The sequence below is a fragment of the Cryptomeria japonica genome, chromosome 3 (genome assembly GCF_030272615.1).
Source record: "Cryptomeria japonica chromosome 3, Sugi_1.0, whole genome shotgun sequence".
NCBI classification, from domain to species: Eukaryota; Viridiplantae; Streptophyta; class Pinopsida; order Cupressales; family Cupressaceae; genus Cryptomeria; species Cryptomeria japonica.
In genome coordinates this window covers 691,712,803-691,992,551 of record NC_081407.1, presented here as the reverse complement: position 1 = coordinate 691,992,551, position 279,749 = coordinate 691,712,803, and the positions used below count along the sequence as shown (strand labels likewise).

General features: G+C 36.2%; 1 protein-coding gene across 1 annotated transcript; it reads right to left on the bottom strand.

The window, feature by feature from the left end:
• Positions 1 to 131,511: 131,511 nt before the first annotated feature.
• On the bottom strand, positions 131,512 to 262,451 carry LOC131078359 (uncharacterized). The gene is made up of 15 exons (XM_058016032.2): positions 262,154 to 262,451; positions 261,972 to 262,082; positions 261,689 to 261,803; positions 260,341 to 261,299; positions 260,118 to 260,249; positions 218,086 to 218,178; positions 211,549 to 211,672; positions 167,002 to 167,325; positions 166,777 to 166,841; positions 144,411 to 144,585; positions 133,341 to 133,448; positions 133,129 to 133,224; positions 132,757 to 132,936; positions 132,087 to 132,221; positions 131,512 to 131,972 (listed from the first exon to the last, which is right to left on the bottom strand). Coding segments are annotated over exons 1-15 (2,748 nt in total). The 5' UTR covers positions 262,156 to 262,451; the 3' UTR covers positions 131,512 to 131,843.
• Between the last annotated feature and the right edge of the window lie 17,298 nt (positions 262,452 to 279,749).

The window sequence follows — 279,749 nt, the reverse complement described above, 5'->3', positions numbered from 1 at the left end:
CAAAGGAATTGTTTTACAAGTACTATGAAATGTCCTACTATGTTGTAAGTCAAGTGTTGGGGTAAGAAGGAGGCCCATATATGATAAATGAATTAATTGTATTGACTTGTGATATCCAGAGCGCTACTGATTATAGGACATATGATTACCCTCAGTTTGTAGCAGAGACAATTCATTATGCCTTGGTTAAAATTCAACAAGATGACTCCAAGATACACTTCAAGTGGTATTCCTTATTGATGTATATGTTGTTGTATCAAGGATAACAATTCAAAGCTTTGGGCCCTGAGCTTCACGTGAGTGTGGTTGGCTGCAATGGTAACAATAAACCAATCCAATTGTGGACTTCAATTTGGGATTGTGGTTATGAGAATTCCCAAGCTTTAGTATTTGGGTAATTTTTTGTCAAGAGAATATATCTTGTTTATGGTGTTGAATTTCCAAGGCTGACAAAGAAAGTAATGAATTTATTGAGGCCAAAGGGAAAGGAAGAAGAGATCAAGGTTATTATTGATCATAACTGGGTAGGCTGGTATATGGCATAGTAGTACACTTATATTAGGACTTATATGGATTCAGTAGTCAGCCTCATGTTTTACCCTTAATTGTACCTAATAGATTAGCTGCTCTAGAGATTGTTTGGAAAATGTTTGAGGTATCTGCCCCTTTTAGGGATTCTTCCAAGGGGTCATTTCTTCTAGTGTTCCTGAATATTGGTGATTTTATGATAAATACCATCAAAGGACATGAGCAAGCTATTGAGTTGCTGAAATCCTTTCATTTGGTAGTTGGATAAGAAGCAAGAAAGTTTGATCCAGAAGGATACTATAATTATGCTAAGAAGTTTGCTACTTTGGGAGCTTATGCTCATCAATTTGAGTTGAAGGGGGAATTAATGAGAAACTATAAATCTAGGGAAGAAGTAAGAGTAAGAATGTCTTCTTATTTTAAGTTCAAAAGATTGAGAGCAAGAGAAGGCTTGAAGACCCATCTTACCCAGGTATATTTATAGATGAAGATGACAAGTTTAGGAGGATAGAATTGTTCATACAAAATACTAGTGTATTGCTATTGGCAAACCAGTCCATTGCCTCTCCTCAATCCCCAAGTCCTTTTGTATTTGAAGTTGGAGGACCAGTTGTGGCTGCACCTTTGATTCAAATGTCCCTAGCCCCATCTACAATTATTACAGTATCTCGGGGTATTGGTCAAGGTTTAAAACAACAAGAGGAAGAGGAGGTGATGTAGGAAATGAGATTGCAACCTTATGAACCTCCTAATGAACAAAATGATGACATTATGGATATAGTTGATTACCTAACAAAAGATGTTAGGAGGAAATCTTCTGAAACATTTTTATCAAGAGATGAATTTATTCACTCCAAAGAGTTCAAAAGTTTGTTTATAAGAAGGGAAGAGAAATAAATGGCAAGCAAGTTGATATTCCCTCTGAGCAATGTGATGATTATATCAAGAAATTTTGGAAGGGTGTGAAGGAAGAACTAGATAATATGACAACAAAGAATGAAAGAGAGATGTTGAGGAAGGTTGTTTGTCTACTAATCTTAGGCCTTGATATTGCATCTTGTATTGCTTTTGAAAAATTGAAGAGATTTGAAGGATTTGATTGCAGATTGGTAGATGAAGGGTTGGATAGACTATGTTTTAGATCAGATTTTAGGCCCTCAAATAATACTCTTTCATTGTGGTGTTTATATCCAGAGGGTAAAAGACCAATTACAGAAGCTGACCCATAGAAAATCCTAGGGTAGTTCATGGTTTATAGACTCAAGGACATATCAGCTATGGAAGTAGCATAACTAAATGTAATTACTGCCATGTTTAATAGGAAAAAAGTGGAAGAACAAGAGCAAATTATTATACAACTCAAGAAAGAGATAAATGATCTAAAGGAGTTTCTAAGTGTGTCTCCAGGCAAGGTCCTCTTATTGGAAATTGAGGTTACAAATTAAAAATTAAAAATTGATGCTAGCCTTGAGAAGAAGAAGAGAATAGAAGCTAAGAGACAATTGGTCAAGGCTCAACAAGAGAATGTGTCATTGAGGAAGGAGATCAAAAATTGCAAATTCAAAATGGATCAAGATTTAATCAAAGCCAAATTTCAACAGATGTTACCACACTTGCAACTCATGTGGACAAGATATCAAACTATTGTTCAAATAGTTCATAAACAAAGAAAGGTGGAGATTCATTTAAAACTTATATCTATTAAAAAAACATTAGATTCTACATTGCCTACATGGGTAAGTGCACCAAGATGGTGAACAAAAAGTGGGGTATAAGTGGCCACTTTTTTTTTTTTTTTTTTCCTGAAAACAGGTAAACATAAACTTCAAAGAGATATTTGAAGGTCATGCACTAAAAACTAGGAGTTGAGAAAATAGTGAGAATTGTAGTGCTCTGAATCTAGTTTCTAAACTACTAAAGTTTTTTAAAATTGGATAAGATTAAGAGGGTCAAACCTTTCACGCACAAAAAACTATTCCCGATTTTTTTCAAAAAAATATAACATAGATGTTTTCGTGCACTGCACAAAATATATAGTTAGATTTACTAGTTTGTAAAACCCTTTGGTAGGATGATAGGTAAGAGTGAGATCTAGAAGTTGCGTAATTTTTTTGTAATTTTTTGTTGAGTATTTTTTTTTATGATTTTTTGAAGTGACCGCATCCTAAAAATTTGGTACCTGTTCGTGTGTTGGGCATAACTTGCATCAAAATAATCGAAAATGAAAACTTCCCTTTTTTAAAAGTGTATAAAATCTAATGTAGAACAATAATATGTAATTTGTTTTAAATTTGGTCAAGTATATCAAAAGTTATTAAAAACATGGTAGACATATGTCTGTGAGGACTGTCAAGGCACTGGTAAAGAAAATTAAAGTTTACAATGCTAATCTTGTCCAAAAATAGAAAAAATTATATGGTCAGAAAACCGAGAAGACGTGTGAGATTATGGTGGTAATTTTAGAGATACCCACTTGATGATTTGTAAACCTGATGATGACAAAGTGGATAAATCATGTTGGAAGATGAAAAAACATATAAATGGACAAAAATGGGAGGAAAATGGGCTTGCAAGCCTTAGGGTCGTTTTCCAACCCTCTTACCAAGCCAAAACCTACCCGGGTTTTGAAAAACAAAAAGTACTATTCACAGTTATTCATAACCCGCACAGGTTTTGAAAAACAAAAAGTACTATTCATAGTTCTTCATAACCCAAATGGGTTTTGAAAAATAAAAAGTACTATTCATAGTTCTACATAGCCTGTATGGGTTATGTAGAGATAAAACTATTATTTTGTGTTTCACAAAACTCGTACGGGTTATGAAGACATAATAATGTATGCTTGTAAACTTAGCATTTACTACACATATGTACAAACATACATATATAATATGTGTTTATGTATGTATATATGCATATCTATAGTTATATATACATATATTAATATAGATATATGTATACATGCATGTCTCCCTTCTTTTCCTCTCTCTGTCTCGTCTTCCTTCCCCCATTACCGTATTTGTCTATTTTAAGCCCTAATTATCCTTGAGTTCTATCTCATCTCTCTCCCTCTCACACTTCTCTCTCTATCGAGTCTCTCACCCTTTTCTCCTTCTCGTTCTCTCTCTACCTCATGTCTCACACCCTCACCTCCTTCTCCTACTCTCTCTCCCTATCCCACTCTCTCTCTCTCTCTCTCTCTCTCTCTCTCTCTCTCTCTCTCTCTCTCTCTCTCTCTCTCTCTTCTCTTTTCTTTCCCAATCTCCCTCTCTCTCCCTCTCCCCCTCTGATTTTCTGAATCTCCCTCTCCCCCTCTCCTTATCATATTCTCTCTCTCTCTCTCTCTCTCTCTCTCTCTCTCTCTCTCTCTCTCTCTCTCTCTCTCTCTCTCTCTCTCTCTCTCTCTCTCTCTCTCTCTCTCTCTCCACTTCCTATTTGGTTCCTAGTTCTATATAACCCGTACGGTTTATGCAGAACTAAGACAAAAACTTCTAGTTTTGCATAACCTGCGGGTTTCTAAAAAGTATAATGTACGGGTTTTGAGGAGCTTTTTGTTTTTTTAATTTATTTTTGGCTAGGCTTGGTGTTACCAAGCCTAGCACGTTTTTTTAATTTCCAAAACACGCACGGGTTATGAAAATTTTCATTTTTTTTTGCATGTGGCCACTTTTCTATTCATCATCTTGGTGCACTTACCTACATAAGTATTTTGATAATATTGAGGGTGAAGCTGAGAAACCAGGGATGAGAAAGATTGATTCAGTTGAAGGTTACAATGGGTGAAGTGGATGCATTATTGGTGGAACACCATAAATTTAATGGACATGCATCAAAGGCTCTCAACGGGTTCAACAAAATGCAAGGCACTACTCCACATCATTTGTTAAAGATGCTGGGGAGGATAAGACAATGCAAGAATGAAAAATTGAGCTTGGGAAGGTTCTGCTGCATGATGTAATTGATAAGGCTATAGATGATATTGATAAATTAGAGGAGAACTTGCACAAATAGCTAGATGGGTTGTATGAGCTTGAATACAATGTCAAAATTTTAAATAGACAAAATGCAACTGCAGAAAATCCAACTTGCAATGGTCACCTTGACACTTACAGTCAGTTTCTCTTGTAAAAGAAATGAAGAATAGAACAAGAAGAGATTTCAATGCCTGGGTCATTTCTCTGACCAAAGATATTTTATTTTGTTTAGTCTACATGTCATCTTCTAGTGGGACCCCTAGATGCTAGTTCATCATCAAGTTTGGTTCACTTTCCAAGTTAGTATGGACATGCTAACCCAAGGAATAAAATCGGGTTTAGTCATTAGAAGATAACTGACTAGGTTGTTTTTATTTTCCTTCTCTTAGTTTGTGTATTTTGGATCATAAAGATGCTCTTGGCATGTTCAATTGTAAAAAATTAAAATATGACATATGACAAAGTAGCCCAAAGCTTGTTGCTCCCTTATTGTTATAAAATGGAATTCAAGGTTACTTTGTAAAGGGTTCTGATACCATTTTTGTATGGGATGGGTAGTATATCTAGTTTGTAAGAAAATTCTTTGCAGAAAATATAGTTGTAGAGTTTTATGCCATGTAAGTTGTATTGAACACTTCATTGAAAGTTAATGAAAATATCATTTCAGATTGTCTCCTATTTGGTGTTCTTTTGATTATATGAGTTTATTTGTTCAGGATAGATAAGCTTGTCTTTGTGAAGATCTCACAAATGCATGATGTATTTACTGATTTTCTTTAAGGAAGAAATTAAACCCTTTAAGTGCATTATAGTAATTAAGGAACATGGTAGAGATTTCTTAAGCATAGTTTGAAATGGTGAATTAGAATGCTTATGTTAGGCATAGGTTTTTAGATTTATAAGTGTGTTTCATGAGATTAATTTGATATATGACTCTGTTTCAATTGATATAAGCATTGGTCCCGTTTGTGCTATGTTTCAGTAACCAATTCAAAATCAAATCAAATTCCATTACATTTATGTTAGTAAGAGTAGGGTTAGGATAAGTTTTTCATTCTCAAAAGCATAGTAAAGATGGGTAACTAGAATTGAGCCAGTTTTGAGTGAAATATCATGCATTTTGGTCATAAGACTAAGAATCATCTATGTATGGATAATACTTGTGATTAGTTTGTCAAATCTTTAAGTATTATCAGGTGTACCCGCCTTGGTTTTGCAGAGCCAAAAGAGAAGGAGAATTCTCTCAAATCTTGAAGGATTCTCAAGCATTGGCCACTGATCTACAACATCCAATGATGGGAGAGGGAAAATCCTTAGGAGTGTTATAGGAATTAGCTAGAAGGACCAACAACACCCAACACCATGGTTCTCTTAGAAAGGGCCCAATTTGGGGCCTCATAATGGTCACATGATTTTAGTGGGGACTTACATCCTGTGTCAGCTTGTGTCATAAATTTAATTTGTTTTTCAACAAGCAAGTATAAAATGAGGTCTACCCTCTCATTTTAAACCTAATGAACCTCATTCAAGATCTCAATTACACTCTAGAAAATTCAAGTGAGCAAGCAATCAGTTTTTCATCAAACATTAGAGCAGAACTGAAGTCAAGTTTTAGACATTGAAGATGACATTCATGATCTATGTTTTAGGAAGACAACATACATGAAACCCTAATTCCATTGTGAAGGTCAAACAAAACTTCATTGAGGTATATCGTTAGCATTTCAAGCATTTTCAGCCTTTCCCTCAAAAGGAAAGTATTTTATTGTAGTGTTTCATTACATTTATCAATTCAATTTCATGGTTAATTCTAAAAATAGGGATTTGCCTAAGGCAAATCCCTATTCCCAACAATTTTCCCATTTTTTGTGTGTAGGAATAGGTACAAAGTTGCGTTCGAGAGGATCAACAAAGTTCACAGAGTTGAGAAAGTTCAAATTTTGACAGGAAAAAAATTGGAGGACCATGGCAAATTGATACTACCTGATCCCGAAAAATTAGGCCGAATTTCTAAGAGCAAATTCTAGACAACTTATTTTGTCCAGATCAAGGTCAGTGGCTCCGTGCGACCTCTGTAGCTTAATTTTTCTATCAGAATACTTCAATTATCACCTATTTTTTCCTAATCATATACAATTTAATGGATTCAATTTTAGGAAGGAGAAAGCCCCTACCAAAGGAGCTAGAATCTTATCAGAATCTCAGTGTTTTAAGGCTAGATCTATTAGATTGCCTCTCCTTCCCAATTTAATGGTTAATTAGGTCATTTAGTGGTTTTATTATCTTAATTTAACCCTAACCCTAATTTCACCTCATTACACTTATAAAGAGAGATCGGAAATTATTAATCCTTGTAATGATATTTTTGAGGTCATTCTTGAAATCCTAATTGAAAGAGAAAATAAGGAAATGGTGAGGAAAATTTTTGAAGAGGAAGTGAAAAAAATTGCCTTTTCCTTTGGATATTACAAAGCCCTTGGCTTGGATGGTTTCCCCTTGACCTTTTTTCAAGACTTTTGGGAGCTTGTCAAATATAACCTCATTGTTACATTGCTAAATAACTATTCTTATCTAGAAAAATTATAAAATAAATAAATATTAATTTCATTGTGTTGGTTCCTAAAAAGGACCAAGTAAACAACCTTCTGGATTTTAAAACTATAAGCCTTTTCAATACTATTGTATGAAATCCTCTCTAAGTTGATAGTGCTTCGAATTAAGCCTATGTTGTCTTCCCTCATTTTTTAAAACTAGAAAGAGTTTGTCCAAGGAAGACAAATTTTATATGCATGACTATCTTTACCCATGACCTAATCCATTATATGGATTATAGTAGGAAGGTTGGGATGGCCTTAAAAATTGACATTACAAAAGCCCATGATAGGATCTCTTCGTCCTTTCTCCCTATCACCCTTTGGAAATTTGGTTTTCAAGGTATAATTCTCCAACTCATTATGGATTGTGTGTCCACTCTAAAGTTATTTTTGCTTGTTAATGGGGTTCCTAGAGGTTCTTCCCTATTGAAACAGACTTGAGACAAACTGACCCTATCTCTCCCTACCTATTCATCCTTGATGTTGAAGTGTGTTGGTGTGAATGAGGTTATTTTCTAATTAATTAGTTGGAATCTATTCACATGTTAAGTCTACTGAGGTCCTAGTTTGTATTTAAGTTAGGTTCCAATATCCTAAGTTAGTTATATCCTATGTGGCATTCTAGAAGTTTGTAATATTGGGGCCATGTATCATCATTTACTTTTAGAATCTAGGTCATTTAATATTTGCACATGCATTTTATATTTGTATCAAGGGTAGTTGTCTTATCACATAGGATTAAGACGTACATTTCAACATCTTGTGAACTCCTACCTCATTCTCTTTCATCTATAAGAAAGGACTATGTACATTTGTATTGATATTTAACCATTGCCAATCTATGCATTGTTATGCATGTTATCTTCTCATTCCCTCTTGTGGAAGCTATTTTGTTCTTGCAAAGATCTTGGGGGTATTGGGGAGTCACCTATTGACTCCTACATGGTATCAAAGCTCTAGGGATATAGACATCTTACCAGATTGGAGAGTGATCACATGGATTGAAGATCTTGTTGGGTGCATTTTGGGTTTTCATAGGCAACTAGATCCCAAGAGATTGAGAAAGTTAGATTTGGCCTTTGTTTCATCAAAAAATTTCAACATTTGCATGTTCTACAAGGGTTTGAAGATAACAAAATTAGTAGCTAGCTGAAATTTCTAGGCACTTTGGGTCAAATCCAACCTTGCCATTATGCTCAAAAGGCCCGATGACCCTAAAAATGATTGCCAAATTGTCATAATTGGAGAGTTTCATCTGAGGGATTTTCAAATTTTTGACATCATCATGGTAGTCATAAGGATCTATACTTAGCCATATTGATCGTATCATATGAAAAAGTTGCAGCATAAAGGAAAAAAATATCAAGTTGAGGGTAAATTTGACATCAAAATCAACGTATTCTATGATTTTTGGTATATTCTGGCATATTTTGCAATCTATATACTATTCCTCCTTGTCCCTTGCATCATTTCATACATCCTCTACACAATACCAACATCATCTTGTAAGATACATACTCTCTTGTTAGGTGTGGTTGGCTTGTTGGGTCAGATGGTCAAATTGACCTAATATATGGTATGCTAATATGTCAAATCGATTGATTTTTATATTACAAAGTGTTTTGTGCAGAGAATATGCATTTGGTTTTATACTTGTTGGTACACTTGGTCAGGCACTCATATCATATGATGTGCATTATTTTTGGTGAATTTTTTATATTGCCTTCAAATAATTTTTACTCAAGTTGGCATACTATTGCTAGTCACAACTGACAACTCATTCATTCAATGGATGACCCTTGGTCAAACTCGTCATTTTTGGCAAGTATGCATGAAAAATAGACTAGCAAATGCTATTTTTCCTGGTCAACAATTATTCCTTTTTGGTGGTTCGATTTCCACCTTTGATTGTGTGTGGTTTTAACATCTTCATCTACATCATATTATATGGTGCATATTTTGCATGAACATCGCCTTAATTCCCTCTCCTGTCATTATTTGCTCAGCTTTCATTTACTTCTATCAGCTCTTTTTCTTAGAACTTATGACTGGCATATATTGTATTCTTATAACATAACCTTCACAAAGCTCCAAGACATCATACCTACTGTACGCACTAGAACATGAGTTCAAAAAAGCATACACAAGTAAGGGAAAAAACTCAAACACATAAATTAAAGAAACACCAAGATAGGATAGAAAAATGGAGACAAAACAACACAAAATATAAGTAAACCCAATGTTGTAGAAATCTCCTTTTGTTGCAATGATTTTTCCTTTGTGTGAAGATCAAATGTGTGCTAAAAAATTTAGCATCATAACAATCTGGTAGCTCCAAGGTTGCTCAAGCTTGCATGGAAATGGTGTATGAGAGCTCAAGTGTTGTCTAGGTTGAGAGTTCAAAAGTTGCATAATGGAAGAATGGAGAGTACTTTTGGTTATGTGTTAGAGTTTATCAAATGGAGGGCTAGGATGCAATCAAAAGATCCAAGGGATGGGAATGCTTAGGGTTCTCACACTCATTGTGAGGTTGACAAGTGTCAACCTTAGAGTACTTGAGAGGACATGGAAGGTTAAGGAGGTGATGGATGGAGTGGAGGAAGATTTTCCATAAAGACATTTCTTGTCCTCACTCTCAAGGGGATTTGGGAGAATGTAATAAAGGAATTCTTTACTCCTTGGAGGAGACAAAGTGTAAGAGATCCATGTGGGGTCCTTTCAAAAAGAAACTTGGCATTTAAGGTTGAATTGGACATGGGTTGACTTTGGGGGCTAATCCTTGGGATTAGGAATGTGCACATATTTGGGGGGAGTGATTTTAAAGATAATCATGGATTAGGAGCCAAGTGAGAAATGTAGGAGGATTTGACACCTAGAGAGAGAATGAGTGGGGGAATTAAAAAAAATTCTAATTCCAAGAGGTGAGGTAAGAGAATTAGATTAGGTAAATATGGGGATTTACCTAATCCAATAGGAGGTTTTATGAACTAAATTAATTCATTTGGAGAAAAAGGGGAGATAGGGTATTTAATTAAATAAAAATGAAATCTATTTAATTAAATAAGACCAGAATTTTCAATAGGCAAATTAATATAATTAATTTACCCAGGATTATAGAAGAAATGGGCTTTAATTAAATAAATGAATTATTTAATTAGCAACTAAAATTTAGAGGAAAGGAGATAATGGGAATTAATTTGATCCATACATAATTATCAAATTTAGGTATTTGCATTTTTCCTCTCTTTGGTATGACGTTAGAATAACGTTATATTGAAGAAAAATATTAAATATTGATAATGAAAGATATGCCCCAAATGGTGAAAATGCTAATTAGACTAGATAGGACAGGTGATTCCTACATCAATTAGGGAACATAGTGGACTATTGGAGGGTGTTGTTCAACTAAATAGATGAGAGTTGCATTGTCTAGAAACATTACAGGAACATAGCCAAGTGACTTGAGGATAGGGATCATATCCCTGATATGATTACACTGACCTACATCATAGTGAGGAGGGTCCACATGATAGAGTACTAAAATAAAGACATGATACAATGTCAATTTGGGATCAGATAAGATATACAAGAACCCTTGCACAAGATAGTGTGGCTTAACAAAGAGGAGATAGCATGGGGACTGCTAGTAGACAAAGACATTTCCCAATAAGAAGTTGGATATGGAGGAAGCTATATGGGACCCAGTCGGTGGGGTAGACAATGCTAGAGTGGTGACCAGGTACCAAAGATGATGGGTGGATAGGAGACTAGCATAAGTCGGTTCATTAGAGTTGCTACCAGTGAGTGTGAGGGAGAGGAGAGGGAGGGGGTGGATCAAAATCTAAATTTGTAGGCATGTGGCAAGTGTCAATCATCTCTTCATTCACTTTGTGTTTTCTCCAAAGTCAACCCACCTCTTAATCGCATCCCTCCATTTCAAATTTAACCTCTCAATCCTATCCACCCTTATATTTCACCTTTCCACCTCTTAATATCCTCCCTTCATCTTTACCTACCACTCAATCCTATTGAGTGTCTTCCTTCTATGTGATCATAGCCATTCATATTTTAACATCTTAATATAAACCCTTGGTTCTCTTTGAGATTTCTACAAAAGAGGTTTATTCCTTTCATTTTCATCAATCTATAATTCTTATCATTCCATCATAATGCCAAAATATATCTAGAGCATACATCAACACACTTTTAGCCATATATCATCACAACCACATCCATTCTTCCTTGAGATCTTATGCAAGTGCAACACAAATCTGAGAGTAACACAATCAATGCAAGATCATGGAAGATAGAAGAAAAATGGAGACAAGTCTATCAAGGATGTAAAGGTATAATATTTGTTTATTTTATGGTTAATTTATATTGCATGACAGTTCTCTGTTGAGTTTTGTGGAATTAGTTTGTAGATCTAAGGTTTGGTTGGATCTTGTTAGGGTTTACAAATAGATTCAAAATTTATCATATATATATATATATATATATATATATTGTTGGCAGAAACAATGCAGGAAAAATGAGAGGGGGGTGAATCAGTTTTCACCAAACTTAGACAAATTAACCTCAACTTCAGATCTGATCAAGAACAATAATAACAAAGATAAATACCACATCAACAAAACTCATAACACACAAATTTTTGATGTGGAAAACCTGGTCAAGGGAAAAACCATGATGGGAACCTACCGACAATATGATGATACTCTGCAGTAGTATGTGTAAATATTACAATGGGGAATGCACATGCATTCAGGCACACTACCTAGAGCTCACTACTCAAAAACAACAAAGGGCAACAACCCTGGGAAGACTCACTACCTTACAGAGCCTAGACAATAATCTGTATTATATGAACTAAAAGAATGACATCTTCGAATGCCTGATCACAGTTCCAGTTAAGCATATTGTCTACACAACAACACTTATCTACTCTTCTCAGCTACCAAAAGACTAATTCACTTGTTCGCACATACAATACTCTCATAGATCATAGATACAACAACAAACATACATCTTACATGATTATAACACTTATTTATACAAATCATCAACCTTAACCTCAAGTTTGGCTCAACACATAAGGCCTAATTACACAATTACATCACACGATACATAAATCCATATGCAGACCAATACAATGTCGAAAAGGACATAGAATGGACCCAAATCAAATCCTCAAACATGCAACACCATCGAATATCTTGCCAAGATCATCCGCAACATGCAAGAACCATCGAGTTGGCCTAAAGGTCGTATAACATGAATAATACCACCAGACCAATAAAATCTTCAATAACAGACACCAAAATCAATGCAGACCCCCAAAATGCATAAAACATGATCATAGAACATCAAAAAGCAACATGAATTCCTCTACAATAACCACAACAACTCAGATAGCAAGAATCATCATTATTTCATCACCGAAGCTCAAGAACACCAACAATAGACTGAAAGATATGCTTGTGAAGTTATAAATCATGAACCATTTGAATTGAGGACACACATGAACATCCCAAACACTCTCCAAAATCTGCACAACATAAGGAATCAATTTTAGAGCAATACAATCCAGAAATTACAACTCTGCAATACAGAATCAACAAAAAAATCAATCACCACACATGATCACATTAACAACATCAAATCACCTTCTAGGACACTGGAACTCATATTGAATCAACTAGTGATAATTATCTCACAACCCATTACTCTACATCAGCACATCTGCAACCAATCCAAATCTCCGCAACAAATCAATTCTCTACAATAACATAGGAATATGTTGACATCAATGACAACAACACATTCCAACAACTCTAATATCCAACAATCTCCCCTTTAGCATTTATGGAAACATATGAATGTGAAAATAATCAATACAAAGAAAGAAAACAACTCCATCAATCTCCCCCTTATATCATGCAGACATAGCTCTCTATCTTAGATAGATAAGGTAGTTTTTCACATGCATCTCCCCCTTTGACAGTAATGTCAAAGACATATACAAATCATTATTCTCTCATTCTGACCAGATAATCTCTCCCCTTAGATACACACAAATTTGAACAACTGAACCACAAACTGACTACTCCCCCGAAGCAACAACGTCCACATCAATCCGGATAACAAAATAAGACTATGAAGTCCATCGGATTGATGCAACTCAATGAATCTAGTTCACATCAGGAGGGGAAAACACCTCTAACTTCTCTCTCAGATATACAAATGTTTCTACAGGAAAAGGCTTCGTAAAGATATTTGCAATTTGTTCCTCTTTGAGTACATACTTCAATTTGACTTCTTTCTCGGTCACCTTCTCTTTCAAGAAATGAAAGTTGTTTGATATATGTTTTGTCTTATAATGCAACACCAGATTCTTATAAATATTGATAGCACTATAATTGTCACAATATATAATAGTAGGCTCATTATAAACAACTCTAATATCCTTCAACATTTGCTTCATCCAAATTACCTAAGTACAGTTGCTAGCGGCAACAATGTATTCAACTTCTGCAGTAGATAAAGAAATATCATTCTACTTCTTACTTGCCCAAGCAACCAACTTCTTTCCCAAAAAGAATGCTCCACTAGTAGTGCTCTTCCATTCATCAACATCAGTATAAGAACTCAAAATAAAATCATCATTCTTTGGATACCACAAACCATAGTCAACTGTTCCCTTCAAATATCTGAATATCCTCTTCACAGCAATAAAATGACTTTCCTTAGGATCAGCTTGGAATCTGGCAACAAGGCATACAACATTCATAATGTTAGGTCTAGTCAGAGTTAAATATAAGAGTCCACCAATCATAGATCTATATAGGGTCTAGTTAGCCTTCAGAGATTCATCATTTTTTGTCATCTTGCATCCAGTCACCATAGGAGTTCCAACAAGTTTGGAATCATCTAACCCAAACTTCTTCAACAATTCCATACTTTGATTGAGTTATGAAAATGGCTCTATCAATCTGTGTAATTTGCTATCCCAGAAAGAATTTCATCTCACCTATCATAGACATCTCAAATTCTTTTGCATATCATGAACAAACTTCTTACTTAAATCATCATCTCCTTCAAAAATAATGTCATCAACAAAGACTTCAACAATCAAAATATTATCATTATCAATCTTGAAGTACAAGTTACTATTAACAGTACCTTTACAAAATCCCAACTTCATCGAATACCTATCCAATCTGGCGTATCGGGCTATAGGGGCTTGTTTGAGTCCATACAATGCTTTCTTCAATTGGAATACCATGTCTTCCTCATCTATCAATGAAAATCCATTTGGTTGCTCAATGTAGACTTCCTCTTCCAATTTACCATTCAAAAAGGTTGACTTCACATCCATCTGATATACCTTGAATTTCTTATGAGTAGCATATGCAAGAAATAATCTAACAACTTCAATTCTAGCTATTGAGGGAAAAGTCTCCTCAAAATCAATACCTTCCATTTGTGAATATCCCTTGCATACCAGTCTTGCTTTGTTTGTAAAAACTTCTCCATCTTCTTTCAGTTTATTCTGGAACACCCATTTAGTACCAATTACATTCTTGTCCTTAGGTCTTGGAACAAGTTCCCATGTATTGTTTTTCTCAATCTGATCTAACTCTTCTTCCAAAGCTTTTACCCAATTTTCATCTTTATAGGCTTCAACAACATCTTTAGGCTCAATTTTGGAAATCAAACATGTCTCTTCAACACCAATTCTTCTCCTAGTCCTAACACCTTTATTTTAATCACAAATAATCTAATTCTCTAAATGATTTAATCTTACATACCTGGCGGTCTTCTGATTGTTTTGATTTTCAATCTCTTGAATTTCTTCATAGCCAACTGCACCTGGATATACTATCTCTTCTGGATCACTCCACTTCATGCTCAGAAACTGCACTTGCTTTGAAGTAACATCCTGATCATCAGATTCATATATGTATGCTCTGATTTGCTTCTCATGATTATCATCAACCTTCACATTTGCATTTCTACTATCTTTCTCAGTTTTTTGTTGTTACACTGGTAGGCTTTGCTCTTAGTAGAATATCCCAAAAAGATTCATTCATCACATCTTACATCAAATTTTCCTATATCCTCATCTCTTTTGATATAACATTTGCTTCCAAAGATTTTGAAATATCTAACTGTAGGAACATGACCAAACCATAGCTCATAAGGAGTCTTACCAAAAACATCTTTTATATGCATCCGGTTGAATGTGTATACAACAATACTAAAAAATTCTCTCCAATAGATATGTGGAACATTTCCTTTAGTCATCATAGTTCTAGTAGCATCTAAAAAAATTATGTTCTTCCTTTCAACAACTCCATTCTACTAAGGGGTTTGCAGAGTAGACAACTCTCTCCTGATTCCATGCTCTTCACAAAAGAAATTAAACTCACTAGAGATGAATTATCCTCCTTTTTCAGACCTTAGACACTTCAGCTTCAATCCTATCTCTACCTCCACTCTCACTTTGAATATTTTAAATTTCTCCAGTGCTTCAGATTTCTCCCTTAGAAAAGTGACCCACATCATCCTAGAATAGTCATCAATTAGTAACATAAAGTATTTGTCTCCTTGCAAGCTTCTCACCCTAGAAGGTCCACATAAATCAGTATGCATAAGATTTAATAACCCATTATATGTATAAAGTTTTCGCTTGAATGAAATTATTGTTTGCTTTCCCAATTGACATTCTTTACACACCAGATTAGTAGGTTTAACTATCTTAGGTAGATCTCTAACAACTTGAGTATAACTTATCTTAATCATGCAGTCAAAGTTAACATGACATATTCTTCTATGCCACAACCAACTCTCATCAATCTAAGCAATCAAGCAACTTTTCTTACCAGCCTTTAGATGAAAGATATCACCTTTAGTTTTAGTTCCTGATGCAATCTCTATACTGGAGCTATTCAAGATCTTACATTTCCCATTCTTTAATTTTAAATCATATCCATTATCAACCATCTATCCAACACTCAAAATATTATGCTTCAAACCTTCAACATATAAAACATCATTAGTATTATGGTTACCATCAAGAGAAATAGAACCTCTACCATAGATTATACAAGCTTTGTTGTCTCCAAATCTCACTACATCACCATCACACTTCTCCATGTTCACAAATTTACCTTTGTCACCTGTCATGTGATGTGAACAACCATTGGCAATCACCACTTCATCTTTCTCATCAATCTTAGCAGCCAAAGCTTTCTCTTCAAAAATATAGCTTGTAGAATCAGCAAATACTGGATCATCTTCCTTGATAGAAATGAACACAAATTCATCTTCTAAGTTCCCTTTCTCAGACTCATCATCTGTCACACCTTCATTAGCAGCATAAAACAATTCTTCTGATATCTATACTTTCAGTTAGGCTTGTAAGGATTATCATATTTTGACACTCTTTTTGCTCTTTCAGGACACCTAGAAGCAAAATAACCAATCAAATTGCATGAAAAACATTTCCAAGGCAATTTCCCTTCATACTTACCGGCTACCTTAGGAAATCTTCTGGCAATAAGTGCTTCAATATCTTCCAAATCTCTTTTGTGTTCTTCCATCTTTCTCATTTCCCTTTCATATCTAGAAACCCTAGTTGAACTTTCTCCCAGATCATACTTTTTCTTCCCAGATACAGTAGCTTTAAATGTAGTCTCATCTTTACCATGTGATTCACCAAGTTCGCTCAATTCAAAAGCAACAACCTTACCAACCAAAATATCTATTGTCATAGTTGTTACAGTCCAGATCTCATCAATAGTAGCAACTTTGTGTTTATAAGCAGGAGGCAAATATCTCAGCACTTTAGCTACAATCTCATCTTCTTCAAGGACTCCATCGATACACCTGATGTTCAGTACAAGATCATTCACTTTGGCCATAAAGGATGAAATATTCTCATCTTCTCCCATTCTCAACAACTCATACTTTCCTTTCAAGCTCTGCAATTTAGCAACTTTCACATGTTTATCTCCTTCATACAAGGTTTCTATCTTCTCCCAAATCTCATGAGAAGTTTGCAATCCCATCACATTAGTCATCTCTGCATTAGTCAGGGAACTCAACAATGCTTCTTTAGCTCTTATGTTATGTTTAGCATCTTTGATCTCAGCTGTAGTAACAGGACCATTCAAAGGAACATTATATGCATTCTTTGTGACTTCCAATAATCTTCTCCAAGATAATTCAAGTGAAATTCCATCCAGTTCTTTGATATAGAGTATGTTGGCATGATTGACATAACTGATGTAGATCAAGAATGGTGTCTGAACCGATAAAGGACTGTTTGTGATGATATTATGATGAATAGATTGAGATTGCATGATCAGATGAGTTTGATAAGTTATTTGTGTTGTCATTAATGGAAATTGATGTTTACTATGTTGTATTTTGTCATCTAAGTCTTTTTGGTCTACCCGAAATGCCTTACCGGTATTATAGACAGTGAACTGAGAATTAGGACCTTAATCGGTAAATAAGGAATGTTTTGATTTGATATGGCGATTGGTGAAGATTGAAGTGTTGCGGTTTGGAATGTAATCTTGTATCATTGTAATATGTATCTTACCGGAACCGCATCATGTTTTGGTTATTGGAAATCATGTTTATGATTTATGATGTATTTTTGCTAGGGTTTAAAAAGGGTTTAAGGACCGGTAAATAATTCTCTTAACCGGTAATGATTTTCAGTTTGGAGGTGATCTACATCAAGTTCAAATGTTGGTGATGACGTGACATAAACCGCGTGAAGTGTTTGAAAGATGTTTTGGCGCATTTGGAGGGCGAATTTCTTGGGAATATGCAAAGTACTTAGTGAAGTGTTCTAAGGGTTTGACTTTGTATCAGATTGAGATGAGATGATCATTCAACAGTTGTAATTGATTGTAATAATTTATACGATGATCGATGATGATCTATAATGAGCTGTAAAATATCTGTGATGATCTATATTATAAGTCTTAGGGTTTTGTAACTGACTAAGTTGTAAAGGTTATTTATGTCGGTATAGTTGATGTTTGGTGTGTCTGTGGTTTTGAGAAAAGTGTGAAGTAGAATCAAAGAATAAGATTTGCCAGAGAGTAGCAGATTTGGAGCTTAATTGGATATGATCAAGAAAATAGTTAAGTGTTGTACCCAGATCATTCATTGTTATTCTCTAATAATTGTAACAATCAAAATCCCTTAACTGGGTAGGTCCTAACAAGGTAGCTCTATATCAGAGTGTTAAATCCTCTTGCGAGGTTGATCCTAACAGGGCTCATCATCTAAATCCCTTAACCAGGTGACTCCTAACAAGGCCTGCTCCTAACACGACATTATTGTAAGCTTCTAACTAGGCCAGGATCCTAACAGGGCACATTCTCAAAGAGTGCACAATTTTTATGGGTACCAATTCGCACCATGGTTTTTATCTATTTGGGTTTCCACGTGAAAAACATAGTGTTCATATGGTGAATGTTTTTATGTGCTATTATGTTTTACTTTTAGTTTATGCATATTGATGAACACTTAATGAGTTGTTCTGATAAACTGGTTTAATAGTTAGTTATCAATGATTATCGGTAATAGTAAAGAGTTTATTACTGGTTTATGTTTGATTTGAAGAGGTTTTATAAGTTCAAGTTTTAAGATTGAAATTATTGTTAATACTGATTCACCCCCCCTCTTAGTATTAACCAGATCCTCTCAGATTATCAGAGTAATTAGTTCCATCAAATCTCAAACTCTCCTTCTTGAAAACAATAGTTGTCATCCTACATCTCCTCGAGCGGTCAAGATCTTTCCAAAGGATCTAGCTCTGATACCAATTGTTGGTAGCAACAATGCATGCAAATTGAGAGGGGGGGGGCGGGGGGGTTAATCTGTTTTCACCAAACTTATACAAATTAACCTCAACTTCAGATCTAATCAAGAACAATAATAATAAAGATAAAAACCACATCAACAACACTCATAACACATAAATTTTCGACGTGGAAAACCTGGTCAAGGTAAAAACCACGGTGGGAACCTACCCATAATATGATGATACTATGTCGTAGTATGTGCAATGGGGAATGCACATGCATTCAAGAACACTACCTAGAGATTTCTTCTTGAAAACAACAAAGAGAAACAACCCCGAGAAGGCTCGTTGGCTTAGAGAGATCAAACAACAATCTATATTATATGAACTGAAAGAATAGCATCTCCAAATGTCTAATCACAGTTTTGGTTAAGCACACTATCTGCACAACAACAATTCTCTACTCTTCTCCACTAATGAAAGATTAATTAACTTGTTCATACATACAATACTCTCATAGATCATAAACACAACCGCAGACATACATCTTAAATGATTACAACACTTATTTATACAAATCATCAACCTTAACCTCAAGGTCGACTCAACACATAAGACCTGATTACAAGATTGCATCACACGATACATAAATCCATATGCAGACCAATACAATGCTGGCAAGGACATATCATGGATCCAAATGAAATCCTTGAACATGCAACACCATCGAATATCTCGCCAAGATCATCCACAACACACAAGAATCATCGAGTTGACCAAAAGGTCGTATAACACAAAGAATACCACTAGACCAATAAAATACTCAATAGCGCACACCACAATCAATGTGGACCACCAAAATGCATAGAACATGATCAGAGAACATAAACAAGAAATTTGAATTCCTCTGCAATAACCACAACAACTCGGATAACAAGAGTTATCATTATTTCATCACCGAAGCTCAAGAGCACCAACAACAAACTAAAAGATACGCCTGTGGAGCTCCAAATCATTAACCATCTGAACTGAGTACACACATGAACATCCCAAACACTCTCCAAAATCCACACAATATAAGGAAGCAATTCCAGAGCAATACTATCCAGAAATCACAACTCTGCAATATAGAATCAATAGAAAAACCAATCATCACATTGGATCACATTAACACAATCAAATCACCTTCCAGAACACTAAAAATCATACTGAATCAACTAGATAAGTATCTCAAAACCCATTACTCCACATCAGCACATTTGCAACCAATCCAGCTCTCTGCAACAAATCAATTCTCTGCAATAACAGAGGAATATGTTGACATCAATGATAACAACACATTCCAACAACTATATTTTCCAACACACACACACGTTTATATATATATATATATATATTGATATTGATATTGATATTGATATGTGTGTGTGTGTGTGCATGCATGCGTGCTAATTTTATTAAGGAAGATTGCATTCTTTTTTGTGTTGGAGAAGTAAAACTCAAAGATGGCTTGAATGCCTTCTTTATAAACAATGTGTTTCAATGACCTCCCTTGTTGGACACCTAATAAGTGCATCTTTAGATTTAAGACTATATCCCAAATTGTTGGCATCTTTTAAATTATTTCTTTGAGTGGTCAAAATGATCTTTGTTTTCTAAGATTGCTATTAAATCGTTATGATATATCAAGATGATCTAGTTGATAGGGTCCTTAAAAGCAATATCCATTTCTCTTGCACTATACAAGACAAAATATATATTGTTTAAGGCCAAAAGCACCATATTTAATAGTGAATGTTATCTTCTGTTGGTTATCTTCTTTCACTAATATTTGGTCAAAGTATGAGAAAAAATCTAAAATTAAAAGTATAATTTTATCCAATTGTCATTAGTAAAATTTTCATCCATGGAAGATGGAGGGTAATTATATTTAATAAAATCTTTATTTAGATCCTAAAATCAACAAAAAGGTGGATCTCTCTATTCCTTTTCCTAGTAGGCATAAGGTTGAAACCCCAATTATAGTGTATATAGTGTTTGACATAGTAGATTATTTTTTTATTGATCAACTTGGACAATTCATACTTACTTATTAGGTTAAATTTAGGTTGTAACTCAATTTTAGTTTGAATATTATCTACAAAGATCAACAATGCATTCTTTATCTTGAACAATTGATACATACCTTAGTCGATTTTATTACTTTCTAGGGAGCATAAAACATATTTGTATTCCTTGCTTGTAACTATATTTCAATTATCTCTACAAGAACCATTACGAGTAGACATACCTTCCAAATTCACCACTCTCTTAAGTGATTTATTATTTTTTAAATGTGCCTCTTTAACTATGAGGTTTAGTACTTTTGTGAATTCATCAAGTAGTTGAATAAATTGAGTAATTTTTTCATCATTCTTCAATATCCAGTAACATTTGTTATCTACCATGGTCCTATCATTATCTTGGTAATATCCTTGTTTACTAGCAAATTTTTCACCAATTTAAATTGAGAACCAATCAATGCCATACTATCTATTTCTAGATTGTGTTTCTTAGGAATAGCTTGTAACTTTAAAGCATCAAAAGATTGTAATAAATATCATGCATGCTTTAGTTGAGGTTGTTTGTTTCCTCTTCCTATGTTATAGTTATTTTGAGGATGTAGTATCATGAAATATTGTTCAAAAGGAATAGAGGCCTTCATATATATCCTTGTATTTTGTACACCCAGGTCTAGGGTGGTCTGAATTCTAAGGCAAGCCCTAGGGTTACATAGGTGGCATTCCAAATTTATGTTGTTTTATAGCCTTGATATAGCCTCCTTGTAAAGGATTTATGGTCCCTTCAAAAACATCTTTCTTTATGGCTTGGATATATTGGTGTATTGGTTTCGAGTCTTTCTAAAACATACTCATTTTTTGTTTTGTTATGGGTCAACTATGCTTCTAGCGACATTTCACCTATTGTTTTAGGTTTTTAGGGATCCATAAAAACTTTTTTTTTGCCCCTTTAAAAAAAATAAGTGCAATATATTATACTTATATTCATTGTAATGCCCACCAAAATACCCTAGAGAAATAATCCATAATCTACTAACAAATGGAGATTAAAAAAATTTAAACATCTATTACGTCTACATTATTTCTAACATACATCAATGAAACATATATCAATTTGCATGAACGCATAAATTATCATGAATGTAACCATAGCATCATTTTATGCAAGTGGAATTAATCACATAACCTTTAACATTTCCTTTCATTAATTCAAACTACAATCATTCCCTAGGGTATCCTAATGTCACTACTTGACATAATTCAACTCACCACCTATTCCCCTAAAATACCATATGTACATAATATCATTCCTCAACTAATAAATTACTTCCTATTTGACTATGATAAATCATTAACACATGCATAACTCTATCATATTACATACTCATTAGGTTCATTTTAAATCACCAATTCAAATGTTCCTATCACCCATACTTCCATTCATCATGAATGCATTAAAGATCTATAATAGTTATTAATAATATTTCCAACATAAATCCCATAAGACTACATATAACAATTCCATCTCATAAACTCAATGCAATACAAATACATGAATACTAATTCCTTCTTTCCCAACAAAGAACTCATAATTTTCCTATTACATAATGGGTATCTAATGCATCAAGGAATATCCAATGAGTACTTCTCCTAAACCACTACAACATTTCTCATTTCAATTTTCATCAACAAATACATGAAGATACATAACACAAGATACATAATCTCTTTTACATAAACAAATCATCATGATACAATGTTTTCTATTCCAAGTACATAGAAATCAGCTCCACATAACATAGCAACCAAGAATCCAATCCAAGTATGCTAGCATCCAAGAAGAGTATCCCAATGGAAGAAGGAATCAAACCACCCAACCATGTGGAACCAACAAGGAACCACCCCCCATTCTAGGAGATGACATAAGGTTCCAACCCACACTCAAGACCTAGGCTGACACCTAACAACCAAGGATATAACAAGACACCATGAGACTCCAACATGAATACAAGATACCAATCACATCACAAGGCTAAGTCAAAACACCAGAACTTCCAGAGGCATAACAATGAAACAAGGCATATGGAAAATGGACTCATGTAGGGAAAGAGTGTCATCACATGCTATCCTCAAAATAGAAGGGGGCAAGACACACCCTGATAGACATGTGGAACCATCACAACCTTGGATCCATTCAAGGGAGATCAGTTTACCAGTCCAACAATCTCCCCAATCTCATCCCGAGTATCCCTCATGAGCAATGAGGTGGGGCCACAAAACCTATTATTATCTTGTTTAGTGAATTCCTATATACCCAAACTGGCTAATCAGTTATTAATGTAATCACTTGCAATTACAAAGAAAACTCTTCATGTGGTTCCAACAAGTCTAGACCCCCTCCTAGAGGCCTAATGCTCAAGACCTTGGTCCACACATGCAAGAGCCCACTCCCCCAACCATGGACCATAACCATAGGGTAAAACATAAACAATGGAACATTATAATAACAACATGAAGCTCAACATGGAAAGCATAACAAGGATCATAAATCCATCAACACAAAAGATAACTATCAACATTCTATAAAGGGGTAAGCATCAAGAATCAAGCCATAAGCTCACTAAGACAAGATCCAACAATAAAGAGAACCTCAAGAATGAAATATGCACATGAAAATGGATAAAATCATAGAGACAACAACAATACAAGATCCTCTAAAAAATTAGGCATAACACAACCTCTTGCTAGAGCTGCAATAATCCATCCTCAACCGCAAGGATACACTCAACTTTCCAGAGCAACATATCAAAACCTTAACGGACAAGCACAAAAAACCTTTCCAGAGCCCAAAAGGATTCAAACTCATCACAAAAAGATAGGACAAATCCCCAAAACCATCAAACACAACAATACCAAGCCTCTAGAGTGAAACCCAACCAGAAAAACCAACTGAGAAACTCAAAAACTGGCCCAAAAATTGATTGACAGTAGTTTAGTGCTTTTGTCAGTATTTTTCTGCTATTGTAGCCTAGAGTAGTGCTTTTGCACTAAGTTTTTGTGTTTTGGTCCTCTGTTATAGCGCTTTTGTTCCAAAATGTAGAATTCACGAAAACGAAACATACAAGATGCAAACTTGTCCAGAATTGAGCACAGACCTTGCAAAGGCATAAACATGACCTAGAAGTCTTGAAAAATCATCAAGAAACCAAAGCAAAGCCCTGATTAAGCCAATAAAACAAAATATCCAAGACCTCTAACCTCTACCGACAAAAACTTGCACATGGAAGATCACAAACTTAACCATTCCAAACCAAATCAATCCAAATGGACACCAGACATTAAGTGGTCCTGAAATAGGATTAAAAAGGACAAATAAATCCTCAACAACACCCAATAAATGTCATAGAACACCGCATAGGGAATTAAACTTGTCACGAAGACATCACCCATTTCCATTCCTAGCAATGCACAAAACGAAATCATAAATTGAAAACATGAATATAACCCCATGAAATTTCCTTTCAATAACAAATACTATACAAATAATCTTTCCCAAATCTCCCCAAACAATCTTTTGATAAACACCAATAGACAATCTTTTGTTGGAATGAAAAACTGAGAATAGGGCAATCAAATTCGAGCTGGAAAAAGAAGCAAGGGCAATAAAATTTGATGAAGAAAGCTCCAAATCTAGCAAGCTCCAAGGTGCAATCCAAAACCAAAGCAAAGCAAAATCCTTCAAGTAATCTGAAAATTCCTCTAGAAGCCAACCCCTGTGAATGCACAAGAAGTCCAAATATATTCAAAAATCAAACTCAAAACTATAATAAAAGTTGACAAATCAAAATGATCCCAAAAACCATATATTATACCTACCCGCACATAAATTTGAGGTGTATAATAAATAAATATATTATTTACCTACCTCCCACCATTCGGCCAATAAAATAAAAGGGTAGGTAGATAGTATCAAAACAAAATAACCAAGAAGGGTAAAAAGACAATTAATAAAATAATAATCAAATGACAACATTAAATAACATCCATGGGTAATAATATTATTTATTCATCCAATAAAATAATATGCCTTGATCAGAATATAAATAAAATGACAATGATTAAATAAATATTAATAAATAGATAATAACAATAATAAATCCAAAAAGGAAACCATTAAATAAAATAAAATAAATAAAGTAAATAACACTCAATAAAACAATAAATAAATACAAACTAATTAAACAATAAATAACCATTAAATAATTAATAAGCAATAAATCAAATAAATTAAATCAATTAAACAATAAGAAATAATCAAATAATTACTAAACAATAGGTCAAATAAATAAACAAATGAATAATCAAACTATAATAATCCTTTCAACTCAACATTACTAAATAATACAATATACACTCACATCACCTCAAGCAACCCGTCAAAAAGGTCAACTGGTAACAATACAAGACACTGACCACCAACATGCATCATGAAAAAACTGACAAGGTATACATTCTAAGCCTAAAGTGTGTGAGGGAAACTATGTCATCTCCATCAACTGGCATTGGGATAGGACACACTCAAACCTGTTAGACCAGGTGGAGTCAATGTCTAGTACCTGCCATCCTACAACCACACAATATAATACATATATAATATATATACATCATGATAAATAGGCAAGTGAAAAGAGAATCACAACACTATATCATGATCATAACGAGTGATAAGGCACCGTCCCTTTCACGAAGATAGTCACACAATATAACATCAAAGCATTGCATAAAACCATAATCATGAAATAGGTTTAGTACCCTAGTAACCTCATACGAATCCATAAGTCATATAAATCCATCCATCATGGTGATCCTACGTGCTAACATCCATAGGAATCATCAAATGCCAAATGTCATATAGTATGTCTAGCATCATCAATCATATAAATCATCAAACATCATGAGCCATATCAAATAACATAAATCCACATAAAGTAACTAGCATCATCAATACCATCCAATATAGAAATAGAATCATAAGTAGCCATCTAAACATCAACCAAATGTCTAAATAGGTCTATCAATGCGTAAATCAAAATGAAAGTCTAGGAGGGACACTACATTCATCAAGGAGATTTTTTCCACAAATCATGGCATTATTCTCTATATTAATAACTTTCAAACACCATAAACTTGTAGATTCTTAATAGATTTATTCTCTATAGACAACAAGCCATGGACTAGTGCTCCATACTTGGCTATATTGTTAGTGCAATAGAATTTCAATTAATACAATTGTTGGTCATTTTCTCCTTGTAGTCGAACTAGAGATATGTTGGCCCCAAACCCGATCATGCAATTAGAGCCTTTAAAATATAACTTCTATATCCAATACTATCAATTCTTTATTTTAGTTTTTTTGGGATGACTAGGGCTTCTTCATGAATCATATAGCTACCCATCTATGTCTTTTCAAATAGATTAAATGAATATATTTTAAGAAATTCAGGAGAGTATTGGTATAGGCAATCATTAAATATACTTAAAATTCTCCTAGCTATTGAGACATCTGAAGGAGCGAGATCTTCATCAACCATGAATGCATAAGTTACGATGAATTATGCTTATTATTAGTGCTTGATATGGTGGAGTGCAGTTTGTTCAATTGGGATCTTGGCTCTAGTATCATATCTTGTCTTAAATAACATATAGGACCAATCAAGGGATAAGTATGATTCTCGCTAGTGCTCAATATGGTGGAGCATAGTGTGTTCAGTTGGGATCTTGGCTTTGGTATCATAACTTGTCTTAAGGAACATGTAGGACCAATATAGTGATAAGTAGCTTCTAAATTTGTTTATATAATCTTACAATAAGCATAACAAAATATGCCTAATATTTCAATTACTACAACCTAAGGAATGGTGACAATATGGCATGCATAGAGAGTTAGCAAGAGGTTCCTAATCTTGTATAGTCATAAAAAAATTGCCATATAATTGGTATACATCTTTTTCAACATGGTAATATAGAAAATCCAAAGCATCATATACTCGTAGAGATAACCAAGATGTTAGCCTCTAAATATAACATACAAATATGCAGCAGTATGTGTAGACACCTAAAAAAATTCTTGTCAATCGTGTACTAATTAATCATCCTATTAGCTAAATAATTCTTCAATTATTTAATTAAGCTAATTAATTCTTCTGAACTAATTCAATCATCACCTTCAAACATTGCTAATTATTCAATTTCTATCTTCTTCATCAATTAGTCATTTAACCTTTATTAAATATTAAAATTTTAATTAATTGTGATTTATTCCTTAATTAAATAATATTTATTATTTAATTAATTACATTTCTAATGATTAAATAATTTCATTTAAATTGTTTCATTAATTAATTTATTCTTCCAATTCTACAAATTCGAATTTCAACTAATTTCATCTAAATTCAAATTCCCAAATTTGAATTTCATCAAATTTCAACTAAATGTGCCTTTTAATTTCATCATTCGAAAATCAAAATTCAAATTCAAATTAAAATGAAAATGAATTTCAATTTCAAAATCCTATAGAACATGTTGAAGATCATGCCTGATCAATCAAATCAATTAACTCAGTTAGCTCTCCAATCTCCCCTTTTCACTCTCAATCACCTTTTTCTAACAGATCCATCAATTCAGACATCTAACCAATCACCCTAGTCAGCTATCCAATCAATTGAGTTAATAGATCAATCTATCCTATTAACAGACCAATCAAGAGATTTAACTAATCAATCAAAATCAGTCAAATATCAGTCAACACTCATGTTTTGTTTATCACCCCATCTCACCCAAAAATCTATAAAAGCAACCTCATTTCTCATAATTCGAGAAAATCACAATCTTTGAAATTATTGTGTCTAATTTATACTGGAATCCCATACGATATCTGAGAGCCACACACATAATATTGGAGAAGAGCAATGGAAGCTGCATTTTGGATCAATTGAGGGAGTTTTTGATTTGGTTCTTTTAAATTCAATTGATTTAATCTCATTTCATTGTTATTTAGGAGTTGATTTTATTAGATTAGAGTATTTGTGATTTACTCTTCTAATTCTAATTAATTATGGCTGATTTTACCCTGAAATAAATGGTGAACCAGACATGAACAAACATCTTTTAACCTTTTTGGCATGATTTTTTGTGTTTTTTGCAAGTTCTGTACGAACACACAGGAAGTGCTACACATTAGAGAAGACATGAATCTGCATTCGATCACACAGTAATCCGCATTCAACATAACATAAATTCGCATTCGATCACATTATGATTTGCATTCGCCTAAATATTGATTCGCATTCCACGGAATTAATCATATCCTCAATTTCTTTTGGCGTTTCAATTCATGATCTGTTTGCGCTTCTAACCCACAAATAATTTCTAAATCTAGAAGTTTTTTTATTTTTTATTTTTTTTCTCCATGAAATGCATCTGATCTCATGGCAAGGAAGGTGAGATTTAAGATCTCAAGTGCAAGAAGGAAAGCAGAGGCCAAAAGACAACAAAGGGCTCATTAGCAAATGCTTAGTGCAGAAAGAAGACTCCAAAACCTGGAAGAACAAGCGGCTCTATCCAAATACTATAACCTTGTGCATAAATACCTAGAGAAATTTGACATGTTCAACAAAATAGAGGTCATGGCTAATATCATTTGGAATTGATCCTCTATTTTGTAGATTTCTCTCTATCTTTTAAAATTTTGTCTATTATTAATTCACATTCGCTTAGACATAACACCACATTCACTCAGACTTTGAGCCGCATCCGCACAAACAACAATTCACAATCAATGTGACAAAATTTCACATCTGGTCACATAGTAATTCACATCAGATAAGAAGTAGATTAACATTTGTTGGATGTTTTTAGGGGCTTTCTGTTCTATATTTTCTCAAGTATTTCTGACATTCTAGTTTTGCTAATGTTGTGTTTTCTAGTGCATCAGTTACAGACAGAAAGCAAATTTTTGTAACACAAAGGAAATTCTAGGCATGTAAGCCCACAATCTTGACTAACTTCTCAAAAGGTTTCATAGGTGCTAATGTTTGTTGCAGGTCCAACAGAGTTAGATTGTTCTTTTCTTGCAAAGGATAAAAAGTATTCACTTCTTTTTCTTGCAAAGGGTAAAAAGAACTCACAATTCATGTTTGCAAGGATAAAAAGAACCTCATCTTTTGATTGGTGCCCTAAAATGAATCTCATCTTTTTTTTCTTGCAAAAGGATAAAAAGAACCACAAATCAAACCTTTCCTTTCTTGCAAGTTAGGTCTTACTGTCTTTTTGGTGCAAATTGAAAAGAACAAGACAAATTACTTTTTTGCTACAAAGGGATAAAAAGGACAAGCCACACTTCAATTTTAAGGGAAAATAACATGTCACATTTCCTTTTGTTAGGAGGCTTATTTTCTTGCAATGGATTTCAAACTACTCTCAAGATTTATTATGGCAATGTTTGGGCTTAAAAAGAACATTCACTATTGTTATCTGGGTTAAAAAGAACACCATGATTGTTGGCGTAATATCTCCAAATAGTAATTAGATCATATTGCAATGATGGGATAAAAAGAACAAACTTTATCTACCATGTTTTGAAAGTGATAGGTATATGCTCTCCCCTTAATTGGGTGATCAAAAGCTAGACTCACTCTTTATGCTTTCTTTCCTTTTTTGCAATTAGGATAAAACCTTTAATAGGCCTGCCCTCCCGAGAAGCCCATAAGGCCGGTGAGAGGGGAACCACCTAAGTGAGGAATGGCTAAAGCCAAGTATTCCAACCCACTATAATCAAATATGGATTATGATGAAAATCACATCCAATGACAATGTTCATTGATAGCCTTCCCCCAGTATCCTTGAGATACGTAAAGCCTTTGTTCTAAAGGTTGGGAAGCCTCTTTATGGAGTTTATCATTAACTTATTCAACGAAAGCCTTACGAAAAACATTAAGAAATAGAGGCCAAGCTGAGAAAGTATCCAAATATTTATAACATCACAGTGCAAGGGTGGGGAAGAATCTGCCCCCAAGACACTCATCATACATCTCCCAAGAAAATGATCCAGTTGAGAAGGAGTTCTCTTTGGTTCAACTTCTAGCAAAATGCAAAAAAAAGGGTGCAACATAGGGTGCGAACGGGTTGTTTGAGCTAAAGGAGTATCAAGATGTGGGTTGTGGTATTATGAATGACCTTTTGACATTAGAAGAGTCTGACTAATTTGTGTTCATCTGGCCAACATCTATCGAAAACAATTGGGATCCTAGAAACAATGGGGATTTGAAAAGATCCTATGAACAAGATACACTCTTTTGTTTGGATTATATCAAATTGTCTTCTTACTTTCTATTGTGTTTTATTCATATTTTTCAAGATCAACTATCAAACAACCAAACATTAGTCAAAACATAGTCAGAAAATCAATCAAACACAATCAAGTTTTGTAAAAAATTTCCCAATCACAAGAATCAAAGAAAAACATTACAACATCCAGTTTCAACAAAAAAACAAACAAGCCAAACAAAATTATCATTTTCAAGAAAATGGAGAAAACATCTTATCTCTTGTGATCTTAGATAGTCCATGCATAGTAAATATGATTTACTCTTCTAATTTTGATTAACTATGGCCGATTTTACCTTGAAACAATATGCTTCCAAATGTTAAGATAAAATGAGGAATTTTTAGGCTTACTTGAGGCCTAATTGGTTACTGACTATGAGTTATAAAAAATAATTAGAGATGCCAATAAAATTTTCTACTCTAATTTTCTCTTATTGCTTATTTTCTTCCTTTACTAAGTTCATCTACTTCAACATTACTAGGATCTCTCATGGGTTCAAATTGGTGATCTTCTTCTTTTGGAATACTACACTAAAGGTCATAATGCTTTGAACTTTTGATGAATAAGGGACCCATTAATTTCTAAATCATTCAACCAATGAAGAGTCAACCCTAGTTTGTTCACATTAGGCACTTGACTTTGTCATTTAGGAATAGCATAAGCAATTTGTTTTTTTAATTTTTGTGTTGTTTGTTCATTTTACTTATTTAATAAACCTTAGGTTGTTCTTACAACACTCTTATTTTCTTTAGTTGTGTAATCAAACTAAAACATGAATTGTCTTGGAGTTGCCACTAAATAGCCTCTACTAAGTACAAAAGATTGGTGTAGACAAATCAATACACTCTCTCGATTTGGAAACTCATCCCAAATGGAGTAACCTAATTTCCCATAGTAGATGCTCATTTAATTATAGAATAGGGACATTTATACTTGGATGATGTTGGCACTATATGTGCATCCAAGGACTCTCTAAGAAACCTAACACTTTCATAAAGGGGAATGAAAATCAAACTAAAACATAAACAAGACTAAAAATGGGTAATTTGTCTACTCAATAGTGGCTACATATAACTAGCAAGTTAACTTAGTAGTGGCTATGGGAAAACAATATTGTGACTCAACTTCAACCCTAACTTACAATATAACTATCAATTTCATTATCTAACTATGAAATTCATTAACAAATTGCATGGACTAACTAAACCATAACAATGAATTTATAAAAGTAAAAACAATCTATCTTATTACTTTTAAACAATTAAAACTAACAATGAGAGGGTTACACTACCTCTAGTGGCCATTTCTTAAGGGGGTGTAACCTGGAATCTTGAAACAATTCTCAACTTAACGTTGCATCTATCATGTACTTTATTCACATTTATCAATAAATAATAATAGTAACAACACTTCTCTAATTACTCAAAAATCTAGGCAAAATGTAATCTATATTATATATGCATGTAGAAGATCTCCCAACTCAAGAAAAATTGGACTTTTATAAACAACCTAAAGGAGTGGACTAGCTACTTCTCTAACCTAATGAGAACACGCGTTGATCCTACCTAACATTGAGGGTGAGTTATTCCAATAAGAAACTAAAATAACAACTAAGTAGGAGCCACAATCCAAGTTGGGCTCTTATTCAAAACAGTAATCAACAAAGACAAGGACGTGCAAGAATTCATGCATTTGGATTAATGAAACATAAATTCATCATCTCACAAGCTCCTACAATTCCTTCATTCATTTAATCTACAAGACAAAGTTAATACATCTTCATTACAACCACATTTTGGTTCATCTCCTTCTAACTCCTTCTAGGTGGGTAGCAAGGCACAATCAGCTTTCGTTGTGGGTTGACTACTATTCCTTAAGTTCAGCATTAGTTTCTCAAAAGCCACTAGTTATCCACATTAGAATCATCTACAACAGATTAACATCGTAACAACCATGGAAATTTTAGTGGGTGAAAAAATAGGATTTCTCCCTTTAATGTAGTAAAACCACTCATTTTTTCTTAGGGACCATTACATTAGGGAAATATTAAATTCGATAGATCTAGCCTTGATAGATCTAGTTTCTTATCACGACCTTGGTTTCCTAGATGAGACTCTTATTTCCCTTCAAAATTAATTAATTTAATTAAAGTTATCTAAATTAGGGTAAATGTGTGTATATTGAAGCAATTATGCATAAACAATGAGCTACAGTCATTAAACAAAGCCACAAAGTTGGATCTAAGTAGTAGATGAAGGTTTGAATCTATTCCCAGAAACTCGACCTAAATTGTCAGGACCTTGGTGGTGATTGCCTTGGTCCTTCAAACTTTTTGTCATCCAAAAGGGAACTTGTTCGTCTCTACAAATCTTGTCCTTCCTTCAGAACGTAGCTCTATACTTGTTCCTGCACATAGTAGAAAGGAGAAAATGGTTGGGAATATAGGTTTTCCTTACGCCAAACCTCGGTTTAGGAATTAACCATGAAATATAATTGAAATGTAAATTATGTGCTATAATAGAAATGCTTTCCTTTAGAGGGAAATTATTAAAATATATGAAACACTAATGATATACCTTTTTATGAAGTTTTGTTTGTCTTCGCAAGGAACTAGTGTTTCATGTAGATAGTCTTCATAAAATATAGAACATGAATGTCATATCCAGTGCTTAAATCTTGACTTTACTTCTACTCCAAGGCTTGAAAGAAGATTGATTGTTGGCTCACTTGAATTTTCTAGAGTGTAGAATGAGATCTTGAATTTGTTAGGTCTTTGAAATGAGAGGGGTAGACCTCCTTTTATACTTGCTAGTCGAAAAACAAATTATTTTTTTTGAAATTGGCTGAAATGGTATCTAGGTTCCCACTCAAATTGAGTTACCATTATGAGACCCCAAAATGGGCCCTTTTTGAGAGGACCATTGTACTAGGAACCTTTCTCCTGGACATAAGGGTCCTAGGATTAAGGGGAGAGAAATGCAGATAATGAAAATTTGAGTTTGATACATGGTGTGAGTAGAATCAGAGCTTCAATCAGGCCTTAGAGGGTGAGCATCAAAGTGAGGGCCTAAGTGAGAACAAAATTGTAAGGGAGTACAATTTAGGATGCTACATTTAGCTCCCATTTTAGTGGGAGTATGAGACTAAGCATATTCACAGTAAAGTACAAAGGTTCACATTGAAAACTTTCATCAAGACATCAATGAGACAAGACACACTAAGGCCCCAAGGGCCTTTAGGATCTCACCACTTCAATATCAAGATAAAAGGGACATTGTAGGAGAGAGAAAAGAGAGGGAGAATCATGATTGCTATCCTAGTAAGGTTCACTTACTATGACTCAATGAAAAAAAAAAAATTACGAAGCAAAAGGTTCAGTTTGTAAAGTAATTTGAGTATGGAGATATGTGATCATGTGTGCATAAAGTGAAACATTGAGTGGAGTGTATGCCCCCACGTTAAAGCAATTTCATATACCTTATTGGGAGAAATTATTTTAAGGTAGCATGCATCCAAAGACAAGAACGTTACCACAATGATATGGGGCCCCCAAAAAAGATAAACCAAAGAATAATGGTCACAAAACATATAACACATAAGGGATCCACTAACTCTGGGCTCAATGTGCTCTTATGATAAATAATGTATATCATGAATATCTTTATTGAATTGACCTCATCCACCAAAGGTAGTGGAACCACAAGAACAATGTAAGAAGGGAACATGTGTCTTTTGAGTCAATACGGAAGAGACCTAGAGAGATCTTAATTCTTTGTATCATCCCAAAGTAGATAACATAAGGGACAACAAATAGAAGAATTGAGATACAAATAGAAGAATGTCACAACAGATTCAACCTCTTTATTACCTTGCACCAACAGAGTGACAAGGGTCATCCAAAGAGAACCTAACATAACATAAAAACACATCACAAGGGAAACACATTACAAACAAGAAAGAGAGAAGAGAGAATCTATAGCACAAATGAATCTAATTAAGAAAATCATCTGTCTCCCAATCTTGGTAAATATTATTTTGGGAAGGTGGACAAGATGCAAGAGGAGCAACTTTGAGCACAGTAGATGGAGCTACTGCAAGTTCCAAACAAGGACCATGCTTTAATGATGAGTCACTTTGTCTGTCACTAAGAGATAGGATTAATGCTTTTGAAAAATGTTTAGATAAATCATTTTCAACATCAACAAGCTCATACATATCAACAAAATCATTAGAATCATGATTGTTAGCCTGAACAACACTATCATCTACTTCTTCATCAAGATTAATAACAATAGGATCTCTAATGCGAATAGAATGTGAACCATCATCTTTCTTAAGTATTTTTAATCTTGATGATTTAGGTTGAACTTCCTCCCTAGGGTTAGGAGAAGATTGGACAAATGGGACCAAGTCAATATTTGGTGTCATCGGTGAGGAAATGGGTTGAGAATCAATTTCACAAGCATTAACATGACATCTTCATCAACGTTCTCTCACACAATGATTTCTTTTAGTTTTAACTGAAGGCTGTGAAGGTTTAAGATCAATAGACATAGGCTTCTTTTCTTCTTTTAAAGGAGGGGGAATGCGAGAAGGTCTACTAGGTTGAAATATAGGAGATGTCGAGTGCTTTCCCTTGTAAGATTTAAGAGGAAAGGTTGCAACATATATAGGAGGAATAGAAGGTGTAGGAAGGATACCCAGTCCATCATGAGGAGGAGGAATAGGTCTACGGTCTCTAGGCTTACTCAAGGATAAGATCATCTCATTCTTCCACTTTTCACAAGATAGAAAGAGAGTATCACTTCAATGCTTAAGAGCCTCAAATTGTTTAGGCCCAAAGTAAATAGGTTGAAATATCCATGCCTCACCATGGGTTAGTACATGCTATGATTAATTGTTATGATAGTTCCATTATGAGGAAATTTAAGACATATATGAATAGTAGAAGGGATCACTTTCATGGAAGATATCCAAGGATGTCCCAACTTCACACGAAAATGATCAGATGTAGGAATGATAGAAAAAAATGACATCTAAGACCTTAGTACCAACCTCAATGAGAAGATTAATAGAACTAATAGTAGGGAAAGAGAAACTATCATGCACCTTGACCACTACATCAGATTTATCATATGTTTCTTGATGCAACTGTAAAGTATAAAGAAATTCTTCAGTGGTCACATTCACCATACATGTTGGATCAATGAGAACCGCTTGTGAGAGTTTGTCTTTGATCTTTGTAGTGATATATAGTGGGCCATTAGGTGCAAAAATAGTCTCACTAGGATCAAAGGTAATGCATAGGTCCTTAGGAGGTATAGGTTTTTCAACAAGATTCACAATATTATTGGACTCAATACCAAGGTCATCGGGAGAAAAATCAAGAGACTCGAACTTAGCCACATTAGTAGAATGGGAAGGCAAAGGATTAGTGAATATTTGGAGAATTTTATTAGGAGGAGCTATAGTTTTTTTTCTTTTGTCATTCACACCACCTATGGATATGGTATTGTTATCAATAAATTATTGAATCCTACTCCTTAAGGTACTACACTTCTCAATATCATGAACAAGTTGACGATGAAATTGGAAAAAGGATTTGGTATCATGATAGTGTCACAAAGGTTTGAAGGTATCAATTGGCTTGATGGGACAAAGTTTCAACACATTTTTATTTACCAATTGTGTCATTATACTATGCAAAGACTTGGAAAGAGGAGAAAATTATTTTCTAAAGTATTTGGATAAAGGGGCCACACTTGATGTCCTGGCTACCACTTGAGTATTGATGTTATCGTTGATCTTGATGTATCCCTTGTTCAATTTAAAGTTCTCAAAATATTGTTGAGCACTCTCATTCTTATCAATCAGATCTATTGAAGGACATGGTTCATATTGACTCACTTGAAGCTAATAATTATGAAGCACTACACACAATTGTGTAAATGAAGTCAACTCAGAAAAGAGAAGCTTATCCCTAATGTCATTTTGTAAATTAGCAATAAAATTTCTTTGAAAATCATAATCAATCATAGGATAAGCAAATTGGGAATACACATGTTTATATATACCAATAAAATCAGTCACTTTTTCTTTAATGCCTTGCTTACAATGAATCAAACCAGTCAAAGTAATCTTAGAACCAATATTATTGTGAAATTGTTGAATGAAATCATTAGCTAATTGTTGAAATGGTGTAATATAATAAGAAGGAAAAGAACAATACCATTGCAAATCTTTATCCCTAAATGTTCAAGTAAACAATTTAGCCATAAGTCTTTGATCATGAGAAAAGTCACTACACAAAGTTTGAAGTGTTTTCACATGAGTCAAGGAATCACTTTTTTCATTGTAAATCTCCAATTGAGGGACATCCATATGTTTAGGAGGGACAACATGAACAATGTCATCGGATAATGGTCTCGTTACATCAAATGTGGGCACATTAAACTTAGATTGGGTAATGGAAGCCAATTGTTGTAGTAAGGATGAAACAGTCTAGGCTAAGTTATTGATGGTTGCTTCAGTGGATGGATTGAAATTGGGCATATTTGATTATGGTGGAGGAGTAACATTGTTGTATGTAGGTTGAGGTTGAGAGTAAGGAGGTGGAACACTATATGATATGCGGATATGGGAGATGATTGGATAACAAATGGAAGACTCGTGGAAGGTGGTATAAATGAATTTTGATTAACAATGTTGCCCCCTTAACAAACATGTGTAGGATTAACATTTTGTATGGAAGTAGTCATGATAGAATATGTAAATGTAGGAAAACTAGGCAATGACGTAGGCATGAGAATGTAATGATTGACTTGACTAGTGGTTTGAGTGTAACCAAGGACTTCGACACAACTTTTGATAGGCATGATATTAGTGTCAACAATATGAGCAAGCCCACACAAAAAATCAACACCAATTTTATTACTTTGAACCATTTTTTTTAATCCTTCAATCAAAAGGATTGCCTTAATTTCTGGTTATTGTTGACTCATCCATTTTTGAAGATTTTCAAATTCATTGTCGATCTTCTCCAATTTTTCAATGGTAACCCTAGTTAGTGATTCATCCACATCATGAGATTTTTGAAAAGAATGAGGAAAAATGATATCAATTGTTGGGTTAGAGGAAGTGCCAACATTATCATAAAATAAGTTATCCAAATTAGGCTCCATATCCTTAGTAATTAAACCTTGGGAAGCCTTAATTCTACAACTTCTTCTCATTGAGTATTGTAGGTAGGGATAATGGTAACAAAACTCATGCACAAAGGTTGTAAATTTGAATTTGAAATTGAACATTGTGATTAAACAATAGAAAATTTTGTAAAAGTGATTGATTAGCCAATTAATTAAACAATTTAATTTTTGAATTTGAAAGATAAATGCCTCTAAATCATAAAATATCATATCATAAAGACCAAATCTAAAAATGGATTTGAAAAATTATTCAACCCACAAGTAGATTTTAGAATTATAAATTAGGTTTTATGTGAATTTAACCTCTAAATTTATGTAAGTCAATTGAAAATAAGATCTATGAGTTCAAATTTGAATTTTAAATTGTGAAAACAATCATATTTGAAATAATTAATCCAAATTAGGCAACCCACAAGTTTAGTTTTAGAATTAAAAATTAAGGTTTATGTGAATTTAACCTCTAGATTTATGTAATTCAATTAAAAATAAGATCTATGAGTGCAAATCTGAGTCTTAAATTGAATAAACAATCAAATTTGAAATAATTAATCCAACTTAGGCAACCCACAAGTTCAATTTTAGAATTAAAAATTAGGGTTTTTGTGAATTTAACCTCTAAATTTATGTAATTCAATTGAAAATTAAACTTGTAAATGTAAATTTGAATTTGAAAATGCATAAGCAATCAAATCTAATAATGAAAATAAAAAATTAAGGTGCAAGATGTCGGGTTCACCAAAATGTAGTGGGTGAAAATTATGGTTTCACCCATTAATGTAGTAAAACTGCTAATTTTTTCTTAAGGACCATTACATTAGGGAAAGATGGAATTCAATAGATCTAGCCTTGATAGATCTAGATTATGATCAGATTACTAGTTTCCTAGATGAAACTCTTATTTCCTTTTAAATTGAATCAATTTAATTAAAGATGTTGAAATTAGGGTAAATGTGTGTATATTGAAGCAATTATGCATAAAAAGTGAGCTACAGTTGTCAAACGGAGCCACAAACTTGGATCTAAGCAATAGATGAAGGTCTAGATATGTTCCCAGAAACTCAGCCTAAATTGTCAAGACCATGGTTGTGGTCGCCTTGGTCCTGTGAACTTTTCGTTGGCCAAAACAGAACATGTTCATCTCTAAGACATGTTGTTCCTCCAAAACACACCTCTGTACCTATTCCTACACATATTAGAAAGGGGAAAGTGGTTGGCAATAGGAGTTTGACTTAGGTCAACCCTTGGTTTTGGAATTAACCATGAAATAGAATATAAATGTAAATGAAGTACTATAATGGAAATTCTTTCCTTTTGAGGGAAAGGCTAAAAATATCTTAAACACTAATGATATACCATTTTATGAAGTTTTGTTTGTCTTCACAAGGAATCAGGGTTTCAAGTAGATATTCTTCACAAAACATAGAACATGAATATCATCTCCGATGCTTGAATCTTGACTTTACTTCTGCTCCAATACTTGAAAGAAGATTGATTGTTTTCTCACTTGAATTTGGTAGTGTAGAATGAGATCTTGAATTCGTTGTCTTTGAAATGAGAGGGGTAGACCTCCTTTTATACATGCTAGTCAAAAAATAAATTATTTTCCAACACTGGCTGACATAGGCTCTAGGTTCTCGCTCAAATTGATTTACCATTATGAGGCCCCGAAATGGGCCCTTTTTGAGAGGACCATGGCGCTCGGCTCCCTATAAAGATAGAGAAATGCAAATAATAAAAAAAATTGACTTTGATACATGGTGTGTGTTGAAGCAGAGCTTTAATCGGGCCTTAGAGAATGAATGCCAAAGTGAGGGCCTGAGTGAGGATAAAATTGTAAGGGAGTACAATTTAGGACACTATAAAAATACACATAATTTAGGACACTATAAAAATACACATAGCATATTTATCCATCGCAAGCCATACACATCATGAACTAGGTAGAAGAATGGTTCAAGATAGTTTTAAACATATAAAAGTCTTATAAAATCATATATAAAATGGGTAAAATAGCGTCAATTATAGGACTCATCACCCCCCAACTATATTTTTTCTTGTTCTCAAGTAAACTAGGGCCTAAGATTATACCCCAACACATCAAAGACTATAATATATGGACTAACTAATACCAACACCCTATTGCATGTAAAAACCTTTGTCTTATGTGATTCACTCGCACTGTTCTCTTTCTTTAACCAAGTCCACCACCATCTTCCCTGACCAATGTGGGGTCGAATATAGGAGGAGTAGAGGATGAAATATGAGTGGAATACGTGACTCTTCATTGTCTTCTAAGGCCTTGTTGTACCTACTTTCTCTCAATTCCATGCCAATGAAGATGTAAAGGGATTGGGATTCCTTTCTTTTAAACTTGAGAGTCAGCTCACTCCACCTATTCAAACAACCATTGTTGTTCCCTTACCTAGTCTAACCATTAAAGTTTTGAACCTGTTATAGTCCTTTTCTCTATACTAATTAATCTATTGATCCACCTCTGGTCTGTTGATAAGATCAACCCATTCATACACAATTTTCTCTAGCTCAGATGAATCAATTCTAATCTGCAAAGGATGTGTCTTCTATCTCTCTCTCTAGGTGTGTTTGAAAAAATTTCCTTCTTTATTTCTCATTCCTTAGGTAAGATGTTAGTTCTTTCAAATGAATATCTCTCCCATAGATCACATAGTTCCAATTCATATTGTCAGGTATAGCTAGGTTATGGAGATAGGATTCACACATCTAATCTTTTGTCTGAGGTGTTTCCCTTCAATAAGAAATTAGGAACGATCTAGGTGTGGTAATAGAAATGTATACATTTCTAAGGAGCTAACTTATCCAAAAACATAGAAAATTTTCCTACAACTATAAAGCATACACTCTAGAAAGAGGCATAAACTTCAAAGTTGGTTTCCCAAATTAGCCATCTTCTCATGATTGATTGTTAACTTTTTTATTTCTATATCTTTTTCTTCCAACTCTGCCTCATAGTTATTCTTAAGTATTTCCTTCTCTCTTTCCCATTGTTTTCTTATACCAGTCAAACTTTAAATGTGACCACCACAAAGCAAGCTCAAGAGTAAGTGTTGTCAGTGGTGTTGGAGTGTCTCTTTCTTTGGTAGTTTGGGGTTCTTTCATTTGTAATTCACCTATAGCTATGTTAGCTAGCTTTTCTAACCCTTCCCCTTCTTACTAATGGAGTGTTAATTATATTTCCAGCTACCTTACTCTTCCTTGTGACCCAACTTCTCTTTCTTTGTAGCCTTCTAGTTGTTCTTCCAATTCCTTCATTTTATTAAGAGTTGTCTGCAACTCATCATCTTTTTCTTTCCCTTCAAGGACATCTTCTGGTCCAATATAATTGTCAACCCTTGTATCTATATATGCATCATCTTCTTAATTTTCCATTGGAGGGATTATTTCCCATTGTTATAGGCTTAGTGTTTCATTAACTCTTTTCTTAGGTGTGAAAGGGTCATTATTGTCTACATCATGGTACAAGTTGTACTTTTCTTAACCCCTTTGTGTGTCCTCTCCAATGGTTTCTTCATTTGACATCTTTTCACCGACACTTTTTCTTCTCCATTTCTAAAATAGATACTCTCTCTTAGAATCGGTATCAATTTAAAAGCATTACCCTATTTTGGATCCTTTTATTTACTATTGGAATCCAAGAACACGGAGAGGGGGGGGGGGGGTGAATCAGTGTTCTACTAGAATATAAGATTTTAGCCTTATCAAAGCATTCATTCATCAATCGGTAAATATAAATACATTTAAATAAAACAAATAATGCAAGAACATAAATGAACACCATAACACAAAGAATTTATACGTGGAAAACTTCAATGAGGAAAAACTACAATGGGATTTGTGACCCACAATATCAATTCACTAGCCATATGAAGAGATATTACATATAATAGGGGCCTAGACATGCAGGAAGGCACACTTCCTAGAGAGCACAACTCATCACAAAGAGTCTCATTGACTAGAATCACTTTCTGATACAAAACAACAAAACTGAACTCATATAATGCATCTGCTATGTCTAATTGAGTTCTGATTAAGGCTCTAATTGTTCTAGTTCTTAAACCCTAAACCCTTGCCGGTATAACATACACCTTATGAATACCTTACAAATCATCTACAGATCATTACAGAATATTGCTTTCTCATACAAATGATCTCGCATACACAAACTTCACATGTCAGATCTTATCTCGAATGTTATATCTTAAATGACCTAATAGACGGACTTATATACCCTTACAAATATTTATGCCATATGTTGGCTTACATACAAAATGATAATACATGCCATCTCATTAAAAACACATATGAATTATAAAATGCTTTTTCAAATACTACCCTTTGTCGGATCTCCAAGTGATGTCGACTTCCCATATCGATACCTAGTTTGTCGGTTACCTTGAAATCCTTGATGTCGATGAAGTGTTTATTGGATGTCAGTTAACCAAAATATGTTGCCAATGTTTCCATCAATGACAACATAAGAAACCGAATGAGTGTCAATTGCCAACAATCTCCCCCTTTGGCATTGATGGCAACACTCATGTGAAAAATGGTTTCAATCTGCCCTGTCGAACTGGAATGTTATATTGCTACCCTGAGATATATATGCCATCTGAAATCTGATCCATACATATTTCACCTTCTATTTTTCACATACACCACTCCCCCTTTGGCATCAATGCTAAAAACTGGTATAAAGAATGAATAAATCAATGAAATTTTGTACAGGGGAATGTCTCCCAAAATACTTTTTGGAGTTGAATGAGCTTGAAAATTTATGGGTAAGCATTTTTCAAAAACTCCAAGTATGTGTCCCAACTGGATTTGAATGTCCCTAAAATTGACACAAGTCCATTTAGGGCATATGCATGAGATTCTTGGTCTTTGAGTTCTGTCGGTGTGGGCTTTCCCATCATATCTATACACACCTTCTTATGTTCATACAATATGTCCAACCAGGGACTCAATAACCCTCTGAGCTCCTTAGCTCTATGTATGATTTTATCCCTATCTCTTTCAAGAGATAAAATATGGACTTCTAATAACAAAATTTGATGATCTACAGATGTGGTTAAAGAATTTAGTCCATCAAAGTTATTTGCAATGCCTACAATTGTATTTTGAACATCTTTAATGCTTTTATCTATACCTGGTGTAAGTAAACTTAAATTGCAGCATACTCGGTAAATATTTGTACATTTCCCCAAAGCATCATCTATCATTTTCAATCTATCTGATATCTATACCTTGTCTGATTCAATTAACTGATTAAAAGTGGCCATCTTGGCCTAAGAAAATCGGTCTAGAGCATGTCAGTTAGAGATCTGTTGCAGTGATTGAAATTCCTTTTAGATATGCTCTGTCAACATTTTTAGCTTACCGGATGGGCTTGCTCCCTTATCAATTTGGCATTCTGGGACTAACAAGTGCAAAATTGGAATGGAATGATCAATTATTTTCTTTTCCTTGGTCCCTTCTATTGGTGCCCAAAATAATAGATTGGAAAACTTAAGTGTTTGCCAAATCCTCAACTAATCCAACTAGCCTTGGCCAACGAATAGGGATGGTTGAAGACCAAATACCTCTGCACCTAAGGCTCCACTGAACCTAGGTGGGTATACCTCTTCCTCTCAAACACAAAAGAGATTATTTAAAGTAGATTTAAGCCTTTTAGCAAATTACAAAACTGCCCAATTGTTGTTCTGCAATTATGCTTTATTATGTGCTTTAAGTGAATACCTTTGAAAAGAAATGAAAATGATTATGATAGTATATTAATAACAAGCATGCTTTCAGGACTTGAAATAAATATGCAAAGATCAGTTCATATAGAATTTGGGAAGAATGTTTCTCTATCAAGGACCTTAAATGTATGGCCAACCAGGACATTAAAAAGTAAATAACAAACCAGTTCCTCTATCCAGGGATATTTATGACACTTTGTGGACAAAAAATCTTAGCAACTCTTGAGACAATATTAATCACCAACTATGAAGGTTTCAGTATATGTTACATAACAATGAAAAACTCAATCTCATAATTATTTTAACAACATGTGATGGCACATCATAGAAAATCAAATGACATATTTATCAAGAGGACAAAGATAACTCGTCAACACAGAAGTATGCACAATATTTAGAAAAAGAAACAATGAACCTTTATATATTAATCCTTAGGAAATGATGGCATACATAAGCTACACTTGAAAATACTCCATTTTAGTTTGTTTTCACAAAAAAGATACTTCTTCTTCCTATAGACTTCCCTAATACATATAACTTGCAATCCTTCCAGGCAGTATGTTTTTCCTAAATCCTCTATCCTTTACATACAAAGTGACTCATTATAAATACACGTGTTAAGAGATACGAATGAAAGGACACACCCTTTCATTATCCTAGACAACTAACTCAACAAGAACTAAATAGCCTAACTAAAACATCAATTACATTACAAACATAAAACTAAACGATGAACTAGGATTTTTCGATCTAGCCGCTATCCACACTTCTGAATGTGTCACAAATAACCTGCATCTTTGTAAGTTGTAGCATTGAACACTGCATCCCTGGTTGCATTCTTGATCACATAGAAGTTCTCAAACTGATCAGCTGTGTCATTCATATCAAGAATATTTGTCTTGGCAATGGCTTGTGCTGCACTAAGTAAAGACTTACATTCAGAAAGCCACACAGTTTTATCTTTAATTACACTTGCATCGTCTACCAAACTAGGAACCCCATGCTGAACATTTTGCTAGCACTCGTCAAATTCAAATTTTAATTCCTTCGTAAACTCATCATGTGTGATAAAAAAACCCTGAACCTTTTTCGTTACCTTTTTCCTAGTCGATGCATCTTGTAACAACAGGTTGAGTCTATCTTGAATTCTGGTGTTAGAAACCATATTGTCCATGTTCCTCTGATATACATTCGCCTCTAGATCTATTGCAAAAACCTCTTGAATTGTGGCTACTACAAAGTGAACTAAAGCAGTCCCATCGAGCAAAAGAATACATCGCTTGTTTGTATCATAATGTCTTACCAAGAGCTTCAATAAATCAATATTTACAAAGACATTAGGTACCACAAGTTTACCTATACTGGTACTCCATGGGTTTGAAATTGGCATGGGATCATCCCTACGGAAGTAATGGAAAAGAAACAGCTTGTGCCCTCGCACTGTTGTGAATACATCTCCAATTTCTATGTATCTATCTTCCAACTAGTCTCAAATAGGCAAATTCACCTTAGCTCTATGTGACCTAGCTCCTGGAGAGCCCATCTGATCTATCATGTCTTGATTTAATTTTCTTCGAGCCTCACTGACTTCACCCTTTGATTTTTTTGTCGTGGTACTGGATATTTTAACAACCTTCTGCTTCCTTTTTGAGCTTGACCCTTCCATCTCTGCAAATTCTTTTGCTCTATGCTCAGCAGCTCAGAATATTTCTCAATAAATACTTGATATCTTTCTGCAATAACTTTGTGCGAAATGTTGTTATGCAATACTAGCTATATATCCCAAGGAGTCCAATCTTGTACTTAATTACTACAATCTTGATTGATCTACTTCATGTGGCATCGGACCTACTCAATCGATGCATTTAATGGAAGCCATTTTGTCAATTTTTCACATCAAGACCTTCAACGGATAATCAATGAGACTTTTCCCGATGATTCAATTGTTTGGCGCTATTTGTTATGACTTTAATGCTTCTTACCTTCTGATTGGCACAATCTATCCCAACCGACTTATCGGGTCTCAGGATAGCAATTTTTCTCCTATCCCAATGGTTCACTTTATCATGATGGATACTCCTTCAGTTTCGGCTTTTCTTTTTGTTTTCACGATCCATCGGCATAACTCTCCTCGATGCATCTGCCTTCAATTTTCCTTTACTTAACCCATTGAGTATCGACATAGTTTATTTTATGTCCCTTCGATATCCCGATGACCTCAACATATCAATCTGTATTTTGACTAAGCTCCCTGCATTATCGACACAACTTACCTCGAAGAACTCCTTGTAACTCACCATCCACCATAGCAGTCCTATCGGGATTCGACATAACATAAAATTTCTTCTCCCGATGTCCCAGTGAATCTTCACTTAATGTTACTTTATCGGTATAATTCACACCAATATCCCCGCAGGCACTTTTATCTTCATCGGGGGTTGGAATAGCCTTTTTCTATTCCTCCCGATTGAGTCTATGATGCACTTTTATGCTTTATACCTCCGAGTCTATTTTATCAGTATAAGTAATACCGATAGTTTCGCCTTTTGATTCTCCATGTCATCAGGGATTGGCCTAACTATTTTTGCACTACTCTGATATGGTCCTTTTCTCCAATGGGCCCGCCTTTAGTTCTCTTCACTTATCGGGTATCGAGATAGAGTTGTTTCATTATTTCTGATAAGCTGATACATGTTGATAGAAAATACCAACCTTCTGCCTCATCGGAACAAGCTATCCTGATGGTATGATTTTCCAAGAGCACCCACCGTGCTGAATATTACTTAAGTGCTCCAATGAATCTACCCTCTGATTTATCGGTATATGTCATGCCGATAATCCTTGTTTTGCTTGCCAATGTTGTTTCATCGGGACTACCTATGCTAATAATTGAAAAAATTGCAATTTTGAACATATGAGCCATCCACCTTGAATATTAGTGATCCCAACTATCCCACAGGGTCTGATACACACTAGAAAACAATATTAGGTTATACCATTATGACTTCTCCACTGATTAAATGATTCCATACCAGATTCCTTGTGTAGTCTATACTCAGTGCATGCCCTTAGTGTGCCCAAGTGATACCTTGACATTCCTGAAACAACTGATCCTTAGAGAACTTTACTCATGCTAAGAAGGTTCCTGCACATACAAACCAGCAATAAATGCTCATATGATAAAATAAAAGGCCTCCATATAGCACAAAATATTTTCTTAAAATATGTGCTAACAGTGGCTCTTTCTGGGGATGTATGTTCTCTTTAAGGACATAGCAAGATCCTAGTTATTTTTGAAAAGCAGACCAAAAATGGAAATTGAAAATAGAAAGCAAAAAGAAATGTAAACTATTATGATACAAAAATACTCCTTGCTCATCAAGACAAAAATGCTTAAGATATTGAGCATGAACCGGGAACTCCTGCACCTGACCATCAGTATCCCGCAATTAATAAGAGTTTTCTCCACTTTTTTCTAAAATGATGAAAGGTCCTAGCCAGAGCACATCGAACTTTCCATGCTTCCCTTTATCCTGATCTTTGGCGTTCCATTTTAACATGCATTCCCCTTCTTCAAATGACCTATCACATGCTTTCCTATCATGTAAAGCCTTTACCATTTGTTGTCTTTGTAGGTTTCTTTCTTGAGCTTCTCTTCTACATTCATCCAACTCAGCCAATGCCATCAATCTGTCTCCCATAAAGTTTACTTCTTCTGTAAATTCCTCCGCTACAAATTTATAAACTGGGAGCAAATTATTCAAGGGTAACCGTGCTTCTTTGCCATATACAAGCTCATATGGAGAAAATCTTGTGGACTTCTTAACTATCACTCTATCGGCCCATACTGCTAATGTCAATTTTGAATCCCAAGCTCTTTTATTATTACCCAACATCCTTTTGATAATTTTCAACAAGTTTTTATTGTTGGATTCTGCCTGTCCATTTCCTTGGGAATGATAAGGTGATGAATATGACAAAGTGATGCCATAATTTTCACAGAAATCAAAAAACTTATTTGATCTAAAACACATCCCATTATCTACCACAATCTTTCGAGGTACCCCAAATCTAGTCAAAATGTTTTCCAAAAGAAACTTTATCAAAACTTTGCTAGTAGTTTATTTTGTGGGAATGGCTCCAACCCACTTAGTAAAATAATCAGTAGCCACCAAAATCTATTTATGCCCACCACTAGATTTGTTTTCTATCTCACCTATGAAGTCAATACCCCACATCTGGAATGGTTCCTCTATATGCATGGGTCTAAGAGGAATGGCTCCATTATATTTAAGCTTCCCTAAAAACTTTTGACAGGCCTCACATTTCCTGATATAAGTTTGGCAATCCTTGAAAACTTGATGCCAGTAATAACCGGTCTTAGCTGAGAAGTGGCCTCCACATACACCTTCATGTAAATATTTTAAAACAACAGATGCTTGACACTCATCTAGACATAATAGAAGAACACCATCTCTATTTTTCCAGTACAGGTCTCCATTAAGTAATATATACCTAGATGTTTGAAGCTTTAAAGTTCTCTTCTTACTATCATTTAAGTTATCCGAACATTTCATGTATTTTAGGTAATATACAATATTTTCATATCAGGGACACCTCTCTATGCTAATTTGTACATCCTTCAACTCTACTTGATTTACTTGTGTTGCTTCAAGATTGGATTCTACCATCAACTTCGTTATACCTTGACCTCTTACCAACTTTGTGATTTGTAGATCAATATTGGATTCTTGGATCTGGTTTATCCATCTGCATCTCCTTCCGATAGTTTTTGATTGTTTGAAGATGTCTTTAACATCAACATTTGGTACATAGGCAATAACAGTGGCACCAACTAGATAGGGTCTAAAAGATTTCATAGCTTTCACAAGAGCATAAGCCTATTTTTCATTCAAATCATAATTCAATTCTGATGCTTGCAATGTTTTACTAAAAAACACCATTGGCTGTTCATGACCCTCATCATTTTTTTGTAACATGACAGCAGCAATAGTATGGAATGAGGCAAATGAAAATACTTGAAAAGGTTTAGAGAAATCATGTGATTTTAAAACGGGGGCTTCCTTGATGGCTCTTTTGATATTTACAAAGGCTTCAAGAGCTTCATTAGTCCATTTTATTTCAGCACCCTTTTTCAACATTTTAACAATAGGCTTTATGATTTCAGAGATTTGAAACAAACCTTCTCACAAAGTTGATTTGACTAAAGAAAGATTGGATTGCTTTAACAATCTTTGGGATTTGAATTTTATCAATAGCAACAATCCTTTCTGGATCAATTCTAACTCCATCTTTTGAGACAATATGACATAACAATTTTCCTTCAGTAACCCCGAAATGACATTTTTTAGGATTCAAAGATATGCCATATTCTAGTGCTCTAATAAAAATCTTTCCTAGATCATCACAATGATTTTCTGCCTTTTTAGAATAAGCAATAATATCATCCTGATATACTGCCAAGATACAATCAATCATACCCTCAAAGGCCACATCCATAGCCCTCTATAATGTAGCTCCTACATTTGTTAGTCCAAAAGGAATCCTAGCATAAACATAGGTACCCCAACGTGTAGTGAAAGTAGTTTTGAACTTTTCTTCTTCCCTAACTTTGACTTGATTATAGCCTGAGAAGCCATCCATCATAGATAACAATTCATTCCTTGTGACTTTCTGCAACAGAGCTTCCATGTTAGGCAAAGCATACTTATCTTTCAAAGATGAAACATTTAGATTTATGAAATCTACACATAACCTAATATCACCATTTTTCTCTCTTACTAGTACTAAATTTGACACCCATGTTGAGTGCCTTATAGGCTCAATAATTCCTGCATTTCTCATTTTCATCAACTCCTCCTTCATCTTAGGAGCCAAGGTAGGGTTTATAGACCTTTGCTTTTGTCTGAAAGGTTTTGCATTAGGCTTCAAAGGTATCTCATGGTAGAACAAATCTTCCCTGTATGCTTTAAGGTCATCATATGACCAAGCGAAAACGTGCCTGTACTTCCTCAACGGATTAATCAATTTTGTTCTGATTTTTGGTGTGAGCTTCTTTCCAATATATACTTCTCTTAGGTTGCTTTCACTTCCCAAGTTTACCTTTTCAACTTCCTCACATCCTCCTGAATTAGGCTTGCAATTCATTACATCTTTATCATCAAACATTCTTTCAAGCTCTATCAATCCTTTTGGGATTTTATTAGTTTTTAGCTGCAATACTTCTTGCCCAAGTACAGTTGCTTTGTCATCCTTGTCCTCCACAAGTCCATTCCAATCAATCCATTGGTACTCATACTGATCTTCACAAAATAAGAATTTTAGTAAATCCTTGTCATCATCAAAGACTTGCCAACTTTTTACATTATAAGGCACTGACGGTCTGATCTTGATTTCCACTTGGGTAATGTCATGAAAAGGGATGTCATTGTGCTTGATAGCCAAGTTATCCATGAAGTCCACCCAAATATTATTGGATCTTTCAGTCCAATTGATGGAGAAAGCGTCGAATAATTCAATGCAATCCCAAACTTTGTCCCTATAGTTTCTTAATTTTTTATTTTTTGCAACAAATTTGCCTCTAACTTGTGAAATGGCTAATTCTGAATCACCATAAACCATTAGTAACATAATACCATGTTTATTTTTTAGTTTAAGTCCTAATAAGAGGGCCTCATATTTGGCAACATTATTAGTACATTCAAAAGTTAACAAGAAAGAGTATTTAAATTTTTTTCCATTAGGTGAAATAAGTACAACTCCTACTCCATTTCATTCCTTACTGCAGGTACCATCAAAGTATAATTTCCAAATTAAGTTTTCATTTTGTTTAACTATTTGTGTAACTTTATTGATCTCTAAAGGTTTAGAAATACTTACCTGAAAGTTGTCCATATCAAAATGGAAAAAGCAAGTTGCTTCATCAGGATCAACCTCTTCTATGAAATATGGAGATCTTAGCTCTCTGTTTATCTTCACCATTGTCCCTTCTACTGGAATAGTAGCATAGGATAGATCGAGCTGAATGTGATTGCCCACCAAATTTGACGATTGCCTGGACAACAATATTTTGTAGTTTGCAGGAACTTGTACCACTATGATGTTTGTCTCATATGTGGTATCTGGGCAAGCTGGAAACCTGAACTCTACGTCTTTCATAATACCCACCATAGGTACAGACCTGTTGTCCATGGCATAACACTTACCATAAGGTGTGTCAACACGGATCCTGAGCTCTCTCATGACATCTTCAAGCATGATGTTCATTGCTGCCCCTGAATCTATCCTACAGTTCTTGACCATTTTATTGTTAATTAACAATGTCAAATAGAATGGATCAACTTGTGTGAGGTTTTTTGTGATAGACGTGCCTAAGTAAATCACTGGAGGATCCTCTTTCAACCTAGAAGCATCTTTTCTTATATCACCAACATTTGATATAACTTTCAAGGTCTCATCCTTATATTCTGGAAATTTCATCACTTCAAGCAAGGGCATAGAAATTTTTACCTGAGACAACGCTTGAGACATAAAAGTTCCACAGTTTGAAGAAGGCTTACTGATTTTTTTTTTTCTCCACCGGCTTGACCAATTTTGGCATGTCAATTTGTTTAGTGTTTTTTCAGTTCTGTCCCTCTCTTGGTACCCGTATTCTTTCCCTTGGTTGCGTTATTATTGGTTGTGGGTGACCTTGGCAAAAAAACCTGTTGGCTTGCCCTGCTCATTATTTAAATTCCTATTCCTTAATTGGTAATTACTTTTCACTTGTTCCACAACTGCAATAGTGAAAGCTTTCTTCTCCTCTTCAGTCAAATTTCTCAAAGAAGGCCTTGCTTCCTCCTGAAACAATTTTCCCAAGGCAGGGATATATTCATCATCATTAGAAAGAACCTGTTGTATACTATATTGCAAATTCTCTATTGTTTGATGCACATCAGAATTTTCTTCTTCTTCAGATAAATCCTCATTCCTTTCCCAATATGGATTAGATGAAAGGGCATTCACAGTTATTTCATAATCCTCATTTTTATCTTCCTATTCTATCAAGCCCTGGGCAATCATGCACTATTCTGCAGCATGAGCAGATTACATACATCACACCATGGATACTCATCTACAAAGTTTGTGGCTTTCTTTAATGGGTCAGGAGTTTCTTTGTGTGTACATGGTTTTACTGGTTTTCCATCTTTCCAATTTGTGTTATATGGCATGTCTTGCAACCTTGTCCTATTGTAATTTATTTACCTATTGTTCCTATATGGTGGTATTTCATATGATTTTGCTTACCCTTTAAGTCCTTAAGCATGTCCATGATCTGAGTAAGATCATCTTTCTTGGGAATCCTAGAGTTGTACAACTTTGGATCATCTCTCTTAGCAACCTTCCCAGCCACCTTCCTATTATTTTCAATAGTAGCAGTTGTCTTGAATGCTTGTTGTAAAGTGTTAAGTCTATGAGACAAAATCTCATAATGAGTTTTGCTGTCAAAAGCACTCAAATAAAAGTTAATAAAAAATGAATCAACTGGTCTAACATCTTTGGGTATTCTATTTAATACTTTATTAAATTTAGCACCTGATTCATTTTGATTCTTCCTTATGTTTGTTAATTCATGGGATGCAAATGAAGGATCATTGTGATCTCCAAATTCTTCCAAGAATAGCATTACAAATTCCTACTAGCTGCAAATACATCTATAAGGAAGGCTTCTATACCATTCCCCTGCATCCTCTGTCAAAAGTTGAACAAACAACTTCATGAATACATCTTCATGAGGAATCTCAAATTCTTCGATGGTATTTTTTACATTAATTACATGTTGCTCTATTGAATCAACTCAATTTCCTAAGAATTTGTGGATTGCTAATCTTAGATCATTAGTGATCTGATTTGGATAACCAACAATGCCAATGAAATCCAATTATTTGTATCTTTCAATGATTAGGGGTTTCCTGCCAACATGATGGTTGATTTGATTGTTCATAATTCCTCTATTGAATCCATGATTGTTTCCATAGTTTCCATTGTTACCATTATTTCCACCACCATTATTATTGCCATTATGATTACCATTATTACTGTTCCTACCTCCACCATTGCCACTTCCATAATTACCATTGTTACCTCTATTATGTTCATTATTTTGATTGCTGCCATATCCATTATTTCCTACATGGTCACCCCTATTTATGTTAATCCAATTCCCATCATTTCCCCCATCTCCATTCCTTCTTCCATCCTCCTGCCTCTCTTCACTTTGATCCCTATGCACGTCCCTCCATCTTTTGTTTTAATTTACCAATGGGTTATCATAAGTTACAAAAGGCTGGTCCATTCTTCTCATATGAGGGGGACTATATTTTGGAACTACTTGTCTACTTGTTTCACCTCTCTCTTCTCCTACCTTGTTTGTCTTGGGGCTTGAAATATTATCTCTCTATTCTGAGTTTCTGTAACACCCAATATGGTTGTCTTTTAAGTGCCCTCGCCATCTTGGCATCATTGGCATTCATATCAGCCATCTTAAGAATAAGTTCATCCCATTATTTTGCTTCCTGCTCCTTAGCAGTCATGATCTCATCATGGCTATGTCTATTATCCTTTGCATTTATTTTATAAAAAGGATTTTCCTCTCTATTCTTAGATTTGCCAGTAGATGAAGAATCTTCCTCCCTACTAGGAAATCTTTTATATCCTTCAAATGCCATGTTTTATTTTTTCCCTTTGTTCCTTTTCTTGGGACTCAACTGAACAAAATCTTCTTATCCTTTGTGCAGAGACCTCCTCCCCTACATAAATCTTAATGACAAATTCCTAGGGGTTTCTTTTATTTTCTCAACATACCAACTATTATTCATGTATTACATGTAGAGTCGCCACCTCCTGAGAGGAAGTATTACCAATTTAACTGATCTTCTGGGATCTCTCCTCTAATAGAGTCTGAAACAAACAACCAAAGATTTTGAAAACTTCATATGACAATTCCCAGTAGATTCACCAATCTGTTGGTGCCCAAAACCATAGATTGGAAAACTTAAGGGTTTGCCAAATCCTCAACTAATCCATCTAGCCTTCACCAATGAATAGGGATGGTCGAAGACCAAATCCCTCTGCACTTAAGGCTCCAATGAACCTAGGTGGGTATACCTCTTCCTCTCAAGCACAAAAGAGATTATTTAAAGTGGATTTAAGCCTTTTAGAAAATTACAAAACTGCCAAATTGTTGTTCTACAATTATGCTTTATTATGTGCTTTAAGTGATTGCCTTTGAAAAGAAATGAAAATGATTATGATAGTATATTAAGAATAAGCATGCTTTCAAGACTTAAAAGAAATATGCAAAGATCAATTCATATATAATTTGGGAAGAATGTTTCTCTATCAAGGACCTTAAATGCATGGCCAACTAGGACCTTAAAAGGTAAATAACAAACCAGTGCCTCTATCCAGGGATATTTATGACACTTTGTGTACAAAAAATCTTATCAACTCCTGAGACAATATTAATCATCAACTATGAAGGTTTCAGTATGTGCTACATAACAATGAAAAAACCAATCTCACATTTATTGCAACAAAATGTGATGGCACATCATAGCAAATCAAATGACAGATTTATCAAGAGGACAAAGATAACTCATCAACACAAAAGTATGCACAATATTTAGAAAAAGAAACAATGAACCTTTATATATTAATCCTTAGGAAATGATGGCATACATAAGTTGCACTTGAAAATACTCCATTTTAGTCTGTTTGCACAAAAAAGATACTTCTTCTTCCTATAGACTTCCCTAATACATATAACTTGCAGTCCTTCTAGGCAGTATGTTTTTTTCTGAATCCTCTATCCTTTACATACAAAGTGACTCATTATAAATACACATGTTAAGAGATACGAATGAAAGGACACACCCTTTCATTATCCTAGACAACTAACTCAACAAGAACTAAATAGCCTAACTAAAACATCAATTACATTACAAACATAAACCTAAAAAATGAACTAGGATTTGTGATCTAGCTGCTGTCCGCACTTCTGAATGTGCCACAAATAACCCGCATCTTTGTAAGTTGTAGTGTTGAACACTGCATCCCTGGCTGTGTTCTCGATCACATAGAAGTTCTCAAGCTGATCAGCTATGTCATTCATATCAAGAATATCTATCTTGGCAATGGTTTGGGCGGCACTAAGTAAAGACTTACATTCAGAAATCCACACAGTTTTATCTTTAACTACACCTGCATCGTCTACCAAACTGGTAACCCCATGTTGAACAATTTGCTAGCACTCGTCAAATTCAGATTTCAATTCCTTCGTAAATTCATCATGTGTGACAAGCACACCCTAAACCTTTTTCTTTACCTTTTCCCTATTCGATGCATCTTGTAACAACAGGCTAAGTCTATCTCGAATTCTGGTGTTAGAAACCATATTGTCCATGTTCCTCTGATATACATCCCAAAATTCATCCAATGCCTTCTCCATGTTATCATATCTTTTAGTCATCAATACACAAGCAGTATCATCCGTGATTCTCTTCATCTCCCTCTTCAACTTATTATGCTCATAAGCTAATTTTTCAAATTTCTTCTTCCAGTAGCCTTCTGAATCAGTAATTTGAGGGATCGGATGCCCACTCCTCTTAAGGGTTTCCTCATATAAGGCCTTATATTTATTTTTCTCTACTATCTCTTGTTTCATCTAAGCTTTATTGAATTTTGAGATATTAATACCTATGTCAGCAGTGACCATAGGATCTACCTCTCCAACTTTCAAGGTCATCATGTGACCAAAATCTTTATCCACATATATGATTTTTGGCCTTTTATTCAGGGGGGTAAAATGCCCATAACAACATTGCTTGTTCATCCAAATCATATCTCGATCCAATGAATATATCATTAACCTCTTACATAAACCAATTCGATCACCTATGATTGACCAAATCTCCTTCACATATCATATTTCATTCCATGGCCATTACCACCACAATCACGATCTACAATGAGATTTTACATCAATTTATACAAACCCTAAGGCCTAAACCAATTAGGTCAGCCACCTAAACGATATTACAATAAGATCATTACATAAATCCACATTACAATATTACAATAAGATCATTACATACATCCACATTATTTGGAATGATATGACATTGATTGGTAATAGTGGATTTGGAAATATAATCAAGGTTGGGCTTGAACATGCAGCGAAAGATGCAAACCTGGAAAAGACTGTCCAGATGAGTGTTATTTTTCATATTCTGTCAAGACGACGTCCTATGAAAGATTTCCCATAATTTAGTAATTTATTTCCCATAAGAGATAATCCATAGACAACAAATAAAAATAGGTGAATATATCTTTTGGGTTAGAAGACTCTAAACTGGTTGGGAGAGAGAGAGAGAGAGAGAGAGAGAGAGAGAGAGAGAGAGAGAGAGAGAGAGAGGGAGAGGGAGAGAGGGAGAGACAAAGAGACAGAGACAGAGACAGAGACAGAGACAGAGAGAGATTATCAAATATTCTCAAGTTTGCAAATTATGCATACTAGAAAAGGTATCTTTACATCTCAAACTAAGTATGTGAAGGAATTGTTGAAGTTTGGGGTTAGAAGAAAATAAGTTCTTAACGAGACTTATTATTAAGTTTTAATAGGCTTGGCTCCTAACAAGGCAAACTTCAGAAGAGTTCAGATAGCTATCCTTGTGAGTCTCATCTCACCGTGGTTTTTACCTATTTGGGTTTTCCACGTATAAAAATTTGTGTCAAGTGGTGAATGTTTTTATGGTTATAATCTTATTTGTTGATTATTATTAAGTTTTAACAGGCTTGGCTCCTAACAAGGTGAACTTCAAAAGAGTTCAGATAGCTATCCTTGTGAGTCTCATCTCACCGTGGTTTTTACCTATTTGGGTTTTCCACATATAAAAATTTGTGTCAAGTGGTGAATGTTTTTATTTGGGTTGAAGTTTGAGTTTCTGAGATTTTGTGCTTATTTATTCTTCTTTGTGACTATTATTTTTCAAAGTTAATTTAGTCATTCTTGGATAACTTGATCAGTTATGATAGATTATCAGTGTGGGTATTTGATGAACTTTGAATCTTGAATGCTTACACCATCTAAAGTGATTGCTATCATTTTCCTATTTATTTCACAAGGGTACTATTAACCAAAAAATTAATAACAAGATTCTTGATCCTTAACCAATAAATTGTTGATTGCCAACTTCCACTAAACAATCCTTAGTGCTTCCTAACATCTTTGATGGAGTACTTGAACAATCTTTACACCTATCTTACCTAGACATATTAGGTAAACAAATATCACAAATTTCATTACAATAGTCAAATATAATCATAATTAGGTTCATGAATTTAGAGATAATATTCATTCATCTTTATTGTAACGAGAGTTGCTAATTATTTCATAGAATGTAGGAACATGCATTACCAATTTATTATTAGAATGTAAAGTACTTTTCTATAACTAGAAAATAGGTTAGGTCTCTTACTTTCTCTGAAGGTCCCCTTTGGAGCAGCATAATTTTTAGCTTCTTGAAAGCACCTTTTTAGCCCAAAGTGGTAAAGGTAAGCCTTGAACTACTTAGTTTGAGATGTAAAGATACCTTTTCTAATATGTGTAATTTGCAAACTTGAGAATATTTGATAATGTGTCCCTCTCCTCCTCCTCCTCCTCCTCCTCTCCTCCTCCTCCTCCTCTCTCTCTCTCTCTCTCTCTCTCTCTCTCTCTCTCTCTCTCTCTCTCTCTCTCTCTCTCTCTCTCTCTCTCCCTCCCTCCCTCCCTCTCTCCCTCTCTCTCTCTCTCTCTCCTCTCTCTCTCTCTCTCTCTCTCTCTCTCTCTCTCTCTCCCTCTCCACCTCTCTCTCTCTCTCTCTCTCTCTCTCTCTCTCTCTCTCTCTCTCTCTCTCTCTCTCTCTCTCTCTCTCTCTCTTCTCTCTCTCTCTCTCTCTCTCTCTCTCTCTCTCTCTCTCTCTCTCTCTCTCTCTCCCAACTAGTTTAGAGTCTTCTAACCCAAAAGATATATTCACCTATTTTTATTTATTGTCTACGGATTGTCTCTTATGGGAAATAAATTACTAAATTATGGGAAATCTTTCATAGGACGTCGTCTCGACAGAATATGAAAAATAACACTCATCTGGACAGTCTTTGCCAGGTTTGCATCTTTCGCTGCATGTTCATGCCTAGCCTTGATTGTATTTCCAAATCCACTATTACCAATCAATGTCATATCATTCCAAATAATGTGGATGTATGTAATGATCTTATTGTAATATCGTAATGTGGATGTATGTAATGATCTTATTGTAAATATCATCTAGGTGGCCGACCTAATTGGTTTAGGCCTTAGGGTTTGTATAAATTGATGTAAAATCTCATTGTAGATCATGATTGTGGTGGTAATGGCCATGGAATGAAATATGATATGTGAAGGAGATTTGGTCAATCATAGGTGATCAAATTGGTTTATGTAAGAGGTCAAAGGCCTTCGGTATAGCACTTTGGAGATCCAGCAACATTCACCGGCAAGCAAGTAAACTATGCAGCAGTTACAGGTATATGGTTCACTGGCAGGATATAATGTTCACCGGTATTTGTAATGATATGGAAGACACTTGGTAATGCATAATACCGGAGGCCTTTGACCTCTTACATAAACCAATTCGATCACCTATGATTGACCAAATCTCCTTCACATATCATATTTCATTCCATGGCCATTACCACCACAATCATGATCTACAATGAGATTTTATATCAATTTATACAAACCCTAAGGCCTAAACCAATTAGGTCGGCCACCTAAATGATATTACAATAAGATCATTACATACATCCACATTGCAGATATTCTTATTAGTCCAAAATATTAGTTGTTTCTAGGAGTTGACCTATTTTTATTTGTTGTCTATGGATTGTCTCTTAGTAATGCTATGACTTGTCCAAGGATAAGTACCGATTGACTAGCCACCTTTGTCTTTAAGAAATCAAAACCTCTTTGTACTTCCTTTGTCCATGCAAACTTGGTTCTCATACCTCCCTTGATTGTCTCAAGCATGGGTGCACATGTTTCACTGATATATTCATTGGATCAAGATATACATACTAGAGAGAGAGAGAGAGAGAGAGAGAGAGAGAGAGAGAGAGAGAGAGAGAGAGAGAGAGGGACACATTATCAAATATTCTCAAGTTTGCAAATTACACATACTAGAAAAGGTATCTTTACATCTCAAACTAAGTAGTTCAAGGCTTACCTTTAGAAGAAAATAATCCCGAAACTAGGAAGAGACCACTTTGGGCTAAAAAGGTGCTTCAAGAAGCTAAAAATTATGCTACTCCTAAGGGGACCTTCAGAGAAAGTAAGAGACCTAACCTATTTTCTAGTTATAGAAAAGTACTTTACATTCTAATAATAAATTGGTAATGCATGTTCCTACATTCTATGAAATAATTAGCAACTCTCGTTACAATAAAGATGAATGAATATTATCTCTAAATTCATGAACCTAACTATGATTATATTTGACTATTGTAATGAAATTTGTGATATTTGTTTACCTAATATGTCTAGGTAAGATAGGTGTAAAGATTGTTCAAGTACTCTATCAAAGATGTTAGGAAGCACTAAGGATTGTTTAGTGGAAGTTGGCAATCAACAATTTATTGGTTAAGGATCAAGAATCTTGTTATTAATTTTTTGGTTAATAGTACCCCTGTGAAATAAACAAGAAAATGATAGCAATCACTTTTAGATGGTGTAAGCATTCAAGATTCAAAGTTCATCAAATACCCACACCGATAATCTATCATAACCGATCAAGTTATCCAAGAATGACTAAAACTAACTTTGAAAAATAATAGTCACAAAGAAGAATAAATAAGCACAAAATCTCAGAAACTCAAACTTCAACCCAAATAAAAACATTCACCACTTGACACAAATTTTTATACGTGGAAAACCCAAATAGGTAAAAACCACGGTGAGATGAGACTCACAAGGATAGCTATCTGAACTCTTCTGAAGTTCGCCTTGTTAGGAGCCAATCCTTTTAAAACTTAATAATAATCAACAAATAAGATCATAACCATAAAAACATTCACCACTTGACACAAATTTTTATACGTGGAAAACCCAAATAGGTAAAAACCACAGTGAGATGAGACTCACAAGGATAGCTATCTGAACTCTTCTAAAGTTTGCCTTGTTAGGAGCCAAGCCTGTTAAAACTTAGTAATAAGTCCCATTAAGAACTTATTTTCTTCTAACCCAAACTTCAACAATTCCTTCACATACTTAGTTTGAGATGTAAAGATACCTTTTCTAGTATGTGTAATTTGCAAACTTGAGAATATTTGATAATGTGTCCCTCTCTCTCTCTCTCTCTCTCTCTCTCTACTCTCTCTCTCTCTCTCTCTCTCATCTCTCTCTCTCTCTCTCTCTCTCTCTCTCTCTCTCTCTCTCTCTCTTCCAACCAGTTTAGAGTCTTCTAACCCAAACTTCAACAATTCCTTCACATACTTAGTTTGAGATGTAAAGATACCTTTTCTAGTTTGTGAAATTTGCAAACTTGAGAATATTTGATAATGTGTCCCTCTCATCTCTCTCTCTCTCCTCTCTTCTCTCTCTCTCTCTCTCTCTCTCTCTCTCTCTCTCTCTCTCTCTCTCTCTCTCTCTCTCTCTCTCTCTCTCTCTCTCCAGTCTGTCTAGGGTGCTGCCACTCCTCCAACATCACAGGAAGATCCACTCGAGGCCATCCTCTGTCCACAAAGCACCGCCGAAACGCCTCAACAACTCCTCCGGTAGCAAATGCCTGGATACCCTCCAACGTTGTTTTCCCTAGGGTCCCTTCCTCTGTCAAGGCCAAAAGTCTACGTGCCTTACTCTCTACTGCTGCCAACTTATTGTCTGAATATAATAAACTGCCAAAAATAAAAGATGCACTCAAATCCCATCCTGGGAAAAGAATAATACCTGCCTCTACTAGCATCTGCCTTCCTCTCTAAGGGTTCATTGTCTCTATTTCTGCATCAATGTCAGCCTTAAGCTTCTGCAACATTTCCTACTCATTCCCTGGTGTGATATTTAGCATTGCTTCCCTCAGCTTCTTCCCTTTGAAATGATACAAGAAGGATTTAAACTCTTTAGACTCGATGAATTGATCATCTGAAACAAATGAAATGTGCTTTGTCATCCTTTCATATGTTTCTGCATTTAGCACAATGAGGAGATTATCCTGTGCTTCTGGTTCCTTATCTTTCTAAGGTGCACGGAGCTTGGAAACTACTTCGTTCTCCCCTTAATCACTTTGAGCTGGGTCTCCCTCCATGTTTTCTAGTCTATATCTTCTCTCCTCCAGTTTCCTCTCCAAGGTCTCCATAACCTATGTAATCTCTTCCACTTCCCTATTTTTACACATGTCTTCAAGCTCATCCTCCTGATGAAAGTAATCTCCCAACTCTTGTCTCTTCCTGCTCATGTGGATGTATCCCTTAGGATCATAATGCATCTTAGATGTGTGCTGGAATAGGTTGTATTCATCCACCAACTTACTACCAATAACCTCATATGCTCTACTAGATACAATTTTAAAATCCAGGAAATGAAGTGTGTTGGGGAGGAAGGTTTTCTTGTGTGCATATCCAAAATGTTTGGCATTAGAGACACTTAATTGCCTTACAATTTCCAAAAAAGCAATCATGTCTGGTGTAGGCTTCGGTAGCACATAAGGGGTAACCTTCAAATCCATAGCACCGAACAAAAGTGAAATTTTGGCATGAGTACCAATCACCCCAATTATGATTAACCTTTGGATTTTTTTTCTCATGAGGCCTAAGAAACTTCTTTACATCCTCAGAAAATGATCCTTGTAGAGGCTCACCAAAAAACAAGAAAATTGGCTTAACAAAGAATTCTTCAAATTTGAGGTAATGAGAATTTACATATCTCTAATCATAGAGAGAAACCCATAACTACACTTGTTGATCTTGTCCATTCTTCCCAACTATTTTTACATTCAAACCTTCTGGCCATAACCCTCTAAATCTCCCATAAAATAAAATAATATGCATTAATAGGGAATAGTGCTTGAAGTGCTTGTCTGCATTTTCTTTCAAGTTCAGGAAGCCTTCATGAAGTCTATTCACCAGGTATGAAGCAAAATCAAAAGCTCTAGGCTCGTGTCCCTGAATATGTGTTGCTAAAACTAGCGGTCCTATGTTTGCTACATCAGGAGCTTCAACTCCTTCAACCTGACCACATGCCATATATGTATACTATAAATATTTCTTGAAAATAGTCATATCATAAGGAGGACCATCTTCCTCTGTTAGCCTCCCCTTCTCTACTTTGTGGATAGCGAGGTTCCAACCATGGTATGTAGTATCCATTTTTTTGTATTCCTCTTCCAAATCCACAAAAAGATAAGGTCACATTCGCATCCAGAGCTATTGCAAAAACCTCCTAAATTGTGGCTACTGCAAAGTGAACTAAAACAGTCCCATCAGGCAACAAAATGCATCACTTGTTTGTATCATAATGTCTTTCCAGGAGCTTCAACAAATCAATATTTACAAAGACATTAGGTACCATGAGTTTATCTATACCAGTACTCAACGGGTTTGAAATTGGCATGGGCTCATCCCTACGGAAGTAATGGAAAAGAAACAACTCGTGCCCTCGCACTGTTGTGAATACATCTCCAATTTCTCTGTATCTATCTTCCAACTAGTCGTGAATAGGCAAATTCACCTTACCTCTGCGTGACCTATCTCCTAGAGAGCCCATCTGATCTATCATGTCTTGATTTAATTTTCTTCGAGCCTCATTGACTTCACCCTTTGATTTTTTTTGTTGTGGTACTGGATATTTCAACAACCTTCCGCTTCCATTTTGAGCTCAACCCTTTCGTCTCTACAAATTCCTTTTCTCTATGCTCAGTAGCTCAGAATATTTCTCAATAAACATCTAATATCTTTCTGCAATAACTTTGTGTGAAATGTTGTTATGCAACACTAGATATATATCCCAAGGAGTCCAATCTTGTACTTAATTACTACAATCTTGATGGATCTTCTTCGTGTGGCATCAGACCTACTCAATGGAAGCCATTTTGTCAGTTTTTCACATCAAGACCTTCAACGGCTAATTGGCAAGACTTTTCCTGATGATTCAATTGTTTGGCCATGTTTGTTATGACTTTAATGCATCTTACCTTCTGATCGACACAATCTATCCCGACCGACTTATCAGGTCTTGGGATAGCAATTTTTCTCCTATCCGATGGTTCACTTTATCCTGATGGATACTCCTTTAGTTTTGGCTTTTCTTTTTGTTTTCACGATCCATCGGCATAACTCTCCCCGATGCATCCGCCTAACTCTCCCTGATGCATCCGCCTTCAATTTTCCTTTACTTAGCCCATCGGGTATCGACATAGTTCATTTTATGTCCCTTTGATGTCCCGATGACCTCAACATATCAATCCACATTCTGACTAAGCTCCCTGCGTTATCGGCACAACTTGCCCCAAAGAATTCCTTTCAACTGACCATCCACCCTAACAGTCCTATCAAGATTCTACATAACATAAAATTTCTTCTCCCGATGTCTCGATGAGTCTTCACTTAATGTTACTTTATCAGTATAATTCACATCGATATCCCCGCAGGTGCTTTTATCTTCATCGGGGGCCGAAATAGCCTTTTTCTTTTCCTCCCGAAGTCCCGATAAGTCTCTGATGGACTTTTATGCTTTCTACCTCGGAGTCTATTTTATCGGTATAGGTAATACCAATAGTTCCACCTTCCAATTGTCTATGTCATCGAGGATCAGCCTAACTATTTTTTCACTACTTCGATATGGTCTGTTTCTTCGATGGGCCCGCCTTTAGTTCTCTTCAGTTATCGATTATCATGATAGATTTGTTTCATTATTTTCGATAAGCCGATACATGCCGATAGAAAATACCAACCTTCTGCCTCATCAGAACAAGCTATCCCGATGGTATGATTTTCCAAGAGCGCACATCGTGCTAAATATTACTTAAGTGCTCCAACGAATTTACCCTCTGATTTATCGGTATATGTCATGCCGATAATCCTTTTTTTGCTTGCCAATGTTGTTCCATCGGGACTACCTATGCCAATAATTGAAAATTTGCAATTTTGAACAAATGAGCCATGCACCTTGAATATTAGTGATCCCAACTATCCCATAGGGTCTGATCATTTTCTGAGCTACAATCATCATGAGTTCAGTTGAACTCATCTATGTTATGCTCTTCTTCTCAGCATTTGCAGTGGTAATTGCCAACAATGTAGTCCTAGTTGTTGGTTACCTGTCGGATTCCTCTCCCTTTTTCTCTGATGATTATGCGGAAACACTTATCTCAGTCTCAACTTCCTTTTCCTTTTCTCCTTCTTGATTTTTCTCTTTATCTTTTTCTTCTAGTTTATTTTCTCCTATATCATCTTCTTTTGCACCAGTGGCTTTGCTACTTGGTGCAGCATCTGTTACTTTTGGTTCCATATTTGTTGTATCCAAAACCTGTTCATTCTGATCTGGAGGACTATTGTCCTCAACATCTATAACATGTTCATTATGTACACTAGCCTTTTCTGCTTGTATCTCCTCTTTATCCTGCACATTTGCTTCTGCCAAAGATTCTGTATTTAATTCCTTGGCACCTTTCAAAATTGTGGACGGGTTATCCACTACACCTTTGCCTTTGCCATCAACCGGGATGTCTAAAGTATCAGACTTAGGATTAGCTTCCTGTGATGTAAAGAAATCAGGGTTGTCAATAAAGAATTTAACCCATGCCTCATTGGTTTCACTGATTATTTCTTTAACTCTACCTGCCATAAGGCTAACTGTCATGTGCCTGCTTCTGAAAATTGTTCTATTCGCAGTCTTAAGACACATATCCATCTCCTCCAGGGTAATTGAACCACAACTAGTTAATAATGCTTGAATATTTATGTGTCGATCTTCCTCCATAGAAGATAATCTTCTAGCATTTAGATTATTATATAATTGTGTCTGTATTTGCTTTGCAATCTCTAATAAAGCCTTCTTATAAATGTCCAAGTATAACAAAACAGATTCCTCAATTTTGTTTTTTCTCATTATCATCTAAATGTTCATAATAATGTGGAATGTTCTTTAACATACCATCCTTTGTTATCTCATCCATTAACTCAGCACAATACATAGGTAGAATGCTAGTTACATTACCGATGTCAATAGCTTCATCTATGTCTTCCTTCTTCTTCTTCTTGTCGGATGATGCAAGAGTTTCTTTCACTGGCCTTTTCTTCTAAGTAGGCTTCCTTTAAAATGGTTGACTTGTCGGTATCTTAATGGTTACCTTCCTTGTTGGTTGCTTCCTTGTCTTCTCAGCTTTCTCCTTTGGATATTCAACCTTCTTTCTCTACACCCTCTTGAAAGATAGAGGGATTTCATCCCTAGTCTCAGTATTTGAAGTAATTGGTGCAATGAGAGCTTCAGGTTGTTTCCTCTTCTTGACTTCTTTGGCTGATGAGGCATCAATAATAGTCGGAATATCTTTTGAGACCTTTTCAACAAATTGACTCACTTTCCATTATTGCCTCTCTCTCTTATTCTGATTAAATTTAGTTTTAACTTGAAGTTCCTTTTGTTTTGCAGTTCCAAATGATTTTTTAGATTCATCTGTTGATGAATCTATAAGAATCTTATCATATGCATCCAAAATGCTTTCATCTACCTCATAACCCATTTCCTCAATCCATATATTCTGGGGTATCATAGCTTCCATAAGAGTTTCTTCCTTTTTCACCATGAAACAGATTTCAGTTGAGTATTTCTCAACTAAGTGATTTGTAATTCTTTCCCTTGACTTCATGGCTTTTTGAAAAAAATTTAAGTACCCCCAAACTTTGTCATCTCTTAAATTTCCCAAACCGGTGATAGAACCCTTAATCTTCCTTCCTATTGGTATATCGAAGGCACATTGCCTTTTGGCCAAACCCGGTATCTCATTCAAGAATAAAAGCATTAGGCACACTATCAAATTTCCATACCAGAAAACTTCTTTCTTTTCTCCCTTCATCTTGCCTAAGTTCATAATTAGCTCCTCTTTCATCCACTCACACAGATCATACTTTTCATCCTTCTTCAACATTTGATATGCAGCAAAAATGCAAGAGCTAGAAACAAAGTTGAGTTGATTAGATTGGGTTACCTTGTAACCTATAATCATGCTGACGAATTTTACATCTTTGTTAGTAATGGTACTGACTCTCATTGACCGATTATCAAAGGTTGCACATGTGAGCTTGTTGATCTGATCATTTGATATCTTCTTCTCTGGTTTCTGACCTATCTGAGATAAGCCAGTGATGGACCTGATTGCTTTATTGGTGATCTTGTGGGGTCTATCCAACCAAATAAATTCACCATGAACTCTGCTCAGTATGTACTAGATTATTTCATCCTCAAACTCTGGAATATTCAAGATTCTGGTTAACCCTGGGTCTGCAATATGTTTGAATTTGGGCTTGATGATTCCAGAGTCATTCAATAGTTCAGATATGTACATTGAATTGATCTTAGTTGTTCCCAAATCCTCTAGATTATAGTGGATGTAAGCTCTGACATCCTCAACATAAACAATGCCTTCAAGAACCCTTGAAAAAGTGTCGACCGAATCATCCAGAGTTGCAATATGTGGGCATCTCTTGAATATTGGTCTCGGATGGTCCTTAACCTCTACTACAATAGGATTTGCAATGAAAGTAGGGACAAAAGAAGAACCAGCCTCCATTTCGAATGATTGAATTGCGAAAAATACCTAGAAATAGTCATCGGTGACAAACCCTAGATATCTCCTTTGAATGCGGTTGAAATCATTGATGGTTTCTTTTGATCGCTCTGAATCGCCTATGACTCGCTTTGTATCACTCTGAATGCAAGGTGAACATACTGAAGTGAATTCTTCCTTTTATCCTTTGAAAATCCCTAATTTGCCATCAACATAAATGCCTTCCGGTGGGACATACCAGATCTCGATTCAACATATACATGTCGGATAAACTTCTCAGATGTCTGAAACTTCCATCTAGATCTCTTTCCCGAGGAATATGCAGGATTTTCATAAAATTTTCCTACCCCTAAGGCATCTGCCTCAGTTGCCAGATGAGCTTCCTGACGGTGCAGGAACATTCTGCTATGTTGGTTGAGTAACGGGAGCAGTTTCCCCTCTTGATTGATCATCTAAATTCCAAACCCATCTCTTGGTATGATCATGTCGGATCTCATTGATCTTTTTCTTTCCTTTATCATTTGATCCATCATTGCTAGCCAATGGATTTTTTCTTCTACAAAACTTGGCTATTTGTTTAATCTTGTTGCATGCACAACATGTAACATTGTTCATTTGAATTGCTTTGCTATATCCAGAATAATTGCTTGACCTGCATTGATTAGCCATGTGTCAAAACTTTCCACATGCATGAAATTTAACATTCATTCAGCAATCTTTTGTCTTATGACCATACTTATTACATTTGGAGCATTGACCAGGGACAGAGTTATAATTCTGGTTTGCTCTACTTCTACATTGTCTAGCCATATGACCAAATTTATTACTATATACACATAAAATTGGCTATGAGCGATTAAATAAATATTATATATTTATTTAATAGTTATTCTTCTATTAAATAATTAATTTGAAAAGATTAATTTATTTAATTCAGTTTTGTGTCTTTCTATTAATTAATTTAATTGAAATAATTTATTAATCAATTCATCTATTCTATTCCTCTAAAATAATTAAATATCTAATATTTAATGGTTATTCTCCTATCGTATAGTCTCAAATATTGAATGATCTTCCATTTCCACTTCATCTTCCCTTTGCCAACTCATCCATCATGTAGCTAAGGAAATTAATATTTCTTAAATATTAATTCATCATTTATCTTCAACCACCAAATTTAATGAATATTGTGTATGTACACATATTTCATAACCATCTTTTATATTCTCTCCAACACCCCCTACATCTTAGGAAGGACTTGAGTCCACTTATCCTCTCATTCCTAAATCTTCTTCAACCATCCCTAGATTCCCTCAGTCAGCAACTCAGTCAAGGTGAGATGAGTGACACTTGTCTTCTCCTCCCCCTTTCTCTCAACCTTCACCTTTGCTCACAACCATACAAATCTACAGATCTGATAATTACCATTGATCTGAGCCACATCATCTCATCCTCTCAAGGTCTATAAAATCAAGAGCTTCAGTTGAGAGAGAGTTAGACTTCAAGTGCATTTTCAAGAAAATCATTTGTAAAACTTATCCATCTGTGAGTTTTAATCTTGAATAAAATAGAAATTAGCATTTTAGCATAATCATGTAGTATTGCACATCATAGTATCACTAAACTATCAGTTATCAGTCCATTCTTCATATGTCATCTTGGAAGCTATCAGTGCATTGTTTGAGAGCAGAACCATCTGCAACCAGGAACAGTGGAATTAGGACACAATGAGACATAAACCATGAAGCTAATATTAGTATTTTTATTATATATGTATTTCATGTAGTTTCATTGGTTGAGTTTGGATTCTTGTAGAATTTCCATTTGTATTTTGTGAAACAAACTTGTTGCAGGTAGCATTCTGAGGATGAAATTCAAGTTGACACAATTACAAACAAAGAATCTACCATTACACTTGTGAGCATTGAGTTGCCTTACCGGTATCCTCTGCTTCTGGTTGTTTTGATCATTCTCCTTACCGGATGTATGATCTTCATTTGTAGTACCAGAGCTCTGACCTTGTTCAAATCCAAGTCCTTTGGAGTCTTTATTTTTCCTTTGGCTCTCCAATAATTAATTAAGCTATGTTGGACTAGCCTTTAATTTGTCCTTATACTCATTTGCAATAGTCAGATCATCTCTTGGGATTGTCATCTATCTTTCAAGTTCTTGTTCATTGTTATTGAATTGCACTAATTTTATTCTCAACACATTATTTTCATGAGCCAACCTGATGCATTCTTCATATTTGTCCTTGAGTGATCTAGCAAGGTCTTCTTTCTTTTTCTTTATGTCTTCAATTTCTTTTGTCATCCTCAAAGTTAGGGCTTGTGTTTCATTCTTCATAACTTCATTTTCTTGACTCAACTTCTGACATAGGTTCTTTAGAGTATCCTTTTCTTCATCATCTTGATCTTGCAATTGTTCCCACAGTTCCTTCCTTTTGGATTGAGTATTTGATAGCTTTTATTGCAGAGTGATAATGAATTCTTTTGTAGATCTAAGTTCATCTTCCAACTTTATGTTAGCTTTTTCAGCTTCAAAATCTTCAAGAGAAACTTCAAGCTGCTATCTCAAACACATCTCCATGGATTCTGGATTCAGGATCTCCCTCAAGTTGTTAGGCTTCCTCTGAGGCACAATGCCCTAATACCAATTGTTGGAATCCAAGAACACTGAGAGGAGGGCGGGGGGGGGGGGGTGAATCAGTGTTCTATCAGAATATAAGATTTTAGCCTTATCAAAGCATTCATTCATCAACCAGTAAATATAAATACATGTAAATGAAACAAATAATGAAAGCACATAAATGAACACAATAACATAGAGAATTTATACGTGGAAAACCTCAATGAGGAAAAACCAAGGTGTGATTTGTGACCCACAATATCAATTCACTGGACATATGAAGAGATATTACATATAATATGGGCCTGCACATGCCAGAAGGCACATTGCCTAGAGCACACTGCTCATCACAAAGAGTCTCACTAACTACAATCACTTTTTGATAAAAAACAACAAAATTGAACTCATATAGTGCATCGGTTATGCTTGATTGAGTTCCGGTTAAGGCTCTGACTATTCTGGTTCTTAAACCCTAAACCCTTGTTGGTATAACATACACCTTATGAGTACCTTAGAAATCATCTACAGATCATTACAAAATATTTCTTTCGCATACAAATGATCTTGCATACATAAACTTTGCATGTCAGATCTTATCTCGAATGTTATATCTTAAATGACCTAATAGACTGACTTATATACCCTTACAAACATTTATGCCATATGTTGGCTTACATACAAAATGATAATACATGTTGGCTCATTACCAATACATATGAATTATAAAATGCTTTGCCAGATACTACCCTTTGTCAGATCTCCAAGTGATGTCAGCTTCCCATACCGGTACCTAGTTTGTCAGTTACCTTGAAATCCTTGATGTCGGTGAAGTGTTTGTCGGATGTCGGTTAACCAAAATGTGTTACCAATGTTGCCATCAATGACAACATAAGAAACCGAATGAGTGTCAGTTGCCAACATTTACTTGTGATCCCCTATCCTTAGAAGAAATGAGAATGCCTCTCTGGCTTTTGTTTCTTTTTTAAGATTTTATTTTTTGTTCTTCGACCCTTGGGATTTTTCTCCATCCCTACATGTCTCAAGTTTTTCTTTATGTTTTTTCTTTCATCGTTCCTCTCTAGGCATTTTCCTAGACTCCTTTATAGATTTATACTTCTTTAATTATTTCCTAGTTGCATGTTTCTCAATCTTCTCTCCATCTTTCTATTTCTTTTCCACTGAATAGGAGGAAGCAAAATCCTTTCTTTTTCATTTTTTTTGATAGAGTTGGAGCAATAGAAATTTTTGGTGGAGATGGAACAAGGGTTTTGCCAAACAATGTGGGTGATTTCTATGATGTTGCGAGTGAATTTGGTGGTAATTTTCACTATTATGTTCTTGTAAAAACTCTTCATTTGCATGCTCTCTAGGGCTTAAGCAGATGATGTAGGTAGTGGCAAGTTATCCTCATTAATTTTTGGTACATTTCCCCAAGGATTTCAACTTCATATGCATCCCTATTTTGTTAAATTTCATCTTTAGCCCTATCATTAACATTTTTTGGAATGTGCCTTAGGAGCCTATTCTAAACATTATCCCAGTGCTTAAATTCTTCCCATGTGACATTAAGGAATTGGACAAATAAGCTTCTTTTTATCAAAAAAATAACTAAACAATGATGTGACAAAGAAGAAAATGCACTTTTCTCCTAAGCTCCACAACCATCATGTCTTTAGTTTTCCTTTATGTTCCTTTTACCTTGAATCATATAATAGTGCCTAGTCTCCTTCATTAAATTACTTTGTCTTAATGTATTGATCATGTCATTTACTCCTCTATTTTTGAATAATCTTAATGTGTTGAATGGTTTACATCCACATTTCATCAAGGGAACTCAACTAATGTAAACGGTATGTTTGTGCTTGATTGAGACCGATTTCCTTTTCCACTATTTTTCTTAGTGTTTTATATTTAAATTCAATAAGTAGGATTGACTTTTTGCAATAGACAATCTAATAGGGTGTGGACCTTGTTGATGTCTTCTATGTTCTCATATATTCTCAGAATACTTGAATCAACCTAACAGCCCAATCCCTACTATATAGATAAACTATTTTAGTCAATATGGCTTCAAGATCCTTATTAGTCACCTCAACTTGTCCATTAGATTAAGGACTATAAGGTGTTGACCTCTTGTGTTTGATCTCAAACTCTTTCACTAGTTTTGCAATCAAATCAAAAGTAAATTGTTGACCTCAATCAGTTATTATCTCTCTTGGAACAACATACCTTTTAAATATGTCATCATACTGTTATCTCGTCGTTCATACTTCATAACAAGAGTAAGTCACCCTACAAAAAAAATTTTGAGTCCTTATCTTTTCAGAAATTCCTTGCTTCAATCCTTAATCTATTTGTAAATTATCTTTTAATCTGTAATGCCAAGTTTTAATGGTTTGTTTGAACCCCACGAACTCATTGAACCATTTTGAAGTGAGTTCATAATGTTCATTTAGGTTCCACAAGTTCTAAGGTTTCTAAAAGGTTTTTCCTGCTAATGTTCACTCAAAGTGTTTTGCAGTGGTTCTTTTTCATGGTCGTGGATGATATGTTATATCTTCTTTCTCCAGTTAATGAACCCTATGAACCTTATTCAAACAGTTCAGTGGTGTTCAACATGTTCAATGAAGTTCAAAAGACCAGCGGCACTTAACAGAGTTAATCTTTTCAAAGAGAATTTTCTTGGCGCAGTGTACACTTTGCACTACCTGAACCCTCATGAAGTCAGTTTAGATTGTTCATGTGTGTTCAAATCAGGTGGGTCCCATGGGATAAAAGACATGATGGTGCATTTATTGCTAAGTATGATGAAGATTTAACCATACCTCGGGTGACGTCAACTAGTTGAGTTTTTAAAGCAAGTAATCATTTTTGGGAATTGGCGGTTACTCCAAAAATGCCGCCATGCATTCAATGCACGTGTGTCATGTCCAATCCCAACGCTCAGCACATTTGAATTGACGATTGAAATTAATGCACTTAATAAGTTCGTATCACCTCTTTTTCTATAAGGTATGAAGTGATTAATTTCTGAAAACTTGTTCTTCATTGCTGCGGAGTTTTTGGATAGAAGTTGTTTGTTGGTAGTCATCCGATTGGTCTCAAATATGAAGGTGAGTTTGTTTCCTGTCCTCTCTAGTGATTTTTACCTGCTTTTCCTCTCTCATACTAGAATTTTCTTGGGAAAATAAGGGTTGTTGTTTATGAATTATGAAGTCCACATTGCACCTTTTCGGGAATATTTTCAGTCTTGCATGCACAGAGTCCATAGCCATTGATACAGACTTGAAAGGAGAAAATATGGAAGTTTTAAAGGAAAGGGTGTTTAAAGGAATTGATGGTTCATTTAGTTTAGAAATTCTGAGTTGTGGTCTCATAGAAGCGACATCTTTTCCTTTTGTTGTTCCTTGCCCAGAACTAGTTAGGGAGTGTATTGCGAGGTATGATCCTATTTCCGAAACTATTAAGAGAGATAATGGTGAAACCCTCCTCGCAATTAACAGGGAAGTCATTTCCTCCATTTTCAAATTGCTTGATTATTAGTTCTCAAACTTTTCTCCCACCCAATCAATCACCGAGTTTAATGTAGATAAAATGGGACACCGGAATAATATAGCAAAATATTGGTTAAAGATTCCTCAAAGGGGTGGCTCCAGATTACCTAAGAATCCCAACAAGAAACACATGCTTCCCCACATCCATGATGTCATGTTATTGCTACACTGAGTTAGAGGTTCAACTGAGGCCTACAACTTCAATGATTGGATTTACTGCTATGTACAACTGGTGCTGGAAGGAAAGCAATATCTTGATTGGGAAAAGCTAATTGCCGACTCCATGAGGGAACAGCTGAGTATGGCGAAAAAGTTCAAGAAAAAATTCTTCATGTCCTCATATCTGATATATTGCTTGGCATGTGTCAAAGAGATAGTGGGGATACCTAGGCAGCTCATTGAGGGAGAGGTTTTTGTGTATGAATTTTACCCTATGTTATAAAACGATAATGCTTTGCAATATTTTAGGAGAGTACATAATGCTTTCCTGGGAGATTTGTGGTATGAGTTAAAGAACATGAAAAACAAGAGGATGTTTGAAGATGCACAAGCATTAGTGAAGAAATATGGTAGTTTCTTTGTTCAATTTCCTCATTTTTGTTACATAAGAGTAGGTGGTTTTGAGGAAGAGCCCTTCAAACATCCACGTTTTTGTTCGGATTGTTTTGTTCTTGCTAAAGTCTATAGGAAGTTGGCTACCGTAAATAAGAAAGCTCAACCCAAAGATAAATGGGAGGATCATTTTCTTATTCAATTGGGTATTTTATCTTGCAATTTAATGTCAAATGCTCTAAGCATTGGAGCCGACTTGAAAAACTTCAATTTTCCACGGTATCATGAAAGAAAGGGCTTTGACAATAAAGGTTTCTCATGGAGTCTTGGTTTGATGCTGCACCTTCCAATCCCACACCTGGAGAACTTTTGAGAAGATTGCAATGATGAGCTTGAAGTGTTCAAAAGAGAAAACATGAGAATGGTTATGGAACAGGTAGTTTCACTACAGGTGAAACTTGATATAAGGGGAATCCAAGAGGATTGTCTAGAGCTCTTTGAACCTGGATATCAAGACCAAGCTAAACCTGAAATGTCCTGCATTAATTGGGATGTAGAATAAGAGGATGACATACAGCTTAAAACAAAGAGGGTTTTGGAAAGAACCGCGGAGTGGGTGAACAAGAGAAGAGTAATGAAACTAGGCAACAAGATTGATCCTGCAAGACGTAGTGAGGCTGCTCTAAGTTCCCCAAAACATTTTTCTAACCCCACTTCTATGTCTGTTCACGCAGGTAAAGAAAAGAAGCCATCTTACACCAAGCACAAGCCCAATCTGGCTCTGGACTTTTCTGCTCCTTGATATACAAGGACATGGAGTGTTGCGCAAAAAAAATGGACCAAGTCAAAGACACGGAGGTAAAACAAAAAATCCTTGATACTCAGATTTTCAAAGTCGAGGACCTTGACAACAACTGTGTTAACACCATAGATTCTCATGCGGTCACTATAGTCATGACATCGCCCCCTAAGGTGATCGGAGGAACCGCTAGTTCAAGTGCAACTCCTAAATGGCTAACCACTTCAGTAAGCAAGAAACGTAGTTTCATTCCAGTAACCATCCCAATTCAGGACATGGTAGTTACGTACATGGAGAAGGGTCCCAAACAAAAGAAGTTCAAAACAACTACCAGATTGGATACTGATGAAGAGACTAGGAAATGGGTTGTCGTGATTACTACTTATAAGCCCATAGATGAGAATAAGGAGGTAAATGCAGAGGACTTTGAGATCACCAAAGTGGAGCTTGGGAACAGGAGTAGGGATTCAAATAATCACCTTTTCCAAGTATCAGCTAAGAAGATGCTCACTAGGTTAGGAAAAGATGGGCAGTAGAAAAGAGAGTTGAAGCGACATATCAAAATTATTTCTCAATTCATTGATAGTATTGGTTGCTTTGGATCACTTCCCATATCACATGCTTCAGAAAGTTTTGACCCTACTATGCCAGAGAACAAGAAGTTGATGGGTCAAGTTCAGCGAGCCAAAAGCATTGTGGAGAGTGTGGAGAAATGGATTGAAGGAGTGATTAGAGATGGTGAAAAGTATATCACAAGCTCCTGGAAGTTATGTGACAAAATGCAAAGCCTCATTACAGAGATTCAGAATTAGATTGTGCCATGGGAAAAAGAAGAGCATAAATGGGAAAATGTCTTGCCTATGCTTACCAAGATAGAACAGTATGGAGCCACCAAATTTTTAACAGAAAACTCAATCAAGTTGGTAGATGAGTGCCAGCTCTTTGTATTGAAGAAGACTATATTGTGGTCGGTACTCACATTCAAGTCTGTGATTTCTGATGCTAGGGCTTATGTTTATGAGCTTCAGGATCTTCAGTGCAGCCTGGTTAATGACAACAAAGTGGTTAATCCAGACCATGATTGGCAACTAGGAATCTGTGGACTGAACACATAGGATGCAATAAAGGCTTTTAAGTTGCACATGGAGAAAGTTAAGGCCAAAGGCAATTTCACTCCTGAAGATATAACGCAAGTCGCCCGAATTGAGTCCATGACATTTATCGATAACAATCAGTTACCTAAGCATGCCGAGAAAATGGTGAAGCACAGGTGGGATAAAGAAGTCGTTAAAGAAAAGATCAATGCCATGAAAAATCCTAGCCAATCTATAATTCAGGAACTTGCAACCGCCCATGATGCCCAGAAAAGTGGAGGAGAGGATGAAGATCGAGAAGAAGCGTAGCATGATGATAATGCTCTGCTTTTATTTTATGTGTTTTTCATAATCTTGCAAATGACTTCGGGACATCTGTCCTTAAAATACTCTGTTGGTTTTTATAATTGTTTCGGAGGAAGTCAAGTTTTTAGGGAGACCTCCTATATTCTTTAAGATGACTTTAAATTAGATTAAGATAGATAGAGATGGGGTTAGAATAAGTTACTTAGATTTTGGTTTTTAGAGTTCTATTTTTTTTTTGGAAGGAAGTCACCAGTTTCTGGAAATCTGAAATTAGAAAGAACTTATATATGTAATGTTGTGTCTTTATTGCATGAAATATATATATATATAAAGATCATATGCTTTTTGGAGAAGGAAAATCTTTGAGTTTTGAATCCGTGGAGTGATATTTCTTTGCAAATATGAATCTAATTGAACGACTATGATCACCTTTCTAATGGTAAATGTTTTAATTATTATGGAGCTCCTTTCCATGTGTTTTAAAAGATATGGGTTTGAAAAGAGATTTTATTTCTCTTACTTGTTTTTATGAAGTGTTGAATCGGTGTTTCTGAACTTTGTTTCGATCACCTCCATTTTTCATGTTGAAGCATTTTGAAGAATAGTTTTCTCTGAAATATTTGTAAACCATCAGCCTCTCATCTAAGAATGAAGTAGGCAGCCTTACGTGCTTTCAAGTTAAAAGCATACAAGTTTAATTTAATTAGATTATTCCTCGAATAACCAATGGAGGGAGTTGTACCTATCGAAAATTCAGAGGGAAGTGGTGTATGTCACGCTTACCCAACTATTTAGTTGAACTTTTGTCTTTCAAATAAGGTGACGGAGTTTAAAACAATTTAATTTGAAGAAAGGCAAAAATCTGTTCACTAACAGATTTTTGGCGACTCTGCTGGGGAGTGTCAAACTTTCAATAGATAAATATGTTACATGCATGTTAGAATCGAACTCATAACCAACAGCATCAACAGGTTTGCTTTGTTTGGAAAGAGATTTAAAAAAACAAGGGGTGAACAGTTGAAAAGAATTTCCATAACTCAGAATATTGTTGTGGTAGAAAGAGTTGTTTAGGAACCCTAGAAGGGACAACACTGGATTCTTGTCCTTATACCAGATCACAAAGGAGAGAGAGAGTTGTTGATGATTGTTTTGAAGAATTGCAAGGGTTATCATTTTCCACAAACTTCACTCCCAAGAGGAACATGAAAAGTAGACCTTCTTCTCCTACTAGAACTATTCCCAAGGTACCTTCCTCTTTTAGCCATTGGCAAGCGTTAACGCTTTCTAGAATTCAAGCCCCTCCTCTTGTAACTATTTATCATGTTTTCATTATGACCCAACCATGGGGTGCCGCAATCAAGCCTCTTGCTCTTGAAGCCCATAATCCTCTTCCGAAAGGGGCTAGGGATGTTTTGCCTAAATTTAATGGAGATGGGAAAATCCTAGTTTAAGAACATTTGAATTCCTTCAATGTAGCCACTGGGATATTGGTAGTACAAAATGAAGATGTGGTTGTTAGGCTTTTCGCTCAAACTCTTACCGAGGGAGCAACAGATTGGTTCAGTCATCTGCAAGCCGGATCTATAATTGATTGGCAAACAATGAAAACTGCTTTTGAGAAATGGTTCAAGAGTGCTGATGATGAGCACTTACTTTTAGCTTAGCTCACACAAATGAAGAAGGAGATTCATGAGCCAATGAGAGACTATGTAGCAAGGTATTATAAGATTATCCATAAAATTCCCCAGGCTAAAAGACCAACTGCTGATAACCAACAATGTTTCTTCATCAACTCTATGCCTCCTGATGTTGGTTTCCATCTCAGAAGAAATAGGCCAGACCGATCTTGATATTGCACAAATTCAGGCTATAGAGCTTGAATATGATTTAATAATAGCTGGGAAGTGGAGAAAAGATGTGCAAATTCCTCAAGGTCAATCTCAAGCTTCCACCTCTTCGACTGATCCAATTGTTCAAAGACCAGTCAATGATATGATTGCTTTGAAGAGGCAGATACCGAAACCTAGAGTTTCCTACCCACAACCCTATCAAGATATAAGTAGAAAACAACCAAACCAGTATAATTATGGGAGAACTTTGCAACTGCCTTCTGCCCCTCAAAGATTGCAAATAGAGGCTCCTCCTGATAAAGGTGCTATGTGCTATTTTCACCTTACTACAGATCATGATGGGAGTTCTTGTCCTGATATGATAAGGCATGTTCAAAGTGAAAATCACAAAGGATGAACTAGGTGAGTTCACTGAAGCGGATAAGATTCAAGAAGTACCTGGCGACTATGGATCATTCTACCTTGAATATGAATTAGATTCAGAAAGAGGTGGTAATATTTTGGTAACTCTTGAAGATCCTGAATGTGCAATCCTTACAAGGAATCAACGAACCTCCCAACCTGCTCCTTTTCCGGCTTATGCTGGAACTAATTTCAAGGGTAAGAGTCCTGTGAGTAAGGATTCCTCCTTTCATACAAAGACTCCTAAAGTTAAGATTTTACAAAGAAATTTTGAAAGTAAAAATAATTCTTCTCCTTCCCCCTTCTTTGCAATAATTGAATTTTGTAAAGCTTCAACTGTTCAACTTTCCACTGCTGAATATTTGAAACTGAACCCGAAGGAATTAGACAAGCTGGTCAAGTATGTAAAAGGAGATTCTACCTCAGAGTCCTCAGTGCATAAATGTGTGGTTGATAGTGATTTTTTTACTGCTGAAACACCTACATCTGCCTCTTGCCCTTCCACTGATTTGACTACTCCCTATGCCTTCCACAATGCTGAAGATAAGCTTGACACAGAAGTTCTGAAGCCCAAACCTTTTTATATCTCTCTCCTCCTAAATGGTCAGAAGCTTAGCAATTGTATTATAGATTCAGGGGTGTCAGATAACATAATGCCATCATCTGTTGCTAGATCTTTAGGTTTAACACTTACTAAAACATTTCGGAGATGTTATTCAATGGATGGGAAGCAGATCCCTCTCATTGGACAGGTAAAGGATGCTCAAGCAGTACTGGCAGCATGTCCTGATAAAAGGGTAAAATTGACCATTTTGGTTGCTGACATTCCTGCAAGTTATGGGATGCTTTTGAGTAGGACTTTATGAAAAGAACTTTGCAGTGAAATTAAGATGGATTGGTCAGAAGCTATCATCCCACTAGGAAAACAGAAGATCAAACTTGAACCCAAGATGAAGAATAAATATACAGTCTTTCCTTCTGATAATCCCAAAGCCCAGATTTTGTTCCAAGAGTGTGAATTTGGAAATTATCTCATTCTTACACCTGATAAAAAAGAATTGGAAGAAGCAGTCAATGAACAAGGTGGATTGTGGCAAATGGAATTTGATGGAAGTTGCGCCAACTCTGGCTCAGGAGAAAGGGTGGTTTTGCTTTCCTCCAATGGTAACGTCTTTCCTTTTTCTTTCAAGTTGGATTTCAAGAATACTAATAACACTGTGGAATATGAGGCATTACTTTTAGGTTTGAATGAAGCCAAATATAAGGGTATAAAATTGCTTAAGGTAAAAGGTGATGCGGAGCTGATTGTTAAACAGGTAAGAAATGTTTATTCTGTTAAGAATGATAGACTGAAGCATTATAGAAATAGGGTTTGGGATGAGATAGAATTTTTTGATGCTTTCTCAATTCAAGCTATACCAAGGGAGAAAAACACTAGGGCAGATTCATTGGCCGTTTCAACTTCTCTCTTCTTACCACACCCAAATTTTAAGGATGATTCTTATAGGATTGAAATGATTTATAGGCCTAGTGTTCCTGACAATGTGAATCATTGGCAAGTATTTGATATAGATGCTCAGATTAAGGATTTTCTAGAGTGCACCCATTCATTTACCCAATCATATTTTGAAGGTTCTGAAGATAATTGCAAAGAATTTTGTCCACACCCTGGTATTGATTCAGATAAGAATTTCATTCAGTTGAAAGGGAATGAAATTCTGAAAGGTTTGGTGACTCTAGAAAGGTTTTTCACCCATAATGATATGTTCACTGGAAAGAAAGCTCCTGATGATGACGGAAAGGGAAGTTGTGAAAAGATCAATCTTGGTGATGAATCTAACCCTAAAATGGTAACAATTGGCAAATGTTGTTCTTCTGAGGAAAACGAATACTTAATGAGTTATTGAAAGAATATAACGATGTGTTCGCTTGGTCTTATGATAATTTGAAGGAATTTAGGAATGGACAGTTTCAACATCAAATTCCGTTGAAACCTAGTGTTTCTCCTTTTAGACAAAACTGAGAAATTTCAATCCCATGATGGCAAACACAATTTTCAAGGAGGTAGATAAAATGCTTAAAGCCAGAATTATATATCCAATTCATCACTCTACTTGGGTAGCCAATATCGTGCCTGTGAGGAAGAAGAATGGGGAAATTTGGATTTGTGTAGATTTTCGCAATCTGAACCAGGCAAGTCTTAAAGATAACTATGTTTTACCCAATATGGATCATATTTTGCAGACAATAGCTGGGTCAGAAATGATGTCAATGTTAGATGATTTTTCTGGTTACAATCAAGTTAGTATTCCAAAGAATGAACAACACAAGACAACATTCATCACTCCATGGGGAACATTTGCATATAATCGTATGCCATTTGGTTTGATTAATGTCGGAGCCATTTTTCAAAGGGCCATGGATTCTTCTTTTAGGGATTTTCATGACAAAATTATTGTTGTTTACCTAGATGACTTGACCGTGTTTTCTAAAAATAGGAAGAATCATCTCAAAGATCTGAAGGCAGTTTTACAACATTGTCGAGAACATGGTATCTCCTTGAATCCAAAGAAGTCATTTTTCTGTGTAACTAAGGGCAAATTATTGGGGCATATCATTTTGAAAGAAGGTGTCAAGATTGATCCTAATAGAGTCAATGCAATTCAACATCTCAGCCTACCTTCAAATCGGGCTGGAGTACGGTCATTCTTTGGCCAGGTGAACTTCTTAAGAAGGTTTGTACCCAAATTCGCAGAAACTACCTAGCATATCATTAGCTTATTGAGTGAAAGGTATCCTTTTAAATGGAATGATGAAGCCAAAGAAGCTTTTGAAAGGATCAAGAGTTCAGTTGCGAATGCGCCAACTCTCATCAACCCAGATTTTAAAAGGGATTTTGTCATATACTATTATGCCTCAGAACATAGGATGTCGGGAATATTATTACAGGTGGATGAATCTGGGGTTGAAGCACCTATAGCATTCATGAGTGTCCCTCTCAAGAAGCATGAACTTAAGTATTCACTTTCAGAGAAACAAGCTTTCGCCATGGTTAAAGTTGTAAAACAATTCTGGTATTATATTTTGCATTCTCATTTTGTGGTTTTTGTTCCAGATTCTGCAGTGAAGAGTATTTTGACTCAGCAAGAAGTCGGACTCAATAAAAGGGTGACGTGGGTAACCAAAATTCAAGAATATGATCTAGATATTCGTCCTACAAAGATGGTTAAAGGACAAGGTTTATGCAAATTAATAGCAGAAAATAAGATGGAGACTGAAAAAGAGCCACCATTGACTCTATTCATTGGGTTGCAAGATACATGGTTTTCTGATGTAGCCTATTATTTGACCTACGACAGTTGTCTGAGTCATTTGTCAACTAAAGAACAAAGGAATCTCAAACTGAAAGTAGCTAAGTATGTTATTTGGCAAGATGTTTTATACAAAAAAGGCTTGGACGGTACCTATTTGAGGTGTGTAGATAAGCCTCAACAGCAAAAACTTTTGGAAGTCTATCATGGTGAAGCCTGCGGTGGACATTTATCATCCTCAATCACCACTTTCAAGATTTTAAGAAATTGCTTTTATTGGCATGGTATGTTTCGTGATGCATATACATATGTTAAGGGGTGTGAAAAATCTCAACTCTTTTCTGGGAAACCACATTTAGTTCTCTACCTTTAAGGCCTGTGGTAGTGGATGAGCCCTTCAAACAATGGGGTATTGATTTCATTGGTCCAATAAATCCTCATTCCAGTGCTGGTTATATGTATATTCTGATAGCAATGGACTATTGTACTAAGTGGGTGGAGGTTGTTCCCACTAAGAAGGCGAACTCAGAAGTCGTATGTAATTTTCTCAAAGATTGCTTCCTTGTTCGTTTTGGGGTCCCTCGGAAGATTGTCGCAGATAACGCATCATATTTCTCCTCTGAAGAATTGGCAATGTTCTGCTATGAACATCAAATTACTCTTTCACATTCCTTCGATTATTTTTCGCAAGGTAATGGGTTAGCAAAATCGAGCAACAAGAACCTGGTGGCAATCATGAAGAAGTTAGTTGATGATAATGCACGTAACTGGCATAAAAAGGTATATGAAGCCTTGTGGGCAGATCGAATTACCCCTAAAAGAGCCATTGGAATGGCACCTTTTGAGCAAGTGTATGGGATTGGTACAAAAGTTTCTTTACCCCTGGAATTGTCAGCAGCCAAGCTTCAAACTATAATTGAGGATTCCTTTTTCCAAAATGCTCTAGAGAAGAGAGTTATGTATTTGATGAGGTTGGAAGAGGAAAGAGAGATGTTAGTGGATATAATTACTGAGCATCACAATAGGGTGAAGAAGATCTTTGATATGAGAGCTAGGCCAAGGGGTTTCCTTAAAGGAGATGAAGTACTATTATGGGACAAGAGAAAAGAACTAAAGGGTGCCCATGGAAAATTTGACTCATTGTGGAAAGGTCCATTCAAGATCCATGAAGTAGTGGGACTGAATGCGTTTAGACTGAATTATTCTGATGGAACGGTTATGCCCTATACCTATAATGGGCAGGATCTCAAGCTCTAAAAAGTTTGAAATTTGTGGTTAAGAGTTCCTGTACATAGTAGATTAGTCATTTGTTTTGTGTCTTTTAGGTGTGTGTCCTCTTTGCCCCCTTTCTATTTTTGTTGTACGAAACCAAAGATTTAGAGTTCCTTGCATTTTTCACAAAATACAATCCCCAGTTAGAGCCAATGTTATCTCATCGTTCAAACTTCATAACAAGAGTAAGTCACCCTACAAAATTTTATTCGAGTCCTTATCTTTCCAGAAATTCCTTGGTTCAATCCTTAATCTGTTTGTAAATTGTCTCTTAATCTGTAATGCCAAGTTTTAATGGTTTGTTTGAACCCCATGAACTCATTGAACCATTTTGAAGCGAGTTCATAATGTTCATTTAGGTTCCACAGGTTCTAAGGTTTCTAAAAGGTTTTTCATGCTAACGTTCACTCAAAGTGTTTTGCAGTGGTTCTTTTTCATGGTCGCATATGATGTGTTATATCTTCTTTCTCCAGGCCATGAACCCTTTGAACCTTGTTCAAACAGTACAGTGGTGTTCAATTCAAAAGACCAGCAACACTTAACAGAGTTAATCTTTTCAAAGAGAATTTTCTTGGCGTAGTGTACACTTTGCACTACCTGAACCCTCGTGAAGTCAGTTCAGATTGTTCATGCATGTTCAAATCAGGTGGGTCCCATGGGCTAAAAGACATGATGGTGCATTTATTGCTAAGTATGATGAAGATTGAACCATATCTCGGGTGACGTCAACTGGCTGAGTTTTCAAGGCAAGTAATCATTTTTGGGAATTGGCGGTTACTCGAAAAATGCTGCCATGAATTCAATGCACGTGTGTGATGTCCAATCCCAACGCTCAACACATTTGAATTGATGATTGAAATTAATTCACTTAATAAGTTCGTATCACTTCTTTTTCTATAAGGTATGAAGTGATTAATTTCTGAAAACTTGTTCTTCATTGCTGCAGAGTTTTTGGATAGAAGGTTTGTTTGTTGGTAGTCATCCGATTGGTCTCAACTGTGAAGGTGAGTTTGTTTCCTATCCTCTCTAGTGATTTTTACCTGCTTTTCCTCTCTCATACTAGAATTTACAGGGGAAAATAAGGGTTGTTGTTTATGAATTATGAAGTCCACATTGCACCTTTTCGGGAATATTTTCAGTCTTGCATGCATAGAGCCCATAATCAGTGATACAGACTTGAAAGGAGAAAATCTGGAAGTTTTAAAGGAAAGGGTGTTTAAACGAATTGATGGTTCATTTGGTTTAGAAATTTTGAGTAGTGGTCTCATAGAAGCGACAACTTTTCCTCTTGTTGTTCGTTGCCCAAAACTAGTTAGGGAGTGTATTCTGAGGTATGATCCTATTTCCGAAACTATTAACATGGAAGTTATTTCATCCATTTTCAAATTGTGTGATTATCAGTTCTCAAACTATTCTCCCGCCCAATCAATCACTGAGTTCAATGCAGATAAAACTAGACACCGGAATAATATAGCAAAATATTGGATGAATATTCCTCAGAGGGGTGGCTCCAGATTGCCTAAAAATCCCAACAAGAACCACATGCTTCCCCACACCACACTGAGTTTGAGGTTCAGTTGAGGCCTACAACTTTGATGATTGAATTTACTGCTATGTACAATTGGTGCTGGAAGGAAAGCAATATCTTGGTTGGGCAGAGCTTATTGTCGACTCCATGAGGGAACAACTGAGTATGGTGAAAAAGTTAAAAGCAAAATTTCTTCATGTCCTCATATCTAATATATTTCTTGGCATGTGTCAAAGAGATAGTGGGGATACCTAGGCAGCTCACTGAGGGAGAGGCTTTTGTGTATGACTTTTACCCTATGTTATAAAAGGATAATGCTTTGCAAGATTTTAGGAGAGTACATAATGCTTTCCTGGGAGATTTGTGTTATGAGTTAAAGAAAATAGAAACCAAGAGGATGTTTGAAGATGCACAGGCATTAGTGAAGAAATATGGTAGTTTCTTTGTTCAGTTTCCTCATTTTTGTTACATAAGAGTAGGCGGTTTTGAGGAAGAGCCTTTCAGACTTCCACATTTTTGTTTGGATTGTTTTGTTCTTGCTGAGGTCTGTAGACAGTTGGCTACTGTAATTAAGAAAGCTCAACCCAGAGATGAATGGGAGGATCATTTTCCTATTCAATTGGGTATTTTATCTTGCAGTTCAATGTCAGATGCTCTAAGCATTGGATTCGACTTGAAAAACTTCAATTTTCCACTGTATCATGAAAGAAAGGGATTTGACAATAAAAGTTTCTCACAGAGTCTTGGTTTGATGTCACACCTTCCAATCCCACACCTGGAGGACTTCTGGGAAGATTGCAATTATGAGATTTAAGTGTTCAAAAGAGCAAACATGAGAATGATTCTAGAATAGGTAGTTTCACTACAGGTGAAACTTGATATAAGGGGAATCCAAGAGGATTATCTAGAGCTCTTTGAACCTGGATATCAAGACCAAGCTGAACCCGAAATGTCCTGCATTAATTGGGATGTAGAAGAAGAGGATGACATACAACTTAAAACAAAGAGGGTCTTGGAAACAACCATGGAGTGGGTGAACAAGAGAAGAGTAATGAAACTAGGCAACAAGATTGGTCCTGCAAGAGGTAGTGAGGCTGCTCTACATTCCCCAAAACATTTTTCTAACCCCACTTCTATGTCTGTTCATGCAGGTAAAGATAAGAAGCCATCTAACACCAATCACAAGCCCAATCCAGCTCTGGACTTTTCTGCTCCTCGATATACAAGGACATGGAGTGCTGCGCAAAAGAAAATGGACCAAGTCAAAGACACAGAGGCAAAACACAAAATCCTTGATACTCATATTTTTGAAGTCGAGGACCTTGACAGCAACTTTGTTAACACCATAGATTCTCATGTGGTCATTGTAGTCATGACGTCGCCCCCTAAAGTGATCGGAGGAAAAACTAGTTCAAGTGCAACTCCTAAATGGCTAACCACTTCAGTAAGCAAGAAATGGAGTTTCATTCTAGTAACCATCCCAACTAAGGACATGGTGGTTAAGTATACAGAGAAAGGTCCCAAACAAAAGAAGTTCAAAACAACTCCCAGATTGGATTTTGATGAAGAGACTGGGAAATGGGTTGTCGAGATTGCTTCTTATAAGCCCAAAGATGAGAATAAGGAGGTAAATGCAGAGGACTTTGAGATCACCAAAGTGGAGCTCAGGAACATGAGTAGGGATTTAGATAATCACCTTTTCCAAGTATCGGCTAAGAAGATGCTCACTAGGTCAGGAAAAAGATGGGCAGGAGAAAACAAAGCTGAAGCGGCATATCAAAATTCTTGCTCAATTCATTGATAGTACTGGTTTCTTTGGAGCACTTCCCATATCAAATGCTTTAGAAAGTTTTGACCCTACTATGCCAGAGAACAAGAAGCTGATGGGTCAAGTTCAGCGAGCCAAAAGCATCACGGGGGCTGTGGAGAAATGGATTGAAGGAGTGATTAGAGATGGTGAAAAGTATATCACAAGCTCCTGGAAGTTATGTGATGAAATGCAAAGCCTCATTGAAGAGATTCAAAATTAGATTGTGCCATGGGAAAAAGAAGAGCATAAATGGGAAAATTTCTTGCCTATGCTTACCAAGATAGAAGAGTGCGAAGCCACGAAATTTTTAATAGAACTCAATCAAGTTGGTAGATCAGTGCCAAATCTTCGTATTGAAGAAGAATATAATGTGGTGGGTACTCACATTCAAGTCTATGATTTATGATGCTAGGGCTTCTATTTATGAGCTTCGAGATCTTCAATGCAGCCTAGTTAATGACAACAAAGTGGTTAATCTGGACCACAATTGGCAACTGGGAATCTGTGGACTGAACACTCAGGACGCAATAAAGGCTTTTAAGTTGCACATGGAGAAAGTTAAGGCCAAAGGCAATTTCACTCCTGAAGATATAATGCAAGTCACCCAAATTGAGTCCATGACATTTATCGGTAACGATCAGTTACCTAAGCATGCCGAGAAAATAGTGAAGCACGGGTGGGATAAATAAGCCACTAAAGCAAAGATCAATGTCATGAAAAATCCTAGCCAATCTATAATTCAGGAACTTGCAACCGCCCACGATGCCTAGAAAAGTGAGGAGAGGATGACGATCGAGAAGAAGCGTAGCATGATGATAATGCTCTATTTTTATTTTATGTGTTTTTCATAATCTTGCAAATGACTTCGGGACATTTGTCCTTAAAATACTCTGTTGGTTTTTATAATTGTTTTGGAGGGGGTTGGGTTTTTAGGGAGACCTCCTCTGTTCTTTAAGATGACTATAAATTAGATTAAGATAGATAGAGATGGGGTTAGAATAAGTTACTTAGATTTTGGTTTTTAGAGTTCTATTTTTTTGTTGGAAGGAAGTCACCAGTTTCTGGAAATCTGAAATTAGAAAGAACTTATATATGTATTGTTGTGTCTTTGTTGCATGACATAAATATATATAAAGATCATATGCATTTTGGAGAAGGAAAATCTTTGAGTTTTGAATCCGTGGAGTGGTATTTCTTTGCAAATATGAATCTAATTGAACGACTGTGATCACCTTTCTAATGGTAAATGTTGTTATTATTTCTCCACGTGTTTTAAAAGATTTGGGTTTGAAAAGAGTTTTTATTTCTCTTACTTGTTTTTATGAAGTGCTGAATCGGTGTTTCTGAACTTTGTTTCGATCACCTCCATTTTTCATGTTGAAGCCTTTTGAAGAATAGTTTTCTCTGAAATATTTGTAAACCATCAGCCTCTCATCTAAGAATGAAGTAGGCAACCTTACATGCTTTCAGGTTAAAAGCATACGAGTTTAATTTAATTAGATTATTCCCAGAATAACTAATGGAAGGAGTTGTACCTATCAAAAATTCAGAGGGAAGTGGTGTATGTCACACTTACCCAACTGCTTCATTGAACTTTTGTCTTTCAAAGAAGGCGACGGAGTTTAAAACAATTTAATTTGAAGAAAGGCAAAAATTTGTTCACTAACACATACAAGAATTGAGCAATCTTCATATCCCTTGCAATCCTCAAAGTTTTTACTTACACCCATTCACTGAGATAGTCAATGCAAACCAATATGTAGAATTTATTGTTAGATGTTGGTTATATTTGTCTATTAAAACAAATCCCCTAAATTATGAAATGTTGTGATTTCTAACTGGGGTTGTCAAGGCATTTGACCACTCCTTGTAGACCTACCCATCCTCCAGCATCTATCACATTTTGATGTATGGTAGGCCAATAATAACCAGCATTAAGGATCTTAATTGATGTCCTATTAGTTGAAAATTGTCCTCTGCATGGTTAATCATGGCATGCCTTGAGTATGCCAAATGTTTCATCTTCCTTGAGGCATATACACATGACATTGTCATGTTTTATTTTAAATAATTAGCCAATTATCCATGAATAGGAAGAATTGTGGTGAACCAAATGCTTCTTTTCATTGGGTGATAAATGTGGGGTTGTTTGCCTTGCAACTAAGTAATTAGAAATATGTGCATATCATGGGGTATAAACTAATAATGCCAAAGAGGTGTCCATAGGAAAATTAGTCATTCACCAATGGATCTTCTATTGAGGTTGTTAATCTTGAGAGAAATTTTTCTACTATATTAGCCTTCCTAGGCTTTTAACAATTGTGATATCAAACTCTTGTAACAAGAGTAGCCATCTGACAAGTTGTCTACTTACCACCAATTTGTTCATTAGGTAGCATATTGTTGCATGGTCAATATGAATGAAAATAGTAATCAATGATATAATTCCTAAATTTGTTTATAGCATAAATGATAGCAAAAATTTACTTCTCTATAATTGTATAGTTAACTCAGCACCTTGCAAGTTTTTATTGATGTAATAAATTACATATTCTAAATTACCCTATTTTTGACCCATCATGACTCCAATTGAAAATTCAAAGGCATTTGTGTGTGTATGGAAAGGAAGAGTCTAGTTAGGTCCTCTAAGTACTGGTGCTTGAGTGAGGGCTAACTTGAGTGCTTCAAATGGTTGTTGACAACTTGCAGTCCACTCAAATCTTACTTATTTGGTCAACAATGTGAAAAAAGGCACAACAATCTTGCTAAAGTATTTAATGAATCACCTATGACAACCAACATACCCAAGAAAACTTCTGACATCTCTCTATTTCCATAGCACTAAGAGTCCTAAGATAATCTCAATCTTGGTAGGGTCAACCTGAATTCCATTGGCTAGGAAAAATGACTAAGCACAACTCCCTCTTCCTTCATCATAAAGCATTTTTCATGACTAAGGGTGAGATTATTGACTTGACACCTTTGAAGTACCTTGTCCAAGTTTTTCAATGCCTCCTCATAAGATTTACCATAAGTTGTGAAGTCATCCATGTAAATCTCCATTGTATAATGGATAAAACAACTCTCTAAAAGGTAGTCAATGCATCGCATAATCCAAAAGGTAGTACTAAATAGGTGTGTGTCCCCCATGGGCATATAAATTTGGTCTTGTCTTGATCCTCAATGGCTATTTTAATCTGATTGTAGACACTAAACCCATCTAGGAACTAGAAATATCTTTTTCTAGCCAATGAATCCAAAACTTGATCAATACAATGTAAAGAAAAATGGTCCTTCAAGGTTGCTACATTCAACTCTCTATAATCTACACACACTCGTTGTTTGCCTCCCTTTTTAGGAACAATTACAAGGAGTGAAACTCATTCACTATTTTAAATAGGGTATATACCTTACATCTAGAGCCTTTTGCAGTTTAACTTTTATTGTGTTCTTAAGTGTTGGGTTCATCCTTCTCTATGACTATCTCACTAGTCTACAACCCTCATTAATATATATCCTATGCATGCATAGGCTGGTATCAATGTCTTTCCTATCATGATAATCCCATGAAAATGTTGATGTGTGAGCTTGAAGCATCTATAGTAGGTCATCACACTAAGATGTAGTTAGTTCATTACCGATGTTGAGCGTCTTATCTAGAGACACTTTTATAAGGCTAGTTGTCATGATTGAGGAAATGTCTAGACTAGATATGTTGAGTTTGCAGTTGTGTGGCATGACATCATGAAATATATGTGATGTAGATGCATCTTCACTAGACAAGAGACTATAAAGTGGACAAGTAAGACAAGATAAGAACTCCTCTTGTTGTAGGTCTAAATGATAAGAGGTTTGCATGATATGAGCAATAATGGTATCTTCATCTTAGATGTCTATCTAAGGAATCCTCTCTATTTTCATGTGAGAGTTTGAAGTGAATATTGACCTTCATCCTATAGAGTAGTCCAGAAAGATTATTTTGTATCAACATAGGGTTGGGCTAAACGATAGAGGACCAATTTATTAGTCACATTCCCATTGGATATAATCATATTGCCAAAACTATAACCAATTAAAGTGTCAGTGGCAGCCAACCATGGTCATCCAAGGATTAATGGATAACCTCCTAAACTGGCATTAGTTGTAACACCACAAAATCAACATGGTACTCCATGAGAGAAATGGAGCACACACGAGGAGAAGGGGAGGCTACGGTTGTGGGTGATGCAGTAGGGGAGGAGGACGACGGCAACCCAGATGATGAGTAGGATGTTGAGGGCTTCTTCACATTCTTGTTGTCGTCCCTTTTCCTCTCTCTCTGATTTGTTCCTTGGTGGTTTCTATCTGAAGCTCGTGTTGGGAGGGTTTGGAGGCAAAGGTTTTTGTCCGTTGTGTTTTGCCTGTCATTATCCAGAGATTGCTTCCTTTGCCTTGTTCCTTTGTTTATTTGGTGGAGTGTGGCGGTGATGGCTCCCCGCAATGGTTTTGTCTTGGGGGTGGGTCTTTGGCCCTTCTGTTTCCTTTGGTTGTGGTTGTTGATGTTGCCCTCTTCAGTTTTGGTTATAACTTCAAGGGCTCCATGTTGTGTTGTGTCTCGGGATGGTCTCAATGCTAGGGAGGCCCCTTTTGTTCTTGTTCTCTCTTCCTTGATGTGGTTATGGCTTCTATTGTTAGGGTCTTTAGGGGATTTTTGCCTGTTGTTGCTCTTTTCTCTATCAAGGAGGAGATGTTCTTTCTGGAGCCATGGCTCAAGGTCCTGAGGGTGGGAGTGATCTATCTATTTTTTGCACCCTCATTTTTGTTGAAGATTTGTTAATGGGTTGTCCTCTTCCGTCTTGTCATGCCTTTATTTGCAGAATTTGTTGGCTTGCCCTCTCCATGCAGCGTGGGTTTTCTCTAGCTTGCCTTATTGAGGTGGCCCTTCCCTCTATGAAGGTGGATAAGGATGGTGTTGGAGACAACTTATCTCCTATAAAGGTGGATTTGAGTGGTTCTATGGAGGTTGGGTGGTGTTGGCAGGTGGTTGTGTTGTCCTTCTTTTGGACTGCTAGAGTTCTAGAGGAGAACTTTCTCCTGGCTCTTTAGGTTATGGGAACCTGTCAAAACCGATTTTTGAGATCCTCAAATTTATGATGGTTGGGTATGTGCTATGTTTTTCTCTTCCTCCTCTGGTCCCTATTGAGGTGGTGATTGTGGAGAGCTTTCAGTTTCCATCCATATTCTTGTTCCTCCTGGTTGAGGGAGCCAGTAAAAACCCTTCTTTGTTTGTTATTTTTGCTAACCGGGTGTTAGCTCCCAGTTTTAAAGGGCACACCTTGGTTTCTTATTGTACTTGTTTTTGGTTAAGGGGTGTTGGACTTGGGAGCCTTTTTACAATTTGTAGAATCTTGGTTAAAACCCTTTTTTATGGTTGTGGGTGCCAGTCAAAACCCTCAGTGTCTTTCAAGTTGTGGGAGCCTCTTTAAAACCCTCTTCTATGGTTGTGGGTGCTAGTCAAAATCCTCAGAGTATTCTTTCTTTGTTGAGGTCCAGCCTGATATGTAATGTTCTCTACTGTCATATGGTTGTCATTTCACTAGAGGTTGGCTGTATGTATTCAATGTATATCTTTTGATCAACTATTTCTTGTTGAGGTCTGGGTGTTGGTTCATCCAGGGGGTTTCGGGTCCCCTTAAAACCTATTGTTCAGGGTTTCAGGTCCCCTCAAAACCTTCTTATCCCGTAAGAAAAAACATGGTACTCCCATGAAACCAAAGTGATCACCAAGTCTTCAATTACTCCCTCTAGTTTGCCAATGGATCTATCTACTAGCTACAGGATGATTGGTCTTGGCCTTATATTCACTAGTCGCAAGTTGCTCATAGTCTCCTTATTCATGACATTGATTGTTACACTAAGACCGATCAAGGTGTTTTTTATAAGAGTTCCATTTATACTACAACAAGACTTTCAGAGTATGAGAATTTAGGCATCACTAGGGTACCTATTATAAATTACAGTCTAAAGATAGTAATTGTAGACGTATAAAAATAACCATATTCCTAAATGAATATTTTATGTTCATTTCTCTATTTAATTAAATCCAATTTAATTAAATCACCCACATTCCTCTATTTAAATTAATTAAATTACTCAATTTATTTAAATTAAATTCACTAGGCCTCTTTTTACATTTAATGAATAAATCATTTTATTCAATTAAATCCCTTCTATCCACTTTTAATTAAATTCAAATTTAATTAAATAGTTTATCCTAAATTGAATAAATCTAATTTATTTAATTTCCCCAAATTACAACCAAATTTAATTAAATTCATTTTATTCAATTAAATCCTATTATCCCTTCATCCACTTGCAAAATCCTACATCTCCCACTTGCTTCCTAAACCCTATTCCTAACCCCTTCTAGACTCTTCTAATCACTTCTAAATTAACCTAACCCATTTCCTAAACTTTGTCACATCCCTAAGCAAGGGGAAGTCACTTCTCAAAACCTCAAAGTCTTTGAAAACCCTTAAAGGCTTCAACCACTTAACTTTAAAAGTTTCCCAAACCATTAATGGTTAACTCAACCCTCTAGCATGATTAAAGAATTTCCCTAAACTCAACCTTCATGTAACCCAAGGGTCTCATCAAGAATTTATTGCTTTGACCATGGTTATCCTTAATATTTTGCACAAGAGTTTATCCTTTGGATAAAACCTTTATCCATTGGATAACCCTAACCTAATCTTAACCAAACCTTAACCCTTACCCCATAAGGTAACCATGAGGTCTTCTCAGGCATTTAATGTCTCCAACCCCTTCTCTCAACCAGTCTTATGTTGACATTTGTCACCATTTTATTGGTGCAAATTGCAAACATGGATTCCCAACTTTCAAACTCAACCCTTGATTAAATATTTCAATCCTGGCCATCCATTGCCCTATTTTTGCTATAAATAGAGCTCTCATTCCTCCATTTTTTCATCATCCAAGTCTTTAGCATCACACTTATACTAAAATCCATCCAAGCTTTAATATATCATTTGTGCTCATCATTTAACCTCTCTTTTAAGTAGGAATTAATCTAAATATGCATGTTTAGAGTATTTTCCTTATCATTTAGTTTAATCATAGACTAATATAGCATGCTAGGATAGTCTTGTTACTAATATTGTCATCTTATAAACTAGTTTATTGCATTTATAGGATCATGTATAACTTAGGATGCATTTCATCTTAAAATCAACCAAAGCATCCCTCGTTCTTGTATTTATCATCCCTAAACCAGTTTGCTCAGTGATCTGAGAGCAGAGAAATTGGTTTGAGGGACCTTGTGAGATAGAGAACCATGGAACTAACCTTGGGAAGCTGAGTCATACTTCATGACTCCAAAGCTTGCACCAAGAAGTCCTGTGGGTGTGTGAGCAAGGCTCCTTAGGCTTCATTTTCAACATTTTAAGTTCTATCGACCCGCCTTTTCCGCATACATTTTTGGCACCCACCGTAGGGTCCAACCCCATATATCAAATCGGTTTTTGAATTTAACCACTTTTGCAGATCCACGGGAAACAAGAATCAGCATGTGGGAAACATTTCCTAGCGCATCCGATTAACATACTAGCGCATTCCACTTTCTGTTCAACGCATGGGGTTCGTCATCTAGCACGTGACATCCTTAGCTTAGCGCATCATCCTTCCTAACATGTTCCTATAGGTCTCAGCGCGGGAGGAAAACAGAGTAGTGCATCAAAAATACAGAGCAGCGCATTAGAGAAACAGAGTAGCGCATCACAGTCATCTTGTAGCGCATACAGTCTGTTCTGTAGCGCATCACGGACAGAAAACAAAGATCTAATTTGTAACAGAAATTAAAATTTAGACTTGTAGAAGTCCACGGAATTCACCTTTTTGCTAACTAATTGACTGGTTTTCTGCAGGTACTAACATTTGATTGTAGGTTTTGAATCTATTTAGGCTAGAATTAAAGTAGTTTAAATTTTTACTAACTTTTTTAAGTTAGGCAAAATTCAAATTTCTTTTTTTCTTGTTTGAATAAAACTGAACTCACTTTTATTTTGGGCAAGTAAAACGAACAACAATCAAAAATTTTCTTGCTTTTCTAGGAGAAAATTTCTCAATTTGGGCTCTAAAAAGAACAATACAAATTTTCATTTTTGCAAAGGGCTTAAAAATAATTTCACCATCCTTTGGTGCATAAAAGGATTCATTTTAAATTGGGAAAAGTAAAGAATCACACCAAGTCACAAAAGTCAGTTACAATCAAAGAGGGAAGTTATTCCCCTTTTGTCAATTTTCTTTTGTTGACCAAATCGAAGTTTTGCTTTGTTGACTAGGTTCTTTTCTTAGATTAGATAATCATTAATTTGAGGAAATAAAATAAACACCATGTTTTTGTGGAGCAACATCTCCATATAGATCTTAGAAAATCACTAAATTGACAGGATAAAAAGAACAACTTGATTACTTTGTCTCGAAAGTAAAAGGTATATGCTCTCCCCTTAACTGGGTGATCAAAAAACCAAACTACTCTTATGCTTTCAGTATTTCAAGTAAATAAAACCCTTTAGGAGGCCTACCTTCCCGAGGGGTTGAAATCAACTCTTAAAGCCATTTATGGTTGGTGTGAAGGGAACGACCTAAGTGGGAAATGAATTTGATGCCAAGTGTTCCAACCCACTATAATCAAAAGTGGAAAGTGACAAAAGTCCTTTTCAACAGTTGCGCATAGCGATTAGCCTTCCCCCAGTATCCTCGAGATACGTAAAGCCTTTATTCTAAAGGTTGGGAAGCCTCCTGAGGGAGTTTATCACTGACGACCAAATAGGAAGCCTGATTACAAACCTTAGAAATAGAAACCTTGAGCCGAGTCAATAACCAGACATTTGTAATATCATAGTGCAAGGGTGGGGAAGAATCCGCCCCCAAGATCGCTCACCATATATCTCTCGGGATAACTACTCAATTGTGAAGCAATTCACTTTGAGTTAATTTCTAGCAAAAGGCAAAAAAAGGGGCACCCTCTAGGGGGTGACACGGCTGTTTGAGCTGACAGAGTATCGAGACTAGTGGGCTATGGTATTACTTATGACCCTTGAATAAAGAGTCTTTTTGGAAGTGTATTCATTATAACCAAACCTGTTAAAATATTGGGGATTTGAACACATCCTCGCAAAATATACACTTATTGTTTAGATTAGGCAAAACTGGTTATGTATTTTGTGTTGTGTTTGCATTTGTTAATTCAAAAAATCATCCATCAACATTGAAAACTTAAGACAAAACACCAAAATCATAGAAAACAGTCAAAACAGGGCAGTTTAGCACGTAAGAGAAACTTCTTAGCGCTTCGGAACCATCCTTTAGCGCATCAAAGCCTATCCTTAGCATGTAAAATATTCACAGTAGCACTTCATCAAAATTTAGAAACAGTCAGAAACAGTTAGCACGTCCGGAAAATAGCCTAGCGCGTTGAAACATCAGCTTAGTGCTTAGGAGTCAAAAACTAGCGCATCAGGTTTATCAGTTAGCGCGTGGAAGGCCCATATTAGCGCATGACTTTTTGAGCAAAACAGAAAACCAGATAAGCAGTCTAAAATAGTTAGCACGTAGCTGGGGGTAGCCTAGCACATGGGGTCTTTTCCCTAGCGCATCAAGAAATTTTTGTAGCGCATTCGGTCTTTGTTTTAGCGCGTGATCAAACCTAGAAAAACAGGGGGCAAAACAATGGAAATTTTTGAAATTTTAGAAAACATTTTTGAGAGCATCCTTTCATCAGCTTTATCTTCATCAAACTAGAGTATCAAAAAAACAAAGCGTTAAAAACTATTTCTTGAGCAAAATTCGTGTCAAAACAAAAGTTGTCCAAAATCCAAAACTGATCGCATGATAAACATATCTATCCTATCAAAATCGGGAAACATCATCGCAAGTGATGAATAGGTCCTTTATTATCTCACAGATTATATCTCAAAAACACTTGTTCAAAATCTCAGGTTGTCAAATCAAGTTTCCATATCGAGAGACTTTATCCGTATCATTTGACACGCTTTGTCGTGAGGGGGCATCTAAACCTTCACTTTGATAACTTAAAACTTGAATTTTCAAAACAAGATCAAATAAATCCAAAACAATTCAAAGGAAATCATTAAATCACTTATGCATGACTAATCCCCATATTCTATGAAGAAAGAATATTTATCGTAACACCACGTTGAAGAAACAACAACCAAGTTTTTCCAAATTTGTCAAAAGAAATAAATTTTTATACATCAATCGTCAACTTTTCAAATCTCATCGAACATTCCTTCATCACGTCAAACTTTATATCTAGAACAAATCCAATGAATTTGACAAAGAGCCTTTGAAGACTAGGGCATATTGTCAAAAATCCACATTCAGTCAAATCATAAACCGTGGAGGAAAGATCAATCCGGCATTCTTTCCCAATGAGTGCATCACTTACAACACACCTCGATTTGAACCACCAACCCCGGAGCAACATATCGAAGAGGATTTTGTCCCCTTTGTCACAAAAAGTTTCTATTAAAAATGTCTGTTACTCGCTCTTAATAAAACAAACAAAGCGAGGCACAAGCAAAATCCAGTATGAATCGGAGGTTATCAAATCCTTTTGAAGGTCCACATCTAGAGGATACTGAAATTTCTGAAGAACTTCTTCAGGAATGCCAAGAAAGTGTTTCATTCCAAAAACTTGTGGAAAGCCTCATGGAAAATGACAAGGAAAAATACTTGCTCATGCTCACAAGCAAAGGGGTTAAACTCCCTGAAGACTTTGACATAGACATGTTTAGAACGAGACCTCAACATTACGAATATCAAGAACGACAACGAGAAGGGGAAGCATGCGACCCTGAACAAGATATTCCTAAACAAAACATACCAGAACAACATACAACAAGGCAAAACATCCCTGAGCAACACATCCCCAAGCAAAACATATCGTTCCATACACCATTTCAACCCAGGATTAATGCAAAGGAAGAACTCTTCCCTCGGCAAAACAATGCACCTTTGGTTGCCCTTACTCAACAAATGAAAATGTTACAAAGACAAATGCAAGACATACAACAAGGGACAACAGTATGGTACTCTTAAACGAAATTTGTCCTTATCCCTTTGACAAAAGATTGCACATGATCCCTTTTCCTCCAAACTCCGATGTTCCTAAATTTGACAAGTACAATGGGAAAAGCGATCCATGTGATCACGTTAGAGAATTATGTACCATGAGCCTTGAATTCGCTCATGACAACACCTATCTGATGAGGTTATTCCCAAGAAGTTTGGGAGGACAAACAATGGAATGGTTATCCAAAATCACACCTCCTGTCAGATCATTTGACGAACTAGTCAACAAATTCATCACTCAGTATTCCTATAACATTCAACATGCTATAACCATGCTAGACGTCTATAACACCAAACAGAAAAATAATGAAACGTTCATGGTATTCCTTCAATGTTGGCGACATATGGTTTCACGATATCCTCGAGATATTCCTAAAAAGGAGAAAATGGAAATTTTCATCGACAACTTGAATAGTGAGATGAGTTACAAGCTCAAACTCCAATGCATACTGTCTTTTGCTAAATTGGTTGAAAACGGCATTCAAGTAGAAGAAGCATGTGTCAAGAAAGGAACGCTCAAATTCTTCAAAGAAGGAACAAGTTCATCAAACTACAATAACCAAAATAACACCAACTTAGACAAATCTAGATTCTAGACTCGAAACAAAAACAATGGAAACAAAGGCGGCAATGAATCACATGATCCAAAATCTAAACAGCCAGTGCTCGCATTATCAGGAAATCCTCAAGCTACAAAGAATACCAAAGGTGCTAACCCGGATGCTAACACATACGTACCGAATACCAATCATGGTCAACCCAACACAAACAACACCAACGATACTCAAAACAAAACCACAAATCGAGAACCTAATAACAATTCACGAGACGGCACCAACAATTTCCAAAAACGTGTCTTCACACCACTGGGACAATCACTGGAGTCAGCATTTAGAGAACTCCTAGCAAACAAGATTATCTCTTTGCCCGCAATCAGCAACTATGAACCACAAATCAAACCACCTTGGTGGAATGACTCACACTTTTGTGATTTTCATTGCAACAAAGGTCATCGAACGAACGATTGCATGAGATTGAAAAACATTGTTCAGGACATGATTGATAGAGGTGATTTAATGATGGATGGTCTCAAGACAAATGGTGACCATGGAGCCTTTAAAAATCCTCTTCCAAACTACAACAAATATGGAGCTTCAACCTCGAACGATACACGTGGGGCTCGTATCAATCACATCTACAATAACACCATCAATCACATATCAGTTGAAGACAATCATGTAAACGTCATCACAATCCGAGACCAGCATAATCATGAATCTGTCAATGTAACAACCAGAGCTCAGAAATATGTCTTGAAGGGCCACACAACAACAATGAACACTACACCAAAAATCCAATATGACTTAGTTAGCCAACTGCCCAAAACTCCTGCTCAAATATCTATACTAGAATTGTTGAAACTATCACCAAAACACAAGGACATATTAGAACAAGCGTTGTTGGAAACCAATGTGCCTCAAGATCTGGATGCTGACAAATTCCAAGCCATGGTCGCTCATATGATAGGGCCTCATAATCTCACCTTCTCAGAGCATGATAATACTTCCTTAAGTCATCCTCATAACACTTCTCTCCATATTGAAGTTATCATCTATAAACACCGAGTAAAATGAGTCTTGATAGATGGAGGAGCTGGACTTAATATATGTACCTTAAAACTTATCTGTGTATTAGGCTTCTTAGAGGAGTCTATTGATCCACGTAAAAAGATTACCACAAAAGCATATGATAATGAAGAAAGGTCATCTAAAGGAACCGTGATGTTACCCATTCAAGTTGGACCTGTACAAAAGGATACTATGTGTTGGGTCTTAGACATAGACCTCACGTACAATATTTTATTAGGTCAACCCTAGATACATGAAATGCAAGCAGTGCCTTCTACATATCACCAGTGTGTAAAATTCCCTTACAACAGACAAGAAATTTCTATATCTGTTGATCACAATCCATTTCAACATTGCAACGCAATGGGGGCAGCCCAGGATAGTTTGGTTCCCCATAATAGGGAAAAACATAAATCCTCAACATCAGATCTACATAAGGCAAAGTCTGAATCATTGCTTGAAGATTTCAAGCAGAAAATCCAAATCAGAGAACAAGGCATGGGGGAATACTCTTTGGAACCCATGTGTTTGGCCAACTTACCAACATCACCCAAATCTCATGGATTATCTACAACATCAACACATCAAACAAATCAGCCCATCATGAAATTTGATGGCACATTCATCCAACTTGGCACTCTAGCGCATGAATCAGAGGAAAAGGACATCCTTAGCTGGTTATACAAAGATGAGGAAGAAGATAACAGAGCAGCTACTCTGGACATAGTTCTACCAATGCACCTATATGGAAAGGGCTACTTAATCATGCAACAAATGGGATATGAGGGTAAAGGACCTATTGGAAAATGCAAAGAAGGAGTCACTGAACCAATAGACCTTCCTTCACAGCTCAGTAGAGACAAAACAGGATTGGGTTGTAAACTCACTTTCCTACTAAGAAAGATACCATGCATAACTCCAAAACCTCAATGGAAAGAAAAGAAGAAGTACAAAGAAGAATCCTGGCGATAAGCACTATTTGAATCAACAGAAACAATCCGCAAGGACCGTGAACATAAAGAACATAAGCACCATCAGGAGAAACTCCTCAATCACAAGAAGGCCATATCTACAGCAGTAGCTCGTATTCAAGCACCAATATCTAAAAAAGCAGAACTACCTCCTGATATCATTATTCCTCCCCAAGGAGGAACAGTATATGAGCAAATACAAAAGGTAGAAGCAGGATCCGACACATAATCAACGAAAACTATCAAACTGGTATCAATTATCAAAGATCTATTTTCACCATACAACATACCTGTTTACAACACTGAAAAGATTTGGGATAATAACTCTGAGACTGATTCCAATGAATATGAATGGGGTAGCTGCTCAAATGCTACTGGAGATACCACTAACAATACTAGTTCCATATCCCTTTCTCAAGAAGAGCATAACACAGAAGTTAGACTACCTGAATTTGGACCACACAATATCTATGACGCTAAGGAAAGCGAGCAGAAACATTATGAACAAGTCTATATGGAGGATGATACCATCGAAGACCTTGACGAAATCTTGAACTTTTTTAGCACCCGAACCAATCATGATGAAACCTCTATCTTGACACTTACATTAGTAGAACTTGATCCACCAAATGATTCCTTACCACTTATCTTTCCTGACCTCATTGATTGGGATGAACCCAAAATGCATGATATACCAATTTTCCCAGACGATGAATCTATTATCCACTACCTATGCACCGTTAACCCGGAAACAGGCTCTACCAGTGAAGACGATAACGATGTCTACAACCAAGGGAGTGTCAAGTCTCTCAGTCACAAAAATGAACCAAATAAAAGATCTGATCCTGAAAACCAGTCAATGGCAGCTCTAGATCACAAAAAAGTAAAAATAAAGGACGCATCTGAGGGTGAAAACCTTTTTAAGGCACCTAAAGATGGGAGACTTGACACTCTTCCTGAACATTTTCATGAGTGATCACCCATATTGATTGAGCCCACTCAATCAATCAACATTGGTACTACAAAAGAAGCCAAAAACATACACCTGGTAGAATTTCTAACAGAGGAGGAAAGATCAGCATTTACCATTTTTTTTAAAGAAAAGCAAATTAACTTTGTTTGGTCATATGTAGATATGCTCGGAATTGATCCACACTTAATCATGCATCACTTGTCCATCTCTCTTTGAGTTAAGCCAGTCAAGCAAAAACTATGAAAGATGAATCCACATGTAGCACTCATGGTTAAGGCTGAACTAAAGAAACTATTAGATGTTGGATTCATTCGACCCATCGACTATGCAGAATGGATTTCCACCATAGTACCAGTATCAAAACCAGACGGCAGTATCAGAATCTACATTGATTTTAGAGATATCAACAAAGCCTATCCAAAGGATGACTTTCCTTTTCCCAATATCGACATAATTGTAGACCTCACAATAGGCCATGTAATGCTCTCACTAATGGATGGTTTTTCAGGCTATAATCAAATAAAAATAGCCCCAGAGGATCAAGATAAAACAGCGTTTACCTATCCTTGGGGAATGTATTGTTGGAATGTTATGCCTTTTGGCTTAAAGAATGTAGGAGCTACTTATCAACGAGCAATGACAACAATCTTTCATGACATGATGCATACCTTCATGGAAGACTATGTGGATGATTTACTAGCTAAATCCTTCACTAGAGCAAAACAACTCAACATCTTAACAAAGATTTTTGGTCGATTGGAAAAATTCCAAGTCAGGCTCAACCCTAAGAAGTGTGTCTTCAGGGTTACATCAGGCAAGTTACTAGGCTACATAGTCTCAACTAAAGGTATTGAAGTAGATCCAACAAAGGTACAAGCCATTATGGAGATGCCACCACCAAAGAACATCAGCCAACTCAGATCTCTACAAGGATGACTTCAATCAATCAAGCGATTCATCGCTCGACTAGCCGATACAAGTCTACCATTCAATCACTTGCTACATAAGAATGTACCTTTTAGATGGGAAGCTAAATGTGTTGAATCTTTTTATCAAATCAAACAGTATCTAATAAACCCACCAGTTCTAGTACCACCAATAGCAGGAAAGCCACTCATTTTATACATTTCAACAACAGATGTATCACTGGGGGCACTATTGGCACAAGAAGATCAACAAGGAAAGGAATGAGCCATATACTACATCAGTAGGACATTGAATGGCTATGAACTCAACTATACATTCATTGAGAAGGCTTGTCTAACAGTATTCTTCGCTTCTCAAAAGTTCTGACATTATATGCTAGCACACACAATTAAGCTAGTAGCAAAAATTGATCCTCTCAAATATCTACTCAACAAGGCAGCTCTTACAGGCCGATTGGCTAAATGGGTAATGATTCTCAGTGAATTTGATATCCAATACACAGAACAAAGAGCTATCAAAGGACAAGTAATTGCAGATCAACTAGCTTAAGCACCGCTACTAGGAAAACAAACTATGGAGATTGAATTTCCGAACAGAGACGTTCTTGCTATTTCTACCAAGCAATGGACCCTATACTTTGATGGATCCTACACACAACATGGTTCAGGTGTTGGCATTCTCTTCATCACTCCTGGAGGACACACTATACCAAGATCATATCGTCTTATGTTCCCATGCACAAATAATGTGGCTGAATATGAGGCATTGGGTATAGGCATCAAAATGGTCACAGAATGGAAAATCGTAGAGTTAAAGGTCTACAGAGACTCAAAACTAGTCGTCAATCAAATCAACAATAACTATCAGACAAAAGATGACAAGCTACTACCCTACAAATGAATAGTGGATGACTTCAAACAGTATTTTGTACACATCACCTTCGAGCAAATACCAAGATTGAACAACAATGCAGCAGATGCAATGGCTACTATTGCTTCATTACTATAGATTCCAAAGCAACAGAGTCATTACGAGTTTCTGGTAGAGCAATTGTTCTCCCCAGCCTATGATCACTCTGAATCCTATGTTGTCTATGCCTTGACTGGTTCGGATTCCCCTTTGTATGGACCAATATATGATTATCTAAAGAACAATATTCTACCCATTGACCAATCCTGAAACCAAAAGCATAATCTTATCTGAGAAGTCGCCCGCTATACCCTTACTGCTAATACTTTGTACCGTCGAGGTCTAGATGGTACTCTTCTTCGTTTCCTTGATCGTAACGAATCTGATTCTGCTTTACATGAGCTTCACGAAGGTATCTATGGCACACATTCAAGTGGGACTACTCTTGCTAAAAAACTTCTAAGAATGGGATATTATTGGCCAACCATGGAAAAAGATTCTTATCTTTTCGCAAAAAAGTGCCCTAAATGCCAGATCCATGACAATCTGATACATGCACCCGCACAGGAACTGTAGCCATTTATAACATCCTGGCCCTTTTGTCAGTGGGGACTCAACTTGGTCAGCAAAATTCATCCTTCATCTTCACATGGACACAAGTTCATTATAACTGCAACAGAATACTTTACCAAGTGAATAGAAGCAGTCCCCATGACCACAATAACTAGAAAACAAATTGCCTCTTTTATCCTAAGCTATCTGATCTACAGATATGGTATTCCAAGAGCCATCATCACCAATAATGGACGACCTTTCAAAAACCAAGATATCTGAGAGCTATGTGAACAATTCAAAATACAACATCGGTTCTCTACACCATACTACCCCCAGGGGAATGGTCAAGCAGAAGCATCCAACAAGACAATACTGAAAATCCTAAAGAAAACAGTGAATGATGCAGGCAAATATTGGCATGTACAACTCAATCCAGCACTTTGGGCATAAAGAACTAGCATCCGCACACCTACAGGAGCAACACCTTTCTCATTGGTCTATGGATCAGAAGCTATTTTACCACTGGAGGTAGAAATTCCATCTCTCAGAGTCTCTCTAAAAGGCTTAATCCCAGATGAAGAGTATCGAGTCAACCGACTACAAGAACTGGAACTCTTAGATGAAAGACGTCAGCATGCTTACACTTATCTCAAAGCATATCAGCAACGCATGTGCAGAAGCTACAATCACAAGGTCATTCCTCGAAATTTCAACGTTGGTGATCTAGTACTCAAGGAAAATCCTAGAAATCAGCAAGATCGAGAAAAGAAAGGGAAATTTGAACCCAACTGGTTAGGTCCCTATGTCATCATATCAGTCTATGGATCTGGTGCTTATCAGCTAACAACTTCAGAAGGAGATGTGCTCGACGAACCAAGTAACAACATTCATCTGAAGAAATACTACACTTGAGTAGTCTAATGCATGGAAAAAGTCAAAAATAATCAAAAAAACAAAAAATCAAGGAAAAACAAATAAAAAGGTACAATAAAAGCAACTAGTGAAAACCTGGTAATAGGCGCTATTGTGAAAGGATAGCTCCTTTATCTATATCCATATCCTTATCTCCGCAGTAAAACACTATCGGCCATCGCCCGACACTTAGCAAATATCCATTCAGGACATACTTAGCGTAGTCACTATCCTGATTTATCCATCTATCCTTTCACCACACTTTACCATGGCTTGGTAATCACTGTACATACCCACATCAAGAGGTACACTTAGCTGGAGACAATAAACATCAAAACTTACAAACATGTTCAAACCGTCAAGACTATTTTCAAAACTTAGAGCATCATGTCCAACAAAGCAAAAACTTACACAAACCCAAATCAAAACATCGATCGATAACAGATTCATAAGAGAAATACGATGGATGATTTTCTTAAGTACCAACTGTTGCATTTTGCATAAAGTCTTGACTATTTTTGCATTTAACTTTTTGAATTATTGGATTCTCTAAATTTTCTCAACAATGCTTCCAAGCTAGAGAACATTGAGAAACTCCAATATTTTCTTAGTCTTCTGTCTGTGAGGTGATCATTTGTACTGTGTAGATACTTGTCTCGAGACGTAATTCAACGAATATCACCGAAGACATGATTCCACTTTACGCATACAAATGGTTTAATCTTGTCTGTTTCAACGCAATCCGCACTCTGGTCGTCCTGGTTCAATTATACCTTGACGCTTGTGCTATCTTGCAAAATCAAACATCATGTAAATTTTTCTTAGGTCATCATGGTTAAATTATACCATTATGCTTGTATAAATTTTCAACATATCCAAAAAATCAATCCATGCTCAATGATGATACATATATCGAAAGCAAAAAACATGTGGTCATATCGGATAACAAATGCAGAATGAGGGTCCTCCAAAAACAATTAGTTGCATAACATTTTACAATTAGTTGCATATCATTTTACTATTAGTTACATATCATATCATTCATCTCATTTTCAAGATACATCTCACAGCAAATCATATCATTCATCTCATTTTCAAGATACATCTCATAGCAAATCCTATCATTCATCTCATTTTCAAGATATATCTCACAACAAATCCTATCATTCATCTCATTTTCAAGATACATCTCATAACATCATACATTTCACTTCATCATATCATCTATCTAAGCATTACATCATCACAGAATAAAGTAAAAGCATGTAGAAAGCATAATCCATCACACATCGCATGATCAAGGAAAATGGTGTCATATATATATATATCAAAAATGATCAAAATATACAATGAATGTCATGTCTCGGCCAAATACAGTGATCAAAAATACAATGGAGACAACGTCTCTCAAGTATGACTATCTCTGGAAGGAGACGGTCTCGCCGTAGAAGTCCCAGCCCCTAGATCTCCAGGTGGATCATGTCTCAGTGGCCCTGTCACACCTCTACTCTCTAACCGCGATCCAGTCTTGAGATCGACTCGATCTCGACTGCATAAAACTCTGCACTCGGCGCTCCCTAAGCACCACAGCCTCATAATGTCGACAGTAGTACTTCGCCTCCTGGGCTCTCAAAGCCAGCTCTCTCAAGGTGTCCCTCATCGGACCACCTATTGCTGCTCTCTGTACACTCGCTGCGAGCTCCTCTACTCGACCCCGCCGCTCTATCTCAGTGTTGCGATCGGTGGTCAACTGTGTAATCTGACGTTGATGCGCTAATAGTTGTGCCTGCAGCTGCTGCACTGTCACCTGTAAGGTCCTAATCTGGGCATCTTCCACATGAGTCGAAATCCGGACCCATAGGGGCACCTGTGAAGGGGTACCCCCAGTCCCTCTACCTGTCCTTGGTGCTAGTGGAGGTAGCACATCAATCCTCCTCCTCTGGGCTATCCGTCTCACCTAATCACTCCCTCTAACTATTGCTATCACCTCTCCTACCATCCCCTCACCCCCTGCTCCAATAGCCAAACCTCCTCTACCTCTATCCATCACAGCTCGTCGAACTGCTCTCTCCACTCCTCTATCACCCATATCTCTACCTCTGTCTCCTCTCCTACCCCAACCTCCTCCCTCATCCCCATCTCCCCCTCCCTCATCCTCATCCTCATCATCATCAAAAGCGGGCTGCATCTCCACTGGATCTGATATCCTCACCACGGCATGAGCTGCAAACAATCTGGCAAACTCATCCGTCATCCCAGCATCAAAAATCTCCGGGTCATAATCCCATATCTAGCCCGCTAGTTGTGCAAACTCCTCTACGATCGTCGCACTGTCAATAGTCAGACCCCAATCTGGTATGTCCTGCCTCTGGCGCACATACAAACAGGTCCCCTGTGGTATCCCCTGCTGCCGACCAAACTGCCGCAAAACTCTCGTAACCAAAAATCTCTTAATCACAAAAGGGGTCCTCCCTATCAAAAATCAAGTCATGAAGACATATGGCATCTCCAACCCATCCTCAGCCCAAACCTCGCAAGCTGTATATGATCGCCATATGACCGTATCAATATCATCCAATACCCTCCTCCAATGCTCCAGCTTGCCCAGCTTCCGCTGGACAACTAACCCCCTGTATCCATATGCATAGGCACGTCCAACCGTCCTATCTCTATCCACCAGTGGCCTGGCTGCAAGAATGTGCTCCCAGCACCATACCTGTAGAACTGTAACGCCAACTGACAAACTGTCGTAACCCAGGTATACTACCTCGTGCAAGTCCCTATACAAATGGGCTAGCATAGTCGATCCCCATGCGAACCTGCGGCCCTGTGTAACCATCTCCTCTAGCACCAGTCTCCATCCCACAAATAGTCCCTTCGACCTGCGGTCGAGACATAGGAAACCACCAACAAACCCTACCAGTACCAATGGAAGAGGCGCATAGTCCAAATCCAGAAACTCCTGCCACAGAATCTCATATCTGCACACTATATCATCATGCAAAATCCGACGAAGTGCCTCTGTCCCGCCCTCCTCTGACTGCTCATAAGGTAGTAGCGCCCCTACGACAGGTATGCGCAGGATCTGGTAGCAATCTTCGGGAGTCACTATCATCTCCCCTGTGGCAAAACGTAAGGTGTTCGTATCACTGTGCCATCTCTCTGCAAGCGTTGTAAGTAAACCCCGGTTCACAATAAACTGAGGCATATCCAATAGGGAAGCAGACCGCATCTCTCAATAATGTCTAGATCAACCTGTGCCAACCGTGGTATCAATGCCCATGGTCTAGGGAACCGCTCATGTGACTGAACCACTCCCAATCGCTCCTGTCAAACAGAAAAACAAGTCCAATATCAGTTTCCTCATCAAAACATAGATATCAAAATCAAAATCACATCATATCTATCCATATCAAATTGTAACACAACTCAAGTTTTCAAAAACCATATCAAACTTGTAACACAACTCAAGTCCCCATATCACATCAACTTGTAACACAACTCAAGTTTCCAACCCATATCAACTTATAAAACAACTCAAGTTCCACAATCATATCAGCTTGTGACACAAATCAGGCTCCACATATATTAACTTGAAACAATGCAAATCAAATCAAGTTTATACCAAATCCACATCGATATCTATGAATAACTTGAAAATTCGCAAATCAAACCAAGTTGAACAAACTATCAAAACCATGACAGCAAACACAGAAACGAAACATTTTACACCTATCCCAGCAAAACTGACCTTATCCTATCAATTTTCCTCACTCACAAATCATCTTTTCTCACAAAACCGACCGCATGCGCTAACTAAATTTGGCTATGTGCTAGATTGACTCGATGCGCTAACCTATTTTCTCCACACACTATCCTATCTACCCCACGCGCTAGATTAACTCTATGCGCTACTTATTTCTTCAAATGTGCCATCTAAGCCACCCTAAGTGCTAAACCTATCTTATGCGCTAACCTATCCTGTGGCTGCGCTACCTATCTAACCATATGTGCTAGGTCTAACCTACGCGCTACTTACCCCTACCCATGCGACTCCCTATCTACCCAATGCACTAGGTTTACCTGATGCACTACCTATTTCACTTCCTACGCTACCCTATGTCCCTAATGCGCTAATGTGCATTTATGCACTAACCTACCAAACCTAAGCGCTAACATAGCAAACCTATGCGCTACCCTACATTTTCGGACACAACCTAAAATCTACAACTTTATGCGCTATGGAATTTTTCGTATGCGCTGACTGACAACCTAGATGGGCTAAAACATGAAACCCGCATGAAAATTTCCAAAAAAGTACCAAAAATGACAAAATCAAAAATCAAAAAGGGGTCAAAAAGGTTGACTTACTGGTGGTCCATACGCGGCAGGCCTCCGATACCTCCGAACGCGCTCGAATCGATGTGTAGAATATGGAATAGGCATTTTTGTCTTCTCTCCAAAAGTCTCTTTCTCTGAAGTCAACAAGCACAAATGAGACAAAACAATGCACTTTTCCCCTTTTATAGGGTGAAATAAAATTAGGGTTAGGGGATTGAGCATGTAATTCGCTCATGGTCTTCCTTGTACCCTCGCGCACATCAATTATCGGGAGATGAATCAATTTAAGCATTCCACATAGCCAAAATTTTGCAAAGCAAACACAATTATCAAATCACATCAAATTTTTCAAAATTTTTGATTCATCTCCCGAGGGGGCATTATCAAAATCAATTATCAAAACTGGGGCATGGCATATCTCAAAATGACATAAATTTTTTATTTGATCATAAATCACGATAACACATCATTTTCTTTGAATTAACATGTGCACACACGTCACTTCAAATAGGGACAAAATGTAGACGTATAAAAATGACCATATTTCTAAATGAATATTTTATGTTCATTTCTCTATTTAATTAAATCACCCACATTCCTCTATTTAAATTAAGTAAATTACTCAATTTATTTATATTAAATTCACTAGGCCTCTTTTTACATTTAATAAATAAATCATTTTATTCAATTAAATCCCTTTTATCCACTTTTAATTAAATTCAAATTTAATTAAATAGTTTATCCTAAATTGAATAAATCTAATTTATTTAATTTTCCCAAATTACAACCAAATTTAAGTAAATTCATTTTATTCAATTAAATCCTATTATCCCTTCATCCACTTGCAAAATCCTACATCTCCCACTCGCTTCCTAAACCCTATTCCTAACCCCTTCTAGACTCTTCTAATCACTTCTAAATTAACCTAACCCATTCTAGACTCTTCTAATCACTTCTAAATTAACCTAAGCCATTTCCTAAACTTTGTCACATCCCTAAGCAAGGGGAAGTCACTTCTCAAAACCTCAAAGTCTTTGAAAACCCTTAAAGGCTTCAACCACTTAACTTTAAAAGTCTCCCAAACCATTAATGGTTAACTCAACCCTCTAGCATGATTAAAGAATTTCCCTAAACTCAACCTCCATGTAACCCAAGGGTCTCATCAAGCATTTATTGCTTTGACCATGGTTATCCTTAATCTTTTGCACAAGAGTTTATCCTTTAGATAAAACCTTTATCCATTGGATAACCCTAACCTAACCTTAACCTAACCTTAACCCTTACCCCATAAGGTAACCATGAGGTCTTCTTAGGAATTTAATTTCTCCAACCCCTTCTCTTAACTAGTCTTATGTTGACATTTGTCACCATTTCATTGGTGCAAATTGCAAACATGGATTCCCAACTTTCAAACTCAACCCTTGATTAAATCTTTCGATCCTAGCAATCCATTGCCCTATTTTTGCTATAAATAGAGCTCTCATTCCTCCATTTTTTCATCATCCAAGTCTTTAGCATCACACTTATACTAAAATCCATCCAAGCTTTAATATATCATTTGTGCTCATCATTTAGCCTCTCTTTTAAATAGGAATTAATCTAAATATGCATGTTTAGAGTATTTTCCTTATCATTTAGTTTAATCATAGACTAATATAGCATGCTAGGATAGTCTTGTTACTAATCTTGTCATCTTATAAACTAGTTTATTGCATTTATAGGATCATGTATAACTTAGGATGCATTTCATCTTAAAATCAACCAAAGCATCCCTCGTTCTTGCATTTGTCATCCCTAAACCACTTTTCTCAGTGATCTGAGAGCAGAGAAATTGGTTTGAGGGACCTTGTGAGATAGAGAACCATGGAACCAACCTTGGGAAGCTGAGCCATACTTCATGACTCCATAGCTTGCACCAAGAAGTCATGTGGGTGTGTGAGCAAGGCTCCTTAGGCTTCATTTTCCACATTTTAAGTTCTATCGACCCACTTTTCCCGCATACAGTAATCATTATAAAAAAAATATAAAATAAATGAAATGAGAATCGTACATGCATAAATGTACATTACACAAGATATACATAGGGAAAACCCTTTCAGGTAAAAAATACCATAAAAAATCATATTATTAAAACGCTTACAAAATATAGTATATTACAAAATAAATTGAACCTGGAGATACTCCTCCGCATACTTACACATGGCCAATAATATTTCTTGTGCATAGTGATACAACTCACTAAAAATCTCCAAATTCCCACACCTCTCAAATGAGAGAGAACCTCCTTAAACATAGGAGTAAGGGTGGCTTCACTAGTTACACCTTTTCAATAACCTCCCTTCATAAATAATTAATAATCTAATAGTTATTAGATTATAATTAGTTCTAGCGGGATATGTTTAACAAAGTATATAATATATAAGATTTTATAACTTTATAAAAGAACAACATATAAATGTTATGAGGTATGATCCCTAATAACATTTTGTTCCAACAGTACCCAATATGATATCAGCAAGTTGTCCTATGACATGGATAGCCTATGTTTCCTTTCTCTTTCTCCCCAGTCATTTGAGACATAGTTCCCTAATAGCATTGGTATGTATTTCTACACCCTCGATAGCTTGAATGAGAGGAAACTTGACACAAACATTTTTCAACTATCCCAGAAGGTCAAATTCAAGTTTAGAGTGATATTTTTTAATAGACAGCCTATCTAGATAAGGAGGATCCTTATTTGAAACTTCAACATGTGGTTGGGTATGTTTAGGTGGTTCATTATTAGTGGCATCTATTATTAATTCTTCATCGGATTATTTTATGATTTGTGGGGATGCATAACCAACAAGAGTATTTCCCAAATGGAGGTGGACATCACTAATTTTAATTGTACAATTTAAATATAGTGTGGTCTCATTAGAGTAAGCTTACTAAATAGGTTGTTGCATATATGAGCTTTTGTTGTCATTGATGCTTGTTGATTTGGATTAGCTACTTGGTTACAGTCTATGGTCTGGATGACGTTTGGTATAGTGTAGTTAGAGTGGGATTGTAGTTGGGTCATGCGGATGTGTGGAATCTGTTTGTGATGGATCTAGAAATCTTATAATGATGTATCTTCAAGTTTTTTGAGCTTTGGTGTCATTTTATAGGATCCCCAGTTGGTAGATGGATAAAAATGACTATTCTGGTGTCAGTGTACAGGAATGCATTGCATTCCTATACTTGCTAGTATTCTAGTGATGTGGTTCCGCTATTAAGTGTTAATAGTGTTAATTGATGTTATTTTTGGCATCCACGAGTACTCTTGATTATCCGCATTGAAGATTGTGTAAAGTTGTGGTGATGTGCTTTGATAGTTTTATCTTTTGCACCTAACCTATAATGTTTTGGTGTGTGCAATAGCATGTGGACCTATGGGTGAGGAACTAGGATGGACTGGAAGGTGTTCCAACTTGGTGTGAAGTCTCACATGTATCATTTTCCCTTCCAGATTTGCATTGGAGTTTGTTTATGGATGATAGTTTTGTATTCACCTGTTACACCTAATTAGGTTGACCTAATTGGTGTTCTTGAGGCTGTGATTGATATATAAAAGATGAAATCATTGTGGAGAGATAGATAGAAGTTGTATAAGTCATGTGAAGTATATGTGAAGTAGTATAGTGGTCCAAAAGTGTTACAAAGCAATGAAGATAATTTTAGACTAGTTTTGAAATGTGAAGTATTATTAGCATTTCAATGGATGTGGTTCTCTATAGTTCAACTTTATTGATGCCTTTGTATCTAAAGTATTGTACCTTGCCTTGAAGAAGTAATCTTCAATGTTTGCAAGTCTCTTTTGAATCTTTCCCTAAGGTTGTGTGCCTTAGCCTTGCAAGTCATCTCAAGGGTAGTGGGCTCATTGGACTCTAGCCTAAATATTTTAACTCATTATTTATATAGTGAGATAGTTCTTATCATGGTTTTTCCTGGTTTGGGTTTTCAACGTAAAATAGTTGGTATTATTGTGTGGTTGCTCTTGCAGTTTTAGTTGTTTGATTTCATGCATAGATTATATGGAATAAATGATGAGTAAAAAGGTTAATTTTGTTTAAGTTTTTGTATATGTTGGTTCACCACCACCCTCTTAACATCTACTAGTGTTCAACAATTTGTATCTAAGAAAGGTTCCTGATGTAACAACCTAATAGTTGAGGTAGGTTTGGGTTTTTGAACACTATGTTTGATTTTATCTTAGATGTTATGGAAGAAAATGAATGGGACATTAATGTTGTGGTAGACATGGATGGAGATTGAGACTGGCTTTAACAAATTTACATGAAAGTAGGAACAAGTGCAAGAAAGCTGAAAAGATCTCCTATTTGAGAAAATTACTTGGTGAAGGAAGGAACGAGGGAAAACTATTGATGACCTTGAAAAAAGCTACATGAAAAGTCTGGAGAATGTATCAAACTTGAGGAAGAAATGGATATGTTGAGGAAAGAGTTGAAAGAGGAAAAAGAACAAATTAACAAAGCTTTGAAGCTTAAAGGAGGAAGTGAAGTGCTTGATGTGATTCCTAGTGCAAAGCATCTAACAAAGATAAAGGTGGACTTGGATTTGAAAACGGTGAAAGCTATAAGAGTTTCAGTAAAGGAGACAAAGGAAAATAAAAGGTCAAAGATGAATTAAAATACTCAAACAAAGATCAACAAGGTTTCATTCTGGTTCGGAACAAGAAGATTGACAAGAGGACTACCCCTGCTCAAACAAGGTGTTCATCAAACTTTAATGCAACAAATTTGGACATAGAGCTAGTGAATGTAGAAGTCATATCAAATCTCAGTCATTCAATGGTCAATTATATACTTGCAATAAGTTTGGACACAAGCCAAATGAGTGTAGAAGTGGGATGGTATGGAATGGATATGTGAATACATGTTATGGAATAAATGTCTAGTCATTCAATGGATATTGCTATGGATTAAAATAAATTGAACGCAAGGCTATTAAGTGCAAGTCAAACATCAGAAGGAATGGAAATGGTCTAGAATAAGGTCCAACTTCTTATAATTACAACAAAATTAGACACATTAGTAGATTTTACAAATGAAGGAATGAAAATTATATTCGTCCAATAAAGAAGATTGATATTAATGAAGAAAAGTAGTGTAGTCACCGGTTAGGAGGGACCTCAAAGAGATCAATCTGGACCGGGCAGCAAGAGTAAACACAACGGAAACAAGAAACTATGATGGAGGCAATGCAGAACTGAATATATTAGATCATGAAAACTAATTACAAATAACCGGTAACATCTGGGTTACAAGGTCCAGCTCACTGGCTTGCTACAAACATGCTTAATTACCGAACAAGTCACTCCCAGACCTCCAAACCTAAGATCTATATACTATATTCTATCTGATTTCCTTCTAACTTTTTTACTTGACTTCTAATGCTCAATTAGAATAATTTATATGATCCAAGGGGATCCGATCGGCCCAAAAAGGGATTGAATACTGAAGAATAAGATCAAGCGTATAAAACCAATAGGTCGCCTCCCACCAAAGAGATTCCTTCGGAAAATCCAAAGGATGAAGTGCAGATCAAAGGGAAGGTCGACCACACACCAAGGAACATCGGAATCAACGCATAAGGCTCCGCAAGCTATGGAAGGGATCTGGTAGATTCACCAATGCAAATAGGTCCAAACGGTTTTGGTGCCAGAAAACTATCTCAGAATCCAGAATCGATAACTTGCCAGAAAATTATCCAAATGCTCTGTAGTTTAGGAATAAGGAATATGATCATGTCCTCAAGAAAAATCCAACTACACGAGATCTGGTGAGCCAATGCAACAAAATGCATAATGAAATGTTGAAACTGCAAAACAAAAAATAAACAAAAATAAATATTTTTGGCTGATGCAAGATTGCCAAGAACCGGGGAAGCTTCTGCATCAAAAAGGAGAAGATGAAGATGACATGTATGAAGAAATTAGAAGAAAAGATGGAAGAAAACGGCAAGGGTGGGTTTGAACCCTCTATTGGCGCAGACTCATCTTTTGGTAACTACACAATATGCATTGTCTAAGGGGGAGAGAGAAATGAAGATCTTCCGGTTTGGTTATTGAGTTTATTTCAACATGGAAAAGGTTATGAAGGTATTTCCCAAGGTTTTCATAAGTTTTTATTGGTTCGAAGCATTGTTTGCAAAAAGTGTTAAAAAAGAGCGTCAACTTTTTGAGTTGTAGTGGTAAAATGCATTAATGACTGCTTAACCCTAAGTAGGTGAATTCAACGGATAAATGAGCATTTTGACATAATTTTGTTCACTTGTGATCTTTCCATCTTGAGATATTTTGCATGTGAATGAATTGTTTGTGCAGTCAATGCGTTCAAAGTGTTTTTCTTGTAAACCCTAGTTTCTATATGATTTTTGTGAAGTAGTGAAATGGAAACTTCAATTGTTGTTGATCCTAAGTTGAATCCATGACCCGTGTTCAAGCCATATCCATATGTGGCAATAGTGAGAGACAAAGAAGGTGTGTTCTTGAGGGTTCTGATTGACTATGTTTACACAAAATAAATAAGAGCATACATTCATGCTAAATTGAAAGAGATGAGTCATTCAAAGATTCATTTTATTTGGGACAAGTTAACTAAAGAAAACATGACTACATTCAAGGATCAATATAAGAATATTCAAATGATTATTTTGAGTTGGATTCACGAGGACATAATGTATTAGGGAAAACCCTATATGATAATTAGGATTCCATTAGGGCTTTGACTGGTATGTGCTCCACTGGTACAGTTTTGAAGAAGAAGACTTTGAAAACTAATACAGTTACAAAGTTGACTAGTGCTAAGTCAAATGGAAAGGTAATGACAGTAGAAGATATTATTGTTGATTTGGGTGTTCATTATGTGGTGAAGATTCTAGCACATAAGATTTACTATCAGAACCAGAAGGGTTCCTCCACTAATATAGCCATTTAGAATGCACATCAAATATTGGTTGTCGAAGAGATATTTAGCCTATGTGAGCTGAAGAAGGAGCAGTTGATGGAGAATTTGGAAAGAACAAAGAGAATTTAGTACCAATTTAGATATGAATCTTTGATTATATGTTTGGCATTCATGTTCATGAATGATCTTTTGAGTGCTAATAATCAAGAACCTTGGCTAAGTCATTTACAAGTGAGAAGGCACGAAGGATAAAACAAAAGGCTGCAAGGAAGAATGATGATTTAGAGCCTGAGTTAGAAGAAGTTGAGAGCAATAGCTCAGATGAAGATGTACAGAAGGATCAATATATACCCAGACAAGTTCCAAGGGGACTAAGGTCGAACAAGTGGGAGAATAAAAAGAGGAAAAGGATACAGTACCTCTAGTCAAGAGAAAAATAGCATTGGTCACTCTAGAAATGAACCCCACAAAGAAAAGAAAAAAAGTCAAGAAGAAGCCTGAGGAGAAAAAGGAGTGGAGAATTGAAAATTATCCAAATTATTAGCCTTTGGATCTAGATAGTCTAATAAATGAAATATGTGAATATAATTCATTCGAAGCCACTATTGAGATTTATTAGAGTGCATCTCCTATAGATAAGGAGAGGATTGAAAATAAATAAATAGGTATAAGATTATTTTTTTTAAAAAGCTATTAATGATATTTAGGATAAGTTACCTCTGGAATTGTTGGGAGTACTACGAGAGAAAAGAAAGGAAGTACTAATGAAGGACTCAAACATAAGGGCACAATAACTTGACATGATTATCAGTCTATTATTAAAAAAAGAGATAGCTAGAATACATCAAGTGTTGAATGCAAGATTTCGGACAAAGGAAAGAGTCAATCTGATCATGGGAAGAGATATGGAGGACATCAAGAGGATAACAAAGCAAATAGAGAATGAAGCTATGGAGGCCATGGAAATACTAAAGGTTGCATTGTGAAAGAGGAGAAACAAGTAGTAAGGTTGTTCGAGAAGACAAAGGAGGACAACAAAAAAAAGGAGAATGTTGGTATGGAACTAATTCGAATGATCAATTAAATAAATAAATAATGTGATGGAGGCTACATTAGAGATTTTAGATGTTTCAAGAGAAGATAAGGAGAAAGTGGATCCATAAAAAGAGAGAAACTAAGAAACAAAGAAAGATAAAACTAAAGGAGGGAAGATTGAAAAAAAAGATTGAGAAGACTAAGGAGTAAAAAAAGAGAAGAAAGTCAGTCCAAAGAAAGTGAGTCCAGTAAAGGAGAAAGAGAAGAAAATTAGAAGAATGTCATTTGGAGAATTTTCCGGACTATCCAAAGATTCTAGAACAAAACTTTTACAGTTGCAAATGCAGTTTGAACTTGTTGTTACATTATAAGTCTTGCAAGTTTCAGTGACATAGGGTAATTTGGATTTGGAGAAGTTATCACCCTTGCATATTTTGCATCTAAGTGATGTCCTCCACCATACAGCCAAAAACAAATGCATTGTTTCTAAGGTGGAATGCATAGAACTAATAAATAACATAGTGAATTTTCTCCATGAGAAAATTTTGGAAGTGAAGGTTGATGAGTCTCAGAATGGAGAGGAGCAATTGCAAGCCATATTGAGTGGATTAAAGGACTACACTTCTAAATTGGAAGTAACTTCAGAGAAGAAGGTGGCAAAAAAGAGGCAGAGCGATCTAGTGAATAAGTGTGCAGATGCACACAAGCAACTACAAGAAAGAATAACCAATTTTGAGAAGAGTGTAGATAGTCTAGTAGAGGTATACCAAATTTGTCATAAGTAGTTAGATTTTACTCAGGGAATACAAGATAAGTATTTTTTAGAACTAAATTGTGGAATCATCTAAGGCAATAAACTCATATGAAGATGGTGATGGTCAAGGAAGAGTTTAGTTTGAGAAATTGAATATAAATCTCAACTTACTAATAAGTTAGAAGAACAAATTGATAAGGAATTTTATTGGTTAAGAGATACCGTAGATGTGCGTTTCACCAGTGTGATGAAGATACTTAAGGACTCACAAGAATTTAGCAAGACAATCAAGGTATTGAGAAGTTGTGAAGAGGCAGAGGATCTTCTACTAAAGATGGAGAGTCAATGAAAACTTTTGGTCTCTACGGGAGATGATTAGAGTACTGTCTAAGCCCAACTGAAATTTTTTCATCAAAGTATCATGCCCCTATCTAAGCAATTTGAGCAACCTGCCCAACAAGGTGCATGATTGATTTTGGTAAGACATTTTGATCATGTACATATGTATTTGATTGTGTGAAACAATTTTGGTCTTTAGTTTTTGAGGGAGTGTTGTAGATATCGAGAGTTGTATATGAGTTGTTGATGTTTGTTGTATGAAGATACCCATTGTCTTTAATGTCAAAGAGGAAGTGATTTTGGAGTTGGCACAAGTGTTTCCATCAATGACAAAAAGATTGTTGCAAATATGATCTTTTGTTGTCATTGATGTCAAACTTGTTGATCCTCGTGAGCTACTTGGTTATAGTATGTGGTCCAGATGAGGTCCAATATAGTGCAATTATATTGGGATCGTAGTTGGGTCATTTTGGATGTGTGGAATCTATTTGTGTTGTCTCTACAAAGATTATAATGATGTATCCTATAGTTTTCAAATCTTTGGTGTTTGTTTATAGGATCCGCAGTTAGTGGATGGATAAGTAACACTAATCCAATGTTAGTATACAGGAATGCATTGCATTCCTATACCTACTAGTGTTTTGGTGATGTGATTTTCTTACTCAGTGTTAATAGTGTTTTCTTGTGCTATTTATGGTATCCACGAGTACTCTTGATGATCCACATTGAAGATTGTGTAAAGTTGTGGTGGTGTGCTTTGACAATTTTATCTTTTACACTTGATCTATAATGTTTTGGTCCATGTAGTTGTGTGTGGGCCTATTGGTGATGATTTAGGATGGACTATAAGGTGTGCCAACTTGTGAATCCTCACACGTCTCATTTTCTCTTTAGAAGTTCATTAGAGTTTGTTTCTAGCTAATAGTTATGTACTCACATGTTACACCTAATAAGGTCGACCTAATTGATGTTCTTGAGGTTGCAATTGATATATAAAAGATGAAATCATTATGGAGAGATAAATAGAATTTGTATGAGTCATGTGAATTATATGTGAAGCAATACAGTGGTGCAGAAGTGTTACAGAGTAGTGATGACGACAATTTCAAACTTGTTTTGAATCATGAACTGTGATCAGCATTTCAATGGATGTGGTTCTCTATTGTTCAACTTTATTGATGTATTTGTATCTGCAGCATTGTACCTTGCTCTGAAGAAGTGATCTTCAATATTTGCAAGTCTCTTTTGTATAATTCCCTAAGTTTGTGCACCTTAGCCTTGCAAGTCATCTCAAGGGAAATGAGCTTATTGTCTTCTGGCCTAAACATTGCAACTTAGTTATTCATATAGTGAGATAGTTCTCACCATGGCTTTTCCCTGTTTGAATTTTCCACATAAAAATATTGGTGTTATTGTGTGGTTGCTCTTGTGGTTTCAATTTTTTACTTTCATGCATAGAGTATATGAAATGAATGATGAGTAAAAAGGTTAATTTTGTTTTTTTTTTGTATATGTTGATTCACCCCTCCCTCTTAGCATCCAGTAGTATTTAACACAGGATTATTGTAGGATGGATATAGTTTGAGTAGGAAATTGTGGTGTTCTTGGTTGTGTTAGATATGCATGTTTTGGTTGGTCAAAATCACTTGCTACTAAGGCAGTGCATTAGGCATAAGCACAAGTTGTTGGGATAGGTTTTATTGTTGTTGCGAGTAGGACATATTAGATTATTGCCACTGTTGGTTTCCTTTGCATGGTCAATACCATGGATTTTGAGGTTTTTACTACTATAGATTGGAAACAAATACTAAGATTATTGTGGCCATGTCCCTTGTGGCATCCAATTTGATGTTGTAGTACCTTGCCATTATTGATTAGGCACTAAATTCCAAGGCTGGTAATTCCAGTTTGCAACATTTGGATTGACCCCAGGAAATGAAACATTATGAGATAATGGGTTTGGGGGCATGCCTTACTTTTTTTCACATGGCTTATTTTGGGAAATATAGAAGACTTATCTTTCTGCATCCTCCAAGGCATAAAACTCAAGTCGGATCAACTTCTCCTCAAAAATGGCATCAATATTTCTACATTTGCAATTTGACTTCTTCTTCCTACAGTGGGGTTAGTATTCTATGAGGGAAGCTCTAGCCTCTTTTTTCTTTTTAATGTGAAGAGTGTCCAATTGAGTAGCAAGCTGATTGATGATATCGTCCTTCATGTTGGAAAGAAGGTTGTTTAGCTCCACTCTAGAGACACCATCAGATGTCTTGGATGTAGGCAATAGTTTGGAACTTTTGTTTTTCCTCAAATAGACCTGGACTAGTTTCAACCAAGTTTTCAAATGTCTTTGAATAATCCTTGGTAGATATCACCTCCTTCCATCAAGTTCAATGCATTATACAGTCCTCATTAATTCCCCTCAAAAAGACTAGCTTGAGAGACTCAAGAGAGTTTCTTTTGTCTAGATTTCTTTAGAAAAAAATGGGATCTCACTATATAGTCCTCAAGAAGTTCATCTTCTCATTGGGACATCCGAAAGACGTCCTCCTTCATATTTCCACCTTTGCAATAATCTTGATACTTCTATAGAAATGTTTCTTTCATTGTGTCCCAACTAGTGATGTCAATTTTGCCCAATCCCATAAAACATCACAACACAACATCCTTACGAGTTGTTGGGAAGAGTTTAAGTCTATAGTCATTAGTGGAATAATCATAACTACGACATAGTACACCAAATTCAAATAGAAAAGTATCAAGGTCTTATGTTTTCAAGCCATAGAAATTCGAGAAGAGAACATGGAGGTATATTCCTGAGTATTGTTGCTCTTGTTTGATTAGAGATACGAAACTCAAAACTAAATGGCTTTGTAGGGTTTTCTACTTCTGAATCAACCATTATTGTATGTGTTTCTTGTGTTTGTTCCTCGGTAGGTTCTTTTTGTGTGTGTAAATCATCAGAAGATGTTGAAACTCTTAGTGCACTAAATGGATCTTCTAGTACTTTTGTTGTATATAATGAGTCATATGGCCCCTTTATTGAATCCAAGTTGTCCTCCAAACTCTATGTTGTCCTCCCAACTCTATGTAGATGGTAGAAACATTCATAAAGAATCCCTCTACCTATGTATGCATTGAAAATGTGGAACTTACGAGCTTCTTTCTTGCACTTATTAGTGAATAGTTTGAAACTGATCTTAAAATCTATTGTCCCTAATGCTAAAAACAAAACAATTAATCTCATTGAAAGAAAATGACATCAAGCAAAGAACATAAAGCAAATCTAAACTCAAGAATCATAAACCTTACACCATCGCAGTAGCAATGCCAAAAATGACTAGTCACTACTAAGTACAAAAGATTGGTGCAGACAACTCAATACACTCTCTTGACTGGACAACTAATCCCACATGGAGTAACCTAATGTCCCAAAGTAGAGGCTCGTTTAATGATTGACCTGGGACATATATACTTGCATCCACCTATAGTTGCATAATGGAGAATAACAATCAACTAAAGCATAAACAAGATTGAAAATGAGAAATTTGCCTGCTCAGTAGTGGTTTGAGTAACTGCCAAGTTGATTTAGCAGTGGTTGCGAGTAAACAGTGGCATTACTCGATTGCAGCCCTAAGTTGCAATCTAACTATCAACTTCACTAACATATTGCATGAACTAACTAAACTATAACAATAAATCTTTAAGAGTAATAACAATTTATCTAATGCTTTTAAAAAATTAAAACTAACTATGAGAGGGTTACACTACCTCGAGTGGCCCTTACTTGAGGGGTGCCACCTCGAATCATAAAACAATTCTCAACTCAACACATCGTTTATCATGTACTTTATTCATATTGATCAATGTGTGATAACAATAACAACGCTTCTCTAATTACTCAAAAATCTAGGCAAAATTTAGTTTGTATTACATATGCATGCAAAAGATCTTCCAACTCAAGCAGAACTGGACTTTTTCTAAATAGTCTATGGGAGTGGACTAATTACTTGTCTAACTAATAATAACATGTGTTAGTCCTCCCTAACACCGAGGATGACTTATTCCAATAAAAATTTGAAATAACAACTCAATGGGAGTTTGAATTCAAGTTGGATTGTTATTCAAAACGATAATTAGCAAGACAAGAACATGCAAAAAATCATGAAAGTGGATTAATGAAACATATCTCCATCATCCCACGAGATCCTACAATTCCTTCGTACATTTTTTCTCCAAAAAAAAGTCAACACGTCTTCATTATAGTCGCATTCTAGTTGATCACCTTCTAACTCCTTCCACGTGGGTAGCACGATACGATCTACTTTGGTTGTGGACTGACTACTAAACCTTAAGTTGTTGGTTAGTTTCTCAAAAGCAAGCATTTATCCACATTAACAACATTTACAACACATTAACATCGCATCAACCATGGAAATGCATATGGCATATTCAACCATCACAAGCCATATATATCATTAATTAGGTAATAATATGATTCAAGATATAATTTTAAACATATAAAAGTCTTATAAAAGCATATATAAAATAGGTAAAATAGTGTCAATTGTAGGACTCGTGAACCACTTTGCTACCAAAAAAAACTCCATCTCTATCCCATGTGACAAGGGCCTATTCAAGCATATAGGTACAAATTGTTCTTATGAGGTGGATAGCATTTTGAGGATTTCCCTTGAAGCATGGTAATTAGGACATGGATAGCACCATATAATTTAATCAATACAATTATTCTAGACTAGGATAAGATCTATTAAGAAGTTAGGTGGTAGGATTTGGTGCAAGGGTTATGAAGTGAGACTAACTAAGAGTTAAAGTGCTTGGTAAACCTAATGACAATTTTCTTGTATCGAGAGAAGGGCCTATAGCCTTGATTGTAATGATAGCAAGTTTTAGGAGAAGGCACAATATGTTATTCTCTTGAGGACATTAAATTCATTGGTAAGAGATCTAAGAAGGCTCCTCATTTCTTAACTCCTTAACAATTTGGGCCACATGATGGAATTCAAGTTTCATATGATTAGGAAGGGAATAGATATCAAAAATAATTATGGGCTAACGTTCCTTCATGAAGCAAATTTTCTTCTACCCTCACCAATATATCATTAATTAAGGCAAGTCATCACCATTCATAAACTTAAACCTCGTTGAGATTACAAGATGTCAAATTTATAAGTAACATAAAAAAACCATTATAAAGGAGATCTCGTCTCTAAAGGATTTCTATTCTAGATTATGTGAAACCTATTGTTAAAATCAAAGACAATTTCCAATAAGCCTCTCTTGATGGTAGTCAACTATTCTAACATTAAAGTTGGCCTCCATTTTCTCTAATCCTAATGTGCACCTTTTCGCCAAACTCATCACATGACCCAATGGAGTTATTTGGAATGTATATACTAATCTAGGGCTTTTCCTTTGAAAGAGGTTGCTAACAATCTTATTTCCACATCCACTTGTGTTAACTTATGATGTGTACCTCTTATAGAGTGGAAAATGTAAACTGTTGTGAAAGATGGTTAAACCTCTTGAGGACCCACTAACCTCCTCTCTACTCAAAGGAACCTTTGAAGTTCTCTGATCTCTGGGTTAACTCACTACAATTAAATGAAAGCACAAAATTGTTTATTGTTTATAGATAAAAATATTTTAACCACAAAAACTTGAAAGACCTAGTCACAAAGATCGTCCGGTCAACTCTGCAAGTTCTCTATCCAGGATGTTTGCACGGGTCGAAGACAACGACGCGATTTTTCATAATGTATAGACGAGACACAAAGGTCATACCAAAAAATACAAAAGTGACAAGATACTGAGGTTTAGGTATTTGATGTGATAAAACGACAACAGAACTTGATAACTGAAAATAAACAGAAAAAAAGACAAAGGAGAAGGGGAAGCAATTCACAAGGGGTCTAGTTAGTGAATCTTCCAGCCAATACAACACTTCCCTTCAACGAAACTAAACACAGAAAAATGAAGACGAATTTTGGGGTTGTCATTTAGAGGTTTGTCATAATCAAACCCTCATTTCTATGTTTCCACCTCCATGGATAGCCAGGATTAATCGGTAGATGATAATGACAAATGATAATATGTGTGTGTGTGTGTGTGTGTGTGTGTGTGGGTGTGTGTGTGTGTTATAAAAGAGTTGATTGAACAAAAAATACAATCAGAGAGGAATAAGAAACTCCCCTTCAACACCAATAAGTGGGAAGCTTGCTAGAGAAAAGATGAGAACTAAACCCTCGAAGATATGAAGCTACAAAAATGGCGATAATGCAACGAACGGATGTGATAATGGTGGACAAGATGCAAAAAACTAGTGATAAAGTAATGAAAGCTTCCAAGACCCTCGAAGATATGAAGCTACAAAAATGGCGATAATGCAACGAACGGATGTGATAATGGTGGACAAGATGCAAAAAACTAGTGATAAAGTAATGAAAGCTTCCAAGATTGCATAGAGAGCCAAGGAGTTGAAAAAGGAAGAAATGAAGCAAAAATGCAAACTATAGAGGCAAGAAATGAATCTTGATGTCGGTGAGCAAAATGAGGTGCTACACTACCAGAATTAGCAAGTGTAACGTCTTAATGACCATCTTCAAAATGAATATTTGTGGAACAAATGCGCAACACACAGATGGCTTCATGGCATGCAAGTGTCCCTGAATAAAACAGTCAACATGGTCGAGAAAGCAGACAAAAAGGTGACTAAGTAGGCCAAGCAAGCAAGAGAGGTGGAATCCAAGGGGTTATCTCTTATTCATCTTAAAGCAGAAAAAATCGTAGACAACTTTGGAATGTTCTCTAAAGAGTCAAACAAATGCTCTCCATAGAAGAGGCAATTGACTTGGCTCGAGGCGGTGAAACAAGAGCCGCACCGTTGGCCTCTAAAAGAGGGGCGGTGACAATTTCAAGAGAAGGCAAAGCCCCACTACAAGCACTAAAGAAGACAAAGAGGTCATTAGAACTAATTTTTGACGATGAAACTCAGGAACGAGGCCCTACTCAAACGTTTCTTAGGCGGGTGCAAAGGGGAAGGCCTTTTATTAACCGTAGTTAATCTTAAGACACTGGGAAAGTTGTGACAAAGATGGGGAGGCAAAGTAGGAAGACAAAACAATGTTGCACTAGACACAACTTGTGTATTTAGCATGTGGATCAGATGGGAGAATAGAGGGATATTCGACAATGAAGTGATGAGCGTGCTCCAAGAATGGAGTAATGAAGACCTGTACAAGTTTAGGGCGAGGCTTATCTACAGTCCCCAAGGTAGCAAGACACAACACAGAATATGGAGTGGAAACAGATGTAGATGCAGAGCTGGCAACAGAAGCAATGGGAGTGAAAGCAAGCACGAACACCGATGACTCAACTTCAGCCCTTGAAACAACCTCACATTCTCGAGCCATCACCTGTCAACAACACTTATGCTCACGTGCAAGTAGGTTCCGACGTAGATAGGGAGTAGGAAATGAAATCTAAGAAGGCCCAATAGCATCCTACTTCATAGGAGAGGCCATTGGTACTATTGTTGGCAAAGAAGAAGGCCCAATCGATGAAGCAGGAGGTGCCAAAGATGCAATAGACATTACAGGCTCAGCCATAGATGTCCTTCCCCATTTTTCTCTAGGAGAAGTCGTAGGAACAAGGGGCACCCTCAGAGGCTGAGATACAAGAGTCGGAAGTGAAGGACATGTACGAGGCGAATGTCTAGCCTTACCAAACCGAGCAGGATGAGGTACATCTATTAGGATCGACAACTTCAATGAAGGGTGGACCTTAGATTTTGGTAGCACATGTGCCTTTCCCTTGTCTGTGCTAGGCACAAACGTAAGAACAAAAGACACCACCAGATTTGTGTCGTCGCCGACAAATGAGGAGGTCTACCCTGGGGAACAATTATGTCCTTAACCCCTGACAAATAAGGGGAAAAAGGCATAACACGTTGTAGTACAAGGGCAAACAATGATGGAGGAGTTGAAATAGATAGAAGAGGAGTCAAGGATATAGGGGGTTGAACCAACTTAAGCACTAGCTCTCGTCTTATACTTATAGTATGCCTTATATAACAAATCACTACATGGAATCATAGGCCCAACCGGAGACCAAAAATGAACAAGTGAAAAACTCGCACGAGTAACCAACAATTGGTATCCAATCTTGGACCACGTGCATTGTACCCTCATGAGGAAACTTTAAACATTTGTATACCATTGAGGGGACTACATCCATGTAACTAGCTAGGAAATACTTAGCTTGACATTGAATAAATCTGACTCAAGGATAACAACAAACATGCTAGATACCGCTTTGGGTCCCACAAAGGTCATCAAGGTGGTGCAACTCAAAGGTGGAACAGGCAACCCATCACACATCTAAATAATAGCATGACACTTGGCATATTTTTCTCAATGAAGGTTGTTAATAAACAAAGCCTCTTCCATAATAAAAATGACTCTACATGAAGGGTCAACCATCACACCTATAACAATGTGAACATTTATCTTTGCAGGGATGTAGAGAGGAGCAAGCTCCCCACAATATGAAACATCTAGAGGTGTGAAAGATATGTCTAAACATTGCATCCTCTTGCCCGATAGTGAGATTGAAGTGATAGTGACCATATTCACATAAGGGCCATCACTTGATGCAGGATCAGATGATGCAATGATGAAATTTGATGAGTGCAGTTGGAAAGGATCAGGGTAGATATGGGGCTCACTGTTTACCTCATCAACAAATTTATTAGATTTTCGCTTCCTATCACCAACTCGGATGGCACCATTGTTTATATGGTCCTTGGTGATGTGTCGCAGACACGTACAATGCTCAATGTCATGGCCAGGCACACGATGATACTAGCAAAACTTGGAGCTATCATACCAACGAGGGTATGGTTTGTTGTCGGGAAGTGGTCTAATCTCGAGGAGGGACACAAGATTATATTTTAATAACTTTTGCAATATGCTCAAATAAGAACTAGATACCTTAGTAAAAACTTGATTCTAATAAGACTCCTATGTATTTCACTATGTTGCTTGAGGAACAATGATTACATTTGCTATAGTCTTGTTCTTTCTAGACCCACCCTAATAAGATGTACCAAAAGGCATTAACACGGGAGTTCGAAGAAAAATCCATGAATTTGAGTCAACTTATGCTAATAATCAATGAGCATGGAACAAAGATTAGTGAAATTTGAATATCAATTTAGATAGATTTTTTCCCTCAAAAACAACTACAGATTCCCAATGAACATTTTTTGAAGATCGCCATCTAGTAGGGCAAAGGGTACTTTAGTTGATATGGATTGGTAAAGTGATAAAGTTAATGATTTTTTCATGCGGCTTCTGCTTGCAGTGATCAAAATCAGCAATGGTGACCGTGTTGCCAATGTTAGCTTGAAACTGTTTATGAGGGGAACAGCGGATAGCTGAAATTATCCGCTGCACTATCCGCTTTGCCGCTTCTCTATCCGCTTATCTGTGAGCAACGGATAGCTCGAATTATCCGCTTCATTATCCACTACTAGCTTTGAATATCCGCTTCATTATCCGCTGCTAGCTTTCGGCGATGCATCCATTAATTAATCGAATGTTGAAGTAGATTGATTTGGTAAAGAACAATACCATTCTATTGCGGTTCCCTTCAGAGACAGAGAGAATAGTTTCACTAGAACATAGTCCAGATTGTGATAATTACTGCACAAAGTCATGAAAGAATCAATATGTAAATGCAAATCTCCATCTACATTATATCAATTGAACTTCAATGTCTCAACCCCCCCAGGTTCAAGATATGTAATGCAAGTAGACTACAATGATAATAAGGTAGAAGTAAAGATTGGTTAGATGCAATCGCAAGGTTAGTGAGTTGTAACTATCCCATGTTCTACAAAATGGTATTTAGGAAAGGATTATGAGGTGGAGGCGGAGGTAGGTTGTACATAGCAGTGAAGACACAGGGACCAAAACCACAACCAGCACCAACACTAGGACTAGTGCCAGCACTAGAGCCAGTACCAACAACCACGCCAACGCTAACAAAATTAGCAATAGAAGTGACAAAAGTAGAGCTAGCAGCCATGCCAATGTACCCCAAGAGAGTTTGAGAAACATCAAAGCTCAGAATAGTGCCACATGTCAAAGAATCAACAATAGGTCCAATATCCACCATGTGAATTGACACCCCAGGAATAGCAATTCCATTCTAAGGACCAACAGTATCAGACTGGTTGTTTTGGGTGTTAGCTTTATCAAGAGACACGTGAGATCTCACAATCATAGATAAAGCCCTTAACACTTGCAAGCCCTTACTATCTGACATGAATATGTCTCTCAGATTGTTAATAACGGAACCAACTTGGGGGAGGACATTCTCCAAATTCAAGAACCCTTCGAAATCCATTAGGTTCTCTCAGCATTGAATTTGATTAAACAAAATCACTAAAGCAAACTCGTGATCGCTAGTAGGAGGAGACCCTGGAGGGCTATTCGTCAATATTGTTTTGGGAATTAGGTTGTGAACCAAATGTAAAAAGGCCCCCCACAACCAAGCTCTTAGACAAGGATCAAGAAGCGAAAGGATCATCAAGAATCTACAGTCCCAAAGAACATCGAGCCAAGTCTCGTAGGACTATAGCGATATGGTGGGATGCTAAGTCTAGAAGCCCTCCTCACAACAACTCCAGAAGCACTTTGGGTCGTAAAGCTCATAAAGAAGCTCTGCAATGCTTTGACAACCTCAAGAATTTGCAAAAGAGAAACTCAACACAAGCACTAAATTGTTTGCGTTTGAGAAAAAGTTTTAAAAACGGAATCCACACAAGAGGAGAATTCACATCAATTTCACCAAAATATAAAGTAGGAAAAGTAAACTGTTGTGAAAGGTGGTCAAACCTCTCGAGGACTCACTAACCTCATCTCCACTCGAAGCAACCTTTGAAGTCATCTAAGTTAGCTCACTACAATCAAATGAAAAGCACAAAACTAACTATTGTTGATAGATAAAAATATTTTAACCACAAAACCTAAAAGACATAGTCACAAAGATCATTCGGTGAACTCTACAAGCTCTCTATCCAAGACGCACGTAGGAGTCGGAGATGATAGCGCAATACTTTTGCATCCTGTATGAACAAGATGCAGAGGTCATACCAAAAAATGCAAAAGTGACCAGATAATAAGGTTTAAGTATTTAATGTGATAAAACAACAACAAAAAGCTAACTAATTAAACAACTAAAAGACGAAAGAAAAGGGGAAGAAATTCACAAGGGATCCAACTAGTGAAGCTTCCAATGAATGCAATACTTCCCTTCAATGAACTTGCACACAAAAGAACGAAGATGAAATGTCGGGGTTGTGATTTAGAGGTCTACCACAATTAGACCCCCGTTTTGATATTACCACCACCATAGAAAGCCGGGATTAATCGATAGATAAATGAAAAAGATAGAAATGATAAAAGAAATAATATAAAACGACATGCTAATAGAGATAATCAAACGAAAAATGCAATCAAAGAGGAAGAGGAAACTCCCCTTCAACACCAAGAAGTGGGAAGCTTGTTGGACCAAAGATGAGAACTAAACCCTTGAAGATGTCAAGCTACAACAATAGAGATGGTGCACCGAACAAATGTGATAATGGTGGACAAGATGCAAAAAACCAATAATAAAGTTATAAAAGATTTCAAGTTTGTGCAGGGATCCAATAAAAAGCTGAAGGAAGAAATGGAGCAAAAAGGCAAGCTATAGAGGTAAGAAAGGAATCCCGAAGTTGGTGTGTGTGGAAGGCATTACATTGACAAATTAGCAGTGGAATGTCTCAATGATCACCTTCAGACTTAATATTCATGAGACAAACACAGCGCACGAACATCTATGCAACATGCAAGTGCTTCCAAATAAAACAATCAACGTGGTCAAGAAAGCAAACAAAAATAATGACTAAGCAAGCCAAGCGAGCAGGCGAAGTTGAAGCCAAGGGGTTATCTTCGATTCAACTTAAAGTGGAGGTGCCATGTGACATGGAATTGCATGGTGCTATTTTGGACATTACACCTCTATTGGCAATATCCAAAAAGCATTTAGTAAGAGATTATAGTATTCTCTCTAATGTTAAATAGAAGTCTTTAAAGCAAATAAAGGGATAAGATTTCAAAAGGGTGGTACAACCAAATGGCTATCATTGTTCAATGGTAGAAAGGGTTGTTAGTATGGTTGCCCATAGCAGATGGATTCTGTTAGGTTAAGACTGTGATAAGCATTTGAACTAGGGTAGCTTATGGTTAGATTTGGTTCAACTATGGCTTTCTTTTAGAGGTAAAAGTCATCTTAGGCCAAGAGGTCAAAATAGAACTACTAATTATAGTTACTCTTGAGACTTTGAGATGCCGTTGATTTACATACAAATTTAATAGGTAATTAGAATCAAATAGTCATTTCATAAAGCAACTCAAACTTACCCAAAATCTTGGCCAAGGTGAGGCTCACAATCCCACCAAGTGTGCTAAACATATCGGTAGTCAACATTCTTCAAAAATGTATGTGTTATGCATGGCTAAGACATGGAAAGCTTCACATATGAGACATATTTGTGAGTCAATCTCAAATATTAAAAGGCTAACTCCTTATATATATTCTACGTCAACCTACTTGAGAGGGGAAATAGAAAAAATGCAAGAGAAAATAATGAAAAATTATAAAAAATCACACCAAATAGATCCTTTTTTTTATATATTATGAGATAACCCAACGACCCAACCACACCTTGCTTCGAACTTACTTTTTGCCAAGTTTTGGAGTATAAAGGAGATGAGCTAAAGCGACAATACCTCGATGGACGAATGAGCAGGCTCAAACAACCCAATTGACAAGAGTTGAACCTTGGACCTACATGGGAAGAACCCAAAGCCTTGACACAACCTTACCAACCGTTTGAGCTATGGATCAAAACCCTCAAATAGATCTTCTTTTACAACTAAAAACTTTGCAACTTACTAAACAATATTCGAAAGAAATAATAAGTTGCAAGTATCAAACAAATTCATACACAACCATGATCAAATTTTCAACAATACCACCCCCTCAAATTAATGCCTTTATAGTATTGAACCATATCCAATGCATTTTATTACTAACCTAGGACACAAGCACAAAGGTTCACTTCCAAAACAAAAAAAGTGAGAGGCTCAATAATTAATTTACATAATTGTATATGGGCACATAAGCCACTATATATATAGCAAAACATCCAATCAACAAAGAGGTTTTCCCGCCAAAATATTGAAAGGTGAGTCCAAGGAAAGGAACATGCCATCTACAAACAACACCTTGAATGCACTCTATCGGTAGGCCAATACCTTCAGAGTAGCTAAAGTACATGGTTCAATGAATTCAACCTCTCAGCACTACATATGTCGTCCTTAGTAGACGAATTATCAAGTCACATATGATGCAAGAGAGATAGTTGACACGATGCAACATGGCACCTATGAGCTAAATTTTGAAATAGATGAGCTAATACTCCGACTCGATGCGCACCACCTAGGATGTTGAGAAGATCCACAAGCATAAAAATTGTGTTGTCGGGCAATTGTCGGGCGCTATCACAATTGAACAACACTAGAAATATAGCCTCGCACCCCACGTGTTCGGTGTTATCACACGCATCCATCGTGGCAAGATGAAAAAGCTCAGATGCTCCCAACAAATGTTTCTCTTTTTGCACAAACTCCCAAGAGCACGCCACATGGAACCTGCCAACAAGATACACACAGAAAATTAAACACTAGGACCAAAAGCGGGCCCCGCTGCTAATAAAAAGATAACGCAAACAAGAACAGGGCCACTGATATTACTAAACCAAGGGTGGTGCGAAACACCAAAAGCTCAAATTGTTGCATATAAAGACCTCGTGCTTCATCAGATGAAGCTGACATGGCAAGATTGAACAATGCACGCACACTAAACTTCCAAACTTCAACTCTTGCTCAACAACCCTGCATGCACCATGAAACCACAATTCTCATAGAAACACAATCCACCGAGGCTGCGAGCTGCAGGCCACCAAGGGCAAAACTCGAGCAACGCATAAAAAAGATCAGCTCCCTGTAGTGAAGAATTCATTATAGATTTCACAAGAAGGATCCCATATATCTGCAATCGAAGCCATTTTTAAATAATACTCCTCTCAACTTCCTCTAGTGGACGGTTAATTTTTGGAGTCCCCAGTTTTAGATAACTATCATGGGCAATTTCAGGTAGAAAATTGGTTATAGTTTTTTAGCATGCTGGTGAAGAAATATCAGTACGTGATATTTGCAAATCTAATTAGTTTCCTGGGGAACAGCTGCTTTAAAGGAATGTGAACTGGATTTCAATCAGGAATCGAAACAAAACATCAGAAAGACGTAAACTAGAAAACATTGTCCAAAGAATGTCCTTACAAGAATGAACCTTCTACCGTAAAGCTCAGCTATACCTCTCTGATTTAGTCAGGAAAGCCCAAAAACAAATTGTTTCGAACGATGGTATATACTTCCAGATGTTTTATCTTGATTAATGAATTCTTAATACTAAATAGAAGGTTTTAATGAAGTTTTCATTTCCTAAAAACCTTTATGTAGGTTGCCACTTGCTACTCAATAAGTCATTACTTCTATTTAATAAGTACATGCACTGCATGTTAGTAACGTAACGAGTATCAATTCAAGAAATAGAAACTCAGAGTGCATCTCAAGTCTTCCGATTTAAAAATAAATAAAAGTGGGCAATCTATATGGACTTCAAACTGACTTAACATTCAAAATTACAAAATGCATACAAGAAACATTTACAGACTATCTTAAACAACATGCGAAAAAAAATTCTGCATATTCTGATGCAACGATGTGCTTTCTGAATCATCCATTGACTACATGAAAATACATTAGCAAGTTTTTGCAGTCAACGAAAATACAAAAAGATTAATTCTTTCTTAACAAAAGTATCCTCAAATCTCCCATGGACAAGCCGCATATAGCACAATTTGTAGTTTAGCATAATTTCACTCCCACTTATTCAATTCCTTTCCTCCGTTTGGAAGACCGCCCACTATTAGCGATGTCATTGTCGTCAACAAATTGTGATGCGACCCGAGCTCTCAGTTCACTAAGAGACTCATCTTCTCGTGCTTGCTCCAATACCTATTGACACAGTATTGGGGAATTATTAAATTGGCATATCAAACTTACAAACGTGTATATTATTCTAAACACGTCAATTTTCAATTCAAATTATAAAATAGCACACATTCATACCAAGTGACGGCCATACAAATGTGAACTGGAGAGTGCATTGAATGCATTCTCTGCCTCCTGTTTTGTGATGAATTCAATAAATGCAAATCCCCTGTGACTTCCATCAACCTTTTTAGGCAGCCGTAAATTTTTAATCTATAAAACAAATTGACGAAATAAGTAGCATTCTACAATGGTTAAAATACATATCAGCATTAATCACAGATATTTAAGTGCTGCATCCAACTTGTTTATTAATTTAGGTAAGTAAAAAATTTATTTATTTGAAAAACCTGTGAACTAAATTTGCTTCACATTGGATTTTTAAATAGGCATTTATCCTATTGGAATAAACACGAAACACTCCCACAAAAAAATGTGAAAAGGTTCAAGTTAAATAATGTCTTGAATTTCAGCCATCGGAGAAAACTCTTTCTTGATTTATGATTCATTTTTGTTTAATTAATATTTCCTTACAAGTTACAACTATAACCTCTTGAAAATACCAAAAAATCCCAAATGATTCTAATTCGTCAAGTGGCATTAGTTGTGTCCATTCCTTTTGTGAATACACTCAAATACTTGAGCTCTCAGATATTTGTTTAATTACCACTTTCCCATCTCCAAATATGCCGAATCTATGTTTCAAGCTCTTGTTTAGCTTTGACCAAAGAAAAAATGAGAAAAGTACCTGCCCAAAGGGACTGAAGAGTTGTCTCAAATCTTTCTTTGTTGCTTCAAAAGCAACATTTCTGACAATAATTTTTGTTGAACTCTTGTTCTTATCCAGATTCTTTTGCTGCATTGTTTTTGCTTCTTTTTTATGGTGGCTAATTTGAAGAGAAAGGGCATGTCCATCAAGTACAGTTCCCTGCTACAAATCAATCTAAAACTGTAAGATAAAATTTCTTACCTAAAATCAATTTCTAAATAATGAATACATCAATATATTTACCGTATGCTTAGGAGATATAAGTTCTAACCTCCAGAAACCACTACTAGTATTAGAAATGCATATTCTTCAACTAGTCCTAGCATTAGAATAAGGGTGAAAGTAGACAACCTGCAACAGCTTGCAAACATTTCTTGCTGTTTCAGCAGTGTCAAATTCAATAAAACAAAACCCCATGTTCTCTTTCTTGGGAGGATCACCTTTCATCTGCAAGGAAATGGTTTAAGCATAAAAACCTTAATTAAAGAAAACTAGGACTAGGACTAGGAGTAGTAGATTTAACAAATATAGTGATTCCTTTTTAATAAAGCACTAGATATTACCGTCACTTTTCGTAGTTCTCCTTCCTTTAAATGCTGCTCAAAGTGGTTTTGCAAGGCTACTGTTGTAGTTTTGAAGTTGAGATTTTTAACAAAAATAGATCTAGACACCTACAATAATCAGACATTAAGTTTGGTGAACACAAAATTTTGTATATGCTGGCACCTCAAATAAGCAATATGAAAACGAAAGTTCAAAAAACATTAGCAAAAGCCCCAATTTAGATTTCCACAAAAGTTATCCAACATCAGCAGAATATATTCAACTACTCACACATTGCACAAAACTGAGGAACAAGAGAAATATAGGGAATTCTGGTTAAGTGAACATCAGTAAAGAACCTCACCTTAAAAATACCATTAAGTAACAAATACTCATATTAATCAGATTGATGCCAAAAAGATAAGTAAAATTCCATCATAAATGACTTGTCAACAATCAAGTCCAGTACAAAACTCTTGAAGCAGTAGCAAGCAAGGCAAAGTATTTTGCAATTCTTAAGCAGGCTACTTGATAGATTCTAGTTGGCTCGGTTTCCCAATTTACCAATTCATCAGCCAACAAGCCCAGATCCAAGTCTAGTTTAAACCCAATCCAAGTACTAGGCCAAGTTGCCTATAGGTCCATCCAAGGTCCTTCAAATAGGCCTGGATTTAGCTAGGACAAGCCGGTGTGAAGCCACAAATAAAAAAAAGGCTGTTTTCTAAATTATTTATTTATTTGTTCTCTTTTTTTCAGTGTTCCACGGGGACGCGTCCCCCCCCCCTTTTTGGTCGCGTCCCCCGTAAGAAACGTCTCGGGGACGCGACGTCCCCCACCGTCCCGCCACCGCTGCCGAGACGTCTCCGCATCTCCTAGGGAGACGTGGAGACGTCTCCCAAGAGACATCTAGGCATCTCCTTGGGAAACGTCTCCCAGTCTCTCGAGAGACGTGCAGACGTCTCCCGTCACCCACGTCAAAAGCAAACAAAAACAGCATTTTTTTTATAAACATGTGACTTTTTTGGGGGTTAAGGGGTAACCCTAATTGGACGTGGGCCAATAGAAAAATAACACCCGACGCCTTTAGAAAATAATAAAAGTATTTTTGGCCTCGCGGGGCGCTGCCCCTCGACCCTGCCCTATATCGCGACAGGGAACGCACAAGGGGCGCTGCCCCCAAACCCCCGTTGAAAAATATAGGGGGAAACCGCGCCGATAGAAGTAGGGAAAATTTAACCTCCTAGTCTGATTAGGCTCCATATAACAAATACAACACAATTAGCATTGAAGAAATCTTGGTATTTAGATTTAGTATTTCAAATTTCCTATAGTCTCATTTGAAATGTAATTCTTATACTATAATACTATCATACATCTTTTCAAAACTAGTTTTTCAAGTACTATATGTATATGTATAACTATATCAGCACCACCACCACCCCGCCGCCGGCCCCCCGCCGTCCCCAAACTTAGGCCCTTGGTCCCCTCGTCCCGGAAACGCATCCCCGCGTCCCCCTATCCCCCTGTCCCCAACACCCGTGGAACACTACTTTTTTTCAATTCTACTTTGACTGAGAATGTTGAATATTTGCATTTTTGGAATGGTTACTGTAGGCACCTGAATTTGTTTAGCATCAGTTACATGTGCTGGAAGTATATTTGATTGAGCTGCTATAGCTGGACGTTTTGATCAGCAATTGGAAGGAGTTTAAAGTGTGTTTACAGGTTACCCATTCATTGCTGTTTCAGAACAGAACAGCAGTATCTTACAATCTCCTTGCTTTATGTTGGATCATGTATGCACACTTGTAACCTGATTCCAAGGTACTTTCATTTAAAACTATGACAGCAATTCATGTGCCATGAAATTCATAATCAGACCTCATTTCAGTTATATAACTTTTTATTTGATTCATGCATTGCCCTTTAGACGAGCACAAATAAGAACAGAAAATTTATGTGGAAACCCTTTCGGGAGAAAACAATGGCAAAAAGATTTGCTTCTATAAAAACTTCTCTTACAAATTTTGTAGGCACCAATCCCCGCAACTAAGAACCAACCCAGCAAGAGACACCAATCTCTTCTATTGAGAGACCAGCTCAAACAAAAATGTCTTAGTCTTCTTTAGAATATTTCTCCTTAAAAATCTGTCTTAAATCTGCTGCCTTAACTTCTGCTCATAAATCTGCTATAACTTCTGCTCAAAAATCTCCTGTTGATCTACTTATAGTTCTGATTTACATCTGCTCCAATATGCTTTATAAATCTGCTCAATGATGCTTCATAAATCTGCTCCTATATGTTTAATAAATTTGCTCAATTATGCTTCATAAATATGCTCCAATATGCTTCATAAATCTGCTGGAATATGCTTTAGATCTGCTCATGTATAGAAAGATGTTCATGAATTGCTTACCACTTAAACCACCAATTTTCCTTCTTTTATACCTCACACATGCACCTCTTCACCCAAGAGGGGTTAATAAATCTGCTGCAATATGCTTTAGATCTGCTCATGTATAGAAAGATGTTTGTGAATTGCTCACCACTTAAACCACCAATTTTCCTTATTTTATACCTCACACATGCACCTCTTCACCCAAGAGGGGTGACCCATCAAAGAAGGTCAGTCAGATTTGAAAACAATTAATTTATTTTATTTTCCAGAGGGGCAATCACCCTAGGAGGATTGGCCAAATTTTAACATCCCTTAAAAATTATTAAAGTAAATTTTGAACAATTTGGGCACCAAAACTAGGATTAGGTTGGCCAGCATTTCTATTTGAACTTGACCACCAAAACTAGGATTAGATTGGTCAACATTTCCTTGTGAAATAACTTGTAATTAGGGCAAAATATATCCAGCCAATAAATGCTCATCTTCAATAATGTATCTCCTTTGACATCAATGACAACAATATTAACAACACCTTTCACTTCGCAATCTTCGATAAAACATTTAAGACGTTTTGTTTACAGTGGAGGATATGTTTGGATTTGTAGTGGATTTGATGTTAGGCATAAGAACTCATACAATCAAGTGAAAACTCTTTTGTGTGGCGTTCCTAGAATGCACGCCAAAGCTTGCCCAAGTAAAAATGGTGCACCTATGCCAACACCTAAAGTGATATAATATATTCAAAAGTAGAAGCAAGTGGATAAAGAAATAGCCTATAGAATAGATTGTCATTTGCCAAAGCAAAAGATCTCAAGCAATGAGGCCACCTCCTCTATCTATTCTTGAAGTTGTATAAAGTCACCCCTTTTTTACCACGCCTCAAGAAGAGCCAACTTCACATAAGAGAACAAAGAGACCACTCAAAATAGCATTTCACATGAATCCCAAGAAGTGGCCGATCAACACATTCCAAGATGCATCTATACAAATGGTTTGTCTTTCATATTGTTTCCTCACCATATTGGCAATATTAGAATATTGTAATGTTTCTTTAATGGTCATCTTAGTCGTCTTTAAGTAGTTTCTATTTTGGCTTCAGTTTACAATTGTTTCTTTTAGAAACATCGTCTTGTACTTTTCTATTTAAGAAGACTCTGTCTTCATTGTTTAATACAACACAACAACATCGAATATTTTAATAATATGGTATCAGAGCTGGTCTAAGCCCGTCTCTCTCATGGAAGGACTTAGAATTTTGGGAGGGCCTTCTTCGAGGGTCGCCATCTCATTTGTAGATTTTGGTTCGAAGATTAGTGGTCGCAAAAGAGGGTTTTTGTGTTTTCACACACGTGTAGGGTTTTGCCCCTTCTATATTTCGTGATTTTGTCAGACCTGTTTTTCCCTGTGTCTCTACTCACGACAACTGTTATTTTCTGCGATTCCCAGCTGCCTTAAAGTGTCTTTTTTTTCGCACCTATTTTATGGGTTTTTCAAACTCGTACAAGCCCACGCAAAGATTTTTCTTGTGTTTGCCCCTCTGTGTTTCACATTTTTAAAGATTTTGTCGCGTGATTTCGTCTGCATTTTTTGCGCGACTTGTGGTTTTCCGGCAGTGGCTCCATTTTTTTCGCAGTTTTCTTCTTCCACACCCAAGGGTTTTCACTTTTCAAAGACCCTCCGTTTATTTTTGGCGGCAAGTAATCTTTTTTCTGAGCAACAATTATTTTTTCTGAAATCCCGATTTATTCGCAATTTTTACCTGCAGCTCGGGATTTTTGGACGCATTGGGAGCAGCAAGACGATTTTCCGACAGCATTTTCCAAAATCGCGGGTTTGTGTTCCGTCTTCTACGTTTTCGATTTTTAGCGTGCAATGGATTTGTGGGTTCTCAGAAAATTGAGAAAACGTGTTGCTTCTGGTGTTTTCCCTTAAAAAAATTTTGCGGGGGTTTTAATAATTTTTATCTTAAAAAAATTTATTTTGTGGGTTTATATTTTTGTCCTTAAAAAATATATGTGGGTTTTAATAATTTTGCCTCAAAAAATATTTTGTGGGGATTTTTTATTTTTTTTGTCCCTTTAAAAAATTAATCAGTGGGTTCTAATAATTTTTTCCTTAAAAAAAATTTTGGGAGGATTTTATAATTTTTGTCCATAAAAAATTATCGAGGGTTTTGTGCCATTTTTTGCCTCAAAAATCGTTTTGTAAAAGGGTTTTACCGTTTTTCCTCAAAAACAAAGTTTTGTATTTTGATCTATGTCTCGGATTTGTGTCTTCTCATCTGTAATTCGCAATGTTCACGTGGGATTCTAAGTTTTGTCTGATTTTATCCTCAAAAATCATGGGTACAGGTGTTCCTGTCTTAAGGTTTTTAGTGTTTTTTCCGAAAAAAACGATGCTTAAAATCGTGGCTTCTTGCAGTCTGTTTTGGGATGTGCTCATCTACAAAAGTTTGTTGAGGGTTTGCTGATTTTTCCTCAAAATCGTGGTTTCAGTTTCATCTTCAGCTCGATGTCTCTTGCTACAAGGAGTGATACCATTGTTACCCAACATCAGGTTGGAGGATTTGTGATGATTTTTGGAAAAATCCAAAAGTTATGTAGATTATGGGAGGGTCAGTGGCAAGCTCTTGTCGCAGAGCGTTCTAGGAAGAAGGGAGTAGTCTTCTCTGTTTTTCTCTTAGTAGTTAGAACGATGACCATTAAGGGAGGGTATTAGAATACTATAATGTTTCTTTAATGGTCATCTCAGTCGTCTTTAGGTAGTTTCTATTTTGGCTTCAATTTACGATTGTTTCTTTTAGAAACATCATCTTGTACTTTTCTATTTAGTACTTATCTATTTAAGAAGACTTTGTCTTCATTGTTTAATACAGCACAACATTGAATATTTTAATAATAGTCAAGAACTAGTGAGAAAAATTAAAAAGCCTCCAAAAGGGTGTCTTTCAATGTTGTTCAATCATAATATTGGAAGGCACTAATGAGAAAAATAATAGGTACAAGGGCCCAAGTTATGAGGTGGTGTGTAGCACTTCATGGCAAATGAGATAAAACTTGTGGAAGATTCATGGAAGCCATTACGAATTCATGGGAAGAGAGAAGAGTGTCCATTGTTTTGATGAATAGAAGGATCCAAAAATTGACCCTTGTCAATGTTTTTGAAAGACGTCCATTCTATTTACTTCTTCACTACCCATCTCATTTACATTGTCATCACTACTGCTAGTGCTTGTTTTGTAAATGTTATTCAATTCTCAATTCAAAATGCAAGTTATATTCTAGTTTATCTTTACTTTTATCTATGTATTATCTATTTAATATGATAAATCTGATTATCTTCTTTTATATTGCAGGTGAGAGGAGCATTTATTGATTTCGATGTCCTTCTCACAAATGCCGATTGATATGTATATGCAAGCAGGGAGGATCAAGCAATGCCTTGTTTAGACATGACCGATCAAGACATTACTTGATCGCACCCTTTGACTCATCGTTACAATTACCAATCGGTGTATACTTAATTAACAGCCCAATACCAATCGGTGTATACTTAACTTGCTACCCGATACCAATCGGTGTATACTTAACTTGCTACCCGATACCAATCGATGTACACTTAACTAATCATCCGATACCAATCGGTGTATGCTTAATTTGCCACCCGATAACAATCGGTGTATGCTAGTTAATCCCGATAACCATTATTGTTCACTGTTTAATATATCAACCGATATAAATCGGAATACATTGGTTAGCCCGATAATAATCGGTGATCACAATTATAATGTAAACCGATATTAATCGGTATTCTATGCTATGATATGATTATCGATAGTTTAAGCATTGATCGAACTAAGTAGATTGAACATATACAAATGAAGAATGGTCATCAAATGAAGGAACAATAGCTTGAAGTTTTTCATCATAGTTTATCGATAGGATAAATGATTGAATGAGAGACTTCATTTATCTCTCATTCAATCATTTATCTTACCGAAGCTATAATGCATTAACATGTTTCGTAGATCAAAGATGTTCAAGGTAAAACTTTTTTTGTGACACAATGATAACAAACTGAAACAAAAATAAAATTGAAAAAAATATTTAGTTGTCTCAATTCTAGTTGATGCTTATATTTTGCATTTGCTACAAAAGAAGATCTAAATATATCACCATTCAACATTTGTATCTAAGAGACAAAATAATAAAATATTGACTAACAATATCCTACACTTCAATTCTCCTTTCTCCAGCATGTTGCGAGAAATTAGACACTAGACAGCCTTGCCCAAGCCCATGATTCCTCAAACACCTACATTAATGTTCACCTGCTCCACTACAATTGTAGTGGTATCACTATATATGTGTAAGTGGTTGTGCAAACCTTAAAATTATAGTAGGTGTTTGAAGCATGAGGGGGCATGGAGTTGGGCCAATCCTAATATAAAATTATAATTATTAATTTATAAATTAAAATACTTGATCAAACTGACTAAAAATATTGATACTGTTGTTTTAACTAGGGAAGATGGGTTCGGATTGCCTTAAGGCAACATCCGAACCCATTTAGGACTGGGTCCTATCTTAAGGGGCTAGCATGCCCCCAAGACAAGTCCGGCCCCATCCTCCACGCCACAATAAAGTAAATTGGTGCCAAACGGGACTAAAGCCAACCTAGGATATATGGGTTAAAGACCCATATAAATAAAGGTTAAATTGCAAACACAAAGACAATTCATTCATCCATGCAATCAGCGAATTATCTCTGCAACTAAAGGTGCAAAATCACTAAAGAGGATTGTGCGAACTTATCCAAGAAGATATAGGGCATTTTGGTGCAGTCTTGAAGCATGTAAAAGGGCAGATCTGATATATAAAGATCAGATCCAGAGAAGCAAGCTAAGTATTGTATTTGTGCAATAAGAGTTAATACATAATCTGACCTGTGGGTCTTTAATGCTGGGTTTTTCCTCCTTGGAGGTTTTCCCAGGGTATTTGTGTTTGTCTCTTGTTTCCTTGTTTCATTCCTGAGTTTACTTGATTATAGTTTACTAAATTACAACAAATCTGATTAATAAACTAGGGCATAATTAAATGTTACAAATCTGATTACTGATCTAGGGCACAAACTTAACAGATATTGGATATAATATGTCAATATCTAATATCACTAAATGACTGCATCATTGTTATAAGTGGCAACTAGGTAAATAGCATGGACCCAACCCTATACTCTATTCATTGGGAACACATTCCTATTCCCTGGCCCTCAAATCCTATCCAATAACAACAATGGTAGTGCAACAAAATGCTTGAAAATTTACAGGATGTTATTCTTAATTGATTTAGGTCAAATAAGTGATGTAGGAGGGTTTTTGCACCCCTAAACTCCTTTTAAAACCAATTATATTTGGCCAAGTGTCATTTTTTTTTACGTTGTCAACTATCATTTTGGCGTCAAAGACATCTGGCCATCCTCGACATGGTCAAGGATCAACTCAAACATCCCCAACACCTCAAGGATGGCTAGAAGGTCCTTAAATGTCCTCATTTTCTCCACCGTTTTCTGAAAAGTTAATGGTTTTGCCACCCCAAAACCCTTAACGAATCCCTTGCCACCCCACCATCCCCAAAAAATATTGGGGATACGAATGTGGGTTTGAGGGTCGAAGATGTGTCCCCATGGAACAAAAATGTCTAAGGTAATCATTTACCTTCTTTATGCTTAGGGTACTTGGTATCTTTTCGACTTAAGCCCTTGAGCATCCTTGGTTGTGCAACATCCTTGATTGGGTGCAATGTCTCAAACTAGAGCTTTTTCTACATTTGTAACTTCACAATGAACAAGCATGCAACCTTAACACCTTTCAATCGCCAAGATCCTAGTGCAGGAAAGGTTAGGCATATGCTGAAAGGCTTAATATGATATCATTATAAAAAAATTGTTAGTGGTAAGTTGCATGAATCAATATTGCATTCTTTACAAAATCTGGAAGTAGTTAAATACTTATTTTGGCAACAAGCCTTCCAAATGAAATACATACTAAAGCTAGAAATGAATGAAACTGGTTTTAGCAGTAAGCCTTCCAAAAAATTTAGAGATGCTAAATTTGGCAAACCACAAGTTATCCTTAGAAATTCCAAAAATGAAAGTGATTTTTAATGTCCTGATGGCATAGCCATCTAAACTTACAATATTTAGAGCAACTTTTAAACTGATGATATTTATGGCAGTAAATCGCACAAAAAATTACAATACCATTAATAACAGGAATATTTTATAATTATAATCATAAGCTAAAGATGTCCATCTGCTGTAATAATATCAGAAAATTAAAACACTTTCATAGACCCAAACAGTCTCTCATATGAAAATTACCTTTTCCAAGAGTATTGGTTGAATCCCTAATGTATGATGGCCGAGGAAGAAGTGATAGTCAGTAGTCACTATTCCTTTGGTGCTGCGGCTTTTTTTATTTCATTCAGTCTCAAACATGAGTCACAACCTTAACACAATGAGTGGCAGCTCCCATATATTCATACGAGATGCCCAAAAAGGAAATAATGTTATATAAAAGTCTCACGACTCCCTTTAATAAGTACAACAAACCTTCCCTTTTGAAAGCAAGCCTTTCAAAAATGTTAATCAAAAGTTTCAGTGAGAGGGTACAGCCAGCCAAGACAAAGAACCAAAATCATGTTTGAGGATTTCACATTAGAATCTCAACAAAATAAAAAAATTGAAATCATTATAATCAGATGCACATAACTTCACACAATCCAGAATCTATGAACTCCACACGTACAAAAATTCTAGAAAATCCACGCCAATCAAAAATATCCTTTAAAAATTCTTGCAACAAGAATAACTAAAACTGGAAGAGCTCTGCATATGTTCAGCACAATGCTAATTCTAGATGGAATTATTCAAATGAATAGAAAGGTTTCCATCCTCAAATCCATTCTTTGCCAAAGAGTTTTCATCCTAAAGCGATAAAGATGACAATGTTCTAATCTCAAGATAAATGAATATAAAATATAAAAATGGTAACCCTCTCCATTCCTCAACTCCTTGTAGGTTTCTCAAGGAAAAATAATTATTATTTTCATTTTTCTCCTTTTCCCTCCAAATTTCAGTTTTGAGAAAGTGGTTAGAAGAATCTTTATAAAATGCATTACTCTTTTAGATTGTTACAAGGAGATACGTCTCCAACCTTCTGGGATGTGTCTCAAGGACTGGGACATGTTTCCCGTATTGGAAACGCATGCAGAGACATCCCTGCTTGCAAGAAACATCCCACCAACATTTCCTTTAGTTTCTCGTTGCCAAACCAAGATCTGAGGATATCAAGGTATACTATATTTCTGTTTTCTTGGTTTTTTTGTTATTACTACTATTATTCCATCTTTTTAAAAAATTTAATATTTCAATTTTAAAATGATACAATTGTTTTGTATATTTATTTTCTATTTTCATTAAAATTTACGAGAATATATTTTATATTTTAAAATATTTAGTTTTGATTTTTTAATATTAAAATATTTAATATCTAAAACTTTCCAATCTATTTATATCCTTTTACAATATAATGGCTCTTTTTTTTACATAGATTTACAATTTATTTAGTAATATTTTGTGCAGCCATAGAAGAATCGCAATCAGGCAAATTAGAGTCCCCACCAACACTTTCAACCCTAGCCAAGTCTAGAAAAGACTTCCGAGTCGTCATGGGGTTTGAAGCTACACAAAAGACTTCTACATCATCCATTTCTACATTTTCAATATTATTGTTAGCAAATTTATACTATTAAATTATATTAAAAATGGCATTACCAAGTACCCTCATCTCCTATTTTTCAAAAACACATGTACTAATATCGGTACTGGTATTGGTCTCCTAGCAACCATGCTTTTTCATTAGACCCCAAAGCTAGCATCATTGTTGGTCACTCTTTTAAAACAACCTTATTAATAATAAACATAAGTTGCAATTTTATAAATATAACTTAAAATTACTTTTTTGACGCCTTATGTTAAATTACTAAATTATTTTCCTTGCACCTCCCCATTAGCCTATAGGAAATAAAATAATAGGCTAAGGGTCTACTTATGACTTATGCGTGCAAAGGAATGTGACATTGAGCATTTAATTACCATAGTGTTGTTCTTTATGTGCTGCGTTTGTTGACAACTTCTCCTTTTATAGCTTTCTACTCCTACAACATCGGGATTGCCCAATGGGGATGTGTATCACCATCTTCCCTTCACGTTCATCTTATCAATCTTTGTGAACATTCGTTGACACATTCCTCTATGTGTTGTGTAGTGGACTATTGCCTTGTGGCATGCATTGGTTAACAAGAAAAAAATTGCTAGTTGAATTTTGTTGGGTTTTGTCCATGGTGTTTTTATGGGCATTACACTTATTATGTTGGTAGAATTTGGTTGCGTTCAACTTTGTCGAAACAATACAAGCAAATTTGACTAACACTACAAGAATGAAATAATTTTAAAACTCAAAAATCCACTATAAGTATTATAGTGACACCTAAAGAATACGAACAAGCAAAAATATAATATAGGGCATTTGACAACAGAGCACATGCAAAATGAGCTTGTCATGTACAAAGATGGAGCAAACACGAAAGAAGGCATCTGGTCCTAAATGAACATTGAAGATAAACAAACCTCTTCTCCATCAAACTCAATATCTTCATTCGGTATACCAATACGTTGTTGCTCCACATTAGTTTTCTTGTCTTCAGATACACCAACTGCTGGAGCTTTCTGCAGTTCACTAGATGTCCTTGGCTTTGAGCTGAGAATATTTTCTGGAGCCCATTCTAAATATAAAGGGACATGCCTGCAATCATATTAAAATTGTGCTCTTACTATACAAACAAAAATAAAAACAAATTCTCAATAAGAAATGAGATGGTTTTGAATTTTGAGATGACAAACATTTTTTTCAAAATTGTAAATTTTATAAAAAACAAGCAAATAATATGATGATAATCAGAATATGCAGGACACACATCCAATGTTTGTTAAGTATTAAAGATATAATTCTGGTCACAAATATTGTATTCTAATGCTTTTAAGGTATCCAATGGACAAACCTCCAACACACGTACTACAAAAAACAAATAATAAGTAGGAGGTTATTACCACAAACAAGTGTATTACCAAACTATCCGACCAATCTGAGCAACTAAATTTAGGAAATGTCTCCATATTTTCATTGAATCTGTTTTAATTATTAATGAAACAAGAACTAAATAAGAGGTTTTTGTTTTGCATAAAATTTATTTTAAACCAGAACCTTCAAAGTATGTCACTTAATCACAACATTTGCCGAAGTGAATGCAAGACTGTGAAAACCAAATCAATACTGGGTTAGTTTCTGTGTGTAATTGATAGGGTTCAAGTATTTTAATTCCAGAATGGCCTCATAAAACCAGCCTTTGTCATATCATCTATTTATGAGCAAATAGCTTAGTAGATACATTTGCAAGGGTTCTGGTTCTTGTCTATCTCACACATAAGCAATGCTCAAAAGGTTTTGTGTAAAATCCTCTGTTCTGTTACGGACAAAAGACTATGCTATTACAAATTATTTATGGATTGATATGTTAGCAGTCTCCTATTTGGTCATTGCGACCCATTTCATAGACAACACCAAGAACACCATTTTTTTCTCCAGGCTGTTGTTATTGTGTTTTGAAGGTTGGGTTGCTTCATTTTTTTTTTTGAAGGTGAAGGCTACGGACGAGTAAGACGCACACCAAAAGCTTGGGAATCATTGGACAAGGAAGATTTAACCATCAATGGTGAGTAAAATTTTCATTTTTTCAAGATTTTTCAAGCTTTTATTTTAATTTTCAACTTTCTAAAAAAAAAAATTAATATGTTTTGAATTTTTTTTTGAACTTATTATGCATAATAAGGGGTTATAATGCTGATTTTTAAAAAAAACATTCAATAATGTTTTCTATTTTGGATTCATATATAACGGCTGGAACTAGAAGTCCAGTTTAATTGCCCAAAGCCAAAATGAAGAGAATTCTTTTAGAAATGATGCAACATCACCTCTTTGGCAATATTCAACAATGATTAGACAAATGTCTAGTGGTGGGAGTTTTCTTTGGCGGTGTAACCATTGCAACATAGAGTATACAAGCTCCTATTTTCAAGTGAAAGTTCACTTATGCACCATCCCTTCAAACGGAATAAAAGCTTGTTGGGGACCAAATAAGAAAGGGCTGCCACATGATCTAATAATGTCTTATATTAAGAACAAGAGGATATGGACATGAGAAGTAACAAATCAAAGAGTAATGCACATCCTCTTGCGAAAAAAATCTTTAAGAGACCTCCTACTGACTTGACACAACCAGCTGGCCCACATCCTGTCGTGCCAATGCCACCATCTTCTGAACCAGAGAATATTTCAGTTTCACAAAAAAAGAGGCTCATTAGACAAGGCCTTCAAAAATGAAATCAAAGAGGTTGCGGATCAGAGCATTGCTCGTTGCATCTATGGCAATGGGCTTCCTTTCAACATTGTTTGATCACCTTATTGGCAGGAGATGGTAAATACTGCAATGTCCCACCCTCTCTGGGACACTGAATATTTGAACGGTAGAAATAGAACACCTGCTTGTTCTTTAATTAAATTAATAAGACTATATGTCTTTTGAAAGTGATCTTTCAGAGCTAGACAAAAGTTGCAGAAGGTGTTTCTTTTTTTTGTGTTTGAAGTTTTGAATAGATAAATACTTTCTACTAATAACAAGAAGTAAACTGAAAACTGATTTGAACAGTTACATTCAACGTAATATCTTAATCAGATTTCAATTGAAGTTGAGTATACAAATCTTTAGATAAGAGTGCTACTGCAAAGCAAATGAAGTCCTTAAGACCACTACCAACATACCCAGTACCTTGAATAGTTACAAAGTTGGACTTTGAAGCTAGCACACAACCAAGGTGCACACTCAGAAAATGGTTTACTGTGATCAGAAATCTGCTCCCTTTCTTCCCAAACTGCTGTCACAAGGTAGTCTGCTGAAGGCGATAGTGTTGGAGTGCATAGACTCCAGTCACCCCTTGAGTTAGGAATATTTGTGAACTCTACAATCTTGAGTCAATACAGCCTGATGTAAGTCTGTTTTTAATGTGTTTTGATATCCTTTTAGCTGCTGCAACCTTTCAGAACTTGTTTGCTGTATGGGGATGATTGTATGACAGTGGTGAACCGATTAGAAAGGGGTTTGTGATAGTATTGACCTTGCAAAAAGAAGAAGAGGGGGTCGGCCTGCCAAGCAAGCAACCACCTCACTACAGCCGCTGTAACTAATCCTTTGCTGGCCCAAAAAACTCCTCAAAATCACTGCCAAGTCTTCACTAATTCGTTCTAATACACTGATGATATATCCTTGTGTAGAGATGGCACATTTCATGGAGACCAACCAGCTTGAGTCTTCTATCCAACCTGTTAGTCTACGAGGACCATTAATAGACTACTAACCTTATAAGTAGAATTGGCTAAGGTGGAGACATTACAAATACCCTTTGCAATTCACCTCCTAATTATGTTTGTCCTGGGTATGAAAAGGTGTGAGCCACCTTATTCGCGAAGGAGAAAGCTCAAAACAGATGTGTCCATTTCTGATGGATGTAAAGTTTGCAAAAACAGACCATTAATCAATGTTATGGCAGTGTCCCCTGGAGGGATGATGTTTTTGAAGGCAGTAGATTATGAGGGACAAAAGTTTCATTGCCAATATCCTCATAGAATTCGTTAACATGGTGGGGCCTGAAAATTGTCCCAAGTCATAATGGACAATGCTAGAAATTGTAGGGCAGTTGGATCTATTGTGGAGCCTACATATAGTCACATTTTTTGGACACGGTGTGCAATCCACTCACTAATTTTAAGATTGCTGAAGATTGGCACAGAAATTGAATGGTCAAACAAGTCTTACAACAAAAGTTGAGGAGATTCAAATGTATGTGACTAATCATCATATGTCACAACTCACAAGCCATATTTAGGACCTTCTCCAACTTGGAGTTGTTAAATGTAATTTAAATTTTGTTTTCTAATTTTTTTTATTTTTTTTTATTATTGATATGTGATGTGTAATTTTTATACCATGTTAGGTTGTTGAAATAGGATTTCCATCTCACACATTCATCTTAAGATGACTTGTGAAGGTACGAGAGGCCTTGAGTTCTATGGTCATCAGCACCTTGTGGAGTGTATGGAGGAAGTCAAGCACAAGAAGAGCGCAAAAAGTAAAAGTATTGATCCTAGATGAGTGGTGGGCTCAAGTGGAATATGTTTTGGATTTCATTGAGCCTATCATGAGCATGATTTAAGTATTCTGATACTAATCGCCCATGTTTGGGTGAGATTTATGATGGCATGGACTCCATGGTGGAGAAAATAAGAACAATAACAAAGGCCAACAAACATGACCCAACAGAAACATATTTCAAAATTGTGCAACAAATTATCATTGACCGCTGGAACAAGATGACCACCCCCTTACATCTCTTAACATTTGCTTGGTCGCCAAAGTATTATATCAAAGACGTACTTGCATTGCCAGGGAGGGTGGCATGATATAGAGATGGGGAGGTTGCTAGTGACTATAAGGCTGCATTCAAAAAGATGTTTTCAGATGATGAAATTCGAAATATTGTCTTGGGCAAGTTTGCCTAATTCATATCTTCATAAATTCTAAGATGTTTCCAATCTTCATGACAAATATAGGATGTGTTGATGAATGGTGGTATCTACATGGTCAAGGCTCCATTTTCTTGCAGCCTCTTGCAATTGAACTTCTCTCCCAAGTATGTATCTTTTTATTTTTTATTTTTATCGTTTTTCATTTCATGCCATCATATTAAAATATTTTTATTTATAATTTATGTTTCAAGTTTTGATTCATGAATTATAAAATTAAATACTAAATATTGTATGCAAACTCAACATGTTACAAGTTCTTCTTTAGCTAAGCAGAATTGGAGTACATGCTCCATCCACTCAGCCAAGCGCAACCATTTGGGTGCAAAAAAGTAGAGGATTTGGTCTACATACACTCCAAACTTCGTCTATTGTCACATAAGAAACCTGAATAGAATGAGGGTGTGACAAAGAAAGTGTGCTGATTTAGATGCTACATTTGCACAGCTTGCCCAAGTCTCTATAGATGACCATGTGGCAGCTCTTGTACTTGACATAGCTAGTAGGAGTGGCAATCCAATGGATTGTGGTTCAAATGAAATTGAACCAAATGTTCACCTTCATACTTTTGATGAAGAAGAAGACTATGAATATTAAATATTGGTTATAATTTGAATTTTCATTGTGCAATAAAATTTTGAGACTTCAGTATTATCATTTTTGCAAATTATGAATATGATATTATGAGGTACATAAATATTCTATCTATTGGCAATTATGGATTTATGAGTATCACTCTTCTTATAGTTTATAATTTTAAAGTTTGAACATACATACGTATGTACGTATGTACATACATACATACGTATGTACGTATGTATGTACATACATACATACATACATATAATTTTGAAGTTTAAACACACATATATATACCCAAGGAAATAAAAAGTCATATCGGCGTACCCATATGTACATACGTACGTACGTACCTACATACATACATACATGCATATAATTTTGAAGTTTGAACACACATATATATACCCAAGGAAATAAAATGTCATACCGGCGTACCCATTACTCATATCCTATATTTGTACCCAAATCAGCAACTTAGATGTATATCAGTATATGTATAAGAATTACAAATTAAACATTGACAAACTAGTAAAACTTAGAAACTACTAAACTTTAAAGTGAATGTTAGCAATTTAACATTGAACAATGAAAATGTCAATTTCGAAATTTATATTATATTCAAAATTCCATAATGATGATTACAATGAGTATAATGAGACTAACAAATGTTGAAATTAAAAAATAGAGTGAAGTGAGGCCTCTAATCACCCCTAAACTCCTCATCACTACAATTGTTGGACTCCACATGGTCAAGCTCCTCCAAACTAACACCAACCTACCTTGTTTGTGCAGCATCCTCACACTATTAGCTTCTTCTTGATTTGTTTTTGTGAGTTGAAATGAGGATAGGAGGATGTTTTATATAATTTGTCGGATTCGGGTGGGGTGTTGTCATTTGACTGAACCGGTAAAGATTGTTGTCGTTATGCAACCGGTATATGATTAGTTAGTGATTGTGATGAAGAGATTGAGATTCATGTTTGATGACTAAGTTTTGTGTTGTCATTGATGGCAACAATGTTTTTGTAGTCATCTAAGTCTTAGAAGCCAACCGATAAGGTTTAACTGCTACAAAAGACAGTTTTACAGAGAACCGGTAATTAGGATCTCAACCGGTAAACTAAGACAGAGTTGCATTCCAACAACCGGTACAGGCGATTCATGAAGAGTTGGATGATGCAGTTTCACAGCGATGATGGTGATAGGTATTTGGAGCTACGTTCACAACCGCATTGGCAGATTCAACTGGATGAGCAAGATTTGATTTACAGAACAGACAAACTAATAGAACACTTAACCGGTAGTGATTTAGTCACTTTAAATCAGTAACACAGCACAAGTTTTGATTTGTTATGTCGATGGCCAACATATGTAAAGCGTACGATGTAAGTTTGTCTAGATTCATTGAACCTAGGAAATTGTTCCAAGGTTGTAGCCAACTAAATGTAAATGTTTATAAAAAGTGTGATGAGGTATAAAAGTCGGTATGTATGTGAAGAGACATTTCATGAGCGAATATTGTGAATGGATCGTGTAGTGATTAGGGAAGTTCTGTAATGAAGTGTTGTTGATGTTTTAAGGATCAGAAGTGGATCTTATCAGACACAGAAGGTGTTACTTAAAGATCTTATCATTGTTGTTTTCCTAACAGTTTGCAGCAGCAAAATCCCTTAACCGGGTATGTCCTAACAGGCCTTAATCTGTAAATCCCCTAACAGGGTAGCTCTAAATCAGTCTTAAATCCTCTTGCGAGGTTGATCCTAACAGGTCATTGCTCCTAACAAGGCTTATCATTCAAATCCCCTAACCGGGTGACTCTTAACCAGGTCTGCTCCTAGCAGGGCATAGTTGTAAGACCCTAACCGGTCAAGATTTCTATTTTGCAGATAATGAATCTTGTGGTTACTAACTCCCACTGTGGTTTTTCCACGTATAATCTCTTGTGTTGTGTGGAATTTGTTTTATTGGGCATTTGCTTATGTGGTGATATTTCTCATATGCTTGCTAAGTTTTAAGTTGTTAAAGTTGGAGATCAGATTTATATTGTTTTTGCTTGCATTGATTCACCCGCCCCCCCGCCCCCCCCCTCTCAGTGCCTTATAAGTTCATCAATTGGTATCAAAGCCAACCTTCTTTGAGGCCTAACCGCTTGAGAAGGATTCCTAAGGCAGTCATGGGGGACATGAGTTATAGAGAGATGGCTCTTAAACTTGCTGAAACTGAGGATGCCCTAGAAACTTTAAGAGGCAAGTATAAAACTTCACTTGCTAAAAGGAAAGAGCTTACTAAACAACTGTTGGAAGTCAATGAAAGCAGCTCTTCCAATGGAGCAAACATAGATGCATTGGTTGAGGAAGTGGAGAAACTAAATGGTGAGAAAACTAACCTGAGGAGAGAGCTTGAAGCCCTTACAATCCAGATGAGTCAAGAACTTGAAGCAAGGAGGGCAGCCGAAGACAAGATCAAAGAGAAAGATCATGAGATCTTTAAGATAAATCAGGAAAATGGTACTCTATATGCACACTGGCATGAGGAGAAAGAAGTTAAAAAAAGAAATCAAAGCAGATCTTCATATGGCAATGTTTCTTAGAGAGACTCTTATGAAGTAAAATGAAGATCTTACTAAAGAGCTTGCAAAAGCTAATGAGAAGCTTACAAAATTCAACAAAAGTTCTACCATGTTGGATGAACAGATCCAATCTCAGAGGATGAATGGTGATACATCTGGGTTAGGATACAATACATTTGAGAAAGGAGAACCTTTCAGTACCAAGGTCAACATGCATGAAGATAAACCTACTCCTAAGACTCAGAAAACCATTGGTAAGAAATCTTCTAAACCTGTTTGTTTCAATTGCCATAAGCCAGGACATACTACTAATGTCTGTAGAAGCAGATCTGATGTTAATACTAATTATAGACCTAATACTAATCAGAGATATATGCCTAGAAGATTTGAAGGTTATTGTTACACATGCAAGATGTATGGGAATAGATCTATTGAATGCAGGTATGGAGCAAACAATCCTACACCTCACATGAATCAGAGGTTTGTTGGTGATTGGAGAAGGAATTTCAATGACCGGAGAAGTCCAAATTGGCAAAGACCCTATGCTACCCAGTCTAGTCCCTATGAGATGGAGAAGAGAATGAATGTGGTATGCACAATCTGTAATAACTTTGGTCATGTGGCTATGAACTGCAGAAGGACTGGCAGAGGCAATGCTCGACCTTGGAGAGCTTCTGGTATGGCTTGTTATCATTGTCATAAAACGGGACATATGGCAAAGTTTTGCAAAGCTAAAGTGAACAAACCGGTGAATCAATCAGGTGACCGGAAAGGAAAAATGAAAGTTGATGTGGAGGAGACCAGAGCATAAATGAATAGAATCTGGAAAAAGAAGGATGATGAGGTAACTGAAGTAAAATCATCTAAAGATCCTATTTCTTCACCTAGTGTGGAGAACCCTTCATTGGCAAACTAAGTTGCTTATATAGCTTAGGGGGAATTTAATTTTAGATCTATCTCCGAACCCCCTGAAGGACCATGAGGTATGTGAAATCTGCATACTTTGATGTTTTAGGATGTTAAGAAATGATTATGTGATCAAACCTATGTGTTATGTGAACCGATATAGTGTTTTCAGACATTTTAGGGTGTTATCAGTAAAGGCATTTAATGCGGTAGATGGTGGACAAATAAAAGTAACTTTTGAATTTTATTTGTCACGTTGCATTTGTATGAGCACTTGGAGAGCGAATAGAGAACAGAAGAATTTGTGTTTGCAGCATCTAACCTGTTTGACAGAGATTGAAGTGTTTTGGTGTGAATTGTGATCGGCAATCAGTTAAGAGAACTTTGTCGGTGTCTAAAACCCTCGTGCAGAAGTGGGAAAAGGTATTTTTCAGAGATCTTGCTATCTATTTCTGAAGAGTGATTTGTTGAAGATTGATACACCACATCTAGTAGATGTTACCAATAGGCCACGACCTGAATTCAAACGACATCCATTTAAGTCTAAAGAAACTGATCACGTCGGAGCCCTATCCGGAGTACCCTACAGTGTATTACATGTTGAAGATGTCAGATCATATTACCATTGCAAAATAGAAGATTTGGGTATGGTTACTATTTTTTATCAATATAGAGCACTGTGTGATGATAATGGTATCTTGAAGGAACAATACAAGAAGGTTACCGACAAAGAGTTTCATCATGCACTTAACTTTATTGATGATTTTGTGGATGAACATGTTAGATATGTGCTTAGCAAGATACATGATCAGTTTATGTGGCTTGACCGACCACATAAAATCTCTAAGGAAGCTATTCATGCAGTCACCGGACTCTGTGCAACCGGTGAGGTACCTTTACTAAGATCTGTTCCAAAGAATGATGTGGAAAAGCTGACAAAATCCAAATGGGATGGCAAAGCTATGACAGTGAACAATATCAGTGATCCGACAATGAAATATGCATCAATGGTGATTGGATACAAAGTATACTACTCTAGCAGGATAAACAGTGTATCGGTAGCTGCTATTCATACTGCTTACAGGATAGAAGATGTTGATTATGAGCTATCTAAAGCACTGCGGAGTCAATTGATGCTGAACTTGGAGGCTATTAAGAAGGACAAAAGATTGAGGTTCAAATTTGGTCAACTCATTCTTGGTTTATTCTTTTATTTTCAAAATTCTTTTCCTAGTATTGGAGATATTCAATGGATTGGAGGAACACCTACTTTAATGCAAATGAAGAATAGCATTAGGATGCTAGGTAATGACTTTGATAAGATTGCATGGGGATACTACACAGATTTTCAGAAGAAAATGCATGCAAGAGAAAGGATACTGGAAGAGGTAGTTAACTGGTATGAGAAAACAATTTGTTTCATGGTGGATACAAATACATGTATGATGGAAGCAGTTGAACCTCGGACTACTTGGGTTATGTCCATGGGGTATGAAGTCGATAAAGATCTATTGATTGCATATGCTAACCATCTACTTGGTCAACCGATTGATACCACAGCAGAAAGGTTTGGCACTTACAAGGAAAAATCCCTTCAAGTGCACTTAGAACTTAACAACTAGTGATAGACAAGAAAGTGAGAAAAGAAGTTGAAGCCTTTGCTAAGCAAGCTAGATTTACAAAGGAAGCTATTACTGAAGCTAGAGCAAAACATGCTACTCAACAGGTTGGAACATCAAGTACTCCAACCGGCACCCCCACCGGTGCAAACAAGAGCTGGAAAAGGGAAAGTTGCAGAAAAACCAGCAGCTGTAAAGAAAGAGAAACTGGAAGAAAAATCTTCAAAGATTCAGTTCCAGAAAAGAGGAAAGATTGTTGATCCTCCAACTGAACCGGTTAAAACTGGTAAAAGAAATAAGCAACAAGCTCGGAAACCAGCACCGGCAGATGCAGATGAGGAAGACACTGAGTCAAAAAAAGAGAAGAAAGTCCTAAGGACTAGCCGCAAGAAATCAAAGGTTGTTGGACCCTCCACTGTCAAATCTGTGGAGAAACCGGTAAACAAACCTACTACTCTTGATAAGCTATTAAAAAGTATTATGGAATATGGTGTTCTTAAGGATTTGAATAAATTGTATGATAATCTTGGTGAGAATGAGCAAAGAATAATGGAAGATGCAGTTGCGTATATGATGAATAAATATATTAAAGCCCTTATTGAGCTGCAAGGGCAAATTTCAAATTCATTATACAACAATATTGATGCAAGGTGGCAGGGTGCAATGAAGCGGGACAAAGAATTTGTTGAGTATACACTCAAAAGTCTTCAACCAAAAGCTACAAAGGAAGAATTAGATGATATTTTGTTAAAAACAAAATCTTCCTTCAGATCCAAGAAAAGATTGACAAGGATGCTAATCGGTGAGACTCAATCAGTCCAGCAAGAGATTGAAATTTTGTTAAAGAAGGCTTTGGGTCTAATTCCTACTGAAGAGGAATATGATAAGGATGTTGAACATGTAAAGCTTAAGGGTGAAGATTTTCCAGAGGGTATGAAACCTACTAATTTTAAGACCAATGAAATTGTGTTAGATGACCAATCGGTGAACACACAAACAGAATCGGTGTTTATTCCTGATGATGATACTGGTGATAATGTTGATAATACTGCTGACAACATAGATGTGTATGGTGTAGATGTTCAGATGTCTGAACAACATGAGCAGAATCAGGAACAAGAAGGTAAGAAAGATGAAGGAGAAAAGAAGGATGAGGAGCCACCAGTAGATAATCAGACCGTAGATACTCAACCGCCACCGGTAAAGGACAGTAATGAAGAAAAGCAAGCAGAAGAGAAGAAAGAAGAAACTAAAAAGGAAAAGGAAGAAGAGAAAACTGAAAATAAAGAGGGAACAGAGGAGAATAAGGCAGAAAACACTGAACCCATAGTGACACCTTTGTCACTTGATTCCAAAAAGAAAGGTGTTGATGAAGAAGATGATGATAATGCATTAAGCATCCAAGGACCTCTTGACCTAGATAAACTGAGTTCTACTGAGCTAATGGAGATTGCAACTACCATGCAATCCCGAGCTAAAAAGAAGAGGATGAAAGAACAACAGAAGGAGGCAGAGACAATAAGGAGTGCAGTAGATATTTTGTCTAGTCTCCTACCAAAGACTAATACAGGAAATTTTGCCACACCTATTGACAAGCTTGGACAACTTGTTTCTGATGTCAGAGAGCAAATGAAACCATTAGAGGATGCAGCTTATGTCAATGTGGAGAAAAACTACAAGAAGAAGAGGACAGAGCACTTGATGTCTGAAATTGATAAAGGTAAAGTTGCTCTTACTGTTAATAAGAATTATTTGAAGGAAGCACTGGAAACTGGAAGTAAAATACTCTCTACTGTTTCAACATTTTCCTTATTTTGTGCTGATTTGAAGAAGAAAAGAGATGAAGCTGAGCATGAACTTGAGGTTGTTAGTGAGTCGTTTAAACCCCTTAATGACTCTGCTATTCATTTTGGAAGATCAGTTGTAGAACTTCAGCACAAGCTGAAATTATATGAACAAGAACAGGTAAAGAGAGTCAAATCCCTGCAAGAACTTCAAACACAGCTTATACCGAAGGTCGAAGTATTACATAGAGTATACAAAGAATGTGAAGCCATTCTTGCTACACCGGAAATGAGTATTGTTGATGCTATGGAGGAACTAGCTGGATACATCAAGACTCATGTGGAGATCGCTGGCATAATTTTAGATATGGCATAATATGACTTTAAAAATTTGAAGTCTCATTTTAGTGATGTTTTTTTTCCCAGAATTCATGTGTAAAGACTTTGACTCTAATATCTATATATATATGCTCTGAAGCAAATTTTGATATCACATGTATTTTTATTTTTCATCGCATCGTTGTCAAAGGGGGAATAAGAGTTGAGTCAAAATTTTGTATGTAATTGTATATTGTATTTTGTTATAGCATTCAATTGCTAAGGGGGAGTATATGTCATTTAGTCAATTTTTGTTTTGCACACTTGGTTGACAATATTTTTCCTAAGTGTTGCCATCAATGCCAAAGGGGGAGATTGTTGGCATTTGACTGAACCGGTAAAGATTGTTGTTGTTATGCAACCGGTATATGATTAGTTAGTGATTGTGATGAAGAGATTGAGATTCATATTTGATGACTAAGTTTTGTGTTGTCATTGATGGCAACAATGTTTTTGTAGTCATCTAAGTCTTAGAAACCAACTGAAAAGGTTTAACCGGTACAAAAGACAATTTTATAGAGAATTGGTAATTAGGATCTCAACCGGTAAACTGAGACAGAGTTGCATTACGACAACCGGTACAGGCGATTCATGACGAGTTGGATGATGCGGTTTCACAGCGATGATGGTGACAGGTATTTGGAGCTATGTTCACAACCGCATTGGCAGATTCAACTGGATGAGCGAGATTTGATTTACAAAACAGACAAACTAATAGAACACTTAACCGGTAGTGATTTAGTCACTTTAAACCGGTAACACGGCACAAGTTTTGATTTGTTATGTCAGTGGCCGACATATGTAAAGCGTACGATGTAAGTTGGTCTAGATTCATTGAACCTAGGAAATTGTTCCAAGGTTGTAGCTGACTAAATGTAAATGTTTATAAAAAGTGTGATGAGGTATAAAAGTTGGTATGTATGTGAAGAGAGATTTCATGAGTGAATATTGTGAATATGATCGTGCGGTGATTAGGGAAGTTTTGTAATGAAGTGTTGTTGATATTTAAAGGATCAGAAGTGGATCTTATCAGACACAGAAGGTGTTACTTAAAGATCTTATCACTGTTGTTTTCCTAACAGTTTGCAATAGCAAAATCCCTTAACCAGGTAGGTCCTAACAGGCCTTAAATCTGTAAATCCCCTAACAGGGTAGCTCTAAATCAGAGTCTTAAATCCTCTTGCGAGGTTGATCCTAACAAGTCATTGCTCCTAACAGGGCTTATCATTCAAATCCCCTAACCGGGTGTCTCTTAACCGACTCTGCTCTTAACAGGGCATAGTTGTAAGACCTTAACCGGTCAAGATTTCTATTCTGCAGATAGTGAATCTTGTGGGTACTAACTCCCACCATGGTTTTTCCCTTTTGGTTTTTCCACGTATAATCTCGTGTTATGTGGAATTTGTTTTATTGGGCATTTGCTTATGTGGTGATATTTCTCATATGCTTGATAAGTTTTAAGTTGTTAAAGTTGGTGATCAGATTTATATTGTTTTTGCTTGCACTGATCACCCCCCCTCTCAATGCCTTATAAGTTCATAATGGAACCCATAGGTTATTAGGATTCGACTTTGGGCAAAATAATCAGAAAAAAATGATTTTCTTTTTGGTCATCTGGTCACTAGAGAGTCAGAGACACCTCAACGTCCCCATGACAGTCAAGTGACTCTTGGTAGTCCCCCAGACATCTGCATGGTCTTTCTCTCTTCAATTAGATTAGATTTGCTTATATGTTGTTAGAAGAACTGGATTTGATAGGAGTGCTTGTTGCAAAATCCGAGCTCATACTTTTGGTGTGCAGCTGATTGTTGTACATTGTGCAAAGTTAGCCTGAGCCGTTCGATGTGTATGCGTTTAATTTCAATCATCAGTAGAGATTCTTCGATACGATGGTCCATATTGATGATCTGAAAAACCTCCACGCACCCTTTGAAGATTGCACCGCCTTCGCGTAGTTGTGCTCTGTTGGCCAAACAAAGCGTGGTTTGATTTTGCATGAGTGATCTCGTCTCGTGGTTTGATTTTGCATGGTTTCACCTTCCTCACTTAGATTAGAAATAGTAAAGTGCTTTGGTTTCAATGGAGAATGTAATGGTGTCTGATGAATTTCCATGGTTCATACTTTTTGCATCTTGCTGATTGTAATTTGCAGTGTAAAGTTAGTCTGAGCCCCTTAAATTTGTGCTAAGTTCGATTGTGGATGGTCGTTTGAATTGTGTCGTTTTTGGGTATTCAAATCTACTTTCTCAATTTGAAAATCCTCTAGCATCCCCAGAAGATTGCACTGGTTCTTGCGGAGTTCTAGTTGATCTTGGCAAAGCAGAGCTTGGTTTATTTGGAATTTGTCCACCAAAGCACTATTCATTGTTATCACTACCCTTAGGAGTAGATTTAGATCCTTCTAAACCCTTTCCCTTTTACTTTCAATTCATTTCAGTCTGTTCGAAGCAACAGCATCGCAGAATTGCCATATCTGATGATAGAGTTCCAACCACAACAAAGAAGTGAAAGAATGATGCAAACGTAAGGCCCCCTTGGATTACCAGCAATCACATCAGCCAACTGAGCCACGTCCGTAGCATAAAGGAACCTTGGAGTCGATTGTTTGAACTTCTTGCAATCTTAGCATGCAATCGCACTTTGATCAAGAGAGAGTGAAGTGACCGTTAGGCAACTTTATTCTATGTTTGACGCTGTCATAAAAAACACGTCAATAGGTACTAACTTCCACCATGGTTTTTCCCTTTTGGGTTTTCCACGTATAATCTCGTGTTATGTGGAATTTGTTTTATTGGGCATTTGCTTATATTGTGATATTTCTCATATGCTTGATAAGTTTTTTAAGTTGTTAAAGTTGGTGATCAGATTTATATTGTTTTTGCTTGCACTGATTCACTCCCCCCCCCCCCGCTCTCAGTGCCTTATAAGTTCATAATGGGACCCATAGGTTATTAGGGTTTGACTTTGGGCAAAATAATCAAAAAAAATTGATTTTCTTTTTGGTCATCTGGTCACTAGAGAGTCAGAGACACCTCAACGTCCCCATGACAGTCAAGTGACTCTTGGTAGTCCCCCAGACATCTTTAGGATGACCCAACAGCATCTTAATGATGACGACATTAGTGGTAGGGCGATCAAGGGGCATACCCCTCCTTACCCCCCATCCCTGCTTCCCAAACATGTCTCCATTCCAAAAACGCAAGGTTTTTGTAAGATCCTCCCCCTTTCTAACACCAAATTTTTGCACCTTTCCTATCCACTTTCCAAAGAGTAACTGTTCAGACATTATGTCAAACACTTTGCTTCCCCACTGAATATTAAGCATTCTTCACATTCAACTTACAGTTTGCAAGTACATGACAGAGATAAGGTTTGATTTGCAGTCATATATCTATCAGTTTTTTAAGATTTTCAAGCCTCATTGATCATGTCACATTGCAAGTGAGAATAAACCACAGAACAGATAGAAAGATAAATGACATTTGATATTCATTGTTCAGAACCAAGTATATTCATTTTCAAAACTGAGATGTAATAAAGATTACAACTTGCATGTTTAACCAAGACTTCCACTCATTGACAAATTCTGGAAGGATGCATGACAGAGACTAAATTGCAAATTACAATGTGCTGAAGTACAGTTCTGTGCATGAACAGCTACATAGAAACTCTAAAAAACACCTCTGCAACTTCTCACAACTTCAGAGCATGGGCTGTGTATTGATTGCAAACAGGTCCAAGATCATCAACAAGCCTCTTTCCACAGCATCTTAGCTTCAGCAACGATGGTCATTAATGTTCCCATGATCCCTGCAATTTAAAAGATACGTAGACTATCTCACTCTATGTTTAGACTATATGTGTGTCGTAATGTAGGAAGGCTGTCTTGAGATCAATAGTTCTTACCACCTTCCCGCAGCTTCGAAGAGTCGCAAAAAAGGCTACTCAATAGACTACTTTAGAGCCCAGTGTTTTGTGATTTTAAAGGATGAAGACACTCCAAGCCCTTGTGATTTTGGCTTTAAGTTTCTGAGCTTTTGCTATTTATAGTTTGTTAGTTGCATGTTGCTTCTCACTGTTGGTAGTTTTAAGATTTCTTGTGATTTGACGTTTTCGTCTTGTTGCTCATCCATGTTTTGGGACCCTGGGTGAACCCAGTGGGACCCCGAACCAGACCCAAATGTGAACTGTACCCACATGGGTACTGGGGGTTTTTAGAAGAACCTGGTAAATTAGGCGAGCTGAGCTATTTATCTCCAACATTTATCACTGAAGCTAGGCTGGTCAAGTGGTTGAAGCAAACAGATGGTGACCACGTGTACCGCAATAATAGGCAAACCGGGTGAGCCATTCACTTGAACCCATAAACTACAATAATGTTGCTTCTCACTGTCGGTAATTTTAAGATTTCTTGTGATTTGACCTTTTCATCTTGTTGCTCATCCATTTTTTGGGACCCTGGGTGAACCCAGTGGGACCCCCAAACAGACCCAAATGTGAACTGTACCCACATGGGTACTGGGGGTTTTTAGAAGAACCTGGTAACTTAGGCGAGCTATTTATCACCAACATTTATCACTGAAGCTGGGCTGGTTAAGTGGTTGAAACAAACAGATGGTGGCCACGTGTACTGCAATAATGGGCAAACCGGGTGAGCCATTCACTTGAACCCATAAACTACAATAATATATCACAGAGAAAACATTTATCTGCCCATCATTTGTCCCACATGGAGACAATGCTGGATCTGGATTAGGATATTATTAACATCTTTTTTTTTTAAATTACAGAACTGAACATGCCAAAAAATCTATATTTTTTTACACGTTTTTTGGTTCACTTGTACAAACCCTTGGCATACCCAGTAACATAGGTTTATATATTCACCTATTAGACTGAGTATGTATCAGACATACCATCTAGAGATAGACTAAAAGACATGTGTTTATAAAGATGTAAAAATCGCCAAAATATCGGGTAAATCACGATTTATCACAAGTCATTTGCCAAAACAATTTAATCGCTATTTAAATCGCGTGCAATTTATTCAAAAAAAATCGCGATTCTTAGTTGTAAAAAATCGTGATTCTTAGTCGTAAAAAATAGCGATTAAAACCTAGAAACTCGGCATAAAAAAAATGAGTTTCAAAAAAAAGGCCGCAAACCCTAAAATGTAAAAAGGGTCGTGCGAAATGATGAAAAAAAAGTTTTCTTTCAGCTGACAGAAACACCCGACTGCGGCTCCACGACTTCCCTAACACGCGATTGCAGCTCCACGACTTCCCTCCCCCCCGACGGCCGATACCTGACATCCCTTACAGTCGTCGAAATTGACACTTCCAGGTTTAGCTCAATTTGCCATTGTAGCTTAACGTAGTGAAGTGAAGTTGAACAAATATTACTTCGCTAATGAGGGTTGTGTCCCAAATTTTCTGATCACGCCATGTCTTCTGAAGTTTTGATAAATGTTCACTACATTCTTTGTGGAGGGGATATGGATTACTGTGTAACTGTATATCACACAGTTGTGTAATATTTTGCTCTGATATATCATTATCATATATTAGTTTGCAATCAATTAAAATGAAAATTAGGTAATTTGTGAACGATAAAATCTCCTTCCCCTGTACGCTGAAGGAGATATATTCAAAACACAATCAATGTAAAACAGTAAACACTAAACACAATCAAAAGTTCAAAACCTTGTAAACAGTATATTAAAATTAGTAATTACAAAACTCCTGTTTCACATAACCTTCGATTTATATTACATGATTTACAGTAAACCTTGTGATTTATAATTTTATATTATAAGGTTTACTGTTTAAAATATAGCTAAACAGACTCAGAGCAAAATATTACACAACTCTGTGATATACAGTTACACAGTAATCCATATCCCCTCGACAAAGAATGTAGTGAACATTTATCAAAACTTCAGAAGACATGGCGTCATCAGAAAATTTGGGACACAACCCTCATTAGCGAAGTAATATTTGTTCAACTTCACTTCACTACGTTAAGCTACAATGGCAAATCGAGCCAAACCTGGAAGCATCAATTTCAATGACTGCAAGGGATGTCAGGTATCGGCCATCAGGGAGGAGGGAAGTCACGGAGCCGCAATCGTGTGTTAGGGAAGTCGCGGAGCTGCAGTCGCGTGTTTCTGTCAGCCGAAAGAAAACCTTTTTTTCATCATTTCGCGCGACCCTTTTTACATTTTAGGGCTTGCGGCCTTTTTTTTTAAACTCATTTTTTTTATGCCGAGTTTCTAGGTTTTAATTGCAATTTTTTACGACTAAGAATCGCGATTTATTCTGAATAAATCGCATGCGATTTAAATAGCGATTAAATCGTTTCAGCAAATGACTCGCGATTTGCCCGATATTTTGGCGATTTTTACATCTTTGATTCAGAATATTGAATGTACTGTCCCTTTTTTTCAATCTCTGTGAGCAGAAAGGAGATAATTTAATTAATTAAATACAAAGTTACCCCAAGTTTCCGGGACGGGGACGGTGGGAAGCGTTTCCGGGACGGCAAATTTTTTTGCCAAATTTGGGGACAGCGGGGGACGGCAAAGGGGACGGCTATATAAAATATAGGAAAATTTCAAAATTCTAAATGTTCATATGAAAACATGGATAAAGCATGCATACATACATTATATTCATATGAAAATAATAAAACATGGATATAGCATGTGTATGATACTAAGAAAAGTTGAAAACATTTTAGAATGTAAATTCTAAACATACAACATTGTTAATACTCAATACACAATATGCAATTATGCATTCATAAATCAGAATTTCAATTCATTCACATTGTCAATATGCATATCAATAGACTCGGAGGTTAAATTTTCCCTACTTCGATCGACGCAGTTTCCCCCCATATTTTTCAACGGAGGTTTGGGGGCAGCGCCCCCAAGGTGGGGTCAAGGGGCATCGCCCCTTGCGCGCTCCCTGTCGCGATACAGGGCGGGGTTGAGGGGCAGCGCCCCGCGAGGCCAAAAAAACTTATACTTTAATAAAGGCGTTGGGTGTTATTTTTCTATTGACTCGCCGAGTTTGGCGATTTTCTAATCTCTGTGTCAAAATGCCCAAAGGCTACACTGCTGCCATATAGTTTCATTGTCAAAATTATGAATTAAATTAATAAATTTAAAATTTAATTAATGTTATCTTTTAATTTTTTTTATTTTTAATAACAATTTGAATTAATAAGGGGCCTCTATTAGAAAATTTAAATAAAAAATAAAATATACAACTTTTTAAATTTTTTTAATATTTTTTAAGGGCCTTAGAATGGGGGACGTCTGGCCGTCCCCGGGACATACGGATGTCCCCCAAAGCTAGGGCAGACGTCCCCTCCAAAAACAGGGCAATTTAGGGACGGGGGGAAACGTCCCCTGGCCGTCCCCAAGTCCCCGAAACGTCCCCGGGATGGGGACGGGGGTTTTCAGGTCGGGGACGCGTCCCCGGGTAACTCTGATTAAATAAAGTTGTCTTAAAATTTGATAATTTTAAGCAACTTGCATTTTGATTTAATTAATTATTATCATGAATATTTTGATGACTTTAGCTGGGGACCAAAAATAAAATAATATAAAGTAATTTTTGGAGGGAAAGAATTATTAGTTATTATTTAAAAGTGACTTTTCTAGAAAGTTTCAGTTAAGATTATAAATGGAGGATTACGGGAGTCATTTGGCATTCTGTACATTTGATATTTTCTGGTTGGAACCCCAGTTGTGGAGTTAAGCAGACTCTATACCACAGCAGGACAAAAACCCTCAGGTGAATATTGGGTTCAGAGGTGCAAGATTCCTCCCAAGCCAATTGGGCGTGATTCACTTAGGGTCATGATTTGTGCAAAAAATGGAGAATCTGGTTGTCAATAGCAAGTCTCAGGTATCTAGGTAAAAATTTATTATAATTTGCAGGCAAAAGAATTGTCTTTTTGATATTGATATATGTGAAAGTTTCAGAGAACCGAGTTGCAAAGTGTGCATTCTAGAAACTTAAATAAAATGATAATAATAAAAAATTGTAAAGCTGGGTTATTTCCGACTGTATGTCATATTCAGCAGTAAAGGGATGTACCACTTCTAAGATAAAGTAGAAGGATCAAAGCTTTGATATTCAAGCTTAATTGCCTTTAGAGGCCCCACGCAACAAATGGTAGAAGGTTAAATTTTGGCACAACAGACAAGGAAATGCTCATGTGGAAATTTCCAACGCAGTCTCTGAAAGTCAAAGAGCGTCGCAGGAAATTTATGGGGCCCTTATGCTAGTTGCCACACAAAAGACAAGGGAGGTGCTTAGTTAAAAACTTAAAAACAATCACAGCTTCAAGTACTTTCCAAATCTGGCGTGGAGTCTTCAAGGGGGATCAAAATAATATTGAATTGAGCAATTATTCTAAAGAAGGGAATCACGGGTGATAAGAGACTTAACTGCAGGTCATAGTCAAAGCTAAAACAAGGGGTGCCACCTATGAAAGATGAAGTGACTGAGTTGAGTGATAATGCCAGCTTGTTTACATGTTCCAAGAGTGAAGAAAATTAAATGAGATTCATTGTTAAGTTTCTGTACAAGTACTAAGGACATCTATTCATTAAGGGACTGGAGAACTCATGCCTAATGTAAGGCTTAAAGGCATAAACAATACCAGCCGTAGCCTTGAGGAGTCCTTGAAAGGTCAGCACAGCAAATATAAGGAACTCATCACCCTTTAGCAAGCTATCATACATTTCTTTTGGAAGTTTTACTTATGCAAAAGGAGCCATACAGCCTTAAAGAAAAGCAAGGAATTTGCTGATTGACTTTCAATAGTCCAGGTCGGCAATTTAAACTGCAAATATGGATATTTAATTAATATCACTTTGCTGTATGTAAATTCTAAAAAGTATCAATATGGGACAGCACTAATACTATATTGTGATCTATAAAATATATCTCTGTTAATAATATTTTGCAACAATTTTATTTTAATGGAGATATTAGCCAAATCTGAAGTTTGGAAATTTATCTTGCGATATCTATTCGAAACAAATTGAAAACATAAACCAGATAGGTTGCAAGCAAACTGTTTGACAAATGCTGTACATTAGAACACTGGGATATTGTGCAAAAAAATTAGATATAAAAATTTGGCCAGGTCACTACAGTTAATGTATTAATTTGTTTTCCTTTATATATTTTTTCCAATTTCATTTTTTCTTTTAAAAGGTGCATGTCAAGACCCCTGTCACAACATACTTGTAGGGTGCTGCAATCAACAACAATGTAAGGCCCCATATCTTTTAGTATTATTGCAATCAAATCTCTAACAAGCTAGCATAACCAATGAGGTCAGATCCCCAACCAGTAGCCTTATAGGCTCTGCCATCTACAGCTGGTGGGAAAACAAGGGGTGCAATCATTTCCTCCACATTCAGCCCTCAAACAGCTTATCGCCAATTAAACCACCTATGCCATCCTAATAACTGATTCCCTAATCAATGCAATCTTCAATCCGTAAAGCAATGTCAAGCAAATTTATCAATAGTTTCCAAATATTTTGGCATCAAGGAATATTTCAAAGGACTATCAAACATTCTTTGCTGATGTCAGCATGACATTATCCTTTCCCTCCCAACTTGAGCCATCTCCAATGTAGTTTTGTTTTTCCAGTTTGAACTTTAAAGACTTCATTCTAGGTCATATTGACTCTGTTTTTTGAGAAATTTATTTTGTCCAAGGTAATTTTACAAGGGCTCTGCAATGGTTTCGAATGTTTTTCTATTTTGGTTTCTGAGTTTTTCAAATATTGCAAATTCTTGCAAGTGGTCCTGAACAATTCTTGTTTGGTAACTTTCAAGGTTCTAGTCAAGCTTGTCTCGTCTTTCAATTGCTAGTAAATTTATGCCATCCTAATTTTGTTTTCAATTCTAGGAGATTTAATATTGTTATCATTCTTCATATTAAATCTAACACTATGATCTATGCTTAGAGGTGAATAGCAGATCGCTACATATCATATAGAAAAGATTTGCATTCTTTTATTCTAATTTATTAATTTAATAATATACAAAATTATATTATAGATGTAACATTATTATTTCAAATATAAGTCCAAGATTAATACTACGTCATCTATTGCATTTATCTGTCTCACATATGCTAATTAATGTAATTATGTATGAAGATATAAACGTAACTAATACATGTAAAGATAAGATGTTAGTCTACACTTAAATTTGTTCATATTTTTATGTGAGGATATTAATAGGTGACCTTTCAACAGAAAAAGTAACCAAACAGATTTTTATTGTTTTACTTGCACCCTACCAACTTCACAAAACCATACTACGTGTCCCATAAGCAATTATATTTCATCTCCTAAAAATCACATCTTGAACAATTGCTTAGAAGTGTGGGGATCTAGAGAGGAGAATTCAATGTAGAAAATTTACTTGTAGCGTTTGTATGCCAAGCCTTTAAATGCTGCCCGAGCTTCTGCTGCTTCAAGATAAACAGCCTGCACATGACAACCCCAAATGGATTCCATTAACATCATTAAACAAATTAAATGGCCAGTCAACTTAACCAAAATGGCTCCCTGCCTCAGTAGAGTTCACATAAATATAACTCTTCTGAGCCACTCAAGGTAAAGGTATCCAGAGGTAAAGTTAACTTACCAATGCTAATGTTTTTGTTGGTGGAAGAATCACTCTTTCCAAACTTCCAAACCTTCCAAACATTGTCACCAAATCTAATTCAGACGTACTGAAAGGCAAGTTCTTTATGATTAGAATGTGACTGCTTCTCTTCACTTTATCCAATTTTCCCAAAGCAAGTCCTTCTAAAATATCCACATTTACTCCTTCATCACTTAAAACTTTTTTTGTCTCAGCAATTATATGAGTTTCTCCCAAGGCCATTCGTACAGCAAGATCATCAGCTTCTGGATTTAGCAGCTCACTCTTGCTAACTCCATACTTCCTTGCAACATTCTCTGCTATCTGCAAACCAAGACAAAAAGCAAACTATTTCATGCTGTTCCTGGAAAAAAAAATTTAGGTGTAATAAAAACTTAACAACTTTTTCATGCTTAATTATCTACAATCAAAATACTGGCATGTTATTTTCAAATGTATAGAAAAATTTACACAAGTAGATCACCGCCAAAATAAATACCCTAAGTGCTGCACATATCTTCTATTGCTCACTGCTAACCTTCAAGAAACAACATTTACTTTCCAATTTTGAACACTTGCAATAATCAAAAGGTACAGATATTATTTGTATAAGATGTCCAACAGTTGCTAGTGAAAGATAACTTTTGTAGTCTATATGTAATGTTTGGACTGGCCACCCCCATTACCCTTCTCTAAAAATGTAACTGCCTAAAATGCATGATATCCTGCTTGAATAGGGCTCAAAAGTCAAAACACAACAAGCAAACATCTGACTATCAAAATATTTCCAGCTCCCCATTAAATGGAAATCTATTGTCCCGGATTTTTGGATTGTCATGGTGATTAAGGAGATACCAGCTGTATCACTTACCAAGAATTATAGAAATTTTGTTCTAATTCTGTCACTCCATTGACAAAAATTTCTTTATTTAATGGCTACAATCCATCATTGTAATTTGTTTCACCAGTATCTATTATCAGTACTAAAACCAATTCTTCTTAACTTCTTCTACAGATCTCAGAGATATCTAGGGGGCAATGCTCTGGATGAGGATCTAGATGTGTTGTATGTGTGCAGAAGCAAAAAAGATATAAAGGTTTAAACTTTAGAAAGAGAAGAATGCTAGAAAAATAAGTTTTATTAATCTGTATGATCAGTATATGACACACTCACAAGGGAGATATTAACAATTAAAAATGTTTTTACATATACAATATTTTTACAATATAGGAAAATATTATTTAAGAAAGTGATTACATTAAATACATTCAACTTGCTGCTGAGATGTCTTCTTTGTTGTTGATGTTGATCTCCTAAAAATGTCCTTATCCGTTTTTAAAAAATGAAATTTATAAAGTTAAATTTAATATAGTGTAGTTTGATCTTGTCTCCTTGTAAGAGTTCTTTCTTCCTTGGAGTAACTCTGCAAAACAAAAATTTGAAAAAATGAATTTCATAACACTTCTCAAATCAAAAGAGGATTCTAACCAAATTTTCACTCTAACGAGAAATTATATCAATACAACAAAAACCCAAAACAAAATCCACCCAAATCATATTAGACCTTTGATACTAAAATATTACAGCAATTTTATTTTCCCCAAAATAATATGAATCTAAGTTACAATGTTTTTAGAATTCATCTTTAAAAAAGAGTTGCAGTAAATATCCCTAATTTTATATTCTTAAATGCATAGATGGCACACTCGCCGAAAACTCAGCGATTGACAAAAACTCGCCGAGTTTTTAGACCTAGCGAGTAGTAATGACTTCTACTCACTAGGAAAACTCATCGAGTTTTTGGCGAGTTTTAAAGAAAAACTCGCCTGCGTTAGCATAACAGCAGAAAACGGCAAAAAATACATGCATTTTTTGTTTTTCGATATGGTTTTGGGCTAAGAAAGGGAAAACTCACTTGGAAGGGCCACGCTGAGAGCCCACTATGCCCTCAAGTAATCGTCGAGTTTTTTGGTCTGTTCGTCAGGATTCATATATGGAATATAACATTTAAGTATAAGTGACATTTACTTTAAGTTATATTCCATATATACTGTCGAGATGTTTGAGAGTGGTTTCGGACCTCCAGGAGTTATAATGCAAAATCTAGTTTTTGGAGGATTCTTCAATTTTCCAGACTTAGTCAAATTTCAGGATCCTTTGGCGATGCCCCTTGACCCCAACTTGGGGGCGCTGCCCCCAAACCCCTGTCGAAAAATATAGGGGGAAACTGCGCTGATGGAAGTAGGGAAAATTTAACCTCCGAGTCTGATTAGGCTCCATATAACAACATAATTAGCATTGAAGAAATCCTGGTATTATATATTTTAGAGTTGAAAGTTTGAAACTATGAGTATGAATGATGAAATTTCAAATATGATGAAAGTTTGAAACTAGTTTTAGCTAGAGCTGGGAAGAGGAAGTTGTATTTACTTTTGGTTTTACAAAAACTATTTACTATTTTGCTTCCAGCCATCAGCATTTCTCATGAGGATGCGATTTTGTAGACACTTTGCATTTAAATATATCTAGAATCAGCTTGTTTCTTTTGTGTTATCATTTATTGACTCATTGGATGCATCTTCTCATTAAAATTTGCAAAAAAAATGCATTTTTTATTAAAATTAAGCGCATTTTTACGTTGCCGAGTTTTTCGCCAAGTTTTTCCGAGTTTTTCCCGAGTTTTCGCTGAGTTTTTTTCTCAAGGGCTTGGCGAGTCGAGCCGAGACGCGAGTAGTTCAACTATGCTTAAATGCTCCACAGGTAGCTTATTTCATGGATAAATTGAGACATCAAAATGTTAAAGCCCTAGATGAAATAATGGTATTTACATAACATATTTCAAGGGGCCATATGAAGGTATTTTAATCTATGTTCTATATAATTAGTGGATTCATAATTGTTTAGAGTGATAGCATTTCATCAAGTCAAGAGACTAGGTGAATTAGCCCCTAGCACGGGTGTATACATCCTCTTTAGTAAATTTCAAGGATGGAAAATTAAATTCAACAATGCAAATAAAGAGGGGTATGTGTAGGATCATGAGGGGCCAAACTAGGCCCTTAAGAGCTGATTAAAATTGGAAAAAACAGAGTTAGACAACTTGACATGAAAATTTGAATAGGCTATCAATGTAATTTAACAAAATATGTAAGAATAGAATATGTAGAAAATTGAATGTGGTTTCTAAGCTACTAGTTGTTTTATAGAAATAAAATAAAATAAAAATAAATAAATAAAACCAATTTGGTGAAAATTAAAAAATTTCAATGCAAGAGAACTAAATTTTCAAGAAAAAAGATAAAAAGCGGGTGTATATTTTACCAACCTAAGTACAAGAAAAACATTATATTTTTTATGAAACTTTAAAGATAAGTAGAGGACAAGTAGTAGCTTCTTCAAATCCAATGATTTTAGAAATAAAAGGCATTGATCTACGTAACTGCCACATGGGCAGCTGGTGCATTTCCATTAAATTATGTTAAGATTTAAATGACTTTTATCAAATTTTATAGGACTTTATAAAAACAATGTTATTATGAGGGCAATCTTGAATTTGTACCCTTCCCTGGTTTGTCACATTATGGCAATCCTGATTTTTGGAGTAGTATGCTTCTACAAAATCAGATGAAGAATGGACAATTCAATTCTCCATTCACTTCACCACTTCTATTTTAAAAAATTCAATATGTGAGGTTCTCTTTCGGGTAAGAAGATTTGAATTTTGTGGGTTGTCCACTTTAATCAACTCCCTTGTTTTCTTGGCAAGCTAAGAGCCTTTATTAAAACATAACACTATGGTGTTGGGTCCTACTCAAAATTTAGTATGAAAGAACCAAAAACTGCAGAACTAAAGACCAAAATAGTGCAAACATTTGTACTTTCCGCTACAGAGATTTATTTATTTGTCCTTTGTCCAGTTCCCTGCGATCTCTCTATCTCTGGCAAACTGAGCTCTATATGTAAAAATAAGCTTTTGTAGAGATTTTACATGATAAAACAACAACCGAAGTGGTGGGAACCAAAGCAATTTTTTCAATAATAATTGGTGAGCAATTAATAAATCCAGTGGGTGCGGCTTCAGGGTCAGGCGGATGTGGCTGGAGGATGAGTTGGTGCAATAAATCAAATGCACAGATGGCTATTATATTTTTTCGTCATCTTAGCACTAAACATCCACGTGGCAAGTTTCCCTTTGTATGAAAGCGCATAAATGTATTGGCCTCAGCAGGCGTTATTGTGTCGGCTAATTAATCTCAACTTTGTGAATAGAAATTTAATCATGGAAGAAATAGCACAGTCGTTGGAACTTTAAAAAACACGGTTTGACATCAAGCATTCCCAGGGAAGCGTGAGACACCTCCTGTGGGCTATGCCCACGTTAAAATAGCCTATCGGCTATGGAAACACTCACAAGGGAGATATTGTTATATAACAAAAAAATTTAAATGTGAGGGACCCCCCTATTGTTGAAAACTTGAATGTTATTAGAGATGATAAATTGATAATAATGCAGGTTCTATAGCTGGAGAGATGTGCTATTATATTATGGTAACCAATCATGATATTTGGGTATTAATCCAGTCTGCAATGCATCTAGCAGCTTCTAATTGAGAAGAAATCAGGGCATTTATCTGACTTGTAAGATAATGTCAATGCTAGGTTCCATTCATTGCTATGTATCGGAAGGAGATGTGCCTCAATTTACTTAAGGATCAAGAGGATAACTATATGGAATCTGCAGATAATTTCTCAAGGAGTAAATTAAGAATGTGCAAGGAAATGCATTCTTCAGCTAAGAACGCCTTTTATGCAATACAGTCACATAGATGGCTACTTAGGTTTTATCCGATTTTGTAGGCACTATGGGCAATAGATGTCCAGGATAGAAAGTGGATTTTACTTCAAAGAAGGAAAAATACTCTTAAAGCAGCTTATGAGAAGTGTGCTGGAGAAGAAGCAAGTAGAGATCCTATCAAATTGATGCTGTTAGATTCAATTTTGACAGTCACTTGATGATGCAGAGTCTGAACGAACTATTGATGATATAGATGCAAAATTTAACTTGCATTTTCCTCCTGATGAGGTTAAGGTAGAACAAGGCCAATTCAAAAGACCAAGCCAGAAATCTATGTACAGCATTTGTCGTAAGTTTGGATTGGGAGTTGTAACAAAAAAATTTGGCCTAACTCCCGAGCAACTCGGCAAAAATCTATTGCTTTTGTGTAAGGTACCCAGATTACGCATACGTTTACTTTGTAATCTTCACACTTATAATCCCCAGAAGGGTGAGAAGGAATCATTAAATCACAGAGAGGAAAAAGAGACAAACCTAGAACACTTTGAATGTCGTCAGGCATCGGGGAAGCCGCACTCGCGCGTTTTTTCAAACCGAGCCGAAATCGTGTTTTTTATTTTCACGCGACCTTTTCACTTTTTTTTTCCAAACCAAGCCGAAATCGCGTTTAGGGATGCGACCTTTTTTCTGCTTTTTTAAAACGCGATGTTTTACATTTTAGGTCACAATTTTTTGCGTCTGAAAATCACGATTTCTCAAAAAATATCATCTGCGATTTAAATGACGATTAGATCGTCTGCATTATTGACTCAAGATAAATCATGGTTTAGGCGATTTTTTAGCGATTTTTTCATCCTTGGTGGTTATTACTTTTCAACTGTTTCCTATGAGTACAAAGGTGTTCAGATCTGTGAAGCATCAGGTTTCTCTCCTATGAAAGCTTCTTCTACAGTCTTGTCCCTTTACAACCTACGAGGACATCCATTTAGAATGTAAAAAACATGGTCGCAAGTCTCTACCAAGGTCCAAAAGTAACATGGGAAAATCTAAGTCATGGAACATAAACTTGATTGTCTCTATATTGGATCTTTTCTTCGTCTATACAACCCAATTTTGTTGAGGTTTGTAAGGCACAATCAGCTCCCTCTTGATCCCTACATCCCTACAAAAGACATAAAACTTGTTGAAGGTATACTAGCCTCCATTTCCAAACCTCAAAACCTTAATCTTCCTGCCTATCTAATTCTCCACAAGAGCTTTTAACTCTCAAAACTTTCCAAAGACCTCATCTTTGGACTTGCAAAGTAAATCCAAGTTTTCCTAAAGAATGATCAATAAATCAAACATAATAAATGTTACTGACAATGAAGTTATTAAAATAGGTCCACACACATCCAAATCAATTAAATCAAAACTGATGCAAGGGCTTCAAACAGAGCATTTTCCATTTTTTCCTTGATTTTAGAAAGTTGATTTTTCAATCATTTTCGAACTTATGTTTGCTATTTAATATTTATTTAGAAAGTTGGCAATTTGTGTCGAAGTTATGATTTTAAATATTTAGAAGTTTCTCATGATTTTTTGTATAAGTTTGGAAATTACCAAAAAAATGGCAAGTTTTGAAAGTTGTCAAAAATTGCCAAAAAGTTGTCAAGAATAGCAAAGGAACAATTGATCCATTCTGGTGTCTCTTCGTGTTTTCATTAATGGTGTCATTTGTGTTTTGAATGGGCTACATCATCCGGTATCAAAGCAGGAAGATGGCTGGGAGAGGAAGAGGAAGAGTTCTTGCCCAAATGCATAAAGATATGTAGAATCTACAGAGACAAGTAGCAGAGATTGCAAACATGATAGCAAATCAAGGAATAAGAGGAAATAATTCTGATGAAGAAACAAGACAAAGAGATGTAGATCAACATGTAGATTATGACGAGGAAAAACAGTTAGGGTGCCTAGAGCACCTAACCTTTGAAGAAAGGATGCTCAGAACATTAGAAGGTCAAAATGAAAATGAAGGAATTAAAATTGAAGTTTTTGATTATGCAGGTAGTCTCAAACCAAAGGAGCTAGTAGATTGGTTGAAAGATATGGAGAAATTCTTTGAGTGGAAGTCTATGATAGAGGAAATGAAGGTAAAATTTGCATGCACCAAGTTAAAGGGTCATGCAATGATTTGGTGAGATCATTTGCAGAAAGAAAGAACCCAAAAAGAAAAGGAGAAGATAAGAACTTGGGACAAAATAAAGAAGAAACTGAAAGAGAAGTTTCTACCTGTAGACTATACACAAAACTATTTTCCGAAGATTTCAGAACCTAAAGCAAAATCTATCTACTATAGAAGATTATACGAAAGAGTTCTACAAATTGTCCATTCGTGTGGAGCACCAAGAAATTGATGAACAAATGGCTACAAGGTATGTGAATGGTCTAAAATTTTCCATCCAAGATGAATTGAGTATGCATAGGGTGAATAGTAATGAAAAAGCATACCAATTAGCTTTAAAGGCAGAAGAAAAGCATAATAGACAATATTTCCAAAGGAATAGAGGAGGAAAAAGAGGTATAGTAAATCCATTGCAGGGTGCTTTAAATTACAGTCAAGGAGAATCATCTCAAGGAGAAAAAAAATAGGTGATACCCAACATGACATGCAAAATCAACAAAGAAAAGGGTTTCAAAGGGGTAGAGGTTACAATGGTGTAGAGGGTGGGAAAACCCACGCAAGCCTTTTGTTTGCTTTAATTGTGGTGAAAAGGGCCATAGGGCATTTGAATGCTCAAACTATAACATGCAAGAATGACAGCAGGGAGAGCAACGTGGATTGAACTTAGCTCAAGTTGAGATTGCAGAAGGAGGAATTGACTCTCAATTTTCACCAAATGTGGGGGGGGGGATCTCATAATGAGACGAGCAATGGTTATCCCAATGAAGAAGCAAAAACAAACAAGAGTTTGTGAAGATTCTTGGCTTTAAACAAATATTTTTGGAACTAGGTGCACTTCAGGTGGAAAAGTATGTCAAGTTATTAATGATAGTGTTAGTTGTGAGAATATGGTTTCTAGAGAATGGTAGATAAACTAAACTTGCAGTGTGAAAATCATCCCCATCCTTATAGTATTGCATGGTTTAAAAAGGGAAATGAAGTTGTTGTTGATAAGAGGTGCTTGGTCAAGTTCTCTATGGAAAGGCTTATAAAGATGAAGTATGGTGTGATGTCATTCCAATGGATGCATGCCATGTGTTGTTGGGAAGACCATGGCACTATGACTGGAAGGCATTGCATGATTGCAGAAAGAATACGTATACTTTTTGGAAGGATGGTTCTAAAGTAACCATATTGCCTCTTGAGGATGAACAAAAACTTAAAAGTTTGATGTCTACGAGAGAACCAGTCAAAGAAATGAAGGTACCAAGTTTCTATTGTGTCTTGATGATGTAGAGAGAAGAAGGTGAAAAAATACTAGAAGCAGTTTCTTTGGAGGATGTTCAAGATTTAAAATATCACAGTACAACTATAAATGAAGATGAGGATGTTGTAGTAGCAATGGAGGAGAATGAGGCAAAATTTATTTTTTCCAATTTTATTAAAGATGAAATGCATGTGGAAGAGAAGCCAAAAGGAAAAATAGTAGACAAGAAAGTAGTTTACATTCTACAAGGTCAACATAATAGATATTTGGTACAATGGGAAGGATTATCACCAACAGATAGCACCTGGATTACAAAGTGGGAGTTGAAGAAGTTGGATCAAGGCAAGTAGCAGAATTTTGAGGACAGCAACTTGCAAGAACTGCAATCTTTTCAAATAGAGAAGAATGATGTGGGGGCTTCAAAAAGAGCAATTTCCATTTTTCCTAGATTTTAGAAAGTTGATATTTCAATTATTTAGATTTTAGAAAGTTGATTTTTCAATTATTTTCGAACTCATGTTTGTTGTTAATTTAGAAAGTTGGCAATTTGAATTGAGTTATGATTTTTAAATATTTAGAAATTTCTCATTATTTTTTGGATAAGTTTTGAAATTACCAAAAAATTGGCAAGTTCTTAAAGTTGTCAAAAACTGCCACAAAGGGTAATTTTGGATTACTTGACATTGTCATTTCTTTTGGGTTGTAGAAACAGATTGGAGGAGAGCAATAGTGAAGGAAAAATTGATCCATTATGATGTCTCTTTGTGTTTTCATTGATGGTGTGTCATGTCCCCTCCTTAATCGTTATATATACATATGAAATAAAGCAATTATTATTATTAATTAATATAATTACCAACAAATTGTATTACACGATTCTTCAAGGAGAAGAGGCACGATTAGGTGAGGGGTTCCCACGTCTCTCCAAAAGGGGCACGCAGATGTATAAAATACGTCTCAATTCCATTTGCATGAGGGAGAGAGGAGGACGGGAAGATAGAAGATATTAATAATCAACAAGATTGTCCAGATCAGAGGAGGATACCATCTGCAATCATCGAATAGATGGGAAATGATATAGTATGTGCTCATTAAAGGAGAACAATCAATAACACCTTTGTTCTTGGGGTTATTTTTCTGAGTTTGGAGCAGACTTTGGGGAATAAGACAAGGAAGGACAGCAAGGATAAAGTGCTCACAGAATCAGAAACTGTCAGAAAGTTACACGCAGTAACATCCCTGCTCACCGTAATATGTGTGGGTATCACTTCAGCAATGTGTGGGATGCACTAAATTGGTTTTTTTAATATAAGAAGCCTAATGAAACAAAATATTAATAAATTATAATAAACAAATAAATAAATACTGATAATAATATAATAATTATAATAAATAAATAAATACTGATAATAGTATAATAGTTATTATTATTATAATATTGACTGAGAAATGTTCTGCAGAGGAATATGATAATAATAATATATAAATATATAAAATTAATGTTTGGTTAGACAAATAAAATTAGAGTACAATCAGAAAGAACTATTAGAATATTTAATTATATTTTAGTCACCTATATTTAGTTCCTTGTTTAATGGTCATTTAGCTTTTTAGTTATTTAGCTTTTAAGCTTTATTTAGCATTTAGCTTTTTCTTTTTAGTTAATTAGCTTTTAAGCTTTATTTAGCGTTTAGCTTTTTAGTAGTTCACTTTAAACGACTTGTTCTTAATTTAGAACGTCGTCCTTGTAATCTCTTTATCTACGCTTGTATATTGTTGAATAGATTATCCGATTATTGAATTATTCATTAAATTTCATGGTATCAAAGCGGGTCGATGGGATTCTTTAAAGTTTGGCGAATTTTTTAATAAAAATTCATGGTCTTCTTTCTGGAATATTTTCCAGATTTTTTTATTGTTTTTTTTATACAAAAACGATTTTTCTTTTTTGAAGGTTTTTTGTGGGTTTCGATGGTTTCTTGTTTGTGGGCGAATTTCTTTGTGCTGGGCAGCAGTTCATTTTTTTTTTTAGGGTTATGGATATTTTCGGGCTTGCAACCTGGAGTTTTTTTTGCAGATTGAAAATTTTCCTAAGGTTTCTGCAATTTTCGACTAGGATTTTAACCCTTCAGTTCAAGTCGAAATTTTATTCTAGTTGTAGATTCTTGGTGTTTTTTTAGAGACCTCAACTGGGTCGTCGTAATATTTTTCTGGGTGGATCATTTTCTGTGCCTCAATTTTTGAGCCGACGGATCTGCATTCTGTTTTCAAATTCTTGGTGGGTTTTTCAAGAGCTTTTTTGGGTTGGTCTCAGATTTTTTTGGGTGCCTCGTTTTCTGTGCCTCGAATTTTGTGCCAACGAATTTGCCTTGGAATTTAAAAACAATCAGCGATTTCTGCTAATTTTGTGGACATCAGGAATTTTGGTGTCTTTTGGGCGCCATTTATGTTGTACATCAGACCTAGGGTTTCCGCCCCTTTTTTTTTTTGTGTTTTTTTTGGAAAAAAATCGTCTATTTTTTCTGGTTTTTTTACAAAAAAATCAGAGGTATTTTTTTATTTTTTGCAAATTATTATTTTTTTCTGATTGTTTTTAGGAAAAATTTCAGGTTTTAAGTTTGCAAAAAAATTTAATTTCTAGGTTTCTTCCAAACCTCAAAATTCGCGCCTTAGAATTCGTGCCAGAATTCTCCTCCAGGGTTTCAGATTTTTTGTGCAACTGCTTCTATTCTGATTTTTTAATCAGATTCTTCTATCTCATGCTTTCACTAGGTTGACCTCGTTCAACCTCCATTTCCATGATGGCATCTTTGACCAACATCATGTTGGAACACAGTCAGAAGTTCAACAACTACCACAACACCTGGAAACAGTGCATGTTCACGATATCTAAATATCGTTGCCTTGATCAGATTGATTTAGGCCAGACCTCGTCTTACAGGTCCCAGGGTTTTCACGATTTTTTCTTGAAAAATTGTTTGTCGGTTTTCTGATTTTTTTCCACAAAAAATCATGGGAGGGTTTTCACGATTTTTTCCTCAAAAATTGTTCGTAGGGTTTATAATTTTCCCTTAATATTTATCTCATTTGTAATCCGCGATATTCGCGTAAGATTTTACTTATCTAGGTTTTACCCTTTTTTTCCACAAAAACGATGATTTGTAACCTCAGATTTCTTGGTTTTCCGATTTTCTCCTCAAAATCGTAAATTCTCTTTTCGAGGGTGTTCCTGTTTCAAGGTTTGATGGTTTTTTCCTCAAAATTGTGCTTTGTTGCAATTAGTTTGGGTCGCACCTACCAAGGCAAACATCTGCAACCGTGATATCTTGCAGTCAGTTTTGGAGTTGATACTCTTTTGCAAAAAGGTTTGCCGATTTTCCTCAAAATCATGGTTTTAAGTTTCAGTTTGGTTACCCAATGTCAGGTTGGATGGATTTTGGTATTTCTTGGTCATTAACACTTTTCAGATCCAAGGAGGGTCTCCACCACAGTAGTGTTCTTTTCATTTGTGACCAAAAGACCTGCAGTGTCTTCTGTAGGGTAGTTAGTAGATAAAATGACCATTAAGGGAGGGTATTAGAATATTTAATTATATTTTAGTCACCTATATTTAGTTCCTTGTTTAACAGTCATTTAGCTTTTTAGTTATTTAGCTTTTAAGCTTTATTTAGCATTTAGCTTTTTCTTTTTAGTTAATTAGCTTTTAAGCTTTATTTAGCGTTTAGCTTTTTGGTAGTTCACTTTAAATGGCTTGTTCTTAATTTAGAACATCGTCCTTGTAATCTCTTTATATACGCTTGTATATTGTTGAATAGATTATCCGATTATTGAATCATTCATTAAATTTCAAGAACTCCTAAGTTAATTAGTTTAAGAAGCATAAGTTTGTATATATGCAATGTCCCCATTTTGAAGCAAGATTTAATAATAAATACTAATAATAAAATTAAAATATAAAAGAATAAAAATTAAAATAAAATAACTATAATTTAGTTAAGTTCAATGAATAGTTAAAAGGCATGAAATGAAAAGTTGTGACTCCCTCAAACATGAGATATAAAAGGGAGAAGAGAACCTCATTTGAGGGGGGGAACATGGGGGGATGGAAATGCAGATCTGTTTGTGAAAGTTGGTATCCCTTCAAAGGGCAGAATTAATGAAGAGTTGCACTCCTTCAAAGGGTGCTAATGGTGAAAGACTGTATCTCTTGCCAAAGGGCATACATGATGAAGAGGTCTGACCTCTCCCTCATATTGGGGGATATAAAAGGGAAGTGACGAAGACGTGAGGACGGAAAACTACAATTGCGGACTGCGAACTGCAACTGCGGGTTGCGGACGGCGAACAAGTAAGCGGTATTTACTGGCCACAAGGGTATATATGTGTGTGGACGTGTGTGCCACACACACACATATATATTACTAAATATTCTATCATACAAATATATACCAATTCCTTTAAAAGAGCTATACTAGGATAGTGATATTATCTCATGTGTATGTAGCAATGAATATAGGTATGTATGCAGAATATTTCTATGTACGTAGGATCATGTAAATGTAGGCATGAATTATGGATTGAAAAATGATAATGAGTTGTAGAATGTTATATGAATAATGCAGTTATATGATGGAGGCTATTGTAAGGAAATTCCCTTAGCCTAATTCAGGGATTATGATAATCCCTGGTAGGAAGTATATACTAAATATCTATATGCATACATGTTATGGCTTGGTTGATAAAGTTCATCCAAGAAGAGACGGATCTGGCCGGTCCTCTCTAGTAGACTTGGATGATGAGATGCATCATCCAAGGCAAGGAATTGATCATATATGATGGTCTTCCTTGGTATGGCTTGGGTGTAAGAAATTACATCCAAGACAGGAATCGAATTAACCTTCGATTTCCTGGTATGGCTTGGAACCAAGATGGGTTCCAAGAAGGCGAGCATTACAACCGCCTAAGGACATGTCCCAGTACTGCACTCGTATCCTTTTTATTAAATAAGAATTGAGATGAGTTTTAATTAAGTAATTGAAGTTTAATTGCAAATTAGATTAGTTATATATATATATATTTGTTGCATTCTAACAGTCTATTTTGCAGGACAGTGATCTCTAACTAGTAGGGACATTTTATGGTGTCATTTTTGTTATGAATTGGCTACATCAAAAACATCCTATGAACTTGTGCTCACTACTACGGAAAACAATGTCGGCATTCTTGTAGGGCGTGCAGCCCATGTACACTACTATCCTCTCTATCTTGAAGACCGACAATCACTATACCATGTCCTATAAGACAAGCGATCAAATATTTTCTGCCAAAGTACACACAATTGGTCATTGACATGCACCACGACACCATGTTTGATTGCATCAGCAAGCGACATATAAAGGCCACCATCTCACATACCTCTATCCAAAACACAACCAGGATCTTGACTACAATCTAAGATAATAAATCATTGATTCCACAATCTAGTGTAGTAAATTTTATCCATTTACAATTTCACACTTAGTTTGGACCCACTTTGGTATTTGTGCCTAATGTGAATATAGTTTATGTCTGAGTGTGCTCAGTTTATGGACAATTTCGATTAACTTGGTACATACCCCTATTCACGACCAAATCACAACTCAAAACACTAGGAATAGTATTAGAATATTTAATTATTATTTAGTCGGCTATTTTTAGTTGTTCTATTAATGGTCATTTAGTTCATTTAGTTTTTGTTTATTTAGGCATCTTCGTAGTTGTCATTTTAAGCTTCAATTTGAAGCTTCTGTCAAACAGTTTGTTCTTTTTTGAACACCGTCTTGTAATTGCTATAAATACATTGTACATCAATACAAACACAATTATTTTTTCATGGAATCAGAGCGAGGATTTTCAAGGGTTCATGGTCAAAAATCATGAAGGATTTTTTTTGTTGAAAATCGCAACCCTTTTCTGCAATTTTCGAAGGTTTCCATTATTTGTGATTTTTTTGGCTTGTTCGTGAGGATTTTTGCACATATTTTTTTAGGAAAAATTGTTTTTCTGCAAATCGCAACTTTGCAACCTGCGATTTATGGTTCTATGCCTACGTGTCGTGGCACCTATTTTAGATGCGACCTGTTCTTTTCTCCGATCCGTCTGTTTCACGGTATTTAAAAAAAAGAAATCTACGACTATGCACGCTGTGTTTTTTTATCCACTCGACCCATGTCGGGAGTTTTTGGACCATTTTTTTGCGAATTTGTCCTTGGAATCTGGACGCATTTCTTGTCTTCGGTGGCGATTTTTTTGTGTTTCCGCGCAATTTTTTCTTGCGCACGCAATTTTCCAAGCGACTATCTTCTTTCCACGACCTATCTCTGCAAACAAAGAAAAAAAAAACCCTTGTTTAGAATCTCAATTGCAAACATGCTCTTTTACAAATGACATTTTTTTCTTGTGGTGCTCAAACCTAACCTAGGGCTTCTGCAATTCTCTTGGCCTCAGGATTTTTGTTCTCAAGATCTATGTTTGTTTGCAGGTTTCACCATCGCCTAGAGATTTATCTCGGGCTCCATGCCAAAGCTTTCAGCATGTTTTTCTTCTATCTTGGGACCTGTGTTGGCGCATCAGCAACTTTTGCCTCGATTTTTGCACCTTCACCGATTGACTAGTGTTGACATTTGTTTATGTGATGGCATCTTTGACCAACATAATGTTGGAGCACAGTCAAAAGTTCAACAGCCGCAACTACAACACCTGGAAAAAACGCATGATGACCATTTTTCAGTATCAGTGCCCTGAAAAGATTGTTCTGGGTTACACAATCTCATCCTACAATGACAAGTAAAGACAAGGACAAATTTGATGAGCAAAATCAGGAAGTTGTCATGCTCATCAAATTATCTATTATAGATGATCAACTCCCTCAAGTGTCGTCTGGTAAAAAAGCTAAGGAGATCTAGGAACTCTTGAATGATCATCATGAAACGTCCAACAAGAGTCGAGCTTTCTTTCTAAAAAATATGTTGTTTTCTATCATGATGGATGAGAAGATGTCTCTCCAAGCACATCTTACGAAGATCAAGGACATTTGTGACCAGTTAGAGGCTATTGGCCGCAAGATGGAGTAAGAGGATATGGTAGTGATCACACTAAAAAGCCTCCCCTGATCCTACGAGAATTTCAGTGACACGCTCAATATCATTTCTACTAGTATTGATCTAAAGTTTCCATGTCTTTGCAACAAGCTTCTACAACAAGATAGATGGAAGCAATGCTAGTTCGTACTCCACTGAACAGGCCTTCACAACCAAAGCCTTGGATAAAAATAAAGTTAAACCTCAGACCTCCCAACAAAAAACAAAACGTCAATCTCAGGAGTCTTCCAAGAAGAAAAGTGTCCAATGCAACTAATGTCACAAGTTTGGCCACATGAAGAAAGATTGCAACAAACAGTTGGCGTTTGAGAAATCTCGACAAGGAGGGTCTCAGCAAAAGGCCCAAGCTACTACGCATTATGATCAAAAGGAGTTTGCCTTCTATGTGTTCATGGCCCAATGCCCATCTAATCATGTGAATTCATCTGCCTGGTACACTGACTCTAGCGCCTCTTGGCATTTCACACATTTTGGATTGGTTTACAAAAGTACACACCTTTCACTAATTCAATGATCTTTGGAGAAGGCGAAGAGTATATTGTTGTCGGAAAAGGCAACATTCAGATTTTATCTGGAGGGAGAGATTTGATATTTCTCAATGTATACTTTGTCCCAGGTATCAAGCTCAATCTGCTATCAGGCAGTCAGATTATGTATCATTCTCCACAGTTGGATGTCGTTTTCAGTTCGCACAAGTTCAGCATTGTTGATAGTGAAACTCGCACTACAGTTGTTGTTGGCCTTGAGGATCATGGTCTTTATAGACTTGTTGATTATGGTGATTCTCAAGAGCATGCCTTGGCAACCAAGAGTACTTCCATCAGCAATCTTTGGCATAAACAATATGGGCACCTGAATATTCACTATCTCTCTCAGTTGGTTCGGGAGGGTCTAGTTGTTGGTTTACCTAAGAATTAGACTCGGAATCATGGAGTTTGCGGAGCTTGCCAGGCTTGAAAGCAACATCGGACTCCATTTTCAAATGGTGACACTTGGAGAGCATCCATGGTCTTACAGTTGGTTCATGCAGATATTTGTGGCCCAATGAACACTCCATCAGCCACTGGATGTAGGTATTTTCTATTGTTTGTTGAAGATTTCAGCAGGAAAATGTGGGTGTATTTTCTTAAGCACAAATCATAGGTGTTCAACATGTTTCAGAAGTTTAAGGCCTTAATAGAGAAAGAGTTTGACTGTCCGATAGGTCACTCTTCGGTCCGACAATGGCGGAGAATTTTGTTCTATTGATTTCTCCAACTTTTGTGCATCACATGGCATTAAGCATTAGCTTACCACACTTTACACCCCTCGGCAAATAGTGTGTTGGCGCAGGAACCGTACAGTCACTGAGATGGCTCAGTCTATGTTGGAGCATAGAAATGTTCCAAAGAAATTTTGGGCGGAAGCAATCTACACTACAATTTATCTTCTGAACAGGTCTCCCACACAGGTCGTTAAGAAGATGACCCCAGAAGAAGCATGGTCTGGAAGAAAGCCCAAAATCAGTCATCTGAAGGTTTCTGGCTCTATAGCTTATGTTTGGGTTCGAGATGCCAAGCGCACAAAGTTGGATTCCAAGAGCCAGAAATTGATGTTCATGGGCCACATTGACACTCACAATGCTTATCGGCTGATTGATGTTGACATTAATCGTCTCATATTCAATCAAGATGTGGTATTTGATGAAGAACGAGGGTCTTTCAGCCTTCTTATGTTTTGATCCCTGAAGTTCAGCCTCTACAAGCTAAGGATTTGGGTGTTCGACTTCCCTTCGCTCCACCTGATGGGAGAGATTCAGATGACTCTGCAGTTGTGGAGTCTCCAAAGCATGACATTGCGCCACCCGACTTTCCTCAAGAACATCAGGATCTGCATCCAAACGAGTTTTCTCTAGATATTCCAGGAGATGTTGTTCCTCTTAAAGCAAATGTTGGTACTTCAACACTCCGGCCTAAGTGGTGGGCCAAGACCATTGGTGATCTTCGTGATGATGACTAATTGAGGGTAGATCAGCTAGAGGTAAGAGCAAGCAAAACACAGTGAATTTTTCTTTTATGGCTAACATTCACAATATTTATGAGCCTCAAACATATTCAAAGGCTAAAGGTGTACTTGAGTGGGAACAGGCTATGGCAGTTGAACATCATAGTCTTTTGAAGAACAACAATTGGGTCCTGTCAGATCCTCCACCAGGGAAGAATCCCATTGGTTGCAAATGGGTGTATAAAGTCAAGTATAAGGTTGATGGAACCCTTGATAAGTACAAGGCTCAGTTAGTAGCAAAAGGGTTTTCATAGAAGGAGGGCATCGACTATGAGGAGATATTTGCTCCCACAGCCAAGATGAGCACCATTTGGCTTGTCCTCTTGATTTCAGCCCTATTTGGATGGAAAGTCCATCAAATGGATGTCAAGACTGCATTCCTCAATGGTGATTTGCACAAAGAAGTCTATATGACGCAACGTCCAGGTTTCAAGGTTGTTGATAAGGGACACCAGGTATGCATACTAGTGAAAGCACTCTATGGCCTCAAACATGCTCCTCGTGCATGGTACATAAAAATTGATAAGTACTTGATTAATAAAGGCTTTCAAAGGAGTCCTTCAGATCCCAATTTGAATGTCAAGCATAATGGTGGTGATATTCTTCTTCGTCATCTATGTTGATGATCTAATCATTACTGGTAGTGCAACACATTTGATCGACCAGGTCAAACAGCATTTGTGTCGGACTTTTGATATGACAGATTTGGAACTTCTCCATTATTGTCTTGGTGTAGAGGTTTGGCAAACAGATAGTCACATATTCATTTCTCAGTCAAAGTATGCCAAGAGTCTATTGAATAAATTTCAGATGCACGATTGCAAACCTGCATCTACACCTATGGAGAAAGAGTTGAAACTATCAGCCAAATTGGATTCACTTGTGGTGGATGAAACCTCATTCAGGCAACAAGTGGACAGCCTCATATATCTCAGTGCCACTAGACGTGACATTAGTTATGCTATGAGCTACATGTCTCGCTTCATGTCAACCCGAAAAGATAAAAATTGGGTTGCAGTGAAGTGTGTGCTGAGATATGTGAAGAGCACTCCTAAATTTGGCATTCTGTACAGCAAAAGCAAAGATCCTACACTCGTTGGTTTTACAAACTCAAATTGGGTAGGTTGTGTTGATGATAGAAAGTCTACTTCTGGATATGATTTCAGTTGCTCAACCAGGTAGCTCAACCAAAAACTCTATTGCTGAGAGTAAACCAATGACATCAATGACAAAATGTTCAACAGATCTGGCTTACCATGTTGGTTTCTTATTATGTAACTTACTGTTGTTGCTTAAAGTTATCCTTTTCCTATTATTGAACCTAAATCTGAAATAAACATTTCATAATCTCAAATCCATACACATTTCATAATCTCAAATCAATTGCAACAAAAGGAACACTAATCGAAAGTATTCAGCTCTCCTATTAGGACTTTTGTTCCTAATGTTACATAATGGAAGCTTGAGATCTCAATTTGCATCCATAGGCCTAGGATCTCATTTCCATGGAGGACTTTTGTTCCTAATGTTACATAATGGAAGCTTGAGATCTCAATTTGCATCCATAGGCCTAGGATCTCATTTCCATGCATTTCATTTTGGTGAACCTGATGTGCTTGCACAAAATCTGATTTGGATTTTTACATCTCATTTATTTACATAAATTTTCAAATTTAGATGCAATCATTTTTTAAATTTATTGCTGATGTGCTTACATTGGTTAATTAATCACTATATCTATCTCATAGTACTTAATTAATTGGATAATTGATCACAACATTGCTATGTCACATAGTTTAATCAATTGGTTAATCAATTACAACATTCTTATCATTGCATATCACTTAATTAATTGGTTAGTTAATTGCATTATTGTCATTTCATATTACATTTGCAATCAAATTTGTCAGACAATCCAAAGCATAAAAAAGATAAACAAATTTCCCTCTATTATCTTCTAGTTTTCCTCTCTTGCATTCTAGGAACAAGTGTGTGTTTGTGGAGCTTGTACTTGTTTAAAAGTTTCATAGCCCATTGTTATAAATCTGAGATTCCTATCACAAGTTACCGACTCATGACTTCATGTGCTTTAACTAGTAATGGTGTTGAGCCTAAGTTGCATATTGATTTGTTCTCACCAAGAAACTTCGGAGAGCAATCTTCCCTCAATCCAACACACATCTTGCCTGATGTACCTAAAAAACCATTCCCCTCATGATTCTCATAATGAGGATGACCCTTCAATTCAAGTGTCTAACGAACAATTGGAGAACTTGACAAGGAATTGGAAGGCCTTCAACAATTTGTGAGTACAAAACACTTGGTTGGAGAGGCAGACCCCTTGATTGAGAGTCTAAGGAGATTAATACAAAGTAATTCACATGGTGTGGATATTCTACGTAGCATAGCTCACATACCGGATGAAAAATCTATGACCATAGCTAGTTGTGCAAAAGTGCTTGGATATATCACTCCTCAAATCCAAGTTGAAACCCAAGTACCAATCCCTACAACAATACCTTCCAATCCTATATACACCTCCTCTATTATGTCTGCAGCTACGCAAAATGGTAATGTCATCCAAGTTAGCAATGGGTCTAATCCTATCAATCAATATATCTATTTGCCACCTTCCTCTACTCTCCCTTTTGTTTCTCAAAACACACATCAACATCCCCACCCCTCACATATCATAATGTTCCACATACTTATCATAATGTCCCTTCCAACCCACCATTAAATTCCAACTTTTAGCAAACCAATTCACCTACTGATTTTGTCATAAACCAATTGTTGCAAAACGTGTCATCATTACAGCAACAATTAGCCAACATAAGCCAAACCCAATCCCAACCAACTCTTCCATCATATTGCAAAAGTAGCCCACTTTCATACACCATTCTAAAGACTCTAATTCCACAACACGTAGAGGTACCACACTTTAAGAAATACATTGGGAAAAGTAATCCTAATAGTCAAGTGTCGGCATTTAACACTTTATGCAAGAATTTCTTACTTGAGGATGCCCTTCTTGCAAAACTTTTCCCTAGATCCTTGAAAGAAACTCCTTTGTATTTGTTTTGTTCTTTGCCTAGTAATTCAATTAACAATTTTTCACAATTAGTTAATCAATTTTTGCAACATTTTCAAAACAATATTGGACCACAAGTTACATTAACTGATTTGGTGCATTGCAAACGAGGTGTGAAATGGAAAGTGACTGATTTTATTGGTAGATATCAAACATTGTATTCACAAATTTCTTATTCTCTTCTTGATGCTGATGTTCAAAGAGTTTTTATTGGAAATTCAAAACTGCACATTATAGATATGATTTTGTTTATGAAATATCCATCATTCACACAAGTGCACAGCACTTTGTGATTATCAACTTTCAGAGGTCAATATGAAGGCTCTTCATCTATGACTCTAGTTGGCAAATCTAAAGAGGCTCCTCAAACTTACCAAGCCTTTAGGAAACAAAACAAGAACCTTATCAAGATAAAAACCCATTCTTCTAATAACATTGAAACTCAAGTTGCAACTACAACACCTTCTATTGAAGCTCACTATTCCTCCAGACCAAAGGATCGAAACTTTACACAGCTTTCTGAGTCCTTACATTCCATTATGCTTCAATTGCTAAACAACAACTTGATTAAACTTCCCCCCATCCATCCTATATTTACCTCCAAAGCTTTACCTTCTTTGTTTAACCCAAAGACCTTTTGTAAAAATCATCATACTCCTAAACATGATACAGAGCGATGTACGTGTCTAAGACATGAAGTCCAAGACCTCATTGATCCAATATCATACAAGCAGATGGTGTAAATAATAAAGAGATATTTGTAGCACCTCCTGATCAAAATTTTCAAATTTTCACTAATCCTTTGCTATCCCATTCCACAAATGTTATTGAACCTAATGCTGGTTATATAGACAAAAATGGTCAATCCAATCAAGTTGAACATCTAGTGAATGTGATAGAACCTTGTCCTAATGCAAGACAATACTTCTCTTCCCTGCAAACAACAAACCCAAATGCAAAACCAACTGCAGAGACTCTCTGCTCCTACATTAACCTTCACACATAATTATCACTGCAACAATCAATCTTCATTACAAGGGCCCTCAAAGGCCTTTCTCCACACACTCTATCTGCCTCTACAGGCAACTCCACAAAATGCCTCTCTTCTAAGGCCAAAACCAACCTAACCAATTGTGTTCTTCTATTTTCCTATACTCCTCCTTTTCTCTCAGACTTCTTTTTTATGCTGTCCTCTATCTACAGCCACACATTCTATTCACCTCTTTGTGCAGGCTTGTCCTTCATTACCCTCAATCGATGCCCACACTACCTGCGCAGCCCACACTTTGCCTTCTCGGGTCGCAACTCCCTGCCTTGGGCCGATACACACACCTTTCTTCTTGCTGACTTATGTTTTTATAACTGCATTCGGTTTAGAAGAGCCCAATGGCTGATACCTCTTCATATCCTTCCTTGATTTGGATCAAAGGGATATCTTTCTATATTTTATCGACCCTTTCTATGGTGTTTGCTTTGCCTGTTCTATTCATTTGCCACATTAATGAAATCTGCAATTTCTTGGTTTTTGTCTTCTCTGTTTCCACGTTGCAGCTAATTCTTCACCCATTCTTATGTCTTTTATTTTCTTCTTCCCTTCAAATCTCAGCATTGGACATTGCAGCAATTTCCCTATTGATGGATATACACCTGTCATTTGCATCTTATTCGAAAGTTTTATAAGGCCTGTAATAATTCATTTTCTTCATACCCTATGAGCAAGACAATTCAGGGACTTTTCCTTTTTTTTGTTTGCCATCACTAGTGTGCACCTCATTAACATGCATGTCTACTAAGACACTTATAACCCCATATGCCTTGGCAAAGGTTTAAACACACAAATGAATGGCGCATTCCCAAACAACCAAAACCTTAAGATATAAATTGGATTCACTGTGAAGGATGCCCACCCCCCTGCTCACAGGCCGTGAGAATGCCGAGAAAGGTTGAGGAATTTGGCTTTAAGCCTGCCAATTGTAATTAATTAATAGTTTCCTGTTATCACACTCCATGAGACGACATTTCTCTGAGGTATATGAAGTTGCAGAAATATAAGAGGTTATGGTACTGATGCTACTCTTCAAGTTGAATGGAGGGACACCAACAAGAACACACCAAAACGAAAATTAAAGAAAACAAAGTGAGAATCTTTTTGGACAGTGCTGATTGCTTCTTTCCCCAGGTTTGAGCCTACTATCACCTTTACCCAAAGTGATAACGAAATGCATACACCTGATGGACCACTATACATTGCTACTTGAATTAATGACAAACCCACACATGGGGTGCTTATCGATCTAGTATGTATGGTTAATGTAGTTACCGAAGAATTTCTTTACACGTGAGTTATTAAGACACTTATGATAAATCTGAAGTCTCGATTAAGGTGCATGACGGTTTCACTTGTCCCACCTTTGGTTCTATAACCCTTCAAGTTAAAGTTGGACCTAAGAGCTTAAATATTCCTTTTACCATTATCCCTACCTTAGACCAATTTCGCGTGAAGCTGGGTCATCCTTGGCTCACCTCCATGAAGGCAGTCCCTTATGTAGTCTATAAGGGTTTGAAGTTCCCATTTGAAGGACAAGTGCAAACTATATTTCATAGTGGGCTCTAGCCCTTGTCTAGATGTGGAAACTTTACACTTGATTATATTTGGCCTCAACAACCCCAACCAATTCAACCTCATGAGGATACCTTATTCCTTTCCTACCAAAAGTTTAAACCCAAGAGAATAATTAAGTTATCCATAGGTAGTTCCTCAGTCCCACTTCAACTACTACCCCAAAGGATCCTTCCACATCTATTGATACAAAAGTAACTCTTCATGCCCCACAAGTAACAAGTGAGCCACATCCTAGATCAGGAATCCTCCCTCTTCCTAGAGTGTCTAGAATGTAAGTTTGGTCCTGTAATGTCCCCTACTAAGTTTGGTCCTGTTTTAACCCTAATTCATCCATATCAACATACTTATGACTTAAACCAAATTGATTAGGAGACAAAACTATCTTAAACATCGCATTTCCTAAGATATTGACAGTCCAACAGAGAAACATAACCTTCTATTTGTTATTGAACTCAATCTGATTTATAATCTTTTATTTACTTATTCATTCAAATTACTAATTTCTATATATATATGTATATATGTATGTATGTATTATTTATTTTCAGTTAGTATTAATATATACATATATTTTACTAGAGAGCAGCTCTTTTAAATAATTGCAGCCATTATATTATTCCCTATAATTATATTATTATTTATTTTGAACAGTTTTATAGTATACATTTTACTGCAGAGCTGTTTATATAAAATATTGTAATAATTATAATTTTATTATTATTATTATAATTATATTATTATCGTTAACTAAATTTATATCACTATAAATTCTGCATAAGAATGTTATCGGGCTTCATATGTATTAAGATACATATTAAGCACATCCCATGCATACCACCAAGAACACAGGTATTACTGCCCGTAACTCAATAACAGTTCCATTATGGCCTGATTAATGGTCTGTTCGATGCTTTTCCTGATCCGAACCATCTTCTTGACTATTAATATCTGCCCCCCTCTGTAGCGGATGGATTCGATCTTTACCAGATTGAAGAATTGCAACGTTTGAATGCCAAGAGAAGTGTCGTATAACAGATCACATCTATTCATTATCAATCGATTTATACTAATGATTCTTCATAACTCTTAATCACTGCCACTTCAATCATACATATCATATCTAACGGTCATTGGTTATCATTAATCTTTTATCTTAATTATCCTTATCAATCTTAAATTGTGGTTCTCCGTTAATTGTTTCTTATGGAAACATTTCACCGTGATGCTTTTCATCGACCATTTAAGGGCTCGATACTATGATCACTAGTTTGGGTACTCGGTGGTTCCAAGTCATAAATCCTATCACTGAAATCGTCGGGTGGTTGTGTTGTATGACACCGTATTTGATGATGGCAGTTTCTCCGTTGATCAATGCTTTAGACCTTCAATCATATTATGATAGTGATTTATCCATCTTACCATATCGGTCTTCCTTTGTCTAACAAGGATATCGATGAGAACGTTGTCAAGTCCATTCTTCTTGTTAATGTCCTCCTGAGAGCATTATAAATATTTATTTGCATCTGATAACGGATGCTGGCGGTGCTTACAATATTAATACATGATACTTGCAATGAACTCTATCGGGATTACATAGCCTCCACATATTCATGCTTGCCATCCTTGTCCTTGTTTTGTCAAGTCTATTATTCTACAAAATATGTGGGATATTTGTATTTGAATATTCAAAAAATATTATTAGTAATAAATATTAATAATTATTAAGGGTGCATGAGTAGCCGAGTTGGTGTGAAGGCGAGTCGTGAGGCATAGTGTTAGGCTAATGATCTCGGTGCTACGCATCAACTCCGATTCGATTCTCACTGGTTACCATAAACCCTTTTGTTAAAAATTTGGAAGGATATCGCTGTGAAGGGCTCCGGAAGCTAGGGTTTGGAAGCCATGCTTTTCGCCTGCTGTTGTTTCCTCGCATGGAGGACGAACTTCTTGGGTTTCGGTTGCAAGGGGTGGTTTTGGGCGCATTGCAACTGATGCAGTTTCTAGTCATGGCCGAAACGGTGGATTGGGATTGGTCTACAACGGCTCCTACGACTCCTACGATGGCAGAGATGGGGGTTTTGATGTGAGGCATGGTTTGGGGCCACGCCCCCCTAAGAGTAAAATTGCAGAGAAAGGTGGTGCTAAGGGGGAAAAGAGCCATTGTGGACCGAATGGGAAGTCATTTCGGTCTGAGAGACAAGGAGAGGATTTGTCTCACAAAACCGAGACTTCGGCTGGGCCGTCATCTATGAATGGATCAAAGTTGGTTGAGCCTGTCATAGTAAATATGACAGAGGAGGTGGAGAAGGAGGTGGACCACAACGAAATGGTTTTTTTTGTACTAGGATTGGGCGTTTCAGAGAATTATGGCCGAGTTTGGGAGACTTGGATAAGTGGATTTTGATGAACTGGGAACCCATTGTAGAGGGTTGTGTTCAAATCTACCCGCATGCAAGAGGTTTTTTTGTGGTAGTTTTTGAATCTGAGAAAGGACAGGAACAAAATCCTCTGTGACAGCCAATGGTGTTGGGAGGATAGCCATCTGTTGATGCTGAAACCATGGCATTCGACTTTTAATCCAGCTCTGGAATCTTTTGATCGGATTCCTATCTGGGTCAGGCTTCCTAATCTCCCAATGCAGTTTTGGTTTGATTCATGCTTTGGGGCTATCAGTAACTCTTTAGGTAATTTTTTGATGACTGGTGATGATTCTCTTAATTTGATGCATACTACTTTTGCCCGGATTCTCGTTGAGATGGTTGTATCCAATGATCTTCCTTCGGAGATCTCTCTGAAATCATCAAGAGGCAGCTGGGTTCAACCGATGGACTTTGAAGGGGTCCCTTTTAGATGTAGGCGATGCTTTAAAACTGGGCACATTGCTACTGCCTGTGACAGGCGTAGAGTAGAGCAACCAGCTTCGTGGTAGAAGGAGGTGGCTCCTCACCAGTACACGGTTGAGAAGGTGGTGGTGAATGACAACACTCCCTAAGATTAGTGTGGTAAGCGGAATGCTCTCAATGTCAATGAGACAAAGTTCAAGGGTAGTCCAGGTTCTTTAAAGAATGGGGAAGCAAAGCAGAGTAAGGCCGAGGTCCAGGAGAATGCAGTGAAAGATGTTTCTAAGTTGGGGTCTGACATAGAGGTAATGAGCCAATCTGGTCTACCTTGCCTGGAGGAAGGGGGGAGGGTAATGTTGGGCAATTCCAACTTGAAGTCACTGGAGAATGCAAGGGAGGAAGCATGGATTGAGGTGAAAAGGAAGAAGGACAGGAGGGTCAGAGATGAGAGCATAACCAGCAATGTAATCAATGATTTGTTTATGGTCAATCTTAGGAGGAGGGGCTCCCTGGATGTAGCCACAACTGGTTCGAGCCAGTTCAAAATCCGCTTTCTTAATAAAATCAACTATTACCGACCAAAATCAAAATAAATATTAATAATTATTAATTAAATAATAACATTTAATAAATAAATTTCAAATAATCATTTGTTGGTAATTAATATACTAATTAATAACAATAATATTCATTTGGGATATATATATATAACGATCAAGGAGGGGTCATGACATCTTATGTGCGTACTAACTCCACATTTGTGGATCCCTTACGTGCTCTTGTTTTGTATGTATCACCTTGTATTGGCTATGCTTGAGGGCATTTCGTTGTCGCAACATGCTTTTTTTTATTGTATAATACCTTAAAGGCAATTGATCCCGATTAGTGTATGCAATTACTTTAAGGTGGGGCCATACATTCCACTGTGTTCCACTTTGCACACACCATGACAATGGTTGTACACTTTGATCTCACAACACGAAATTGTTTGTTCTATTGCAGCACCCTTTTGCAATGTCCCATCAAAGATTACCTAGCAAACAAAGAGGCTTGTTTGGCCTTGTAATCTCTATTGGCTAAAGCTCACCTTGTTATATCTATATATATATATCCTCAATGAAGCAATTATTATTATTAATAAATATAATAATTACCAACAAATTATTCATTATTAATAATATTCTTGAAATATTCTAAATTACTATTATATTATAAACATAATTTATATATTTGTTCACTATGAAGACAATCATCATGGCATCTCAAATTTCAATTCTACTTGAAAATATACTAACAGAAGATTAGAGCCACTCGACCATAAAACATCAACATAATAACAGTCGACACTAGCATCTGATCTATCATGGTTTAGTATCATGTTAAGTATCGACCAAAACTAGAGGAAACCGATAATCACGTATCTCTGATGACGTCAAGCATTATACAATACAGATCGAAAATCAATTAAGGCATATACAGTGGAGGGAAGCAAAGATATCGATGAAATCTAGGAGGCATTGGTTGATAATAATGAACAGCGATTATAAATTGTGAGCAGTGCTGATAATGGATAGAGATTATTTTATCAAGGGCGTTGTAATATATGATTACAAGTAGACCAACTAAGGCATCCTAACAAGTGTCGATTAATAATTTAGATTAAATGATATTCCTTGATCAACAAAAATATTAGCTACGAAGAAGTTCAATTGGGAAGAGAGGTGTCTCATCGAACTCCATAGAATGCCATCCTTTCGAATGAGCGGGTATATGAGCAGGTTCAAACACATTCGATCAAGGGGGATTCAAAAAAAAAGGAGACTCCGACCAGGTAAGCCACATAAAACTCTATACCAATAGAATAATAATGGCAAAAAAGTATGAGGAGATTAAAATATAGTATCAGCAATAAAGATAATAGACAATCTAGTATTTTCTAAACATATACAAGTATCATCAAATCATTAATCTGTCAATAAACTACAGAAAATAAATGATATAAATCCGAGGGTATGTATTAATAATAAGGAAAAGCCACGGGAATTCATCTCTGAAGATTAATGCATTTTGGGATAAGTATGTTTAATATATGAAGCCCCGTAATGTCTTTATGCAGAATTTGAATAATAATACTAACATAGACTGAAATATGTATAATGTAATACATAATTTCATGACAGTGGCAGACTAGATCTTAGATATGTCAGTTCTGTCTGCCATTACCAGCTACTAAAGATATTAATAACCAATATTTTTAAGCAGTGATAGTATTAAAAATTTATAGAATAGGTAATTAGCAAGTACATAAATGATTGGTAATATTATTTAATTCATTTATTTATTTATGTATATATATATATTCTAATCAGAATAAGGAATTTATAAGGGTTATAAATAGAGATATTGATATGATAATAGATATTAATATAATATCTTTTAGAAACTGTTTTGCATTAACACAATAATTCATATAACTAAATATGTAAATGACTTATAAATAAATCACAATAAGATTAATTATCAAGTATGGTAAATTAGCAAGTACTTGATAGACTAAAGAAAGATAGAATATCACAGATTTGTTTCATGTTAAGATAGACTTGACTCTTAATCAAGTTAGTTTAAGTCATAAGTACTTTGAAATAGATTAATTATGAGTTAAAATAAACCAAATCCTAGAAGGGGGCATTACAATTGGTATCAGAGCTTCTTTCCTGCCATCCTGTGAAATATAGTAAATACAAATCTATCAGAGAAGGGGAAAACAACATGAGTGGACAATACTATGGGTATGCTCTTAATACAATTTGTAAAATATGGAATGGTATCCAATAAAATAAGGAATGCTGGAATGAATAATCACTTAATGGCAATACAATTAATGGTATCCTTTAATGAATATCTAATTGAATATAATAAACTGATAAGGGTACAGAGTATGACCAAGGGGGACAAGACCCACACCATGTTAGTAAGATCCAATGGGCTTAGTGTTGATGTGTGTTTTACGCACATGCGAACATAGAATAAAATACACAAAAGTATCTTATCCTCTCTTGAATAAAGTTTCTCAAATGCTGAAGATTGGCTTAAGGATCACTTGAGACAACTCCAAGGTTCTTGTATGTCGGGTCACGACGTGTGGATAAGCTCAACGGTTTGATGTGATTATGTTGGAATCACGAGGGGACTTATGTTGACTTGTCGAATGCTTGAATCGCTAGAACTCGATCATCTGATGTTGCAATATTGTGATGCTTTTTGTCCTAAACTAGCTCGAATTGGAAAAAAAAGGGCAAAAGGAAAGGGTTGAGAGAGTCTATTCTATGACCTAGAATGCAAGAAGATGGATGAATGATTAGATGGAATCCTACTGGGCGAGGTCTCACCATCAACTTGAACAATTTGACACAAGCTCAGTGCAATCTTCTAAGGACATTTCAAAGATATCCAAATCATTATCATCAAGCATTGATCACCATTCAAATTAATGCATAAGCAATGGATGTATAATAATTCGAAGTTAAGATCGTATCATTCCAGTTGACCACGCAAGGCGCACTTACAATCAGCATGAGGCTAGTGGTATGGACTAAATGGATTCCACATAAATGCATTCAACAATTTCCTCCATCCAATCTAATCAACAAGAAAATAAATTGAGAAGTAAGGACCATGCAAGTTGTTGAAGCAACAAATCAAATTCACCTTAACTTCAATGAAATCAATTGTTCTTTACAACAAGGTTTGGCAACAATCTTTGCCTTCTCCTAATCCAACTTCTACTCTAATTGCTATTTTATTCTTCTCTATTTCTCTGCTACTAACTATTCACTACTCACTATTTTATTCACTAACTATTAACCTTTACAAAGTGAGGAGCTTAAGCTTTATAAAATGCTCTCAGTACAATTCAATGGCCTAAATCAATTTGAGATCAATGGCCAAGATTTTACAATGAAAACCCTAATTAGGGTTTGCTACAACAAACTCAATTTTGGCCAATGAAATAATTACGACACTTTGGCATGACCAATAGATAATAAGGGTAGGTGCCTCGGAGTTTGTGCCATCATGGATGAGTTGAGTTCATTGCATCTAGACATGCTGAGGTGGAACTTGTTTTGATTGGTGGAGATAGTGACTGGGATGACAACTAGGACGCCACTTCAACTTGCACTTGTAAACTTGGTTCATCACCATGAAGGGATGTTGAGAAATATCTCTTGATATTCAACCTTTCAAGCTCGCTCAAAGTAGTGTTTATGGGAAACATTGAGGTAGCTGAGTCTTTCCTTCATCCTTGCTCGCTTGCCTTGGGGTGACTGTATAACTTCTCCTTCTCCCTCCTTTGATCTCTTCATGTCTCCATAGTGTGGTGAGAGTTGAGATTCTTCCTTCCTTGATACCCTTGTGCTTGCTGATGAAGTTTTCTTCTTGAACTTGCATGATGGTGTAGATCTTGCAATCTCCTTTCCCCTATTCCTTCAAGGTGTGGCTTTGCAATTTGCATTGTCCTCCTTTTATATCTGCAAAACAAAAACAGGTCTTGTATCAAATACTCATGACATATAGCTTTTACACTCTTTAGTATAATCTCTGATTTTTTATGTGTTGCAGGACTGATAGGTGGATTTGGAGAGAATTAATTCTCATGAAGGAGCAATTGAAGTGTTTCCGTTCCTAAAGTGGAGCTCTTGAAGTTCACCCCTAATGATGTGCTCATGAAATTCGCTCCTAAACCCCTGCTCATGAAGTTCACTCTTATTTGAGTGCACATGAAGTTCGCTCCAACCTTGCCTTGCTCATGAAGTTCACTCCAATCACCTTGAACATGAAGTTCGCTCCCCCTGCCTTGAACATGAAGTTCGCTCTCCCTGCCTTGCACATGAAGTTCGCTCTCCTTGCCTTAAACATGAAGTTCGCTCCCCCTACCTTGAACATGAAGTTTGCTCTCCCTGCCTTGCACATGAAGTTCGCTTTCAACTCAAAATCACTCTTTCTAAAGATCAAACCGCCTCAAGGAAAATATTCTCACATCATCCCTCTGGCAAATGAAAGAAATTCGCTCTTATTTAGGAGTACATGAAGTAAAATTCGATCCACTACCTTTGCATATGAAGTGAATTTCAAATCGGAACCCTAACTGACCTTTGCTCACTTTCACTCACTCTCTCAACTTTGATGCGTGATGCCATGCTCACTATGAAGTACTAGGAAGAATTTCGCCCCACAAGAGATACATATGAAGTTTGCTCCAAATGCTATGCACATGAAGTAAATTGCAATTCAACACTTAGTGCTTGCTCACTCACCTTGCTTCACTTTATGCATTCAAGCTTGTCAAAACAAGGTTTACGAAACAACCTCATTCTTGATTAAGGGAATTCGAAGTGAATTTCGCTCCTGAAGAGGAGCATTTGAAGTGGCCCTTACTAGCAATCCTTCTTCACTCCTTGGTTGAACTCATGATGGACTCAACTTCTCATGTGATTTGCATGTTACTAAAGGCTAACAAACTCACTTCATTTCACACCTCACACAAGGCTATCCACCTGACTCTTGGCCTCTTAACCAACTATACTCCTCTAATGCAAAGGCTAATAACTAAGGACTCTAACACTACCCTAGAAAGCAGGAAAAAAGTGGGGATCCCCATTTGCAATTGGGCAATGTGTGAATACCTCACAACACTTAGCATGGGTTGGTTGTGCAACCCGATCATAACTCCATTCCCAAATAGAATATGATTAGGGGGATAAGAACCACACCATGTTAGTAAGACCCAATGGGCTTAGCATGGGTTGGTTGGGCAACCTGATCATAACTCCATTCCCAAATAGAATATGATTATGGGGGATAAGACCCACACCATGTTAGTAAGACCCAGTGGGCTTACCATGGGTTGGTTGGGCAACCCGATCATAACTCCATTCCCAAATAGAATATGATTAGGGGGATAAGACCCACACCATGTTAGTAAGACCAGGTGGGCTTAGCATGGGTTGGCTGGGCAACCCGATCATTCCCAAATAGAGTATGATTAGGGGGATAAGACCCACACCATGTTAGTAAGACCCGGGGGGCTTAGCATGGGTTGGCTGGGCAACCCAATCATGACTCAATTCCCAAAGCAATAATCTGCAACAAACTCTCTTACAATTAATAAAACTATAAATACCTATAGATCAATATGTACGTATGTATATATTTGTATTTTTATCTGTTTCTGCTCATGCATTCATGTGCTTTCGTTCCCTAAGGGGATACTTTATGCTCAAGTGTATTCATATGTCTTATGTATATTTCTCGCAAAAGTATGTTTCATATGTTTCATGGCTTGCAGATATTTATGTGTGGACTATATGCCTGATGTGTCTTCAACATGATTGCTCCATTATATATGTATGTCTTGTATGAATACTTTTGAGATTACACAATGTTGTCATGTTTTCAGGTTGATTACATCATGTACCTTCCTAATGTATGCTTCATGTATTCTTTATTGCATGGATTCATGTGATTGCTTCATGTCTGAAATGTTTTTTAGCATGTATGCCTTGTGTTTTTATGTGTCCACTCCATGAGTGCCTTTCTTATACATGCTTTGTACCTTATGTGTATTTGTCTATTGCTTCAGGCCTTACATGTCTTATGTGCATACTTTGTGCTTTAGTGTATATTACTTAATGTTTACATGTGTACTACTTAATGCTTCATGTGTGTACTTCATGTTTTTGCACTACATGTTTGATATGTCCTTAAGAGTATTGCTTCATGCCTTGTGTACCTGTCGTGTATTTATTGCTTTACCCCTGGCATGTATACTTCTTGCCTTACATGCAATTTATATGCCTGCATGTCTTATAAATGATTCATGACTTGAGTGTATTCTTGTGGATGTTTCACATATTTTTCCATGTGTGATTTTCATGCTTGGTATGCTCTATGACTTAAGTGAATTACTACTACTTAACTTAAGCTGATTCAAATGTATATTTCATACCTTATGTACTATATGTATTTCACATGTATGCTGCATGCCTTAAATTGTATTCACTTATAGTATAATTCATGCTTCTTGTGATTGATGTCTTGCATGTATTTATATGTATGATTCATTGCTTTACTTATGTGCATTACTTCATTCCTTACGTGTATTCATACACGCTGCTTCTTGCCTAGCATTGTTTCAAGCCTTATGCATGCCCATCATGTCTTATGGCACTTATGTGCATTACCTCATGCCTCATACATGTTCACTTGTATGCTTCATGCCTTAAGTAAATTCGTGCATTATGAGTGGCGTGCACACTTCAAGCTTACATAGGTGCCCCCTATTGTCTCATGTGGATGCTTCTTGTCTTATATGCTTTGGATTTACACCTTATGTATTCATATGTATGACTCATGTCTTAAATGTTCATGTGTATGATGTATCGGGTTTGTGCATAGAGTGTTTACTTCAAGCCCTACATGTATTCATATGAATTTGTGTCTATTACTTCATATCCTATGTAGATGCCTCATGTCTTAAATACTTTCATGCCTCACTACCTTGTGTGTATTGTGTATACATTTCATCTATGCTCCATGTCTTCACATATACATATGTATACCTTGGATTTTATTGGGAGGTGACTCCGTTGAAGAAATTGTCAATTGCTTGAGGGCAAGCAATTTCGGGAAGGGCGGACTGTCATGTCCCCTCCTTGATCATTATATATATCCTCAATGAAGCAATCATTATTATTAATAAATATAATAATTACCAACAAATGATTATTTAACATTTACTTATTCATTAAATATTATTAATTAATTAATATTTATTAATATTCATTATTAATTATATTCTTGAAATATTCTAAATTAATATTATATTATAAACGTAATTTATATATTTGTTCACTATAGAGACAATCATCATGGCATCTCAATTCTACCTGAAAATATACTGACAGAAGATTAGAGCCAATCGACCATAAAAAATCAACATAATAACAGTCAACACTAGCATCTGAACTGTCATGGTTTAGGATCATGTTAAGTATCGACTAGAACTAGAGGAAACCGATAAACATGTATCTCTGATGACGTCAAGCGTTATACAATACAGATCGGAAATCGATTAAGGCATATACAGTGGAGGGAAGCAAAGATATCGATGAAATCTAGGAGGCATTGATTGATAATAATGAACAGTGATTATAAATTGTGAGCAGTGCTGATAATGGATGGAGATTATTTTATCAAGGGCATTGTAATATATGATTACAAGTAGACCAACTAAGGCATCCTAACAAGTGTTGATTAATAATTTAGATTAAATGATATTCCTTGATCAACAAAAACATTAGCTATGAAGAAGTTCAATTGGGAAGAGAGGTGTCTCATCAAACTCCAAAGAATGACATCCTTTCGAGTGAGGGGTATATGAGCAGGTTCAAACACATTCAATCAAGGGGGATTCAATAAAGAAAAAAGGGGGACTCCGACCAGGTAAGCCACGTAAAACTCTATACCAATAGAATAATAATGGCAACAAAGTATGAGGAGATTAAAATATAGTATCAGCAATAAAGATAATAGACAATCTAGTATTTTCTAAACATATACAAGTATCATCAAATCATTAATCTGTCAATAAACTACAGAAAATCAATGATATAAATCTGAGGGTATGTATTAATAATATGGAAAAGCCACGGGAATTCATCTCTGAAGATTAATGCATTTTGGGATAAGTATGTTTAATATATGAAGCCCCGTGATGTCTTTATGCAGAATTTAAATAATAATACTAACATAAACTGAAATATGTATCATGGTAATACATAATTTCATGACAGTGGCAGACCAGATCTGACATGTGTCAGTTCTGTCTGCCATTACCAGCTACTAAAGATATTAATAACTAATATTTTTAAGCAGTGATAGTATTAATAATTTATAGAATAGGTAATTAGCAAGTACATATGTGATTGGTAATATTATTTAATTAATATATATATACACTAATCAGAATAAGGAATAATATAAGGGTTATAAATAGAGATATTGATATGATAATAGATATTACTATAATAATTATAATTAATATAATCTCTTTTAGAAACTGTTCTGCAGTAACACATAATAATTCATATAACTAAATATGTAAATGACTTATAAATGAATCAGAATAAGATTAATTATCAAGTATGGTAAATTAGCAAGTACTTGATAGACTAAAGAAAGATAGAATATCACAGATTTGTTTCATGTTAAGATAGACTTGACTCTTAATCAAGTTAGTTTAAGTCATAAGTACTTTGAAATAGATTAATTATGGGTTAAAATAAACCAAATCCTAGTAGGGGACATTACACATCTAGCATAACACAACTTGCTAGCCCTTGTGAGACCTTCACCTTGTTCATGAGCCACCTACCACAACGCAACTTGCTAGCCTTGTGTCCTTGTGGACATGGATCCTAGTAAGTAACATGACTCCTAGCAAAAATCTAAATACTAGCCCTAAATGTCATGCCTTGTCTTTTTGATATGGCCCCTAGCAGAAACATGAGGATATCACTAGTCCTAGCTTCCATACATTGATATTCTGCGTGCTCCATGTTTGTTACCAATGATGATCATATTGCTCATTTTGTGCTTGTCTTTTATCTTGATATTGTAGATTAATAAGATCCTAAGTCTTGGAGGCTACCGCCTTGCCAAGCTTAGTGTTGTCTTGTCTATTCAAGGTCTTGATGAAAGAATCTTTGGCTTCTCTATACATTACCGAGAGTATGAGTGTAAATTCATACTCCCACAAAGTGTAGGCTAAATGTAGTGTAGTAAATTGTACCTCTTTACAATTTCACACTTAGTTTGGACCCACATTGGCAATTGTGCCTAATGTGAACTTTAACAGTTGTGCCTAATATCCAAGCATTTTGGCCTCAAAATTTAAAATATGAATGTCAGCTTCATAAGTAGCAAGAAACTGCCCTCTGATGTCAACCATCCGAACAAGTGTGAATTGCATATAAATACAACTCCCTCTCTCATTTCAAACTCTTAAGTGACACAATTCAATTCCTATGAGCATTCAATCAAGCATATTTAAGTCAATTAAGTAGAGATCTGCAATCAAGGAGCAAGAAGCATACCAGTCTACATCTTTGTTTCAGCAATCATTATCAATCATAATGTGTTCCTCCATGATGAAGGCATGCACTAATATATTTTAAGTAACATCAAACCTTATGTGAGACTTCATGCCAAAGGTTTCATATTTGACGTAATATTTGTCAATTCAAGCATTTTCATTATTGTTTTAGCCTCTGTCCTTCTGAGGACAAGCTCTCTTTTTCATCAAGCATAGTTGTAGTGGAGGCAGGAACACCAACGCGGGTTCAAGTAGACAATGATGGACATTTCCATATTTTGAATAGGCGAAAACCCCTGGACTAGGGCACCTAGCACACAAGTCCAACTGTTTTCAGCTGAATTTCAAAGAGATGGACCTACAAGACCTCCTGATAGGAAACCTGCTTCTTTCGATTTGCACAGACACCCTAAGACTAGGGTGCCCAGCACACCAATCCAGCACTTTAAGGCTCAGAATTCTATTACAAGTTCCTATCTATATCCTCTTTCCAGATCTGGCTTGCTGTGTTGGTTTTTTGTTCTATAACATTGTTATTCTTGAAAGTTATCATTCAACCTAGATCTTAAATAATCTCAAATCCAGTGCAACAAAAACAACACAAATCCAAAGTGTTCAGCTCTCCTATTAGAACTATAGCTAAACCTTATTATTGTTCCTAATGTTATGTGATGGAAACTTGGGATCTTAGTTTGCATCCATAGGCCTAGGATCTCATTTCCATACATTTTACGTAGCATTTTTGGCATGAAGACAGCAAGGGACAGTAAGAGATGTGCTTTTGGGATGGCAAGGTCAAGAGTCCTTTTTAGGGCACAATAGGGGATGGCAATTAAAATAATGGAGAAAATTTAAAACATATAGTAAACTTCAACTAAAAAATGTAAGACATTCATCATATATAGTATAGAACCATATTACATAACATTAGAGAGCTGAAATCAGAATTTACATGAGTTCACACACAAATTAACAAAATCCCATTGCTGTATTTGTCAATGTGCATATACTTATAATATTATATGAAAATTAGTGGTGAAGGAGCATCATATTGTTTCACTACTTTCTTTTCCAAAGATAGGTCTAGAAGGAACACCTTGTTACTAGCTATTAAAGACTACTTCAATTTTTTGGGGGTGGCTATTAGATCAAAAGAAAAGGGCCTTGACCTACATATAAGCATTATTTAACTTGTTAAGTTACAATTGTGCACAATACAACCTCTTCTCTATTGTTACCCAGTAATAACAACGCTTTCTTAGATATAAACAATCAATAATCATTCATTTACGGATGGCACTTTATGTCAGCTTCTTTGTTCAAGAACTTGAATTCAGGCTTCATTCAAGTCAATTTGGATCTCAGTCTGCGTTTCTTATAGATACCTCTAAGAATGCACTCTAAATCAACTCATAACTCACTCTTAAATACCAATCACTCTAAATACGCCTCATAATTGCAGTACAGGTCTTCATTGAAAGAATAAAAAGTTCTGAAAAGGCTTATACTAAATAGAAGCTCCTAGAATGGTGGCACACTAGAATGACACTAATATTGATGGTGGGTGCTAGGGCATTACTGCCATTCACTAATACTAATATGAATTTCATTGAGCATTGCTTCTTTAAGGGAATGTTGCTACTCTTGGTATGTTCCTCTCATCAATGGTGATACTCTAGAGAAGCTCATAGCATGAATGCCATCACTAGCAAGTAGACTAATCATTACCCTATTTTTCTTTTTTCTTTTTATTTTTTTAATTCATGCATTTGAGAGTGCTGGACAATCCCTAGGGCAATGGACCACCTCAAGATTGTTAGGGACCCAAGACAACATATTGTCCACTAGTCTTCGTTTATCATCCCATAAATATTTCTGATTTTGTTTTCACAAAGAGGGTGGCCCCATGGACATTTCCTAATCATTCTCGAGTCCCCAAAACATTCCAAGGACAAGAACGACAATATTTTCTTTGGGGATCTTGTCATGGCTGACACTAAGAGCAAGTTCTTAGTTAACCCAAGAACATATAAGACATCATGATGCTCAAGGACATCGCCTAAAGGCACACTAAAAGAAACAAAGCATATGGCATCATTACCAAGCTCCACCTCTACACATGCATTCTATTCTAGAGATCTATTTCAATCCTTGTTATTGAAGATCATGTGTCTCAATGCTCCATAGTCCACATACTACCCTACACCAAAAATAATGTTAGCAAACAAACACAACACCATGGACAAGGTTGTCTCAAGTTTGAGGGAAAGCTCTTTTAAAACTAAAGCTTACACACTCCTTGCAAACTACTTGCATGGTTACTAACCCTTCCCTTTCTTCTCAAGACACTAAAAAGCATAATGGTCGTTCTTGAGGCATTTTAAACACTTATAATAGGTCAAGTCTTTATTTCCTTGTTGAGAAGACATAGAATGTTCCTTATCCTTTTAAACCTTCTTGAATTTAAAACCTAATCTTCCCAACGAGGACTAGTTTTAACTCTTCCACTCTAGTTGAAATACTCTCTAATATGGTATTCTCTTGGATAGAGTCATCCAAGCAAGGTTGAAGGATACGTGACCCCACTCTCCTAATACACATAATGTACTCAATACAAATACAAGTATAGAACAAACCAAATACAACTTGGAAACCATGCCCACCCATACCCAAAATTCGGTAATAATAGAGCCTCACTAGATACATCTAGATTCGACATTCTAAAAAATTGTTCCATTTCCAACTAAAATGTTTAGGGAAAAACATTTATTCTCAACATACATGTTGGGTTAAATGTCTTGGTTTGATTTCTTTATAATGTCAAGTTATTTAAGGTGACAACGTACATTCACTCCAAGCCCTATGGAATGCATGCAAAGCTATCTACATGAATCTACAACCCAAACTTTAGATGATGGTCCCTATTTCTAGAAATTTGGGCCTCTTGTTAAATTTGTCTTGAATCCTATCATTCACAACTCTCAACATATCGTTTGCATGCTTTGAAACCCAAAAAATAATATTATAATTTCTGAAAGTGGATCAAGTGCCCCCAACCCATCATTTGTAACTCTTTTCCTTGGATAGGTAGATAAGGCATCATAGAGTTTATAGAATCCTAGCCTTTAGTTTAAGATGTATTTATAAAGTTTTAGTTTTTAGTTTTTTTAATCAATGTTCATAATATCATAAATTATCATTGAAATTTAATATATTTAAATTAATCTTTATATTAAACTTTATTTAAATTTTAATATTTTAAAAAAATAGTTAATTACTTTCATAGTTAAATTAAAATAAAATAAAAAATATACTATGTCCATATTAGGGGGTCTTAAAAAATACTCATATTTGTACTAGATACCGTATCCATAAACGTACATGTTTCTATGTCCATGCAACTTTGCATCCAAGGCTTCTACAAAATGGATCCCATGTTAAAAAAAAACTCATTTATAGTTGTGGGCACCAACCCATCATCCTCCACCTTCACCCTAATAGCACTGAACTGATTTCGAAGCTAAATGGTTTTCAAAAGGTAATTGGGGCACTATGACTATATCACTCATGTGAGGCATAAAGCTTGTCCTTCAGCAACATCTTGCAAAAAAATCCACACTCTAGTAGAAGTGATCGAGGCATCATACATTTTTGTTGTTATTTTCTTCTCCATGATGTGAGGAATAAAATGGTAATTCGCCAAGTCTATGATAATTTGCTTCACCTTGGCTAACGTTTTGTTACAGTCAAACATCTGAGTACACTAATCAACAAATACATATTACTGAGAATATGAACAGTGAATACTCAAGGATCTAAACTCTCAATACTAGATCAATATTCTACAAATCCAAAAAAAAAAACACTGCACTAGAACAAATTTTTAGAAAAGGGACTCTATATGCATCATGATTAGAATTAGAATAAATGCCCTCTAAATAGACAAGTGCGCCATTTATCTTACCAAAAAAAAGGAAGTCTCAAGCAGAGCTCAAAATTAAGTTTACATCTCATAATAGTGACATTCAAATTGACGAACAATCTACTAGTCTGAACAATCAATCAACTTAGCCTAACAATTAATAACTCCCAATCAACGTAGTTGAGACTAAATTGAATCTACAAATCATTCAAGTCTCAAATGGTTAACTGGGCACTAATCTAAAAGAAGACTCCCTACATTACGCATCAAAAAAAGAAGACTCCCTACATTGCTGGACCTTTTATCTTATATAACCATGCCATCTTCATGTTGATCTCTCTGCTGCACACATGTCTGAATCTACTGATGTCACTGCTGTGCCATCATTGTGAGAACAATAGCCGAGCAACTCAGGGTTAAAAGTTAAAACTCTTAACAATAAATGGTGAATCTGGCAGTTTCAGGAAAGATAAAGGCCTGGACATTGGAGCTCAAGCTGTTGAAAACGGGTCAGCCAGGGATATTTTGCTCTAGAGCAAAATGAGGCAGCTTGATCTCCAAAAATAACTGGTCGACGGGTACTGAGATCTTCTTTGGTGGCAATTGTTAGATCCTGATTTGGGTTTAAGTTCACCGATTTAGCCAAAAAGACTTGGGGGTTGGGTTTGTTTCAGGTTCATTGATGCAAAAACACATAAAATAAAAAATATATGCATATTTACAGTCTAATAACAAAAATATTAGAGGCAATATACATAATTCCTAATATTTTTAATGTATAGAAATATTTATAGACCTTATACAATCAACAATAATAATAAAATTAAATAATTTAATAATTTATAAATGAACTTAATTATTATTATTAATTTAAAAATAAATTGACATTACATTATAAAATACTGTGCTAATAGTTTCCATGTACATATTAAAATCAGTAAGAAGCACCATTTGTGTCGTAACATTACATTAGAGGTGATATTAAAATTGTTAAGTGTGCTAACATTATGTTAGAGGCAATATGCTTATTATAATTGTGATTATATTCTGCTTCACATGTGTTTTTTTATACATAATACCAGACTAAGGGGTCTGGACCCAATGTGTTAATGCTTGAAAGATATTACATTGCGATACATTGTCTGTAGCTTCTCTGCTACTATTTTTATACAAAGAACCTACATTTCCTCCATGCCCTACTATACACAAATCTAAACATTGCTATCCATATTCCACTGCAAAATTGGCTCTACTCCATATTCGTTATACTGATAACACTATTCAAAAGGGCTCTGTTCCTTTGCTATGTTTTTGAAAATTCAGAGCAAACAAAATTGCATAATCTTCATACCACCAACACCTTACCTTTTTGCATTCTGCATCAGCTTCCTCCCGTTCCACGCTTGGCCCTCCAATATCCTTTTCCACCAGCATTTCTAGGGGGGCTCTGTTCCTTTGCTATATAGTAATCATGCAAAAAATATGGAGGCTATGTACACATTTGTGCGATATTTGTGATCCACACTCATAAACTCATCTCCTAATAGCATTTTAATGGCCTGCAACATCATCAAACAATGTCTGGTGAAGACATTTTTCAATCTCTTGTCTGAAATTTTCCCCCAAAACGCTATTTGCCATTCTTTTGCCCACAGACCTAAGTTGGCCTCCATTAATCTGTGCTCTCTTCTGCCAATTGCATCTGCTTTCCACCTTTCTCTGTCCTTATAGCCTCCTTGCCAGCACAATCTCTCCTTTCAAGGTCTAGTGATCGTCCTCACATCTATCCACCATCAATGCATCATTACATTCTCATTATTTTCTTCCATACTCTCCACCTAAGTCACAGAATACGGTGATTTTCATGGATAAGGTTCGAATTTAATCGAATTTCAAACTTTTATTAAAAAATTGTTCAAATTCGGCCATAAAAAAAATCTGCTAAAAAGTGGGCAGACGGCCTCTGTAAAAACACAACTCACTCCCGTGGCTGCCATCGCTGTCGCCTGCTGTAGTCGCCGTCACTGCCGTTGACATCGCTCCCGTGTTCAGGTAGGCGCTCAAGCTCTCAAATTTTATGTTATTTTGACATCGCTCCCGTGTTGTAAACAATATCGAGCAATAGTAATGTATTCGATGTTGTAAATTTTATTAGTTATTAGTTAATTACGAGCAATAGTAATTAGGTATTCGATATTGTCTGATGTAGTTTTATTTTTTTATTGTAATAAATTAATAATTAGGTAAAAGGTATATCGAATGCATTCAAAAATAAACAGTAATAAGTTATTATGTATATTTTTTAATGCATTCGATATACATTATTAGTTATATTTTTTAATGCATTAGTTATATTATTAGTTATATTAGTTACATTAGTTATAATTTATTAGAAGTGTTACATATATTTAAAAATTAAAAAAATTATATAAGATGAATTTAATCCAATTTTTTTTTCTATTTTTTCCATTGTCGAATTTCATCCGAATTTCATGACTGTTGAGTTCGAATCCGGATTTGAACCTTGTGACTTAGCTATCCACCGCTCGACTTAGCTATCCACCGCTCATCGAGCTAGGTTGTCTGCTATCGAGTTTCCTTCCCTAAAAACATGTGTGATTGTATACTCTTCAAATTTCCCCAAGAGCTGTTCGATTGGCTCCAAATACCCCTCTCTAATTTCCAATTCAGAGTTTGTTTTCTTTGAATGGCGTTTAATATAATTTGAGAGTCTGCCACTAGATGGATACGCTCGATTCCCAACTTTCTACCTGTTTTTATTGCAATCCAAGCTGCCTGCATTTATACCTCATTGTTAGTAGTTAGTACCCTCTACCATTTTTTTAGGGTCAAAGGCAATCGTTTTTCCTTTCCAATCCTGAGCCACACATCCACCTCCAGACATTCCTGGATTATCTCTTGAGGCACCATTTAAGTTATATCTTTATCCAACCAGCCTCCAGATGAGTCCATTTTACATCTTTTCTACCATTCTTGCATGGATTAACCCACAAAACCCCATTAATGGGAGCTGCTTTGCATGTAGTGTTGTTTTCCATGTTGCTCATTGTATTAAATTCTGTTATTGCAAATATATTCTGCTCATGTTATTGCAATTATACTTTATGCTATATTCTGGATGTTTTCATCCATTGCCCCATAGCTCCATATAATTACAAAATGTTCATCATCAGGCACAAGCAACCCTCACGAAATGCCCAAAAAGGGCTAAATTTGTTGTGCAATCCCTCAAATATAACATGGGTTCTAGTAGGTTCATCCAGGATGAACCCACAGAACAGCAACCCCACCCACACTAGATAAGAATAAAGATCCGAAGTGGATCGAACCAGAACCAGTTAGCTATCCTGGACAGACCAGTAACATAGGTGGCAATGTGTGGATACTTGGCCACTAGGTTGGACAAATTCGCGATGGCGTATTTTGGAGATGGAGGACTCTCCTCACTCCCCCTAAACCCTAGCCTGCCAACCATTTCTATTGTGAATTTGTATATGGTTCTCAATTTGGGTTATAGTACCTCTTCCTGATAGATTTTCGCTTTAGCTTTTGCTAGTTTTTTGGATCTTGTTTTAAGGTTTGGTTGCTTATTTTTGCTAGCATATGTAGCTGGATAAACTGCATGTCCCAGCCCTAGCCCATTGGATCAAGGGCCCCAATAAAATTCCTCTTTTACCTATCCAAAATAAGTAAAACGACAAATGCTGAATTTAATATTACCTTACTGGTGTATCCTTTTTTAATTAATTTAATTTGAATTAAACTCAAAATAGGTCCCCAAGAATTACTATATTCAAATTCCTCACATAAAGAAATTGTAAAGAACCTAGTCGTTAATATACTAAAAAAATTTGAGCACCTAACAACAAATGTTAAATTTAAATTAATTTTACTTTTATGATGTGTCCTTTTTTATTCAATTGACGATAGGACCCCTAGAGTTACTTAAATCTAATCCCTCATCTCTATTGATATTTGTCATTAGTTTGGATAAAATTTCTAGTTATGTGGATCAAAAATCACTACCAGGAAACATGGAATGCATGTTCTATTTTACATTATAACAAAATCTCTTTTGTGATATTAATCAAGAAAGATATATAATAAACATCTAGGAAATTAAGTGTATCATGTAAGATAAGTTTCAAGCATTTTTGTTTGCAAATTGTTGTGCTGCAATGCACTGTAGTGTCTAACATTTCTAAAATAAACAGCACTTGTGAATTGTCATCCAATGCTTGGGATCCTAACCCCAATCCATCTTCAAGGGATAAAAGCAAGAAACCAATCCTCCAAAAAATATGTCTCTAATGTTCTTTAATTTTCTAAAACTACTTAACAAAATAATGCTATTATATCTAACAACGATAGCCAGCTTAATCTTTACAGGGCATATATTTAGGTAATAAATAAACTGAAAAATCATTTAACGCCAATATTGGTTTCATTCCAATATTACATAGATAAGAGTTACATGACTTAAAGAAAATAAAAATTCTAGATCCATACCGTATCAGGATGCATGAACAAAGAATTCCATGCTCGTGTATCACCACTTGCTTCTGATAACTTCCTTTGTTCTTCTCTCTGTTGTTTGAAAGTGTTTGTTCCCCGTGCTTCAGTGCCATGGGTTCTGGAAAATTGACCAAAATAAGTGCTCGGAACTGTGCAGTCATCCAAGTCTTTGATTCAAATCCAACCAGAAAGGAAACCAAAATCAAACTAATTTGTTCCCATCTCATTTTTCCATACAAACATAATGTTTTCACATGAAATCTTTTTAAAAAAATTGACTGCCAATATTGCTATTAGATACATTCTTAGGCTTCATGTCGATAATGAATCATTAATAATCTAAGGCCAGTCATTTTATTCAATTTTATAGTAGTTTTTGTCATAAATAAGTCTAATTTCACATGTCATGATGGGTACATTAATTATCATCTGTGTAAAGTGTAAACTATAGCTATTTATTTTAAATCATCAAATACATATGCAAGTGAGTTAGTGGAATTATTTGATTGGTAGATAGAAATAGATTAAAAAGCAAATGTACAATTGAAAGTTGATAGGTGGGATATGGAAACCTTAATGTCAGTAATATTTTCAGCTTATCAATATAGATTTCACTCTCGCAAATAAACACTCATGAATATAAATCATGGCAGTTGGTATCAGATCCTGTAGATCAAATGTCTGAAATGTTGTTTCTGACTTTCAAACTTTGGATTTCAGCTCACTGAATACATCATGGATATATGCTTAAACCTCTGGCTTTAACATACCAATTATGTATTTGGTACCCAGATCTCTCCCTGTTCATAACCCTGATTTCAAATTTCCATTATCCAACTTCTGCTATCAGTTTTTTACCATCCAATTTCTGCTGTCAAATTGTTAATTCCATTGCCAATATATTTAGCCACACACAACCCAGCAACAACTCATTTTAGCATCAGAACAATCTCTGTGCAGATCTGGTCTTCCACTCCTGACTCAAAGTTATTGATAACAGCTGTCATAAGAACAAAAGCATACACAGCCCAGCACCAGCTATTTTTTGTAAAAGATCTAGTCTCGTGTAGATATGGTCCACTGATCTTGTCTGAAAGTCATCTGGGATAGAAGAAGAATATCAGCCCAATTTAGTACAAACTTGGGTTTCATGCATATTAGATTTGTTCCTACTGTCTGCAATGCAAGTCAAGTGTTTGAGAAGCGTTTATCCTGAACTAAGCAACTGCTTGCAGTTTTGTCCATGCAGGATCAACAGCATATTAGTTACCATAATTTCAACTCGTGCAGATCTAATAGTCTATTTTGTGTTTCTTCCCTTACAAGAGACTGTAATATCCCCTTTTCAAAATAGGATTTAATAATAAATGATAATAATAAATTAAAATATAAAAAAGATAAAAATATGATATAATATTATTAAAATTTAATGAAGTTTAATGAATGGTCAAAGGGCATGAAATGAAGAGTTCTGACTCCCTCAAACATAAATATAAAAGGGAGATCATTTCATTTGAGAAGGACATCCATCGATCATCAACATTGAATCATAAATTGAGCAATCATGGAAGAAAGACTGGAGTATCTGAATGAAAGAAGGATTAATGGAAGAAGAAAGGAATGGGAAGAAAATAAGGAAGTAAATATTTCAAGGGGTAGAAATTATGAAAGGTTGTACTCTTTCAAAGGTTGGTAATTATGAAAGGTTGTAACTCTTGCAAAAGGGCAGACATGATAAAGAGGTGTGACTTCTCCATCTCATTGGAAGATATAAAGAGGAGAATGTTTACTTTGGGGAGGAGATGCAAGAGAGACAAATTTAGAAAATAATTTAATTTACTCAAATGGCAGCAATGAAGGGTGGTGACTCAAATGAAAAGTGGTGACTCTTTCACCAATTAAGTATAAAGGAGAAATCATTCCAAAAATTCAAGGATCACTTATCAATCATCACTCATGAATCCACAAACAATTATCAATTATCAAACCAAGCAAACAATCATCATTCACCAATATATCAAACTATCATTCATTGCATCATCACCCATCAATCATCTAATCAACAATCACTTAAACATCACTCACCAAACCTCAAATCATCCAATCAAAGGAACTAATTCGATCAATTAATCAATCATACAAATATCAATCATTTAACGGCAATCCATCGAGTAATGGAAGTCATCAATATGGAATAGAAACTGACTGCAGCAAATAATAATATTTAGAAATATAATTATGGCAGCCATTTAAGAATAAATTATTATTTCATCAAGATGCATTTAATTTGAAATAGCTAGCGAATTCCTTTAGCAATCTACTTTGAGTTTATAGAAATGTCTTGCAAATAGGAAGGATGGCCGGCCTTCCATTTCACAAGAGATGAAGTACCAGCCTTTCCTTTATCAAGTACGCCACCCCAAGATGGATGGATTGGAAATCCTGCCATGCTTGTGGGCCCGGAGGCAAATGAGTGCTCCTCAGCCTCTTGAGGAAGGTAATCTTTATGCATTTTATCAAGCACGCTACCTTGAGATGGAACCATGTGGGCTGGGAGGTGAATGAGTGCTCCTAAGCTTCATCACGGAGGACGATTAACCTCCAAGGTGGACTGAGGGATGGAGTGGACCCAAGATCCTGCCAAGTTTGTGGGTCAAGAGGCAAATGAGTGCTCCTGGGGTTGAGGGTCTTCTCAAGTACGCTACCCTGAGATGGATGGATAGGGAACCCATCCATGTTCTTGCAATACAAGGGCAACCATCCTTGAGATTATGGTTTGCAAGCATTTCCAATGAATTCCTATTATGGTTGCTATAGAAATATGCCCTAGAATAATTATTAATGCTATTAAGATACTTTGATTTAAATAAAAATGATGCTCATATGGATTTATATGTTATCATGAAATCTTGATATTTAACGTTAATACTTTGTGAATTTAGATGATATCATATATTCTTTCTTCTTATTGATTATCTAAGATATAATATAGTGTATTAATTTAATCATATTTTTAAAATAGCTAGATAGATAAAATGTAAATAGACACAATAATAAATGATATAATAGATACGGGATGTGATGAATCCCAAGATGCTCAAAGACATTAGAGATATATTACCAAAGAGGCTTGAGGAAGCCAAGAGAGTTGCAAAGACTACAGTGAGAGATAGCTATAGCAAGCTGTAGAGAGTTGTGCAAGCTAGAGAGAGAGAGAGAGAGAGAGAGAGAGAGAGGACAGACAAGTCATTACAAGTCATCTTGAGCAGATTCCACTGACCTAGGCAAGTGACAAGTGGTGAAACACTCAGAAACAACCTTTGAACAATAAAATAACATGGGACACAAGCCGAAGCATGGGTGTCCACGCTGGACACTAGTGTCCAGACAAATCACACTCAAAAACAATGGGAGATGAGATAGTCACATGGTTAATGAAAGAATAAAGGTAGCTGCTGAAAATGTATCTTGAGCACCCTGAGAAGGAAAAAAGCTGATGCAAGGGCTGAAATGAACCTACACAAATGCTAGAGGAATGGACACTAAAGTGGCTACAAAAGTATAGGTGAAATTGCAAAGCTATGCCATTTCCAACTCTATAGTAAATGAATTGCATTATCCGACTTAAGTTGGAATTGTTATTCTAGGGAAAAATTCAAGATCCCAAGCAGGGACAGTAGAGAGACCTTAATTGATTATGGTTCCTTCACTCTAGGGTTCTCTCTTACAACCATTGCAAAATATTTTCTACAACTGGATATCTTGACAGATTATGAATCATTCTTGGACAAAATGAGCTAACAGATAAGTATATCTTGATTTTGGAGTTTGAACTTTTCAAAAAAGAGGATATTATTTGCAATATTCTCTCATTTCCCCTTCATTTTCTCATCTTTTGTAACGCGGCACTTTCCACATCCCCCTCTCCCCAACCCAAAAAGAGTGCTCATGAGTTGAATGGGGTTTGTGTTATGGATTTGTTTTTGTGCCAAGAAGCATTCTACAATGGGAGATACATGGCGGTTTCATTAGTGTTGTTCCATGAAGTTGGTCCCACACAAAATCAACATCTATATCAATTTTAAACCCATTTCCATAGGAATAAAGCATAGAAAAATGTTTCATTATTATCCTATTTGTACATTCATAAAAAAATATATATAAAACCTAAAAATATTAACATAAACAAAACAAGAAACTAAGTTCAACACTCGCACAAAAAAAATTAAATGTAAATGAGAACATAATTGCATTCATGAGTCATTTAAAAGATAAAGATAAGAATAGTTGGTAACTAAATAATTAATAATGACAAGCTAAACAAAAATAAGATACTAGATTTCCAAACCTGTTTGAATGACTCTATATAAGATAGGCAACTCGAGGTTGATACATCTTATATATATAAGATTAAGGGTCATTATTTGGAAGCATTTTAAGAAATTGCATTAGGTTTTTTTTTCAAGACCTTTTCCCTAAATGCTAAGGGTTATCTTTTCTTTTCTAAATTTATCATATAAGTCTTCTAAAGTTTTATTAAATTTTGATAGTCCCTAATGAACTAGCTACTCTCTCTCTCTCTCTCTCTCTCTCTCTCTCTCTCTCTCTCTCTCTCTCTCTCTCTCTACATTCCAATCTTCTTCCTCAGGCCAATAAAAACTCATCAATTGAAAGCAAGACATGATCTTGAGCAAGCTCCCTCACATCTCCAAGATGAACTCTAGTTTCACTATTCGCATCTTTGGCTTCTACTTCTAAATTTATCATAGAAGTCGTCTAAAGCTCTCTCTCTCTCTCTCTCTCTCTCTCTCTCTCTCTCTCTCTCCCCTTCCCGTTTTCTTCCTCAAGCCAATAAAAACTCATCAATTGAAAGCAAGACATGATCTTGAGCAAGCTCCCTCACATCTCCAAGATGAACTCTAGTTTCACTATTAGCATCTTTGGCTTCTGCTTCATTGCCTCCTCGACAGATTCCACTCTTAAGCAAAAAACACCCATCAGCTTCACTTTGAACAATTGTTTGATCATGTTCTTGTTGATTGTAATTAGGTAGGAATGGCTGATTCCAATTGCCTTAGGCAACATTGGAATCCGCCCAAAGGTCTGGCCCCTCCTTCAACGTGTAGGGTTGGGCCCTCTCTCACGGCACTCCCTAAATCCTCACGCCACACTCAAGGTAACGTGCTCCCATAAATAGGGCCGACCCTATACTAATAAGGCATTTCGGTAAAAGAGATGTTAATAATTAAAAGTTATCAATTAAGTAAAAGCCGACTTAATTAGTTCTTGCACCACATATAAATAAAGGGTATCTTCACCTCATTCAACACACAATACAATATCCTTTCATGCGAAATATATATCTGCTTAATGCGAAGGCTGAAGAAGGAACATATGCGAATCATACCTGCCATTGAAGGTGCTAACATCAAGCACATACTGTCATAAAGAAGTGCAACCGCTCCAGATTCAAGGCACTAAGGTTACAGATCAGTTTCAAGCATAAGTGCAGACTTAAGATGCACTAAAAGTGCAGCTCTAGTGTATGAACCTGATTGCTGGTTAGTGTGCTAAAGGGGCAGACCTAATACTTATCAAAGAGCAGACTTATTGAAGATTTCATCAGCCCTAAGAGTGAACATCTCAGACCTCTACAAGTACTTGAGATAAGTATTGTAATCCGAATATTAAATATAATCCATAAACAGATCTGAGGATCTTTTCTGGCTGGGTTTTTCCTCCTAGGAGGTTTTCCCAGGGTAATTGTCTTTTGTTCTTATTTGTTCATTTCTATGCTATGCCTAAATCTAGAAATCTCTAAATTTCACAACAAACAATCTAATTAGAAACTAAATTCTGATTTCTGAGTTTTACATTAATCTGAAAGTATAAAAATCAACAGTTCTACCCCTTGTATCAAACTTTCATATTACCACAAAACCATCTCCAATGTAGAGCATTAATTTATAAGGCACATATCTTCATGTGAGTACATTTTTGGTATAAACAATATTTCATTCTCCAAAATATTTCATTCACCAGTGGGACAGCTGCCCTCATTCAACATTCAAATTATATCTATCTAGGAACTCCATCATTGTCCGTGATCACAAGCCAGCTTGTACTCCATAATCCTCCAGCTTCCATTTTCTCTTGGCTCATCTTGGTAGCTAAGATAAGGTTGTGATTCATTTGACGTAAATGTAAACAAATTCCTCAAAGGAGGAAGAAAATAATGAGGACACTCATCATAATTAATGTGAAAATTATACTTGTTTTGAATCAGTCGAATCCAGATGCAAAAGAGTTAGTAGAATTATTCAAAGCGTCTGTAAAAATAAATTAAAAAGTAAGTGGAAAAAGCTGAAAGTTAGCTGGTGGGAGTTCAAAATGTTGAATGTCTTTGCAAGATTTTTTGCCTATAAACGAAGGCTTCTCTTGTGTACATGAACATTCAGAAATGGAAATCATATCATATAAGCAACCAACTTTGGAAAAATAAAAAGGCTTCCAAACAAAAGCTCTACATACAGTGTTTTTTCTGGGGCAGGCGGTGGCTTCCTTGCAGGCATAACATGCAGCAATCGTCCTTGAAATATTGACTTGTCTAGATTTTCAAGGGCCCTGCAAAAACATTACACATAGAAGAAAAAAAAGTTAAATAACATTGATGCATCAATGATGTCACTTTCTGAACATTATAGTCTACATGAAATTGATACATGAGAAATTAAAGATTTAAAATGAGAAATGACATACAAAGAGAATGATTTACAATAAGTAAATTGCAATATGTAAGAACTCGGAACCAAACAGAAAGCAAATGCTATTAATAACTGGAAAAGGTAAAAATGGAATGTAAATAAGAACATATGTAAGAAAACAAATCAGCACAAAACTTCTGCCAACATTCTCTACAATTATGTTCTTAAATTACTAAATTGGCTGTTAGCAAATGAGCACAAATCAAAAACTAGGATGTTGAAATGCCTTCAACAGAATTACAATAATCAATGCTAAGCATAAAATGGAGTGAATTGAGATTGGAAGGAGATACATATTCTTATAGTGTTAGATAAATTATAAATTTATAATTTCAATGAAAATGTCAACATGACAAGCTAAGCAATAAGACTAATAGTGCTCATCCATAAGTCTCTTTACTAGGTCCCAAGGTTTGTGTTATGTTCAAGTTCAGCAAAGATAAAATTCAAATTAATTCGTCAGCTAATAAAATTGAAACAAAAAAATTCTGATTAAATTCGAATAATATAAATTTGCAAAATAACCATATATGATTGAATTCGAATAATATAAATTTTCAAAAAAAAAAAATTATAGAAGAAATAAATCCTCAAAATTGTCAAAATAGGTAAACACTACTAAATAGATTTGAAATCTATGCAAAAAGATGCAAATAAATATGAATAATAATTATTGTCTTAATATTTTTTCTCTAAAATAATTTATAATTTAAAACGAAAATTACAAATTATATTAGAAATTTATTAACAATTTAAACATAATTATTGTAAATAAAATAATACTGTATTAAACTTTAATACAATATAATAAAATTAAAAAATAAAATAAAAATAGTTTTAAAAATTTAAATACTGTACATATGTTAAATTTATATATTAAATATATTAAAAATTAAAAATCTAAATTAAATATTTTAAAATATTAAATTTTGATATACCAAAAAATTAAATAAAAACAAAATAAGACAATAGCCTCCCATTTATTAAATTTTATTAAAAATAAAATTAAAAAACAAAAAACAAAATGTGCAATGCCTCCATGTGTTTCCCCCAGCTGCCTAAGCATCTCTCCAAACCTGCGTTGAAATATGATGCAAATACTATCACCAAACTGCAGCACCAAATTCAACATGGAATATTAAAGAATATCAACGGCAAATGGCCAAGTCACAAAAATGTCACCATGTCTACAACAACACGCAGCCAACAAACTTACATACTATCACTTGCATCAAAAGGAGGTGCAAGGGTTACACCGATAGTAAGAATTACTTTGGGTACTATATTAGAAGGCAGAAATAAATGAAATGAAAAAAACTGCCATTGTTGCTATGTAGAAGATTGTTTCGGGGATAGTCAAACTATTTTAAATTTAATAAGCCCCATAAGTCTAGACCTTGTATTTAGTTGATTGCTATATTGAGACAAATAACTCAACCATATTTACCATACAAACTCAATGAGGTCCAAAAATCTTGAAGATACAAAAGTAAAATAAAAGCTGTAGTGTTCCATTGAGCTAACTGATCTAAAAAAGGATATTTTGTATTCCTCCATTTGGTTAGCATTAAACATCTCAGATAGGTTAATAGACCAAATGCAGAGCCACCTCTTCTAAAATCAATGCAGCAACTGCAACACTAAGAAATATTGTTTTATGTATGGAGATTAGATTTGTTGGAAGAAAAAGTGCAAAAGGGCATTATTGAATCAACTGGTTTCTTGTTGTTGTACAAAAGCAGATGTCTAGATCTTCCATTTAAACAAAATCAGGGAAGATGCATGCATCCAGACAGAATTGTTAACAATGAATTCTCTACAGAATTTTGGAATTTCCTGGCTTCTATTGTTTGTTATTTCTTTTCATCCTGCATTTTTAATGAACAACTTCAGCTTGAATACTTCCTTCTCTTCATTATCAACCATCTAGTTCATTCTCTTACAAAATTTTCCAATTTGTACCATCATCACACTTAAAGTCATCTAGAGATCCTCTGGCTACTGTAGCTCAACAAGTGCTATTTTATATCAATTACTTGGTTTTTTCATGGTAGAATCTTAATAGAATTATAGTATTAATAATAGGAATTAGATCAGGTGTAGTTCCAATACTGGCCATTTCAACAAAGATACTTATGGATGGTGAAAGTTTTGCTTATGTCACATAAGTGCATGTGTCATTTTGTAAGTTGGCTTGAAACGGTTAAATTTTCCAATGCCAATTTACATAAATACCTTTCTGTTTTTCTTATCTTATTTGTGCCATGATGTAAACTTAATTTGTTGTTTACAATAGAAATGTGTTGTTTTTATGTTTATTCATGGAGGAACCACATTTTGATTTTTCCCATTTATATAAGTGTGGAATAGATATGCTCCCTCATTTGTGACGGGGATTCTTTTAGATTCACATCTTTGCAATTAACAATTATGTTCTCTTACTTAGCTACCCTGATTCTGTAATGATTATCCATGTTTCCGGTGAGGTTCTAAGAAATCATGAGGATTTGGTGAAGGATATAAAAGAAGAATTACAACTTGAGAACCATGAGGTACAGTTTCAACTGGTTTGTTTTTTAGTTTAGTTTAATATGTGTTCTAGTTACTTTATGGATAACACCTACATTTCACATTGGTATGGAGTGCTTACATAAGGCTTGATTCAGCTGATACTTAAACATAAATGACATGAACATCTTTTCATCTTAAAAATCTTATTCAAAAGTGTAAGCGCCACTTTTAGGCTGAATGTAAACTTGAAAGAGTTGTATGGTAAAAATCTGTTTATATGAGGTGAAGTCTAATTAATTGGGTATCCAATTTATCAGCCACGGGAATCATGTAATAGTTTTATTAAATTTTTATCTGTTTTGCCACATTACTATGTATTATTTACAACCTACAACCTAATGCAACAGACTACATGAAATTTTGTCATAAATTCTCTTAAAATGGGAGCTTTATAACAGAGTGTAGATATCCACCAAAGCATCATTCGAAGCAAATATTTGTCAGATGTTGCAGTTGCAAGTGCCCTGGTAGACATGTATGCAAAATGTGGAAGTGTACACTTAGCATGTGAAGTATTTGACAAAATTACCTAGCCATGTAAAGCTTCGCTTGTGTTTTATATCCTGTGGAAGCGCGATTAGTGGAGATTTGTTTGGTACTGTTCATTTTGAAAGTTTTCAACTATGGTATGGTTTGCTAAACAAATTCTGAAGACCCTGGCCTTTTTCTTCATTGGCATTACTGACAACAAGACATAATTTGAGCAGATTCTTGAGGTTAGTCACTTGCCTTGGTTTCACGGCCATATTTTTTTTCTTTTGTCAGTTTGTGATTTATTACATTCTAAATCAATTATTTCGTTATCTTTCGAATCCCTTAGTTTAATATGTGTTCTTGTTACTTTCTGGATAACACCTACATTTTACGTTGGTATGAGAGGCATAAGTTCAATGCATATGTGGTGATACTTTGGCATATCCTATTTTTAATTTTTGTTGGGTTCTAGAAATTGCTTCCAATAGCTTTTGACAAAGCATTACCCATACAGAGGGATTGCTTTAGCAACCAATTTAAAGCTGCCTAACAAAAGTTATTACATCCAATATGAAAATTTTGGGTTCAACCTTTTCCTCTTAATCTAATGCCAAAATTTTAAGAGGCCCCATGCAGAGGGATGGCTTTAGCAACCAATTTAAAGCTGCCTAACAAAAGTTATTACATCCAATATGAAAAATTTGGGTTCAACCTTTTCCTCTTAAGCCAATGCCAAAAAATTAGAAGTTGAGGCTTATTTTATGAAAACCTCTAAGTTGTCTCTCAAAATTCCGAGGCTCTCAAATTCAGCATGTTCAGAGAGAAGGCACAAAAGCAATATCTTGCCTAAGCAGGCTTCTTTTCTCTCCCCCTCACAGCAATAGCTAGATAACTAATTTTCCTCATGCAAGGCTGAGATAGAGTCTTTTTTCCATAGTTGATGATGAAAAGGCAAAGGCTTCCTAATATAGATGGTAGCCTAAAAGCCACACCCTTAATCATTCTGCCACTTTACCTGCCAATTGCATTTGTTTAAAATTTTCTAAAGCCTTTTCAAGGCATCCATTTCTTGCAGATCTTGTGATCATTTCATTCCATGAGACAACATCTCTTTGAGGTGTTCTGTCAAACAGTTCACATGCCTTGTTTGTGCTTCCACATTTTACATACATATCTACCAAAGCATCTCCAACGATAATACTTAACAAAAATCCACCTTCATCATGCTTTGATGTATGTCCATACCCTGTTCCAGAGCTCCCATTTTATCACAGGTAGGGAGGGTGCTAGCAAAGGTTATTGAATCTGGCTTTACACCTGCCAATTGCATTTGCTTGAAAGTTTCCCAAGCTTTTTTGGTAAACCCATTTTGAGCATATCCCGCACTTATTGCAGTTCGGGAAACCTCGTCTCTGTTAGGCATTCCTTCGAAGAGCTTTAAAGCCTCATCAGGAACACCATTTTGCAGATATCCTCCAATCATAGTACTCCATGAAACACCCATTTTGCATGGCATTTTTTCAAACAATTCACCTGCAGTGTGTATGCTTCCACACTTTGCATACATATCTACAAGGGCACTTGCAACTGCAACAGTTGACAAAAATCTAGTTTCGATTATGGATTGATGTATGTCTAGGCCCTGTTTCGTATCACCCATTCTCAGCATATCCATTATGTGCATATCCTGCAATCATTGAATTCCAAGAGACCGCATCTGTTTTAGGCATAAATTTGCAAATCTTTAAAGCCTTGTCAAGAAAACCATTTTGTGCATATCCAACAACCATAGCATTCCAAGAGATCACATTTCTCTGAGGTATACTGTGGAATAGTTCACATACCGCATATATTCTTCCGCATTTTGCATACATGTCTCTAAGAGCACTTGCAAGTTGCAACTACAACATCTGACAGATATCTCCTTTCCATTATGCTCTAATGTATTTCATGCCCGGTTCCAAAGCTCTTAATTTGGCACAGGCTGGAAGTTCTGTTGTGGAAAGTACAATGCCTGTTGAGCTCGAATGAAAGAGCAAAGTTTTTAACCAAATAAGTCTTTTCTTGAGAACATGTGGTGAAAGATCAGTGCAGGATGGCGATGGACGATGGCAGTGGATGATGCCGAGTTCTGTGCCAAATTTTTCCCCACAACCTTTCCAGCAGGAGACAACATCTCGGCCCACCACTACGGAAGGAGACCTGCAGGAGCCCAAAACAGGGGAACCGGCTGCTGATGCCACAATGCAAGACATATTTGTTATTCAACTCTTGTTGAACTCAAAACCCTGAGCTTCCATAGTGAAAAATTAAAAAACACCCTCAACAGGCAACAACAGAATCGTTTTAGAATCAAATAAAACACAGCAAAAACATCGATCCAGTTGCATACAGATTCCAACCAATAAAACTCACTCGGACCATGGTAAGTTATGTAAATGATGTTCAATTTACATTCAATATGCAAGTTATATTCTATTTAATAATAATCTTGTTATATATATTATTGAAATAATATATGAATCTGACTATCTTCTTGTTTGTGGCAGGTGAGAGGAGCATTTGTTATTTTCTATGTCCTATCTCACGAATGCCACTCAATATAAGTATATAACAAATGGGGTACGATCAAGCAATGCCTTAATCGGTCACGACCGATCAAGACATTACTTGATTGTGCCTCTTTGTTAATACCAAACAAATGCATGTTCATTGTTAATATCAATTGGTGTGTAAATACTTTAACAACCGATGACTATCGGTGTTTGCACAATACTAACAGCCAATAGTTATCAGCATGTTAGCCTTAACAACCGATAACTATCAGTAACCTTATCATGCCACACGATATATTGAAGCATATACAACCCGATATTAATCGGTGTTTTGATTAATCATTTATTTATTATCAATTATGTTAATCGATATAAATCGGAATGCAAGATTTACTAATCGATGAACATAAACAAAAGATATAGTATGATTATCAATGTTAAGGGTTTGATCGAACTGAATAGGTTATTTGTATGCAAATGTAGAATGGCTATCAAAGAGGAATTAATTGCTTGAAGGTTTTGTCATAGTTATCGATATGATAAATGGTTGAATGAGAGACTTCATTTATCTCTCATTCAATTATTCATCTTACCAAAGCTATCGTGCATTAACACTCCCTCTTAGCTAGGTAAGATGAATGTAAACAATATATTCAAGCATCACAATTCAAATAATAGTTAGCATTTTTGACATTCTAGAAAATCATACCACCTAATCATATGATATGAAGTATCACCTAAACACGTGATACTGAAGTCCACCACATCAATCTTGTGATTGACAGGATATCACTTAAGCATGTGATATCAGTATTGCCTACACACGCAATACTTAAGGATAGTCATATGAGGAGGAATAACTTCTCATCTTATCCAAGTTGTGATATGTGCACTAACACTTTATACAAATGTTTTATCACAACACAATCATGGCACATCCATGACACACCAGAGATCCAACATGATAACTAGTTTGGACATTATAAGATCGTCACCTTATAATGTCTCCATACAAGTGTTCATTATCTTGAGAGATCATCACCTCTTAGATATGAACCCAGGGGATAAAATTCAAAAAATGTCCTATCATGACAAAGAGGTTTACACATTAAACATCTTATAGATATGCAAATACAGATTACAAAGCAAATTACCTTTCTATCATACCTAAACCTTTTCTAAAGTGATCCACCTTCACACTGAAAAGAGGTTTGGTCAGAATATCTGCAGTTTGATCTCGTGTACAAACATATTATAGTTGGATTGCATTCTAATCTACCATATCTCGCGCATAGTGGTATGGAATCTCAATATGCTTGGATCTGTCATGAAACACTGGATTTATTGAAAGTTTTATGCAGCTCTGGTTGTCACAGTGTATAACAGTGGGTTTCATAGGTTCTCCAAACAACCCCACAAGCAACTTCCTAAGCCATACTGCCTCTCGGGCAGCCATAGAAGCTGCAATGTATTCTGCCTCGGTGGAGCTTTGAGCTACAGAAGACTGCTTCCTGCTGATCCAAGATATCATAGCTGAACCTAGACTGAAGCAACACCCTGAAGTGCTTTTCCTGTCTGTCACACTTCTAGCCCAATCTAAATCTGTAAATTCATGTAGGTCTATATCAACTTTCTCATATTTGAGACCAAGGTTTAGGGTACCTTGTAGGTATCTCATAATGTGCTTTACTGCAACCAGGTGTATCTCCTTCGGTTCACACATAAACTGACTTAGAGCATTAACTGCATAACATATATCTAGTCTTGTATTTACCAGGTACATCAGGGACCCAATCATCTGTCTGTATTGAGTAGGATCAGTGTGTTGTGACTCTGTTGCTGCTTCTTTAAGTTTATGTAAATTGGTTTCCATAGGAGAGGTCATGGGTCTACAGTTTAGCATTCTAAATCTCTTCAAAATATCCAAGGTGTACTTTCCTTGGTTTAGTATAATATTGTCAGAATTTTGCCATACTTCCAATCCTAGGAAGTAATTATCAAATTCTTTGGATAGATCTTTCTTGCATTGATCTAGAAGGTGATCATTTCCTGTGATTAATAAGTCATCAACATATAAAATCAATATTAGCATATCACCTTTATTTCTTTTGTAGTAGAGATTAGGATCTGCATCATTTTTGGAGAAGCCTGGTCCTGAGAGATAGGTGTCAATTCTTTCATGCCATGCCTTGGGAGCCTGTTTGAGCCCATAGAGAGCTTTCTTGAGTCTACACACATGAGACTTTGCATCATGAATTTCAAAACCTTCAAGTTGCTCTAGGTAGACTTCTTCTGAGATCTCACCATTTACAAAAGTTGTCTTAACATCCATTTGGTGTACCTTCCACCCCTTTGTTGTTGCAATGGCTAATACAGCTCTTACTGATGTATACCTGGCAACAGGTGCAAAAGTTTCTTCATAATCTATTCCTTCCCTTTGTGAGAATCCTCTAGCTACAAATTTGGCCTTGTGTTTTTCAATACTGCCGTCTGCAACATGTTTGATCTTGAAAAGCCATTTAGATGAAACCACAGATTTCTTAGTTGGCCTAGGAACAATCTCCCAAACATCATTTTTCATAATGGACTGATACTCTTCAGACATGGCATCCTTCCATACTTGATGTTCAAGTGCATCTGATACATTGTTTGGTTCAGCTTTAGAGAGATCATTCATAAGGGCAACATAGCTAGTGAATTTATTAGGCCTTTTGCTTTCTCTGAAGGTTCCTAGAGGAGCAACAAACTTTTGAGCTTCTTCTACAGTTTTGGTGGCCCATAGTGGTCTTTTCTTGAGGTTTTCTCTAGGTGGATTTTGAGTTTCACTCATAGTTTCCTCAGGATTCTCCCTTTGAAGCTCAGGAGTAGATTCTCTATCTAAGCTAGGGGTGGGGATATAGACTTCAGGATCTAGAGAGCTTTGGGCTCTTTTGAAAGCTAAGTTTTCTTCAAAGATCACATCCCTACTTAGTTCAATATTCTTTTGACCAGGTATATATATCCTGTAGGCTTTGGAGGTTTCACTATATCCTACAAAGATTCCCCTTTTTCCAAAAGGCTCTAATTTTAATCTTTTCTCCTTAGGTACATGAATATAGACAGGGCATCCAAAAATCCTAAGGTGGCTTATATCCGGTTTTGATTTAGTAAAGACTTCCTCAGGGGTCTTATTTTCAAGATGAGAGTGAGGACATATGTTTTGAATATATATAGCAATGCTAGTTGCTTCTACCCAAAGATTGATATTCAGATTCTGATCAAGAATCATAGCTTTGGCAGCTTCAACGATTGTCCTATTTTTTCTTTCTGCTATCCCACTTTGTTGAGGGTTGCAAGGTATTGTTAACTCCCTCTTAATCCCTGAATTTTTACAAAACTCTTTAAATAATTATGATGTGTATTCCCCCCCATTATCAGTTCTTAGGGTTTTAATTTTGTTTCCTGAGTAATTCTCTGTTAGTGATTTGAATTCTTTAAACCTGTTAAGGATCTCTTCTGATTATTTACATTTCAGAAAGTAGATCCAGGTTTTCCTAGAGTAGTCATCAATAAATATTACATAATACAGAAATCCCCCCAATGAATTTACAGACATAGGTCCACATACATCAGAATGAACTAACTCTAAAATTTTACTTGTTTTCCTGGTACTACTCTGAAAAGCACCCTTAGTATTTTTACCTAGGGCACATCCTGTGCATGCCCCAGAATGATATTGCTTTAGCTTAGGTAGACCTGTGACAAGGTCTCCCATTGATGATAAAGCTCTAAAATTTAGGTGGCCTAGTCTTCTATGCCAAATTTCATTGGCATCTGTAGTTTCATGAATTAGGGCTAAGTTGGGCTTTGTGCATAGCTCATACAAGTAGCCTTGTCTTTGACCAATTGTTTTAGCTTTCTTGATGGATGAGTTCTTTGGCCAAGCTAACACTTTGTTGTCCATGAAGGTCACTCTGTATCCATTGTCCTCCAGTGCTGATATTGAGACTAGATTCCTCTTAATGCCTGGAACATATAGCACTCCTTTAAGTTGTAATGATACACCTGACTTTAGTTTGATGGTGTAGTTTCCAACTCCTTTGACAAAGTGTGTAGAGTCATCTCCGATGGTTACCTCCTCATCATTCTCCTCTTTCATAGAGTCTAGTACTTCTCTGAATCCTGTGATGTGTCTGGATGAGCCACTATCGATCACCCAGGAGTTCACTTTGTTTGATGCTTGATTTGTGAGTGATGAATAGAGCACATACTTCTCAGAGTCCTCTTCCCCTTTTGATTTTCCTGTTTTCGCAAATGTGGCTTGTTTAGCTCTTTCTGGACATTTGGCAACATAGTGCCCAAATTTGTCACATCTGTAACACTGAATTTGAGAGAGGTCCTTCTGGAAGGAGTTTTTGCCGTGACGACCTTTTCTCTTCCTGAATTGCTTCTGCTTGCCCTTTTTGTTTGACTTCGTATTTAGAACTTGAAGACTTTCATCTATATTCTTTTGTTTGATCCCTTTCTTATTTTGCCTTGATTCCTCTTGGAGATAGTCAGCCTTTAGCCTATCAAATTTTGGGAAGTTATCCCTTGCACTGATGCCTTGGACGAATGTTTCCCAGATGCTAGGCAACCCATCTAAAGCAATGAGGGTTAATTCTTTGCTTTGGATCTCATATCCAAGGGTTGCCAGTTCATCCCTTAGGGTAGATATTCGCATGAAGTAGGCATTGACTGATTCTCTTTTTATCATGGCTATGTGATTTATCTCTCTTTTTAGAGCCAAGGTTCTACTGGCATTCGATATTTCAAAGGCGTCTTCAAGTGCTTTGAACATGTTGAAGGTTGTTTCATATTTCTTTATAATGGGCATAATGTTGTTCCTTACCCCATCAACTATGATTTTGATAGCCTTATCATTTCCTTCTTTCCAAATTGCTTTGTCAGGTTCAGTCTCAAGTTCTTTAGTTTCAGTCTTTACAAATGATTCAACTTTGTTTTCTTTTATAATCATTTTAATTCTGAATTTCCATGCAAAGAAGTCGTCACCTCCTGCGAGTCTATCTTCAAATTTGATAGCGCTAGCCATTGATAGGATTGTAATGTTGAATATATGCTTGATTTGAATGTTACGTAAAATTGAACAGCCTCAGGTTCGATTTAACTATAGCTCTGATACCATGTAAATGATGTTCAATTTACATTCAATATGCAAGTTATATTCTATTTAATAATAATCTTGTTATATATATTATTGAATTAATATATGAATCTGACTATCTTCTTGTTTGTGGCAGGTGAGAGGAGCATTTGTTATTTTCTATGTCCTATCTCACGAATGCCACTCAATATAAGTATATAACAAATGGGGTACAATCAAGCAATGCCTTGATCGGTCATGACCGATCAAGACATTACTTGATCGTGCCTCTTTGTTAATACCAAACAAATGCATGTTCATTGTTAATATCAATCGGTGTGTAAATACTTTAACAACCAATGACTATCGGTGTTTGCACAATACTAACAGCCGATAGTTATCGGCATGTTAGCCTTAACAACCGATAACTATTGGTGTAGGCTTAACAACCGATAACTATCGGTAATCTTATCATGCCACCCGATATATTGAAGCATATGCAACCCGATATTAATCGGTGTTTTGATTAATCATTTATTTATTATCAATTATGTTAATCGATATAAATCGGAATGCAAGATTTACTAATCGATGAACATAAACAAAAGATATAGTATGGTTATCAATGTTAAGGGTTTGATCGAACTGAATAGGTTATTCATATGCAAATGTAGAATGGCTATCAAAGAGGAATTAATTGCTTGAAGGTTTTGTCATAGTTATCGATATGATAAATGATTGAATGAGAGACTTCATTTATCTCTCATTCAATCATTTATCTTACCGAAGCTATAATGCATTAACAAGTTACGTACCTCAAGATCCTGCTCAAAAATGATGCCAATAGAATAAATGGGCAGAGTTTGCAAGGAAAAAATACGAAAACATACCATAGAAGATATTTTTAAAATGAGACAAGCCAAAACCAATCTTCAATCTAGGGATTTTAGGGCTATAGAAATCTGATAAAGATCATATCAAATCTGATATGATTCGAACATTAAATCAAATCTGCAGACATAAATGTATTCAAATCAATCAGACGTGAGTGGTTGCAAGTTATCAGACTTGACAGAAGGATTGTTTGAGCTGCTGAAAGTTTACCGAGCTTGTATTATGGGCACTGGTTTCACAGCGAGACAACTTGTTCATGCATGAGACAGGTTTGGGTGAAAACCCAACACAATCTAGCCTATCGGCTAAATATCACCCATAAACTGTCAATGACTCAACACTAAACATTCACAAACTATCAACACTAGAAAAAGTTAAAAAATAAAAACAAATAGAAAAAGTACCCAAGGCCAAAAGGTGCACCCAAATCTAAATGAAGAAAGGCGTACTTTTGGGCAAAGATTGCAATGTTTTTTAAAAAGAGCGTGGAGATCACGAAAAGTGCACCTTATATAGGGCAACAAATTAGCGGTTTATGAAGTTTGCAAAAGCTGCTGCCATAAAATTAAAAATGCCCCTATTTTGTATGGACTTATAAAATGATTTTTAATAATATTAATTAGTAATTATTATTATTTAAAAATCGTAATTGATATTTATAAAAAAAACAAGGTGAATGTCTATAAAAAAGTCAGCATATATTATTCACGAGAAAATTCATTTTTACTGTCCATGAGCAATCATGGTGTATTTTCTGATTTTTCAAAGGTCTCAAAGATTGATTTCAAGCATTGTAATGAAGATTTTTCAATTCTAGTGAGTGATTGAATATTTTTTAGAGTTGATATTCTCTATTTTTCATCATTCATTGTGTATTTCTTGTTGACCAATCCAATTTCCAAATTATGATTTCCAGCAAATAAGTGTTATAACTTTGGTGCTTTTTCAAAGATTCGAACAATCAAAAAGATTGTTTTCAAAAATGAAGTTGCATGAATTATTCAACATCCAATTTTAGTGATCAAGCCAACAAAAAGGGTATTTTTTTTAAAAAAATGAGCAAGAAAATGTTCATTTTTGGGTAAGGTGTTAATCAAATAAACAAACTTTCAAAAACCTTACACAACTTCACCAACAGTTAAAAAGTCAGAATTTTCAAAACGTCATTAGAGGATTTAAATTTGAGTCACCAATGGTCATTGAATAGTCAAAATTTTAGTTTCATCAAAGGGTTTCCCAGGCTTCATTGGAACAAAGGAAAGCATCATCAAATCAAACAGCAGTAGCATTACAATTAGTGGACTAGATAATTTGCAATAAAGCTTGTAGATCATACAAGCAGTCATGGTAAGGGTAGAAGTGCAATTAATTCATTTTATTTATTTCATGAAACTTTATAAACGGTACAAATAAGCGTCTTTTTGCACTTAAGTTTCTTCAATGGTTTCATGCCTGCATTATGCTGAAATTGTTATTCATCAAGTATTCAGCGTTATTGTGATTTTGCTATATGCTCAATGACATTTGTTATGCTAATCTTGTTTCTCAATGTGTCATATCCCCGATCGGAAACCCTATTATCCACAAATCTTGACATGAAATTGTCTTACAAAGTAAGACTTCACAATTTCATGGGTTATAATCGCCTGATAACAGCAGCCAGGATATTACAGAACAAAGGTAATGAAATTACAATTGGATCGACCCTCTCCTTACTCAACAACAGTGATCTCCTCTTGAGCAAATGAAGGGGTTAGTTAAGAATAAACAATAAAATATTAGTTAAGAAGATTAAGTATGAAGAGGCATGAAGATTCATGCGATTTGCAAGGAAGGGACACTGCCCATTAAGCAGCCACAACTTAAGGGAGGATCACACCCCTACAAAACCAATGAAGGAGGTATAAGAAGAATAAGTCAGCATTGAAGGCAGGGGCATCGAAGGATAATTACCTGACTGGCAGATCAGATTCTCTGCAGACGGCATCATTCACAGGCAGGTTATTGCAAACATTACTGGGGCATGAGATTGGGTTGCTATGTCTTACTTATGAATCAAATATTTATCTACAGCTATATTATATCTGAATACTATATATAGCACAACAGTTACATTTGTTCTTATTTTTGTACATATAACAAAAGTAATAAGATCTATATTGGTTAATTAAATTTATAACAATTTGCTTAATTTCCATTGTTGACATATATATTCATAACACAAAAGATACCAGCCTATTCAGCCCACTTGCTTAATTATTTCTATTGCCCCCCCCCCCCCCCATAAGGAGAGGTGTGGTGTTGTAAGGGAGAGGCAAGTAAATCCATCCCAAATTAGGTGAGCCCCAAGGGTGGTTTGGACGGATGTTCTTGAAACCTGGGCCCAATTATGGAGGTGGTGTCAGCCCGTCCTAGACAAGTAAATACCCATCTAGGGTTGAGGATTAGAAAGGAAGTAAGAATTTGGGCTTGAATATAGCCACTATCAATTGTACTATGAATAAATATGGTTATCTAGTTTAATAAATTAATTTAAGGCATGATAATATTGAGTAATGGATGTTGATTATTAGAAAATTGACAGCATCCTAGTAAGGGACATTACAATTGGTGTCAGAGCTTTTATCCTGCCATCCTGTGAAAGATAAATTAATGCAACATAGCCAAAGGGCACAAAGAGCCTTAGAAAGTGAAAGAAAGAAACTAGCAGCAAACCCTAACCCCACTCAAAACAATAACATGGATGAACCAATGGGAGAGGAAATGAAAACATTCATGGCGATGACAACCCAGGCATTAATGGATCAAAATGAAAGAACAACCCAAGTACTTCTCTAGGCCTTACAAAACATGGGAAATTCAATCAATAGTCTTAAGACCAATTTCTCAAATGGGAGAGACATAAGCTCAAATCATTCAGAAAATAATAATGGATCCTCTACATCTAGGATACCAAAACCCTCTTCCCTACCTAGGTTAGAAGAAATTAATCCACCCACAAATAGCACTGAGGAAATTGCTATAGTTTTTGCAAGTTTAAACCCTGAGGTGAGGAAAACCATACCATTTAGGGAATTTTGTAAAGCAAAGAAACATGAGGCACCTAGAAAAGAAAAGAGACATCCAAGTAAAGACTTGAGACATAGGGTGAATAAAGTAACTCTTCCAAACTTCGATAGATCTAATAAAATAACAGCCCATGCATGCTTACAGAAGTTGAATACCTATTTTACCCTCAGCCCAATGACAAAAGAGGATGCAGTCCAATTTGCTATCCTATATTGGTTAATTAAGTTTATAAAAATTTGCTTAATTTCTATTGGTGACATATATATTCATAATACAAAAGATACTAGCCTATTCATAGCCCTTGATCATTTCTATTGCCCCGCCCCCGCACCCCCCCCATAAGGTGAGGTGTGGTGTTGTTAGGGAGAGGCGTAGTAAGTCCATCCCAAATTAGGTGAGCCCCAAGGGTGGTCTAGACAGATGTTCCTAAAACCTGGGCCCAATCTGGAGTATTAAAATAATGTAATGTTCTATAATGGTCATCTTGTTTATTAGTTTAGTTAGTTTCTACTTTCTGTCTTCAATTCAAGATTGTTTCATTTAGAAACATTGTCTTTGTAAATCTATTTAAGGACCCTTCGTCTACTTTGTTTAATACATCGATTTACCATAACATGGTATCAGAGCGAGGACCAGTCTGGGTCTGACTCCCTCACAAGAGGGCTCAAGGTTTTCGAGAAAAAATATTTTTCTTTTGAACTTTTTTTAGGGGTCGGATTTCAAGGCAAATTTTTTTGAGGGTGAAGGTTCACTGTTTTGGATTTGTTTTCCGATGTTGTTATCTTTTGCGGATTTTTTGAGAAGAAATTTGTGCAAAGAGGTTCGAGGGTTTCTGTTGCAGTCAGAGATAAGAAAATCGCCCTAGACTCGGCAAACTCGGGGAGTCCGAGTCCGAGTTATGCCCCCCGAGTCTAGCGAGCCCGAACTCGGACTCGTCCGAGTCCAGGGGACGAACTCGCCGAGTTGGCGAGTTTGGCATAAACTTGCCAAACTCAGCGAGTCCCGTGCCTAGGACTCGGCCAGCGGCAAGGCCCAAAAAAGGCAAAAAAAAAAAGCATTTTTTAAAGCTTTTTTAACTTCTTCTTTTTTATGTTATTTATCCTCCAACCCTAAAAGTGAAATTCATTTCATTCATTTGGAGAAATAGGAGGAGAAAAGTGAGTTGTGAAGAAAAACAAGGGCGCATTGAAGAAAAACCAGCAAGGAGGAAGCTCAAGATTTCTTCCATTTATCACATTGGGGCTGCATTCTGTTTGTATTTGGTGCATCAAGAGTTGGATAGGAAGAGTTTGCAGCTCATTTCAAGCTTGTTGTAAAAGGTAAGATTTTTTTTTGGAAGATTTTTTTGTTTCTTGTATGCAAAAATTTCATTTTCTATTCATTTATTTTGAAAGTTTTACATTTTCTTCCAAAATCTTTTGTATGTTTGTATGTTACTATGTAGTATGTAGTATGTAGTTGTACCATGTAGGGTTGTATGTAGGGTTTGTAAAAAAAATTTGTTAAAAAAGTTAAAAAAAAAAAAAAAAATTAAATTTACAAACCCTACCTCAGTTTTTTTTAATGTATGTATTAATTTCATTTTGTATTTGTAATGTTTTATTGCAGCAAACTTCACTTTATTATTTACCTCAACTTCAAGTTTCACATAACTATCCTACAATGTCTACTTCACCTTCTAGACCCCCCCATTAGAAAGGACCCTGCTTGGAAATATCATGAGGATTTTCCAGGGCAAGGAAAGGGGCAAACAAAATGTACATTTTGCAAAACAATATTCTATGGAGGTATATATAGACTGAAATACCATATTTTTGGTGTGCATGGACAGGATACCGAACCATGGCTAAAAGCACTCCCTAAGGCCGTACGTTATTGTTAAGTAATGGTTGAGGAAATTGAAAGGAAAAATAAACAAAAGGAGGATCGAGCGGCCATTGGGAGAGAGGCAACTTAGGAAGACGGACACAATTAGGTTGTTGTTGGAGGCCCTTCTTCCTTACCTCCATATCATCCCACTCAATTTGCTACTGCTGGTGTTGGTGCTTCCGCTTCTACTTCTATAAGTGGCAGTGCCACTGCCACTTCTCATGTTCCTAGCAATAGTAGTTGTAGTGGGAGTGTTAGCATTGGACCTAGGATTCGTAAATCTAGGTTGGATACCTTCTTTGTGCCTCGCACTACTCCTGGGTCCCAACAGTCGCTTGAGAGCATGGGTTGGAACAAGGAGGTCCATGATGCCGCTAAAATGGCAGTTGGCAGGTTTTGGGTCTACGATAGTGTTCCATTTTACAGCCAGGTGAATGTTTTATGTTTGATTGTTTTAATTTTTATACTTTGATTCTTCGTTTTATTTTCCTCGTACATACTACATAGGACTTACTTAACTTATCTCATTGAATTTATTTGTGACAGGTCTCCTTATTGGCAAGAAATGGTTGATGCCCTTACCATATGCGAGGCGGGGTTCCAAGCCCCTTCTGAGTCTGATTTGAGGGGACACATTTTGACTCAATTGGTGAATGATGTGAAGAAGAAATTAGGTGAACAACGCCAAATATGGAGCACTAAAGGTTACACCATCATGATTGATGGTTGGACGGATAGGAGAAATAGAACTCTCGTTAATTTTCTTGTTTCTTCCACATGTAATTGATTAATTTTAGTTTCATTTAGTCTTTAATTTTTTATTTAATGGTTTATTGAATGATCATTGATCTTGCTTTATTTTTTTATTTCAGGGGGCACCGTTTTCATCAAGTCCATTAATGCCTCCACCCATTGCAAGAATGCCACCTACCTAAGGAGGTGATTGATGAGGTGGGTGAGGAGAACGTGGTACAGGTGGTGACCGAAAATGCAGCAAATTATGTTGTTGCAGGTAAACTTTTGATTACAAACTAATTTTGTTTGCAAATTAATTACTATTTTGTAACTTCATTAATTACAATGCAACAAATTATGTTGCTGCAAGTAGACTATTGATGGAGAGGCACCCATCTATAGTTTGGACTCCATGTGCTGCCCATTGCATTGACCTCATGTTGGAGGATATTGGAAAACTCCCATGGGTCATGAGATGTGTAGAAAGGGCGAGAAATGTGTGCAAATTTGTATATAATCACTCATGGGTGTTGGCTCTTATGAGACAATACACAGAGCAGGAGTTAGCTCATCCAAGAATCACAAGATTTGCCACAAACTTCATCACATTGCAGTCCATGGTTTGCTCTAAGTCGGCCTTAAGACGTATGATTGTTGGTGAGGAGTGGTCTTCCTCATCCTATGCTGCCACCCTTGCAGGGAAAGATATGGCAGACTGCATTTTTTATGAGCGAGACTTTTGGGTCCCTTGTGATGAGATAGTGAAGGTAATTTTTTTATAAATTCTACAATTTAACTTTTTGTTTTATAACTTATTATATATATTCTCTTATTTACTCATTTTTCTAAATTACACAATATTTTCAATTTTGCAGTTTGTTAAGCCCTTGGTGGTTTTGTTGTGAGTTGCGGATGGAGAAAAGCCCGCAATGGGCTACATATATGAGGGCATGGATAGGGCATCAAATCCATCTATGGAGGAGATGAGAGCAAGTATAGTCCCATTTGAGAGATCATTGATAGGAGATGGCATCATCAGCTTCATAAGCCCATCCATGCAGCAGCCTATTATCTGAATCCGGCATTCCATTTTATCCCTTCTTTCAAGGCTGATGTGGAGGTCCTTAATGAGCTATACTTGATCATGGAGAAGATGGCACCTGCTGGTACTACTCAGATAGAGCTTATTCGAGAGCTACAGTTGTTCTCAAATGCACAAGGGGAGACCTTCTCTCGTCCTATCGCCAAAGACGGTAGGACAACTATGATGCCAGGTAAAAATAAATTGTAAGGCTTAATTTTAGTTTTATTATATATTGTTAAATGAGTTCATGAGTGAAACTGATTTTATTTATTTTTCTCATTTCAAACTCAGATAATTGGTGGAGCTTTTTTGGCCCAATGACGCCAAATATTCAGAAGTTGGTCGTTCGCATCTTGAGCCAACCATGCAACGCATCTGGTTGTGAGCGCAATTGGAGTATGTTTGAGCACATACACTCCAAGAGACGCAATAGATTATCTGTGGAGAAGATGAATGATCTCGTCTTTGTTCACTACAACCTCCGCCTGAGAATGAGAAAGAATGCATTAGTTGATATCTCTCCTATCATTCTAGATGAGGTTGATCCTGATGCAGAGTGGGCCACTGAGACAGATCCTGTCACTGTGTTTAGTGATGATGACACTGATTGGATCGACCAGGTAGATATAGAGGCTAAGGCTGTAGCCATGGCAGAGGAGGAGCAGAGAGCACGAGCAGAGACAGGAGATTCAGAGGCAAATACTGATAGTGACACAGATGTTCCTGATGTTGGTGAGCATGGCATGGTGTCACGGGGAGCGGCTATGGCTACCGAATCATCCAGGACCTATCTTAAACACCTTCGCAGGGGGCCGAGGCCAGAGGGTGCACGCTCCTCTAAGCCATAGGCTTGTAGTTGAATTTACCTTTGGTATTTGTGTGGAACATTTGATGATTATCATATGATGACATGGATTTTTTATTCCATGAGTTTTGTAATATTGTATACATTTGACAATATTTATAATTTTATATATCTATGTTTGTTATTTCCTTCAGCTACAATTTGCGTTTATGCTTATGTGATTGATGTATACTTGTGTATGTAATCAAATGAGCCGAGTTTGATGATGCTATTGTGTCTTTAAGGTGTATTAAATAAAAGGTGCATGAAACAAGTTTTAAATCTTTAAAAATCTCTAAATTTCTTGAGTTTTTCACTTTCCCGAGTCCAGCTGAGTCTGACTCCGAGTCCCGAGTCCGAGTCCGGGTCAGCCTTGCCGAGTCCGAGTCGAGTCCGAGTCCAAGTCCCGTTTCTTTGGTTGCAGTTGGTTTTTCTAAGGAAAAAACATGACCTCTCACACCACGATCTACTCCTCTCCCGCGACTATCGTCTGTTTTTCACGACTGAATCATGCCATTTTTTTCCCTCTAAATTTTGCTGGTTTTTCTGTGTGCACGCATACTCTATTTGTCATTTTTGAGCGTTGCGCATGAGGGTTTTTCTTCCTTCAGCGTTTACTTTTTATTTGCAGTTTGCATGCTTTGACGCGTTTTTCTACCACGCAACTCTTGTCATATCTACTGCGTCGGATTTCTCCCATCCGACAAAGGTTTTTTTTACTGCGTACGAATCTTGTTTTTGCTTGTCACGATTTTGTTTTTGGGCGTGAGTGAAAGTTTTTTTGCCTCTACTCTACGCGACGTCTGGGTTTTGTGATCTTTGTATTCCACGATAGGAGTCCTTTGCCGACACGAAAAGATTACGTGACATGTCTAAGGAATATCATGTCGACTCTTTTTTTCACGATGGCGTCTTACCTTCTAGGTGGTCTTTTTGTTTGCAAAGGGAGTACTTGTTTACCAATGATGGTTCTGAGAATTGCACGACTAGGGTTTGCTTATCATGGGTTTTTATAATTTTTTTGCCCTTAAAAAAAATGTGGGTTTTTATAATTTTTTGTCCTTAAAAAAAATTATTTGTGGGTTTTTATAATATTTTGTCCTTAAAAAAAATTATTTGAGGGTTTTTATTATTTTTTCTCCTTAAAAATTATTCTAGGTTTTATAATTTTTTCCTTAGAAAATTATTATTAAAAAAAAAAAAAATTATCTGTAACGGTTTATAATTTTTTCCACAAAAATCATGACGAGCGTTCCTATTTTAGGGTTTTTACTATATTTTTCCAAACAAAAACGATGATTTGTAAAATCCAGTTTTCAAGGTTTGACAATTTTGTCCACAAAAATCATGCTTTGTTGCAGTCTGTTTTGGGTTTGCACCTGCAGTTGTTGGGGCAAACATCTGCAAACATGGTATCTTGCAGTATGTTTTGGAGTTGCTAGAGCGAACAGTGCTCACTACTCATCTACAAGAGCTTTTGAGGTTTTTGTCAAAATTGTATTTGTTGGAGGGTTTGTCGATTTTTCCTCCAAATCATGGTTTCAATTTGAGAAGTTGTTCTCGGTGTCTCTGGCAACAGGGAGGGACAGTTTTTGTTTTCCCAACATCAGGTTGGACGTTTCTGGTACTCTTGATCGTTAACATTTTGTAGATCTAGGGAGGGTCTCAGCAGCAGCAGAGTGTTCTAAAGACAAGGGGTAGCCTTCTTTGCGTTTGTGATCAAAAGACCTACAGATTGTGTCTTCATCAGGTTGGACGATTTCTTGTACTCTTGATCATTAACATTTTGCAAATCTAGGGAGGGTCTCAATAGCAACAGAGTGTTCTAAAGAGAAGGGGTAGCCTTCTTTGCGTTTGCAATCAAAAGACCTACAGATTGTGTCTTTTGTAGGGTAGTTAGAACGATGACTATTAAGGGAGGGTATTAAAATAATGTAATGTTCTATAATGGTCATCTTGTTTAGTTTAGTTCAAAGATGAAAAACTCTTAATCGGCAATAAATCTTTTGGCCAAAAAAATTTAAAAATTGGGAATCGGCAAAAAATTGGGAAAAAATCGGCCATAAATCGTCAAATTTATCGAACATTTGAAAATATATGATTTCTTAAAATATTCTAAAAAAACACACATATATCAAATTTATAGAACATAATAGCATATTAACATAATTTATAGCATTAACATTAAATTATAATATTAACAATTTAACATAATTTATAGCATTAACATTAAATTATAATATTAACAATTTAACATAATTTATAACATTAACATTAAATTTCTTAACATAAAAAAACACACATAATAACATATTAAATTTATAACATTAAATATATAATTTTTTAAAATATTAAAAAAAAAACATGCATATACATTAAATTGCGTTGGTCGTCAAGGAGCTCAGACGAAGAAGAAGAAAAAATAATTGTAATGTCCACGAGACTTAACAAAGTCTATGCGACAGATGAATCCACAAGAAGAAATCAGTCGCAATCGCGCGGATGAATGGCATCAGGCGTCGGGGAGCTCAGTCGTGTCGAATGAAGAAGCCGAAAACACATTTTTTTATTTCGCGTGCGTTAAAACTTCCTACATTTTCGCTTTTTAGGGTTTTTACTCCTGTCAAATCAAAACGCGATATTTTGTATTTTAATCGCAATTTTTGCACGATTTTGTAGGGAAAATCGTTGGCGATTTTTTTGCCAATTTTATAGGCTGGGCATTTCACTCCTGACAAATCGTGATCTAAACAATTTATAGCCGATTTTTTCATCTATGGTTTAGTTAGTTTCTATTTTTTGTTTTTAGTTCACGATTGTTTCATTTAGAAACATTGTCTTTGTAAATCTATTTAAGGAGCCTATGTCTCCTTTGTTTAATACATCGATTTACCATAACATGGAGGTGGTGTTAGTGCGCCCTAGACAAGTGAATCCCCATCCAAGGTTGAGGATTAGAAAGTAAGAAATGGGGCTTGAATATAGCCACTATCAATTGTACTATGGATAAATATGGTTATCTAGTTTAATAAATTAATTTAAGGCATGATAATATTGAGTAATGGATGTTCATTATTAGGAAATTGGCAGCATCCCAGTAGGGGACAGTATACGATGTTTATTGAAATGTCTCGTCATGTGTGCTAAAAGTTAAATTACTTAGGGGAATGTGCAAACTTTGTTTCGCAAGTGAGCTCAAAGATGTAAATCATGGCTTTGAATTGAATCTTGCATTTAATTTGACCATAGCATTTGTGTTTATGTGTTATTAGTTAAACTATTCTATTAGAATATTTTAGCATATCTATTTATTTAATGGTCAATATTGTATTTTAGGTTTAAATTAGTTTGTTTCTAATTTTGCAATTTGTGAACTATCGTTTCGTTAAGGAAACATTGTCTCTTGTAATTGCTATATGAACTCTTGTTCATTTGTAAATAATTTAATGCAATACTTCAAAACTTGTATGTTTCATGGTATCAGAGCACAAGACAATTTTTTTCATAGATTTTTATAATCCTCAAGATTTTTCGTCATGAAATTTTCTTTAGTGAAAAGATTTTCGAAATAAGTTTTGTGGTCAAGTTTTTTTTTTTCGTGTGTACCTGTGTGTTTGAAGGCTAAGTGGTCGCAATTGTTCTTCTCCTACTTTTGGTCACAAATTTCTGAAGTGCTATTTTTCACGGAGTTTTATTGAGGGCTTCTGCAACTTTTGAGCACCTAAAATTCGCGAATTTTTTTTCGTGTGCGACTGTTAGCATCTTCCTGCGACTAAGAAGGGTTTCTATTTTATGTACACAATGTATGTATTTCTTCTCACGTCGTGTTTATTCTGCACATGACGGTTTTTTGCCTACCTCTATGTCATGATTTTGTCTTCTACTCGCAACTGTGTTTATTCCACACAACAGTTGGACGCAATTTAACTCACGATTATCTATTCCCTGTTCCATGTTTGTGCAAGTTTGTTCATTGTTCCTACACGACCTGTGACAGCTCTTTGCAATTTTTAACATGATTTAGGGTTCATATTTTTGGGCACCATTTTCCTACAACTTGTGGATCTCCATACCTAGCTAGGGTTTTGTCACTTTCTCTGCAAATTCTTTAGCAATTTTTTGATTGCCGCCTAGGGAAGATTTTTGGGTCTTCAATTAAATTTTCTAGGCTTTCAAAAATCTGTACATTAGGATTTGTGCCAATCCTTTTTTGTCTCAAATTTTGTGCTTGCATCTGCCTCAGTTTTTTGTGCATTGGGATATGTGCCTCAAGTTTCGTGCCTCAAAAAGCATGCAAGATGGTCTCTTTGACCAGCATAATGTTGGAAGGCAGTCAGATGTTCAACAGCAAAAATTACAACACCTCGAAGTAGCGAATGATGACCATCTTTGAATATCGCCGCCTTCATGCACTCATTCTGGGTACGGAAACTCATCCTACAACAACTGGACAAGACCAGGACAAATTTGATGACCGCAACCGGAAAGTCGTGAAGCTTATAAAACTCTTTGTTACTAATGATCAGCTACCACAAGTGCCTACAAAGATCTAAACTCATCTGAAGGATCTCCATGAAACATCAAACAAGAGACGTGTGTTCTTTTTGAAGAACCAGTTGTTCTCCATCATGATGGATGAGAGAATGTTCTTACATGAATATCTGACAAAGATTAAGGACATTCACTATCAGCTAGAGGCAATTGGACCAAAGATGGAGGAAGAAGACATGGTAGTCATCACTTTGAAAAGTCTATCAAAGTCTTATGAGCACTTTACCGAAACGCTCAACATTACCTCGACTAATGTTGACTTGAAGTTTCCAAAGTTGTGCAACAAACTTCAACAGGAAGATCGGTGGAAACAACAGTTTGGCAGTAGTGCCAATTCGTCCTTGTAATGTCCCCACTTTGAAATAGAATTTAATGGTAAATATTAATAATAAAAATAAAATTTAAAAGAATAAAAATAAAATTAAAATGAAAATATAAAAGAATATAATTAAGTAAAATTAAAAATTTAATTAAGTTAATGAATGGACAAAAGGCATGAAATGATAAGTTGCGACTCTCCCAAATATGAGGTATAAAAGGGAGAAGAGAGCCTCATTTGAGAGGGGATAATTTCGGGAATCAGAAGTGCAGAACTGACTTAAATAAGAAGTGCAGATCTGATTGTGAAAGGTTGTGTCCCTTTCAAAGGGCAGAAATAATGAAGAGTTGCACTCTTTCAAAGGGTGTGTCTTTTGCCAAAGGGCATACAGGATGAAGAGAGGTGACCCCTCACTCTCATTGAGATATATAAAGGAAAGGAATCAAAGCATCCAGTGAGAACACCATTGATCATATCAGATCAGAACTGTTATGAAGTTATAGATCGTCTCCATATTCAAACAAAGGCATATACAAGGCTGATGCATAAGATGATCTAAAAACAATGAGCACTATACAAAAAGGTGCATTTAATTATTGCAGAGCAACGATACCAATCCAGGCAGAGATCTTATTATACGTCAATGCAGCATTAGCATGTTAGCAAATCGATAAGAATTGTGTTTACATTAACAAGTATTATTAATAATCCTTGATCAGGTGCGATAATCGGCAGTAGATTAATTAGTTAAGGCAAAAGACATGACATGAGGAATCACCACCTTTGCAAGGATAGTGACTGTTTGGAAAGACATAACTTTCCATGCAAGTCGAGGGTTTATATACAGCATAGCAACCACTCAAAGGAAAGGCATCAAACAATGCTATGCTGGAAGAGGTGAACATAATAAAGAGATCGAATCTGCAACTATTGTTAAGATAAAACTATATTTTGGTATGAAGTTCTGTGCATATTTTTGATAATTTTCTCTGCATACTATTATTGATAGCAGATCATTGTTATGATCATTCGCTGCATGTATTCTCCAATCTGCTCATTTCTTACTCATACTGTGTGATCTATTATGATCAATATGATGGTATAATAATGTTAAACTAAGGGAACTTGTAACCCCTACAAGATTTCTAAATTGCAAACTCATTGCTTAATGTACGTGGGACCCTCTCTTAGGTACACCCTTCTATAGTGGATGCGTAACCCCTGCCACATGGAGCCAAGAGGGATGAAGCATCTGGTCTTGGGCTTAAGAGAGGAGGTGGTTGTGATGAGGGAGAACGGAGATAGGATACCTCACTGGGTACGCCACTCCATGATGGATGCTTAACACCTGCCACATGGAGCCAAGAGGGATGTAGCATCTGCTCTTGGGCCTAAGGTGGTGGATCTCTTGGATACCCTATCCAGCAAGCCTACCCTAGTGCACTAAGAAATTGGATTATAGAGAATGGCAACTAACCTACAATCTGATTTTATCTAACAAATATGATACTAATGGTAATTAATACAATAAAAGTTTATATCACTCAATCTAATTCATTAGCATATGTTTCAGTTTATAAGTATTACTTCATATATGTTCTCTAATTTTGTGTTGCAGGAAAACAGTATACAAAGGTACTCCCATAAACTTGATTACCTATTTTAGATTTGGGCAAATTTAGGCTAATTTAAAGTATAACTAATTAGGGGACATTACAATGGTATCAGAGCTTGATTCTGCCAGCCTGTGGGGCAACCCTACTTTGACAATCATTCTCTTAAGGCCAACAGTGCATTCCTATATGTGTGTAATGTGTGTTGAGAATGCTTACTCCATGTGTATTTTATGTGAATGCTTTTGTCATGTATGATTTGTGTTGCTTCAGATCTTATATGTTTTCAGCATATGTGTTTTATATGTATGCCTTGTGACTTACATGTATTTATGTGTTCGCCTTGCAATTGATGTGTCTTCAGCATGTTTACTCCATGAGTACCTTTCAAATGTATACTTTATGCTTTACACATATATGCTGAATGCTTTATGTGTCTTCAAGTGTGTGATTCATGCCTTTTGTTGCAGGAAAACAATATACAAAGGTACTCCCATAAACTTAATTACCTATTTTAGATTTGGGCAAATTTAGACTAATTTAAAGTATAACTAATTAGGGGACATTATAGTCCTCCACTGAACAAGCTTTCGCACCCAAATCCTTTCACAAGGATAAACGCAAATCTCAGCCTTCTCAGCAGAAGAACTCTGCTCCATCATTAGAAGGCTCGAAGAAGAAGAACATTCAGTGCAACTATTGCCACAAATATGGTCACATGAAGAAGGATTGTTGGTCACGCTTGGCTTCTGAAAAAGAAGAAGCGGGGAGGGTCTCAGCCAAAAGCGAATGTTGCTGAGCACACTAAGTAGAAGGAATCTACCTTTTACACCTTTATGGCTAAAAGACCTCCAGATCATGTGAAGTCCTCTACTTGGTATCTTGATTCAGGTGCTTCTCGACATTTCACTCATCGATGTGACTGGTTCACAGAATTTCAGCCTTTCACTGATTTTGTGATCTTTGGAGGAGAGGAAGAGTATACCGTTGTCGAAAAGGGCAAGGTGCAGATTCAGTCTAGTGTGAGGAATTTAAATTTCCTCAATGTATACTCTGTTCCCGGCATGGAACTCAACCTTCTCTCTATCAGTTAGATTACGAAACACTCTCCTCGGCTTGGTTTGGTATTCAGTTTGCACAAACGCAACATTGTTGATAGGAAGACTCGCATTATAGTTGTTGTGGGTATTGAGGATCATGGTCTTTATAGACTTGTTGACACTGGTAATTCTCAGGAGCACACTATGGCAGCTAAAAGTTCTTCAATCGACAATATCTGGCATCAACAGTATGGCCATCTAAACATTCACTATCTCTCACAGCTAGGTCGGGAGGATCTAGTTGTTGGTCTACCTGAGATTCAAACTTAGAATCAGGGAGTTTGCGAAGCTTGTCAAGCTAGAAAGCAACATCGAACTCCATTCACGGATGGTGATTCTTGGCGAGCTTCTAAGGTATTGCAATTGGTTCATGCTGACATTTGTGATCCGATTAATGCTCCTTCCGTTACTGGGTCCAGGTATTTTCTATTATTTGTTGATGATTTTAGTCGCAAAATGTGGGTGTATTTCCTTAAACAAAAATTAGAGGTGTTTAGCATGTTTCAGCAGTTTAAAACCTTATTAGAAAAAGAGTTTGGTCAGCAAATAATCACTCTTAGGTCAGATGATGGGGGGAATTTTGTTCTTCTGCTTTCTCCGACTTTTGTACAAAACATGGCATTAAGCATCAACTTACTACACCCGACACCCCTTAGCAAAACGGTGTTGTTGAACGGCGAAACCACACAATAACTAAGATGGCTCGTTCTATAATGGAGCATCAGAATGTTCCAAAGAAGTATTGGGTAGAAGCAGTTTACACTGCTGTCTATCTTCTAAGTTGGTCTCCCACAAAGGTCGTTAAGAAGAAGGCTCCAGAAGAAGCCTGGTCTAGCAAGAAGCCCAAAATCAGTCACCTGAAAGCATTTGGCTCCTTTGGATATGTTTGGATCCTAGATGTCAAGCGCACAAAGCTGGATTCTAAGAGTCAAAAACTCATGTTCAACGGGTACAGTGATAACCACAAAGCTTACCGGTTGATTGATGTGGACACTGATCATCTCATATTCGATTGAGATGTTGTTTTTGATGAAGAATGAAGGCCTTTTCAACTCTCTTCTCTTGTTTTGAGCCCTACGGATCAGCCTCTGAAGGCCAGTGATTTGGGTGTCTGTCTTTCGTTAGGTTCGCTTGATGGGAGGGATTCAACTGTTCCAAGCTTTGCACCTATCACTTCTCCTGCAAGGTCTCCTAGACAACCAGTTGCACTACCCAACTTTCCTCAAGAGAATCTTGAGCAACATCATGATGACTTTGTTATTCTCATTCTTGGTGATGTTAATCCACCTATTTTAGATGTTGGTAGTTCTACTCTCCTGCCTAAGCGATGGGCCAAGACTATTGGTGATGTTCATGATGATGAGCTCATTGAGGGCAGATCGTCTAGAAACAAGAGCAAACAACAACATACAGTTAATTTTGCTCTCATAGCTGACATTCATAATATTTATGAGCCTGAGATGTATGCAAAGACTAAAGGTATACCTGAGTGGGAACAGGCTATGGAAGTTGAACATCATAGCCTTCTGAAGAACAACATTTGGGTTCTCTTTGATCTTCCACCTAGGAAGAAGCCCATTAGCTCCAAATGGGTGTATAAAGTTAAGTATAAGGTTGATGGAACCCTTGATAACAAGGCACGGTTAGTTACTCGGGGGTTCGCACAGAAAGAGGGCATTGACTATGAGGAGACTTTTGCTCCTACAACCAAAATGAGTACAATTCGGCTTGTCCTTGCCTTGTCAGCCTAGTTTGGTTGGAAAGTCCATCAAATGGACGTCAAGAATGCATTCCTCAATGGTGAGTTGCAAGAAGAAGTCTACATGACGAAGCCTCCAGGATTCGAGGTTGTCAGTAAAGAACACTAGGTATGCAGACTAGTGAAAGCATTCTATGGCCTGAAACAGGCTCCTCGTGCTTGGTACATAAAAATTGATAAGTACCTCAGTGATCAAGGCTTTCAAAGAAGTCCTTCCAATTCCAATCTTTATGTCAAAACTACTAATGATGATATTCTTTTGCTTGTCATCTATGTTGATGATATGCAGATCAAACATAGTTTGTGCCAGTCCATTGACATGACAGACTTAGGACTTCTGCATTACTGTTTGGGTGTTGAGGTTTGGCAGACAAATGGCGATATCTTTATCTCTCTATCGAACTATGCCAGGAGTCTACTTAATAAGTTTCGGATTCAGGATTGCAAACTTGCCTCTACACCTATGGAGAAAGGGCTGAAGTTGTCAGCCAAATCAGATTCACCTGTGGTGGATGAATCCTTGTTCGGGCTACTAGTGGGCAGTCTCATCTATCTCACCGCCACTAGACCTGACCTGAGTTATGCTATGAGTTACCTCTCTCACTTCATGACAGCCCCTACCTCTAAACACAGGGTTGCAGCGAAGCATGTGTTAAGATATGTGAAGGGCATTTCTAACTTTGGCATTATGTATGGCAGAAGCAAAGATCCTAGACTCATTGGTTTTACAAACTCGGATTGGGCAGGTTTTGTTGATGACAGAAAGTCTATATCTAGGTATGTCTTCAGTCTAGAAACAAGTGCAGTCACAAGGACCAGCAAGAAGCAGTAGGCGGTAGCTCTTTCCTCAACCGAAGCAAAGTATTGGGGAACTGTTAAAACAGCTTGTGAGGTAGTTTGGCTTCGAAGGATGCTTTCAGACATGCAAATGTCTTAAGCAGGGCCTTCACCCCTCTACTGTGACAATTAAGAGGTGCTCAAACTTGCCAAAAATCCGGTCTTCCATGAAAGAACGAAGCATGTTGAGATTCATTGTCATTTCATCAAACAGCTTGTTGAAGACGGATCAATTCAGTTGCAGTATGTTCCAACTGAGGATCAAAATGCAAACATCCTCACCAAGTCTCTGAACCCGAACAAGTTTGTAAAAATTAGGGGGCAACTTGGTGTAGTTGACAGATTGACCATTAAGGGAGGGAACTAGAATATTTTAGCATATCAATTTATTTAATGGTCAATATTGTAATTTAGGTGTAAATTAGTTTGTTACTAATTTTGCATTCTATGAATGATTGTTTCATTAAGGAGACATTGTCTCTTGTAATTGCTATGTGAACTCCTGTTCATTTGTAAATAATTTAATGCAATTACTTCGAAACTTGTTTGTTTCATATTCAACACCAATTGTGTACTTGCATTGTTCAATCTCTATATTTAGTTGAACAGTGAAAGACTACAATTATAGGATTTAGTTTCAATCAAAAAAGCATTTCCACCTTTTGCATTAGGTAACATCAAAAAGATACACATTTACATCATATTCAACATGAAATCACCCGCAAGAAAATGCAAAGTTCGTAAATTGCAAATGTATATTGTTCATATTAGGCTAATTTTTCTTTTCAGCGTGCTTCCCCTTCTAATTTAAAGAGCAGTTTTACTGCACATCTGTTTTGTTGTGTCATCAAAATGTGCAACTTAAAATGCTAACAAGTAAGAAGCAGTGATAGTGGGTCTTTCATTGGTTTATTCAAAAGGTTGTAAAAAAATATCGGTTTAAGGAGATTCTACGATTGTTATTAAAGGCCTTCTCAAAAATAGTTGCCTGAATTGAAGGTTCTGCTAGAAGAGGCTATAGTTGTTAGTAAAAAGTTCAATTTAGTTTCCTTCTCTTAATGCTTTTGAGAACAAATATGGTAGTAGATTCGCTCAACAACAAAGGCATCGATCTTGCCTATTGATGATATAGCGTCGGTAGAAATCCTACAGGCCGACTCAGCAAGATCAAATGTGTGAATGGCCTATTGGCCTTAGACATTTGATAAATCTATCAACTTATATTAATCCTTTAATATCTTTATTAAGTCACATATGCATTATCAGGTTTAATGATTAAACATACATTATCAAGTTTGACTTATCGGATTTGTTTCAAAGGGGCCGACTTTTGATTAAAGTCCGCCACCCCTCATTTGAAAGCATGCGATGCTTCATGAAGATCGTGCCTCCTTAATGAGAGCCGACTCTTGGATATCTCCTTTCGACGGATATATATGGACGTGGTCTTCCCTCTATGGAACTGAGATCAGACAGCAAGTTCAATCATAATCAGGTAGATCGAATTCATGTACAAGCAGATCAATTGATGGTGAGAAATTTATGTAGCATGCTCGGGGGTGACAATAAGAGCTTATCGTCTATGGTTGGGAAGGCAACAGATCTGATGTTTGCCTATGGTTAACGAGCACTACCTTAAAATCAACATTGCCCACTTCACAACCTTAATCAATGTCAAAGCAAGTGATTGGATGGGATTAGAAGATATCCTTCTAACCAAAACAAAACCTTGATTTGTCAACTTTTTAATGCCTGTATTTATTATAACGTCAAATCTTTTCAAAGTATTAAGAGAGGTTTTTTCTCTTGAAGTGCTTTGGCATAATAACAACTTGTAATTATTTGGCAGCCACATGCAAGACTTCATTACAATGGGTGGCTTCTTCCGTGGTGTCATAGACGCCATGCTAAAATTTCTTGGTGGTTGTTCTAGGTTGACATCTTGTTTGTTACTACATGGTATATCAAGGTGTCTTTCTTTCCAACATTTGGGTTGTCTTTCAATATTTTGGCAAGGACCCATGTGCTGCCGCTGTGTTTCTAATCATAGGTTGAGAAAGATTTTTCAATGCTCTAACTTCATTAATGTCAGCCTAGTCAAGGGCATAATTTGTGAAGGGGGCCTCACTAATAATGGATCACTCAAGGCTCATATTATCATCCTGGCCAATTTCTCAATGAAGCTAGTAAGTGTGGTCTTGTCAAAGGAGATTTGTGGCTAGTTAAAATAGCTTCTCCTTCTGCCAAAGAATGCCTTGATAGTAGAGGATACTAATGTGGAGGATGACAAAGTGGTAAGAGTGGTTGATGGCCCAGCCAAAGGTTTGAAACTAAATAGAGAAAAGATGAAGCTGGTCTAGGAATAGATTACCAAATTAACACTCAACCAGGACACGCTTACTACCTTTTGTTTGGACCTAAGAATGCTGGTGAAGTATCTGCTTGTTTCTCATTGAAAATGTATTTTAAAAATGTTTAGTTCTTTCACTCTTCCTCAAAAGTCTAGTGATAAGATTACTGAGCAGCTAAATGTTCAAAGATTGCCCACGGCATTCAATTCATAGTTCTTGATGATCCAACACGCAATGGGATTGTGAAGCTGAAGTCTTTGGTTGTTGCTGCAAATCGTTGGACAAGCTAATCCTTCAATTGAGTAATCAATGTGGTCGAGCGTTTGAGTATTGGCCATGTTGTTGCTCCAAATTGTTTCCCAAAATTCTAGAGAATGCAATTGAGAATCTAAACCCAAGGTCCTCAGTCACTTCATAATGAAAAGGGCCAAAATCATGACCAAATTGCAGGCAACTGTAGCCCAACTAACAAGAGTTGGTGACTCTTCTACACTTCTGACTCTACAGAACCAAGAATTTATTCCTAAAGATCTTGACAGGAAAATTAAAGAGAAATGAAGAACACACAGGTCACACAACTTAGCCACACCCTTTATATAAGAACAACCCAAAGATTTGTCACTAGATTCTATACTGGTTTACTAGTCTTGCAGACCTAGACCTCTTTGCAAAGTAGATCATAGCAAGTTATGTATGCAACTAAGATGCACATAAGACTGACACCCCAAATGTAATATCATTCATAGAATCATACTTCTTACATAATCGCCAAGAATAACAAAAAGCATAATCCCCTAGAGATGAATAACAATCATAGGCTCCTATAAGATATTGCAAAGTTCAAAACCAATGGATTATGCAAACTGGTAGGAGACTACAAAACTAATCTAATCAAAGAGAATAATGAATTTTGAATGGTGGAATAATCAACTAGTAAAAGACTGATGCCTTAAACTATTGGTGAGAAACTCAAGCTTTCAAATCTAAAGCAAGCATATATGCAAGTCGCAGCCTATTAGCAGAATATGAATCAATACAAACAAAGAACCAAAGATGCATTTTGGAATCCCATTAGACTAGCTGCAGTTTCCTCCAAATGGACTTCTAAATCTACCATAAAATTTGCTTAACCAAGCATACATCAACAATAACTAATCAAAGATATAGACATATGCTATTATTATGAAAAGTATAACCAAATACTTTGAGAAAGTTTTCCAACTTCCATGACAATTAACTAATAAAAATACAACAAACCAGCAAACGTAGCCTGAGAGATATATTCCTATCCCCATAAAATACTCAGCCAACTATGAAGACATTCAGATCATGGAAAGGATTTTCTAAATGTCAAAACCTTATCCAAATTTTACATTCAATGAGAGATGCAAGAAACTAAGCCTGCCTGAACTAAACGATTCACACCCTAGAAGTTTAGAACATTCATAACTAGGACACACTTAATTTGTTTCCACAAAAAGAGATTCAAACAGCCCTAACTTCATCGAAAGAAGTTGTATATATAATCTATTGGTGTTGCCTTAAACTTTGTGTGCACTATGTATCTATCTCAATCCTCTATGCCTGATCCTGATACCTTACTTCAATTGTGCATTTAATAAATCTGTTGCAACAATGAATTTTTTGCAAGCAAAGGGTGGAATTAATCAACTCATTTATAAGAATTTTGACACTTGCAACAACTCTCTGTTGCAACAATGAATTTTTGCAAGAAAAGGGTGGAATGGATCACATGATGATGACGCCCATACTCACAAGTACCACAAAACATCTTTCAAAGGCCAATTGCCTCTTTCATTTCTAAGGAGATCTCCTTTAGACGTTTACTATCTGCAGCCATCAGATCTCATTGAATTTCAATAACCCATGAATGTCTACTGTCATGTGTGAAAAGTGATACAAGACTAACTACTAAATTAACCCAAATCAATCTTCTCTCCACAACACATTGGAAGACAAACTGACCGAAGCTGTTTATACTTGACTACTGTCCTAAAAAAGAGAGCCAAGCTGACTAGATTATGTTCCTTTGTTGCAAAGAGGATCAATTGATAGATAATTGGTCTAATTAAACCTAGAACTGTAATGATTAACCTAATCAACTGACTGTTGAAAAGATGACATACCAGAAATGCACAGAGACAAATACAAATACAGAAAGATGGCACAGAGAGGAACCTGGCACCAAAAATAGAGGCTCACTATGCAGCACAGAAGCATTGGGCAATAGTGTTCAAGAGCAGAAAATGCAGATTTTGTGAGAAAGGACTGATTCAGCAGGTTTCTGAGCAGCAGTCACTAGAAACTTAAGTGAAATTGACAGGACACTAACACTGGGCACTAGGGTCCTAGTGTTTTGCTCTGAACTTCAATTGATTATCGATGTCACAGTTTATTCTAGTTTTCAACTATTGTCAAACTCCAGATCTGCACCTACACAAGCACAAAGAGAGAGAGGATGGTTGTGGCTATATAGGATCTAGTATCAGTCAAGCCCCCACTTATGTATTCCTACCTCCACGAAGAGCCATGTTGATAAAAGATAGTAGTGTGTGCTCTGAATCTTAAGTATGTCGAAGATTGTGGTGAGCAGTGAAAAATGCAATAAACAAAATAAAACCATATTCAAGTGTGTTAGAATGGATTCCTAAATGCCTCAAACATGATAGTGCAATAGCCAACCCAAAAAAAAAATCAAAAAATGATAATAAACCAAGGGTAGCAAATCATAACAAATCAGATTAGGTGATTAAAACTCAGAAAATGAAAATAAACCAAGAACCATACCAAACTACAATGGAGAGATACAAGCCAATCATCAATCAGTGATTCCGATCATCCTACAACATTTGAATAGCTTCAACCCAAGGAACAAAAGAGCCAATGATAATATAGCTTTTTCACAAATGAAGAGCGTTTTTCAGAATTGCAAAGCTAGATATTCATTTCAGCAGGGCTTTGTCCTGGAATTCAAATCCATAGTTGTTTTCAAATGTCAAACATTCATGCTTAAATAGGGATCACAAGGTTAATTTTAGGTGCAAGTCAACACATAACAATCAAATGTCAAAATCGAGGTATGTCACATAAGGCAACACCAACACTCACCTTGTCCTGAATTTTCAAGCAAATTTGGTGAGACACTAGTGCTGGACGCTAGGGTCCAAGACAAAATGCTCGTTCAAACGAGAGCAACAAGTGGCGGGACCCATGACTCGGGACATAATCTCAGCTTTGGCATTTGATAAATGTTTCCAGCTCAAGGTCATCGATGCAACATAATAACAAGATTTAGCCATAGAAACAGCATCCAAGCATATCTTGGACGTATGAGGTCAAGCTCACTTCCAATGCACCTGTGTATCTGCTGTTAAATGCGCTGTGCCTATAAACGAAGCATCATATCATTTTATCACCCTCTCTCTGCTGTTGGTCAGAATTTGGTGTGTGGGAGAAATGAAAGAACTGAGCAATTTCTGAAGTAACATCTGCATATATAATACCTATAAATAGAAATAGAAGTGGTCATTCATCCTCAAACTGCATGTACTAGCAGATGAAAAACAGCAACAGCAGTACTCAATGCTCAGAAATTATTTGCTGGTCCAGACCATGATTTGGGCAACCAATCTAAAAGAGTTGATGGCAATGCTTCATGTTTAATATTGCATATGTGTGAGGTCAGGAATGTTATCATTTTCCTTGCAATCTGATTTGTATGAATATAACAGAGAATTTAACGTTCACGCCCAGAACTGATATGACAGTGAATACAAACACTGAAATTTCGGTTCAGTTATATATGCATTTTCCATTCAAAACTCAAACCGGTAGTATATTCCATCACATTTGCAAACTGAAACTCATAACTTGCATATGAGCAAAACTATTTGATATAATGACAGTTAACTGAGCTTGAGAAAGAAAGTGGGAAATTTAGCACATATTTAGGTTGGGATCCTATGTTGATTGTAACTAGGTAGAATGCGGATTCCAATTGCCTTAAGGCAACATTGGAATCCGCCAAGGGCTGGGCCCTTCTCTCCCTTCTCACACGCCACTCTTAGGGCTGGGCCCTTCTCCTCCCACACGCCACTCTTAGGGCTGGGACCTTCTTCTCCTACACGCCACTCTTAGGGCTGGGCCCTCTCTCTCACGCCAACATAAAATAGGGCAGACCCTATCCTCACACCACTTGATGTGGCTTTATAAAAACATGATAAGGAATAATAATAAATAAAATAAAGGTTATTTTATGCTAAGCCGACTTTAGAGGTTTATACCTAGAGGAAGATATATGTATGAGTTCATCAAATGAAGTAAATACAATTTTCATATCACACATACAATGCGATCTGCTCTGCTCCTAAATGTGATCTGCCCTCCTACACTTGGCGAATCTGCTCCTTGGTGAACTGCAAGAACATTTAGCTAAATGCTGCTTCAACCTATCGAAGTTATCTTCTGCTGGTGGATGTCTTGATCATCCACAACTAGGGCATCACTCTATATCACCTTGGCAACTTGCTGTTTGGACAGCAATCAGAGATAAGTGTTGTAATCAGAATATTGTATTTAAGGCATAATCAGATCTGAGGATCTTTCTTGCTGGGTTTTTCCTCCTCGGAGGTTTTCCCAGGGTACTTGTGTGTTGTGTGTTCATTTTGTTCATTTCTTAACTTTACTTAATTCTGGAAATTCCTAAGTACCAACAGCAATTCATATAATCTGGAAATTAAGTTAAATTCCTATTTTCTGAGTATTGAATTAATCTAAAAGACTAAAATCAACATGGTATCAGAGCCAGGTTCGCACTAACCAGTGATCAGATTTAATCATGTAATTTCAGTCTCTTGTTCCTTCCTTCTTTGGTGACAGGTCCAAATAAAAATCAGATCTGAAGCAACACTGAAACCAAAAGAAAGAATTAGGTTATGGCGTGTTGATCAATGAATTCGGTCTTCAAACTGTGAACATCTTCCTTAGGCTGGAAACAAGTTTCATTGATCAGCAAACCTAATGCAAATGAGGGCGCAGTTGCAACAATGTGGATATGATTCACCTTCGACCAATGGAGAAGCCTGCGAGGTAGTATTTGCAATTCATGTGGAAGTCTTCGTTAGGTTGATAGTGAATCTGACACATTCAGGTGTATTCTCTCAATAATTTAAAATAAAAGATTCATTCATTTAACATTTAATGTTTTCATTGTCATCAAAGTCGTTTTATTGATAGATCCTTATATTTACTACGTGTTAAAGAATCTTTATTTAGTCCTTGTTAAACTGAATATTATAAGAGGGTTCTTGGTTAATTAAGGTTGTTGTTAAGAGCTTATTATTTCGTTTGGGCTGCATATTTATGTAGTGTTTAAGATCTGATCTAAATAAGAATTGCAGATCTGATCATGAAAGATTGTGTCCCTTTCAAAGGGTAGATATAATGAAGAGTTGCACTCTCTCAAAGGGTGCTAATTGTGGAAAGGGCATACATGATGAAGAGGTGTGACCTCTCCATCACATTGAGAGATAAAGGAAAGGAATCAAAAGCATCCAGTGACATCACCATGGATCAGATCAGATCACAACCGTTATTAAGTTACAGGCAGTAACATCTTTGTTCTTTGTGGTATGCATGGGGATGAGTTGAATATGTATGCTTAATATGAAGCCTGATAATGTTCTTATGCAGAATTTAATAGTAATATTAATATAGACTGTAACATGTATGACGGTTTAATAATGCTTTTCTAACTGTTCATATGACGATTAAGTAAATTATGTGATGGAGTCTGTAATACCTTTCAATCTCACCATCCAATTATGGAGGGAGAATACAAGGAAGCAAGAGTACTAGGCTCCAGCAGGTACGCCAACCCCAAGTGTGGGCCAAGAGGCCAAGTTGATGGGTCCTTGGTGCTCTTGGGCTTGTTGGAGAGGGATAGTCTCGAGGCACCTTGGGTGATTCTCCATGAGCTCCATAATGGGAACCGGTGTAGGGAGAAAAAATGGTTTTTCTAATCCTTCATCACTATGATATGTATATAGTCTATCAAGGCATAATGGAAATGTTGACTAATCTGTTGTGCAGGGTCCAGACCAAGCGTAGTTGACAATAGTGTTCCCATATTGTAATCACTATGCATAGATCTTAATATAAGAGGGTCCCATTAGGAGACATTACACACACACACACATATATATATATACCACCAGCAATTGTTGGAGTATGGAATGCTAAAAAGGGCAAATCTGAAAATAATATTAGACTGTTGTTTTATAAGATTAATTCCTTTTATGTATTTGTTGTTGGATGACTAGAGGTTTGATCTGAAATACCTTTATATCCTTTATCAGAATTATTTTGATTATATACTGCAGCTTTCTAATTGCTATCGATTCATGGAAGTATAGTTATCTATCAAGCTCTCACTATCATTGCTTGGTAAATATCTTCATTGGTAAGTATACTTCACTCTCCTTGTAAACATTCTATGTCACCATCACGTGGTACTTCATTATTAAAAGGTATTAGTACTTCGTCATCTATGATCTGATTGAGTTTTGATCATCAATTGAATGATTCTATATTAGTTACATAAAACTGACTTTTTCAATTGAGTATTTGTTATCATGAAGTGTGAAGTATTATGGAAATTAATGATATACACTAATATCCTCAATTGCTGACTTAGAATTGTTCTAATTGATAACTATCGTACTTCTGTGAGCTAATTAGGTCATACTAATGGTTGAATGCATGTACTTTCAAATCTGTGGAAACCTTGGTGAGGCAGAAAATGAACATGACTTAACCCTTATGAGGTTCTTTGTACATCCTTCATGAAAAACTAGAATTTTGTTATAACCTGCATGGTGATGTACAAGTTTCAGGTTGGCTAGTTTTTAATTTGTGTTACATAAGTATTGTCTTAAGCATTCTATGTATCATTGGTTATATTGTTAAAGGGATGCATCTAACTTATCATGAATGTTGTGATCCTCACCCAAGGTCATTTTTATATAACCTCATATAGTAGGTGATGTATGTCGAGGGCCAAGGCCATACTGACATCAGAAATCCATAAGCTTGGATTGATGTGGATTAAGAGGGAGCCCTATGATCTTCAATAAAACTCCTGGTATGAAAGAGTACTTGATAAGCCTAGGGTTTTGTAAAGATTTTAACCTATTCCTTAAAGTATTTGAAATGCTAATTTTGATTCCTTATGCGGATGATCTAACTCTGACCGATAAAGATAGTCTCATGATTAATATAAGAAAGAATTAGCTCAAAATTGAGATGGAAGATCTAAACCTAAAATGCATTACTTCTAGGTTAGAAGTGTGGCAAGGATCTAATGAAATTATTCTAAATCAAGTTTTCTATTGTTATGTTAGAATTATGGATTATAAACTTATATGGAAACTAACTTGAAGAAGTTGAGTATGTCTGCAGCCAACTATGGTCTTGCAGATTCATTTGAATACAGGCAGGTTGATTGGTGAGTGCATCAGCTAATCAAGCTAAGCATATTGTTGCAGCCAAGCATATTTTGATATATTTGCAAGATACAATTGATTATGGGCTGAAGTTGCTTAGGTTCAGATTGATCAAGAAGTGTTACAGACAAGGAAAACACTTCAAGCATTCACCCGATGCGATCTCTTGGACCTACAGGAACAGTCCTCAGTTGCATTGAGTATTGCTGAAGCTAAATACATTGTTGCAAGTGTTGCATCAAGAGAAGCAGTGTGGTTTCTCAAAATTCTTGTTATGTTATTTTGATTTATTATCAGGGTTGTATAGAGATACCTAACAATTCAGTGTTTTATGGCAGGACAATCCTGTGTTACAGATGTTCTCACCAAGTCTCTTGAAGCTTGAGTACTTTAAAAGATAGACTTAGAGTTGTGGAGAACACCGCCTTGGTTGAAAGGGAGTCTCAACCTCAGTGATACATTGTGTTGTATCAACCACCCTCTGCGGGCAATGTAAGGTGGTAGTGTAATCTTCTCAAGGAGAACGGTAATTGTTACCATCCTCTGCGAGCAATGTAAGATGGTAGAAAAGATTCTCTCCACCCTCTGTGGGCAATGTAAGGTGGATCCAATCTATGCTTGTGTGCGAGCTGGAAGACTATGTTATGTAGTTCCATTCTATGCTTGTGTGCAAGATGGAAGACTACAATATTCTGATTATGTTTATTCCATTATTTGCTTGTGTGCAAGATGGAGGATTATGTTTATTAGATTCCATTCTATGCTTGTGTGCAAGATGGAGGACTATGTTTTCATTTATGCTTATGGAGGACAATGATTATGTAACTCCGCTCTATGCTTGGGTGCAAGATGGAAGATTATGATGTTACATTCTTCTTTGAGAAAAGACTGAGGTAAAGACAATGAATGATGGATATGCGTGATGGATGGCATAGAAAGACTCCATGATGTGCATGAATAATTGTGTATGTATTCATGACTTGCAAGTGTGCATGTTAAAGTTTTGAATTCACCCTCCACAGGCAGTACAAGATGGATACTATGGGCTACTATTTGTGGCTACTTGTTGTGATCCTCTCTAAGGAGTATTTGAAGTTGACAGCTAAGTTCGGATTACAATTTAAACATTGTATGTATTACTTAGGGCTGGGCCCTAATCTTGTAACCTGGTTGTAAGATTATCTTTCTCCCTAGTTAAGAGGGAGTGTTGATTGTAACTAGGTAGAATGCGGATTCCAATTGCCTTAAGACAGCATTGGAATCCGCCAAGCCCTTCTCTCCCTTCTCACACGCCACTCTTAGGGTTGGGCCCTCTCTCTCACGCCAACATAAAATAGGGCAAACCCTATCCTCACGCCACTTGATGTGGCTTTATTAAAACATGATAAGGAATAATAATAAATAAAATAAAGGTTATTTTATGCTAAGCCGACTTTAGAGGTTTATACCTAGAGGAAGATATATATATGAGTTCATCAAATGAAGTAAATAGAATTTGTATATCACACATACAATGCGATCTGCTCTGCTCCTAGATGTGATCTGCCCTCCTACACTTGGCGAATCTGCTCCTTGGTGAACTGCAAGAACATTTAGCTACATGCTGCTTCAGCCTATCGAAGTTCTCTTCTGCTGGTGGATGTCTTGATCATCTACAACTAGGGCATCACTCTACATCATCTTGGCAACTTGCTGTTTGGACAGCAATCAGAGATAAGTGTTGTAATCAGAATATTGTATTTAAGGCATAATCAGATCTGAGGATCTTTCTTGCTGGGTTTTTCCTCCGAGGAGGTTTTCCCAGGGTACTTGTGTGTTGTGTGTTCATTTTGTTCATTTCTTAACTTTTACTTAATTCTGGAAATTCCTAAGTACTAACAGCAATTCATATAATCTGGAAATTAAGTTAAATTCCTATTTTCTGAGAATTGAATTAATCTAAAAGACTAAAATCAACATCCTACACTATAAGTATTGATTGTTATTTGCTTGATAGATCTCTGAGCTTGAGAAAGATAGTGGGAAAATTGGCACATATTTAGGTTGGGATCTTACACTATAAGTATTGCTTGTTATTTGCTTGATAGATCTTGTTCAACTCTTGTTGATAAAACATTTTGTGAAGTGTGAACAAGTAAAAAGCCTTCAATTTCACATTTAAAAATATTTGGTTGTAATGACTAATGCTTATGTTCATATGCCTCAGGAAAAGCGATCTAAACTGGGTCCAAAAGCAATCTAAACCAGTTTTTGTTCAGTTTAAAAAATAGCTTTCTAGACCAAGTTCCAATTTCTTAAAAAAAATTGACAATTTCTGCTCCTACCGTTTAAAGATTCAGATTTTAAACTATTTCCCATTCAAATTGTTGATTCACAATGTCAAAACTTTAAGTTGCAGTTAATTTGATCTCCAGTTTGTTTATTACCACATTCAGGTACAAGAAAAAATAGCTTTAAACTCAACTATACATAGAAAACTCTTCAAAAACTCAAAATAAGATTACAAAAAAAAAATGACAGATAAGATACCTCAAAGCAGATTCCGGAAGCATGTAAAGCACATAAGCATAACCTTTTGATTGCTTTGTCAGTCTGTCAAGCACAAGATGTACTTGTGAAATCTCACCATACTTGCTAAATAACTCAAACAGGTCATCTTCACTGCATATTTAAAAACAAAGAGCTTTGTGAAAATACCGAAAAGATAAACAGATATAAAGGAACTTGGTTCATGATTATTAGTGTAATGTACCTTGTAGTGAATGGTAAGTTCCTAATGAAGAGACGTCCTGTTTCAACTGCACTCTCTGATTCATCTGGACCTTCTGCAGAGGATGCCCCATTCTGATCAATCTCATTACCATCCATATTTTGATTTGTGTCAGTGACTTTCAATTCACTGGAAATATTATTGTTATCTGTCTTTAAGTCTTTTAATTGGACACCTGGCACACACTGATCTTGTGGATGCTTGGAATCAGGAACATCAATAAATAATTCTTCATTAATAGATCCACCATTGTCCTCATCTTCATCTGATGAACCCTCTTCACAACTCTCATGATCCATTTCTTCTGCAGAATGTTCTTCACCACTATTGTCTTCATCATCCCATGAATGCTTAACTCTGCTCTTAAAGTACTCCATATCTGATACAGTCTCATCTTTGGCTAAATTATTGGACTGGCTAATGTCTGGAGTTTTATTAGCTTCATCAACTGAATCAACAATAATATTTTCATTTTCCAAAAAATCCTCTCCTTCAGTATCTTCATCGCTCTCATCATCAAACCTCACATGCACCCTTTTTAGCTTTTCTGTACTTTTTCCTTTCCCAACTGGTACTTTCCTCAAAACCCCCTCTACCATCTCAACATCTATCTTTTTCTTCCTCTCCCCTATCTGACCATCAACGTGGCCAGGCTTATGATCATAACCATTTTTGGGGCCCAAAATGGTATCATTTGCCCACAACTTTGTCTTATTCCTTGGCTGCATAACCTGAAGAAACTCTTCAAGAAGAGGATCATCCTTATCAGTAGTTGAAGTTTTTTGTATTTGCTTGAGAGTTTCCTTTTTGCTTGATTTCAGAGAACCAGAATCCCTGTCCTTGACATCTTCCTTGACATCTTTCTTGACATTTTCCTGCTTTTGCTGGGAATACCGACTCCAGGGACGTGGAACGTTTGAATCACCAATTTTATATGCAACCTGTTTTAATTTTACTCACTTCAGATTCAACTTTAAAAGGCAATTTACCAAATGCATTTTTTATTGCAAATTCCAACACAAAGTGCGGCTTCCTGGCAAGTAAATGCCATATAACACCACTTTAATAAGCAAAAACATAGAGAAGATTAAGTGGTAATACAATATGACGAGAACCACGTTCTAATCTAGTGAACATATTTCCCATCAAAATAGACTGTCGATTCTGGTTACCACATGACATCTAGGATTAGCTTTTGTTGCCATGCTATTGCTACTCCTTTAATCATTAATTCTTTAGCATAAAACAAACTATTTTGGCATTTGCTCTCTTTAAATTAGATAGACAAATAGAGGAATTTAAATAAAAAATAGTGTCAGAGAACAAAAACCTCGCAAATCAATTTATATGTGTCGAGGTAAGTATCTTTAAAGTACTTCACAGCAGCCTCTGCTTCTTTCTCAGTTCTATATCCAATAAACCCAAACTGCCGGCTCTTCCCCTCCCTGTAAATATAAACAAAAGCCAAATCAGCTTTAATAGAGTAAATCAACTCAAAGAAGAATCTCCCACAAACCCAAGATATGATATGATAAGAGTCTTCGGGGTTTGGGGATTCAGATATATTATGTTTTAGGGTTTACGGTGGGTTTTACGGTTTACAATGAGCTTACTGGGTTCGCATTATTTTGGCATCGGTGACTTCTCCAACTTGAGAGAAATGTTCTCTCAGCCGCTCCTCCGTCAGATAACGCGGCAAATTCTTCACACAAATTCGAGAAGACCTGGAAAGGAAAATTTGTAAGTTCAAAAATTTGTCCCCTAATTAAATTAAAAGGCAGCCGAATGCACTTACATGTCTAAGAATCTGAGCAAAAACCCAAAGCAGTAGACCAACTCCGAGGCCTGTTTAACTCGAAAATAAATAGCAGGCCATTAGTTCAAGGCAAGGAAATTTAAAATGAAATATTCCGTCTATTCCAGTTATGACAGTGAACAAAGTAAATAGCATACTCCATCGATTTGTTTTAAGATTTTGAAGTCACAAATAATGGCACTGACACAAAAATAATCCAATAATTCATATGCTTGGCTACATAGTTCTGCAGAGAGGAAGCTGAAATTAAATTTACATGTACAAGAACAAATACAAGTTTCTATTTTGGGTTTAGGTGAAGGAGAATTTTTGAAAAAAACACGAGAGATTTTTTTGAAAAGTACAAATGTGTTAAAAAATATAAATATTTAAAAATTTTTGAAAAGATCCACTAGTTGAGCATGTACCAATTGTTGTGAGGGTTGTTGATACCTTTTGTTCCAAAAATTGAACAAATAAAACTAATTGTTTGAAACAAAAAATATCAATTTTTGTTAGGAAATGTACCAACAGTTGTTAGGAAATGTACCAATAGTTGTTAAGAAATGTACTAATATTGTAAAAAGTAACCAATCAGGTGATGCCATATCAGCTGCACAACTATTGGGGTCTCTTTTGCACGCCTATTGGTCTCACTTTTTGGGGGGGTTGTTTTGGACACCTTGGCAAAAAGCATGCTGATGTGGCATCATATTTGATGATGTGGCCCTGAAACCTTAGTTATAAGCAAGGGACTTTCCAAGTAGGCTGCTGTAAAAAAATCGGAGTGATTTGAAATTTCCAAGTAGGATTTTGAGAAGCGCGAAGTTAGGGTGCACAACTACTGGGTCCTTTCCCCTAGTATGATACAATGAGTGAGGGTAAGAAGCCTTCAAGCGTTTATATATGTATGTAATGTTTATATCTTTCAATTGAAGCTAAAAAGATTTCAAAAACCTCAAAAGATAGAATCACCGATACAAACAAAATGAAATGAAATGAATTTAAAGAAATTGTATAGGATGGGTTAGTTTCAAGTAGACTCTATTGGCCCTTGCATTTGGAGTTGTAAAATTGAATTATTTCAATAAAACACATTTGGTTTCAATTCTATAATGTAACCAAGTGAACAACTATGTTAAAATGTGAGATTGTTGTTGAGGTTAGTTCTTTGAACCTCCCATTACCAGTAAAGATTTCAAGTTAATCTCCACAAAAAATAGCACTCCATACAATTTCTAAAACCCGCAAAACACAATAGATTTTCACAAAATTTTCAATAGCTAAATCTTCATGATTTGCATCCCCATTGATGTAAAATCACAAAAAATCGAGTGAAACAACACTGTATTTTGCAAATCTTGGAGATTTTTTACAGTGTCATTTTGTGTGGAGATTGGCCGCTAGCTATATATATTGTATACACCTAAAAATGGTCTGAAGATAATTAATTAAATACGCAGTTATTTAATTAATCCCCTTCCCAATTAATCGAATCCATAAGCAAATTTGATTAATTCCTTTATTCATCTACTAGTAAATGAATCTACATGATTTATTTATATAGTTCATTTCATATTCCCTTTTGATTAATTAATCTAAAATAATTAATCCTCCCCCCATTTAAATTCATTCTTCTAATCTCATAATTAGCTAAAACAAATCAAATCATGATTTGTTGAAGTTAATTATCTTTTTCTAAATATTTGAATTTCTAAATTCAAATGAGCACATGGCTCCTAACTTTTAACCACCTAACCTAACCATCCCCTAACCTAACACATTCTATCTAATCGTAGGGTCTAACTAACCCTATCCTCTTACACATCCTAACTTCTTTTATCATAACCTCTTATGGGTTGGATAGTCTCCCCTTGAGACACATGGCACTTTTGCCACATGTCTCCTCCCTTGGACACTTGCCCTCTCATGAGCAAGGCTCCTTGACACTTGTCACCACAGAGATGACAAGTGTCCCTTCCTCCAACCTCTTCTCCAACTTCCTCAATCTTGACCCTTGATATCTTCATATCAAATCCAGACTGTCGATTCTTGCCACCTCAACTTTAGTCTTGGAATTCCTATAAATACCCCTCATTTTGGAGCAATAAGGATCCCTTACATTCATAGTTTTTGCATCATTACTATAGACATCTTTATTTCAATCATCTAGTAATTAACATTTTAGATTAATCATAGCATATTAATCTAGTTTCTTAGATCATACATTTCATACCATTTGCACAATCGATCATGAAGTAGCTAGTCAACTCTTGAGTTGCCACTTTGGAGGTCATTGCTCCGCTGAGAGCCAAACAATCCAACACCTTCAAGGTCCCCAAGAATAGAGGAAAATAGGACATCTCAAAGGAGCCTATGGTTTGCTTTTGTTTAGCTTTCAATTTGCTTCGTAATTCCATTTATGTTGTCTCATTATATGTGTATGCCTATTCTATTTACCACATTTTTAGCATCACGTTAATTGGTGCCCACTGTGGGGCCTAGCCCCTTTGATCTTTAACAAGTTTGCTTGTAGGAAATCTCATTGACAGGTTGATTAGCTCTTTCGGTGCATAGATTAGCTCTCTCGAGCTCTTGATTAGTGTTCTTGGTCTCTATTGTAGCATCTCGACACCTCAAATGGTGTTTATGGGAGATTTCTCAACTCTGTTTTTATGTTTTTCCATACTTTAGTGTTTTTAGTTTATACCTTAGCATTTTGGGTACGTCTTGTAGCGTTTATGGTATATTTGACAGTGTTCTCGGTTGGTTTAGCAGCATTCTTGGTTAATTCTGCAACGTTCTTGGTGTTCAGAATAGTGTTTTTGGTTAACTGAATAGCGCTTTTGGTCCATTTGATAGCGTTCTTGGTCAATTTGATAGCATTTTCAATTTTTCATGGTTTTTTCTAATGTTGTATTTTGCATTTCTCATTTCTGCTTCTGGGCTATCATTTTCCCAAACCTAATTTGCAGTTTGTTGGTTTTGTAGGTACTTATTTCATTGTGAAAGACTGGAGTCATAAACCATTTCGCCATCAAATATTGCAATATAAACTACTAACTTTGTTTGCAGTCGTGGGATTTTGCACTTTTTTTTGATAAATTAGGCGCATAGACTAATTACAATGGAAATGAACCAACATGTCTTATGAGTTTTTGATGATAGGCGAGTATGCTCTCACCTTTCTTAGGTGATCAGAAAGCTAGACTAGTCTTTTCTTTTCAATATTGCATATCTTTAGCGGGTTTGCCCTCCCGAGGAGCCTATAAGGCCAAAGCCATTAAGGTCAGTGAGAGGGGAACGACCCAAGTGGGAACGGCTAACGCCAAGTACTCCAACCCACTATAAAATAAGTGTGATTTGATGAAAATCAAGTCAACGGCAGTGCTCGGGAATATCTCTCCTTCGTACCTTTGGGTATATCCAACCTTGGTTTTCAAGGCTGGGAGACCTCTTAATTGAGTTTATACCCTGACACGTCGAACGGATCCCTTACTAGTTCCAATTAAAATTAGAAGCTATATGGTTTACCTCCGAACATTATTAAATACTTATTGCATGGAGGGGGAAGAATCTCTCCTTAAGACACTCACCATATGTCCCTCTTGAGCGTATGTGTGAACTCCCCTTTTGAGACCTTATTGCTAGGCTCATAATGGGACTCCACTAGCTCTCACAAAGGCAAAAACACGGGCGCCCTTTAAGGGGTGACAAGGCTTTGTGAGCTGGCAGGGTACCAAGTGTGGGTTAAGAACTAATAATGAAGCTAGTCTCCTTAGGATAAGACTGAATGATGTGTTTTCAATTGTTCAAAACCCGTGAAAACTTGGGCTTTCTTTAAAGCTTCTTGAACATACACTTTATGTGTCCTTTGGGACAAAAATACAATATGAATTATGTGTTTGTAAGTTAAGTCAAGATATCATCCATTGAAATACAACAAAAATTGCAAACTCAAACTTCAAATTGTCAAATTTACAAGTTTCACAGTAGATTAGCTCTTTCGATCCAAACAGTTGCTGTCACGGTCCAAACAATCGCTCTTTCGGTCCAAACAATAGCTCTCATGGTCCAAACAGTAGCTCTCACGGTCCAAACAATAGCTCTCATAGTGCAAACAATCGCTCTTTCGGTCCAAACAGTAGCTCTTTCAGTCCAAACAGTCACTCTTTCAGTCTAAACAGTAGCTCTTTCAGACCAAATAGTCGCTCTTTCAGTCCAAACAGTAGCTCTTTTGGTCTAAATAATCACTCTTTCTATCCAAACAATAGCTCTCACGGTCCAAATATTCACGTTTTTTGTTCAAACAGTAGCTCTCACGGTCCAAACATCAGCTCTCTTGGTGTGAATGTTAGCTTTCTCATATTTCAACATTAACTCTCTAAGGTTGAGCCAAAACAACTCTCAGTCTACACATCAACTCTTAGAGTCAAAACAACCATTGTCTAAGTTTCAACATCTTAATTTTAAACAATAGAGTTTCTGGTCTAAACAACAGAGTTTCTAGTCCAAACAGCAACACTCTTGGTCTCAACAATAGAGTTCCTCGTCTAAACAATAGAGTTCCTGGTATAAACAATAGAGTTCTTGGTCTAAACAGTAGCACTTCAGGTCTAATCGTCAGCTCTCTTGGTCTAAATGCCATCTCTCTTGGTCTAAGCAACACCTCTTTTGGGTTGAATGTCAAATTGCTCATGTTTCAACACTAGATCTCCTAGTTTGCACTTGGTAGGTCTAAATATCAGTTATCTGAGTCTGAAAATTAAAAAGTTGGGTCAAAATAACAATCTTCTAAGTTCAAACACCACATTTGTTGAGTCTAAACATCACTATTCTGAACTTTAGAGTCACTGCATTGCAGAATAGCATTTATGGTCTGTCCCTCAGCATTTTTGGTCATTTTGGCAGTGTTTTTTGTCAGTATAGCAGCATTTTTGGTTAGTTTGTCAGCGTTTCTGGTCAGTATAGCTGTGTTTCTGGTCAATTTGTCAGTGTTTTCGGTCTGTTCCTCAGCGTTTCTGGTCATTTTGTTAGCATTTCTAGTAAACTGCACCAAAATTAGAAAACAAAAACAACCCATTTCTTAAACAGTCAAATATAGAGACTGGGTCATCTTCTCGGGTCACTCAGTCAAGTTATCTTCTATCAAAACTGATTCAAGACTAGACACACTAAAGGTTATCAAGTATTCATCTCCAACAAGTTCAAGATCTAACATCTTAAAGTGCAACATCACATTGTCTTTGATAAACTGATCATTCAGACATAGTTTCTTATCAAGATCTATCATCTTTTATCACGAAACGACAACGCTTGATCAGATTAACCTCGTTCTCTATCATAGGATATATCGTTCCTATTGAACCTGGTCATATCAAAAATAAAAAAAATTGCACTCCAAACTAAGATCGAAAAACTTGCAAACAAGCAAATACTTGAAAAGATCATTTCGTGTCTTATCAATCTATCAAATTTACCTCAATAATTGATCACTTATTATGACACGTCATAAACAATTTAAACCTCGCAAATCATTCAGAACATGTATGCCCATTTTAACCAGGGCTCAGAGATGAAAAATCGAAGAAACGGAAATAGAAACACCTGAAATGGCAGAAGATCATGAGGAAATGGTACGAGGAAATGAAATACAAGAAGAGGAGGTAACTGATCAACACATCAGAGAAATCAAACAAGATCCTAAATTTGATAAATTCATGGAGAAAATATTGGAGGGTGAAAAAGAAAAATACTTCTTAATGTTAGCAAAGTCTGGTGCTAAACTTCCCCAAGATTTTGACGTGAACAATTTAAGACAAGGGGGGGGATCAAGTGTCGTTTGCAGTGACAATGAACAAAATAAAGAATTTTTCAGTCGCAAAAAGGATGACACAAGAGTTCCTAAGGATACAAGAATTCATGAGGACGCACAAAGAACCAATGAATACACACGAAGAACTCATGATGATACAAGAAGGAATCATGATGACACAAGAAGAGATCATGATCACACAAGAACTCATGATGATACGAGGAGAAATCATGTTGATAACCCTCTCTTAGCTCTCGCGCAGCAAATACAAACTCTCCAAACGCAAATCCATGATATACAAAGAGGAACCACTAAGAAGTAGTAGCTTTAGGAAATCTGTCCTTACCCATTCGACATAAATCTAAACATGATACCATTTCCTACAGGTTGTGAAACTCCTAGACATGACAAATATAATAGAAGCACTGATCCCCAAGATCATATATGATAATTTTTCAAAATGAGTATGGAGTTTGCACATGAGGATACATACCTAATGAGATTATTTCCAAAGAGCTTAAGTGGACTAGTTGTGGAATGGTTCTCCAAACTTCCACCTGGAATTAGATCATTCGCAGAATTGGTGGATAAGTTTGTTTCAAAATACTCTTACAACATACAACATAAGGTCACAATGCTAGACCTATGTAATACTAAACAAAAGAGTGGAGAATATTTCATGATATTTCTACAAAGATGGAGACGGTTAGCTTCACAATATCCTCGTACGGTGCCAAAATATGAGAAAATGGACATATTCATCGACAACCTAAACGATCAAATGAGTTATAATCTAAAAAATGAAATGTCATCAAAGTTTTGAAAATGTGATCGATAATGGAATCAGGATGGATGAAGCCATGGTAAAGAAGGGTGAGTTGAAGCTATACAAAGAAGGAGTTCATCCTCCTAACAACAATGCTAACAACAACAATGATAAGCCCAAATTTTGGAATAGAAATTGAAATATTGTCAACGATAGGACAGTGGATAACAACAATGTAAAACCAAAGCAACCGGTTTTCAAAATATCCAATCACTCATCTGCAGTGCAACATAACAACAATCACCAAAAATTAAGTTTCAGCAATTTATTTCGAAGAAAATTTACAAACATTGGTGAACCACTTGGGTCAGCATTAAAGACGCTTCTCGTAAACAAGTTGATTACCTTGCCAGAAGCAAGAAACTTTGAACCCAAGGTAAAACCTTCTCGATGGAACAACAACCATTATTGTGATTTCCATCGAAACAAAGGACACCAAATAGATGATTGTCAACGGTTAAAACATGTCATCCAAGATTTGATTGATAATGGAGTGATAACTGTGGATGCACATACGACAAACGAATCTCACATAGCTTTCAAAACTCAGCTTCCTAACTACGAGAAGGGTGAATCATCAACAGTACATAACGGTAAAGGTAAAGCAAAGTTGAATTATGCTCATGCATATGACAATGTGGTAAATGTGATTGTGGTTAAAGAGAAACAACCTCAAGAACCTACTCATACTATTACAAGAAGCAAAGCTAAAGTTATTTTGTCAGGTCCTACAACTAACACGTCATCCACTACAAAACAATACAATCTAGTAGATCAACTATAGAAAACTCCCGCACAAATATCCATCTTAGAACTTTTAAAGTTTTCACCTACACACAAAGAAATTCTTGAAAGAGCACTAGTAGATACAATAGTGTCCAAAGATCTTGATATAGATCAATTCAAAACCATGGTGGGACATCTCACAACCCCTCACTGCTTATCATTCACTGAAGAAGATGGCGTGTCCTTGCAACATCCCCATAATGCTCCCCTGCATATTGAAGTCCTCATTCATAAGACACGCAGTAAATGTGTCCTAATAGATGGGGGAGTTGGCTTAAACATTTGCTCATTGAGTCTTGTCCGTGCTCTAGGTTATTCTGAAGAGGCAGTGGATCCCCCAAAAAAGATAACAATCAAAGCATATGATGAAGAAGAGTGTTCTTCTAAAGTAATTGTGGTATCACCCATCAAAGTGGGACCCTTGCTGAGAGACACAACATGCCAAGTTCTAGACTTGGATTTATCATACAACATACTCTTGGGATGATCCTGGATACATGGCATACAAGCTATTCCATCAACATATCATTAGTGCCTAAAATTTCTATACAATGGGCAGGAAATCACGATCTCAACAGATTCAAATCCATTCCAGTATTGTAGTAATCTAAAACTAGCTCAAGAGGTCATTGTTCCTCATAATAGGGAGGCATCATCTTCAAACACACAAACCAAGGAAAAATCATTTGCCTCAATTTTGTCGAGTATGGAAAAATAAATGCAGTTAAGAGATTGAGGGAACAAAGAATACCACTTTCTCCTAAATCTTATGGAAAACCATCAAACTATACACAAAAACCAATTGTGAAACATCTTCCAATATTTGATGGAGCATTTGTTAGTGTTGGGACCTTATCAGAAGAAAAAAAAGACAAAGATGTGCTATGGTAGCTATACAAGGATGAAGAAGTCCAACAAAAGATCAACAATGTCAGAATACCCACTAAAAAATATGGAAAAGGATTCAACATTCTTCAAAAAATGGGATACACTTGAACAGATCCTGTAGGAAAAAGAAAAGAAGGTATCTCAGAACCTATCAAACCTCATACTCAGCAGGCCACAGACAAATCAGGCTTAGGGTATGGACAAGTTACTCTACAAGAGGACACATCTTCTAGCCAACAACAAGATGAATATGAAAACAGACAAGAACAACTTGCAATTGAAAGGAAAAAAACTGTTGCCAAGTAACGATAACAAACAAACATGAAATGGAAAAAGAAGAAAGCTTCTAATCAACAAGAAAAACAAACTAATGACACCACCCAAGAAGCATTAACACTCAATCAAAACAAGCAAGAAGCTAGTACAAATCAAGGAGAGCTAATAGCAAGGTTGACATAAGTCAATCTCAGTCCAAAAGAAGCTAAATATGAGAGAAGAAAAGATATAGAAAGAAAAACAAAACAAACAAATCAAATGCTATATGAACAAATTTGCAGATTACAAGCTGCAAGCGAGACAAATTCTAATCAATGGGAGTGGGATTCCTATCATTATGAAGACTCAATCGAAGAAACTTGCTTTGAAGAAGATGTAGGAGTAGATGTAGTTCATGCATATGCGAGACAAACATTAGGAACTAACCCACTTGAATTAAAATCACATTCGGTTGACTTGGACTTAATTGAGGACGATCAAGAGCTACTTGCGAGAGGTCATTCTAATGAGAGTATCATTCCAGACATTGAAGTACACATTGAAAACTTTGACATCTCTAACATGACCCTTAATACCCTCAAAACATCTCAACCTAAGGACCCCTTACCTCTAATCCACCCTAAACTTATTGATTGGGAAAATGAAAGACATATTGCCATTGATACCTTTCCTAATGACCATGCCATATCCTTATATCTTAATGCAATCGAACCTGCAACAACTTTCACCAGGAATTTAAATAATGCATCTTCCAATCAAGTGAGTGCCAAATCTCCCAGTCGCAAAAAGGAAAATACAGAAAACAATATCAATTCTAATGCTGAAAACCATTTATTGGCAACATTAGACCAGGAAAAAGTAAAAAGAAAGGACACATCTAATGGTGAAAACCTCCTCGAGGCGCTGAAAGATGGGAGATTTGACACTTTACCTGAGTACTATCAAGAAAGGTCATCAATTTTGATCGAACCAACTTAGGCAGTTAACATTGGGACAACAGAGCAACCAAAGATTCTACATCCAACAACTTTTCTATCAGAACAAGAAATGCAACAATATATGAAATTCTTCAAACGACGACAAATCAATTTCGCTTGGTCATATGCAGACATGCCAGGGTTAGATCTAGATCTTATTATGCATCACTTAAATGTCAGTCAAGGAGCCAAACCAGTTAAACAGAAATTAAGGAAGATGCATCCTCATATCGCTCTTCTGGTCAAAGCAGAATTAAAGAAATTACTGGATCTAGGATTCATCAGACTTGTAGCATATCCTCAATGGATATCAAACATCGTTCTCGTTTCCAAACTAGATAAAAGTATTAGAGTATGCACAAACTCCAGAGATCTTAATAGTGCATGTCCAAAGGATGACTTTCCTTTGCCTAACATTGACATCGTTGTGGATTTAACTATTGGACACTCCATGTTTTCTCTAATGGATGGTTTATCTGAATACAATCAGATTAAAATAACTCCTGAAGATCAAGAAAATACAACTTTCACATGTCCATGGGGTACTTTCTATTGGAACTTCATACCATTTGGACTAAAGAACACAGGTGCTACATATCAGAGAGCTATGACAACTATATTCCATGACATGATGCATACACTCGTGGAAGACTATGTGGATGACATATTGGCCAAACCATACAACAGAGAAGAACATATAGGGATATTGGAAAAGATATTTGACCGGTTAGAACAGTACAAGCTACGGCTAAATCCCAAGAAATGTGCCTTTGGTGTCACTTTAGGCAAGCTATTGGGATACATTATTTCAGATAGAGGTATCGAAGTAGATCCAACTAAGGTCAAAGCAATCATGGAAATGGTATCTCCTAGGAATATTAGTCAACTCAAATCACTCCAAGGAAGACTGCGATCAATCCAAAGATTTGTTGCTCAACTAGCAGATAAATGTCAACTATTTACTCATCTATTGCACAAAAAATGTTAATTTCAAGTGGAACCATCAATGTGAAGAAGCATTCAACAAGATCAAGGCCTATCTCATGAAACCACCCGTCCTAATGTCACCAATTCCAGTAAACCCGTTGTTACTATATGTATCAACCACAAAAGTATCATTAGGAGTTCTACTTGCACAACATGATAATGAAGGAAAAGAACGAGCCATCTACTACATCAATAGAACATTAGTGGGATACGAGCTCAACTGTTTGCCAACAAAAAAAGAATGCTTGGTGGTAGTTTTTGCTTCTCAAAAATTTAGACACCATCTACTATCTCACTCCATCAAGTTGATTGCTAAAATCTATCCATTGAAGTATTTGCTCAGCAAGGCGACATTAACAGGATGATTAGCGAAATGGATCATGATCCTAAGTGAGTTTGATATTGAGTATGTGGATAGAAAAGCTATCAAGGGGCAAGTCATTGCAGACCAACTAGCAGAGGCACCGCTTCAAGATGATCATCCTTTACACATTGAATTTCCAAATGCTCACATTCTCACGGTCACCACAAAGACATGGCAATTGTACTTTTATGGTTCATATACACGGCATGGATCAGGAGCAGGTATTCTATTCATCATGCCACGAGTTCATACAATTCCAAAAGCTTACAAATTAAGCTTTCCATGCACCCAAAATACAACAAAATATGAAGCTTTGGTCACAGGTATAAAGATGGCCATAGAAAGGAACATTACACAGCTTCAAGTCTTTGGAGACTCTCAGCTCATCATCAATCAAATTAATGACGATTACCAAACAAAGGATGACAAAATAATGCTCTATAAAAATATGGTAGATGATTTCAAGAAGTATTTTATAGAAATAACTTTTGAGCATATTGTGAGGAATGACAACAAAGCAGCAGATGCCATGGCAACACTTGCTTCTCTACTTTAGACACAAGAAAATCAAGAGCGTTACGAATTCCTGGTGGAAGAGTTGTTTTACTCTCCTCATAATTGTTTTGATTCCCAAAATATCTGTCACCTTGTTGTGCATGATTCCTCCCACTATGGCCAAATTTATACATACCTGAAAGATAACACCCTCCCTCCTGACTTGTCAAAAAACCAAAAGAGAAATTTCATCCGCCAATCCTCCCATTATACTCTTGTCGCGGATACCCTTTTTAAACGAGGTATGGACGGTACTCTTTCAAGATGTCTGGAGCAACAAGAATATGAGAAGGCCTTAAATGAAGTCCATAATGACATTTGTGGAACTCATTCAAGTGGTCTTACCCTTTCGAAAAAACTCATACGCTTGGGCTATTATTGGCCAAATATGGAACAAGATTCTTTTCAAATAACTAAAACATGCAAACAATGTCAGATCCATGGATATATAATTCATGCATCAACACGAGAACTTCATGCTTTGATAACATCTTGGCCTTTCTTCTAATGGGATCTCGATCTAGTAGGAAATATAAATCTTTCTTCATCCAATGGTCACAAATTCATCCTTATAGCTACAAAATATTTCACAAAATGGATTGAGGCAGTACCTCTCATCAATATCATAGGAAAAAAAATTGTTGCATTTATCTTGAACTACATCATTTGTCGCTATGGAATACCCATGACCATTATCACTGATAATGGGCGACCATTCAAGAACCAGGATGTACAAGAGCTATGTGAGAAATTCAAGATCCAACACAGATTTTCCACACCCTACTATCCACGAGGGAATGGGAAAGCAAAAGCATCAAACAAAACTATTTTGAAAATCCTCAAAAAGACAGTGAATGATGTTGGCAGAGATTGGCATATTCAATTCAACCTTGCTCCATGGGCCTATCGTACCAAAATCCGCACACCAACGAGTACCACACCTTTCTCTCTTGTATATGGATCAGAAGCAATACTGCCAATAGAAGTAGAGATACCTTCTCTACGAGTATCATTAAAAGGCCTTATCCTAGATGAAGAGCAACGAGTATCTAGATTGCAAGAGTTAGAATTGATCCATGAACTAAGAAAAAATGTCTTTGATCATTTAAAGGTATATCAACAAAGACTATGTTGAAGTTATAATCACAAGGTCAAATCACAAGCCTTTCAAATTGGAGAACTAGTACTAAAGGAAAATCCACGAAACTAGTCAGATCGAGAAAAGAAAGGGAAGTTTGAACCAAATTGGTTAGGTCCGTTTGTGGTCATAGCAGTATTTGGGTCAGGAGCATATTAGCTATTAACATAGGATGGGGATCAACTCAAGGAACCCATCAATAGCATGCATTTGAAGAAGTTTTATGTCTGAAAAAGCAGAAAAATCCAAAAACAGTAAAAAAAAAAATCAAAAAATCCAAAATAAAAACCTCAAACCCATTTTGGCCCACGAAAAATGCATCTTAAGAACCTACAATTTTTTAAAACCCACATGGCGAAAATGGTAAAAAATGATTTTTTCTACAAATGGCTAATTTTAAAAAAAAAAATCAACTAAAAATTGACAAAGCTGGGTTTTTTCTCGAAGTACGTACCAGTGGACCGTAGGCCAGAGGATGCTCCTGTCGCCGAACTCACTCAAACCTGTGCTGGTGGTACGGGATCGCCATTCCTTCCTCCAGAGCAATTTTTTCAAACAACTCAAGTGCACGAATGAAGAGTGGTAAAAGGAATTTCCCTTTTTAAACTCAAAGTGAGGCATTTTGGTGGGATTTTTATTCCACTTATTTTCGATCATTTAATCAACTCATCAGCCTGACAGGGCAGTGTTTTCAAATTTCTTATCAGGAAATGAATCAGATCAACTTTGAAACTATCTAAAAATCAGAAAATCACTAAAAATCAAAAATTTGTAAAAATTTCAAAAATATCCAAAAAATTAAAAAACAAATCGTGAAAAATTCAAAAAACATTTTGAAACATTATCAGATTCATCTCCCGAGGGGGCATCCTGGCATCAAAATCTATTAATTAGTGTTTGAAGCATCATATCGAGATTTATCATCTCAAAATCAAAACCACATCAAATCTGCATCATATCAATATTTATCATCTCAAATCGAATTAGTATCATATCAAAACCAAATTTGCATTGAAATCAAGATCAAATCTACGTCCTATCAAAATCAATATCAACAACATCATCAATCGTGTTTTATTTGAACCAACGTGTCGTCACACATCGCTTCAAAGAGGGGCAAAATGTATACACCTAAAAATGGTTCTAAGATAGTTAATTAAATACGTAGTTATTTAATTAATCCCCCTTCCCAATTAATCGAATTCACAAGCAAATTTGATTAATTCCTTTATTAATCTACTAGTAAATGAATTTCACATGATTTATTTATATAGTTCATTTCATATCCCCTTTTGATTAGTTAATCTAAATTAATTAATCCTCCCCCACATTTAAATTCATTTTCTAATCTCATAATTAGCTAAAATAAATCAAATCATGATTTGTTGAAGTTAATTATCTTTTTCTAAATATTTGAATTTATAAATTCAAATGAGCACATGGCTCCTAAATTTTAACCACCTAACCTAACCATCCCCTAACCTAACACATTCTATCTAATCCTAGGGTCTAACTAACCCTATCCTCTTTCACATCCTAACTCCTTTTATCCTAACCTCTTATGGGTTGGATATTCTCCCCTTGAGACACATGAAACTTTTGCCACATGTCTCCTCCCTTAGACACTTGCCCTCTCATGAGCAAGGCTCCTTGACACTTGTCACCACAGAGATGACAAGTGTCCCTTCCTCCAAACTCTTCTCCAACTTCCTCAATATTGACCCTTGATATCTTCAGATCAAATATGGACCGTCGATTCCTGCCACCTCAACTTTGGCCTTAGAATTCCTATAAATACCTCTCATTTTGGAGCAATAAGGATCCCTTGCATTCATAGTTTTTGCATCATTACTATAGACATTTTCCTTTCAATCATTTAGTAATTAACATTTTAGATTAATCGTAGCATATTAATCTAGTTTATTAGATCATGCATTTCATATCATTTGCACAATCAATCATGAATTAGCTACTCAACTCTTGAGTTTCCACTTCGGAGGTTGAGAGCCAAACATTCCAACACCTTCAAGGTCCTCAAGAATAGATGAAAATGGGACATCTCAAAGGAGCTTATGGTTTTCTTTTGTTTAGCTTTCAATTTGCTTCGTAATTCCATTTATGTTGTCTCATTATATGTGTATGCCTATTCTATTTAGCACATTTTTAGCATCACACATATATATAACTCAATTTCATATAGCATTTAAGTTCATGATACAAAACTTCCTCTAATCGAGATTTGATACAAATGAGAGACCATTATGGTCCTGTATATCACATGGTGAATACAAGTGAATATTATAATTTATACAATGTCGATCATAAGATCTAAATACATGAGATGATGAAAATGATAATACTATTAAATCTATCTCAAGTTGTCGCAGACTCTTCTCCATCTACTCCCGTAAGATGAACATGTGGCCCAAGTGCATTTTCCACCCAACCATGAAGCATCCATTTCCTCGGTGTTCAAAAAGCTCTCAACCTTTGTGTGAGGCTCCTAGCAAATTAGAATCAGCAAGTGGGATGGGATCCTACTGCATCATGAAAATATCTAACATACATATCACCTATGATCACGCGGTCCTAATTTTCATGATATGACAGAGAGTAATGAAAGAAAATCAACTAGTATCAAATTGTTTTATAACTCTTTGGCCAAAGATTTATGCCAACTATCGACAAGTAAATCAGGTGTTAAGATTTACCCTTCCCTATTTTCCCATATTCAATACTCACCCATTTACATAACTTCCCTTAAATCAAATGAAACTACCCCCTTCCCATTCATTATTGAAGAAAACACATTCCTTTTATTTCTAAGGTTTCATGGTTGAAATAATAAATATTTTTGCAACATATTTTCCTTCTTATAAATCATTTACAGTTATATCATAACACTATCGAAGACTCAATCTAAGCCTACAACCAAAATATCTACCAATAAATTTAAAGTGCAAGATTTATTTAGAAAACATGATCATTCGGGACATTTGTATTGAATACTATTGTACACATCTTACTTACTCACCCTATGTGAAATGAATCTAACAACCATATATTAAGTTTGGGGAGTTTACACATACAACTAGCAATTAAGATAATCATCAATTACACCTCTTACTGCAATTACCCATCATACAAAATTGTTGCTAATCAATCAACTAGTTATACATGTCGCCTATAGGATTCAAGGAGAATTTCAACTAAGAAAGAGAGGGGAAATTATACGATTATAACTAATTCTTGTTTGATTCCTTCAAAAATATAGGGCGGGGTAGTAGACATGCTTTGAAAAGATGGAAGCACAAACAAAGCATTTGTAATTGTTTGACAAAAAGTTAGAGAAAGAAAACATCTCATTGATTGTCTAGGTTGCAACATTTGTAAATAATGAATTTGTTGAAGAGGCTTACAAAATGCTTAAGAAAAACAACAAGATTTTTCTCAATAATTAATAATTTTGCAATTAATGGCCCGTTAAGGGGCCTAACTAGGTTAATTTAGTTTTGGATAAGCCAGTTGAGGTTGCCTGGGAAAAACCAATGGAGGGATGGTGGAAAATTAACTTTGACGGGGGGGTTGAAAGGGAACCCTGGGCCATCAGGAGCAAGTTTAGTTATTCAAGATTGGAGAGGGGATGTGTTAGCTTTTGGAGCAAAGAAATTGGATAATGGTACAAATAATGTAGTAGAGGCCTTAGTAGCATTAACGACTATTAGATTTGGTAGGAAACTAGGGGCGCCAAAAATTCACTTAGAAGTTGACTCCTTAATTATAATTTAGGCAATTATGAAGGGGGGTTTTGAAGCTTGGCGTCTACAAAACCCGATTGCCAAAATAATGGAAGAGTTAGCCTTTTTCGAGGATTTTTGTATAACCCGTGTCAGGAAATCTGGGAACATGGAAATGGACATTCTTTCGAAATGGGCTTTAACTTTTGAAGAGGTTGGTGAACTAAGAACTGGAGATTTTAGACAGTTGTCTCTAGAGAAGCTTTATGAGTGATCGAGGGGGGAATAACTCGAAGTCATTAGTAGGGGTACTTCTCTTACGAGTTTTAATTATTGCCTTGTTCGAAGAAGTATTGTGAGAAAGGGCAGGGGAATGTGGAGGACACTACATTTATGGCAGAATGGAGTGGTAGTTATTACTTTTGTATGTGTACACTCATTTCTTGATAAATTGAGAGTCATTTTCGTGTGAAGAAGCCATCAATAAAGTGTGGAGTACGGTGGGGAGTAGGGTGATGGAATTGGAGTTACAGTGAAATCATGGAGGCAAATTTTACGTCGAAGACACGCAAAAAGTTATGTCTTTTTTTTGGAGATGTAACAGACAAGATTGAGATGAATGTTTTTATTCCAAGATGAAAGATTGATCACAATGTGTCCCATAATTTTGTAACCTGAGACACAGGTACAAAATGAACATGGATGTTTATTCTTTAATTCTGGCATGGGGATTGATTGTGGGCGATTCGGTGGAAACGGTAAGAAAGGTGATGGAAATAATTGTGTACAGGGATTTCATGGATCGCATGGATTTAATCCTTGAGTGGGAAATTCTAGGAGTAGGGTTTGATGTCCGTGAAGGAATTGCATCTACACACCATGAACGCTTTTAAAGACCCTTTCCCTTTATTCACTAGTCGGAAGGATGTTGCAGAACACAATGCAAAGTCGAGGCCAAATATGGTTGGGAATATTTAAAGGTGTTTGTACATATAATGGAGCTTGATGCAGTGATTCAACATGCAAAGGCAGAAGCAAAACCCTTGGAGGGTAGAATGTTGAGACCACAAAAGAGGAAGCGGGAGTGTGAGCTGGTGGAAGCTACAAACCCGGGGAGCTCGAATGGTGCATGCAATTAACTATTTCACTCTGCAATGAAGTTCAAGTTTTTTAGATGAACTGTGTTCTCTTTTTGGGTTAAACCATGTTTAGCTTAAAATTCTTAGTTTAATTTGAACAGTGTAAAT

Coding starts and splice junctions, on each gene's coding strand:
- LOC131078359 (XM_058016032.2), bottom strand. Junction 167,326..211,548: donor TGTTCATGCATCCTGATACG/GTATGGATCTAG, acceptor CTTGGTTTGCAG/ATAGCAGAGAATGTTGCAAG. Junction 133,225..133,340: donor GAGAACTACGAAAAGTGACG/GTAATATCTAGT, acceptor ATTTCCTTGCAG/ATGAAAGGTGATCCTCCCAA.